Here is a 233853-nt window from a genome sequence, read left to right as displayed (position 1 = left end):
ATTTAAATAAATCATAGTAAAGTTTTAATTTAAACAAAAGTGTAGGAGGACCCAGCTAAACATCAGGGTGGACTCTCTTTCCTTGGATGATTTTAAGCAGAGGTTGGATAAACATCTGTCATTAATGATCTAGCTGAGATTGCTACATTGCAGGGGGTTGGTCTAGATGACCCTTGGGGCCCTGCAAACTCTACAATTCTGATTCTATGACTCAGCATCAGGTATATGAAAGGAAGATCATAGTTTTAATTTAGTTTTCATTCTTGCTTGCCTTGCCCTCACTCTAGCAAACTCATCTCTCTCTCTCTCTCTCTCTCTCTCTCTCTCTCTCTCTCTCTCTCTCTCTAACCATTAAACTGTGCTTTGTTGACTGCAAGTTCCTAATTCTCTAGCCTTTTTTAAATCTTCAGCTGTTTGTCAACACACATCAAAGTGTCCTTATATATTTCAGAAAGGATTAGGAGGAAGGACATGGGCTGGATTAGAAGGGGTGAGAAACGGATGTTCATTAGCAAGCAATCATCTTCTGGAAAGAAAAAAATAATGCTTATGATTAAATGAACAGAATTTGAAGAAGTCAATTTTAAATCTAGCTCAGGAGCGCAAACGGATCAAAGGAGGGAATGTAAATACACCCCTTAGGCCATGACTTGTTATGGAAATTCAGAATAACCTATATCATTTGAAATGCATGGACCTCCCTCAGTTGAAATCCTCTGGACCAAACCAGTATAAATATCAGACTGTGGACTCTCAGCTGCACTTACAATAGCACATCACTGGCATTTCTATGGGACAACTGCTAGCGACCGTGGTTGAGAATCTGACTTTGCAGGGCCCTTCAATCTCATCTTGTCAGTTACCGGTATGTGTGTTATGCTCTGCATTGTTCTGTCTGGTTTTATGAAAGTAGAGCAATAAATTAAGCAATTCCTGCCTCTCAAGTTCTTTGCTTTACTTTAAATGACAACATATTATACCTTAGCAGCACATTATTTCCCTCAAAGAATTCTGGGCACTGTAGTTTCTTAAGGGTTGCTGGGAATTGTAACTATGTGAGGGATAAACTACAGTACCCAGAAGTCTTGGGGGGGTGTGCTTTGAATGTACTTTGTAAATACAGGGTGGGGAATGGTTTTCACATTGAGTGTTGTATTTCCTCATGGAACCCTCTGGGGCCAGTAGTGGACAGGGCCACAAGCAAAAATGAGTTGGGCAGTGGATATGACTCTTACCTTTCTACAGTGGGCTACACTCCAGCCAAAGGTTTCCACAACACACACACCCCTCCATCTAGGCAAGCAAGACCCCTTCCCAAATATTCAAGGACACCAGTGTGAACAGGGCTGGGCAAAGAGTCTAAGGTGCTGTATAGTGAGAGGGCTAGAGAGCATCATTTATGCCTTCAACCTGAGATTCCCCATACCTGATATAAATACTGAAGGCATAAAAACCATATGTAGGGAGCCTCCGCAACACTAATCAATTATGTCATTTCTGGTGTAGTAGTGAATTTGTAATAGAGGAAATCATTAGGCACATTTTACAAATCAATTCAATATTGCTCCTCTTATGAATCTATGAGGTAGCCCTGGAGCCCTTATTGTATCCTGTCCATGGCCTTCGCAAACCTGGTACTCATCGGTTGCCATCAACTCCAGCCAAGACGGCTGCATAAAGACTCCACAGTGTTGCTATTGGTTGCAGCCAGTCAGGAAACAGGCCTGCACTGCAACACATCTATAGCGTGCTCCATAAAACTCATGACACAAACCACCATGGAGAATTGCTTTAGCTGGGAAGCCCGCTCAACAAAGTAATCTTTCTGAGGGGCAAAGCAAGAGTGACAGGTTTTAGGAGACATGGCAACTGGGGTCCCCTCGCCCAGCTTTATAAACTAATGTGAAAATCATGTCTGTCGCACGTATTGTGTGAATCTTTACAGAAAGGCATTCTGGAGTCATCTTCTCCATCCCTTGATAGCATTTTATTTCTTACCTTCAACAATGGTGCTCTTGATTTTTTTCTCTTTCCTGCGTTGCATCCATCAGCCTCCAGAGTGTAACATACCATTTTGACATTTTCTGGTATCTTTCCTACGGCTCTGATTACTGATTTGTATCCTGTAAAAACACACACTGCATTTTTTTGTTCCCAATTTGTAATCACAATAATAAAAAGGCTGTTCTTATGTGTGTGGAACTAGTATGAATATACAGTGAACTGACTGGCCATGTGGTCCAAGAGCAAAAAGAATAGCATTGATTTATATTTCACTTGCCATTTTTCTCCTGGTGCAGCACAATCACATATTACATGCATTTAACTTATGTGATGTCAACTATAGGCAGTTGAATTCCCACAAGTTATAAGCGGGGTTGGTGCGTGGAGAGGGCCTTGCTTGAGAAGCAACACAATGAGCTTAAAAAGCTCACCGCACCACATTTTCCTGGAGCAAAATTTAAGCTCTCTACTTTTGTTTCCTGAGCAAGGCTCCCACAAGATCTCACATGAACTTGGGCGGTCCCAAAAGACCTTGTGAGAGCATCCCGGGTTTGCTGGAGCTTGCGCAGGGGTTCAGTTCTAAGGGTTTGGGTATTATGCATTTTTGCATATACACAGAACCCTTGGAATTGAACTCTGCATAAGATAAAATCATACTGTATTATGTGCTGTCCCACCCACCCCAGACCACGTTTTCTTTTGAGTTGTAAACATGTGACCTGACCTGCCCCTCAACATCAAGAAAGATTTAAATTTCTAAAAATACGGACCATTCTTTTAAACAAAACAGAACACTGACTGCTTAGGGGTTCACAAACATGGACCATCACAGAAAACACGCACAAAATGTAAGTAAGGATCGGATGCTATTTCATCAGAAGTTCACAAACTCTTTGCTCCCAGGGTGAAAAGGATCACTCTGTTAAGGGGTCTCTGCATCATTTCTTTACATGACTTATATGCCAACACTCACCATTCATGGTTGGAGAAAACTGACCCAAATCTGACCCACTTTTTTATCTGGGCTGGCTTTTGAGCATGCACAGAAGTGAGAATTTTAATGTTATGATTATTTATGGTGTTAAAATGTTACGCCATTTTAAGTGGCTGGCTTTTTTGAACACCATTTCCTGTCCATTACATGTATGGGGACAATTTGATGGGTGCTGCTCCCACACCTTTCCTTCCATTTTTTTCTATGAACCAAAAGGAAAGGGTGCACTTTTCCCACCAGTTGGTGCTGAAGGCATGTTCACAGAGCAGAAGTACTCTTGCAAAAAGAAAAAAGAAAAAGAAAGTTAAAAATAAAAACAAATTTTGCCCTTGTAAGTACAGGAAGCAGGAAAGGAAAAGGGAAGGAATGCTTGGCTTCCAAAGAAGGAAGGAAGGAAGACTGCTTTTTTGTGCAAATTGGCATATCAGAAAATCTGTATTTCAAAAATACTGTTTCTAAAAAAAAGGTGTGCATGCACAAGTAAACAATCTTTGCCTCCAAACCTACAACAGATGTCAGAGTTGTTGATGTATTATTTTTTGCAGCTCTTTTATGCAAATCTCATAGATAGCTAGTATTTTTTTTAAAAAAAAATACTTGTTTTAAGGTGCATGCACACAGGTAAACATACCAAGGCGCATGCCCACAAAAGATATCTGGCTCCTGGAACCTACGGTGTGTAGGGTGCACTCATTGCGCGAATGGAAGAACAACACACAGTGCTACTGTATCCCTTCAAGCAGCAACCACTAGCATGAATGGGAAACGGACAGGTTTTGGAGGCATACAATTGAAAGCACTCATGTGTGGAGGAAAACACACATGCACATTAGCACCCTAGTGTGGACACAGCTACCTAACTACTTGTATTACATTCCTTGAAATACACATCACTGCTTTCTTTTCATCTCAAGGGAATCATACAATTCATAAATTAACTTCTATTGATTCCACAATCTCTCTCCATCATACAAACCAGGCATGCATACAGCCTAGAACAGAAAAATCATAACCAAACACTTTATGCTTCGCTCCAGTTTATTAAAATGCAAAACAACATTTTAGTCACCAACCCACCCCAAATCCAAGTTAAATATAAACCCACTGGAGAGCCAAGCTCCAACTCCTTCTCACACGTGCACACACACAACTGCACCCTTTCTGGGCCTTGCCCTGGTCCCAGCGCCAGGCTGATTGACACAACCCGCTCTGCTGAACAGTTCTGGGTCAACCACTCATGGCAGCAAGATGGGCGAAATCTACGTACCTTCAGCCCAGAGGGTGGCAAAAGAGAGGGCAGGCAGCCCCAGAAATACTGTTCATCCCCACAGTGCCAGAGCCAGCCTGGCATCAGGGGGTTGGTAGACTCTCCCTGTGAAAGCACCCACCAGGTCTGTGCCACCCTCTTGCCCCTACCACTCCTAATCTGAGGCTAAAGCAGCCCGAGTCGCCGTTTCCAAAAGGAGCAACACCGGACAAAGAGAAAAAAATAACCAACCAGAATCCCTCTGCCCCTCCCACCCACAGAAGATTATCCTGCACCTGCACCTGGAGTGTCCATTAAGTTAACACCCAAACTGCAGCAAGGGGACCAAGCAGTGCTCCTGAACGGGCAGCTTCTTTCCTTCCTGCCTCTACTGCCCCAGAATCCAGAAACCCCAAGCCAGCCTCCTCGGCTTCAGCCCACCCCACACTCACACAGAAGCCTCTTCTAAAAGCCCTGGTGCCGCCAAGGCAGAAGTCCCACAGCAGGCCCTGCCTGCCCTTGCTCGGTTGGCACTTGCAGCTGTTAATCCTGCAGGCTGGGGGGAGGACCTGGGCCTGCATGAGGGGAACAGAGCAAGGCAGAAGTGGGACTGGATCCTGACCACCCGCCAATGCCCGCTTTTGGTCCACAAGGCAACCTGGACAGCCAAGCAGAACCGCTCCCTTGAGACCCAGCCTGAGCCATCCTGGGCCGCCGTCCTCTGCCTCTACAGGGAAGACGCGCAGGGGGAGAGGGGAGGTGGCAGGCTGGCCCCGGCCCCGGGCTCATGTGCTGTTGCCCTGCTCCTGTTCAAAGAGCACCATGGCCAGCTGCGCCCGGGAGCCCAGGCCCTCCAGACTGCTCTGCACACAGCGGTGGTACTGCTCCTCGCTCAGGCGCGGGTTGCAGCCGTGCGGCCGGTAGCGCTGCAGGAGGGCTGGCTCCACCGCCCGGAAGACATGCAGGTTGGAGTACTTGACAAACAGGTCGTAGATGTCCAGCGTCTCCAGGATGTCCTCGTTGTCCTGGGCATCAGCCGCCATGCGCGTGCGTGCCGCCATGTAGTCAGCGTTGTAGAAGCAGGCTTCGCTGAAGGCGTCGCGGTCAAAGTGGCCGGCATCCCGCACCAGGTCCAGGCCGGACAGAGGCGGGGGCTGGTTGTGGAAGGCGATGGTGGGGTTGTATCCCTGGAAGTGGATGGGGAAGAAGACCTGCCAGCTGTTGATGGTGTTCATGCGGCAGCGGTTGAGGAACTCGGCCGTGACCTCGGTGCCCACACCAGCCACAAAGAAGAGCGTGTCCACAGGGTGCTTCTTGGAAATGATGTCCATCACCTTGATCTGGGAGGGAGCATCTGTCTTGACACTGATCCAGGGGATCTTCACCTGCGCATAGCGCCGCTCGTACTCCGCAATGCGTGCCTTCACTGCTCGGAAGACGTCATTCTGGGCCACTTGCTGAGCCTCAAAGGGGTCGTAGATGAAGAGGAAGGTCAGCACGGCGTTCTCTGCATTCTCAAAGGCGGCCGCAGCATAGACCTCCAGGAAGCGCGCGGCATAGTCTCGCTCCGGGGCTGTCAGGGGCAGGATGACGTTGACCCGGCTGGCCTCTGTCACGTAGGGCATCGGGATGATCTCCACCTCGCTGAGAGGGCGCAGCAGGTGCACGCGCTTGGCCAGCGATCGGCTGTGCCCCTTCTGTGTCACCACTTCCAGCTGCAGGTCCAGGGTGTACTCCATGCCCCGAGTCGGGTCAAAGCGGCGGTAGCCGTTCAGCAGCTGCTGCTTCCGGACGTGCAGCAACGGCTGGTACCGGTGGTTCAGCTCTTCCACAGCTGCAGCCACAACGTCGGCCACATCAGCTGCGTCTGCACCATGCAACTCGCACTTGGGAGCTCCATCCACGCAAGAGAAAGCCGCCTCTTCCGTGAAGTAATCCCAGCGAAGCACCTCAAAGCGGGTTTTGGGCTGGAAAGGGGGAGCGATGCCAATGGGCCAGGTGGCACTCAGGTCGCCATCTGCAGACAGGCTGCTGGTGTTCTGGATCTCGAGCTGAAAGGAGAGGGTGCAGGTAGAGTCAATGTAGGCTCAGAATTTAGTTTTTCAGAACTCCCAGCAGTTCCAAATGAATTAAGAGGCACACACAGAAACACACACACACACACACACACACACACTCTTAAGGCAAACTTTCCCCATAGCTAAGAGCAGCTCCCATATTTACTTGGATATTAGCCTTTCTTTCTTTCTTTCTTTCTTTCTTTCTTTCTTTCTTTCTTTCTTTCTTTTACACACACCCCTCTACCTTCCAGGTAAATCTTCATTCAGAGGACCTGTGGTTCTCCAGATGTAACTGACTCCAGTTCCCATCATCCCTGAGCACTGGCCACAGTGGCTGTGGCTCATGGGAACTGGAGTCAAACCACATGCAACCACAGCTTCCCCATCCCTGCACTACAGTCAGGTCAGGCACGTCTCTTTAGGATGCCTGACTGGAATACACAACTAGGCGTCCATGAACACTTCAAAAAGCTAAGTACTTCCACCCCTCCAACGCTCCCCAATAGACAAATCATCCATTACGTGCTTGAGGACCATTAAGTTTGACCACCCCTCCAGCATAGCTACCCCGGAGCGGAAATCAACAGGGGCACTGCCAGCTAGACCATGACAAGTGGCGAGCCGAGCCTGCGACAAACTGCACTGGGGCACCAGACCTTTCCATATGAGCCCAGATGAACTTCTGCCCAACCCAAAGAGTAAGCGCATTAAACAAGAGCAGGATCAGCAAGCAGCAGGGTGTGCCAAGTTATACCATCCAGCCACCTGGTGGCAGTGTGGTCCCACACTATGAGCCCACCTCTGGGGCTAGCTTACCTGCACTGTTTTGCCCCATGAAGTACAAAATAAAACAGTATTGTGGTGAAAGATGGGCCACATGGTTCAAAGCAGCCTGTATTTAAGCCAGTCTCTTCACATGCGCCTGTATATCTCACCACACCCAAATACTGAATCCCATTCTTCAGCATTTATTGCATTTAAATTAGGCCACATTAATTAAATTAACACACTTTTGGTTTATATATTGATCCCTTTAGAAAATTCTCCATAAATTATTTCCAATTTTATTTCTGGCTTTCAGTCAGGAAAGAACGTGTTGGGTCTGCCTTGCCTAATGTGCCTGCAGTATTGTGTTAACAGTAGAACCTCGGTTTTTGAACATAATCCGTTCCGGAAGACCGTTCGATTTCTGAAACATTCGAAAACCAAGGTTCAATGGGCAGTTGGCAAAATCCATTGAAAAAATGGAGAAATGCCATTCAGATGCCATTCAACTTCTGAGGCGCATTCGAAAATGGAAGCAATTACTTCCGGGTTTTCGGCATTCGGGTTCCGAATTGTTTGGCTTCCAAGATACTCAAAAACCAAGTTTCCACTGTACTTTCTTATATTTTTGGGTTGAGCTGTTAGTCTTGGGCCATAAATTAACTCTGGGATTCAACAGTCCTGTTATCACGTTGTTTGAATATACTGTTTCAGTGCTGCCATTTTTAGATACTTTAATTATTGATTGCATTTTTTCCATGTTGTGCACTGCCCTGGGCTCTCTTCTGAAGAGGAGAGGTAGAAAAATGAAGTTTAATTAATTAATTAAAATCAAAATAGACACCATGAAGCCCCTAAACTGGCTGGTAACCACATCACTCCCAAGTAGGTGAGAGCCTTCAACCCAGCTCTCACCACTGCTAGATGACGCTCTGAGTCTAAATTAGGTGGAAAAGGCAGCTCCCCTCAGCTTAGGTCCCAGTCTGTAACAATCAGGAGTTGGTTTGGCAAAGGAAGCAAGTGAATTTTAAATACATGTAATTACAGCTTTTACCAGCTTTTAAAATGTGTTCATTGGTTTATGGAAAAGGTTTCATTGCCCTTTATTTATTTATTTTTGTGTCCAGATTAATATACTGTCATTATTTAAGAAAAGTTCCATTAATTCATAGCAGATTGCAATGGATTAAATATAGTTCGCCTGGTCAAATTATAATTACCCTAATTAATCTCTCTCCATTGTTTATCTCTACTCAGACACCACCTGCTGCTCAAAAAAATGACACCTTATGCTGGTGGGCAATTGAGCAAAACACTTTACATTTGCTTCCTCTCCAGGGAGAGATCTCTGCCCCTTGGGGGCTCCACACTCTCTTCCCCTCCAAGCAGGGCATGCTCTCTCTCTGTTACTCCCCTTTCCCCTTTCAAAAAAAGCCTCCAAATACATTTGCTGCTGTTGTCATCAAGTCCTCCAGGATCCATGGGGGAGGGGGTGGGAGAACTGACCATCATGTCATTTCCCCACCACCAAAATATATGCTTTTTCTTTCTCCCCATTTCTCTCTTTTTTAAAAAAGTTATTTTAAAATGGATTTTCATTTTTTATTACACACATTACTGCATATTACTTTTATGTCATAGTCCCCAAGTGCCAACTGGCAGGGGCACTATATAAATAAATCACTTTAAAACTTATTATAACCTAAGGCAATAGACTCAAATATTAATTTACAGCAGCGCAAAGAAAAGGAAAATCCAATGTGCAATAGCAATCAATGTAATTTAATGTAGCTCCTGAGCACCTGTATGCATTTTCGGTTCCATATTTTACAATTTTTCAAGTATGTTTTCACACATCTCGATATTCTGCCGATTTTATTACATGAACCAAAAGGCTAATAGCGGAACCTATGAAGGCATCAATAACGCCACCCAGTTCCCGGCTTATAGCACGCAGAGTTGCAGCCTATGAGTCAAGGTCCATCGTGGTAGCCAGTGCTGTGCTCAGCAATGAGATTAAGAAGCAGACAGCTGTCTGGACTGGTCTGGCATTTCCCCAAAAGCAAACTTCCACTTTGGAATCTAGGAATTGCCCTTCTTGGCTGATCAAACATGCAAGCTTGCTGCCTAAACCTCCAAACTTATGATTTGGGTTAAGACCTTCATTGAAGGAATTCCACTGCAACAATGCACACTAAGACTCAGCTTGAGGTTATCTGGAATGCATATACAGTGGTACCTCGGTTTAAGAATAGCCCTGTTTACAAATGATTCGGTTTATGAACTCCGTAAAACTGGAAGTAGTGTCCCGGTTTGCGAACTTTACCTTGGTCTAAGAACAGAAGCTGAATGGTGGAAGGGCCCCGGCGGTGGGAGGCCTCATTAGGGAAAACGCACCTCCGTTTAAGAATGGTTTCGGTCTAAGAACGGACTTCTGGAATGGATTATGTTTGTAAACCAAGGTACCACTGTATATATATTTTAAAAGAGCAAAAAGTGGTAGTTAATAGTTCAGCGAATTGAGGGGTTGGAACTGCAGCTGGAGGAAATGGGTTTGGAATGAGAGAAGCAGTGGGTGGGGAAAAGGTTAAGTGTGCATGGAAGCAAGCCAGCACACACACACACACACACCATCACCACTTCAAATTCAGCCCTGCCCCCTCCCCAGCCAATCTCCAGTGGTGAAGCTACAGCCAGGGGTCAGAGCTCAGCATGTGCTGCCAAAGATGGAGATTTCAGAAACTGCCAACATGAGGGTTGCCACAGTTAAGCCCAAATCCCTGGGGGGAAAGGAAAGGTATAGCTTCAGATTCAAACATCCCCCAACGAATGGATTGTCCAATAAAATCAAGAGCGCCCCAGGTTCCCCATCTCCGCCCTAGAAGACATCAGAAGTGAAATGGGCTCAGTTACTTTCTACAGCTGAGCTACACTGGAGAGAGCCAGCGTGGTGCAGTGGTTAGAGTGTTGGGTTAGGGCATGGGAGGCCAAGTTTCAAATCCTCACTCAGCCAGGAAGCTGACTAAGTGATATTTGGCCACTCAAAGTCCCCCTACCTCACAGGGTTGTTGTACATATGGAATTGGGTAGGGAAGAGGAGTATACGACAATCTTGAACTCCTTGAAGGAAAAGGTGTGACATAAATGTAAAAATAAGCAAAACACGGCTGACTTTCCTATAGCTGGTAAGCAAATGTAGTGCCACAATGGAAACTGTGGCGCATGAGGAGAGTGAACAGAGTCCCCCACTCTGCTCAGCCAGTTACAGATCCAGATCCAACGTCCTCCCCGTCTTACCTGTAGCTGCTGGATTTCCTGGTATGTGTGCTCCAGTTCCACACGCGCAAAATGTCTGTGCAGCCGGTACATCTGGACAGGGTCCAGCACAGGGTGAACAGTGAAGGCCGTGTTGAATCGCGGGTCGCTCTCTCTCTCAGGGTCAGTGTTCTTTCCAAGTTCAAAATACTGGTAATGCAGGCCCTGGTGGGGAGAAGGAATAAGAGAAAAACATCTGACGGGGAAATCCAGGCCATCCATGTTAGTACATATAACCATGACATACAACCAGCCGGTATTCCCCTCCAGTTGTAAGGGAACAAGCGCATGTCTGAAGAGGAAGCTCAGCTTTCAACTGGGATCAAGAATTCATCCTGTAATATTGAGTGTTTGGTTCCTCCCCCTAATCTTTGAAACACGTGATCATGTTCATTCCACATTTGCAAGGATATCAGTCCCATGGCTTAGCAGCACCTACACTGCAACTCCCTGCCCCTTCATATTAGGCAGGTGCCTCCGCCACATTGTTTTTTGTACCAATAACATTTGCGTATATTGTATGTAAACCGCTTAGAGGTTTTTTATGATTCAGTAGTATATACAAAATAAGTTAAATAAATGAACACAGGAGAGGGACACTACAGTGCAGCTGGGCCTTCTTACCTCACGCTCTGCCACACAATCTACCCCAGTGTAGTCAATGATGCAACGCCCCAGCCACTCATCCGGATGGGCGCTCAGGATGTCGTTCCGGCAGCTTTCCAGGTGAGGCTGCAACCGCAGGAGAAGGGCCCGGGAAAGCAGGTAGCCGAAGCCACCATAGCAGTAGCGCCCTTGCGTGTCCCCACCAATGAACTCCTCTGGCCGGCCCATGTAGAGCAGAGTGTCAATGCTGAGGTGAGAGGCCAAGCGGTTCACACGGTGGGCCTCGGTGTAGGTGTCGTCCTGCACCAGAAAAACCCAGTCGAAGTCAGCCACGTAATGGTCCAGCACATACTTGACAGTCTGGTACATGTTCCAGATGGGCCTCTCGTCACCGTGCGTCACCACCGTCATGCCGTGAGGAACTTTGCGCCCCCGGGTGCCCGTGAAGTAGACCAATCGCTCCAGCCGGTGTCCCAAGGTGCGGTTCACCGCCACTGCGAGGGAGTGCAATGTGTTCTTCGAGGTCAGCACTCCCACAAAGAGGCGCTGGCGCATGCCCAACTCCGTGCTGATGTATCGGGTCCTTTGGGGAAATGGAAAGGGCAGGTAGAAAGAGAAGGTGAGGCAGTGAAGGAGGTGAAGAGGAGCCTACAAATTTCCACCACCAACATCCCCGACCGACTGAGGAAGCATCATCTCAGCTCTGTGTTTCTGAGCATATTTGCAAACACCTTCTGGAGCATTTGAAGAGTGGGGTCTGCTGAGACAAGGCTTTGCGCTGCAAGCAGCAAACAATCATTTCTCCTCAAGCCCCACTTTCCCCATAAAATGACCACAGCGCTTGCCCCACTCGCACATGCCAGCACTGGTGCAGGAGCTGCTTCCATGTGGTGCAATCCCATGCAGCTGCTGGGTGTGTGCAAATGTGAGAATGCAAGTGTTGCATGACTGGGCCTCATGGCATAAGCCTTCACTTAGCCGGGAATGAAAATTACAAAGGGGTGGGAATGGCCCATGAGGTTCCAGTATTCACACACACACAAAAACCCCACAGCAACGGGGGACTACAACACAAAAAAGTGGCTGGCATGTGTGCGCATGCACAGGGACAAGGGTGTGTGTGCCTTAATCTGTAATCAAAATGGCATCTTAAGTGATACATTTACCTACACTGCTCTTTTGCTACCTTTACCTCTCCAATCCCTCTCCGCTTTCTCTCGCCACTGTCATAGTTAAGCTTGCAAGGTACACCCCCAGAGCGAAGGAATCAGTCCTTTCTTTTTGGCCTGTGCTATCCTGTAAAGCCTGTTGTCTTTGTCCATTGAGTTTTCTTGGCAGGGATACTGGAGTGGCTCGCCAGTTCCTGCTCCAGGTGGATCATGTTTGGTCAAAACTCTCCACTATGACCTGTCCGTCTTGGAACGGATGAAATTAAAAGATGCCTGCTTCTTGGGAGAAAAGCAATGACAAACCTAGACAGCATCTTAAAAAGCAGAGACATCACCTTGCCGACAAAGGTCCGTATTGTTAAAGCTATGGTTTTCCCAGTAATGATGTATGGTAGTGAGAGCTGGACCATAAAGAAGGCTGATGGCCGAAGAATTGATGCTTTTGAATTATGGTGCTGGAGGAGACAGGGCTGTCTTAAGCATATGTGGCGCCGGGGTGCAAAGATCCACCCGGCGCTCACCCCCCCAGGTTGCCCAGAGTTGTTGAGCCATCTCAGCAACAGCAGAGTAGCCTGAGGAGGTGGCGGCAATGGCAGCAGAGCAAGGCCGGGACCGGGCACCTGGGGTGGGGTGGACAAGCAGATCCCCGCGCAACAACAGTTGATCCCGAGGAGGAGGCGCTCTGACGGCCTCTGCTCGGCAGCAGCTGTTGGCTCTTCCCAATCCCCGGGCTCCAAATCTTGGCCCTGGACTCCTGGCCTGCCGTCCCTGAGAGCCCAGCGCCTGGCAGCCCTAGCACCTATGTGTAAGACAGCCCTGACCTCAGCAATAACCAAGAATGTGTTCTGCAACTTATGTAAGAAACCCAGACTCTCACACAAAGCAACAGAGTATCCCAGAGTGCAACCCCATTGCCTCTGAAATCCTTTCCACATTATTCTCCAGCATGAGGCTCAGGTTCAGCATCCTTCTGCATTGTTCTTTCCCCAGCTCAGAAACCAAGTTTCCATGAAGGCTGAGGGGGTACCACCACCATATATCTGAGTGCAACCCCTAAGATCGACAGAGATTCCTTGCATCTCTTAAAATATTTACTCTCACTATAAGAGAGCAAGAAGAATGTATATTTAAAGAAGAGTAGAAAATATTTATTTAATATATGGAAAATAATTGTACACAGCTGAAAACGCTGTCAGCATTAAGATAAATTCAACACAGTAAACAATATTTGATTGATGTAAAAGTGGAAAATTGGATTTGAATGGTTATAATAAAATATGCAGGAACGTATGATATGTAAGATGAACCATGGAAGGAGAAGAAGAGAAGTCATTGGATATTTTAACGTTTGTAAAATATTTATTTTGAAATGTAGAAAAATGAAAACTCAAATACACACACACACACCATTTTAGACACGCTGCAAGCAACTGAAGCCAACCTGCAAGACAGACACCCAGATGGGCAAATTAGCAAAATGCTAGAGAGGGTAGCCATGGCTGAGCAGATCTCACTTGGCCTCAGCTTCCATGCTAGACGGCCCCCTAAGGAGCTAATCATAATCCCCAACTGAGTAGCAAGAGGAAGGAGCAATAGTGTAAGGCTCAAGAGTGTGAAGAGAAGGGGAGGGTGTCAAGACTAGAATCCAAACGCCTAGGGAATTCAGCTTCCCACCATAATTTGACTGCTGCAATTGTGAATCTGGAGGGGGCGGAAAGACTCTGACATCTCCCAGTTAGGTAGGGGCTGCGTTAAGAAAATGGGGAGGGGGGTATCTTGCTCCCTGTGACATTACAGTTGGTGTTAGGATGCAGGTGGCCTGTCTCTTACAATAAGTTTCAGGTTTTAATTATTCAAATGCAGCAAGAAACCTTTCCTTCCTTCCTACCCACCCACCCCCATTCCACTCACACAGTGGGCTCATTCAGCCCCTCCACTTCCTGCCCATCCCACCCACCCTCACTCACTCACTCCTGGGGACAACACAGCTCATTCAGTCCCTCGTCCCTGGGCCCCCAACCCCTAGCATTGATCTCACCCGTTTTTTGAGTTGAGGGCACGCAGGAGAAAGGAAGAGATGGTAATCCTGGTGCCAGGGATCAGAGGGGGAGAAACAAAGCAGAGTTTCTCCCCGCCCCCCACATCATGACTGGGAAGGGGGTGGGGAACAGGGATGAGGGGTGCTCATGGGGCTCACTTAGACAAGCAATACTCCCAAGGCTGGGAAGGTGAACAATAAAGGGGCCAACACACACTGCAGAGAGAGGAAGGCAAGGAAGGAGTGCTGGTGGGAGAGAAAGCAAACACAGAAGATCTGGCACAGAGATGCTGAGGATAAAGGCTTGACATAGTTAAACCTTGTAAGGAACAGGACAATTCCCTGAAAAGGAGGGAGGGAGGGAGAGACAGAGAGAAAAAGAAAATGCAGAGAGATAATAAAGGCAAGGCAGTCTTTTGGACTGCCAGCAGGCAGTATTAACCACCAGTAACCCCAACAAACACAGACAGACACATGCACACACTGAGAGTAGGAAGGAGCAGATGTCACTATAAATTGTCAGAATAAATGACACTCTTAACTAAAAAGAGCAATGAACTGGGCAACTGGCAAACAGAATGTGTGACTATAGGAGCAGCAAGTCTCCTGGTTCCCTTTCCGCATGCACACACACCCCTCATTCCCATCTCCGGGGAAACAGTGGCCAGGTATGCATGATCAAAGCCTACCTTTAGTAAGCCAAGTTGGGTACAATGTTTGTGCAACTGCACACACCCTCTGAGTGCCCACACTGCTTCTCCCTTTCATGCAAGCAGGGAAACAAACTAGGAAGCTACAGTGAGTCCACCATGATTTAAAGTAGGGCTCTAAATCCTGACTTGTTTGGAAGCCCTTAAACACATTTCCCAAATTGGTTAACTGCAGCTTTCTGGCTTGATTCTGCACTTGCACAAAGGGAGAAATGAAGAGAAAAATGGCTGCATTTGAGAGCACAAAGCCTGTGTATATCCTGGCTCATTAAGCTAGGATCTGATAGTCTAAAGCAGGCCAGAAACTTTAGAATGTGGTTCTTTGTCACTGTTAAAGCTCACTATGCCTGTGCCTTTGGGCTCTCTGCACTCCAGACCCAAAGGGAGAAAGTGTTCCCTGCCCACATGGAAATCTCTGCATGGCTCTAATTTCCAGAACTGAGCCTGTATCCTACTGGGATACACAGAGTTAATGGGACCACTACAAGACTACAAGATGCGGGTGGTGCTGTGGGTTAAACCACAGAGCCTAGGACTTGCCGATCAGAAGGTCGGCGGTTCGAATCCCCGTGACGGGGTAAGCTCCTGTTGCTCCTGCTCCTGCCAACCTAGCAGTTCGAAAGCACGTCAAAGTGCAAGTAGATAAATAGGTACTGCTCTGGCGAGAAGGTAAACGGCATTTCCGTGTGCTGCTCTGGTTCGCCAGAAGCGGCTTAGTCATGCTGGCCACATGACCTGGAAGCTGTACGCCGGCTCCCTCAGCCAATAAAGCAAGATGAGTGCTGCAACCCCAGAGTCAGTCACAACTGGACCTAATGGTCAGGGGTCCCTTTACCTTTACCTTTACCTTTACAAGACTATACAGGCTGCAGACACTGCGATTTTTTGTGCCTGGAGCATCACAGGTGGGTGGGTGGAATGGACCTCTTTCCGAGGGATACTTTCTACACTCCATTTTGTGTGCTACAGAACTCAGTTATGCTCATAGAAAGCTGCAAGAAGGATGTTCCCAGAATTGGACACTGCTGATCACAGACCATGCAGAATGACCTCAATCTTCCCAGAAGCAAATTCAGATAAGACAAGGAGTGAGGAAAAGAAGCTCCAGCAGCTGAACCAAGAGATAAGAGGCAAAAAGCCCATCATTAAGGGGGGGGGAACTGCCATGCTCCCTTAAAAACCTATTCTCCTGACCCTGAACCCACATACTTAAACCATTAGCCTCCTCCTTCATTTCAGCTGTTATTAAATAATAATACTGCACAGATAGTGCTGTGCTTGTTTTGTTTTAAATTGTGTGGATTTGTTATAATCTTGCAAGTTGAGAAAGGCATCCAAGAAGTGTAATAAATAATTATTATTCATAGATCACTACCAAGCATTAGGGAGCTGGCCCTCTTGCTTTTCTTTCATCTCTTCTCTGTTCACCAGCACATCCTCCTTGAACCAAATAGGCAAACCTTTTTAGAAACAAAATATCCACCTGATGAAGTTAAACAACAGATCAACAAAGCCAGACTGATACCCAGAGAGAACTTGCTGCAAGACAGACCCAAAAGAGAAAATAACAGAACACCACTAGTAATCACATACCGCTCCCAAGTTAAAACAGTTCAACACATCATCAGAGATTTACCTCTCCTGGACAACGACTGTTCTCTTTCCCAAGCTCTGGGAGGAAGACATTTCATTGCCGACAGACAGCCACCCAATCTTAAACAACTCCTCACCCACAATAATACAGCAAGCAGACTTAACGTGGACACTGGTAACAGAGCCTGTAATAAACCCAGATGCCAACTTTGCTGCCACATACACCCAAACAGGGATGTGGGTGGCGCTGTGGGTTAAACTACAGAGCCTAGGACTTGCGGATCAGAAGGTCGGCTATTCGAATCCCCACCATTCATATGTTCTGCTAGGGACAACCATTACTAACACTTGGTGAGCAGCAAGTTACAAGGACAAAATTAACTAAGTATTAAAGTGCAACCAGGGTGTGTGCCCAGACTTTAGCTGCCAGCACTGCTGGCTGAATATTTTGGAATAAACTGGAAAAGGGGAAAGAAGGATCCACAATAGTACAAAGCTATGCAATGATATCCTATATCATCTCCGTTAAACACAGAAAGCTGGTACTTCCCTGGTCAGCAATTTGGACTAAGGGAACATTCCACACAGGGAGAAGGAAAACCTTATATGGTGTGCAGGACTCAAACAAACATGCCAAACAATGGCAAATCATTTATGGACAGACCTAAAGGTCAACTGACATGATTACATTTTGGGGCTTTTATACCATCCACACTATTTTTGTCATTCTGGATTAAATAGATTTGTACCAATATAAATGTCCAAGTGCCCCACCATCAATGAGGACCCTTATAGGAAATATTTGAATGCATGCTGACCTATCAATATGTGTTGACTATTCACATGCATGGACAAAGGGAGCCACAGGACTTTTCTGAAGCATAGCAGCCAGCCCTTTCCTGGAAATTACTTGTTTTCAAAGTCTGGAAGAATCACCCACTCAAAATGCCATAGACTATGGAGAACACAAAAGCAAAACCACCTTTTCTGCACAACTGCAAATTAAGTTTTTGTGGGCATGGTAAATCAGGATCTGAGCATACAGTAGAGCACCTAGAAGACTCCACCATGCTCTCAGCTTATTTGGGCTGCAAAATAATAATAATAAAGGAGACAGGGTAGAAACCTATGTAAAACTAACAGTCAAAACCATTTTTTGCCTTTGTGGGATATTCCTAGATGGAGCACTGTGCAGTCCATAAATAATGGACATTGCTGCAAGAAAGGAGGTCAGTTTTTTAAAGGAAATAAGCACTTCTGTGCTAGAAAAGTGAGACCTGGAGAAGTATAAAAAGGTTTTTTAAGAAAATCTTCAAATTGCAAGGCACTGCTAAAAGCAGGCAGAGAGGAACAGTCTTTCTATAATTTTGTTGCCCCAAAATATTCATGCCGTGGGAAATTGCAGTCAAACAAAACAAGAAAACATAGGGCTAATTACCGTATTTTTTTCGTGTATAAGACACCCCCATGTATAAGACGCTCCCTATTTTGGGGGAAGCCAAATTAAGAACACACCCCTCAGCACTGCCCGTGTGTAAGAAGGGACCCAATTTTAATCCTATTTTTTTTAAACACCTAGTCTTATACACGGAAAAATACGGTAATGCATGAAGGGGTTAAGACCAAAGTTCTATTGCTAGATTCAGTTAGGTCACACCCCCTCACCTATGGTGAGGAAGTGAAGCTTCTTTCCTTTCCTTTCCTCACATAATCTTTGTCCCATGTAATCGACCAGGAAGGACATGTCTGAACTTGCCAAGACTGGGTGTTTGAAGCTAATTATCTGTATTTTGTACCCATGAGCATTCTGCCTGTGTTCTCCTTGCTGCAGCATGGAATAATGCATGAATCTGACATTTGGGTTTTGTTAGTAAAGCTGTTAAACGAGTGTGGTTTGCTCATTGACAGAGCGGTAGAGAGAGGGGCAAGTGCTGTAAGCAGATTAAACAGGATATGAAAAGGGGTCTAACAACCTATATTCCCATGCTATGCTGCAGTTTAACTCTATGACTGTTTTAAATTTTGCTGGAGGTTCTCCTCCGATGGAGTATGTGCAAAGTCCCGTGTTTTGAATCCAGGCATCCAACTGGTTCTTTTATTAATTAACCCACACAAGGGCCACAGATCTTATTTTCCTCCCACACATGCAAGTACTCCTTTCTTTTACTATTTCAGGAGGAGTGCAGAGTCTCCAATACATTTTACACATTGTTTTTTAAAAACACAGAGATAAAATTCATTAGTCAGTGCAACATGTGGGTAGATGGTGATGGGAAATGCACTTTCCCAGTGACAAAAGTCTTTTGGAGAACTAGAAAAGTCCAGATCCCACCTTTATTCCATGGAATTCAAGGTGGTGGACATATAAATGCAGCATCCCAAGAACAGGACTTTCATAAAGGAAAGTGCCAAAACCACCCAATAAGCTGTACAGAGATCTGTAGTGTTACAGCTAAGAGAATGAACTATGAATCAGAAGTCCTTGGTTTGAATCTCACCTCTACAATGAACTTAGGTCATTGCTTTTTGAAAATAGGCCTTGGGCCACTTTCAGGTGGGCCTCAGAACCACAGACTGCTTAGTGCCTCCTCATTTGCCTGTCCAGCCCCCTAACCATGCCACAGCCTTTCAGTTGGACCAGTATCAGCACAAGCAACTCCTTTTGCAAGATGAGTAATGGTGACAAAGCAAGAGAGAAGTTCAGGAAGAGTTGGAGGAAAGGAAGTTCTTCCTCTGAAGGAAAAGGGACAGGGGAGGTGTTATTAAAGGGAAATGAGATAAAAGGGGGTGAGCTCCCGTTGCTCGGTCCCTGCTCCTGCCAACCTAGCAGTTCGAAAGCACGTCAAAGTGCAAGTAGATAAATAGGTACCGCTCTGGCAGGAAGGTAAACGGTGTTTCCATCCGCTGCTCTGGTTCGCCAGAAGCGGTTTAGTCATGCTGTACGCCAGCTCCCTCAGCCAATAAAGCGAGATGAGCACAGCAACCCCAGAGTCAGTCACAACTGGACCTAATGGTCAGGGGTCCCTTTACCTTTAATAGAAAATAATAAACGAACAAACTGAACATAGAAAGAAAGTGGATAGAAAGGAAGTTTAAAGGAGGAAGAAGCGAATGTAAAAAGACAATAGGGGAGAGAGGAAAGAAACTGGTTGGGGGCAGGGGTGTAAGTTGAGTAAGGAAGGAGAATGGATGATGAAATTACTGGAGATGGGGGTAAAAACCTCTGAAAGGCAGGCAGCGTGAGAAGGCGGGAAATATAAAAGAAAAAGGTTTCTCCACTTTGTCTCTGGATCAACCAATACTGCCTTAAATGGGGAGGCTGCCAAAATACCTCCAGAGCAAATGTCTGTACTTTGCTTGAGGAAAGCTGAAATATCAAACTCCATATCACAAAGAAAATGCTGCAAGGAATGCAGCATTTTCCAAAGATAAGTTAGATATGATGTCAGTAATTGCCAACTAATGCCAAATTCTGCCTATTTGCCGCCATTTTCTGCCTGCCCCTGCCCCTACACTTGGAAAACCAGTGTGGCGTAATGGTTAGGGTGCTGGTCTGGAACCTAGGAGACCAGACTTCGAATCCCCACTTAGCCATGAAGCAGTGTGTGATATTGGGCCAATCACTGTCTCTCAGCCTAACCTACCTCACAGAGTTGTTGTGAGAGGAAAATGGGGAAGAAAATAATAATGCACCCCACATTGAGCTCCTTGGAGGAAAAGGTGGTACATAAATGTAATAAAAATAATAATACACCACTATTTTTTGACTGGTGGGCCTCAGCAATTTTCAGCCACTGCAAGTAGGTCCTGGGGGTAGAATATGTGAAACCCCCTGCACTAGGTAGCCTTAGGTACTTCATTTATCTCATTCTCTGCCCGCCTGCTAAATCTGGCGGATAATAATACTGACTTAGCTTAAAAGGTTATAGTAAGGATTACAGACAGATAAAATAAATGAAATATTTTGAACATCTAAAGTGCTATAAAAATTAAAAATATTATTACATTTATTAAGGGAGGAGAAACAACTGTGTTGAAAGGTTCTGCAGAAGCCCAAGATATACACTGTTGTTTGATTAAGCCCTCATTCAGCTACCTCTGGAACAGCAATAGCCCATCATTGCTTTTCTTTACTCAAGCCCAGTGCTTTTTTTCTAGAAAAATACTGTACGGTAGGTGCTGGTACACACCATAAAGTTGTTACAGTAAGTGCCACACTTTTTAACAACAACAAAAAGAGGTACAGTTACTGTGTACCCTTGCATGCCCCCTGAGAAAAGCACTGCTCAAGCCCATTTCCTTTCAAAGGAAACTATTTGTACCGAAAGACTTCCTGAATAGGAAGAACACAGCCCCAAGCTTTCCTGTGGGATGTCATAAAAAAGGAGGGCAGCCGTCTGAATGCAGGAGGCAGAAAGAAGGGGGCTCAGAGAACCATAGCACTCCATGCCCACGATCAGGGATTGGCTCTATTGTACCATGGCCCTCCATAGCTTTTTCATCCAAGGCCGAGTTTTCTCAAAAAGCAAGTTTTAAGCCTTGCAGAATATCTTCGGGAGAAGAAAAGGCAAAGGAGTAAACCCTTAGGTTGCTTGGCATCTTGTATGCCTCCTTCCAGCAACTCCTGCAGCCAAGCTGGTGTCAAACATATTGCTCTGCTTCCTTTGGACCACATCAGTGAGGCCGAGAGGGGGGTCTTCTTGTCTGGGCAGCCCAGGACCTCCCATACATACTGCCCAGGCTTGCGCCCCTGGGAGGTCACTTCAGTGATGCCAACACAGTGGTTCGACTTCACCCGTGGAGGCACACCTCTATGTCACTTGAGATAGGTGGATGCCAACAACAAAGCTCTCCCCCAGCCCACAGAGCCCTGAAGACCCTTAACCAATCTCTGACTGGAACCACCACAGGAAACAGCCCATGAATCTGCACGTTTGTTCTGAACATAGGCCCACTATGGATGTGCTTACCACATCTGAATAGGCAGTTAGGTGTTGCACGTGGGAGGCATGGATTAAAGTCCCACCTATATCAGGGTTTAACTGTGTGGCCTCGGGCCAGTCACAAGTCCCTGTCACCTACCTCCATAGGGCTGCTATGAGGGTGAACACTATATTGATCGAATGTTATACTGTTTCATTCAGCATTATGAAAAGATTGCTTACATACAAGTATTTATGTCCACAGGCCAGCAGCTAGATGGAACCACTAATAGGTCACATAATGTGGCATATTCCCATCACACAACCACCGCAGTATAACAAAGAGGCCGCAAATTACACCTACCTGTGAGCCTCTAAATTCCACGGGAACCCAAACAGTGGCCAGATTACCTTGAGATTACATTTGGGCCAAAGCCCATTTTCCTGTTCCCTTTTCGATACACACCCTTTGCTCCCCCAAGCCACCCCATTTCCTCCCCCCCCCCATACCTGATAGTTTTCTTGGCAGCCTTGCCCGGGTTGGGAGGCTTGTAGGGCAGGACGCGGGGCTCCCAGCTCTGCTCAGGCTCCGTGCCCATCCCCGCAGGGACGGAGTTGGGCTTGCGGGCGGCGTTGCCCTGCCCGCCTTGGTGCTGCTGCTGCTCCATGCCCCCATCTCGCAGGCTGCCCTGGCTGGGGCCGCAGGGCTCCTCCACCCAGGTGACGCTGAGCAGGCTGAGGGTGAAGCCCAGGGACACCCCGACCACCACAGGCCCCACAGGGCGCAGGAGGGACAGCACCAGGGAGAAGCGCATGGCGCCAGTGTGCTGGGAAGAGGCTGGGGCACCTGGGCACAAGCAGGGCAGCGTGGCAAGGGGGGGGCTGTCTCGAGTTGAAGGGGACACCGGGAGGGGCGCCTCGGTGGCCAAACAGGGGAAGGGGCTCAAGGGCGTGCCTTTAAACCTCCTGAGGGGAAGGGGGGAAGCTGTGGGGAGTCCTGAGGCCAAGGAGCCCGGGGGCTCTTGCCCACGAAGGTCACCAGGGGGCCTCTCCGGCAGGCCCAGGGGTCATGGGGGTCGGTGGCTCCTGCCAGGAAGGGCCGCTCCGACGAGGCGCCGGAGCAAAGGGGGGGGGCAGCGAACCGGGTCCCGGCTTCGGGTCCTGGGAAGGGGGAGGGGCCGTCGCTGCCAAGCAACGGAGGGGGGCGGGGCGGCCCAATTCTGGAACACTTGCGGGATCCGGAGCCTTATTGGTCTAGAGCCGCCCCATCCCGACCCGCGAGGCAGCAGAAGGGCGGAAGGCGCGAGGGGCGGTGGGGAGGGGAGGCGCCGCTCCTGGGTTGTCTCGCAGGAGATCCGCCGCCGGCGCCGTCCGACGTGTCACCCCCGCGCAATCCCCGCCCCCTCCGCTCGACGTCACTGGGCCGGCCGCACCCCCAGCCAATGCCCGCCCGAAGATGCGCGCTCGTCAAAGCCCGCCTTAGGTTTTCTGGACCGTTGATTGAAAGAAGGTGCGGCGAGAGCGGGCGGGGGGTCCGCGGGCCCAGCTGTCCCGCGTGAGCCAGGCAAACTTCCGCTGCTGCTGCTGCTTGTGATGATGCTGCAGGGAGGGAACTGGAGCGCAACCCGTTCTCATGCTGCTAGAGGTGGAGGCCTCGCGGGGCTCCCAGACCTCGGAGGGGTGCAATTTTATGTAGTTTACTTTTTGTTATATCTTGGGAATTTCTTACAATATTTTGCTTTTATTTTGTACTTTGAACGCCATTTCTCAGAACTCAAACTTACAAAAATTGCACACGCTCAACAGTGTTTGCAAAAGAGACCTGTTGGCTTGGCAACCATATCAACTGAGCATGCCCAAGCATCACTTGACCTGAAGGATTTGGTGGCAAAATTGGCAAAGGAGTGAGATTTTGATGTGCCTGAGACTGAAACTTTTAAGAGACTTAAAATTTAACATCGCTCTTCACAAGATTGTTCAAAATGATTTGTGTGCCAAAACATTTTCTTCTGGTATTTGAGAAAAAATGATGAAACGTTGTTGTATTATTATTGCAATTTAAAATAAATTTAACAGTTTCAAGTTTTGTGTTTTTCATTTTTTCCACATTATCCATTTTTGAAGGTGCAAAATAGCACAGCATAGCACACAAAATCAGGCCCCATGCAAGCAGAAAACTACTGGAGTAGGGAGGCACCTTTTGTGCTAGTTACAGGGGTTGCAGCCTACTGTTGTTGTTTAGTCGTGTCCAACTCTTCGTGACCCCATGGACCAGAGCACGCCAGGCACTCCTGTCTTCCACTGCCTCCCGCAGTTTGGTCAAACTCATGTTGGTAGCTTCGAGAACACTGTCCAACCATCTCGTCCTCTGTCGTCCCCTTCTCCTTGTGCCCTCCATCTTTCCCAACATCAGGGTCTTTTCTATGGAGTCTTCTCTTCTCATGAGGTGGCCAAAGTATTGGAGCCTCAGCTTCAGGATCTGTCCTTCCAGTAAGCACTCAGGGCTGATTTCCTTAAGAATGGATAGGTTTGATCTTCTTGCAGTCCATGGGACTCTCAAGAGTCTCCTCCAGCACCACAATTCAAAAGCATCAATACTTTGGCGATGAGCCTTACTTGTGGTCCAGCTCTCACTTCCATACATCACTACTGGGAAAACCATAGCTTTAACTATACGGACCTTTGTTGGCAAGATGATGGCTCTGTTTTTTAAGACACTGTCTAGGTTTGTCATTGCTTTTCTCCCAAGAAGCAGGCGTCTTTTAATTTCGTGACTGCTGTCACCATCTGCAGTGATCATGGAACCCAAGAAAGTAAAATCTCTCACTGCCTCCATTTCTTCCCCTTCTATTTGCCAGGAGGTGATGGAGCTTCAGACCATATTTTGCACTCTCATCTTTCACCCTCATTAAAAGGTTCTTTAATTCCTCCTCACTTTCTGCCATCAAGGTTGTGTCATCTGCATATCTGAGGTTGTTGATATTTCTTCCGGCAATCATAATTCCGGCTAGGGATTCATCCAGCCCAGCCTTTCGCATGATGAATTCTGCATATAAGTTAAATAAGCAGGGAGACAATATACAGCCTTGCCGTACTCCTTTCCCAATTTTGAACCAATCAGTTGTTCCATATCCAGTTCTAACTGTAGCCTCTTGTCCCACATAGAGATTTCTCAGGAGACAGATGAATTGATCAGGCCTACTAGTTACATTCTACAGATGGGAGTTTATTTGTATATGGGGCAGGATTCAAATGCAACTTAATATATTTTCATTTCAGGGTCAGTGAAAGGCAAAATGGTGCCTGCTGCCCACACGGAAGCATGCAAGCCTGGCAGCAGAGTCTTACTTCAACAACTAGGGATGAGGTCCTCTGCTGTACCTAAGCCAGTTTAGAGAGGACAGGAGGGGTAGTACTGAAGCATCTGTCATCCAACAAAGGGAAATAGATGGGAGACCTGAGAGGAACAGCCAGGGAGCTGCCATTGTTGCCCCCTGCCCAGCCCCAGCTGTTCACCTTAGTTTGCCTAATCTTAGGCCCGGCTTTGTTTACATCATATCACAACAGGTCTTTACTACCATATTCTGCTGTATGTATAGATCAGACCTTCTACGTGTTGAGGAAGCCATTTCACATACTGTGGGCCCCTCCAGACAACCTGTTTATTTAGCATTTATCCTGATTTGCTTGTAGAGTTTTTATATCCCTTCTTGGTAGCCATTACCCTCTTTTCAGTGCATTTCCATGTCACCTTCCAAACTGCAAAAAGTCTAATTCTTTTTTTTAAATGGATTTGTTCCACTAGGGCAATGGAGCCCATGGGAGGGTGGCAGCTGCCCCCTTAAATCAAGTAAATAAATAAAAATACTTAACTGACCAATTGCATGGCAGATAACTCTGTTCTGCCCCCCACCAACATAAAGCCTGTCCCCCTAAAATAAATCCTGGCTAAGCCTATGATGGAGCCCTTCAATGGACCAGCAAATCTAAAGTTCAAGCATACACTTGTGTCCCACCCACAAAATAGTGACAGGAGGCATCATTTGTGGCACACTTTGGGGCATGAAAAGTTACAGGATTTTAGCAGGAAACTACATGATGCCCAAAACATTTTGCAGGCACAAATTGTTATGAAAGCATGATTGTGTATAATCACCACCGAAGATCACGAGCATAAATAATGATGAATGCTTAATAAAAATGATGCCTGAAGGGGCCCGTCATTTAAGAAACAACTTCCAAGGAAGGCGATCCCACAGCTTGTACTCGTCAGGAAACTAATTTCATTAGCCTAAATCTGATGCACTTAATTTGACTCACTTGCAGCTTGTTTTGAAAATGAACTCAGCTGCAGAAGAAAATAATATGGCCTGTGGGTAAAATGATTTTGTTGAGCCAAGGTAGATAGGATCAAGCTATCTAGCATTCTCATTTTAGTGTTTTTCTTACCAATGCACAGTGCCTCATTTTTAGCTTTGTAAAATTGTTATCATGGTCATTACAAAGCTCAAAATTATTCATGCATTAATCCATTAATTACTTTTGATTAAAAACTAATTCTTCACCTCATTTACAGCTGTTCCTGTTGTATCACCTGAAAGTTTAGCTGCAAAGTATCTTTATTTATTTTATCTAGCCATTAATGAATATATTCAGTGTTGTGACATCTAGGGCACTCTTCTCAGCTCCAATTTTGAACTTGATTTATTGTTGCATTTATGTCTAAACCCTACTTAAAAGTAACTTGGCTTTTAATTACAGAGCCTCATAGATCAGCTAAAACCATGTAACATGCACACACACAATATATATCTACAGTATTACTTTTACATTTTTCGTATAAAACCCTAGTATCAGAACCTGTGACCCAAGTACCTTCCACATCATTTTTCAGAAGTGTTGCAAAATTGCACAACTTTAGGCAGATCCACACCATCCACTTAGAGCAGAGCTTTCCAAGCATTTCATGTTGGTGACACTTTTTAGACATGCATCATTTCACGACACAGTAATTCAGTTTTACTAGCAAACCAGAGGTTAAACTAACCCCTTGCCTGTCCTGGGATGAGTGCGGGAAGCATTCGCACCACCACTGCAGCCAACACACTAACGTGTCATGACACACACTTTGGAAAGCTCTACTTTAGAGCATATCCAACTGACATTTAAATCGCATGGCACCCCCAAAGAAACAGGGAGCTGTAGTTTCCCTCACAAAGTTACAATTCCCAGCATCCTTTACAAACTACAGTTCCCAGGATTCTTTGGAGGGAAATCATGCCCTTTAAATATGTGTTGGATATGCTTTAAATGTACAAGAAAGAAACACAAAACTAGAACTGCCAGATGGAAAAGGGCACAGGGCTACTGCAGCTTTAACAGCCACACAGAAGAAAATATGCTATCAAGTGTACATTGCATGACAAGCAACACCTGCTGAAATTCCCTTTTCCACATAAGGTGCAGGAGCCCTGTTATTTCCAGCTGGCCAGACTACATAAAAAACCTTATTTTTATTCCCCTCCTACATCATCTTTACAGTGCCACCCCTAGAATTGGCATTAGCCTCAAGCCACTAGCATTTCATGTACCAGATCTTTAATGAATCAGACTGCAATCTTAAACACACTTACTAGGGAGTAAGTTCCGTTAGATGTAGTGGGACTTACTTCTGAGTAAACATGCATAGGATTGCACTATCACACACTGACACACAAAGGCTATCTATACCCAAGGATAGCCTTGGGGATAACCCCCCCCCCCAAAAAAAAACCCCTCTCTTTTACACATACACACCTTCAAGCACATTATACTGTATTAAAGTTTCATTAGAATCCAAAAACAATTATGAGTCTGATATTCATTCAGTCTTATTATTTTTCTCAGACTCACAAAACTGATTTAATGTGAAAAGCCTGGTGTTTTGCTTTAGAACTCACACTCAGCCTTGCATTTGAGCTGTTGTGTGGGAGGCATAGGCAACAAGTAACTGCAAGCAGGCAAAGGTTTGGGCTGGTGGAGAAGGGGTACCCCATCCCTTCTCTGATGCCAGGAGAGAAATCAAGTGGGCTGCTGCATGGGGATAGAAGCAACACCCCCCCCCCCCCCGCATCTTTGTGAGCAGCATACAAATGCAGCAGGTTGCTGGAGAAGGGACCAAGCTCATTGTCCTTCATCTGCCAACCTTCACTAGCAAGTAAACAGACCACCCTTTGCAGACTGGTAACTTTTATGGGCTTATTTTCAGGGTGGTTGTAACGATGTATACTTTGCAGCTATGGTGGGCAAAGATGGCATTCTGCGTTTATTCCTTTGCTATTAATTGGCTCTCTCTCAGCCCATTTACCCTTGATCCTCCCCCCCAAAAAACAAATTCCTTGGTGCTTACTGCACTTGGATTTGTGCCATATACTTCAAAGAGGTAGGCTGGTCTGAGCTGAAACTCAGTAGGCCTTGTGCTTTAAGGCAGCAGGAATATGGCTAAGAAAGGTTTGGTGCATCAGCTGCTTATCCCCATCCAGATAAGTGTTAAGCTGGTGACAGGCTAAGAAGACTGCTTTACCGGCCAGAGCGACTGGGATTAGGGTTCTGATGCCCAGACAATAAAAAATAAATTTAAAAAACGTTCTGATGTGCTGACAATACATGGGTGACATCACCAAGTCTTATACAACCACATAACCTTTAGAGGTGGATATGCATACATATGCATTCCTGCTTGACTATATTACTAAGACCTTTAAATAAAGGTTTCTCTAGGCTACAGGCCAGAGCTAATCACCTGGCACAGCAGAGGAGGATCTAAACTGTCTTAGCTGCTAAAGGCTGAGAGTGGGAAGGGAGGAGATGGCAGTAGGAGCAGCAGTGCCTCATCATCATTCCCACACATCCTCCTCCTTCTTCTCATGACACAGGGAGCTCAGCAGATGGTAAGTGGGATTCAGCCTTGAGCAGTTTCGATGACGTGCCTAAGCCAGTGGAATGACTGACCTCTGGGGTTCAGGGATATCTGGCTTCCCTGCCAAGCTCATAGCTCATATCCCTCCTGTAATCCAAACGCAACTGATTTGGCTACTGTCCTACATGTGAGGGGCAGCAAATAAAAATCCAGCCCAATGGTTGTGGACACGGAGAAGCTGCAGTTCCTGGACCACATGGCAATGAGAGCTACAGATTTCTGTGCATATGGTCAGGCCACATTAACAGTTTAAGCCACAGGTCCCCATATGTTGTTGGACTACAACCCCCATCATTCCTAGTTACAAGACTAGTGGTCAGGATGGTGGGAGTTGTAGTCCAATAGCATATATATATTGTAATAGATATTTGCAGCAGCAACCTGTACTTTGGAACTCCCTGCCTATCAACATTAAGGAAGTGCCATCACTGCTCCTTTGGACACCTGCTGAAAACTTTTCTGTTTTAGCAGAGCTATCCAGACACATCATTTGGTTATAGCTGTTCTTAAATTCGCTTCAAATGTTTTATTGTGTTTTATTGTTTTCTATGTGTTTTTAACCATTTTAAAATGTATTCAATTGTATTGTTATTACTGAAGTGTTTGCTGCCCTGGGCTCCTTTGGGACAAATTCCAGGATACAAATTTAACAAATAACAGAAAGAACAGCCAAGTCAAGGAATCACACATGGTGGTAGGAATGTAGGCCCACAGACAAAAGTGGATGGCGCAATGGGAGTGATTCTTACCTTTCTTCAGCAGGGTACATTCCAGAAAAAGCAAATGTGAGATGTTTCTACACAACCTGACCCCCATCTTTTCCTCTTCCAAACAACCAAGCGAGTGTAGAACCACACACAAAGGGGCATTATCAGACAGAGTTCAACTACCCATTCAAACCAATAATGCTGGAGGGGGGCACAGAGCAGGGCTGATGAGGGTGTGTGGCCTTAGGAGAGCCTCAGTCCTGAGGCACGTCAAGGCAGAGACTCCAAGGTTGTGGGGCTGCATTCACCCCAGAGACTGGGGTGTCTCAGCACATGAAACATTGTTTACATGGTGTGTCTCTGCTAGTAGAAAGCTTTTCCTAGACAAAAAAACTAAAACAAAACAATTTTTTCCCTCTAAATGGAGTGTTTTTGTTTTTACATTATACCAGGGGTGGGAAATGCACTGCACTGGAGGGGGGAGCGATGCAAACAATACAGTTGCAATCCAGCCAGAGGTAGACCGTCGAAGCCGCTGGAGCAATGCAGTTGGGGGCGGGGCAGAAGTGGACAGTCTCACAAGGTGCCATATGGCGAAGGAGCCAGCGTAGGCTGTCCGGCAAGCGGGATCGCACAGTTGTGGTGCACAACATAGTAAGGATCGCAGGTAGTGCGGAGCGCGGGGGGCGGGGAGGAAACCAAAATCGGAGCGCGAGGCGGGGAGCGGGGGAGGGGTAGAGAGATCCACCAAGGCGGCGATTGATGCAGTGCCATGACAATAGGGAAGCGCCAAGGGCCCGCCGACGCAACGCACTGGAAGGGGGGGGGGATGAATGCCTAACAAGTGCTCCTTGAGCGGAGAGGATCCCGTGGAGGAGGCTCTGCGGGTGTGCGTGCCTGTGTGACACACGCTCGCCTGTGCGGAGCCCCCGCTACCACCGCCGCGCGCTCCAGGCCCCAAGCGGCGCGGGGGATGAGGAGGGTTGGGGGCGGACGGCGAGGGAGGAGCTGGAAGGGGAACGGAAGGAAGAAGCAGCGGCGGCGGCAGCAGCAGCAGCCTATTTGTTGTGTCCGTGGCGCTCGCCTGGCTGCATCCGCTCCAGGCAGCCTTTCTCGGCCGCCGTGCGCGCGAGGAGCGGCGGAGGAGGGGGGGCGGCCGAGGGAGAGGACCTGGGCGCTGACGTCACGCGGAGCTGTCCCTCAGCACCGGGCCGAGCCGGGCGGGCTCTGGCGGGCCGGGTTCGAGGCCGGGCCGCGCAGGTAGGGGGGGAACCGCCGCGGGGAAGAGGAGAGGGAGAGGGTTGCTGGCTGGGTCTGCTGCTCCTCCTTTGCAGCGCCCCTTGCCGGAGGAGAAAGGGAGACGGAGGGAAGAGGGAGAGAGAGAGACGGTCGCCGCCACCGCCGCTGGGCTGGGAAATGGGAAGGAGGGCTCGATCGCGGAGCATTAAATGAACGGGATTGTTGGAGAAGGAAAGAAAAAAAGGCGGCGCTGAATGACTGGGAAGCGCACAAAGAGCGAGCTGGGCGCCTCGGCAGCGCTGGGTAAATGCCAGCGAGAGGAAAGCCGTGGATGGCCGTGCCTCGCTGTCTCTCCTGCCCGGAGGCAGCAGGCAGTGGGAAGAAGTTGGAGAGGCAGCGGGGTTGAGTTCACGTGGACGCCCGTCACCCGCGCAGCCATGCTAAAGCAGCCCTGAAGGCCGCCGAGCGAGGGGAGAGATGCGCATGAAGCGGGGTATCGGACGGGTGCTATTCCAGACTGTCCCCCACACATACCCAACAGGCTTCGCTCGTCCAGGGCTGCGGTGAGCCACACGTCACACTTTAGCCAGGCTCAGGGATTATCAGCCTTCCCTCACCCCGATGGAAGGGTAGTTCCAAAAAGTGTGTCTGCCTGAAGCCCCTACTTCTTCTGGCTTGTGTTGCTTAGATGTGATTCCCCGCAGGGAGAACAATAAAAGCCCAGCCTTCTATTTCTAGTTATTAATTAGCATAAACCTATGTCAACAAAGGCTGAGTTTAAAAGAAACAAAAGCAAAATCCTCGATTGGCTGGATGGAAACAATGCCTCCCGCTTCAAAAAGAGAACCATTGTATCCTAAGTCAAGATAGCTATCTATAGGCATCTTTGGGTCCACCAGCCCAGGATCCCCTGGGGACCCCCTCTTTCCAAACAAAGGGAGTCTGGCGGGCTCCCCAGAAGACTTTGCAGCTCTGTATCCTAGCAACTCTGCAGCTTCCCTTATGGGATCTGCCAGTCCCAAACAAGAATGAAACCTGGTCCAGCTTGTACTAGTGGCAGGAACAAGCTGATAAGTAGATGGAGCAGGCCGAGGTGTAAATGGGTGAACAAAGCCAGGTATGTGTCAGGCAGACAGAGGGGAGAGATGGAATGCAGGCTGGTGGAGCTAATCTACACCAGCCACCATAATGCCAACACAGGAACTACTTCAGAAAAGTTGTGCTTCCTAGAGAGGGGTATGAGTGTGGCTAATTTAGAGCTATCACCGCAGCATCACATTTTCCAGTCCTGCTTTCCATTTGAATTGATAGCAGTCAACATAGGGATTGGGTGTTTTCATCATACTCAGTACTTGCAAAACAAAATAAGGAACCCTTTCCAGAAACACCTGCAAGTCCAAGGTTGGATGGGCAAGCTTTGTGCTTGGGAATAGAAAAGGTCAGCATGTCTTGCTATGGAATGGGATAGAGTCTGTCAACCAGATTGCAGTAGAGGGCTGGCACTGCATGGAGCCAGGCAATGTGAAGGGAGGCTATGGTATGGTCATGTGAGCTTTGCATGGAACAGGAAAGCATCAGGTTCTTGCAACCTGGCTATGCCCCGGTAAAGTGAATTTCTCCTTTGAACCTGCCCCATGCTTGATATCCTTCAGACACACTAGCTACAGGCACAAAACAGCTATCCTATGTTCGGATTACAACATCCTATGCTAGGGCCCTCCAGTCGGCCACTGAGAGGAGCATAGACAGGAAGATCCTGAGCTAGTCCTTCTCTGGAGTAAAAAATTCTTAGGTGCAGGCCACAAGCTCTGGGTAGTGTGTGTTTATATGTGTGTGATGCTTGCAGCTGACTTTTGTACCAAGTGTGGTTGATTTGGGTGCTTTCCGATACAAGTGTTACTAAATCATTTTTTTAAAAATAAATCCGTCCTAGAACATAATATAAATACCTTATTGCCACCTCTGTGAAAACTCTGCACAGTGTTTCCTTATAGTGCAATTAGTGCAACTAGGAGTACCTGCAGGACAGGGCCCTGTCTTGCAGATACGCCTCAAAGTACTGCCACTCCCCTGGGTTACTCCCAGGTTAATAGGATTCTCTCATTAGGAGCTTTTCAGCAAGCTGTCACAGTAATCCCAGTGGCAGGAAGAGGATAAGGTGCCAAGGATTCCCTTCCATATTGCACACAGATCCTATCAGAGTAGGTGAGCCTAACCCTAGCCCAGAAGAAAAGTTCCTGGCATAACATTGTGCCTTGGCATTTCCCCCTAAAATAGGAACAGCTTGGTTATTCATGTTTCTGCATCCTGCAGCAAAAGGTGAGGCAGTGTCTTCCTAGTCCTTCCACAACTATCCTTACCCCACTCCTACTAAGTAAGAATCCACAACATGCCCTCCTCATAGTGTCTTCTGTTGGTATAGACCAGTCTTTCTTTCCTAAAACTTCACATGCAGAATCTACATTATCACAACCTTTTCTTATCACCTCCCTTGCTGAGAGAACCTAGGATTGCAGTATTGGGCACAGCTCCTTTGTGGAGTGGCCTGGTTTCCAGGACTATCCCAGACATACTCCAATCAGGTTTCCAGGAAGTGGTACAAATAAAGTTCCTCTGCCTCCCTATTCCTCTTCCCTATGAAATAATTAAGATTACATTTGTATGAAAAGGTCAGTCTCCTTGCTCTAGTTGAGGGCGAAAAGGTTGTGTAGGCACACGTGAAGAGAGCCTGTGGGAAAGTGGGCACTCTTGTCCTTAATCGCTGTGGAAGAGGATTCATCCAATTCCTGGACTGCAGTTGAGCCAGTTGGCCTGGAACCCATAGCAGGGTCATGATTCTCCTCTAGCTGCCTTGAGGGTGGGGAGCAACACTCAAATATATTAAACACTAAAATGTATCAAGGTTTGAGTTTCCCTGCTCCCACAGAGGAAAGGTCACAGGCTGTGGTACCTGGTGCCAGCCTGGGCAGAACCTTGTTTGTTCAGATACACACTTCTTAAGAGGGTTTACAGATTGAGAGCCCCTCCTTACAGAACAGGTATCTGTGTCTGTATCAGAGCTACTTCTGGGCCCATAGCAAGCATTAGCTAGCTGTGAACTGCATTGGCCTTTCTTCCTCCCTAGGCAACAGGACCACGTGGAAAGAGGGAGATTAGAATAACTGGCAGGGATTTGGTGCGGAGTGGGGCGGAGAGAGCTGGAAAGACTGTGCCACAGAGAAAAACAAATTGGAGCTTGTCTAGAGATAAACTGTAAAGGGCTGGATTTTCCAAATTTAGGTTTGGAATGATTTTGGCAGATAGTTGCTGGCATGATGCCAAATGTTGCTGTTTGGGAACAAGAGCATGACAGTTTGTTTGTGTCAGCTCCATGGATCTGTGTGATTTTCAGAGATATAAACTAGGTGAGTGATTTCTTTTGATTGAATCTTGTTATGGTAGAAATGTGGAGGCTTTTGAGGTTCACCAAACTTCAACTATGCAAGCTTACATGTTATACAGATATGACTAGTTCAACATCTTGCATATTGCAAAAAGTTGGTTAGAATTGGACTAGATTCTCAGGAATCCCTTTCTAGCTCTACAGTTCTATGATTCTACTTTGCATTTAGTAGCAATTTTTTTGCTCTGAAACCCACATGGTGGCAATGCTTTATTGATTTTAAAGTTGCCATCCCATGTGCACTTACTTGAATTAAATGGGATTTCTAAGTAAACACTCATTAGAGTGGACCAGAATTCCAATCCAGGAGCAAAGTGTTCAACAAGAGATCCTGGCATAAACTACATACACGGACCAAGCATTTTGCTCCCACTTTCCCCAAACCACCTTACATGTTCAGTACTCAGGTATTGCTTGCAGGCTTCCCTGGGGCATCTAGATGCTGGACTTGATGGACCTATGGTCTGATCCAGCAGGACCGCTCTTGCATTCTTAAATGCTAGGAATAAACAACAGGAAAGGGCTATTGCCCTCCAGTTCTGCTTTGGGGCTTCTAAGAGTCATTGGCTGGCCACAGGATGCTGGGATACTGTAGATGGAGCTTTGGTTTAATCCACCATATGTCTTATGGTCTTACATTTTCAATTATATTTAGAAGCTGTTTTTAATGACATAGACTACAGAAGCTTGTAGGAGGAACTACATTGGCCGCAGTTGTGGGTATTACTCCACCCAGGATGCCTGGATTACCTGGCTCAGTTACAATGTTTATCATGGACCATTCCTGATTGTATGGCGGGTGGGTGTATATCAACCCCCCTCCAGATCAGTCAGTTTCGCACTGATGTTACTTGATGGAAAATCCTACATGGCACCTGGTATTCTGAAGATGTTGGAAATGAGCCCAGCACACCTCTAATTGAAATCCCAATGTGTGGCTATTAACTCTGCATTTGTTAAGAGCCTGTCTTAATTTTGCCCATTTTACTGCTGTCAGGCAGCCCTCTGTTTTCTGCAGAGACAAGTGGGAAAGCAACTTTCTGTTAGTTTTGATTATCACTTCCCTGTGAATGATATACAGTACTTACTTTGCATCTCTTGATCCAGCTTGTCTAAATACTGTGTGACATGATTCACTGATGTGCAGATCATGAGGCGATGATCAACCAGATAGTGATGATACAGGGGGAATACAGATGGCCGTGTAACATATACCTTGACAGTCATCTGTGATCTTCTACCAGGTGGTGAGGAGGGTCCATTATTCCCATTGCTTCCCTAGATTTCTGACAGGGAATGGATGTGGGGGGAATTGTCTTCATTGATAGCATAAGAACATAAGAAGAGTCCTGCTGGATCAGGTCAGTGGCCCATCTGGTCTAGCATCCTGTTCTCACAGTGGCTGATCAGATGCCCATGGAAAGTCCACAAACAGGAGCTGGGTGCAATAGTACCTTCCCCACTTGCGATTCCCAGTGACTGGGATTCAAAGGCATATTGTCTCCGACACTGGAGACACAACATGAAGTCAGAAGCTACTGATATCCTCCATGGACCTGTCTAATAACCTTTTGAAGCCTATGGCAGGATGTTATGGATGACCAGCTTGTCAAATGGTTACATGCCTACCGCAGTAAAGCTTCCATTGGCAAATGACTGACTACGTTCTCCATACAGTGGGCAGCTTTGACTTGAGGTGACAACAGAAATTGAAGTTGCTTTTTCTTTGTGTGTTGAGCTGTGGAGGGGGAAAGTCCAAAGTTCTTAGTGTCAGCCGTTCTCGGTGTAACCCACATACCTAGAAGATTTACTTGCTGACATCAAATATTCTATATGTTGTTGTTGTTTGAATGAAAGTAAACCTTAGATCCTTCTAAGAATAAGAACTGGGTTAGCACAGTCCTCCTCAGGCAGTGCTTTTTCTGGATCTGTAGCTCCCAAACTTGATGGCAGGCCTTTCCATGTCACAAGGGTCACCAGCTCCTGCCAAGCCAGGAGCCACTTGGGAGTGGGAAGCAAGTGGCACTAGGATGAGCTGTTCTGTCCTTCTGTGACACAAGTTGTGTCTGTGGTTGCACTAATAGTGTGTGCATGATAGCCCCTTTTTATCTCTGCCAATTGTAATGTGGGAGTTTCAGGGGATGTTTGAGGGCTATCAAGTGTCTGGGGAGCCAGCAGGGAGGACACATATTTGGAATAAGGGCCATTGGCACACGGCTTTTTGGGGGGGAGGGGGGTTGCAGGTGGGATAAAAACTGAAGAGAATCAGGGGGGCCGTGAGAGAGAAGTAAAGCCACACTCCAAGAGCGGGCGGGGCTTCGTGAGGAAAAAGCCGAGTTGCTGAAACAAAGCGAAAAAGATATAGCCGAGGAGAAGGCCGGCGTTTGGTAATTTCTCAGCATCCAATGGGAAAATGACTTGTTTTCCTTAGCAACAGAGAGTGCACCAATCCGTAGGCAGCATGCTTTCAGTACTAGCGGCCATTGGTGCTGGCGTCAGCGGGGAGGGGGGGAATGGCAGACAGACAGACATGCAGACAGACAGAGGCGGCGGGGAGGGGGACGCGCGCACGTTGGGATGAGATTTCCCAGGCTCCTGACCTGCTTGTGGGCAACATGTCTCCAGCCACGCTTTCTTAAAGTCTCCTCACCCATCCCCATGCCACTGAGCTTCTACCCTGAAAACACGGTGCTTCTGTGAAAGGGAACAATAATAATAATAATGATAATGATAATAATAATAATAATAATAATAATAATAATAATAATAATAATAATAATAATAATAATAATTTATACCCCGCCCATCTGGCTGAGTTTCCCCAGCCACTCTGGGCGGCTCCCAATCGAGTGTTAAAAACAATACAGCATGAAAAATTAAAAACTTCCCTAAACATTAGCTATAATGCTTCCAAAAACCTCACCTGTCTGGAAGTGGGTTCAGAAACACTCCCCCCAAACCCCAGTTGCATCATTAGAGTGTCCTGTCCTTTCTTACTTGGGGGCTGCTGGAGTGGGGAGGGCTCGGCTCGTGCTGGACGGATCTGAGCATGTGTGAGCAAGGGAGAACTAACACAAAAGGCTTTTCTCTGTTGTGCCTTCCAGCCTGCAATCCACCAGAAATGAGGAAATGGGGAGGGGTTGGGGTGCGGACAGTGCTCTAGCCTACAACAGCACTCAGGGACTCTCTAATCCGCATTTGCAGCTGCTTTCCAAGGCTGAACATCAGAGGTAAAGAAGAAGGAAGATGCTTCAGCCGACTAACCAGTCCTCCTTTGTCTTCAGAGCTGCTCTCAGCCAGCCAGCCATCCCGCACACAGGGTTAATGAAACTCAAATCTCTGGCAGATGCTTTTCCCGAACTGCTACATCTCCCTCTTTGGTGACTCATTCTCCTACCCTACAGGTTCTTTGAGGAAGAAGGTGGGGTGGGGTGGGGGTGAGCGTTGGAAGTGGGGGAGCATGTGCGTTGCTAAAAGTATCATCTGTTCTTTGCTCGGTTGCCGTGGAGACCATACGGTGGCGATTCTCTTTATAGCCACATTCCCCCCGCTCCCCGCCGCCCCACTTTTCCATTTTGGAAAGTTGTTGTTGTCCCATCGCTTGCTCAGCGCCCTCCTCTTCCTCCCAGCATTGCTCTGATTCCATTCCGACATGGAATATGCTGCTAAGCTCCCTGGCAGGCTGAGGCTGGGGTGACTCAGTGAGATTGGTACTCCTGGGACAGAGGTGGAGAAAGATCAACGGGAATCCTAGAGGCCCAGCTAGGATGCTTGGCCTGCTTTGCCCCTTGCATAATATATTGCCAACACTCAAACCATCTTTTTCCTTGCCAGGAATGACTAGTTGGACTTGGCTTGGGGCCCAGGGAGTTAGTGGGTGTTCCCATCTCTAATCTCGTCACTTTTTTTAAAACCCTCATTGCAGCCTCCAGAAAAGTGGGAGTTGTTTCTTAATGAGTGGAACAGCCCTGCAGAGTGCGGAATACATTATGCCTTCAGGTCTCACCTTTTTTGTCCCATCCGCCCTCAATCTCTCTCTCTCTCTCTCACTCCACAGATGGAAGCAATGCCATGAGACAGCATCCCCCGCAGGTGACGGGGAGGGAGTGGGGAGCCTGACATTGCCCCAGGAGACCCTGAAGAGCCATGACGTCAACGGTACAGACCCTGCGTTTCCCGCTGCTGCCGCACGTGCCAAACCAAGACCGGACATACAGCTGTGAGGAGGAGATTGAGCGGCGCTACCAAGTGGTACCCTCGGTGGTCTGCGCCATGTGCTGCCTCTTTGGGATCATCTACTGCTTCTTTGGTGAGAAAGGGTTTGGGTGGGTCTGTGTGCTGTCCTAGGTGCCCGGAGGACAGTTTGAGCTGAGGCATGGGGGCAAAGGAGATCAATGAACTCAATGCCCTTATGAGGCCCAGGGAGTCCATTCCACTCAAAGCCAGCCCTGTGTCACAGTATGTCTGCAACAGCGTGAAGTGGGACTCACGCTCCGCAATAATCCGTTGAGCTTGCACTCAAAACTATGGGGGGCATTTTTGAATATGCATGTTTAGGATGAGGCTGCTAGGGAGATGGAAAAGGCAGGTTCCCAGTTTTTGTAGCCTCCTGCTAGCTTGCTCTATTAGCCCTCCCTGTTCAACACCTAATGCACTAAACAAGGGAGGGGGTTGATTTGTATTTTAATCATAATTTTGATATGCAATATGCTAACAGTTTGATACGAAAATAAATAAATAAACCTAATGTAATTCCAAGCTGTTCCAACAGCAGAGAGCTGTGTTAATGCTTTTGATTCTACAGAAGACACCCAAGTGGGTGCTTTAGCCTGTATGGGTCCTTGCCAGTCCATGTGACTTAAAGGAACTAGTATTGGTTTTCCAGGCTGCATAACGGGGCTCCTTTGCTAACCGCATCAGCATCCCAGGAGAAAAAGCTAGCACTGGCTTTCCCTGAGACACTGCTGTGCATCCACTTATGCATTACACAGATCAGTTGGGAGTGTGGTGAATGCTCATGTAAGGCAGCAGGCTCTTTGAAGCCCTGGATATTAGGACTCCCCAGCCTTTGTGATATACCGGTAAGCACAGAATATCTTTCTGTGTGTGTAAGTGTGGGACATTGCGTAGGTATTCTGCATGAGCCTCCTAAGTCAGAGGCCAGGATTTTCAGTGCAGGTGGCTCAAAGGAATGTGGATAGCCTGTCCTGCTCAACCAAACAGATGGGCAACCCGACCTGTGTTCCTGACTGCAGCAACAGCCGCTAGCATCCATTTCTTCCTTTCCTCAGGGTACCGATGCTTCAAGGCGGTGATGTTCCTGACAGGACTGATGTTTGGCTCCGTGATCATCTTCATGCTGTGCTACAAAGAGCGGGTGCTGGACACCCAGCTGAGCGTCGAGGCCTCCGTGGGCATTGGGTTGGGCATCGGGGTGCTCTGCGGGCTGGTGACCATGCTTGTGCGCAGCGTTGGGCTCTTCATGGTCGGGCTGCTGCTGGGGCTGCTGCTGGCGGTGGCTGCGCTGGTGGTGATGGAGCAGTTCTACCACCCGCCTACCGTCTGGATCCCCATCGGTTTGCTGCTCGGCATGGGCATGCTGTGTGCGGTGCTCACCTTGCAGTGGCAGCGCCTCTTCACCACGCTCTCCACCGCTGTCTTCGGCAGTGCCGTCATGACCGCCACCGCCGACTACTTTGTTGAGCTCTTCCTGCTGCTGCAGTACGTCTACGAGCGCGTCAAGGTAGCTCCCGCCCGGCCCATCTGCTGGTACAGCTGGGTCATCTTGGGCACTTGGCCAGTCCTGGCACTGTTGGGCGTCCTGGTGCAGTGGAAAGTCACGGCAGAGGGATATTCCCACACGGAAGGTGAGTCCGGTGCAGCAGGGTGGGTAGGAAGGGGGGTGGACATTGGCGTAAAAATTGAACTGTCATCTTCACTTGCCTGTGGTTCTTATTGCCAGAAGGAAAACCTTAGTGAATTCAGCCAGGAAGACAGGCTGTGTCCCAGCTGTGGTTATAAACTGGGAGCCATCTTGAAGTTCCCTTTTCCACAAATTTGGCTGAGGGAGAGGGGAGAAGACACACAAGTCTGCCCCCTAACAATTAAATTGAGGATTATTTTTTATCTGTTGTTAAGAATTTAGCAGAAATTAACCAATTAATGCTTTGAACCCTTATTCTGAGTTACAGAGGGTACATCCAGAGGGTACCCCTTTTCTCTGAGGGCTAAACTACATATTGCATCCAAACAGATATGCAGTAGTTGCAACAAGCCTGTTAGCAGGTGATGCCTTGTATGAAAAGCATGAATCATGCTCAGCCACCTTGAGATTCCTGCTGTAGTGAAAGGAGGCTAGTTCCCTTAGGTAGCAAATGCTGCTATATGTGCTGGCACCTCATTTATCTCAGTGGCAGCTTCCTGGAATAAAAATGGTTTGGAACTTTGCACCTTGAGGCTACAGGTGCATTCCCCAGTCACCACACCTAATACTTCATGTTGGCTCTGCCAATTATGAATTTACCTGGTTATGGGAGGTGGTATCCCAACTCTGCTTTTGGCTTTCACTTCATCCCACAGCAAAGCATTCCAGTAGTGGCATCTGCTTGGTACCTTGGGCCACCCCTTCTGACCACACCCCCTTTTCTTCTCTCTCCTGCCCCTCCCTCCCTCCCCCCCCCCAGTGATTATCAGTCGGCAGCAGCGCCGTGTTCAGCTGATGCGGATCAAGCAACGAGAAGAACGCAAGGAGAAGAAGAAGAAGAGGCGGCCACACCCCCATCCCCATGTGCAACACAAGGCCCACCCACCGGAGCCTGCCTACCGTCGCAAGCCTAATCCTGTGCGCCGATTTGATGGGGATGTGCTCTCCCCAGTGAGTCAATGCCAGTGCCCTCCTGCACAGGGCTAGGGTGGTGGGATTGTATGTATTACACTGCAAAGAATCCAGCTCCCTAGGGGTAGAGACTCATGGGAGTCAACTTGCTCCCAGTTCTATTCCTCCAGGCTTTCCTGCTGTTTCCTTTGCTTTTGGATCATCAGTGACACACTTCCGCCTTAAGAGCCAGCCCTGTCAGTCATGCTTCCCACATTCAGAAACCCATCTGTATAGGACAGAAGTGTCTCTGGCTTCTGCACCCTTTGCTTCCCACACTCCATTCATACGGACTATCTGTATGGAATTCCCATAGAGAGAGGAGCAGGGAACCAGTTCGGTGGGACTCCCAGCACTGTTGGCCACTCCCACCCCCATTGATGCCTCTATATGCAGGAAGCCCAGTGCGAGACAAGAACACCATGGCATAACATAAATGGAGGGAAGATGGGTAGAGAAACTTTGTCCAAGTTCTGCTTTTTGCTCTACATTTGGCAGTTTCAGTTGGGATCTAAAAGCAGAGCTCTGTGTCTCTTAACATTTTATTCGTGTGTCTCTGGAAGTTCTCCTCAACCCATGGAGGTTTCTCTGCCTAGTACAAATAGTGTTGTCAGGTGGTCCTTGGGGAGCTTTGCTAATTGATGCGGGGGAAAGGCAGTGACTTCCTCATGACATAGCAGAAGAACAGGGTGATCTTTAAATGAAAGTGAACATGCTTAAGTATGCCAGCCAATGCATACATCCAGTAAGTCTCTCATCAATTTATTCCCAAAGTCTTCCCAAGTACAAATAGCCTGGGACAAGCTGTGCTCTGTTGTGGCACCCTCCCTGTACTAGGGTGTTGAGCTTTGTAGAAAACTAAGGTATTGTGATCTGTTCAAAATTGCAAGGTAACAGGGCTCTGGCAGTGCCCCAGTATGACCAATATGGAACGAGTGAATGGCAGACACGCATTCTTAAACTTTTATGGACAGGCAGCATAGAATATTGAATGGCTGCCTGTGGCTTCTGGACATATGCAGATTATCTGTCTAATAATGCACATCTGCTGTTCACACTTTTACTGTTCACACCTCACTGCAGCCCTTAGTTTTCCTGATCACAGCACAGAGAGGCAAACCTCAGCCTCCCTACCAGTCATTTCCAGCAGGACCAGAAGCTCCTCCTACCCCTACCCCAGGAAGCACTATGAGCCCTTTCCAGTAGATGTGGGAGAAAATAAATCCTATTACATCTCAAGGCATTGTGTGGAAGAACAGCTGGTTCTTGGTTACTTGCAAGGAGAGGGTGGTGTGGCAGCCATTAGGAAGGGCCTTGTCCCAGGAATTGAGGTGGACCTGCCCAAAGCACTCAGGAGCAAGTCACAGGCAAGTCCTTCCACACAGGGAAGTTTCAATCACAGATGGGGGATGGAGGCAGCACCCTCATCTTCTGCTTTCCTCCTCCTTGTAGAGCTACATACAGAGCTTCCGGGAGCGGCAGACGGGATCCTCTCTCAACAGCCTCCTGGCCAACGCTCATGCCGCCATTGACATTGACTATGACTGTGGCTCCACCGTGCCCCTGACAACGGGCTCTGGCCCTGCAATGCGGGTATAGTGCAGCACCTCCCGCCAGGTCACAAGGACGCTGCCCTCGCACGGTCACGCAGGTCAGGCCGTGTGGGCTTAGCCTAGCGCCTGTGTTCCCGTGAGGACTTGCAGATACTCTTTGCTGGCATTCGTAGACCTGGCCTGGACATGCAGTTGTAGCCCAGTTTCTCTCACACTGCAAGGATATGCGGAATTCTCCCCAGTGCAACTCTGGCTCCAGCTAAGCTGCCCTGCAACAAGGGGCAAGGAAAGCGTACATGAGCAGGTGCTTGGGGCAAAGGGCTGAAGAGAGACCTGGTTGCTAACCCACCCGAGCCAGGACTGCGGAATGCAGTGAAGGGTGGAAAGGAAAGAGCCAATCGCCTGCATGAAAATGACAAGGAACTGTCAACATTCCCCACCCACCACTGTTGGAGTGACTCATAGATGGAGGGGCCAACGGGATGTTCCTGTGCTGTTGTCTTGCCACACGATGGACCCACTCCTTGTCCTGGAGCTTTGTCTTTGCCTGAACTGACCCCCGCAAGGACTATTTCAGGGCACAAGTGGTAGGATTTGACTCAGTTCACTCTAGTCTGGCTGGGGCAGCCAGCTCAGGGAAATGGGGTCCTCTGGGCCCCGGGCCCCTTGCCCATACCAGTGCCTGGCATACTGTTTGAATGGGCAACTCAAGGAGGGAAGGGAGGAGGGAGGGGTGGGCATCTGGGCCACCTGGGCTGGGCTGTCTAACTGTTGAAGTGTGCAAGTGTGAGTGTGTGAGCGTGTGTGAGGTGGAGCTGGAGCAAGTATGGAGTATTCGGCTGGTATCCAGGCAATGAGCCTTTTCGATACCCCCCTCCTACTTCCCCTTCCCCCTGTTCCTCATTTTGGAGTGAGGGTCAGGGTAGTCAGGGGACTGGGACTGGGGGGAACATCCATGTACATATTCTTGTCGCAGTTATTTGTATTAATTTATTATTGACAAAGAGTTGGGCCTGAAGAGCTCTGCTGGACCCGGGGTTGGGGGGCAGGGTCCTGCAGTCTTCGTATCTTTCCCTTCAGGCCCATGCCTGGGGATGGGTGTCACCCTTTTTTACCCTACCTAGCCTCAAAGAACTGGGGTGGGAGTGTCCCCCTGCACAGGACCCTGTCAAAGTGTGGTGGCCCCCACATTTGGAGCTTGTCTCCTTGTTATCTATCGTGTGGGAGGTGGGTCTGTGAGTCTCTCAGTGTCTCCATCTTTAAGGGGACAGGAGCAGGGAGGATTCACCATCTGTTTCAGGATGGGGGCAAGGGAGGGTCCAGCACAGCTCAGAAAAGCCTCTCCTTCATGGAGAAACTGCATGTTTCTGTCACCAATCTCCACTGTTGTCACCACAGAAACCTTGCACTCTCGTTTTTCTTTGTTTTGTCCTCTCTTTCTCTTTGTATATGTGCCAAACGCTGCCGGGCTGCGGCTGCGCAAGTAAAAAAAAAAAAGCCTTTCAGAGCAGCCTCTCCATGAATGAAATGGGCCACAAGCATTGGACTGCGGCACAAACACTACCGCACATGAATGAGCTTGGATCTTGGACGTGGGCATGAGGCAAGCCTGGACTGGGCACAGAAGGAGAATGAGGGTGAGGAATGGGGTCCACAACTTGAGGCAGCATGTGCAGCAGACCTTTAACCAGAAGAGATCCTGAGCCACCACTTCTTTCTGCATGGCAGTAGAATGGCAGACAATGGGTCTGTGCACATGGTGGTGTACGGGGGGGGGGGGGGGCATGAGCAGAACCATGTTTGGAGGAAAGAGACCAGAGAAACATAGAGATCCCACTTGCAGAAAATTGGTCCATCTAGCTCAGTACTGTCTGCACCAATTAGCAGCAGCTCTCCAGTGTTTCAGGCAGGAAGTTCTCCCAATCCTACTTGTGGATGCTAAAGCTTGAACCTGAGCCCATCTGCACATAGACCCTAGGCCCTTTCCCTATGTTGTGCTGGCTGGGACTGATGAGAGTTGTCATCCAAAACATGGACAGCATTCTATTGGGGAAGGTTGCTCCAGAGCAGGGAGGCAAACGTTAAACCATAGTTTTAGTTACACCCCAGACAATCCCTTCTATCCACCCCCATCTGTGGGCTCTCTTCACAGCCCATGGCCCTTCCTTCCTCTTCTCGGACTTCAGGTTTTCCCAGAGGGGTGGGGCTTAGAAATACATATGCACACACCTATCTATGCGCCCTAGCATGGGGCTCTTCCCACCTCTTTCGCAAAGCCGGGTGTTGCCTCAGCCTCTCTTCTGCAATGGGGCATTGAGAGAAGGAGGAAACAGCAGTCGCCTGTCACAGCAACACACCCACCTACTCGCCTGTGTTTTCTAGATACTGCAGGGGAGCTGTCCCTGCAGTTTAAAAAGCCTTACACTGGAGCGTGCTGAAGGGTGTGCTGAGGCACAGGTGGCACAGCTCCAGCGCCTCACCATCCTTCTGCTTGTCTAGGCAACTGATGAGACATCCCGCCCAGAAGAGCCATCTCACCTACCAAAGAGCACCAGCATAACAACAATAATAAACAAACCAGGAATCAAGAGCATTTAATAAAAGCAGATCTTGCTTCCCTTGTCATGCAGAAGAGGGAGATAGGAAGAGGAATTCTCTCTCTCTGTGTGTGTGTACAATTCTTCAGGCTGTCCATGCAAGTGTCAAACATGCTGTCTCCACCTTCCCCTGGTAGCCCCAGGGCTTTCCATGCTCACACGTGGCTCTTTTGCTCACAGGGTCTCCCTGATGCTAGCGCTCTGTGAAGAGAATAAGGCATTAGAGAGAAATGCTCTCAAGGCAGAGGCACCATTCAACCACCTCTCCTTCCTTCAGTGATACTGCTTAGACCAGGGATAGGGGACCTGTGGCCCTCCAGGTGCTCAGTCCCAGCCAACGGGGCCAGTGATCCGGGCTGATGGGAGTCCCAACAGCAACTGTGGGGCACCACACTGGCTACCCATGGCGTACAGTGTCTCTTGTTGAACCCAAGCACACAGCCCAGCTTTCCCTTCTTCATTTTGTCACCCAGCACCAATGTGTCATCTCACTGTCTTCTTGTGACCAAGCTAGGTCTACAGCAGCGCCCAAGACCATGCAGAAGGACTGATCTTTTTCTCCCATGGTTCTTTCTACAGGACAAGGGTTCACCATTCCGCCATTTTAGGATAGAAAACAGCTTGCATTTTTATGTCCTGGAACACACAAACACACATACCCTCTTCAATTCCTTCCCTGCTACCAACCCACTCTGCTGCCAGGCACACGTACCTCGGACTGTGAGGTGGGCTTTAGAACGGGCATTGCCAATAGTAACTTTCACCATCCCACTCATGCCAGGGGTTGTCTGGCAGAGCCTCAGCCTGTGGATATGCCCCATGCTCTCCATGCGCACTTGTGAGCCGGGCTGCAAGTCTTCTCCATTGAGACTCCACTGCGGGCTGCATGCCGGGGGAGCAGAGATTTCACACTCAAACCGAGCCTCTGCAGGAGCCACCACATCTACGTTCCGCAATGCTCGCACCACCTGGATCCCTTCAGCTGCAGGGGCAGAGAACAGCACCAGTTTCCCATGTGTATACAGCAGCCTGCCTGTCCCCCTACAGTGGCACTGCCTGCTTTTCATCATTATCCCCTCTACCTTGGCTAGCAGACAACTTCATACCAAATCCACAGCATTGTTTGCCAGCTCCCCTCTGGGCCCACCCATCTCCACCCCTTTGTAGTTCTTCATGGTACTTGCATGTTCCACCTAACCTTCCACCAGCAGACGGGCCGTGGAGCGGTCGTCCAGTGCATCACATGTATACAGGCCCTCATCTGCAGGCTCAACGCTGTGGATAACGAGGGTTCGGTAGCAGTCCAAGTTGCAGATTTCATACTTGTTGCCAGCAAAGATCTCTGTGTCCCCACGGAACCAGCGCACTCGGCCACGAGACTGAGACACTGTGCATTCCAGCGTGGCTTTGTGCCGTGCGAGCACAGTCTTGTCCCTCAGCGGCTTCACGATGCGGATGGGCAGTGCTATGGAAGCAGCAGACACATGCACACGTTCCAGTCCCTCCAGAGATGGTTGGATCAAAGCAACTCCAAAGAGGCTCAAGCTGGCTAGGGATGGAGCCTCAAACCCCACACAAGCACCAACCTTTGTCCTTTGCTAGATACGATACATACCCAGCAACCTGCCTAACATGCAATCCTATCATTCATCAACACAAGTTGTGTGTTCCCTTAAGTTGATACCAACTCATACATGCATCCATTCATAGATCTTCCCAGATACAGGCCTACTTGCCCAGACTCCCCACATCACACACACACTTTCCTACCACACCTCCTAATCCCAGCCCATTCTTCCCACCTGCCTATATTTAGAGTTCTTTATTCCATTTATGTTGCAGAGTATATAGGCTGAAAAATGTAGAAGATGTGGCAGAAAGTATCTTATGGTTGGTCAGGTTGAGATTATGCTCATAACCTTGTGTAATGGAAACAGAGACCTCCATTTATCAAAACACTGTGAATCCATAACATACATTGGGTGGCATCACACTTCTCCTGCAATGGTCAATCACATCAATCCATGTTTGCCTATCATTGCAATCCATTCTCACATGATAGCTGAGGGCCAATGGTGAAGCAGCTCCCTTACCCTCCACTTCCAGGCGGGCTTCAGAAGCAGCTGCCTTTGCCACAAAGCGGACCTGGCCCGAATCCTCAGGACGGACACAGCACAGGAGCAGAAAGTGCCGGGTTCCTGTCAAAGACATGAGGAATGCCATCATTCTTAAGGGGGCAGGAGGGTTTCTGCTGCCAGCCCCAAGGAGGACAGGTGTGTGTTGCAATGGTGGTAACTGGAACTACAGATGCTGCACATATCAGCTGTGCTGCTTATTGAGGTAACTATGTGTGTGATCCTATACTCAAGATCTGCAGGCTGATGGGCTTTAGAAAGTGGTGGAAGCCCATCGGCATGACACACTGGCATGACACATATTCTGGCAAAACTCTTCCTCCCATATGCTGATGGAGTCAAGGGCTGAGAGGAGCATACTTGAGTCAAATCCTATACAGTCAAACCTTTGGTTTTTGAATGTCTCGGCTGCCGAATGTTTTGGAAGCTGAATGCTGAAAACCTGAAAGTGAATGCTTACGTTTTTGAACTTCCAAGGTGCATTTTTCAATTCCCCCCCCCTTTGATCCTTGGTTTTTGAACATTTTGGAAGTTGAACAGACTTCCGGAACAGATTATGTTCGAAAACCGAGGTTGCACTGTACTCCTACCACAGCCAGGCCAACACCCTTGGCTGCACAACTTCATGTTAGTACCACCTTCCATGGACTTCAGTGTGACAAGGGAGGGGAATAGCTGCCCAGCCCCACACACCTCCTGCCTCATCCATGTTGGTGCGGCAGTACATAGGATACATAGGCCTGCAGCCTGTCCCACCACCACCAGCTCAAATGATAGGATATATAGCCTAGGTCTGTCTTTTTCTAGCCTCATGTCATGCACAATTAGAGCTTCCCAGAAGGAACTCTGGGGATAGGAAACACTCTGATAGGGTCTTCAATTCTGCCCCACCCATGTCCTTTGTCACATGTCATGTCTGAACTGTCCGCTTCCCTGAAAGCAGAGCGCCCGGCGCTTCGGGAAGACATCCGCAGCCTAGGCAGCTCTGCGAGAGGTCCCGCAGGGCTGTCTAGGCTGCGGATAGCAGCCTGCCCCCTGGCGGGCGGGGCGCCCTGAAGTAGAGCGCCCCGCCCGCCGGACAGACATCCGCAGCGTGGGGAGCCCTGCAGGAGTTCCCCGCAGGGCTCCCCACGCTGCGGATAGCAGCCTGCCGCCCAGCGAGCGGGTCACCCTGAAGCAGAGCGCCCCTCGCGCCGGGCATACATCCGCAGAGTGGGGAGCCCTGCAGGAGTTCCCCGCAGGGCTCCCCACACTGCGGATAGCAGCCTGCCGCCCGGCGGGCGAGGCGCCCTGAAGCAGGGCGCCCCTCGCACCGGGCAGACATCGGCCAGCCCCACAAGCTCGGGGGACAGCAGGGAGGCGCAGCGCCGCCATCCCGCTGTTCCTCGACCTGGTTCGGTTTCCCCGACCTGCTTTTGGGGGGGAAATAAAGGGAAATTTTTTTTCCTTTATTTCCCCCCCAAAAAAACTAGGTGCATCCTATGGGACGGAGCATCCTATGGGACAAAAAATACGGTAGCTCATTCTGAAGGGAATCTGCATGCATGAGGAAGGTGATTGCCCGCAGAGAGCTATGGAGTGGAATGGAAGCAAACTTCAGTCAAGAAACTGGCTCATAGTATTAAGCAGACGGGAAGGTCTGTACGGATGGCAAAGATGCCTCTCGCTGCCTGGACTCTGCAATGTGGGGAGAAAAAATGCTGACAAGGCCTTAGCCAAGACAGTACGCCAGTACAGAAACGATACGAAGATTTGTTACTTCATTTGGCTAGCAGCACTAGACGACCTTCACAATTCTCCCTGCACCCCGGTAAGGCTTGAGAATACATCAGTCCCATAAAACAATGGTAAACTGTTTCTGCAGATGTCTGCCCCATGACTTGCCAGTTACAAATACAGAAGAGATTTTTTTTTTTTTTGGTGAGGAAGAAGTGAGGTGACAACAAACAATAAATCAAAAGGCAGAACATTTGGGGTGTCAATGGTGGATCAAAAAGAGATTGTGCTTAGTGCTACAGCTCACTTCTTTGCTTTATTCTATTTTGTTATACTTCATTTCATTTCAATTTATGTTTAGCTTAGCACCAGTTTGCTAATATGCCTTTGCTTATTCTGGGGCCTTGGGAACCCAGTTTACCTTTTCGCCTTCTCTTTGAGAGAAGAAAGGATTTCTTACTTTGAAACTGTCCCTTCTTTGGTTTTGAAGAAATATTATAATAACATCCCCCTAAACTAGCCCTTTGGGTCTGGATCTCTGGCTCACAAGCAATCTTGAGCAGATTTAATTTTTAGTAGTTTATATATATACAGTTTTGTTATTTAATTTTTGCTTGTTTCCTGGTGAGGGTTAAATGTCACAATTTTGTTTCTCAGTCTTTCCGCTCCACTTGGATTCTTCTGAATCCTACCAATCGGATCCATCTTCCAAATCTCCCCTAAGCCCACAGTAACTTGTTCCTTTGAGGCCCTGCTTGGATAGGTAGATATACTTTCCTTTCTCTTTTCTTAATATTTAGACCATAAGTACTAGGTAACATAGCATTAGCTTGAACTGGTCTGGTGGGAGTTTTAGGTGACAAATCAGAGTAGAGTTGGTTTGAGTTCTACATGCCACAATTTTAGTTTGCCATAGTTGTTCAATTAGATTTTTTTGATATTTTTCTTCTGTCTAAGTAGAGCTAAATTTAAAAGGTAAATTTTTATTAATCCCAACACAACATAGAACAGTTATTTCACTTTGGGGCTTCAGATTGCATATTCATATCCTATTTTGTTTTTTTCATGTAATCATTGTATTTTATTGTATTGTATACACTGTTCTTTATATTATCCTTTCCTTCTCAAGCTTCATTAATATATTATGTGCTTTTAATTTATCTTTAATATTCTTTATGCTTACATCTTTTATAAAGTGAAACGCATTCTGCACTTCAAATACATTTCCTGGACTCATTTCAGGCTCTGGTATCTGGCCACAACCTTCTTGCCAACTGGGGCAAATAAAGGACTCTGCTTTCAGAAAGCAGCACAGATGCATAAAGCGGAACAAGCTGTCACTGTACACTGAGTTCCACTGTTACCCCCAAAGGGGAAGGGAGTGAGTCTGCTTATAGTCAGGACGCTCTCTTTCTGTCCTCCAGTGATGGGGAGGCTGAGGCATGATCACTGCCTGGGCACTCAAGTGGCACCACTCTCTTAACTCCTCACAAGCAAACACATGGAGACCCTGAGACGATGTCCTCCAGTCATTGCTGTCTTCTTGGGCCACCCTTTACTCTCAGCGGGCTCTTTTCCTATTGCTAAAGGATCTTTCCCACACCCCATTCTGTGCAGCCTAGAAGGAGAACAGTGGCTTTGGGCTTTTAATTTCAGCAGCACCCTGTGTGACCCCAACATTCAGCACCCCTCCACATCTCACTTTCCAAGTGCTACATGATGTGTCCAATTGCTGCATCATGCATAGGAAGCTGTTCTCTGATGTCTGGGTTTGAGCGCCAGGAACTCCCTCTCTGATATATTTTGTTTTAAACCGATAAAAATATGCATTCTATGGGTGGAACTCAATGTTGCGTTAATCCAATTGTTCCGTCAGTGCAAGCATTGCTGCTTGCCAGACAGAATAAGCTTCCCTCCCTGCTTCCTGCTCTGCCAATTTGGGGTGGGGGTCAGCAGGGGGTGGAGAAGAAACCTCATGGCACTAGTGGGACTCATTGGCTTGGCTCCTGCTGGCACAGCTGTTTAGTTGAATCTGGCCATAAGTGTCTCCCAGGAATAATCTATGCAACAAACAAGAGACCCAAGTAGTGTAATCCAAATGGTATCAGTATATTTCCTAATACAAATATACATCCATATGTACTTGTGGAGTGAATACTGACAGCTCATATGTCTTATAGAAGCAGACTTTTTAGCCATGTTCTGTAGTGAGGAGTCAGAGTATTAATTTAGTTAGACTCTTTTACGTGGTCGTATGCCTGCATTAGGTAAAATACAGATGCAATCTGGATATACTACTTGGTTGTTATATACAGTAGATTTGCTTTTAAAACAAGGCATGCTAAAGCTGAGTGGGGATATGTTGCTCCCTTCCCCTTGCTGGGGCTCAAAATCCCTTCTGGTTCCCAAACTTTTGCCCTTTAGAGTGAGCCCGCTGAAGGATGCTCTGGGGTATGCCTGGATCACCATGAGTCCTTTGGGCTCCCTTGTGTCCAGATGTACAGTGGATGTCATTGCTGGCACAGTCCCTGACTGGTATATTGTGCTAGTGTTTCCAGCAATGCTGGCAACATGCCTGTTGTTCTCCCACTGGTTTCTATTTCCTTTTTTAGTATTTCCCCCTACACTTCTCAGGAAGAGTGCATGTAGGATTCAGTGACTGGTCCAACAGCACAGCAACAGGCTTGGCATGAGGTAAGTTTATGTCAGGGACTGGCAGGGCTCTGGTGAGTGTGTGGTGGAGGCAGGAGGCCCAGGGATTAATCCAGGAGAGGAGACCAGAGATTTATGAGATTTGGGCTGGCCATGAGGCAGGACCCAGGACGGGGGGGGGGGGGGGGGGGAGAGGAATAGAGATGGGCACGCAGGACATGTTGGAGGAAGAGTCTGTTCAAGCAAGGTAGGGGCCAGCTGAATCCCCACTATCCTCTGCTCTGCTGCCTCCTAGAACCAGGAGAGGCTTGAAGAGGGAACAGCAGTGGCAGCTTCTGTGTAGGAGAAGCCTCAGGCTGCTCACACACACCCCATCAGATGAGGGTACATAAGCTGGGCTGGGGGGCGGGTGTCCCACTGTTGCTGTAACTGCTTCACACGGCACAGACCTGGGGACAGATGCCTAGAGGCGAGAAGCATGTGTGCATGTGCATCCAAGGCACAGTGGGAGTTGCTGTAAGTGCATGTGCCTTCCTTGGCTAGGGGTGCCTAGGACAGTACAGGATTGCTTAGCCCAGGCCTTTCGACATTTGTGTGTCTGTTTGCATAAGAAAAAAACGGCTGTTGCCTGGGAGCTGAACATCTTTTGGGAAGCGGAGTGTCTGTTTCAATTTCCCAACTGTTAAACCACAAGCTTCAGAAGCTGCAGGGGAAATTCTTTCCCCCATCCCCATCTATTGCAGGGGTGCAGAATTGGATCTGCCCAATGGGCCGGATTCTGAACTCCCCCACCCACCATGAACCACTGTGACGGTGGGGACCAATCAATCAATCAATCAATCAATCAATCACTACATTGGGTGATAAAGCTTCAAATGAAATAAGTGGGAGTATTCCTGGTTCTTCCTCTCCTCCTTTGCTGATGTGGTTTGATTTCAAGCCACACATTCAAAGGAAGTTTTTTGAAATCTGGCTGTGGGTGCAAAGGAAGAACGTTCAGAGTAACAGAGAAAAAGGCACCAAATTCGAAAAGTGCTGACTTTTGGCTCCAAAGGACAAATGAAGAACATGCTTTGAGTGCTCTCCCAGTTCTTCCTTTTAGCCACAGCTTGAAGTTTCCCACTCCTCTCTTCATGACATCAGGTCAGGGAAAGGTAGGTGTGGTTTCCCAAAATGGCCTTGTGGGCCAACCTCTAAACGTGGTAGGCATAATCAGGCCCATGGGCTGGAGGTTCCCCACCAGTCATCTGTTGCACCTGTTGCCCACGACAAGTGACTCGGGCTCCCCCACCCCAGGCATCCTGCGTTCTTTTGAAAGCGGGGCACCAGTTGCTCCAACAGCCTTTCTGTACAAACAGTGCAAATCCAGCTACATGCCCCATTTATTTCAAAGACAGAGTTATCCATGTGCTTAAATCTGCCATTAAAATCAATGGAACAGAAATGCACTTTACATTAGTGGCAAATGCACATCTACAAATTTGTCAGAAGGAACACAGAAAGTTGCATTATTGCTGCATCTGATTCAGTGTGGCTACACTGACTGGCAACAGCTCTCCAAGGCTTCAGGCAGGGTTCTCTCCTGGCCCCACCTGGAGGTACCTGAAATTGAACCTGAGACTTTTTGCATGCAAATTGTCTGTTCTGCCACAGAGCTGCAGCTTTTCCACAGATTCCTCTCACATCTCCTTTCTCCTGTGCTGGAGCACACCTCTCTTCTGAAGAGGATATTCTTCTGTAGCAAAGCTATTTTATTATTAGCAAGGCTGCCACATCTTCAGGCATTACAATAGGATGGGATACTATGTCCCTGGTGCTGGATTTGGGCTAGCATGACTTCCACACAAAGATCAAGGACCACATTTCGGTGTTCTGGACAGGCACTGCAGGAGAGGCCTATACTTAGGATGAATACAGATGTCACTTTTCACAGCAGCAACCATGAGTGCTTTAACCATGGTGTGAATCTACTTTTGCAACTTGCATTACAGCTGTACTTCTCCTAGAAAGCTGAACATGGGATCAGCCATCAGGCTTGCTTCTATCCTCACCTTCCAGGGCAACTCAGATGCCATAATAAACCACAGGTATATTGTGATGGGAATGAGCCCACCCCACAGCTCTCCTCCTCCAGTGTGACAAATTATGGTTAATTTTAACTATGGTTTGTTTTTGAAACAAGCCCATTTCAAACTATGGGTTCTGAAGCTAGTCTGTTTCAAGCAATCCATAGTTAAAATTAGCCAGTTTAGGGTTGGGATGCAATGCTAAACTAGTTAATTGAAACGGGAAGGAAAAACTTTCAATCTCTTCCTTGAGGCTGCGCTTGAGGAGGAGGGAATGGAGAGAGTGGCTTGTCCCCATCACAATAAACTATGGTTTATTATGAAGTCCTAATGCAGCCATTGTCTCACAATTTGACTTGTCATCAGTTGTCCCTGAGCAGCTGCAATTCTTGCTTGCCTCAACCCAAAGTTAGAGGGGATCACATCCCAGCACCACTACAAGATGGAAGGGGTTCACTTACCTTCCTGCCGTATTTTCACAATGCTGCTGACTTTGATTCTCTCCCCATCCCGGAACCATTCACCTTTCACCTCCTCGAGTGACACCTCACACATGAAGACAGCATTCTCGTTCTCTCGCACACGCACATCCTCCAGCTCCCGCACAATCTGAACCTGGCGTTCTACAGAGGGAGAGAAAGCCATGAAGTTGGAGCTGAGAAGCGCCTCCTACTGGGTGTCATATGGGCTTACGGGGTCCACAGAGAACACAGCATCTGACCTGTTTCCACCCCTGACCGTGGGACTCCTCCTGGTTATTACTGGCCCAGAAAGACTGATCTCATCCAAGCAAACTTCCTTTCCCATGAATTGGTTAATTTGACGAGAATCAGTAAATACATTCTCTCAGACTATAAAAAAGAGCTGGATTAGACAAAGTGCCTCCCTAGTCCAGCATCTTGCTTCCCACAATGGCCGGTCAAATGCCTTCAACAGCAGCCTCTGATCAGGGATTTTGCCCTCCTCAATTTTGCCCTCCTGAACATCTCCCCTTGGATATACTTGCCCAGACCCTTAGGTCATCACTGGAGGCCCTCCTCTTAGTGCCCCCTCCAGTCAAAGCACAGAGAAAGGCTGCAGGAGAAAGGGGCTTTCCAGTGGTGGCTCCCTGACTATGGAATGCACTCCCCAGCGAGACCTGCCTGGCAACAACTGAGCCAATCCGATTTGGAAACTCCCAAGTGGCACAAATCCCGTAAGGGTTTGCATGTGGGACCAAATTTTAAAAAGTTCCATATGCAATCCCCACTTGTAGAGGAACAATTAGAAATGTGCTTCAAGGCTCCTGGTTGTTCTTTTGCAGCTGCATCTTTACCTGCCGTCATCTAATATCTAGTGTGAGGCAGCTAGCCATGGCTGGGGGAAAACAGCCTCACAAGCCCAATTAGGACCCCGACAGGCCTAATTTGGCATGTGGGCCAGATGTTCCTCATGTTCTGACTTAAAGAATTCACCATTAGTATTCATTTCCTCTGTCTTCCTCTACTTGGATCAAAGAGCTTACAAGTGCCTAAGGAGCTTAAGATACTACTAGAGTTTCCTAGTCTCCTGAGGGATATTTACACTCCAGACAAACTGGTTTTACATCAGTTTAATGTTCATAATGTTCATTATTTCCTCCAAAGAATCCTGGGATCTGTAGTTTTGTGAGGTGGATTGAAATTCACCTTTCCCATCATAGAACTACAGTACCTGGGGTTTCGGGTTAAGTACGGACCTCCGGAACGAATTAAGTACTTAACCTGAGGTACCACTGTACTGTCTGAATTGGGGGGGGGGGTGTCTGGCTTCCTCATTCCAGTTGTGCATGAGAAAGCTGGCTGTCCTTTCTCAGGGACGAAGGACAGCACTCTGTGCTTGCCCAGAGACATCTCTAGCATTATTATGGCGTCTTGAATGTCAAGAGATATCCTGGCATTAAATCAGCTTTCAAAGCTGAGCCCTGCTCAGATTAAAACTTGAGAAGCTAGAGTCCCATCCTCCCCACTAATCCCCTCCAGACTTTCCTGCACAGCTTGCTTTCTACCGCAGAGCTGGGAGACATCATCACTCAACGAGTCATTCCTCTTCCAGCCCAGTCCCCAGTCCTAAAAAGGGATATCTATGCTTTTAAAGCAACCTTGACACGAGGCTGTCAAATGTTTTCTTGAAGGCTTTTAAGGAAGTAAGGTTCCTGGGCATGCTCTTCCATTGCTGAAATGCTATTATAAGTTAGAAAGATTTCCTTTCAAACCCAGCACTGAATGTTTATCCTTAAGCACGGCTTCCTGTACAAGCTGTACAAGCTTCAAGAACAAGACTCTGAGTCACCACGGTGTAGCCGATCCCAAGTCTACCTCCAAGGCACAAGAGAGGCAGTGCCAGGAAGATGCTGCAGGGGGGTGAGTCTACAGCATATGGCAAAAGGGAACAGCAGACAACCCCCCCACCCAGAGAATGTGGAGTTAAAGGGCGCTTTGTATAGCCCAACCCTCTTTCTCAACCTCTGATCCCATATGCAGCCCAGGCCATTCATACCAAAGACCCTCAGTTTGGCAGAGGCACGGCAGTCACCAGCATCGCATGTGTACTCGCCCGCGTCTTCAAGGCCGCAGTGGCTGAGCTGTAGGAGGCGCCGGCGTCCCACTGAATACATGCGGCAGTTTTGCCCTGTCTGGATCTCTTCCCCATCCTAGGGCAGCCAGGGACACAGAAAAGAGAGGCTGGTTAAGGGCTGAGCAAGGCAGCAAGAAGGAGAATGCCAGAGAGCAGGGGATTGGGTGCTGCTCTCAGGCTTGCTAAGGGCACAGTGGGGAGATGTGGAAGCGGGCATCGCAGAAGCACTGGCTCACCCTGCCACAAGCCACGCTCTTTGGAAGGAAAACCACTGCTCTTGGGAGCTCCGGGGAGATCCAGGAGAGTTAAAGGAGGGGGCAGTGCTAGAGATAGCACCCTCACCTTGTACCATTTCACCTCAGCCAGGGGCCGGGACAGCTCACACTCAAAGGTGGCTGAGCCTGTCTCAGGGATGCCCATATCCTGGGGAAAGCGCAGCATAGTAACTGGCGGCTCTGCAGGGACAGAGACAAAGGCGGGTGCAGGTGGCACAAAGATGTATCGACTTGGAGACGGAAAAGATCAATGAGACAGCAGGCACTAGTCAAGACAGGGCACTCCCTGCAGCCCTTACCGAAGTTCAGTGTGGAAGGCACACACTCGCCCAGCTTCCTTACCTCTTGCCTTCACCACTCCCAACCTGACCCCATGTTTAGGTGCTTTGCACTTGACACAGCCCTGCAGAAATAAAGAGCTTTGGACATTGCTCCATAGGAACATGTAAGAAGAGACCTGCTGGATCAGATGGCAAAGGCTTATCTTGCCAGCACCCCACCTCCCACACTGACCAACCAGATGCCTCTGGGAAGCCCACAAGCAGGACATGAGGGCAACCATCCTCTCCTGCTGCCATTCCCAGCAACTGATATTCAGAGGCAAGGTGGCTCCGATACTGGAGGCAGTACACAGCCATCAAGACTAGAAGCCACTGATAGCCTCACCCCAGGTGAGCTTGCCATTTTAAGCTAGTAGTGATCTAAGCTAGTAGTGATCACCACATATTGTGCCAGCAAATTCCGTAAGTATCAACTGAGAAGTTTAGTGTAACTGCAAGTGCTGTATTGAGTGTAAAGCAGCTCAAAGCAGTGACAGGCTGAGTGTCTTGTAGGACTAGTGCAGGGATGGGGAATCTCAGGCCCTTGAGACTCTCTTCCAGCCACCCACCCACCCCCGCCACATCTCTTACAGGCCCTGCTTGGCTGGCACCTTCCTTGAATGTTCTTGCTTGGCTGGAATGTACCCTTGAGAACTCTGATAATACCTTTTGCTTGCCTGGATGGAGGATAGAAAGGGGTGCGTGAGTATGTACAGAAACTGGCCCATTATGCAGAGGCACAATTAGCATTAACTGCTCTGCCCATCTTTTTCCCTGGCTCCACCCACCACTGGCATGTGACCACCACCCCAAGAAGGCTACACAGCACAGAATGCACATGGCTGAATGGAAATGATGCCCCATCCCTGAACTAGTGCTTGTTGTGGTCAATGCATGTGAAGGGGAGAGATGTGCATCTCCTAAAACACAGTGGATGTGCCCCGGGGGTGGGGGGAGCTGCAGCCCAAAGAATGCATTTGCTGCTTGCAGAAGAGAGCATTCTATGTGAGCTGGCACTTCTGTGTTGGTGCTGAGGATAGTGGCATTGGATGCATTTTGTTTCTGCTTTGCTCAGCTACTGAAGAGCCCAGACCCAGGGGCCCAACTGGGCAGCAGGAAGCATCATTACTGCAGTTCCAAACCCAGACAGCTGCACATGGGAAGGAAGGAAGGAAGGAAGGAAGGAAGGAAGGAAGGAAGGAAGGAAGGAAGGAAGGAAGGAAGGGGCATGCACAGGGCTTTCCTCACCTCAGGGCCATTCCAGGCACTATCCCCATTCACATCTCCTTCCCACTGCTTCCCCTTGACTGCCCATCCCTGCTGAATCTATTAGGTGGGGCTCATCTAGCACAAGACAATTCTGCCCTTTGCGCATGGACTGCCTTGCCCCAGTACCTTGGACAGTAAGGCGGGCACTACTTCGCACGGTGTCAGCGGTGAAGGCCACGGTCCCTGAGTCGTCCAGCGTGAGCCCCAGCAGTGTCAGGCTGTGCACAAAGCCCGTGGCGCTCACTCGGCAGGTGGAGCCTGGCTTCACACGGATGCCATCGCGTGTCCAGACCCCAGCCACGTTGGCGTGGGACAGCTCCAGCTCAAACGTCACGGTCTCCTTTTCAAAAGTCTCCACATCCAACAGAGGCTTCCTCACCGTCACCCTCCGGGCTGAAGTAGTGGGGAAATAAGGTTAAAAGATTAGTGCAAGTTCCATTTTGGTTTTGTCAAGAAAGCGGCCTGCTCCCCAAGAATAATGGCAGCTGGCTAGGAATGTTATTGATTTATTGCATTAATTCAAATGCATTTCTAAACTGCTTAATTAAAAAAAATATGGTCACACTACATACAATATAACAAAAATCCATTAAAACAACTACCGCCTAAAATCAACAAAACGGTATTTTATTAAAAAACATATAAAACAGATTCAGGAGATTCATACACAAGGTGGGCTCCAATCTTAAGAGTTTGCCTGGGCCAAAAGGCAAGTCCTTACCAGTCATCCTAAGCAACTGATGGTTGCTGCTTCACATATGGCAAAGGTAAGGACATTTCACAGAACAGGGGCAAGAGCTGAAAATGCCTGTTTTCAGGTATGTAGAGTTTTGTGTCTGTGACACAAAACAAACCTCCTCCAACAGAGGTACATGCAGAGGAGCCTCCTCTGAAGATCTTAAGGTATGGCAGGTTGGTAGGGGAGGGATGCTCCTTCAGATATTTGGGTCCGAAGCCATTTAGGACATTAAAGGGAAGCTCCTTGTATTGGGCTCAGAAACGAATAGGCAACCAATGTAACTCCTTCAGCAGCAGTGAATTATGATTCTATCTGGCTACACCAGTTAAAATTGTGGCAGCCACAGATAACCTACAGCCAAGATCAGAGAGACAAAAAAGGATGGGGAAGAAGTCAGAGGTTGGCACCTACGTTCCACACTCAGCCTGGCTTGGGTGCGGTCATGCAGGCTCTCACAGCGGTAGGTGCCTCGATCTGCAAGCTCAATGTTGTGTATGGTAAGGGTCCGCTGAGACCCACATGCCTCCATGGAGTATTTGGTGTTCTGCTGCAGAAGGATGCCTTGCTTCATCCATTGCACTTCTGCGCTCTCCAAGCTCAGCTCCACTTCCAAGCAGACGTCTTGCCCTTCCTCAGCCATCAAGTCACGCAGGGTCTGCACAAATATCACCTGAGCCTCTGTAGGAAGAAGTCAAAGATTGGTCAACTACAGTTTCATATCCTATCCCGGCATGTTACCAGGCCATGCCCCCTGCCTCTCTATCAGGAGAGAACCATGAATCTGTAAGCGCCAAATTATAACAATCAAGGTTCAGGTGTGTTTGGCATGCTGGTTGGAACAGAATTTGGTACTGGCTACAGAATCCAGCACCCTGAGAATCTCAGCTTTCGCTTCTTGAAAGTGCAAGGACCTGTAGAGCTACAGGGGATTAAAAAATAAATAAATCAATTGAGCAGCAGCAGGCAAAATCTCATAAGACAAGGGGTGAGGGTGAGGTTTAGCAGAACTTCCAATAAAGCTTCTATTGCCAGCCCTGCAGGGCTAAAGAAGCAAACTATATCATGCCAAATAAGCAAAGACGGGCAATCGTTCTGAATTTGTTTACTTTATTCAGACAGCAGAATTTGCATTTCCTTAATGCACAATTCAGAAGCAGGGTGGGGCACATGATAGATAGGGTAAATACAGGTGTCCCTACTCCTGCTTACTACCAATATGTGCCACCGCCCGGCTACTTAGATGCTCCTTTGATCCATCCCAAAACCACACGCTAGCATCGCCTTTCTTCTTACCTTGCACACTGAGCCTGGCTGAACTCACCAGACCTTCTGCGTGGACAGTGACTATGCCAGTATCACTCAGCCGGCACTGCTGTATGGTGAGGGTGTGGCACAGCCCAACCCTGGTGGTGGCGAACCGCTCACTGGGCACTATATCTTGGCCATGGTGCTGCCACTTGAGAGCCACGTCATCTGGAGACACCACAGCCTTGAAGGTGGCATCATCCCCCTCCAGCACAGTTAAGTTGTGGAGCTCGGAAATGATTTCCACTGATCTAGGGACTGGGGAAGAAAGTGCTTAGAGTCAGGGGTGGCTAGGCCTGTATTGGGGAGCCCCTGGCTACCCCTGAAGCCTATTGATACACAGTATCTTGTCAGTCCAGTGGGGGTATCCCAGCACCCAGCCCTCATAGCATCTCAGTGGCCCACAATAAAAATGTATGTAGGATTATGGACACAGGTTATTGGAACCAGATCAAGTTGTTCCATGGGAAATAATATAGGTAGCTGCCTTATATGGAGTCAGACCATTGGTACATCCCATTCAGAACTGTCTACACCGACTGGCAGCAGCTCTCCAGAAATCTGAAAGGCGTCTTTCCCCATCGCAGTCCTATCTGGAGGTGCTGGGGATGGAATGTGGGACATTTGGCATGCAAAACATTGAATGCAAAACCACTGAGCTCAGGCCCTTTCCCCAAAGGACTCACTCTGCACTGTGAGGATGGCGAGGGTGCGGTCATCCTTGCTTTCACACGAGTATTCACCAGCATCCTCAGGCCCTACGTGTCTCAGGGTCAAGGAACGTTCCCGTCCCTCTGCTCGGATCTCTTGGTGTTCATTGGCTTCCAGCTCCTGCCCATCCTTCAGCCAGAGGACATCCCCTTTGGTTTTGCACAGCTCACACCAGAACAACACCGTCTCCCCCTGCAGTGCCAGCACATCTGAGAGACCCCGAACAAACTTCACTGGCAGCTCTGAGGAGGGCAAGGAATAGTACCACTGAGGTGAGGAGGCAAAAGGCAGGACACTTGCTGTCTTACATACTGTGAGTGGTGGTGGTGGTTGTCTGGAAACCTGCAGAAAATCCTGATCATGCAGCAACTCAAATCTTTTGCAGAAGCCCAAGACCCACAATTCTTTCTAAATTTCCAACCTTCATGGAAACAAATAAATATTTGAGGACATAATTTTCTGAAAAAACCCAAAAGATTGAGGAACAGCTTTCATTAAGTTCAGAAGGAAAGGCTTCTGAAGTAGCACTCTTCACTCACTCTTAACTCTTCCAAATTGCTGAATAAATAAGGAACTTATGTGAACACATGCAAACATGCATTATTTATGCCAGTCACAGAATTTGAGCACAGGGAACTGGACTCCCTGCTTTCCAATCTTGGCTACAAAAGGGCTGGACTGTTCCAAGCTCTACACCAAGCCAAAAATGCCAGTTGCTGAACCAAGGAACAGAAAATCTTGTGTAAATATAATATGGCAGATAAGTGATTTTAGTATTTTATGTGGAAAGTACAAGCTGCTTTCATAAAAATGGTGGCAGGGGTTGGAGAAAAAATAAAAATCCTGTATAAATGAAGTTGCCTTATAGTATACAGTACCCACCAGCCACTGAACCCAAAGTGTTTTGACTATACACGATTTTAGCTTTAAGCGCCATCTCCAGAAAGTAACCCCTGTATAAGTTGTGGGTTTACTGTACTGAGTCAGGCCAGCATTGTTTCCTCTGCTTAACAAACCAAAGTCTCCTGCACTAGCTTTCCTAGCCCTCCACCCTAGAATCCCTTTAACTGGAGATGCCAAGGACTGAGTCAAAGAATGCTGGACATGCAAATCCCACGCTCCACCACTGGGCTCGGGCCCCTTCAAAGCAAAGTCAACTCCACAATCGCTAAAGTGCAAACCCAGATTAGGGGGATCAAAGTGGGGATCCAAAGAAGAGACATAAGCATGCAGAAGAGGCCTGTGTGCTAGAGCTTTGGTTGCTACTTATTGTCATAAACCATGAACTGCAGAGCCCTTCTTACCACATATTATGTTCTCTACAGCGGCCAGGCAGATGCCTCTGGAATTATACAAGAGCATCGCAATGGGGATCATCTCACTGTTTGCCCCAAGCACCTGGGAATTAAGTCAATATTGCCTCTATGAATAGAGATAATCTATTTAACTATCACTTCTAATAGCCACTGATTGTTCCCAGTGTGTGGAGGAAAAAATACAGGCTATTTCTGAAACTGGCCGGAGGTCTGTCTCTTCTATATCAAGAGGTACCAAACAGATAACACTAAGCAAAGCTTCAACTCCAGTTGCAGTTCTCTCCTGCTGACTGCCTCTGTCCTTCACTACCTGAACAACACAGCATAGCTATATAAAAGTGAGCTTTTAGGCTATCATGCTGCAGGGAGAAGCTCACGGTTTTGTGCTTGCCACATCCCCTTGTAAAGAAAGCCGTCAGGTTTGGAATAAGACTAAATTAGCAATTGCTCCAGGCCAGCCTTCTCCAACTTGATATCATCCAGATGTTTCAGACTACATTTCCCATCAACCCCGGACAGCATGGGAATTGTAGTCCAAAACATCTGGAGAACATCAGGCTGGTGAAGGCTGGACTAGCCAGTAAAGGTGCAAGGCTCACTGGGAATAGATACAGGTTCACTGGGAAATACAGAGACTTTGGTGAACTAGGCTCCTTTGACCATTGTGTAGAAGGGAGAATTTCAACCCATGTGGCTTATCCCAGTATGGTAGAAGCTGGCACACCTGCCATAATTCTCCCTTTAACAAAATCATTTGATGCAGGCTTCCCTGTGTAGTGGCGTCCAGCTGAGGCTGATGGGAGTTGTAGTCCAAAGCATCTGGAGGCCACTATGTGGGATAAGCTTTAAATTAACAAAACATCCTCACTCCATTTTGAGTCTCACAAGCCATCCTAATGGGACTTGCTTCCTTTTGTTCAGCCCATCCCACAGAGCCCCGAAGTATTGCCAGTCTCATATGGGATTGCCTCCCATGTTCCCCAACACAGACCTCTCACCTTTGACACTCAGCTCAAAGCGCAGCTGGTCATGATGGGAGTGGCATATGTACTCTCCAGCATCTGCTTTGCCCACGTTGCTCAGCAGAAGGCTGTGGACTCGGCCCTCTCTGCGCAGCTGGCACTGGTCGCCCGCCACCAAGGCCCCTCGAGGTCCTTCCCACCTCACCATAGCTGGCTCCTTGGAGACGATGGCAGAGAGCACTGCACTGCCACCCTCCAGTACCAGCACCTTCTCTGGATGCTCTGGCTTGGGAACAAACAGCACGGGGGCCTCTAGCGGAAGAAGAAGATTAGAGAGGGTAAAAGGTGGTCAAAATGGTCTCCAATATCTGCCCAGCTGAGCCAAGTGGTTCCTTCAAATCCCCACCCTGCACCTTGTCCATTGGTGCAGCCAGTGGCGTAGCGTGGGTTGTCAGCACCCGGGGCAAGGCAAGTAATTTGCGCCCCCTAACCCGTGGATTTGCGCCCCATAACCCGTGGATTTGCGCCCCCTAACCTGTGGATTTGCCCTAACCCCAGATGTTGCGCCCGGTGCGGCCGGCCCCCCCTGCACCCCCCACGCTACGCCACTGGGTGCAGCTAACTCGACTTCTGGCTTTTCTCTTTAGTTGTTGTACAAGTTTCACTCCAACTCTCCCTTGTTACTGGGGAACACAGGAGACTTCCACCAGACCTTGATGTTTGGTCCATGAGTTTCCCCCTTGCCCCACACCCCCACCAGGGAGGAAATACCTTTGCAAGGAGGATATTGTAGGTTGATAGTTCACATGCTGCATGTGGGACCACCCTACAGCTCCTAGCACCAAACACATGCTCCTCCTGCCACAGCACCTTGGGATACCACATACTTTTCCAATCCTCCTCCCACTGCCAATGTTACAGAATGGAACTGCCACAATGGCTGCCACAGGCTTCCAGAAACATAAGGAAGATGGAGGAGGAGGGGGGACTTGGTTCTGGAAGCTTCTCCTTGCTACTGTCGCCCCATCAGGCCTGGAAAGGGAACTGGTGGATCCATCTTACCTTGCACATATGTTGTGAAATGCACTTCATCGTCCCCAGTGTCACAGGTATAGGTGCCGCTGTCACCTGGCTCAGTTTGCCTGATGGTGAGGCTGCGCACTGCCCCCTCGCTGCTCACCACCAGGCGTGGCCCGGGATAAAGGGGCCGCATGTTTTTCAGCCACCGGACAGAAGCTTTCTCTTGGGAGAGACGGGCAACCAGGGTCATGTTCTCTCCTTCCTGGACTTCCAAAGGCACATGGGCATCGTTCTTGTTCACAATGTGCACAGGGGGTGCTGGTAACAAGAGATAGAAGACCTCCCTCTTAAGCAAGGCAGGGGACATTTTGCTGTCCTGTGAAAACACAGCCAACCCCACTGCAAAGCAGGCAGGCTGGTGAAAGGAGGTGGTCTTGGACTTATGCCAATAAAGGGCAAGAAATTGTCAAGGGTTGCTGTTTTTCTTTTTTTAAGCTGTAGCTCTACAGCTACAGGGGTTGTATTTTACATAAACCCCAACTAACATATTTTCTCCTGGATCATTTATTCTGTGATAGCACTTTAGTACATAATTAAGATTGCCTGGCACTAATTCAGCATTTCTAGACAACAACATATGTGGCTTCCTTCTATTAAGTATTAACATTTTGTTTGCAGAAAAGATCCTAGACAAAAGAGGTCCAGCCTCTCAAATTATAATAATCAAATACAACAGCATCGCTGGGAAGTGCCATTTGGATTTTCTGCCCCAGGAGTCAAAATTCTTGACATCCACTGTGTATAATTTTCTGTTTGGTGAAAAACAGAATATCATCAGCTTTCATTTTATAATTTTCCCCCCAAAAGCTCAATAATTTGGGTTTGTTCCCCAAAAAAGCTCAACATTTTTGAGGTCTCAACAACTTTGTGGGTGTCAGGAATTTTGCTTTTTGAAATATGGCAACCCTAACATAGGCAATGTCAGGGAACACTTAATCCAGAGGGAAACTAAGTAGGACTCAATAGTCAGTAGCAAGACTCCATGATTGCTCTTGTTGCTCCCACCCCTTCTTACTCATACCCATTTCAGGAAATAAAATAAATCAGGTAGGGCAAGTGCATGTCAGCAAACTTGCTTCGTTTATATGTGGTAGCAAAATTTCACTGCTTTTGCTGAGCATTTGTATGTTCAAAGTCCTGAACTGCCCTGGCAGCGGGTGCCACAATGAATGGAGCTGAGTGTTTGCCTCAAGACAAAATCCACAGCCACTCTAGAAATGTGTCCTGCTGCCCCCAGCACTTGTTTTTGCTCTTTGGCTTCCTCTTCTCCCAAAAAGGCACGGTGCCCAGTCCCAGATGCTGGAAAGGCCACTGCTCCTGCCTGCTGGCACCCTACCTTCTTGGCAGAGGCCACTGGGATTATTTCCCTGCCTCTCCTCAAAGCACCTGTCCTGGTGGGGGCAGCCCTTGCCAACTCCCTCTCCTCACACTTAAGAAAAGAAAAACAACTTCCAGTCAATAAGGCCTCCCTTGCTTTCAAGGAGGGCAGCATTTGTTGGCAGAAGGTGCAGAAGTAGCGGCGCCTGAGAATCGGCCGAAGTTAAATTTAACCCCCTCACTGGCAGAGTGCAGATAGAGAAGCAGCCTGAACCCTTCACTTGTCACCTGCCGCGTTCCATTACGAAGTTCCTCTGAGCCTGAAGGTGGGAGCACAACTCCAGCTCTCTGTACTAACCCCCCAAATGCTATCCATGAAGCAGGGTTCACCATTGTGGCACCCAAGGGCACGCATGCACCCCCAGAGGCCTTCCCTGGTGCTCACAGGGTCCCCTCCTGTTGAATTTAGGCTTGAAAGAAGCATTCTTTGTAGCCAGTAGAATAGGTTATGGTGTGTGCTTGGCTGTGGGTGGGTGTGTATGGTGCCTACAACATGCCCATGGATCCAAAGAGGTTGGCAACCCCTGCCACAAAGCAATGAAACCAGCCAAGGCTGGCCCAACCACTGGGCAGAGTGAGGCAACTTAAGCAGCAGATTTTGGGTGTCATGAAAGGACAGCAATTTGTTAGCTTGCTTTTTGACTACCTCTGGTCCAAGCAATTGCACAACACCAGCTCCTGAGTTCTCCATCCAGTGAAGAAGGAATGGGATAAGCAACATTTCTGAGCTGCCCACCTCTCTGTACCCCCGACTTTCAACCCCAGTCATGGCTTGCCAGTTTTCTCGCTTTTTCTGACGAGACCTCACCTGCCACTTTAACTGTGGACTCCATTCGGTCAGTGCCTGCATCACACACATAGGAGCCTGAGTCTCCCGGCTTGGCTCCAAGGATGGTGAGTTGGCGTTGTCTCCCATGGGCTTCAATGCGCACACGCTTGCTGGGTACCAGCTCCTCCCCATTCCGCAGCCAGCGCACAGCAGCACTAGGCGAAGACACCTTGCAAGCCAACACCAGAGCCTCTCCGGACACCAGCGAGTGGTGCTCTGGAACCCCTGTGTTTCCCACAATGGAGATGGGAGGTTCTTAGGAAACAGACAGAGAAAGAGACATGGTGTCACAGCGCAGGGCACAGACAGGGCCTGCAGGTCTAGAGAAAGAAAGGCACACACAAGCATCTGCCATCCGGTAGTCATAAAGAGCCCCCAGAAGGTGAACACAAGCGCCAACACAGATAAGATGGAGCAGAGGGGGCACAAAGGAATACCACACAAAAAGGTGGGGAACATTGTGCTTTTCCGACCCAACAAAGGACGAGGCAGCAAATTTCAACCCTATCTCACTTCCTTTCCACCATGAAGCAGGCCCAGGTTTGGGGGAGGGGAAAACTAGAGATTCCTTTAAATGGACAGAGCCTTAAAAGCTCAGTGTATTCACATGAGACTGATTTCAGAGGACACATGAAGGACTGATAGGCAGTTTGCTATGAAACATCAAACACCAGCGCATTACAGCTCATACACTGTGGTGTTCTCACTGCCCACAACTTGTAGCCCTCTCAGTGTCCAGTGAGGCCTGTCATGCTGTCCACAGATGGAGTGATTTCCTTGGGTCTCTTTCCTGGGTGGGCAGCTGTAACAACACAAGAGGAGTCCTGCTGGGTCACACCAAAGACTTCTCTTGTGCAGCATTCTGCTCTCACAATGGTCAGCCAGATGCCCAAGCAAAACATGGGTGCAATCGCCCTCTTCCCACTTGTGATCCCCAGAAACTGGCATTCAAAAGCAGACTGTATGAAATATACTGGAGGTAATATACAGTGATCAGAATTAGCAGCCACCAGTAGCTTTATGACCTGATCCAGGTCACTTCCAGACAACCTGCTTATAGAGCATGTTTGCACCAAGTCTGCGGGGAGGTTGTTTATTAAGTATTCATTCTCATTCCTGGGGAGATTATACAATTCTGCATCAAGCAGTTGTTATCTGACCTTTTCCAGTGAATTTTCCCATCACTTTCCTTATCACAAAAGGTCCAGTTTTTGGGGAAAGCGGGTTTGTTGCAGGACAGCACCAAATCAACTTACTTTGCGTAAAAAAACTGACAGTTTGGCAGTGCCCCCTGATTCCAGAACAGAACTCAATCTGCCAGGGACTTGTCCTTTGTACTTTTCTGCCACAGCTACTATCTGTTCACAGGCACCTTCTGAGTTTCCACATTAAGTGGTTAAAACCCATCTCTTTAAAAAAAAAATGATTTTACTATATGATTTTATATTGTAAAACTCTGTGATCTATTTCTATGATACAGCGGTATCTAAATATTTTTATATATAACAATATATAAATATGTTCTCAACAGCAGTTGGAGATGAGGTGCTAGTATTCTCCAAAACCACCAGCATTCTTGAAAATAAGCAAATAGATATGCATTTGCTTGGTTTTCGTAAGTAATTCATGTAGAATACAGCTTTTTTGGTACTGAATGTTGATTGTTGTTGGGCTGCTGGTTTTTTTTAAAGTATACCAAGTATCCACAACCCTCATTATTACTGCAAACATCAATAAGAACAAGTTTTAACTCATAAAATCACCATGGATGATGGGAGATTATTTGTTGCAGAGATCCCACTTAACAGGTGCTTTGAATGATAAATGTTACAAGATGTTATATCAGTGGCATTTCAGATAGAAGCTGGAAATGCAACTATGAAGGCAAGCTAATTACATGCATGTTGGTGTCAAGGAGAAGAAACTGAATGCTATTGGCATAAAGAAGCTGAGGCAATAAATTACAGGGTATGAATTTCCCACTCTTTCTTTTCCTAACATTATGAGGATCCCTCCGAGATTCTATTCAAGAGACACTGAGAATTTGTGGGCAACATTACAATAGCAGCCAGAACTGTAGTTGATGGAAACACGAAACAAAAGGTAATGACTGTGAATAAGTTGACCTTTTGCAAATGTACGTGGGAGGACAAATTCCCATCGAAACCTTTTTCTCCCTTACTGAATTTAGATTACTGAAATAATATTGAAGCAATCTGTACGCTGGAACATGATGCTCTTTCTGCTGTGAGACTGCATTCTTGCCTTGAAAAAAATGATAATTTTTTTTAAGGTTCTCAAAAGCGGCCCCTCTCCTTCCAGGCCCAGACCTTACCCTCGACCGTGACATAGAAGATGAGGCTGTCATCACCACTGTCACACAGATACTCTCCTGCATCACAGCGCTCGGCTCCCAGAATCACCAGCGAATGGCACGCACCATCCTGCTCCAGACGCACACGGTCTGTGTCCTGCAGCTTCTCTCCATCCTTGTACCACTTCACCTCTCCTTTAGGGCAAGACAGCGTCACAGACAGGGTCAGGTCCTCCGAGGTCAGGCAGCGGTGCTGAGTCTGCAGTTCATCACGCCCCACAATCCGCACTGGGGGGTCTGCCAGCATAAACAAAGGTTCTGTTAACTTTCCACTGCTTCTCAATCCAGTAAACATTTTCATAGCGCTCTTACTGTGCAAAGCATTCTGCAATCCATATTGTGTTCATCCTAACAACAGCCTCCCTACCCAAGAGACTATTTTTTTCCTTGTTGTACATAAAATGCATCCTAAGCACTGTGTCGTTTAAGAGAACTGGAATGAAATGAAGTGTATCACTTGGGGCACCTAAATTCCATGGGTTCAACCAATGTTATATCATTCTGAGGCTATGGGTCCATTTGACTTGGGGATGACTTGCTGCTTAGGGTCAGTCCCGGCGACTTCAGTTAAGCACCAAGAAGGCTTGCTCACAACAGTGTCAGGGAGCAAAGAGTCCTGGGCACAGCAAAGAATATAACAACGATTACTTCCATTTTCTATACAAAAAATGTGTCAGTATACTGTTTTGGGCATTTTGAGCCAATGGGCAGGTTTACAATGTTAAAGGAGATTAAGATCAATTGAAATAAACTGGGCATAGGAGTTTAAGTGCAAGTGATATGGAGGGCACTGCCATTTTCACATGTCAAGTTTAAATTGACTTTGAGCCGCCTGTCTCAAACTAGCTATGCTATATCCAATCACTGCTCATGCAGAAGAAAAGTGGAGGAGAGGCACTGGTCAATGCAAATGACGTGAGCATCTGGGACACTGTAGGCTTTATATGTCCAACTGAAGCAACACGTGAAAACATATCCTATGCTCCTCTTACAGAAGCCTCCCAGGGGTCTCTCATCCAAGAGGCTGACCATGTCTACACATACACCTTCAGCAACATCACGTGTGTGTGTGTGTGTGTGTGTGTGTGTGTGTGTGTGTGTGTTGGGGGGCACTTAAGATGTCCAGTTGCCTTGGAATTTTGCTCCTTTTGTTTCCTTGCCTTCATAACAAATTCTTTTTGGCTTGTGAGACAAATTCCCATATCAAATGTGCATCAGGGCGTAAGTTTTCCTTAGCTGTGTGTAACCAGCACGCTTCTCATGGGCCATGCAATCTTTCTCCATCTCAAGTTCATTAATTGATGGAGTTTTCCTTTGGGGCTGCTTGCTTGCTTCTTTACTTACTCTCTCCCCCCACCAAAAAAAGTCGAAGAACATCCTGTCTCCTGGCCTCCGTCCCGTCATTTGGATATGAGTTCTGAGAAATTGTCTGATAATCACCTACGTGCTGATTCTACTGAAAACAAATCCACTGCCAAGACTACATGCCACTGCCACAAATGCAGTGCCACCTAGAGGCCAAAACTACAAAGCACAGCAGACATTTCCCCCCCACTCAAGACTCCTTTTGTTCTCATCAGCACACCGGGTTGTGTACACACTCCCATTGACTCTGCATCCAGGGCACACCCACCACTGGTTTGGGAAGCTGTGTACACATGACATTAGCCACAATCCACATCTATCCTGCAGTTTCTTGAGAAATACTGAGTTTTGATGTGTTTTACCCCAAACGAGCTTCAATATGATTTGAAAATATAAGTCATCTTAAGACTTCCGTGCCCCCTCTCTGCCCACTGGCATGGACAGACAGCAGACAACCTAGAAACACATCCAGCTGTAATGATGCGTATGACAACATGCAAATATGATTTGACATGCAGCAGGGAGGAGACCTTGCTGCATTTTAACCAGTAATGTGTACGCAGCCCAGCTCACTTTTAAGTTCTTTGCCTGAAGGGTGGTCCAATCCAAGTAATGTTTAAAAAAACCGAACCCTGAGAAGGGAAAGCAGCAGGAGGGGTGGGCGGGGGTCTTGACGTTGCCCATCAACAGTGAACACCTGAACAACAGACTGCGCAGGCTCATAGTCACCCTGTGGAACTCCCTCCCATCAGATGTCAAGGAGATAAATAACTATACAACTTTTAGAAGACATCTGAAGGCAGCCCTGTATAGGGAAGGTTTTTTATGTTTGGTGTTTTATTATGCTTTTATTTATTGGAAGCTGCCTAGAGTGGCTGGGGCAACTCAGTCAGGTGGGCAGGATACAAATAATAAAATTATCATCATCATCATCACCAGGTACAAATCTGTGCCCTCTTTTAGGGGGGCCCTCTGCTAACACCACTGTTAACTACTCCAGCCTCTATGGTGGCTGATAGCATTCCTGTGGCTAAGCATTTCCCTGGGTTTCTGCTCAAAACATACAGGATGTCAAAAAAATGTGTTGCAGCTATCCTCAATTCTTCATTTTCCTATGTGGAATTGGCATTCCCCTGCCATCCCCAATACTGTAACTATAAAGTCCAGTTTGGAGAACTGACTGTGACAAACCAATAATAAGGGAAAGGCACTTTCTTTATGATTGGCAGGAGAGAACAGAGAAACCCTTGTGCCAAAAAAGACAACTGTCCCTCTATACTCCTGTGACCAGAAGTACCATTTAATTAGGTACTTCCTGTTGAGCTTCCTGTTTGCAAGCTACTGTTGCTTATTGGTGTGATGTGGGGTGGAAAAACATTTTTGGCACCAAGAAGCTAGGGGGTTGTATCTGAGGAGAAAATGACCCCTGAATCCACGCTATTCATTATTGTCTTGCATTAACCCACCTTAATCATGCCAGATGCACTCATAAAAAGTTTTCATTTTACAAAGCTGGCAACAGTCCTATTAAGAATACCCTTCTCTAAGCAAAGCAGCAAGGTGATGGGATCCAGTTTTCAATCTCAAGGAAGTGCAGAATGAATACTGTTCATCTCCTTCACATTATGAACCTCTACTTCACTGGTAAATCATAAAGACACCCCCCATCCCACAAGAACATCATATACTCCTACTAAGCAACTGCTGCCTATCTAATAAAATTTCAGAGTAATCGAGTCTTAGGGGTTGGACAAGACCAAAAGCCTTCTTCAGCTTCTCCTCTGTGGCTGAAACGAATCTACAGCACATAGCAACATCTTCCCCTGCAGTTTTAACCTTTCACGTAACTAAGACTAAGAGAGTGCATCACAATCAGAGAACAAGTCTCACACCAAAAGATAACTGCATGTAAAGAGTAGACAGGATTGCTACCTTTGCAATGGCCTTCAACGGCCACAGCATTTCTTATCACTGCAGCTACATAACAAGAAAAACTTCACCTGTTGGTTTCAGCCTGCCATTCCACTGCTATAGGCATACAACCTCTATTGGTAAAATACTGTGGGAACCCTTAAAACCAGCCAGTTAAAGCAAAAGAAATGGTCCACTCAGGAACAGCAATAGATCTGAACTGGTATCAGGAAGAAGAAGGGTTTCAAATCCCCTCCCAACCCAACACAGCAGTTCTTTGGACTGGGTAGGAGAAACCTTGGTATGTGGGCCATATTAGAACCCTCCTATCTACAATGTTCCAGGGAACCAGATAGCATTTTTATTCAGTTCAGCTACATTTTTATGGATTGTCCATTTAAAAAAAATAGTTCTAGGGCATTTATTTTGGCAAGCGAGCCTATCAAGGAAAAATAAGTTTCTTCTATTCATCGAAGTGATCTCACCACTGCTCTGAACATGCTTTAAATACCGTAAGCTGATGGTGATGGTGGAGAAAGAGGGGATCTTGTGTGCATGAGGAAGAATATTTTCAAATCAATATGTATGAGATGGAACACATTGTTTCTGTGCACAGAACTCCATGAACCTGACATTTGTGGTTTTGGGTCTTCGGCCTTGAGTGTGAAGCCAACTTCAAACCCCAAGTCTCCCAAGCTTAAATCCTCACCTCGCCACACACAACACGCATGTCTCCAGTTGTGGCCATCTCTGGAGCCTCAGAGAAAGAAAGTCACTTTTGTGCCAGGTGTAGGAAATGCAGATGGTGCTCCCCATAGTAACGGAAGGGGGGGACCCATATCCCTGAAGAAGAGGAGCCTTTTTGCTGATGGTGCTCCAGCTTTGAAACTCCTACATTGTATTTTATATTTTGGCTCCAGGTTCAGATGTACTTCTTATTTGCCCTGGCTTTTTAAATGTACTGTGTTATTATTTACTGTATAGCTGGCTGCATGGGTTTTGGTTTGTTTGTTTTGATCTTGCACGTAACAAATAACTGGTGATTAGCAATAACCCAAAATCTGCCACTAATGATAGGGCTGCATTTGTAGTACGTGGAGTGCTTATGAACTCATGCTCAGAACAACATGCACAAGCTCTCTCTGGACAATGAATGATGTGCAAACATACTAGCGGGAACGACGGCATCAAACGGTACAAGAATGCAGAAAACACAAAGAAAAGCCAGCGCACTTCTAGGCAAGCCAAGGAACCAGAAATCCAGGGCAGAAGATCACAAAAAGCCAATGTTTAGAGCAAACGCTTCCCGTGGACTTTAATGGTCAGGGGTGTAGAATGCTACCAAAGTCATACAAGACCAGATTGCAGGCTCAGTTCTTTAGGAAATAATACTGTTATGCCTCTGCTTTCATTACCAAATTAGAACCTGTCTGGATTTAAGAGATAAAGTCATGCTGATGCCCAGAGCACCGGCTCTGGGGAATGTACAGCCAGTCCTTATTAATATGCTCCAGGACAACTTTGCTCTGTACAGAAGGCAGTGCAAGGAACGTGGCCCACAATGAGAGTGTCTGGGGTCTGGAATGGATCAGTACATGAAATCCATCCCAGCAACATTGGCTTGGAATTCCAACACCCCCCTGCCCAAACTACCACCCACCCACACTCTTATCTCAGCTCCCTTCCCTGGTGCTACCAGGGTCCCTGAGCACTGCACTCACCAGACACCTGGACGGCGAAGGCCATGGTATCATCAACAGCGTTGCAGGTGTACTTCCCAGAATGCTCTGGGCCAGCTGCAGGGATGACCAGACACCGCCGGGCACCCTCTTCCTCCAGGATGAGGCCGCTGTTAGCCTCAAGCGTGACACCGTCCTTAACCCAGCGGACTGGCGCATTCCCATGAGAGAGCACACAGGTCAGGGTCACTGTCTCCCCCGTTGAGGCCTTCAGGACAGAGGGAGTCCTGCGGGGCTGCACGATCTTCACAGGGGGTTCTGGAAGGAGAGGGCAGGCAGCCCAGATATGAAGTGGCCACAGGCAACACTGCTGTTGCTGGGCCACACCCACAATTTTCTCACTGGAGGGGCATGTGGGAGAAACCCTGAGGAAACCCTACGTGTAACTGAGTATCACATACAGTGTGGCCTGACTTCCCCAAACATAGGTCATTCCAACAGTTCTCCAACTTCCCTCTCCAGGAATTATTTTAAAGCCATACTTTTAAAAGGGCTGCTAGAACTCAAAGCAATGCTGGAGGGTGTCTGTACGGTTAAGAGTAGCTCCCCCAAATACACCTGGGGGTGGTATTAGGCCTTTTTGCTGCAGCACTATGCTAGCAGCTTACACCCAAACATTTGTAGCTGGAGTCCTCTGTGCAGAATTCAACTCCTTCTACAGGTTTTGCCAAATTTATATACTGGTCAGAATAAATGTTTGAGAGCTGTTTGAAGTGCAGCCATAGAAGGATGCACTCATGCAAATAGCATTGTTGGATCCCCAAGCGACAAGGGAGATTCCCTATTTAGGTAGATGGCCTATTTATTTACTGCTTCCTTAGAAACACATTTAGCAAAGCTCTGGCATATCCACAGTACGCAAAGCCAAAGCTTTGGCCAGCAAAAGCTCATACAATGCATTGTAAACAAATATTGGTCTAAATAAGAGTTATTATTTTACTGACCCTGTGAATTTTGGCCAGTGGGGATTCCCAAACCACCACTAGCACTATGGAGGCCAATCCCTAAGAGATGGGATCTCACAGCGAACACATAACATGCATGCACGTATTGATTATTTGAGCTCTCTCAGGGTTTGCCTGCAAGAGCACAATAAGTTTATCTATAAAGTAAAAGGTACAGTGTCTAGGGCTTTGGAGTTCGGAAAAAAGGTGAGAAAGGGGGACATGACAGAAGTACCATACATACAATTATGCATGGTGTGGAAAAAGTGGACAGAGAGGTTTTTCTCCTTCTCATACTAAAACCTAGGGTGATCCAGGGAAGCTGAACATTGGAAGATTCAGGAGGACAGTCAAAACTAAATACTTCTTCACGTAATTAAACTATGCAATTCACTACCAGAAAATGTAGTACTGTAATGGCCACCAACTTGGGCAGCTTTAAGAGGGGTTTAGGATAAGGCTATTCATCACGATGGCTGTGTACTACCTCCAGTGCCAGAGGCAGGATGTCTCTGAATCCCAGTCTCTGGGAATCCCAAGCAGGGAGAGTTCTGTTGCACACATGCCTGATTTGTGGGGCTCCCCACAGGCATCTGGTTGGCCACTGCGAGGACAGGATGCCAGACTAAAAGGGCCTTTGGTCTAATCCAGCAGGCCTCTTATGTTCTCATTAGAGAATACTGTAATAATCTGCTGGTGTAGATTAAGTTGGCATCAGGCTTGCTGAACATTTCTGGGCATCAATGTAAAGGTAAAGGTAAAGGTAAAGGGACCCCTGACCGTTAGGTCCAGTCACGGACGACTCTGGGGTTGCGGCACTCATCTCGCTTTATTGGCCAAGGGAGCCGGCGTACAGCTTCCAGGTCATGTGGCCAGCATGACTAACCCACTTCTGGCGAACCAGAGCAGCGCACGGAAACGCCGTTTACCTTCCCGCCAGAGCGGTACCTATTTATCTACTTGCACTTTGATGTGCTTTCAAACTGCTAGGTTGGCAGGAGCAGGGACCGAGCAACAGGAGCTTACCCATTCGAATGGCTGACCTTCCCATCGGCAAGCCCTAGGCTCTGTGGTTTAACCCACAGCGCCACCTGCATCAGTGTAGGTACTTCCAATAATATGTTCCAATTGCACTGTACTGAAGAGGGACGATTCCCTGCTAAAATTTAAAAGGGCATATATGTTTGTGAAGGCCAGACATTGTCTCATGGGGGTGGAAGACCCACAGAACAATGAAACTTTCTTTGGATCACCTTACAAGAAAAGGGTATAAAGAGACACAGTGTAATGGCACCTCTGTGTCTCTTGTACTATTCCATTTGTCCCTGGCATTAATTCCGTTCCCAGAGATTTTACGGGTATAATATACATTGTGAGTGCTTTAATAATAATTATGTGCCCAAATCTATACACTAATATATAAACCCAGATTTATAGCTAGAACTAGACCAGGGTGAATAACAAATGACCTTTCATCTGCTGTTGGGACTCCACTAGCATGGCTAATGTCAGAGGCCACAGGTTCCCCATCCCTGGACTAGAACAGGAGAGGCTTCATTTACAGATTAGCCTGTTGTAACTCAGTCTGGGCTGTGTTGGGACTGGTGTGCTTAGAATTTAAGTTTCTGCGCTGGTTTAAAGTTGGAACTGGGTTAGGGCTTTGGATGCTTTTTCTCCTACTTCTTCTCAGAACTGCAGGTTCAAGATCAGAGTGCTCACCTGAAACTCTGACATCAAAGGAGACAGACTCATCCTTGGTCTCGCAGATGTATTCACCAGCATCTTCAGCACCTGCCTGCAGGACAACTAGGCGACGCTCAGCACCTTCCATTTGAAGCAACAAGTTGTTTGTCTCATCCACTTCCAGGCCGTCCTTGAACCAGCGCACAGGGGCATTGGGAATGGACACCTCGCAGCTCAGCTCCAAGCACTCAAATGCCTGTATATGCTTCTCTAGTGAACGCTCCACTGGGTGCAAAATCTGCACGGGTGGCTCTACAAGACAAATGTAGGAATATATGAGGCTTCATCCCCTGTGTGAGATGACTTACAGCCACTTCTAGGAAGCTCTGAGATAGAACAGAAAGGATAGGAACCAGAAATCTCAAATATGGCTTCCTCTAATTAGCGAAGAATGAACATCATGGTTAGTAGCAAGAGACAGAAATCCATACCTAAGTGAAAGAGGAAGGGTGAATTTGGGCACAAGATCACTGGGACTGAACCCTGGAGACTTGCTTACCTGTGACAGTGACATTGAAGAAGACAGTGTCGCCCCCAGTGCCACATGCAAACTCCCCTGTGTCCTGAACCTGGGCCGCAATAATAACCAGACGGCGATGAAGCCCTTCGCTCTCCAACAGGAGGCCATCCTTTTCCTCCACCTCCTCTCCGTCCTTGTACCAGCACACAACGACATCAGAGCAGGACAACTCACAATCCAGCACTACACGCTCTGAGACCCGATAGGCATGGGCTGCGTCTGCATTGGAGTGCAGAACTCGGACAGGCAGCTCTGCAGGGGAGAAATTTATTTATTTATTATTGCATTCATATCCCATCTTTTCTCCCAGGTGGTCCCTCCCCTCCATCTTATCCTCATATCAACCTTGTGAGGTTGGTTAGGCTGAGAGACGGTGATTGGCCCAAGATCACCCAGGGAGAATCATGGTTGATTGGAAATTTGAACCTTGTTGTACCAGGTCTTAGCCACTACACTACACTGGATCTCCATGATAATACCACCATAGCATAGAAATGTCATAAAAGCATAGAATAGAGAGTGAGGGCATCATTTCTTATGTGAGTTGTTGGGGGAGCAATGGAACAGGAGGCTCAGTGCTGTGCATTTCAGTGGAGCAGGAGATAGTGAAAGGGACCTCTTGGATGAGGTACAGGTGGGAAGCAGGGATCTTGGTGCTTGCAGCATGCCTGCCGTTTTAGAGGAGACTGGTGCTGCTGAGGTTATTAACAATCAGTTAGGTATGGCACCTATAAATTACACAAAAATGACAATGAAATAATGAGAGCATGAAGAAAAGCAGAGATATGGCCTCAAGTAGATAAACTTGGTTCAGGTCCTAAAAGGGCAATGAAGAGAGAGACTGGGCAGCTGTTCTGAGAAGTTGTCACCAGCTCCTGAATTTTTTCAGCCAGGAACAGCACTTTAGGTCTAATAGCATTTTTGATCTTCAACTGGTGGGTTGGGACCCTAAAAGAGGTCATGACCTCACATAAGGTATGTTACACCACCATACAACTAGATGGTAAAATGGGGGGGGGGGGAGATAAATAGGTCCATATGAGTTAAAAATGCACCTCAGGTTTGGAAAAGCTGAAGACTACTGGTTTAGGGCTTGCCTCATGCACTCCTTTGACATTTCTTTGACTCAACTCACCATCCACCATCACAGTGAAGTCCACAGTGTCATCAGCTGTGTTACACGTATACGTCCCAGAATCCAGGGGGAAGGCTGAATGAACCAACAGCCTCCGAATGCAGCCCTCGGATTGCACCGTGAAGATGTCATGGTCCACAGGATTTCCATCCTTGAACCACTGGACAGTAGCATCAGAGGCAGAGACTTCACACTCCAGGAGGAGGGGCATCCCAGTCAGGATTGTCTGGAGACACTGGGCCTCTGACACTGGAGCGATGTGCACCTTGGGAGCTGAAGAGAGACATTGTGAATGGGTGGAGCACCTTTGTGCTCCTGTGGCCACAGGAAGGAGGACACATGATCTCAAACTGATCTACAGGGAATCTGTGCTATGGAACAAAATATCCTATCTCAGTTGCCCCTTTAATTTATAGAAAGGCTCAGTTTCTGAAAGGAGAGGTGGGCTCAAGAATAACTAAATGTCATATCCTCTGACCTGCAATGCCAAATGAAAGGGCCTGGTAATTGCTCGGAGATGTAGGTGCGGGGAGACACTTTGCACATGCTCAGAGGCACGTTGTTTTCCTGCTTCCTAGAGTTCAAAACAGAGCCCTGGTTATGAGCACAGGTGAAATAGAAAGCCTTCCTAGGGGTCCAAGCCCCCTGGCACTTTAATTGGCACTTCCTGTTTTCAACTGAATATAACCATTTGTATGGCAACCAATGGCAGACAAACAGGATATTACTCTGGACTCATGTGTGGGCAAGCAACTTCCTCCATCATAGTTCTGCTTCTCAAATAGTGGCTTTCAAACAGGGAGCAGGAAGTGAACTCTGTATGTTACTCTTGTCTTTTTCTCTTCCCCTGTTTCAACAGGCTCAACTTATACCAGAGGTGCAGCTGAGTGGGATGTGTCTCAAGTTACAGCAATTTGTAACGTTGAACCAAGACTTTTCTCTGAATTGTGCCTTGGAAAAGATCCAGAGCTGAACTCCAGTTCCCTGATGAGGAGCTTATTGGAGTGCCCGTGAATCTGACAGACAACCGAAGAAGTTTAAATTAACTTTACTGAGAAGTTAAAATGAAAGCACAATATGTAATTGAATCGGTATTGAATGCAGAATTGATATTCAGAGGGGTATGCAGAAGGTAATTCAATTTACAACCAGCGATAGTAACTTTTAGGTGAGCCGTAATTCTCTTCTCTGACTTGATCGCCCATTGGGAAAGAATTTGCTTTGATCATTATTTTAGATTTTGCTTTTATTGTTTATTATAGCTATTGGTTGTTTACTGCATATATTCATTATATAAAATATATGTGGGTGTAAGTGCGTATATAATAATGTTGGAAACTGTGAAAAATTGCAGAGAGCATTAGGTGGGCGGGAGAGAGAAGGACATCATCAATCAGTGGGCCACTGTAGCCCTGTTAATGTTTCCAGTGCATGGCTAGCCTCATCCAACAGATTTGGAGGAGGATGGATTCCCACAGGGGTCCATAAAGTTGCTGGGTAAACACTACTGTCAGTGGAAGCATTTCCGCCTGCCGGGTGGAACTATCTCCCCTCTCTTCCCCTCTCATGCTGTTCTAGGGGATCTCCTGACCCTGCTGAGCGGATCTGGGGAGGGAGGGAACACATGAGGAAGGAGTGGGGGAGCACGGGGGGGGGGGGGGCATTGATGGAGGAAAATCCTATTGCAGTAATAGGAGCTCATCCATTGGCTTCTGCTAACACAACAATTTAGTTGAATCTGGACCAGTATCTTGAATAAATACAGACGGGCAAAATTTTCAAGTGTGAAAACCACTGCTCTAGTAGTCAGCTAGTGGGCAGGTTTGCTGGGCAGCAAAACAGCAGAGGAAGAGGATAGGAGTGCGAGGGTCTGTGATGAGTCAGGAGGGATGGAGCAAAATCTTGGTTTGTTGAGGTGGGGATGGGGGGAAACCCTGCCTCTACCCAAACCTGCAGAAATCGCAAGGGGGTGAAGGCCATGTTGCTTTCATGATGCCAGCAAACGCTGATAAGGGAGAGCAGTGTAGATCTACAAGCCCTCAGCCTCTGGAGCCAGGATGTAGGGTGAAAAGGGAAGATAAAGGCTGGCCTGCCATATCCTCTTTTCCCACCTCACCTCCTGCTTTGTGCCAGACGACAGCACTTTTAGTTGCATGGATCCCCACTGGATCCCCAAAGCTGCAATGAGAACTTCTTTCTCTCACACAAGACTGCAGGAGCATGGCAGGGGGGAGGGGGAATGGCCTTTGTAAGATAGTGAGAAAACTCCACCCATTGGGTCATGATGCAGTCGAAGCTGGAGAGTGGCTTGCTGCGGCCATCCTCTAAGCCAGGGGTGAGGTTCCCCACCTCAAGCCCAAGAGCCAAATGTCGCTCTCTGGTCTCTCTAGCTGCCTCTCAGGGTTCTCCCCAGCTACACAGCCTCTTCCCAGGCTACCACACCCTTCACTGGTGCTGCTCTGCATCCTTCTCAAGTGTTTTTGCCTAGCTGGGACTGCAACCTTGAGAATTCTGATAATGCCTCTTGCTTCTCTGGATGGAGGACAAATGTGTGCAGAAATCAGCCTACTGCACAAAGGTGAATTTTGTATTTGCTGCTCTGCCCACTTTTCCTTCTGCCCACCACTGGCATGTGTCCCCCTGTAGGTTGCCTAGAAAGGAGTGTGGCCCTTAGGCTGGAAAAAGCTTGCCCTGCCCTGCCCTAAGGCCAAGACACACCTCCACAAAGATCCAGGGCTTAAGCATGAGAAGCAAGCCCACAGACACATACCTTTGGCCCACAGAGCCATGACAGGATCTCCACAGCTACTGCAGCCCCTGGCTCTAGAGTTGGGAAGGGCTTAGCTTGAGCACAGAAGCTGCAGTAGGGCTCATAGGGCTCAGCACCATGGTTTGGCTTTGGGAAAAGCTAACTAAAGCCAGACACTCACATATGATGCAAATGTGTAGCATGGCACAAGATCCGTGTTGTGCAGCAAAACCAAGTGTTGGATTGGAATCTAGGAGAGACATTTCTGTTCAGTTCTCTGGGTATCTTGTAACCCTCTCTGAGCCCACTCAGATATGGTAGGAAAGACAATATATACAAACTGTATTGCTTTTCGCTATTTTCAGCGTTTCTTAATTTCATTTTCTCATGAACATCTATTCCTCTTTCAATATATATATAATTACATATTGTACTTTCATTTAAACTTCTTAGTAAATATCATTTAAATATCTCTGCTTGCCTCTAAGGCTCAGGGGTGGCCCATGGGGGGACAAGAGTTGACTTCTCCCCACCCTTTCCAATACATAAATCAATTAATATAAATCTGAATCCAGGCCTATCAACTTCCACTTTCAAAAGCACCCACTGGGTGCAGCTCTAGCTGGCTTCATTCACCAGCTTCTGCTCTAACCACTGAACCCATATAGCTCTGTTGTGGAGCATCCGTTTCACATTCTAGGTTCAATCGCCAGTGTGTCCAGGTAGGGCATGAGAAAAAACGTGTCAAACTCTGGACACCTGCTGCCAGTCAGTGTAGGCAACACTGAGCTAGATAAACAGGTTGTCTGGCTCAATATAAGGCAACTTCCTTAGAGTTTTTTTCAGGACGTAGCACAGGAAAAGCTCAAACTGGCATTATCTCTGCCATATGGCTCCACAGTGAAGTGCAATACAGATTATAGAAGCTAAATGCAAATCTGATCCCTGGAATTTGAGCTCAGGTGCCCATGCCCTTGGAACATAGGAAGCTATCTTATACCAGGTCATGCAACTTGTAGGTCTAGCTCAGCTTGGGGAACCTTCAGCCTGCCAGCCAAATTAGGCCTGGCAGGAGTCCTTATTTTCCCCCAGCCACACCCTCCCTCCCACAGCTGACATCCGCGGGTAAAACTGAGGCTACTAAGGAACAATTGGGAGCCTTAAAGCCAGCTCCCAGTTGTTCCACTGCAAGTGGGGCTTCCCTTCAGTGCCTTCTAAATTCTCAAGCAGAGTCAGTCCCTGCTGCAACTGGAGCTTACATTTGCTGGTGATGAATTTAAATTCAGTGCCGAATGCCAGCCTGCAGGGATTAGCTCCAACAGTGAATTCAAGCTGGTGTGCAAAGTGAAATATTTCACCTGATGGCATGCTGACATCAGGTGACTGGCAGGCGGGTGGGGCTGACCACCTGCCAAAGTGGCCCATGGAGGGTGTGGGGACATCAGAATCTGGCCTATTGTCTAAATCCAGTTTCCCACCCCTAATCTAGCTCAGTATTGTCTACTCTGACAGAAGCTTAGCAATGGGCTTCAAAGTGGGACTCTGAGGAAATATATGCCATGTATCAGAGTGGTCAGGGGAAGAGTCCTAAGGAAGGCGCCACTGTACATTTACTAACCTGCAACTCTAACCACAAAGAAGGCAGAGTCAGTCCCAGTGTCGCACACAAACTCGCCTGAATCTTGCACCTGGGCTGAGGCAAGGACAAGGCGTCGGAGGGGCCCTTCGTTCTCCAGCAGCAAGCGCTCTCCCTCTTCCACTTCCTCCCCATCCTTGTACCAGCGGACAGGGGCACTGGAGCAGGACAGCACGCAGGACAGCACCACACGTTCGGAGGCCTGGTAAGAATGGGACGCATCTGCGTTGGAGTGCAGAATCTGCACAGGTGGCTCTACAGGGTGTGTGTGTGTGTGTGTGTGTGTGAGAGAGAGAGAGAGAGAGAGAGAGAGAGAGAGAGAGAGAGAGAGAGAGGTTTCAGGAATTAGAAGTAGATTTGGAGACTGTTGGGGGGCAGTAGTGTAGTAGCAAAATCAGAAGTGCAAGGTCCCTTCACAGTTATGTGTCACAGCCACATACCCTCACAGCTATGCGCCTGCTAAGGGTATGCAACTTTCTAAGACTAGACAATAATCTTAAAATTATACAATAATAATAATTAAAGATACATTGCAATGATCAATGCAGGTCTTCATTTTAGTTAGATTTACTATTTTCTGCATATATACATGGAAAATAACTTGGAGTGCTTCAATATCTTCTTTCAGGGTAACAGCACACCATTCTCCTGAAACTGAAGCACCTTGTGTTTTCAGTATTCCTAAATGTTTCACGTTGGATCACAAAGTGGCTAAAAAGCCCCCCACCCCTTCATGCTGATTGGGTGGCTCTAGGAGACTGGAGACCTTGCAGGAACCCTGCTGCAGAAATAGTAAATGCAAAGGTAAAGGGACCCCTGGGTTGCGACACTCATCTCGCTTTATTGGCCTAGGAAGCCAGCAGACAGCTTCCGGGTCATGTGGCTACCATGACTAAGCCGCTTCTGGTGAACCAGAGCAGCACACAGAAACGACGTTTACCTTCCCGCCGGAGCGGTACCTATTTATCTACTTGCACTTTGACATGCTTTCGAACTGCTAGGTTGGCAGGAGCTGGGACCGAGCAACGGGAGCTCACACCGTTGCGGGGATTTGAACCGCCGACCTTCCGATTGGCAAGCCCTAGGCTCTGTGGTTTAGACCACAGCACCACACGCGTCCCTTGCAGAAATATAGTGGGGTCAACAACCTGGGAAGGTAGCCCATCTAGGAGAAGGAAAACTCTGATCCTAAACTTCCACTGCCTCACAGCTATACTCATTCAGAAAGGTTTCAGGAGTAAATCCTGAGGAACAATCTGTACCTGCTGCCTTGCAGGACATCTTTGGGAGAAGAAAAGGCTAAGGAGTAAACCCTATACAAATCCGGACAGGAGTCCCTAAGGTGCTTGGATGGCGTCTTGTATGGCTCCTTCCGGCAACTCCTGCAGCCAAGCTGGTGCCAAATGTATTGCTTTGCTTTGGCTCATACCAGTGAGTCTGAGAGTGGTGGTCTTGTCATCTGGGCAGCCCAGGACCTCCATACAGACTGCGTAGGCTTGCGCCCTGAGGAGGTCACTTTGGTGCTGCAAACGCAGCAAAAACAACATGGGAGGCAGCAATTACAAGTTATAAGCTCAACCTGATTGGCATTAGGTATAAACACTATGGGTTGTCTTCACCAATGGGAGAAATCATTGTGTCTCACTGGTCAGCTACTGCCTGCTTCAAAGCCGTATAGCCCCTGAACAGTAAAGTGCTGACCTGTGACCGTCTGCCTGCTTCAATGGGTGCTTGGAACTCAAAGTATCACATGACAAGCAGAGTGAACTTCTTCCAATCCATCCACCACCAGCACTCCACCCCCCCTCCAACCTCAGACCACTACACCACTGGTTGGGGGAGGATGCTTGGCAGGTTGTCTTTTTTTCTAACCAAAGTGAAAAGCAGTGGATCAGGAACCAGATAGCAAAGTGAAGGGGGCAGGAGAAACCAATGTGTCATGGGAAGCATAAGTGTGGGGGCAGAGTGCATGCGAAAGAGAGAGGGAAAGCCTACTGAAAATGTCATCTCAGCATGCTGCCACATTTTTGTTTTTTGGAAGGCAGATGCCGTGCTAGGAATTTTTGATAAAGTGCCTGAAAATAAAGTAGCAAATAACACAACTTCCTTATATAAACCTGTGATGAACCCACATTTATAACAACAGTTATGCATGCCTGGATTGAGAGGGTTCAGGGGTGCAGTGAATGAGGACTGGCTGAAGCTCTGTTTCCTTTCTAAGGAGGTCACTGGAAGCTTACTGCAATTTATAAATATTTGCAAATTTAAAGGTTGAACATAAGTGGAAATTCACAACAGACACTGCTCCTCACTTAGATTATTGGAAGGCAGCTCCTAGGATCTTCAGAGCTCCCCATAAAGCCTATAGGTCTGACCTTTTTCTCAAATTGACTCAGTCTGAATTCAAAGCTCCAAGCTTAGCTCCATTTGCCCTTGACATTTGGCATTGATCTTAATATTGCCATACTTGAAGGAATGAATTACAAAGAGAGGCTCCAGCCTGAAACTGCTGAATTACAATTCATCAAGGCCATCAATTCTATTCAATTGTTTCCCTTCCCACTTCAGATGTTAATTAACTCAGCACTGTCAACCTGATTATCACCTATCACTGCTTTGTAAAGGGTCACTGTGCTTATTTTGCATATATTTCAGCTCTAATTGTCATTATCTGTACTTTTTGCATTTCATCTGTCTCTGACCTCACTGCTTATAAATCCCCCTCTTACAATCTCTGTGTGTGCGTCTCTACGTATCTACATACATACATCTACACCTGAGGATTACACGTCATGAATCTGATGAAGTGGACTGTAGCTCACAAACACTTGTGCCATAACTTTTTAGTTTTTAAGGTGTCACAAGATTCTTTGTTGTTTTTGCTGCAGCAGACTAACACAGCTACTCCTCTGGAAGTAGCAGAGCAAATGATGGCAGAAAAAGGCAACTAAAAGAATTCAGGAGATCAAGTATCTTTCTTGTAAATGAAGTACTGTATTTTTTGCACCATAACACTCACTTTTTTCCTCCTAGAATGTAAGGGGAAATGTCTGTGCGTGTTATGGAGCGAATGCCTACGGGTGGCGGGGGGATCTGCTGCAGTCGTGAGCAGAGGATCCATGGTTCCCCTTCCTTCCCTCCTCCGTGGCTCGCTTTGAAACAGCAAAGCAGGAGAAGAGCCGCTGAGTGGGGAGGAGAGAGGGACAGAGAGCCTGCTTGCTTTAAAGGAGCAAAGCGGGAGAGGAGAGGAGGTGCTTACACGGGTCACCCCAAATTCACCAGCAGATCACATAGCATGTCCATGGCTACAGCTTGCACCAAAAAAATCATGCACCCACTGTTGCCTGGGGCCGCAGTGGTGCAAAAACGTGGTTACAAAGCATGGATCCACATGGATCCTCAGGATTTTTGCTTTGGGCTACCCCAAACTCACCGTCAGATCACATGTCTGTGGCCACAGAATGAAACACAAAAATCATACATCCACTGTTTCGTTTAGAATATTTTTTTTCTTGTTTTCCTCCTCTAAAAACTATGTGCGTGTTATGGTCGGGTGCGTGTTATAGAGCGAAAAATACGGTAATTTGATTTTATTTATTTTTTTAGCTTAAAAAGAAGAAAGACCAATGTCTTCTGAACAGAATTCACTAACGGCATGAAAAAGAGTGAATAGGAAAATATTATTCACTCCCACTCAAGATGTATACTGTAAACTAATCCACTGAAATGGATAAGAAGCGGGAGGTTTCAGACAAACAAAGGAAACCTCTTTGCACAAGGTATAATCAGTTTATGATACTGACTGACACAGGATGTTGTGATGACAACCAACATAAAGTTTTGTCAAATGATTAGATAACAAATGAGGATAGAGTGGCTTACTACTCAGAACAGCCCAAAGTGCAACTCCTGTGTTTATTCGGAGTCAGTAGACCTCTAACCACCAGATACATCAACAGTGAACATGAACTTCCTTCAGGCATCTGTCTGATGATTGTTCATAAACACAGCACAAAACAAGATGGGCCAAGTACAAATTATGCAGCATGGCAGTTATGCTCCTCTCCCTGTTGGTTCTGACCAAAGTACACCAATAAGGCCTTTGAAGCACCATGGACTGCAGCACAGAGAAGAGCAAAGGACATGGGTTTGGGAGGGGACGTCTCTCTACGAAGATAAATTGATTAGTTCTCTTACCAGTAACAGTGATGTTGAAGAAAACAGAATCACTGCCTGCATCACACACAAACTCCCCGGCGTCCTTCATCTGCACTGAAGGAATGACCAGCCGTCGGTGGGGTCCTTCGCTCTCCAGCAGGAGGCAATCACTTTCTTCCACCTCTTCCCCATCCTTGTACCAGCACACGGGAGCATCAGGGCGGGACAGCTCACAGGCCAGCACCACATGCTCTGCAACCTTGTAGGTATGGGCCTCCTCAGCATTGGAGTGAAGAACCCTCACAGGAGGTTCTGTGGCAAGAAGAGACATTCTATAGATGGGGATCAGTAGAAAGAAACATGAACCCTCCACCAACACACCAAAATATTGGGAAGTAGAACAGAACCATATAACATAGGGCTGGGGGACTCTGGGCCCTTCAGATATTGGACACCAAGGCTGTGTACACACCATCCATTTAACACACACGGCTTCCTCAAAAGAATAATGGGAACTGTAGTTTACCTCTCAGAGCTACAGTTCCCAGGATTCTTTGGGAGAACTCATGTTCTCATCAAACCCTTTGCCAACTCTGTAATTTATACTGGACATATAATCTAGATTGCCTTTAAAACTGAGAAATTGTCAACAAAGTGTTTTGAAGGAGAAGCCATGCTTGTCTGCTGTATCAAAAGCCACCAAGTTTTTGGGCACTGAAGAGAACTGATAATTAACAAAGCGAAGTCTCCCTAGATGACAATATATATTCACTTAAGAGTTCTGAATCTGAAGTGGCTGAATTGCTTGCATTAAAGCTATTCAGCAAAGACCTTCAACAAAATTCAGTACAGGGCAGGAAAGTGTCATGGAACAGACACAGAGAAGAGAGGTTCAGAAGAAATAAGCAATGCTTACAAAGGAGAGAGATAAATAAGAAGTTCTCAACTACATGCTCAGACACAATCACTAATGACAAATAAAGGGGGCAGACTGAATCCTCTTTTGGTATCATTTAACTCAACTTAGCCAACTCAAACATGGCTATGAAAAGTTACAAAAAGACTACATTGTCTTGAGTTTTAGAAGTGAAAGGCTCTCTAGCCTAAAGATTGAGGACCATTATTGGCCTTAAAATGCATGTCTGGGGGGAAACAACAAATCTCACACTGACCTGTAACAGTAATATTGAAGAAAACAGAGTCGCCACCTGCATCACACACAAACTCTCCTGTGTCCTGTACGCAAGCTGAGGCAATGACCAGCCGGTGGTGGGATCCTTCACTCTCTAGCCGAAGTCCCTCACTCTCTTCCACCTCTTCCCCATCTTTGTACCAGAGCACAGGGGCATCAGGACGGGACAACTCACAGGACAACGTCACACATTCCAAGATCTGATAGGTATGATCTTCTTCCGCGTTGGAGCACACAACGTGCACAGGTGGCTCTGTGACAAAAAAGAAGTGTCACCTTCCTTGGAGGTTTATATGCAGTGGCTGGATGCTTTAGTTGAGATTCCAGCATTGCTGGGGGATGGACTAGATGACCCTAGGGGTCCCTTCCAACTCTACAATTCTGTAATTCTATTATTCTAGGGAAGGGCCTTAGCTCTGTGGTAAAGTACATGCTTTGCATGCAGAAAGTGCCAAGTAGAGCTGGAGAAGAACCCAGCACTAAACTCTAAACAGCAGCCACCAGCCAGATAGGCAAGCTCATGTGAGAATCTCTAATAATAATAGTAATAGTAATACCGGTAATACCCCGTCCATCTGGCTGGGTTTCCCCAGCCATTTTGGGTGGCTTCCAGCAAAATATAAAAATGTAATAAAACATCAAATATTAAAACTTCCCAATACAGGGTTTCAGTACAGTGTCTTCTAAATACAGTGTCTTCCCAATACAGTGTCTTCTAAAAGTCAGATAGTTTTTTATTTCCTTGACATCTGATGGGAGGGCGTTCCACAGGACGGGTGCCACTACCGAGAAGGCCCTCTGCCTGGTTCCCTGTAACCTCACTTCTGGCAGTGAGGGAACTGCCAGAAGATCTTCGGAGATGAACCTCAGTGTCTGGACTGAATGATGGGGGTAGAGATGCTCCTTCAGGTATACTGATGTCAGAGGTACAAAGGGGAAGCATGGGGAGGCTTGCAAGGCCCTCTGCAATCCTCCTGCAACCCTCCTTTCCACCCACAATGTCAGTGGTACAAAGCATGGGGAGGATTGCACAGGATGTTGCAAGTCTTTCTGAGGGGCTCCTTTTGCCCTCCTATGTCAGAGGTGGAAAGGAGCTGCACAGGGCACCTTTAAGGAGCAGTGCTGGGGGAGACAAGGTATCCCTCAAATGGTAACCACTTCTCCCTCCCTGAGCAAGTACCCCTTGGCTGTCAAGAAGGCAAGATATAAATAATGTACATATATAAAAAGTGGGGAAGGACAGGGGACAGCTCTCACCTGTGATGGTGATGTTGAAAAAGGCAGAGTCACCGCCTGCATCACATACAAACTCCCCTGTATCATGGATTTGTGCAGAGGCAATGACAAGGCGGCGGTGTGAGCCCTCACTCTCCAGCAGGAGGCGCTCACTTTCTTCCACCTCTTCCCCATCCTTGTACCAGCGCACGGGAGCATCAGGGCGGGACAGCTGGCAGGCCAGCACCACACGTTCAGAGATTCGGTAGGCATGGGTCTCCTCAGCGCTGGAGTGCAGGATCCTTACAGGAGGGTCTGGAGGGGTGGAGGAGGGAGAGCCGCATCATAAAAAGCCTATTACTGACCCAGAGCCTGTTGCATCCCCACTCTAAAATTGGAAACGAACTCAAAAAACTGTGAGCTTTATGGAAACAAGAACCAGTGTTAGGGAGAAAAGATGGCACAGTGGTCAAAGTGTTACACTGGGACGTTGGAGACCTGTCACTGCCTCTCCGTCTCACCTACCTCGCAAGGTTGCTGTGAGGATAAGGTGGAGAGAACTATGCATATCACCTTGGAGGAAAGGAAGGGTGCACAAGGAGGCCTGTTTTCAGTGACAGAACCTCGTGCCATCATATCTCCCGTTACTAAGAGGTCAGCTAGTTTAGAAGACAGAAAGATGAATTTGTATTTGGAAGACTTGGATTTCAAACGTCACCTTTGCCACAGACTCTTTGTTTGGCCTTGAGCAAGCCACTGTTTGTCAACTTCAGTTCTCCCATCTACACACAACAGAGATAACAGTGACCAATCTTGCAGGGTTGTTATGGAATGGGAATTTGCTCACTTAGCTGTTAAAGTAATTTAGAAATAATAATAATAATAATAATAATAATAATAATAATAATAATAATAATAATAATAAATTTTATTTATATCCCGCCCTCCCCAGCCGAAGCTGGGCTCAGGGCGGCTAACAACAATCAAATAACCAAATAGTTGATATAATCACACATTCTAAATGCCATTAACATGTAGAGCTTGGACACAGAATGGCCCACATACAGATTCTGACTTTGCCATGAAACTCAGACTGCCCAGCCATTGGGCAAGTCTCCCTCTCTCAACAAGGGAGGGTGTTTGAAAAAGTGTGAGAAGCTGCCAGGTCTGCTGGCAAACAGGGTGACATAACTGGGATCCTGAGCCCCACAGGGGTGTCGCAGAAAGAATGTAGTTGGTAAAGGGAGTCATGGACTCAAAAAGGTTGAAATCCTCTGCTGTAGGTCATTCACAGCAGCTACTTCACTCAAGCTTCATTCCTAAGCTTTTGGGCCAACAATGCTGTTGAACAGGTTTCTTTTCTTTTTCTGGAATGGTGACGCCAGCAACTTAGCTGAGAAACAGTGAAAGGGGAGGGGTGTGTTTGAAATACCCTCTGAAAATCTATTTGTGTGTTTGGAACAATGAAGCACCAGTAGACAATTTCAGAAAAGCTCAGCATTTCAGGTTTATAAAACAGTGATGGAGTGGTTAATTCAAGAGTGTGAGTGCTCTTCACGATAACCCCACAGCTATGCCCCTTCTCAGACTATACATTTTTAAAATGTATTTCCCCCCTCATATAATACACGCCATCTACTTTGCTTAACATTCAGCCTGATTAAGACTTATTATGGACTCAAAAGCTTGCTCACTATTTTGTAACATTTTGGTTAAAGGAACTTCAAGGTTTTTTTCAAAATAAAAGATCCACTTTCAGCCTTAGTCATGCACACTAATGTGGCCTACATCTTACCTTGGCTTAACTTATTTAGTGAGTTTCTCTTGGTGAGAGGCCTCATTTATTTGACATGAGAAGGACTGACAAATAGTGTCCCAAGAGATCACATTATTATTAATATTAATATTTCTTACCCTCCTTTCATTTAAGGTTGTAGGGTGAATTAGAAAGCAATTTTAAAACACAGTATTAAAAATGGCTTAAAAAAAACAATAGTCACAATACTAGGGTGTGTCTCCTGAAAATATCTCTCAGGCCAGGACAATGAGGTGCATCTTCATGAAAACTACATGATGAAAGTACCAGACACACCTCTGTGCGCTATTGTTCCTGGTCTGATACATCACTGTTGTAAAATCTTCTGCAACTTAGCTGCCAGAGTCCAGATGGCTGAGAAGAATGTTCCTACTCCTCAGAAAAAGGAGCTATGTAGTCTGCTGTAGAAAAAAAATTAAAACCCTACCCCAAACTGAAACATGTGGCACCTTAAAGACAACCTACTTAATTTTGTCATGAGATTTGATAGACAAGAGCCTATTTCATCAGAATCAGAATTAAAAACAGATATCCACCATCTTCATTGTCCATGCACTGGATGAAGCAGGCCTTTCCCTATGAATGCAGATATATATTCCTCTATTGTTTTTAAGTGCCACAAGTCTACTTGTCATTTGTCCCCTTATCTGAGCCAGAAAAAAAGGTTGTTATCTATCCGATTCTTTGTACCAAGCTATCAAGGACTGAGCAGGGAAGGCATGTTCAGATTGTGGTGGCCCTTCATTTCGGGGAAATTACTGACCTGTAACAGTGACGTTGAAGAGCACAGAATCTCCACCTATGTCACACACAAATTCCCCTGCATCCTTCACCTGTGCTGCAGGAATGACCAGGTGGTGGTGTGGGCCCTCACTCTCCAGTAAGAAGCTGTTGCTTTCTTTCACTGCCTCCCCATCCTTGTACCAGCGCACAGGAGCATTGGGGTGGGACAGCTCACAGGTTAGCACCACGCGCTCTGTGACCTGGTAGGTATGGGCCTCCTCAGCATTGGAGTGAACAACCCTCACAGGAGGTTCTGCAACAGCAAAGAGTTACTATAATGGCAGAAAAGGTGGAGAATATTCAGAGGATGGAGCACATTTTCTCAATTGGGGGTGGAAAAGATTGGGCTGCAGGCCAAACTCCTGCTGGGACCGGATGGCAGAAATCTCACAGGTGCCCCTTATTTTAAGGGACCCCTTTATTTTAATAGGTTAGACCTTATTCTAAGACCTTATGCTAGCAAGGGTTGCATAACTTTTTTTTGGCCCATGGGCACATTTGGGTTGTTTAGCAAATGTTGTGGGTGCCACCCATTCTGGTCTCTTCTCCCTCCTCTCCCCTGGACTATTCCTCCTCCTTGCCCTGAGACAGAAAGAGAGAAGGTGCGCGCACACACAGTTATGTTTTCAAAGGGATCTTGGTAAAAGTCTAACCCCGTACAATTAATCTGAGCCTTGATAAGCACATAGAGTTGAAAGAGGAAGTGGGAAAGAGTATCAGTCTTCCAATTTCCTCCTCCAGCTCTATGTAATTCGCTTTTCAAGGAATAGTTAACTATCCTAATCCGCCATGGCCAAGGTGACAGTGAGTGGGTGGCCTCAGAGGGTTCACAGGTGTCAGGGGAAAACCTCAATGACACCCTTTTGCCCACAGCAATGGCTCCATTGGTGACCCAAGTAGAACTTACACTAGCTGATCCTCAAAACTAGGCCAACTTTTTCCTCCACTCACCATCCACGGTCACAGTGAAGCTGATAGCATCATCGCCTGCATCGCATGTATATGTCCCAGAGTCCAAAGAGCAGACAGAGGAAATCAACAACCTGTGGATACGGCCTTCGGTTTGGACACCAACGCGACTATCATCCAAGGCCACAGGATTCCCTTCTTTAAACCAGTTGATGGGGGTGTCAGGTATAGAGACTTCACACTCCAGGAGTAGAGGCATGCCAGCTGTGAGTGTTCGGAGTCGCCTGGCCTCAGGCACTGGGGTGATATGTACCTGTGGGGCTGGGGAGACACAGCGTGTGAAACCAATGCAAAATGAAACATTAACTTCACAGACAAAACAGGTGATGCCACTTGAAAACACCAGGTACACCTGTGAAAGAAAACCTCTGTCCAGTGTCACATGTGAAAAGCACAGTAGTGACTACCTTGTGGTAATAAGCTGTGGTGATAACCACAAGAAATTGCTGGGATGGAAGAATCATCAGGATATCTGCATTTAAACACAACTCTGAGTGCCAGATACGAGGCTTGTGTTGATTTGTTCCATCTTTCAACACAGTTGGTGCCAAGGCAATGGATCCATAGGCTTAATCCAACTGTTCATAATCTCCTTTACTCAGAAGAATATTGTGACAGTTCCTGCTTTAGTAACAGTGATTCAGATTAAAAGCCTTCCTTGGGTAATCCTTGTAAATAACTGAAATGCAATGGAAAGATGCTTTAATCATGTCACGCCTCATACACATATTATACAACAGCAGGTATGTTTATATCTATTTATGCACAATGAATTGTAGCCTTTATAGTATAGAAAAAACATTTTTAAAGAGAAATAAAAATTAAAATGTACAGACAAGGCAAACAAGAAGACAAGCTTCCCATTTATTTTAATTGCTTAAATTGTCATTACCTCTGTTTATTGATTTTTTGTTTTGTTTTTTGGATTGCTGTTTTACTTGTTATGCAATTGCAACAGATGTATTTTATGTTCAGTTGTATTTATGCATGCATTTATGTATTTTAGCTGTGCTATATGTTTTTAATCATATAGGGGAGATGCCTTGGAGGGCACAGAGATCTTGGAAATTAAATAAATACATAAGACAACATAAGTTATGACTGAGATTTCAGATTGGCTGAAATGTATCATGTGCAGGAGGACATCTTATCTACTAGTTTCGGCAGAACTGGATTGTGCCAATTTGGCTTTCGTTTGTGCAAAGACTAGTGCAAATCACAGAAACTCAAAATAAACAAATGCAATTCAAAGTAAACTGTCAGAGGGGAGTTTCAAAGGGATCTGATGCAAATGCCTTGAAGCCAGTTGTTGTCATTTACAGCTATAAAGATTCCAGCTGCAAGAAATCCAAGCTGAGTAACAGCTGGCAGCTTGGAGGGCTAGACCACATATGGCACAGGAAATTCCTGCTATATTTTTTTGTTTTACTTGAAAATAATTGCAAATGGGGCTCTGGTTTTGACTGGAACAGCAACACCTACGGAAGAGGTTTTTAAACCTTAACCTCCATGCCGTTATTTCCATCTAAATTCCATCTAAACTATTATTCTCACAGCAGAACAATCCATAGGCCCAACCTCTGTTCTTCTGCCGTGGGTCCGTAGATGTTGTTGGACTATAATCCAAAGCAGGCCTCCCCAAGGGTCAGGGATAAAGTCCAACAACATCTGGGGACCCAAGGTTGAACACCGTTGTATGTTATGGGCAAAGGACTGCTCTTTTCATGAGATGGTTGCTTGCATGTAATCATTTTAGGTACAGTCGACTGATTTCTGGCCCACTACCTAGATCCAACCAAAGCCTCACCTTGTACACATAATGTAGCACATTCCTTCACACCATTAGCCTCAAATTGCACCTCAGACCCATTGGCTGCTAGCTGCACTCCTTTAATCCGCAAAGCATGGTCCAACCCGCTGTGTGTGATTTGGTATTGCTGGCCTTCTTCCCCTTCCTCCTCTTCCAGCCTCTTCCCATTGAAGAACCAGCAACCGCTCTGAGAGGCTGAAAGCTGCACTGAAAAAGTAGCATCCTCTCCGGCATGAACCTTCACATCCTGCAGTCCTTTTTGTATACGAGCCCTGGGCACTACAAAGGCGGACAGAGATGAAGGAAGTCAGCTCAAGATGGGTGAGGCATGCATGTATACATACACTCAACTGACACACACAAATGGGAAGGAAGGAGTTCAGATTGTGGAAGAAAATGAATGGGAGGCATTCAACTGTCTGAGGGTACTTCCAGATGGACAGTTATTGTGGAATTGGTGCTGCTCACATCTGAAGGTGGGTTTTTTGCAGGGGCAGCATCCATATGACGTCACCATTATCAAAATGATAGCTTGTATTTTTTTATATATTTAATTTAGATTTCTGCACACTGTGAAAAATCCAATAAGTGAAAACAATCCATTATATATCACTGTTGTGAAAGCTTGTTAGCACATTTCTCATGGTGGGTGGTTTGTCACATCTGTGGTGATGCTTCAGTGGGTGGCTTGTATTGCCAGATTCCGCTACTGCAGTTTGCTCCTCGCCTGAGCACAACCTAGCCATTTTGTTTACAGAGGTCCCAGTACCAGACAAAAGGCATCTACTTCCATGGATATGCCACATGCTGGAAGCAGGCCTGGTTTGAAGGAGATACTGTCACAAGATCGCCACACAGTATATTGTGAATTACCTGAGGAATAGGGAGGTCTCAGATAAGACAAAAAAAAGTGGAAATGAGCATTCCTACCCACCCCACCCCCCAAAAAGAAAGAAAAAGAAAACCACAAGCTTCCAAAGCTGACTGCAGGAAGCTCATACCAATAACAAACTTAGTTGGTCTCTAAGGTGCTCCTGGAATGAATTTTTAATATTTTTTTTCAACTAAAGATACTGGTTAGTTAGTAAGAAATAGCCTAGCTAATTTAGGTGCCCTGCTGAGCAAATATAAGCAGAAGGTAGCTGGACAGAGTAGTGTTCCTTCCCTTTAAATGGTAAGGGTAGTCTAGTAGGCAGGTGGATCATCATGGCCCAGGAAAGCAAGGAAGTGGCAACACTTATAGTGTTTCCACACCTGCAGAGGCCAATGGCAAAGGACAGTGGAAGATGAGAGTGCCCAGTGGTTCAATAATAAAAGGTCATAGATCCTTGCAATGTCCATGCTTGAGTAAGGGACAGTGTCCAGTCACTATTAGGGGGCATAGAGGCTTACCAAGGTGCACAGTGCCTGGGAATTCCACATGGCCACTACATCCATACTGATTGGCAGAACACACACGGAAACGGTAGTCAGCCTCCTGAGGCACACCATCGCCTGGAACTTCAACCATGCTGGCAACATCAGTGGTGAGGCAAGGCACCCACTCAGCTTCTCCTACTGCCTGCCTTTCAAGAATGTAACTACTTGGTGGGCTGCGGTGAACATCAGGTGGTGGGCACCAAGTTAGGAGGGCAGCATTGTTGCGTGACATGCACATCCTTGCTGCCACGGGTGCACTTGGTGGGATCCTCTTGGCACCTAGAGAAAATAATTCAATTCTATCAATTTTCCATCTTATTAACCTGAGGCATAATCCAGAGCATGGGTAACTGGCCAGCATCTATCTATCTATCTATCTATCTATCTATCTATCTATCTATCTATCTATCAATCATCTATCTATCTATCTATCTATCTATCTATCTATCTATCTATCTGCCTATCTAAGGCCACAGTTAGTGCACAAGCTTAAAATGATGCAAGGCACTCTTGTCAGATGACATTATACAACCAGCGCATCCTGTTAGTGCACTCTCCCTGAATCCGTTCCAGGTTATTGGGGAACCCCTAGAACAGAGTTAGGGAGGGCCTGGAGGAAGAAGAGGGGAAGGGAGAGGAGAAGGGTACATGGTTCTGCAGTAACAAAGCTTGTGAATTTACCAAAACTACAAACTTGATCCTTAAGTTTAGAGGGGTCACAAGCCCATTCAGAACAAACTGAATACCATGAAGCCTCTTAGACAAATTATTTAACCTCCATCTTGTTAGAATTGGGTTTCAGTTCTAGCCCCTATCTAGGCCATTACTGGTTCATGGCAATGTGTGTGCATCAAATAGCAATAGTCATCTACAGCTCTTCATGACATGTGTACATGGCAGAATAGACACTTCAATGTGATGTTGCCAACAGCATGTACATTTACACAAATTCAGTTTACACTCTTAAAACCCAAAAAGTGATGTCTTGGGAGGGAAGAAAATCCTCAATCTGCATATCTGCTTGATAGACCTAGGGCCAAAATACACATTAAACAAAGTTGTGTGTCCTTTCCACAAAGTATGATTTTGTGTTTGTTAGTTTTTTCTCATTTAAACAGAAAAGCAATTCTGAGTGGAAGAGTGATAGGGTGGCTTATTTAACCCTTGTCCTCCCTCCCCCATTCCAGAGCACGGGAATGAAGCTTGAGGGAATGGGAAGGGAACAAACCAAACACCTAGATAAAATATTAAGCAGCCCATTCCTTGCCCATTCCAACTACTTTTGCATGATCAATTGCAGACTCTGAAACTGTTAGCAAAACAAACCATCAAGGCAAAAAACCACACAATTGGGGCATACGTCAGGGAGCAGGGAGCAGCTTAGATTGTTGAACAGCAGGAAAAACAGAAAACAAAAACAGCTGCTGTCAGCAAAGCCTTCTATGTATGATTAATTTTGTTCCTGAGACATTTCAAGTACAATAACTCTTTATCAAGGGTTATTCATAGATTTCAGCTGTAAAGTCTCACAAGTAGCTAGTTTGTAGCTTAGCTGCAATTTCTTTCTCTTGTGATTCTACAGCAATTTGATCCTCATTCTGGCATAGAGATGGTCAGGGCTCCTCTAGACAACTTATTTATTGAGCATTCATCCTGATTTGCTTGCACAAAGCTTACATGGAGGTTAGATCATATCTGGTCTTTATTTAACATTCATTCTAAAATGTTGGCAGGGTGGTTATACAACAATGATCATTGATCCTCCTATTCATTCTGATTTGCTTGCAGGGTGTTTACTACACAACTTTCCATTAATCATTCATTCATTCCACCTGCTTCAATGCAATTTCCTGCCACTTTCCTAACACAAAAAGTACATTTTTTTAAAAAAGCGGGTTCGCTGCACTCTGGTGACATAGCACTTTAACCTACTTTAATTGCAGAAACCTAAATTTCACAATATGTGCTTGCATCCCTCCTGCAAAATATTGGCAGTCTGGTGACACCCTCTGAAAGGCAGAGTGTGACCTGTGAAGGGCTCTCATAGGAGAATGGCTAAAAGACAGCACAAAACCGGAACCTGAGGTCAAAAGAGGGGTTGAAATGTGTTAGTCATTATTAGAATATTGGTTTAAATTTCTGTGACAATTCAGTCATGACCCGACTCCATGTCATTCAGGGCAGTCTCAATCAAGCTGGATCCAGGCCTGGCCTACCAGCTAGAACACTACAGCATATTCCTGCATTGCAGGGGGTTGGACTAGATGATCCTCAGGGTCCCTTTCAGCTCTATAATTCTATGATTTTATTATTCGTTATGGGTGAATCTAGTTTGACTCTAGAGTGGATATGTCAAACCTCTTTTCTGTGGGATATCAATTCCAATCCAGTCCAGGATGAAAGACAGGAAATAATAAACTTTTCCTTTAGTGAGGAAACTAACAATTGGAGTATGTGTCAACGGCCAAATGTAATGGGTTTTGTGGCTAGCTGAATGCTCCTTCTCCTGCTGCAACTAGCCCCATCTCTCCTCTCCACTCACATTTGACACGGAGCTGTGCGGAGGTCTGCGACTCGCCCGCCGTGAAAGTGATGACCCCAGCATCGTGCCGTGTTACGTGCACCAGGACCAGAAGATGGGTTTTGCCAAAGCTTCTGATGAGGGTATGTGGTGCCTCCACCAGTTCCTGACCATTACGGCCCCAACTCGGTGCCTCCACAGGTTCCCGCGTTTCCACATAGAAGGCGGCATTCTCCCCTTCCATCACATCCAGCTTCCGCGGCAACCGCTTCACAATCAGACCTGAAGAAAGAGTTTGGACAGTTAGCACAGGAAGAAGAGCCTCTATCATAGCCACACATGGCTCCAAAACTCTCCTCACCTTGCACTGAGAGCTCCCCAACGCTGCGGCCCTTGCCCTCCATCTCACACAGATAAATGCCATCATCGTCGGCCCGGGCATCCCGCACTGTCAGCCGCCGCAACAGGCCCTGTTCCTCCATCAGGTACTTGGGGCTGGGCTGCAGGCGCTTGTCTTCAAGATACCACGCTGTAGGGATGGTCTCCAGAGGCACTTGGCACTCTAAGACTGCATCCTGGCGCTCCAGCACTTCCACATCCACCAACGGTGCCTGGAACCGCAGTCGGGGTTCTGTGAGAAAGAGATAAAGACGGACCTGAATGTATGTGGAAACCTGAACGTAAGAAAAGGCCCATCTCCACAGAGACAACTGAAATCTTCAGGGTCCCAGAGCTGAGGAAAAGAGTCAGGGTGCTGGGATCCAGACAATATCGCTCTTCTCCCTCACAAAGGTCCATTCCTTTGTTGTTGCCACAGCCCTCCTGCCTCAGCCCTCTGGCTTCCTTGTGTTTTGTTTCACAACCAACACAACTGATATTTTCACCTCTCCATTTGGCTGGGCTCCTACTTCAACCATCAAGCACATCTGCAGCCCAGAAACCCCTATCTGGTTCTTCTTTCTAGAGCTTGGGAAGACCAAAGAGCTGAGCACCACGTCACATTTTCTTGGTGTGACACCCACTGACCCCCCCCCCCCCCAATCCATCATGAGAAAGTGTCAGTAACTAGTTAAACTCTTTGGGGCTTTACCACATGGAATAATCAGTAAGATGAACAGAGGCGTTAATGAATACTGAATCTCAACATTTACAAATGCACAAGGCAGTTTTAACAAACATGATAGCAATCTCCCCGGCCTATGTTCTTTCTAGAATATTTTGTCATCAAACCTTGAAAGGGAATATGAATGTAAGGGTTTAAACATAATTGTTTTAACAAGCACTAGTGGTTATCTCCTGCCCACATTCTTTCTGGAATGTTTTGCCATCAAACTGAAAAAGGGACTAGATACAGTAAACATGAAAGGTTTAACTCAATTGTTTGTAAAGCTGCTGTGGGGCCCTGAGGAAAGGTATTGAGGAATATTCAGCTAGTACCTGCCATTCCTTTGCCTGCAGAATTGGGAAGCAGACCTGGAATGTAGAATTGGGAGGCAGAATTGGGGGGAGGGCAGCCAGGTTCTCCTACCAAGGGTTATTCTGAGAAGTGGCAGAGTGCTAAGTGGGTGGCATGTGGTATCTATCACACTGAACCTCTTTGCTGTCAGCTATCTGGGTCCCAGTGCAAAGGGACACCTGCCACCCACACAGCAGCCCAAGGGAATGCAACACAGAGATGGAAATGTGGGAAACAGCAAGGGCAAATTGCTCTGGGAAGAACAGGCAGGGGCTTTGATGGCACAGCTGAGCTCAGTGATTAATTTCAGGACAAAAAGACGCCAGGCTCAAGTCAGTCTGGAAATAATATCCTTTTGTCTGGAAGGCCTTCCCCTTAATCTCCAATGCATGGGGTTTCTATAAGGTTACTCAGTGATAAGATTAATATACTTTGCACCCAACTGGTAAGAAGTTTCATCTTTTCTCATAGTAGCACTGGATTTAGGGCGGTGTGGGTGGTTCCCTTGCACAGGGCGCCAAGCTGAGGAGGCGCAAAATAATAATAATAATAATATTGAGAATATCTACCGTATTTAAAAAGTAACTGTTGCAAAAGGGATTATTGTGAAAAGATGAATTATTTGGGAGGGGGTGCCAAAATTTGTCATTGCTCAGGGCACCATATTACCAAAGTCCACCCCTGCTCATAGCTCAGTGGAAAAGTATGTGCCTTGCATCCAGAAGGCCTCCGACTCAATCACCTGGAATCTCCATGGAGATACCCCTGTCCAGTGCTCTTTTTTTAATAAAAAAGGTGCCAGAACTCACCATGAACGCCTCTCTTGTTCTCTTATAATGGCAAAGGCCCCACCTGGGAGGTGTTGGAACTGAGTTCCGGCAAGTTCCAGCTGAAATAAAGCCCTGCCCCTGTTTGAAATCCTGGGAAACTGGTTCTAGTTAGGGCAGACTGTTCTGAACTAATGGCCTGTCTCTGTATAAGGCAGCATCCTATATTCTTATTCTTATTATTTATTAAATTTGTATATCGCCCTTCATCCAAAGATCTCAGAACTGAGAACAGATGTCAGGACTGAGGCCTAGCAAAGATTAAGCCCTGGATGAGAAGACATTAAGACAGATAACAACAAATAATCATTTAAAATGTGTGTCATGTTTTAAAGGGAATTCCCCCTAGAAATAATGTTCTGGTTGGTCCAGGTCAACACAAGCAGTGAGGTGGTAAAACTAATCCTGATTGAGCCACTTCAGTCGGGCAAACCCCCACCCCTCCCACACCCAAAGAAAGCTAGGATTTCAGGGGAAAGGCCAGGCTGTAACACTTTTCTATCATGTCCTATTTTCTATGAGCAAAGAGTGCTTTATATAGTTTTTTATAGTTTTACTGTATGGTTTTATTTCTGTAAACTGCTTTGATTTTTTTTTAATGATATAGCAGTATGCAATGTTAAATAATAATGATAAAATAAACATTTAATTAAATCTGAAGGGGTACAGTCAGGAAACAGTTGTACTGCCTCATCTACTATTTGCTTAATCTAGGCTTTAAACAATCTGTATTCTGTTTCCCTTCTGTTTACCAGCATGCTACAATAACTTATTCAACTTATTATTAATGGGCCACAGTTGGCCCACTCAGTTCCTCTGTACAACTAGCCATCTCTCTTTCTCTGCTTCTTCTGAGGGGATTTTTTCTTTCCATCCTTTATCCACTCAGGCTCCCGTCCTGACAGATGTTTCAACTATTTAAAAACAAAAAACAACAACACGAATGCAGGCACTTCAAACTCTCTGGGTAACATGTTCCATTGCGTGGCTATTCTTATGGACAGAAAAACCTTCCTGGTATTCAATCTCTCACCCCGACTCCCACCCTCCACCTTGTAAAGCCCATTTCTCATCTTGCCTGACCCTCAGTAGGTTCAGAGAACAGTTGGTTCATTTCTTATTAAGGACAGCCTTTGACGTATAACTGAAGCCTGTTATCATGCATCCACCTCCCAGATTCTGCTCTCCAGGCTAAACAAAAGTGCACAACTCAGCAAAGCCTTTATCATCATCTCCCTTGATCTCCTTGGAACCCTCTTCAAAATTAAGGACTTAAAGCCATCAAAGAATGGGCCCATCCATAAGTGCTGTCACACTTCGAAAAACTTTTTTTTAAAGCACCTCCCCTTTCTCCCCCTTGTCACACTTTGCCCTCATTTTAGCCAATATGACATGCATTAGTATGAATTGTCCCATACCAGTCCACAAAGGTCCAGGGGTGGCCAGCAGCTTCTACAAGGAATTCTTACTTCTGCTGCGGCAGCACCATGAACTGTGGGCAGCCCAAGGCCAAACACAGCCCAATTTCCAGGTCTGACAAAGAGCAGGCTGTTGTTGGCCCTGGCACTGGCAGACCTTTCCCCTCAACATCCTTTCAGAGGCAGAGGTCTAGTTCAACAGCAGGGCAAAACAGTAAAAACCACTTCAAACCGCAGGTGGAAGATCACATGACTAAATGCTCACAGCGAGGGATTAAACCCTGTGGAGGCCTCTAAGGCCTAGGCAGTCGAACAGGGGTGGGGGGGGGGCACAATTTGTGTCCTAATATGTTTTTGTAATTTCCTTTTAAAATCAAATCAATATTATTTTGATCCGTTGTCACGGGGCCCCTAAAAGGCATAGGCCCATAGGCCAGTGCCTACTTGGTAATCCGGCACCAAATGCTCATCCATTTTTATTTTTTAAATGGATTTAGGAGCAAGCTGGACATTAATTTTTCAGCTTGACATCTAGGGTTGCATGTGCAATAGAGGAGGACTCAGTCCTGCAATCCCCACCCATAATCCAGGAGTATTTCCACCTCATCTTCTGTTGTGTAACTAGGCCTCACTATCCTGCTAGCCAGCAAACAAAATCTCCTTCAGTTCTCTGAGCCACCAAGAGCCTCCTTCACTCAAAACACTGAGTAGAATCCATGGGTAAAAGAGGGGATTGTGCCCATTGCCTTCACACACACTCAACTTCTATGTGTTGATCAGTAATTCTGGAGAGAAATCCCATGGGCTTATAGCTTGTAGGCACATAACTCCGAAGATTTGTCAATGTGCAGATGTTCAAGTGAGCAGGCACAAAAGCTGCAGATATTATCCTACCCCCCTGCCCACCTACACACACCTCTTGATTACTTGAGTAATTTCTGCACACATTCATTGTATGTGTAAAAAGGGTTATAGTTCTTTTTGCAAGATGGAAGAATATCCTGCCAAGTTATGTTCTAGGACCGCTATCTCACATGCCATGTCTCCTCCTTCCGGATGGGAAATATTTCATGTTCATCCCTGCACTTGGCATCTGACCTGGTCTCTCTGGCTACTACCCAAACTACTCAGCACTTCATAGGCACTGTCAGTGGCGAGTGGCATACACTCCCCATTCCTGGCAAGGCTTCCAGGAATGTGCCAGAAGGGTCACCCAGACACCTCAGCATAAAAGCAGACAACAAGCAGGGAGCAGTACCCACCACCCTTTGAGTCTGCTACTGTCTCTCAGGCCCAAAAAGAGAAGGCCATAGGAGTTCCATATGAGACCGCTTTGGCTCCAGGCCCGTCCCCCCTCTGGCAAGTGAACTGCCAACTCTAGGCTTATACTTCTTTATTGCATCACTGTTCTTATTTTACATAATAAGCTGTCTGTACTCTCCCAGCCTGGAGCAATTGGCTGCTTGGTTCATCATTCCCATTAGGGCAAGGGTGGATCAGAGGTCATGCAGGCATAATGGGTTCCATAATCTAAGACCAGGCCCTCCAAGTGTCCCTGTTTTCCAGAGGCATTCCCAGATTTAAAGAAGCCGTCCCAATTTCTAATTTGATCCCAGAATGTCCCACTTTTCTTTAGCACGCCCCTATTTTCATCAAAGAAATGTAGGAGGGTATGGAGATATGCGTTCCCCATAGGCAGCCCTGTATAGGGAAGGTTTTTTTAAATGTTTTATGTTTTATTATGCTTTTATATATGTTGGAAGCTCCTCAGAGTGACAGGGGCAAACCAGTCAGATAGGCGGGGAATAATAATAATAATAATAATAATAATAATAATAATAATAATAGAATAGGACATCTCTATTTTCATCAGAGAAATGTTGAAGGGTGTGTAAGAGGAAGGGTTTACAGTGGTGCCTCGCAAGACGAAATTAATTCGTTCCGCAAGTTTTTTCTTCTTGCGAGTTTTTCGTCTTGCGAAGCACGGTTTCCCATAGGAATGCATTGAAAATCAATTAATGCGTTCCTAGGGAAACCGCCTTCAGACCAGGTCCGGGGACAGTCTGTCCCCCGACCTCTTCTGAAGGCTGGGGGGGGGGGGAACAAGGGCTTCTGAAGGCTGGGGGGGCTGGGGGGAACAAGGGCTTCGCTGCCGACCCCCAGCATTTTAAAATCTCACCGGGACACGGGGAGATTTTAAAATGCTGGGGGTCAGCAGCGAACGCTTCGCTGATCCCGGGACGGCAGGCAGATCTGCACCGCCATCCAGAGCGGGACGGGACTTAGCCCTGCTCGGGATGGCAGTCCCGGGACGGCAGACAGCTCTGCGCCGGCATCCAGAGCGGGGCGGGACTTAGCGCCCCGCTCGGGATGGCGGCACAGATCTGCCTGCAGTCCCGGGACGGCAGACAGCTCTGCGCTGGCATCCAGAGCGGGGCGGGACTTAGCGCCCCGCTCGGGATGGCGGCACAGATCTGCCTGCAGTCCCGGGACTGCAGGCAGCTTTGCGCGGCCATCTGTAGCGGGGCGGGCTTCGCCCCCGGCTCCCGATGGCCGTGCAGAGCTGCGCTGATCCCGAGATGGCAGACAGCTCTGCGCCGCCATCCCGAGCGGGGCGGGACTTAGCGCCCCGCTCGGGATGGTGGCGCAGATCTGCCTGCAGTCCTGGGACGGCAGACAGCTCTGCGCTGGCATCCAAAGCGGGGCGGGACTTAGCGCCCCGCTCGGGATGGTGGCGCAGATCTGCCTGCAGTCCCGGGACTGCAGGCAGCTTTGCGCGGCCATCTGTAGTGGGGCGGGCTTCGCCCCCGGCTCCCGATGGCCGCGCAGAGCTGCGCTGATCCCGGGATGGCAGACAGCTCTGCGCCGCCATCCCGAGCGGGGCGGGACTTAGCGCCCCGCTCGGGATGGTGGCGCAGATCTGCCTGCAGTCCTGGGACGGCAGACAGCTCTGCGCTGGCATCCAAAGCGGGGCGGGACTTAGCGCCCCGCTCGGGATGGTGGCGCAGATCTGCCTGCAGTCCCGGGACTGCAGGCAGCTTTGCGCGGCCATCTGTAGTGGGGCGGGCTTCGCCCCCGGCTCCCGATGGCCGCGCAGAGCTGCGCTGATCCCGGGATGGCAGACAGCTCTGCGCCGCCATCCCGAGCGGGGCGGGACTTAGCGCCCCGCTTGGGATGGTGGCGCAGATCTGCCTGCCGTCCCGGGACTGCAGGCAGCTTTGCGCGGCCATCTGGAGCGGGGTGGGCTTCGCCCCGGCTCCCGATGGCCGCGCAGAGCTGCGCTGATCCCGGGATGGCAGACAGCTCTGCGCTGCCATCCCGAGCGGGGAGGGACTTAGCGCCCCGCTCGGGATGGTGGCGCAGATCTGCCTGCAGTCCCGGGACGGCAGACAGCTCTGCGCTGGCATCCAGAGTGGGGCGGGACTTAGCGCCCCGCTCGGGATGGTGGCGCAGATCTGCCTGCAGTCCCGGGACTGCAGGCAGCTTTGCGCGGCCATCTGTAGCGGGGCGGGCTTCGCCCCCGGCTCTCGATGGCCGCGCAGAGCTGCGCTGATCCCGGCACGGCAGACAGCTCTGCGCCGCCATCCCGAGCGGGGCGGGACTTCTCTGCTGTCCCGGGGAGATTTTAAAATGCTGGGGGTCGGCAGCGAACGCTTCGCTCCCGCCCGCCAGCATTTTAAGATCGCCCGGGGCAGCGGAGAAGTCTCCGCTGTCCCGGGAAGGCAGGCGGGGGGGAGCAAAGACTTTTGCCCCCCGCCGGCCTTCAGAAGAGGTCCAGGACGTCTTCTGAAGGCCGGCTGTGGGCGAAAGTCTTTGCTCCCGACCGCCAGCAATTTAAAACAGGTCCCCGGAGATTTCCCTATGGGCTTTCGTCTTGCGAAGCAAGCCCATAGGGAAATTCGTCTTGCGAAGCGCCTCCGAAACAGAAAACCCTTTCGTCTTGCGGGTTTTCCGTCTTGCGAGGCATTCGTCTTGCGGGGTACCACTGTACTTTTAACTCAAAACTCAGAATTTATGCTGTAATATCCACCACTCCACCCTGTCTCTGCTTTTCTACACCTTCAAGGGGTTGTCCTACCTCTAATACTTTAATCCTGTTGAAAACAGGCTCCCCTGTTTTCAACTAGATCAACTCCTTCTTCTGTCCCTTAGAGGCGCCCATAATTGTTCAGGCTTTGCCCTCCCACATGCCAAGCGCCCTTCTCGTTCTGACTCCTGGATTCAGACACCCACCCCTCTGTCCCCCCTCCCCACAGTGTACGCACCTTTGACATGGAGGCTCACAGCGCTGAGTGTCTGGCCAGCAGTGTTGCAGGCTGTACATACATAGAGGCCACAATCCCGAGCTGTGCAGTATAGCACCTTGAGGATAAAGTAGCCTTCCCTGTCCTCATAGAGCAAGTGTCTCCTTCCAGGGGACAGGACCACCCCATCCTTCTGCCAGACGATCTCTGGCTTGGGCTTCCCGGTTACATAGCAGCGAAACTTGGCATGCTTCCCTTCATTGACGGTAAAGGCCTTTGGCGTGGGCGGGCTAGGAAGCACTTCTCCATTTTGCCTGGATTCTGACGACACCTTTTGCCCAGGATGATGCCACCTCCACTTTTCATCTTGTGCCTCCAGCTGCTTCTTGAAATGGCTGTTTTGTGGTGTGAACGTGTCACTGTGGGGAACACATGCTACAGAATCCACCAGGAGCACAGCTGCAGCCATGGTTTCTCCAAAACTGTTCTGTGCCCGGCATACATAAACACCGGCATCTGGGAGACGGGTGTTATAGATGTGCAGAGAGTGCCAGTCACCAGTCTCTCTGCCCACTTTGTAATGGCTGCTCTCAAAGATGTCTGACAGTTTCCACCCATCCTTTTCCCACTCAAGCTCCCCCGAGACCCTGCAGGCAAAGGTCACATCCTCTCCCCTGGTCACGCGTGCAGAGACCGGCCTATTCAGGAAGACCGGAGGTTGAATGTCGAGTTCTCCTTTGGGTTTCAGCTCTGCTGCCTCCACTTTGAGAGTAGCAGCCGCATAGGTTTCACCCACACTGTTCTTAGCTTTGCACACATAGCGCCCGCTGTCCGCTGGACCAGCCTGATACACCAGCAGGCTGTACGCATCCCCATCAGCCTCCACCAACATCCGCCCTGATGGCAGGTCCAGCACAGAGCCATCCTTCTCCCAGGCGACGCTGGGACGTGGCTCACCAGCTACCTGCCATTTCAGGACCGCATTGGTGCCACTCGGCACTGTAAAAGTACGGGGGTAGGTGAGAAATCGGGGGGCTCCCCCAAAGGCATCCATGGTTGGCACACTCGGGATACAGCTGAGGCCAGGGACCTACAGAGATCAAGAAAGAACCATTGCTGGAGAAGCTGGGGTGAAGGACGGGGAGGGAGACCTTCCCTGCGATTCAGTTCACTCAACCCAATGGTGATGTTTAAGTGGATCAGAACTCAGTTTGGCAAGCAGGCGATCACTTATCCTACCCATATTTTTATCACACTGCTATCCAACCTTTCTTCAGCAGCCAGTGAAGCTATCACATGGCAGATGGAGGCCAGAGCCATTCAACCCACCCATGCTGCTCTCACCACCACTGGCTTCCTTTGGTTGTGCCTCCAGGCCAATCCCACCAGATAATCCCATTTTGTACCAACCTGCTTCAGTGATGCTGGCCCTTTTGTGCCCTGTGCTAGGCCTGTATGGTTTAGGTTAGCCTGTAGGGAATTAATGAGCAGAAGGTTTCTGCTGTAAGTAGGACAGGGTACTGGACTACCTTCTGGCCCCTATGATCCTGTGGGCAGGTCCTCTGGACAAAATAAGATATCAACAAATGCTCTTTGGGCAGGCGGAGTCCATCAAATTCTCCCCTTGCCCTAATCTCAGCAGCTGCTCCATGCTGGCAGCAGGCCAAGGTCAGGGGCAGACACATGGTCTCGGTGTGCAATTCTACGCCTCCTGAAGAGGTGACCCTTTTTCCTTTCTGTAGTTGCACCCACCATGAAGTGCTGTCCCATCAGACTTTTATTTTGCTCTGTCTTTGGACATCTCAAGATAGTTCACACATACCATATAATGTATATGTGTCAATCAGAGGGGAATGAATGGAGAGAGAGGGCTACATTGCGCCTTCATTTTGTGGGTATTCATAGAAATCTGGGAAGAAGCATCATGTATACATGCAACTATATTCTGCCCCCCCCCTTCATGACCCCAAGACACACAAGTCATGGGAGGGAAGACCCAGGATTCCCCACTCTGGGCCAGGATGGCTATGAGACAGTTCCAAGGCCACCAGTCCATGAAGATGGGGATGATAATGTTAAATGAGACTGATTATTCCTTCATCCAACTTATCTCTAGTGTTTTTGCAATCCACCAACTTTAAAGTAGATCAGTATTATCATCCACACAGTGTGGGAGGGTAGGGGGTGGAACTGAGGCTAAGAGGATAGTGGATTCTCAAGGACCACTCAGAAAGAGCATAGAGATTTGAACTGGGCACCTCACAGCTTGCTTTCTGTGCCCAAACACCACGCCAGCCCCCAGAGGGCCCGCAATATGCATTCCTGCCCTATCCTGTTCTGTGTAATGCTTCACTGATAACAGGCTGACACCCCATGGAGCGGGAGGGAGGGAGAACATTCCAGAGAGCCTTCTCTTTTCCTCCAGCTCTCACTCAAAAGGCTCCGGTTTTCTGTGTGAACATCCTCCTCGCACAGAAGGAGCTGGGGGATGAGAAGAGAATGTCTGTGTGCTGTATACTTGAGTCAGGGGCAGGGACAGGATGGAGAGAAAGGGTTTGCTTCAAAGCAAGGCTCTGGGTTATTATCATCACCTTGTGCAGCATACACACACACCACCACCTCCTGGCTTCAGGTTAGCCAGGCTCTTGGTGCTGTGGTTTCTGCTGGTATCCCAAAGCCAGCCCCAATACTTTCTCATCTGATTCATCCCTCAGTGACTAGGATCTTGGAGGAGCCATCACCACTCACAGCTGCTCCAGAGTACCACTGCCGCCGCCATAACTTTGCCTCCCTCCAGCTCCTTCCCCTTTACCCCCACCATGACACTTACCTCGTAAGGGGCTGTGAGGGGACCGGCCTGCCTTCCTCCCGGCATTCACTAACCTCAAGCCACCTTGTGCATCCACTTTACGACTGCCCCACTCTGTCAATCGATCAGCTCCTCCTCCTCCAGTCAGACGATTTCCACTTGCCCATCCATCCATCTATCCTCATGCCAGCTGCTCTCCTTCGTTCTTCTCTCTCTTTCTGTACCGCGGCGCCCCAGACTGGGCATCCCTGCTGCCGGTCTGCCAATCCTGCACCACTTCCCCACACACCTACCCTCTGCCCCTCACATACTGTGGGTCCCTGGCCTCCTCCTCTGCTGCCCTGCTCACCAGGCGTCTGAGAGCAGGGACTCGACGTTACAAATGCCTGCAGCTGCTGTCCCCAAAAATACCCTCTGATGACATGGCTGGGCTGATAAGCGGGGGCTGGGGCTTGGCTAAGTATAGAGCCCAGCAGGGAGGAGCACAAAGGCATCCCTCAGCCCTGGAGCTGCCTCAGGCAGAACCCACCTCAGGGGACGGGGAGAAAAGGGTCACCATGGCCTCAAAGCAGGGTAAACCACCCCTCAGGATAACCCCTTCCCCCACAGGCTGCCTGAAATTCTGGTTCTTGTCACACTGCAAGAGTGACTGGCTTAAAACACTGGGAAGGAGGTCTGGCATCAGCACCTGGTACTCCAGGGCAGCTGCTGAGACCCCAGAGCCCTTATAGGGCCTGCCATCAACACCTGTCCTCCACATGAGGCAACTGGGTCTGCCAGCCTCCATCTTAATTTCCCAATGCACCAAGGTGACACTATGTTGGGCATTCCAGGGCATTGTGGGAAATGGAAATTTAGAGGGCTGTAAGCCTGAAGGAGCCTATCGGCAAAAAGCGGGTGGGGGCACAAGAGGGCACTTTGACTGGGGACCCCTTTAACCTCAAGCCGTCTCTGCTGCTGGATACTACTTTGGAAGTAAAATCAGAAACCAGGCTACAGCGCTGGAAAGTATTTTATCACTGAAGACTGGAATGGGGAGGTGACAAAGGATATGGCAACATTAGCCAAAAGAGAAGCAGAAGGTCACAGGAAAACTCAATATTCTCTCACTGCCACCATTTCAGCAAGTACTGAGCTGTTAAGTTGTTTTTCTCCCCATAAACTGCATTCTTCATTTGCTTTCCATGTTACAAATATTATCAACAAACAATACTGGTGCCATTTAAACGCACGCATCATTTTCAGGATAATTTGCAACTTTCCCCATTTCCCAAGAGATTGGCTTCCTTCTTTCCCAGGAGGGAACAACTGGCAGCCTGCTCTCAGCTGAGAGGTTAAAAAAGAAAAGAATGGAATCCAGGGTGGGGACCTGAGAAGGAAGGAGCCATAGATCCTGCAATGAGGAACACATAGCGGTGGTGGAGAGGTCAGTTTACAACAGCCTCTGCCAACCTGGTGCCCTTCAGATGTGCTGGCTAGGGCTGATGGGAGTTGTAGTCCAGAACATCTGGAAGACGTCAGGTTCGTAAAAGCTGGCTTATGCATTTGACAGAATTAAAGGGGGAACTCCCCCCCCCCCCCCCGAACTGTGCTATGAAAGGCTCAAGTTCGGGGCTTACATGTCGTAATGCAATTCAAAAAATAAACAAATCCCCATACTTACAAAACAAAACAACACCTGTCAGCATACTGCTAAGCTGTAACAGAGATGGGGGTGAATTCATTAGCTTGCTCAGAATGCCTTGGGATGTGGCAGACCCTCCTTCCTTAGAGGTTTTAAAGCAGAGACTGGGAAAACAACTCTCAGGGATGAGGCAGTGGCTTTCCTGGATTGGCTGAGGGTTGGACTAGATTATCGCTGAGGTCCCAGCTACATGATTCTAATACCTACCTGTACTTAGAAGTGAGACACTATTTATTCTGCTTCATGTAAACTGTTCCAGCTGATGCTGTTTTGTTGAGCACCGGGAAGTTAGGCCTGTACAGGGCAGCAAGGGTCTTCCCTGGATTTCTGAAGAAGGTGGGAGGGTTTTATGATACAAATCCAGGATGACCCCTGGGCTGTTTGAACATGAATACGGCCAAGGGATTGAGCTACTTATTCTATAACACAGCAGGACACCCACACACCCATTTCAGTTGCCACCCTCTTTCATAAAGCCAGGCAGGCATACATCACTGGAAACAAAGTCAGATGAGATGACATTGGCAGCAGTTTCACCCCACCCCAGAAAATGTCCAGGCCAGGTTTGCTTCCTTATCCTTTGGGTCCAGGAATCATCCCCACCAAATCCCTACTGCCAGTGGGAACCGGATCGCACCACAGTTTGAGAGTGTGTTGAAATTTAACCTCAGCCAACAGATGCCGGCGCAGCAAGATGTTCTGAATTCTTTGATACGTGCTTGAAAAATTACATTCTTTGTAGTCTCTCCCTCAATCCATGAGCTATTTGTCTGCGTTTGGATTCCGGTCACCACTTCACACATCCTGTGCCCCCAACCCTGGGATGTAGGGAAGGGGTTGTGTTTAGCACTATGAGCAGAAATCTGTGGTGTTGGTTCCCGATTCACTCGGCTGACCAGCTCTAGCTGGGACAGGGCCATAGCTCAGCAGTAGAGCACATGCTTGGCATGCTGAAGGTCCCATGTTCAATCTCTGGCATCTCCAGTGAAAGGGATGCCTCTTCACCAAGCTGAAAGGGAGTTTGAGAGCTCCTGCCAGGCAGAGCAGATGGCACCAAGCGAGATAGACCAAGAGTCTGATTCATTGCAAAGGCAGCTTTGTATGGTTCACTGGGCTAAGAATTTTTCCCGGTCAGAAGGGGCAGGGGCAGCCATGGATTTAGTTTCTTTAGGATTAAAAGCCTTGTAACCAGGCAGGCTGGGATCTGGCAAGCCCATCTCCGAAATGCAATCCAGGACCAAGGAGCAGGGAGCAGTGGATGGAGCATCCTTCCAGGTGGGGACATTGTTCAATCACCCCACAGTACTCACAGCTAAGCAAAACGCAATTAGTTACCCCTTCTCACCACCCACACGGTCTGTAATAAAAGGGTGCGACTTTTTAAAAACATTTTTAATGCACGTTTAAAGGTTGTTTTAATCCACTCCAATAATTCTAACACATCCTTTTGGAGACCTCGATCCACTTCAGCACCTGTGAATACCGAACCAATGGGTTGCAAGGTGCAATGCGGTTGTGCTCTTTTGTGTGTGATATCCATGCAAGCTGCCTAGTGAGGCCTTTAGGAATGCAGGATCCTGGGTTGCACGCAGTGGCGTAGCGTGGGGGGTGCAGGGGGGGCCGGCCGCACCGGGCGCAACATCTGGGGTTAGGGCAAATCCACAGATTAGGGGGCGCAAATCCACGGGTTAGGGGGCGCAAATCCACGGGTTAGGGGGTGCAAATTACTTGCCTTGCCCCGGGTGCTGACAACCCACGCTACGCCACTGGTTGCACGGCAATATTACAGTGCAATCCAATACCTGGCCACCCAGAAGTAAGTCCCACTGAGCTCAAGGGAGCTAAATCCCAGGCTAGTGGGTATCGGATTGTAGCCTGAATCTCCCTAATGATTCCTGGGATTGGTCAGATTGACTAGCTCTGATTTTAGTAACTCAAGAACCAACACGGATCTCCAGGCCGTTATTGAAGGGAGGGGGAGACAAACTAGGACGCATTTGCCCTCTTGGTCTCTGCGGTGCCCCATTGCTGCCACCCCAGCCCTCGATTGGCTCCCTCTCTCCCTCAGAGTACCCTACCCTAAAGCCCTGTCCCCGGGGCAGCACTGTCCTTGCATTCCAGACGTCTCCTGTGTTTTGCTGCCCAGGAGATAATATTCATGGCTAGCAGACACTTGCGTCAGTGTCAGATACAGTCTCAATGCCATCCTACTCCAGCAAGGGAGTCAGGAGGCAGAAGGAGCCCGGCAAGTTAGATGCACAGGAGGAAACGGAGGAGCAAGACCACATCAGAGAACGCATAGGACCTCTGTGCACGCACAAACACACACGCATCCCTTGGAGCACGAACCAGCTCCTGGCCACAGAGACTCAGCTCGCACCCTTACATCCACCCAGCACCAATTTTGCACACCCTGCACATCCTTCTATTTGCACATGCTGGATCAGAGCTCTCTGCGCACACGGACCCTCATCAGCTCCATGCTGGTCCTGCTGCTGGCTCCGGGTGCCGTGGCTGGCTGCAGCAGCGGGGAGCTTGACAGGCAGCTCATCCTGGAGAAAGTCAGGGCACATTTCCTGGAGTCCCTGGGTCCTGCTTTTCAAGGTGAAAGGGTCCAGGTGGGGCGAAGAGGGATCCGCCGGCGCCATGCCTCAGACACACCAGCTGCTCAGAGGTGGGAGGAAGAGGACACATCCCAGGTGATCGCCTTCCCCTCCAGAGGTAAGCAAACCCATTACTTGAGGGCTTACTATGGGAGTTAAGCCACATTGTGTGGCGTCTTAAAAATTGACTGATTTCTCATGGAAGGAATTTCAATCACCTAGCACCCACTGCCTCAGATGCAGCTTTCCCCAATCCAGTGCCCCCCCCCCCCCAGATGCTTTAGAGTACCAACTTTCATCTGCCCCAGTTAGCAGACCTTACACCTGACATATTTGCTTCCCCCAGCTAAAGCGTTCCTCTCCAGCTCTAGAAATCCAAAACCTTCCCCAAAAAACCAGAGTCCTTTTTGTTGGGGATAACCCAGACTGAAATTCCCAGGTGCCAGAAAAGGTTATTTATGTATGCAACAACAACTGCGGTCCGTGTTTTGTTAGCCCCAAAATGGAAAGTGAGCGAGGTCCCAACTAAAGAGGATTGGCAACTTAAGTTGACATAATATGCACAACTTACAGATTTAACATATAGAATAAGAGAACAAGAAGAACAAATGTTTAAAGAAGATTGAAAAATGTTTATTGAATATATGGAAAATAACTGTATACGGCTGAAAACGCTGGCAGCATTAAGATAAATTCAACAGAGTAAATAATTTTTGATGGATGTAAAAGTGGAAAACTGATTTGAATGGTTATAATAAAATACGCAGGGATGTATTATATGTAAAATGAACCATGGGAAGAGAAGGGAAGTCACTGGATATTTTAAAGTTTGTAAAATGTTGATTTGAAATTGTAAAATTAATAGAAAAATTATATATATATAGAAATCCACAACCTGCAAATGCTCCTGAGTCTTAATTGCTTACCTCTGTTCCTCCAGTCCAAACTGGGACTCCCACTGAAGTTCAGTATCATCTGAACATCCCTTCCCTCTTGTAGCTGTGCAGCCCAGTTCTGAGTTTGGATAGCCAACTGAGTTTAAAGAGACTTTGCAATGCAAAGTATGCAATATTTCCTGGAAGTAAGTGAATTCAACAGGACATACATCTGTGCAGGCACACCTAAGGCTGCAACCTTGCAGCCCAACCTAGCACATAGATCCTAACTTAGAAGCCTAACCCTAACTTAGAAGCAAGCCCCATTGTTTCCAGGGTGTTTCACTGGCATTGTGCATAGGACTGCAGTGCTTATTGAGCATTCTTTGAGACAGATACGGACTTTCCCCATTCAGGATTAGCAGACTGGGGAGTTTCCAGTTGTGCATGAAATGGGATGTACATAAGAAAAATGGGAAATTGGTAATTTAAATTCTACGAAAAATGGTAATTATTTACAGGAGGTGGGGAAGGAACTTAATTTTTTTTTATGGCTTGACTAGCTCTTCTGCAGCAACTTAGTCTTCGTATACAGATGCTGGCATGTTAAGAGAAACAAAAATAAGTCTGCAGTCTTTTATTGGACCCAACTTCCGCTGGCGCAAGGACATGCAGGCTCTCATGTGACACTGCCCATGAGTGTTTGCTTACCCTTATCCCAACCAAAGTTAATTGGTCTAATAAAAGAGAACACCTGACTGAATTTTGTACCACTTTCCTAAGCATGTCTGTATAAATATATGCACCTATGACATTTGCCAGGATGTAGCGAGGCATGCGGGAGACAGGATTGCATGCATACCTAGGGCAGGGTGGAAGCAGCCAACTGGATTTCAAAAGGAAGGGCCAGGAGGTAGCACACTGGGGTGGCATTCAGTGTGTCCCATAAAGGAAAATCCAACCCAGCCACTAGGGGGTGCTGCTCAAGAGTCACACATTTGATATGCAAATATCAGCACATTTTGCTATGGCGTGTGAGTGTAATCTTAACCCAGGTATACTCCAAGTCTCTAACAACAGATGTGATAACGGTGATGAGATCTATCTCCAAGCTACATCACAGGCACATTTATTTTAGAACAGGAAAGTGGGCAAATTGTAGGCAGATTCAGTACAACAGGTACAAACATTAAGGCTGGAACTAGGAAAGGCAAGCCCAACATAAGCATGCTAATTCCAGCTCTTTCAAGCTCTTCAAAGCCAGTGTTCCATTTTAAAATCCTAGCCCACGGTTGCAGGGTAAAGAGTAAAATGAGGACCCCACGCTTCTGGTGCTGGGAGGAGGGAAAGCAAACAGGGTCTGGGGACCAAGATCTCATGCTTTTAAAAATCTGTTTAGAGCATGAAACAAGCAGAAAGTGTGTGTGTGTGTGTGTGTGTGTGAAACAAGCCAGATGCTGGGAGCTATTATGAAGGTTCGATAAATAACAACCAGAAGGGAGATCTGGAAACCAGCATTTAACTTTTCTGCCTATAGGTTTGCCTATATTAGGGGTCAGGAACATCTACTCCTCCCCCCAATGTTATCAGACTCCCAACTCCCATCATGGCCAATGATCAGTTACGATGGGAATTGTAGCCCAGCACCACTGGGGAGGCCACAAGTTCTCCATGGCTGGTCTATACTGTTTTCTGTTGCCTTTCCAAGTTTGGGCCTGCACGGCAAGCAAAGCCCCTGCTGACCTCTCTTGTCCTTTGCAGATGTGCCATGTGGGCCACCTCAGTCAGATGAGCTTCCGGAGGACGCGGGAGTTTTCACCTACATCTTCCAGTCCTCCAGCCACACTCTGAGTCGTGTGGTGACTTTGGCCCAGCTGTGGTTCTACACAGGCCCCGTGACTGTTCAGAGCAGCAACCTCTCAGAAGCAGCATTGAATGGCTCTGAGACACAGGTAGAGATACTCAAGCTCTCTGACCAAGGCCGGGTCCCTGTGGCTACCATGGCAGTGCCAGCCCCCGAGGGCTGGACCGTCTTCCACTTTGGGGACTCCTTCCTGCCCTACATTTCCCAGAAGATATTTGTGCTGTTTGTCCGTTGCCCTGGCTGCCCTTGCGTGGCAGATGCCGAGAAGATACCCTTCCTTGTCACAGCAACCAAGCCCAGAGGCCGTGACCGGGCCCGGCGTTCATCCGTGGTGCCCGGGACACCAGCCGCTTTCAAGTTACTTAATGAACCTTCGGGTGGCAACTGCCATCGGGCCTCCGTCAACATTTCCTTTGAAGAGCTGGGCTGGGACAAGTGGATCGTGCACCCCAGCAGCTTCGTATTCCACTACTGCCATGGGACCTGCTCCGATGCCCAAATGTTCACCCATAAGCCCAACTTGCAAATGTGCTGTGCGGCTTTGCCAGGCACCATGCGCTCCCTGCGGGTCCGCACTACTTCAGACGGTGGCTACTCTTTCAAGTATGAGACATTACCCAACATCCTCACCCAGGACTGTGCCTGCCTGTAGCAAGGACCTGTCTTCAGAAGAAGAGTTTGGATTTGATATCCCGCTTTATCACTACCCTAAGCGGCTAACATTCTCCTTTCCCTTCCTCCCCCACAACAAACACTCTGTGAGGTGAGTGGGGCTGAGAGACTTCAGAGGAGTGTGACTAGCCCAAGGTCACCCAGCAGCTGCACGTGGAGGAGCGGAAACGTGAACCCGGTTCCCCAGATTACGAGACTACCGCTCTTAACCACTACACCACACTGGCTCTCAGAAGAACTCCTCCACCCCCTCCCCATGCACCTTAAGCTGTTGAGCAAGTTTCCTTTCTGGTTGGACCGGTGACTGAGTCCATCTGTCCAAACCCAAGCCGATCCCCTTTTAAGTGTCGTGTTTTAATGTGTTTTGTTTTAATGTGTTGTGTTTAATGCTGTTTATAATGTGTTGCAATGCTGGGACTGTAGAGTGATGGGAGGGGAAAATAGTAATGATCATTACCTACCCACTGTAAAGGTTTTCCAGCCAGCCATTGGGCTGGCAGGGGGTGGGGCGGGTTCAACAGATCTCATGCAGCTGAAGTTTTAGTCCCATGTTAATTTATTTTACTGAAGAACATCTTTTGATGTTACAACCGAGAATGGGAAAAGCAGATGTTGGGCAGAGATGCTGCTTAATAGTTTCCTTTCCTGCTTCCCTCCTGTCAAAAAGGCATCCCATCTAATTTCCCTCGCAGGAGGAAAAGCAAAGTTTTAGCGAGGAATTTAGAGCAGATAGGCAACAAGATGGGGAAATGATTAAACAAACCCTCGCCCTGCCCCTCACGTTCTTTTGATTGTAGCCACCAAGGCTGCTTTTCAGCAACCATGTAAATTAGATTCCTGTGGGGAAACAGATAGTTCTGGATCCATTTCTCTTGCTAGAAACCGAGCCTTGTTTCCCAATGCCAGAGCACTATTTAGGGCAGGGATGGAGAACCTGATGCTGCTGACCATTCGGCCCAGCTGGGTTAGCATTGCAAGTACAGACCACTTCTGTCACAAGAGGCATCAGGTTGGGACAGCTCTTTGGATCTGCAATAGCGTTCCCGCCTGAAAATATAAGCAGAGGCTTGTTTAGCCTGCCAAGCCTGCTCTTCCCTCACACAGGTGATCAATCTGGCCCGTGTAGCCAACTTGCCCAGCACGTTTTCTGGCCTCGCCCCAACAAAAACAATGTCAGGAGATCTTTTTAGTCTAGTCTGAGCAATCCAAAGTCTACCCATTTTTGTTAAAAGTCCTCAATCCCAATACAGTGGTACCTTGGCTTAAGTACTTAATTCGTTCTGGAGGTCCGTTCTTAACCTGAAACTGTTCTTAATCTGAAGCACCACTTTAGCTAATGGGGCCTCTTGCTGCCACCATGCCGCCATAGCCCGATTTCTGTTCTTATCCTGAAGCAAAGTTCTTAACCTGAAGCACTATTTCTGGCTTAGTGGAGTGTGTAACCTGAAGCATATGTAACCTGAAGTGTATGTAACCCGAGGTACCACTGTATGTTGCCCTCCTGCTACCCCAGCTCTTTCTAATCCAGGATCCTTCAAAATCTAGCCACATTGCAGAATCATAACAACATAGAATTGTAGAGATAGGAGGGTCCCCCAAGGATCATCTAGTCCAACCCCTGTAATGCTGGCCCAGGGTGATTGAACCTGCAACCTTGGCCTTATCAGCACCACATTCTAACAGAGTTGCCTTCTCTGCAGGGATCAGGAGGCATGGGCAGCCCAGTCCTTAACCTAAGCAATCCAAGTTCAGGGCCTTCCCTTTTAAGTGCCGAGATGTACCTGGAAGCAGCACAGGGCAGAGGGGAAGGTGAGGGGAAGTGAGAGGGGCATACTGCACTGTGGGATCAGCAGGGTTTTCTACCCAGCCTCTACATTCCTCATAGCTCCTACCAAGAGGAATGCTCAAGGGAGCAGGAAAGTAGGACCTAGAAAACAAAAAACCTTATCCAGAACACAGCCCCCAATAGCAATAAGCATAGTCCTGCCTGCTTGAGGATTGGGGATGCCCCTTGGCCTGACATCGACAACCAGTGTTTAAGCTCCACTATTAGAACTGCTGCAATAAGGGGAAAGCGACTTAGCTCCTCCTCTTGCTGGCCAGAGCATCTGGGGGTGGGAGCAGAAGGCAACCCAGAAGTTTCCAAGTCCTGCTGCCTGCAGCTGTTGGATGCTTGTAATCAGAACACTGCGTGGCAGCCAAAGTGTGGGAGTCTCCTTGCTTTGTTGAACTTTGTATTTTAACATCAGCAGTTGAGCTGTAAAAAAGGCTTCGTAGGTGTTTCTGAAACTGCGCAAGATAAATAAACTTATTAAACCTCAGTGAAACCTCAGTGCTATCTTACACCTTTAAGAGATGTTTATCTTGGGATATTCTGGACTCGCCCACTTTACTGAGCAGACTGAATAAACAGTATAGTGGGGAAGGGGAATGATTCACTCTTGGCTTCACTTGTGTGCTTGTAAATAACTTTTTGCACGTGATGTAAAGTACACAGCAGCTAGGTAGAGGACCAGGTTGGTCTCCAAGATAGCACAGGCAGGGTGAGAGCTAGCAGCTGTGTGAAAACAATCTCTCTCCACACCACACAAACCACATACTGTAGTAATTTCTGACTGCAACACAAGGTTTTGATCAGCAGAGGGCAGCAAAATACTCAAGGTAGCCAGCCGGCAGCACAAAGAACATGGGTCAGGGCTTGCTTACTTTCAGGCTGAGATTGACTTTCCTCTTTAAACCAACTCACCTCTCCTTGAAGAGGCAAAGCTGACTGCTTGCATTGAATTGTTCAGAAATGTTGAGGGAGGAGAAAGGAAAATTCTCTCCCACTTCCTCTTGTGTTTTCACATACTAGTCATTACACAGATTTGAAGAGGCCTCTCTGTGCATTCCTTAAAAGGGTAGCTGGGAGGCAAGGCGTGTTTCTATTCCATTTATCAAGGTGCAGGTGTCAGTATGAAGGGGTTGGTTGGAGAAGCCCAGTGACACAGTAGGCAAAGGCATCCCACCTCCCCAAAAACCAACCAAGCTCTTAGCCATCCTCACCACTGTCCACTCCAACCACCAGAGACTTTCTGCTGCATATGGTCAGAATGAGTTGCTCCCTTACCATGAGCACTAAGCAGCATCCAGAAGCCATTTCCTTTCAGTACCCTGCTTCAGCTCTATCCATGCCCAATGTGGGTCACTGCAACACAAATTTTATTAATTCAGGAAGTCTACCCCACACTTCATGGGGATGTGGGTGGCGCTGTGGGTAAAAGCCTCAGCGCCTAGGGCTTGCCGATCGAAAGGTTGGCGGTTCGAATCCCCGTGGCGGGGTGCGCTCCCGTTGCTCGGTCCCAGCGCCTGCCAACCTAGCAGTTCGAAAGCACCCCCGGGTGCAAGTAGATAAATAGGGACCGCTTTCTAGCGGGAAGGTAAACGGCGTTTCCGTGTGCGGCTCTGGCTAGCCAGAGCAGCGATGTCACGCTGGCCACGTGACCCGGAAGTGTCTCTGGACAACGCTGGCCCCTGGCCTCTTAAGTGAGATGGGCGCACAACCCTAGAGTCTGTCAAGACTGGCCCGTACGGGCAGGGGTACCTTTACCTTTACCTTTTACCCCACACTTCATAGCTTTTCTCAGGGATGCTTTACAAGATGGGGATAGCTCAGGGGTTCAGCATTGCTTTACATAAGGATTCGATCCTGGGCACACCTTCAAGAAGGGCTGGGAGACTCCTCTGAAAACCTTGGAGAGCTGCTGCCAGTCAGTGTATAACAATAAAACAATGAACAGAGTGGTGATACAATGACTACTGCAATCAACCCAAGATAATATCCTCCTGATGGAAACATGCAGGTAGGGATAGGTAAGCTTCTATAGAGATTTTTTGAATTAGTGGGACTGGGTGTATTAACTATGTATGTGCGAATAAACTACTTTTATTCTTGGAGAGGTATCCCTGCTTTAAGTCATTTACATGCTGTCTTCTCTTGTATATTATTTACTACAAAGATGTCTTAATTATGCATTCTCAACGTATTTTTAATTTTCCTTATTCTACTTGTTAATTCAGTGCAATTCTGTTACAATTGATTTTGACAGCTCAATGACTAAGCTCTTTAGTGGAACGATGTCTGAGCACTGAACCACTGGTGTATCACAAGTGAACTCTTTATTTACTGCGTTTGCAATTAAGATAAAACCTATTTTGGAAGGAAACTACTTGCCATTTTGGGGGGAATTTATTGTTTGTTTACAGATGGTGGCCTTGGTGATATTATCTTGTGTCGATTGCGCAGCCAGTCATTGTAGGCAATAGAGCTATAGTGCTGTTCCTAGAGTGAGTGGACCAAGCCTGCATCCTCTCACTCTTGCCTTGCCTGCACAACCCAAGTTCACCAACCCAACCCATTTCTGAGGATGTGAGGATAGATTGTTCAAACAACCCTTCATAGGAGAAGTCAGTGCTATAGAACACGGCATGAATCAGAACAGTGTTAATCTCTTAGGGCTTGTCTGAGCTTACAAACCACGCAAGTACAACAGGATGTGTTACTGGAGAGGCAGGGGAGAGACAAGAGACCACAGTAATGTTGCAGAGCAGTCAAGATGGGAGTATATGCTCTGCCATGTATACAGATCCCCAGTTCAGCTGAGGAACCCTTGGCCTTCCAGATGTTGCTGGACCAAATCATCCATCATCTCTGCCCATTGGCCATGCTGGCTGGGGCTGATGGGAGCTGGGACTGGAGAGTCACGGCTTCACCAGCCCTGGTATAATCCCTTCCCCACATACAAATGTGTAGGACAGTCTTCCACAACTGGGTGCCGTCCAAGTGTTTGGATTACAGCTCCCACCAGCCCCAGCTAGCCAGCATGGCCAATGGGCAGGAATGATGGGAGACGCCATTCAAAAACATCTAGAGGGAATCTGCTTGGGGAAAGCTGGTGTACTGAATGTGTATCCAACACCTGAACCCTCCACCTTAAGCCTGAGGTAGTACAAACCAGCAGTAAATACACCATCTGCCTCACAGTGGGGGGCAAGGCTGGAAAGAAACCCATGTGATAGACCGGAGGTGTTGCTGCCTGTGGGGATGTGGCGAAAGGACTTCCTAGGGACTGCAGATTTCAGCCTGGGCTTCCTGCTCAGAGGTCAGTTTGAGGGATTAAACAGTATCATTTTTCCCTTCCCCTCCTACCCAGCCTCAGCTTTCAGGGAAATTCTCCCTGTCTGGCCACCTCTAGCCTTTAATGCTTGCCCTTCAACCAACACCCACTTCCTGCTTCCTTCTCAGTTCCCTTGTTTTCACTGCTGTTAACTTGCAGGACTATGGAACACTTCTCCAGTGCCTGGCAACTGGACCTGATGCCCCTGTGAGAAATTTCCTGTGATTGCCAGAAACACAAGCGAACACACCCATAGTTGTCATGCCAACAGGGTGACTGGCTCCTGCCTTTCCTTAATGGCCTGGTGTTTCCTTGCCTTGGCTCCAAGGCCAGTCATCCAGAGAGCCACCCAGAGTGCTAAATTGATCCCTTCCCATACAACTTGCCCAGTCTTGGTTTCATGTGGTCAGTGAGGTTTTTAAGACTGCAGTGAAGGATTCATACGGGCACATCACTGTCCAAACCTCCCTCCCCTCCATGGACGCAAAAAAAGAGAGTCAGGAACTCAGGATTCCTATAAAACAAATCTCCTGATTTATACCAAATATATATATATATAATTCATATAAAAGAGCAAAAAAACACAATTTCATTAACTATTTCCGCAAATTATAAAAAGACAAAAAATACAAACACAATTCATGTTGATCGCTGAGATGATCAAAACGTGACTGGGGTCCCAATGCAATTCAGTGGGGAACCCAGCACGGCACCCCATAGAGGGCAGGAAGGCAGATGCCGTTTAGAAACTGGCATCTTGGAATGTAGTACAATTATCTTTGGCCCAACCACCAACTGCTTGCAAAATCTGGTGTCAGGGGAGAGGGAAAGAGAAAGAGATGACCAGGTTGTGTGCGGCTGTGTAGAGAAGAAAGTTGTGGACATCTCATTCCTCTTTCTGCTCTCCCCCCTGTACAGTAAACCCCAACAAAAACAGTGAATGCTGCTATATAGCTGCCTATCTCTGTCCCACTAGTGCAGCCTTTGTCATCTGGAGTCTTCCAGATGTTTTGGACTATCAATTTCCATGGCCGTGCTGGCTGGGGGCTGATGAGAGCTGGTAGTCCAAAATACATGGAAGACTCCAGGCTGATGAAGGCTAGACTAGAGAAAACATGAAAATCCCTCCTAAGAGGAAACAATCAGCAGAGGAAGAGAACAAAATAGTACCTTTACCACATGTATAAAAGTAAAAAAAATAGTGTCCCTTTTAGAACCTTTTTAAAAAAAGACACTTGTACACTCACATACATACATACATACATACACGGAGCTAGACTTCCAAACGTGCCCCTCAGGAGGCATGGATGAGGAAGCTTCCATCATTTCCCTTCCTTGCCCTCAACCCAACAAAAATCAGAGAACATCCTTGTCCCTCCACCCACTCTGTCCGGGCGTTTCCAAACTTCAAGCTAGGAGCAGACATTCACACACTGCCAATTCTCCACAGACACTTCCTGTTGTCATCTGTGCAGCTGCCCAGTGAGGCCCAGTACTTCAGAGGCCTAGAAAAAGGAAGGAAAAACATGTTAGTTTCTCGGTCCAAACCCGCACTTCACAAATGTGTTTGTATCCCAAGAAGGGTGGCTGAGGTCCATCAGTGAAGAAAGCTGTGGGCTGGAGAATGGACAGTGAGCTTAGTTCAGTTCTAGCACTCAGAACCATTTCCCAGGCTTAGAATTCTTTAATACTGTGTGTATGTGTTTTGTACCTGCCTCCAGGTAGTGGATCTTGGAAGTTCTAGCAAAAAAAAAAAAAGGTGTGGGTACAGTTTGCCTGTTTTAGGGAATTCCCCAATTGTTCCCCGAGCGTCAAATTTCCTCACTGTTGATGCTTGCTACATCTGGATGCTAATCATCAACTTTCACTTTAATCCAGCCTATTTTCTGGTTGTCTCTCTCAAACACATTGCCACAGGGCAGCATCCTTAACCATATTGCACTTTGATGTAATCCTTCACAAGGCTCACCTCAGAACCTACAGGTAGCAGAGGGAAACCCCAGAACTAGCAGCTCTTTCAAGCTTAACCAGTCAGCACCAGCTAGACGGCATCATGATTCTGGCTCTTCCAGGCTGCAACAGATAGCCTTCGCTGGCATCCTAGGAAAGCCTAACCCAGGCTTCACTTACCAGTCGGTCGCTCACAGGCTGCGCCTTCCTTCTCATGTGCTGAGTTGAGGCGGTTCTGTTCTGCAGCCAGCCCGTTGGACTCAGGGCTGCTACTACGAGAGGGGCTGGCCGTGTCCTCCGGCTGCAGGTGGAAGGCCATTTCTAGGTGCTCCTGTGCCATCCGGAGGTGTTTGCGCAGTCGCTCCAACTCATGGCTCGGGACGGTCGGTGCGACAGCATAGCGGTCGGCAGCCAGCCCAGGCAAGCTCTCTCCACCGTAGCCCAACTTGTCCTTGGCTAGCTGTCTCTTGGAGGTCTCCTTCTTGAGAGAATGGTAGGTCGGGGGTGCACTGGGATGCTTCTGGACATACTGGGACCTGGGGGGGTCACCACCGTCCTTACTATCAAAGCCGCGTAGGGCATCCCGAATCCCGCCGAAGCCCAGGTGAAACAGCTCACAGACGTTGAGCAGGAGACAAAGGCAGCTCACGGCGTACATGATGAGGAGGAAGATGGTTTTCTCCGTGGGGCGGGAGACAAAGCAATCCACTGTGTGAGGGCAGGGGCTGCGGGTGCAGACGTACGAGGGCATCACCTCAAAGCGGTACAGCACATACTGCCCCAGGAGGAAGCCCACCTCAAACACCGAGCGGCACAGCAGCTGTAGCACATATGCCGTCATCAGCCCGTCCTGCTTGATGCGCCGGCGGCCGTCGTGCTTCTGGCTGTTGGGCTCCTTCACCTCCCTCTCGGGCTCCACCTCCTCAAAGATCATGGGGTCCTCCTCGCCATTGTCCTCAGCCTCCTCGTAGTCGCGGCCTGCACCGCGGTGCACCACGGGGGCGCGGCTTTTCCGAGGCGGCTGGCGCGAGAGGCGGTGCAACGCAAAGCCCAGGTACATCACCGAGGGCGTGGCTATCATGATGATCTGGAAGATCCAGAAGCGGACATGCGAAAGCGGGGCAAAGGCATCGTAGCAGACGTTTTCACAGCCCGGCTGCTGCGTGTTACACACAAACTTGCTCTGCTCATCGTAGTAGATGGACTCGCCGCCCACCGCTGTCAGGACAATGCGGAAGACAATCAGAACAGTCAGCCACACCTTCCCCACAAAGGTCGAGTGCTGGTTGATCTCCTCAAGGAGGCGGGTGAGGAAACTCCAGCTCATCTTGGCTCAGCACACGCCTGCAATCAACAAGCACAGTAGGCAGAAGGTTAAACTGAAGTAATTTCATCCAATTTCCCCACAAGCTTCCAAGTGAACTCCCCAAGACCCCACAAGGAGGAACGCACAGTCCCCAGTCCCACAAGATGTCTAAGTTTTTTGTGTGTGTTTTTTTAAAGTGAAGTCATGGGAGGGAATCACTATTTCTGGTGGTGATGAGAATTGGAAATTTTTGGGGAAACTAACAGACATTATTATAACTTGGTGCATTAAAGTGTCCTGTTATATTTGGGAAACGTATCCACATGAAAACCACATCATGTCAATTAAACAATAAATAATACATCCTTGAAAACATTGCTATCTCAAAACAGATTTTCTAGTAAGGATCAGTTTCAGACAAATCTAAAGCTTCCTATTTTCAACTTTCATTTTTATCCCCATGGTCTTCAGAAAGTTTGCATGGATTGGGGGGGGGGGACCCTCCACTGTTTCACTTGTTAGCTTGTTTCTTGACCGGGCACATATTTTCTCAAAGACAAATCAAGTTTTGTTTTGGTTTTTTAAAAAATAACAGCCATAGCCCTTTGCAAACACTCTTCATTCTAAAAGAGAAAAAATATATTAAGGGTTTTTTATATATTAAAATATATTAAGGGTTTTTTGCGGGGTTATTGTCAATTTTTCCACTTAAAAATTGACAAAATCCTCAGGCAGGGGCGAAATAGGGGTTCCCTCCCATTTTCCCATGTAATTATGTAAGAATGAGCTCCACAAAAACCCTGGAGCAGGAGTGAATCATAGCTTAATTCCACTCACTTTCCACTCACTACAAAATGACTTGGCTTTTGCCATCATACCCATGGTGACCTCCAACCTCCAACTGCATAGCACCTACAAAAAGCAACAACTGAGGACCACTTAATAAACTGCTCTTTTAAAGATGTAGATGCCAACTATTTTATGTATATACATACCCAGCATGTGTGCAACAAATACATACTTGTAAACACATGGATTATACAGGTAAACAGGCAAGAGAACTCAAGTTTGGCGATGGGTTCTTGCCACGTTTAAATACATACACTTCCTGCTTACTGTTAGAAAGCCAACCAGTGACTCACAGCCCAATCTTTCCATACCCAAAAAGCACAACGCAAGTTTCTAAGACACTTGATACTCCCCCTCCCATGTCCGGAATCAACTCAGGGCCAAACTAGACTCATGTCCGAGAAGCGTGAATGCATCTCCCAAACAATTTTTGTGTGTGTGTGCTTGGCCAAAAGCAGCCACAGGGGAGACCATTTGGATTTGAAATCCAACATAGGCAGAGGGAGGGAATAACCCTTTCCCTACACTGTGGTCTTGATCCAAACCACTCACCGCCAGAACAATTAGCTGAAAAAGTAAAATGCAGTGTCTGTATGTTCCACCACGGGGTGGGTGGGTGTGCACTCACAAAATTGCCCCCCCCACTACTTTTTTAGCCCTACCTCATATAAAGTGATGAATTTTACAGCTTGCTGACATCACATTTCCTTTGACCCTCCTCCTGAGAGGAAACCCAATTCTGCTTGACTCATCTCATACACATATTATAACAATGACGCGCACACACAGTGACAAAGCTGAATGGAGATGAGGGCTGGCATGGGATACGAAGCCAAGTATCTGCCTATACTACTCATGGGGAGGGTTTATTCTCCCCTGCCTCCTAGGAACACTCCCTGCTGTCAACTTAGCCCTGAGATCAGTGCAGGAGATTTGGCAGAGCAGCTGCTTCTGGGAGTCAACTCAAGAGGCTTGCCTCAACCTTTGGATGGATGCCACGTCCTGGTGCGCCTGGGGCGGGTGTGACGCCCCAATGCCCACATACAATAAGCATCCTGGAGTAAAGGAGGCACCCCAGCCAGCCCCGGGGTAGAAGTTTGTGCTATGCTCAGCTTCTCCAGGGCAAAAGTTTAAGGGTGCTCAATCACCTCTGCTTCCTGTTCCCATCACCATGCCAGGGCTTAGCTAGCAAGGTCCTCCTCCCTCTCTTAGCTGTTTGAACAGTACATGCACAACACGCCCAAAGGTGCTGAGGCTAAAGTCATGCAAAGAGAAGCAAAGTGTTTTATTTCTCCAGCATTCACACGCATGCTGTAAGCAGGGGAATAGACTATTGTTTTCCCTCCCAAGCAGAAGATTGCATCAGTGATGCCGACAAGGGAATGAAAATTCCCACCCACCCACTTTGCTCTGCTTTCTACACCTGCTGTCTCCATTCAGAGATGGGTATCACTGGAAGGAAAAAAGCAGAAGCTACTCCAATAGCATTCTTCCAACGTATGTGGCAGGCGTTTGTTGTGATCTAGGAAATAGTCTGCAATCCCCAACTTTGAGCTGTAAGGGTAACGCTTCTTAACTAAACCACCAGTACTTTAAAAGTTGTTAGAACTGCAACCTGCAGAACAGCCTTATGGGGGCAGACATCCTTCTCAGTTATCCCCAAAGGTGTTCTCCGGACATAGTCATGAGTTCAAAAACCATGACTGCCATAAGTAGCAATATGGGGAAGAAAAGTTTCCTTGGTTTTCTTTTCTTTCTTTTTTTTAGAGAAAAAAAAAAGTTTCCTTGGTTTTCTTTTTCTGCAGGAAATTTCCCATTCCCCAAGTTCATTAGTAGCAATAACTCAATGTGAACTGGAAATAAATATTAGGAAACCGTGTATACAAGGGAAACAAAGCATTCTACATAGATCACTTCCTAGCATATCAGAAAATTTCCCAAGTCAAATTGAAAATTTCCTGATGCAAATTCCCCTAATTTTCATAGGTTTTCCCAGAACTTTTTCCAGCTCACAATTTTCACTGACCACAAGCATTGGTTTGTTTTCTACTCACATAAAGGAGAAAATGGTTATTGGCACACAAGCATCTTGTACTCAGTTGACTAAACTGACATAAAAAAGACATGAGAAGCAGCCACTAGTGTGCACTGTAAAGCAGTTTTAGAGCACCAGTCAGGACAGTTTTACTTCAGTTTAACAACCTTACTCAATTGACTCCAACCTGCCTGACACACACACTTCAGAGCCTGATAAACTTTAAAAAAGACCTGTGCTCAAGGGAACGCTGCCATCAAGTCAATTCTTTGCAGCTGAGAGGACTGAATACTTTGCATGATCTGAAGGTCCACACCCTAGGGAAGGTGGTATGCAGTTATCACACAGGTGAAAGCAGCCTAGACCAGTCTTTTTCAACCTGGAGCCCTCCAGATCTTGGAGACTACAAATCCCATCAGCCCCAACCAGCTAGACAGTTTATGCAAGATTTTCACCCTTTTCTCTAAAACTACCCCTTTATAGGCATTGCCTGCTAAGGGCAGAATGCCACAAGGGAGGGCACAGTACATTCACAACTTACACACATTTAACTTGTGCAAAAAACCATTTTTTAAAAAGGGAGTGGAAAGGGGGTGGATGTCTTGGAAAAAGAACTCGGCCAATTCCACCCATCACTGCATCTAATGTGTTTTGACTATGCGCTATTTTGGCTGTAGGCACTATCCTAGGAAAATCCCAACTCCTTGAGGGCTTACTGTAGTAATCTTAAAACTGAATGGAGGCAGCCTAAGCTGGTGTGTGTGTGTGTGTGTGTGTGTGTGTGTGTGTGTGTGTGTGTGTGTTGGAGGAGTGATGTAACAATTGTGCGAGCAGACAACCTCACCTTACCCATTCAAAGGTTTGCAAATGAATTCACAAAAATTACTAATTCATATGCTCTTCTAGCCTTTCCCTCCCGTGTAAGGATATTTCTAGCACAACATACTGAAATGGGGGTGGGGGTGGGGTGGAGGACAATTTTCTTCCAACTTACAAAGACTCCCTTATCTGCTTTCAGAATGCCATAGGTGACAGAAATTTACAAGTCTGTATTCAAAGGGAGTGATAAGAGAAGTTAGAAGGCATGCTAGGAGAATGGGGGATTTACTTCATTCGTCTGGGTTGGTTCATTTCAATTCTATTCTGTAATGCAATGCAATGCAATGTGAGTAGCAATGCAACTGAGCACCCAGGAAAAAAGTTTTGCTACCTAATACCATAGAAGTTATTTATTTCTAATATGCCATTTTTGACTTGTGTTATAAGAATTCTAAGGACTCAAATATAGAATGGTCATAAATGTACAAGGCAAACACATACATAAGTATATAAACCACGTGTCTGAAATAGTACAGGAGAGCAATCCTGAAGCCATGTTGACTCTCCCAAATTGACCTCAAATATTTCTCTGCGAGGAGGGAGGAAATGGGAAAAGTTTTCCAACTGTCTTTGGACTGTAGGAGCTTACACATTCCTGCAAATACAGTCTGGCAAGACTCTGTTAAACTGAGCAAACTATCAATATGTGTAAGAGATTTAGGAAATAAAGTATTTACTATCTCAAAGAAATGGCCAAGCTACCCAGAAAGTGCAATGAAGTAAGGCATTATCAGGTATCCTGGCAGACAGGAGAGAAGCAACACTCTCAAATTTCTGCTGGAGAACACCTCCTTCTGTGATGTATGAATGATGTTTTTTTTTGGGGGGGGGTCTTGCAGTACAGGGTGGGCAATTTCAAAAGTCTTTAGGCACCATTTTCTGGGTCTCGCCAATGTCCTTGCAAAGGCGGGGAGCCAACTCTGTTGCAACAGAAAAATACCGTAATGACCTGCCTTGCTTTCTATGGATCTTGCCTCCATCCATTCATCTCTGACCAGTCATGGACTTAGGGGACTCAGTCCCTTGGGGAGTTAGGCAACAAAAGCCAAACTCCCTATTTTTTCTATAACACTTGTCAGAGAGATAACCACAAAGCTCAATTACACACTAGTTTTGGCACCTCTACAAACAGTGCAAAAATTGTGGAACTCCTTTGAATTGGAAACAAGACTGCCCCCCTCATTACCTGCATTTTGCTGCCAAATAAACAAGTTTTTCTTCTAACAAGCACTGAGAGGGCGGATTAGCTAAGAACTGCTTATTCATTGTGGTTGCATACATTGAAGTTAGAATTTTTATGGCTATATATTTATTTGTTGTATATCTCTCTCTCTCCTAAAATTTACACACCACTTCTTTTTTTAAAACCCTCAAAGTGGTTTACAAAAAGATAAGACAATAAAACAAAGGAAAAAATAAAACTCTACTTTAAAACATACGAAATTTAAAATACTACACACACACACTACTATATTTTACAGGTGATTGTACCCCACTCTGGGATCCTTTTGGGATGAAAGAAGCTTTATTATATAATACATAAATAATGATGGACTAATGCTATCAGAACTCCAGGCAAACCAAGCACCAGGATTGCCTTTTGCTTACAGTTACAATTTTCAACACTGGCCATGTGCTTGGAGACCACATGCAGCACAAATCAGGGAGCCAAGCTGACTTTGATGCCACTCAAAGGAGAATGGACAATGGAGGAATTCACAGGAATTCCCTACCAAAGAAGAGTCAAGCTAGACAAATCCCTTGTTGGGAGTTGGTTGGTTGGGTCTATGTCCACCCCTCCATGTTACACTCCAACCAATACCAAGCCTGTTCTTTTCAAAGGACTACTGACCACAAGGCTACTTGGCACAAATGCGTGTTTACCAGCAAATGAGCATTTCCTGGGTAAATATCAGCTGCCCAACGAGCACACCTGAATAAAGCATATGCTTGAGCACATAGGGCACTTTAAAATATCATGGCCAGCCCTAGACCCCAGGGTGTGTTATCCCTCCTTCAGTTCTACTGTATTTCTGTCCCTGTATTATGCCTCAAAACCAACTTTTGCCTCAAAGGGGGCAACTGGAACAAAAAATGCGAGTCACAAGCCCGCACGGCCATATGTAGATGCCCCCTTGACTCAAAACTCTTATACTTCGCTAATCTGGGGCATATGCCCCAAATCACTCAACACGGTCCTCGCTATACACACAACCAGGGCGACCTGAAAATGGACCCCCTCTCCATTTTTTGTCTTGTTGGGGTGGAGGGGTGGGCTTCTAACCATTATTATGGGTATACCATATAAATCACGGCGCGGTTAATTAATCCGCAATCAAGACAGAGTGCTCTTGCGGGCAGCGCAGCGATAAGCTATCGGTGCCCGGAACAATGGGCAGCTCCTGGAGTAAAAAAGATATCACAAAGAAACCAAATTCCTCGAAATGCATAACGTGAGAATCTACTCTTAGCTCTTCCTCCCTCGCCGGGGCTTGCCTGGAAAACGCTCACATCCAGAAGCTTAGGAATGGGAGGGAAGGCCATGAAGCGAGGATGCTTGCCCTCCTGGCCCTGCGAAACCCTTCGTGTGGCCCCCTCAAATTCCAGCTGCTCCCCACCCCAAGTCAGTCACCCGAGCCATTTCTCCATTAGCTTCAGAGGGTTTCCGAAGGCTCCACACGACCTGGCAGAGCTCGCCGGGGAAGACGCGCGCCCAAGGGGACAAGGCAAAAGAGCCCCCAGCCCCAAGCAGCCTCCCCGCCACCCCAGTCCCTCCTCACTTACTGTACTCTCGTCCGGCGGAGCTCACAAAAGACTCCCGCCCCGCTGCACTCGCTCTTCTCCCGCCCGTCCGAACAAAGGGGCCCCAGACCGTCGCCGCCCCCCGCCCCCTTCGGCCACGCCTTGGGAGGGACCCCCGCCCCTTTCCCCTCCTCCTCCTCCTCCCCCCGCCTCCCTGCCGGGGGGGGAACCCAACGCTGACTACTGTAATGAGAGACTGGGGATGGCGGGCAAAGAGCCCGCGTGTCCGAACGTGTGCATTACACGTCGACACCCATTCTCCTCCCCGGCTGGGGGCGAGGCGGCACACGGTCCGCCTGCCTGCGTTTCTCCTGCCGGTGGCGCGGAGGAAAACAAACTTTCAGCGCTAGGAGTAGGTCTTCCGAGTTTGGCGGAGCCGAGAGAGAGAAAGACGCGGATCCGCGGCCCGATCCCAGGCACGTGTTTTCTCGGGAGAAAACTCCGCTTACTTCGTAGAATCCCTGCAGTGGAACTTAAGTTCCAAGGAGCACGGAAATATTCAGAGATGGGATATCCCTGGATGTGATTCATACCAGCCGCTCGCCGGTACGGACTAAATGATTAAACTTGGGCGGGCGTCACAAGACGAGGAGTCATTGCAACAATCAGTGAAAGTCCTCCCGAGACATTAATCAGAGGAAATTCGTCTATCATCATCGTCAAAATGCTTGTATGGTTTGGGCGTCTGTCGGGGGTTTCCCCCACGCCCCGCAAAGCCTTAGGAATCCCTTTCCACTTTTTTAAAAAAGAAAAAAAGCACAGTAAAGTAGTGCGGCTCGGGGCCTTTTGCTCCCCGCCCTCCCCGATTCATTGGTTTGCTTGCCGCCCATTACATTTCCTTACTTCTTAGGCAGAGGCGATCCCTTTTGAATTGCGCGCTGCCCTATCGATAGACGCCTCGCATCTTAATGGGTGGAACCTTGGAATTTAGTGATGTGGTCGGGCCTTGAACCTCTTCGCCTGCCTGCTTCCCTGGCGCAGCGGGAAGGGAAAATGAGAGCACCCAAAACCCGGTCTGGGTTACTTGCAAGGGTTAATTTGAGGCGGGGTTCAGTCCCCACCCTATTCCAAATGCAAAGTTTGGTTCTGAAATGTATAACAATAAAAATGCCTCTTTCTGGCCTCGTACAGAGTGCATCCTACCGGCACTGCATACCTGCAGCTGCTCAGATCCATGCATCTAGGATCAGAGGGCAAGCATTTCAAGCAGATTTGAACTCCCAGACTTAGCCCCCCCCCCCCTCCACTTTGTAAATTGACTGCTGGTTACTTAAGTGTTACTCACCCCTCAGACAGCCTGGAAATTAAAAGTAATTTATCAACATTCCCTCAAATAAATCCATCTAACACCTTCCTCAAAGGGACACAGATTTATTAAGAAACATGAGGGAGCCTGAGGCTGTGACTCTTACACCTTAGTAACCCGCAAAACCTGATGCCCAGGGCCACAAGCAACTTCTGGGGACTCATGGTGACACAATTATGTGGGCCCATAGAAACAAGCCTGTGTGATCAGGGCCTCATGTTGTCTCCATAAACTCCAAAGGATACCAAGGCACTCAACTCACATAGAGGCCCCTGGGTGCAGTCCCCTACCTTTCATTTGGTATAAGGCCTTGCACTTCTGTAAGCAAGGCCATCACATAAGGACGGTGAAATTGTGAATTTAGGTCTAGAGCAAGTTCAGTTCTGCAAGATACTGCCTTTGAACAGCACACAAGCAAAAACCATCTGTCAGCTGAAAAGGCATGCCTGCATTGCATCAATGGTTAAACCATGTGCATGTTGACTCAGATGCACGTTACCCGAGTCCACTATAGCTGACTCCAAAATAAGTTTGCATGAGCATGCAATAACTTTGACTTATTTTTCTCCCCTGCCCCTGCAAGAGCCTGAGAAAGTGTACTTTGCAATCTAGAACACTAAGTTGTTCACTGAGATTCTAGTTTTCATTACCGTGCCCCTTGCATGCATGTTCAAAGACTGCCTTCTCCCCTCCCCCAGTGCAAGCTGACATATTTCAAATTCAAAGCTCTACGGACCAGTTTGTAAACATTAGCAATTTCCACATAAGTGTGTAAAACTGTTAAAACTATTGCCTCACCATGGCCTGGAAAAGTACAGAGCTAAAAAAGAGACAAGATAAAACTGTAAAATTATGCTCAGCTGAACTGCTTGACAGTGGGATGGACTCCCTCAGGATATTGTTGGCTCTCTTTCATTGGAGCTTTTTAAGTAGAGGTTGGATGGCCATCTGTCATGGATGCTTTAGCTGAGATTCTTGCATTACAGGCTGTTGGACTAGATGACCCTCAGAGGCGCCCTTCTGACTACGATTCTATGAATATGTGAAGGTCCCATTCATTCACACTTGAACACAACACTGACCTAGAACATGGTTATGACAGTAACCTCTGCAGTAAAAGCACTTGATTATTTAATGGGCTTATAAAACCAAGATTGACCCCACTTTTTGATGAAATTAGTTTGTCCCAGCTGAGAAGCAGGGGCAGAAACGGCTCTTTACATGCAGCAATCCTAAACACAGTGCAATGAGATTTACCGTATTTTTCGCCCTATAGGACGCACTTTTTCCCCTCCAAAAATGAAGGGGAAATGTGTGTGCGTCCTATGGGGCGAATACAGGCTTTCGCTGAAGTGTGCACCGACCCCTCTCGCTCTCCAGGCTTCAGGAAGCTCTGCGCAACCCTCAGGAGCCCGGCGTGACTTCGCGCCGGGCTCCTGAGGGTTTCGCAGAGCTGCCTGCGCTCCAGGGCTTCCCGTAGAGCTGCCTGCATTCCGAAGACGGGCACGCTGAAGAGCGCGCCTGGGCTTCGCGCAGCTCTCCGCAAGCCTGGGGAGACCGGCGCGGCACCCTAGGCTTGCGGATAGCAGGCTGTTCTGGGGGCTGGGGTCGGGGGAAGCTCGGGCTTCCCCCGTGCCAGCCCCATGCCTGGGGGGGGGGATAATTTTTTTTCTTTATCCCCCCCCCCCAAAAAAAAAACCTAGGTGCGTCCTATGGGGAGAAAAATACGGTACTCTACAATAAGAGTAGAGCTGCATAAAATTATGTATGGGATGAAAAAAACGGACAGAAGTTGTTGTTTTTCTTCTTTTTCATGCTAGAACCCAAAGCCACCAGTGAAGCTGAATGTTGTGAGATTCAGGGCAACCAAAAGAGAATGCTTCTAATCAGACTTTCGAATTTGCTACCATGAGGGGATTAGACAAGTTATTGGAGGATAAGTATCAATGGCTATTAGGAATGGCAGGTATGTAGTTACCCTCAGTATCAGAAGTGGTAAACCCCTCCACACCAAGCTGCTGGGGTTCAAGAGTGGAAGAGAGCTATTGTACTCATGCCTTGCTTGCAAGATGCCCCTAAGCATTTGGTTGGCCACTGTGAGAATAAGATACTGGACTAGATAGCCTTTGATGTGATCACTTGGTGGTGTGTTTTGTTTTGTTTTGTTTAATCTTACAGAATTAAGCTGCCAGTATGTTGTTGTTTAGTCGTTTAGTCAAATTAAGTACGTAACCCGAGGTACCACTGTAAATCATGTTCAGAGTAGGCCCATTTAAATCAATTGCGTTTATTTTATTTATTTAAGTCTATGACAAATGTTGGCTATCCCTATTAACAGTTTATTTTTATTTTTTAAGTTACATATAAAGCTTTTCTATATTAAAAAAGACCTTTGAAGATAGCCTTTTAAGAGCTTACAATTGTATCCTGAATTCTTCAGAATGGTTGCAAGGAACAATAACACAACTAATGCAGTTACAGATAGGTAGCCGTGTTGGTCTGCCATAGTAAAAACAAAAAAAATTCCTTCCAGTAGCACCTTAAAGACCAACTAAGTTAGTTCTTGGTATGAGCTTTGTATGCTTGGTATGCACACTTCTTCAGATACATACAGTGTATCTGAAGAAGTGTGCATGCACACGAAAGCTCATACCAAGAAACAACTAATGCAGGGGAGGGATGAGGGTAGGAGAGATTTGCCAAGGTGTGGGTCGGGTAGGGTTGCCTGCATTTATTTTTATTGTCATCATTGAGACTGCACAGGACCAAATAGGGTGCAAATGCACCCTGCAAAACAGGATAAGCACATACAAGAATTCCCCAAATAAGACATTATAATCTTACTACTGATAACTTAGCACACCCTGTGCTTATATTAAGCCTCTTAAGTTAAAGTAAGTGTGTGTGTTTGACACGAACTGGTAAGGCTTGTGCTGTTTGCCAACAGTGCAGGCATTAATACTATGACATTCCAAATGACTTAAAAGTGCTATTTATGAGTCGGCCACAGTCAAACGTGTTTCCACATGTAGAGAGTGAGGAAGCCACCTTCCGGCACCTAAATGTATGAACTGAAGGGAATACATTTGGCTCTCCACAACTTAACAGTAATAAATCATTTCTGAAGAGGCCCAAATAGCATTTGAAATTCTGAAAGCAACCTAGTTCCTATCCACACACCCATCACGCCAGCATTTTAGTCATGGGTCTGTTGCCCAGTCATTCTGGCGAGTGTCAATAAATAAATAAATAAATAAATAAATAAATAAATAAATAGGGGCTGTAACCTTAGGAGAAAGTGTGTCCATTCCTCATTTCCGATGGCTGCATTGTGGCAAACCCATCACTGTTGTTCACAACAAAACGTCTGCTTCTTTAAGCTGCTTGACAGCTGCTTCCAGCTGTTTGACACTGAAAGCTGAGCCCCAGAAGTGTAGACGCCATTTTGTCTGTAACCAACTTTGCCTCTGCCCTTTTAAGATCAAGGCTTGGATCAAAGAGCTTCACCTCTAGCCCAAATCAGTTCAGAATTGAAGCCCTCGGCAACCTGGCAATAAAGATTAGCTCTTGAAGATTTAAAAAGGACTGTGAATCTGGTCAGGCAAAGGGCTCTTCTCCTTCTTAGCATTAGAAAGCACCAGAGAAGCCCACAAGGACTTCAACAGCAGAGTCAAGGAAAGGCCAAATGGAAGCCTGTTCTCAGCCTGGTGTTGTTCTGAGGAAGCATTTAAGGGCAGGGGTGTTGTTCTCCAGTTGCTGTACACAGGGAAGAGAGGACATTCCTACAAAAACTCAAGACTGACAAGGCCACAGATAGTTTGCTTCTTGGTAAAAACTTGGCAGCTGTTGTGGTCAGATACAATGGCAACGCAAGTCTGTGATGCTGCGTAGGCAAGGCCTGAGGAAGGAAATGCTTTTCCACAAAACCTCTCCTGTGGGGCTGGATGAAAGGGAAGCAGCTTTTTTTGGGGGGGAATGGAAATTTTAAAAACAGGCATAGAAAGAATGATAGCTCTGTTCTGACAGAAGAGAGATGTACAATAAAGGAAAGGGAGAAGGGCAGGAGGGGAAAAACACCCTGTGCTGAAAGGGGAAGTGGCTTCCTCATTGCTTATCTCCCAGAATCCTGCTCCCACAGGCACATTATATACAGTACAGTACTCAAATTCTGCCTGAATGGGGTGGTAGCAGAGCTGTGTGTTATCACAGGAGTGGAGTGTTTTTTGTTTTTGTTATAAGCCTAAGAGCAATAGGGAGGAAGGAGGTGCCAGACCCTCTTTGCCTGCCATATTTGACCTCTGCTCACAGCTCCTCACCCTCAGCTTTGTTCTTCTTGACTGGGGTTAAGTGGGAAATATGCCCCATACAGAGAAATAGGATGGGGTTGAGGCTGTTTCGGGACAAAAGCAGTGGGGCAAGGAAAAGACTCTCCTACTTAGGCCTCTTCTGTTTTAAAATCACCCTACCCCCATCTCCTACTTTACAGCTGTGTGTGGCGTAAGCCATGTTCTAAGACACAGGTCATGCCTCAATTCTTGACTAGGGAGGACTTCACTCAGGGCAGAACTATTGTGTAGTAGTTCTGCAAAGGATTCTTCCCTCATTGCCCCAGGGTTTCCATTATGTAAAGCAGCTGCAGATGGCTTTAGATTAAGGAGGGAAAGGCAGATACTGTGTAACCCCTTCATTCCCAACAGCTGCTTTTGTCTTCAGAGGTAACAAGAATAGAAATACAGATCCCAATACCTGATGATTTGCCTGAGCAGACCTGATACCATCTGAGCAAAACATCACACGTGGGACAAAATATTGTGTTAGTGGTTCATATAGTTGACTACCAGCCCTAAAGGTATTAGGTAGCAAAGTGCTTACTCAAATGCTCTATCCTGTTGAAATCCCTGGGGCTCTGATTTGAACTGGATTAAACTTTGGGAAACTAGAATAATTTTCTTCAGATTATACTCTCTACCATCAGGAATATCAGCAGCTCTTGGCACAGAATCAAGGTGGCCAACAATTAAGGGAAGAGCAGACTGCTCTGTTAAAAAAAATAATTAATGCTATTTGGCATTGTCATGTACCAGGGGTCGGCAAAGTTTTTGTGGCTTGGGCCAGTTCACAGTCCTGCAGACACCATGGTGGGCCGGAGTGCATGCGCACACACACGTGCACAAACGCTATTTCCGGTGCTCCTTCTGGCACGGAAGAGGCATACACAGCTTCCCATTGGCTGCAGGAGCTTCCTGCAGCCAATGGGAAGCCAGCCAGTGTCGCGAAAGGTGGTCCTCGCTCTGCTCTGTGCCACTTTAGCATGGCGCACGGGAGCCAACTGAGCGGGCAGCGGGGGTCCATAGGCTGGTTAAACGACCCCTATGGGCCACTTGTGGCCCATGAGCCTTAGGTTGCCGACCCCTGTATAATGTACTGTGCTATATATGATTGGGTGATAAGCAACTCTGGAAAGCAACTTTTCAATATGTTTTTAGACTGTTATTATTTTCCAGAACTAAGCTCTGCTTTGACCTTGAATAAGTGTCAACTAAGGGATTGGCTCTTTTGGATAGAATCCAGAAGGCACCTACAACTAATTAGAAACACAAAAATTTCCCCTTGGTATCCAGTCTTGAGAAGAGAGCATTTTAGAGCTAGTTATTTATTGAGCTGCATTTCCAAGTGATGCCCATTGCATTCTTGGATGGCCACTACAACAAGGTCCCATATATAGACGGATTTTGCATTTGTGTTCAGCCTCAGGTGGAAGACATCTTCTTTATCTATTAGCCTGCCCCTTATATAGAGATTGCTTTCTGAAACCTCCTGCACTCATCTCTCTCTTGCGCAATTAGGGTCTTTCCTCTGAAGTAGAGGTGGGTTTACCCACGGTGTTGCTAGGCACTCACAAAACAAGAAAAATTTGATGTAGGCCCATGACAAATTGCCTTTGGGAAAATTAAGGAAGTGGGTGGCAAATGTCTCACCACCACTGCTTTGCAGTGCATCCAGCTGTTTTCTAAAAAAACAACATGGTTAAAGTGGGAGAGGGGAGGGGACTGATGATGCAGGGTCCACTGCAAAAAAATAATAATAATTTGGGGCTCTGGCCCCAGCAAGCCACCAGATCATCCCTGGAGTTTACCAAATGAGTGGAGAGGTGGCTCCACCAGCATTAAAAATGGGAACAAATGTAGATTTCATTCCATTGTGTTGCGTAAGATAACAGTACAGAGACACCACCCTCAGACAGGAGCCACCCTTGTTGCCTCATGAGATGGAAGCTGTGTGTCATCAACATCCAAGACCCCACTGTGTTCTCTTGAGTTTGAGTAATTTCCGGTCACAATTCTGATTATGTTTCCAAGCACAATTCAAAGAGCTTGTGCTGATTTTTAAAGCCCTAAACAATTTCAGCCCTGTATACCTGAAGGAGTTTCTCCACCCTCCTTGTCCAGCCCAGACACAGGTCCTGCTCCAAGGGGCCTTCTGGCAGTTCCCTCACTGCAAGTACTGCAGTTACAGGGAACCAGAACCAGGCAGAGGGACTTATCGGCAGTCCCTGTGGAACGCCCTCCCATTACATGTCAAGGCGATAAAGAACTATACAACTTTTAGAAGACATCAGGAAGTTTTTAGTGTTTGATATTTTACTATGTTTGATGTTTTCATTTGTTGGAAGTTGCCTAGAGGGGCTGGGGCAACCCAGTCGGGTGGGCTGCATATAAATAAATCATCATCATCATCACCACAGACATAAACCTTGATGAGGGAGAATGAATTCAGCTGAAAGAGTTCCTATTTTGCTGGTTTTGAGAAGGTATTAGGCAGGAAGGACTAAACTGAGATTTCCCTTCATTATGTGCAGTCCCTTGAATTGGTAATATTAATATTCATTAGCCCACCCTACCTGTCCCCACATATACCAATATAATGCATGTCACACTTGTGGTAGATGAAACTTTACACCTTTACATTTACCTTGGTTAGGATTAATTTTTCTGTTATAAACGTTGTATGCTATTCTCTCATAGGCTGGGTAGTAATAATAACTGAACCCCAAATAACAACAAAAAACCACACACACAAAACATACTCTCATCTTGAGGCAGTTCCAGCCGTTCCTTCATGTGACAAGGAAGTAATAGTTGGCTGCCGTTTACCAGAAAATCCTGTGGTTAACTTTAACAGAACAAGACTACATGAACACAAGCTTATGAAAGCAGAACTACTGGACCACACTAATTCCGCTTTAGCTATCTTTCCAACTAAGCAATTATCTGGAAAAAACGCTGTCAATAGTAATTTATGCATGTATACTAGACCAGTGGTTCTCAAACTTTTCCTCCCCACACACCATTTGAAAATTGCTGGGGTGGGGGGTTCTTGGAAGACAACTAATAAACATTCCCTTGTTTTAAACACCCATCCACTCCATTTATGTGTGCTGCGTGGAAAACTCAAAAGTGGGGGGGGGAGAGACCTGAAGTGCCTCAACAAAGCCCTGCTGAACTTCTGACTCATGAGGAGACCCTCCCCAAAACCCTAAGGAGACATCGTCTTCAGGCTCCGGGGAGGGTCTCCTCACGAGCCAGAAGCTCAGCAGGGCTTTGCTGAGGCTCTTCAGCCACTGGGCTCAGGAAAGTGGTTGTTACTGCTGCACTTTCCCTTGTGTCAGCTGTTAGCCAGAAAGCCCTGGTGCACCTCCGGCTCACGAGCAGACGCTCCCTGGAGCCTGAAGAGGATGTCCTTCTTGGGTTCTGGAGAGGGTCTCCTCATGAGTTGGAGGCTTGTTGAGGTTTACTCAGCTGATGCATGGGAAAGCTTTTCTGTGTCAGCTGCATGGCTGAATGAAGCCCTGCTGAAGTGTGGTGAAACTTTCCCACACATTAGCTGAGCAGCCTCAAAAAGCCTCTGGCTCGTGAGGAGACCCTCCCCAGAGTATGTCCCCTTTGGTCTCCGGGGAAGTTCTCTTCACAAGCTGGAGGCACAGTTGGGTGCTCCCCATTTACGCATATTTCACTTATGTGCTCAGGTGGGCAGAACGTAACCCCCATGTACGGTAAATGGGGAATTAGCAGTATAAGTTTCAGTAGGTTGAGAATGTGAGATAGCCAGGCTCATATATAAGCAACATGCTTGAATCTAATTAATGCATGAAGGGATTAAGACTATAGAGTAAGCTGTCCTGCCAGGCTTAACTCACCCTGGGAGGGACTAGGTAATCAAGCATTTGTTCCCTTTCAGTTTGCCTGAGTTCGAAGTGTGAGGAGGTCTAAACTGGTTGCCCCAAGCTCAGATCACATGACTTTCAAAAGCCACTCTTGAGTTCTTTTACCAGTAATTTAGAAACTTTTACCACTTTGCAGCTAAGCCGAAGTTTTTTTGCCTGTGCAACTTCTGAATGCTGTATGGAAAAGTACATGAATCTGATATTTGGAGAGGTTGTAAGTAAACCATTTTTAACTTACCAAATGTGTGGTCTTTTTCTATGCTAGGGGAAGTGGGGAACTTTGGGAGGAGCTCACAGGGGCTTATTTTAAAGGTCTAACAGCCCATATTTCCACACTTCACTTTGCCACATATTTTGTGATTTTTAAATATTTGCTGGGGTTCTTTCACCAAAGAGTACTTGCCCCAAACCTGGACTTTGGCATCCAGTGAATTATCCTTTACGTTGTGATGGGAATTTTGAGGTCTTAGATATATTGTGATGTTCATAAGTGTACCAACCAAGCACATACATAGATCAGCACAGGAAGACCGACCTGAAACCATTTTGATTCCCAAACTGACCAAATGTCCCCGTCCCCCGTCCCCCGCAAGGAGGGAGGGTCAGGTCAGGGAGCCTTCCCATTGTCTCAGGAATTGAGTAATCAGCATTTTAATGGGTGACAGACTATCAGGAAAGGCAATCAGATAATGGGTGACAGACTATCAGGAAAGACAATCAGGAAAGGCAATCAGATAACCTGGCAAACAGGAAAAACAACATTCAAATTTCTGTTTTAGACCACCTTTTCTGTGATGTAGGTATGATGTATCTGGGGGGTGGTCTTAGGTTACACCCCTTCTGCGATGTATGTATGATGTTTCTGGGGGTGGCCTTGATCTACAGGGGGGCAATTTCAAAAGTCTATATAAGGCCTTGCGCACCATTGTTCTGGGTTCCTCCTCCGTCCTGCGTTGTGGTGAGTGAGGACCCTGTTGCAACAGATCAATAAAGATCAGGCTTACTAGCTGCTTTGCTTCTCAATATTCTCTGGTTGGTCTCTGTTATTTTCCCTTACCAATAGGGAACCTATGTAAGGACTCTATATGGGTTCTTGGATACCCCATAAGGGAAAAGGGTGATTTTTGTTTACAACACTGCATATTATAATTTTTTTCTCCTGCACCAACAGAGAGGACCTCCACCCACAGTAGTACCATAAAGCAAATGTACAAATATGCATACCTTTTGTTTTGTTAAGAAAACAGGGCAATAGACCTGTTTTGTAACACATGCTTTCCAAAAGGAGAGTTTGCTTCCTGCCCAGGAAAGCCTGTGCCACAAGAAAAGGCTTCTTTAATTCCCAGACAAATCTCAATTGTTTGCCTTGGGTTTTTAAAAAAATCATATCCTGTATCTATAAATTAGAGGGAAACAATTGGGACTTCTTATAAACTTCTGGAAAAGAGGTAAGAGGGTATGTTGCCCAGAGCCTGACCTCTGCAACTTAATAGTTTTGGACGGCAAACCAATATGTCAAGACATCATAACAGGGAACAAGAAGAGTTAGATTTATTAAGGAAGCATTCTTACATAAGCAACCAAGGGGAGTCAGCCCAAAGTGGAGTTCAAGATAGCAGATCAGGTTCTCTGGACAGAGAGATAGATGGACTCCAGATGTTGCAAGTAAATTCCATTTCTACTGAATTCCTTATTTTATTCTCTTCTTGGAGTCACAGATAGTTTGGGAAGACATGAGCCTTCCTGACTTCTGAGCATTTTCCTAAGCAATAAACACTAGGAGAAACTATCTTTAAATCCAAGCACAGTTCCAAAGTTAAAATAGAAGCTTCTCCTGCAGACACTCTATCAATCTTCAGACACCTAAAAAAGGGGGCTTTTTTGGAAGGCAGTAAAATCTTGTCTGTGTGATGCAGCTTCCAAGCAATATATTTTGATTTAATAATGAATTGACAAAAAAACTGCATTTTCCTATAAATGGGAAAGCCCAACTGCTTCTGGCTTAGGACAGCCAGGTTAAAAGGGAGGAATCACAAACATTTTATATCAAATACAATCCAGAGCCATACCCCTGCTTTCTCTGTTGTTTACTCACTTTCTATTGCATATGCAACAGAACTGCGATAGAAATGTTATGAGTTTGTGAGTGCCAGACCTCTCTAATTAATCCCTGGATCCAGCAAGTGTTAAAATCTAATCAAGCCAAACTAGCTTCCCATGAGGTGATAGCCTTGGTTATGAACTATTAAGGGGCTCATTTGCAAAACAGCAAATGGGTGGGAGGGGGACCCTCCCTCAACAGATAAAGCCAGAGTTTAGTGGTGTGACCTAGAAGCAAATTAGCAAGCAGAGGATCAGAGAGCAATGTTTGATTTCTGGTTCAGTACAAGGCTGCAGCTATGGGAAACACAGAACTCGTTTGGTATGTTGATGCTGTGGCCCTCTCCACCACAGGCTCAAGTTGTATATATGTGTAAATAAACCATGTATCATAAAGACATCACAGTCTCTGCTGTACCTCATGTCCAAGAACCTTGGGTAAGCGCCTGGAACCCTTGGAATCTCTCACCCCACAGAGATTGCAACAATAAAGTATCTACTAAGAGTGGGGTCCGCAAGCTTTCTAGGCCCAGGGGGACATTTGGAAAACTAAGAAATTCAGAAGTACCACAAAATACCCATTTCACAGAAGAAAACAGGCAATGCGCTCTCTCTCTCTCTCTCTCTCTCTCTCTCTCACACACACACACACACCATAAGTAGGCAAAACATCTACATATACCCCAAAACAGACAAAAAGAAGTAGGCAACATCCTCTAAAAAACAGGCACCCAACCAGCCCACCCACCCCCCGCAAACAAACGAAAAACAACTGCAAGGGCACCAAGGGTGTGTCAGAGAGCACTATAGTGCACACATGTACCACATTGTGGACGCCAGCACTGAAGAGATCAGGAATATACTAAAACAGGGGTTCTCAAACTTTTCTATCCTGTGAACCCATGTGAGAGGACTGAAAATTACTGAGACCCACAAAACGGTAATGAATGGACAAGGCTAGTCACAAAATGGTGGCACATGGAGGCAGATTTTGGCATAGTCAGTTGATAATTACAGTTATTTTCCAGTCATACTCCTCACTGTAAAATACTAAATTCTTTGCCACAGCACTTCACTTACGACAAGGGGTTCCATTGTTCAGCTTTTCTCAAGCTAAGTACCAGGCATTGGCTCTGCAAGTGTTATGATAGAATCCCAGTTTTAGGCATAAGTTGGCATTTGAAAGATTTGAATAGGTCTATTTTCCCTCCCACCATATTTCATATTGCTACCCAGTTGCTGTCATTTCTCCTCCCCTACCCCTTTCTTCCCCTATTCCCACCCCAATCTGTCAGCTTATTTCATCCATGCTACTTTTTTACATTCAGTTCTTCCTCCTATAACAGCTTTCCTCTCCATGACGTTTTAAATTTATTACATAATTATTATCCTATTGATATTTTTTCTCATTTTTTCCTTCAACGCTTCCTTTCACCCTCTGACACCTCCAAGGCCGGAGACCTCTCTTCCTGAAATCCTGCCTCTTGGCCACCTTTAGCATGTGAGGAATTGCTGGTGCTGACTGGCATTCATTCAACCAAAAGGCTAGGCATAGCCAAGGAGTGGAGTGGGCGAATGGAAGCAGTGCTGGGTGCGCTATGGCACTGTAGTGCACTGAGGCCATCCTTTGAGAAGCACTGCCCAGGAGAGAGTTTGGGCTAAGTGTGCCCCATGTCTTAGTGGGGTGTTCATCATAAGTGCACACAAAAGCCACGCCTATGTATGTCATTCATGCCGATTATAAAGCAGAGGTCAATGGTGTTGAAGTCTGTTCCTTTGTTAGCATGCTGATTCAGGAGGTACAGTATATGATCTTTGATACCGAAACATGGCATGTTAAAGTCCACTGCAGCTACTTGGCTGATTATTTCCAGAGAAAGCCTAGTATGGTACAAGCAGAATTCCTCCTCCTGCAAAGAACTTAAGTCAGCAGGAGGAGGATCAGAACATCACCCCCAATCCGTGAAGTACAATACCAGGAAGCAACTCTGCTTATCAGAGCAGACCGTAACACTCTCCCAAGACATTCCGTTACCTTTGTATACAAATGTACCGCATGTATTTTTCCACTTTCCTTAGAAACACCAGTACTTCCTCTCACAAACAACTTGCGCATTATATTTTCACTTAATATGGTAAACACATTATGAAAACAGTTCAGAAAACTTCTAGAGGCCAGTTATAGCCTTTGAAATAAATGCCTGGTTTCAACTTCTCTGGCCCCACCTACCGAAAACAAGATACAGTATAAGATACTCGTCAGACCTGAACACAAAACCAGTTTTAAAGTTCAACCTATTTTTTAAAAATGCCATCCTAGAGCCCTCCAGATGTTTTGAACTACAACTCCCATCAGGTGTGCTGGCTAGGACTGTGTGATGTCCTGGTTGGGCCTTTGACTAGGCCTGGAGAGTGTCAGCTTGGAATCCCCACTTAGTCCGGCATTTCATTGGGTTGTCTTAGGCCAGTGACTACCTCACAGGAATGCTTTGATAAAAGTGGGGGAGGTGGAAAGACCTCCATATACCATCCTGAGCTTATTAAAAGAAAGATTTTCCGCCCTGGGCTCATTTGAGAGGAAGGGCAAGATATAAATTTAACTAATAATAATATATTTATTTACTAGTTGGAACATAACTGTTATACCATGGAATAATGTGGTCCAGGACTTGAGCTACTCCATTTCATTGTCCCTGTCCCTGTCCATTTTTTGCTCCAACGACAGGTCAGCATTCTGTGTCCAGGTTCCAACTTTAGGCTCATTGTTTGTACTTTTGCAAGCTTTGGGGTAGCCCTCAGCTTGCCAGTACCTCACCTTTTGCACTGTGGGTAGTGTCATTTTGGATATATAAGCAATGGTACCCAAAGCCTGAACAACAGAAATGCATAGCATCATCTGTACGAGCCATAATGATGGCACAAGGGGGGCGTAGTAGGAGAGCAGCAAAGGGATGGCCAGTTTATCAGGTTCTGATGTCAGGTCCCACCTTCCATGCCACCACAAATCTACTATAGCAAAACAGCTTCTATAACTAAATACACACCATGGAGCAGACACAGTCAGCATGACACCTTTCTGATGTTGTTGGATTTCATCTCCCATCAGCCCCAACCAGTATGGCCAATTTTCAGGGATGATGAGACCTGAAGTCTATCAACATCTGGAGGGCACCATATTGGAAACAAAGAGCCCATGACTATGAGTTATCTATAAGCTGCCTTGAGTTCTGTCAGGGTAAAAGGTGGGGTATAAAACAACAACAGTAGTTCCTAGGAGTTTAGTCTTGGCCACACTGAAAGACAGGAGATAGTAGATGTGGGGAACCTGTGACCCTCTAAATGTTGCTGAACTTCAACTCCCATCTGCCCCAGTAAGCATGACCAATGCTCAGGGATAATTGGAGTCATAGTCCAGCAACATCTGGACAGCCAAAGATTCCCTGCAGCGGGGATACAGACTTATTCAATAGACACCCCTTACCCAGATTCAGGAGTATAATCCACAGCAAGGAAGCAGCTTACATGTGAAGACCATTGACATGAGCTATTATCACTCTACCCCCATGTCTTTGGAGCAAGGAGCATGTGTGAGAGTTTGTACTAATAATCAGAAGCCGCATCACCAAACGCCTCATTTGACTAAAGAGCCAACAGCTGGTGGAGGGGGTGGGGAAGAAGGCCAGATGAAGAATTGTCTTCTTAGGCCCTCTTACAGATTAATATTTTTTCACTGGAGGAAGTTTGTTTACAGACCAATGTACAGGCAATGAAACAGCATTTCCGTGGAACTTGCAATGTCACACATAGCGGTTCCCAGAGTACAAGGTTACATACAATAATAAAATAAAATATGACATTTTAGATAAGTGGGGAAGGGTGAGGGTAAGAAGCAAGTTGTTTTCTAGGCTTTGTGTTACTAGGTCCAAAGTTGATCATTTGGATTTGTGACTGGAAAGCAGGGGTATGTCCCAGAATATTTCTGTGGGTGGTGGCTGCATATTCTCTGGAGGTATCTGAGCTGTCTGGATTCTCAGCACTCTCAGGTCTCCAATAGATCTTGGCATCCACCTGTAGGGAAACTCACTGGGCTTGTTGGCAGCATGGTATTGCCTCTGGCCCTAACACCATTGGAGGAAGGCCAAGAAGCTGGGGCTTCCCACTCATGGAGGAGGAGGAGGAGGAGGGACCTGTTTGTGGCTCACCTGCTTTGGGTATAGTGGGGTGAGCCTGTGGTGGCTCCCCTCTTCTGGGATAGGGGGGCAGGCTGTTTATTCAGAGTCTTCATGGTTTTTCCCCACAGTGATTGTGGGGGATAAACCATTTGTGGTTCCTCTCATTCTAGGGTTAGAGGGGCGAGCCAGCAGCTCAGACTGATGGTGGCCTGTAATGTGTTTAATGTATATGTCTCAAAACAACCAGTTGGCGACCGACACCATTAACAGCTTGGTATAGTATTTGCGCACATCGCAAGCTGACAATACAGGCTCCTTGTCAGGGTCCCAGCCTCCAGGGTGTGGGAATGTTGAGGGTGGCAGGAGAGGATATATTGATTATAAATATCCTTCCTAACCTTATGGTTTCTATATTTGGACATTTAATCTTAAAACCAGCAATCTCATTTGGACACCTATTTGGATATATGGACTGTTTATATTTATTAGAATTCGATGGGATATTTTTATTAATGTGAACAGATGTTGTTTCTTTTTCTTTCCAATATATTTGCTATATATTAAACCCAAAACCGAGGTACACAGCAAAGAAAGAGAGAGGAGAGGGGAAAGCTCAAGGGAGAGTTCTACTGCAGCTTCCTGTATTGGATGGGTGAGTTTTGTCTTAATTACTACTGCATTCCCTTCTTTAATAGATGTGTCACCCAATGCAGCCTTCATGGGGAGCTGTCTGAAGCATGCACAATGGAAAACAGGCCTCTCTCAAGTACTCATCCACCAGCCCCCTAACCTTAATGAGCGTCATGTCACCAGACTTATCAAGGTGCACCTGCTACCCCTCACTCATTATAAATCTCATCTCCCAAGATGTGCAGAGGCAAAGGTTTGCCACAATACCATACAGACTACAAGTAGGCCCTCCAGCAGCAATGACCAACGGCAGTTAGTGCTAGGGGGAGAGGTTGCCACCTTTATTTTTTGTTTCAGCCGGCAATAAATTAAAATAAAAGTTCACTATGCACTGTTGCTCATAAATACACTCTTTAAATCCTGTCCTGTTCCCATAAAACCATACCAGGAGAGGGCAAAGTAGGTGGTTGCTCCAGGCTACAGTCAGATGCTTCCCTATAAAATGGTTTCGAAGTTGAGTGTATGCCAATAGCACATTAGAGGCAAGAATATAAGAGCACACCTTTAAAGGCACCTGCACTTCACTTCTACGAGGCGCAGGCTTTCCAAAACACATGCTTAGATTTCTGCTGTATATCAAGTTCTCTCTCTATAGACTATATTTTTGTACGAAAAATTGTCGTCATGCTGCAGTTCACATGGCTGCCAACAGACGGCCATGCCAGCTGCAACGTGACAACAGAGCAGCGAGCAGCGTGGATGGCAGGCAGCCCAGGCGAGCTGCTGAGGAAGGAGCAATGTTCAAAGGAGGGTAGAAGGGGCTCCAGGGAGCAGTTTGCTCTCTGAGCCCCCCACTTGCATTAAACATTACTGGAGCAACATTTAAGGGAGTGTGGGGGCACTTCAGAAAGTGGCTTGGCAAACTGCCCTCTGAAGTGCCCAACGGTCTATTAAACAGTTTAATGAGGGAGGGGAGGGGGGTTGGCCAAGCTGTGATGGGCAGGGTGGGGCAGGTGTAATGGGAAGAGGTTGCCAGGAGTGAGAGCAAGGAGTGAGAGTGTTGGCATGGGCGCAATCAGGGTTTTTGTTAACGGGGGCTAGGCCTTTTGTTGGGGGAGGCAGAACCTCAGTTTGCTATTGATTTTTATTGATTTGTGGGGGCAGCTGCTCCTCCCTGTCTCACCTGGGCTACGCCCATGGGTGGGGGATGGCAAGGGGAGCAAGAAGAGACAGCAGCCCCAAGCTTGATAAAAATTATGTACTGGTTGATTGTAAGACAATCTCTAAGCGGTTTGCGAAAACATAAAACATTGAACATGGTTTTTTTAAAAAAAACAAACAGGTATAGAATAACCAATCTTTGCTAGAGTATAAATATGGACAGTTTGGAAATCTATCGTATTTTTTGCTCTATAAGACGCACCTGACCATAAGACGCACCCAGTTTTAGAGGAGGAGAACGAGAAAAAAAATTCTCTCCCTCTCTGCACAGAGCCCCTTTAGCGAAGCGGGAGGAGAAACGGAGCCCCTTCCGTTTCTCCTCCTGCTTTGCTGAAAGGGCGCTGCGCAGAGAGGGAAAGCTGCGCAGCGCCTCTCCAGTGAAGCGAAGCCAGGAGAGCAAGAGGGATCGGTGCGAAAGCAACGTGAAGCCATGGAGCCTGCATAAGATGCACACACATTTCCCCTTACTTTTTAGGAGGGGAAAAGTGTGTCTTATAGAGTGAAAAATACGGTACATTGATATCTCACTTAGATAATGTAACCATACTTTCTTCTTCCAACTCTCTATTCTCACTTCTGCCACATTCATTTATAAAATTCTCTGGTTCTTATGAATCATTCACCTAACACAGGCAAGCTCCTTGTCTCCGCTTGTTTTATTGTCAGCTTGAACTCTGGAGAGTTTCTGCATTTACAACAGGGGTGGGGAACCTGTGACCTTTTGGTGTTGCAACACTACAACTCCCATCAGCCCTAGCCAGCCAGTGTGACCAATGGTTGGCAGCGATGGGAGCTTTAGTCCCCCAAGAACAGACTCCCCACCCATTCCCGCATTGCATATTTGCACGTACCATTTCAACAACGCACGTACCATTGTCACTCCAAGAAAGCTACTCCAAAAAGATGAGATGAGCAACCACTAGCTTCTTTCCCAGATCACAGTAAGTGGTACCTCAGATTACAGACGCTTCAGGTTACAGACTCCGCTAACCCAGAAACAGTACCTCAGGTTAAGAACTCTGCTTCAGGATGAGAACAGAAATTGTGCAGCCACAGCACGGCAGCAGCAGGAGGCCCCATTAGCTAAAGTGGTGTCTCAGGTTAAGAACAGTTTCAGGTTAAGAACAGACCTCTGGAACGAATTAAGTTCCTAACCCGAGGTACCACTGTATACTAATTTACTGTGCCTTCTGACAACAAAGCGAATGCCTTGCTCTCCAATCCCTAAAGGCCGTCACATTCCTGTTTCTGAACAGGTACTTGCATGCCCTTCGCGCAAATATTTGGCTGGAGCGTCCCTTTTCCGATTGTCTTAAAGAAGCCCTCTCTCAGTTGATTCAGTCCCAGAAGTGCCACTTAAGGGAACCTAATTTCTCCCTAATCCAAACTCTCCAGACTGAAGTGGCAGATGGGCCCACAAAGGTCACACATACGCATGTGCCTAAAAGCTGGGGAGGGGGGAGGTCTTAAGCTAGTGGCTTCTTCTCTGCCAACAATGAATCAGCCCATTATAGGCCAGGGAGGCAGCTTAGTCCTCTTTATTTTTTCCTTAAAGTAAATACATTTCATTGTTTCCCCCCACCCCAACATAGCACCAACTATTCCACATGGTATGCAAGAGTCAGCTTGGCCACTGCCAAGACCTTCAAAGCTAGGAATGTGCTTACACAGAAGCACAGCACACATCCCAAGAATAGGGGAGGATTAAAAGAAAGGGAGCAGAGAGGTGTTCTCTGCGCCCCTGTTGCCCTGCTCAGCACAAGGCTCCAACATACCATTTAATATGCCATTTTTAGAATGAAGTGCCCTTGGCTGATCATTGTTCTTTGAGGTTGAAAACTTCACTTGCTTTAATTGTTGCGGACTGGCCAGGTTTCAATTATTCCCTCCCCCCCCCCCCACGTATTTACATAAGACAGCATGCTGCTGCAGCACAGAACCACAACCCACAGAAAAATCTAAAGACAAAGTTTTTGCTGTGCAGTGTGTGTGGAGTGGGGAGAGACCTCAGTTTTTAAACTGTAGGGAATACAGATCCCCCTGAAATAAGTGCTGCCTTCCTCCCGAACCTTCCAAGGCAGGGGTAGCCCAAGCACCATCTGGCAATCAATCCATGACTCTTTACACTCAGTGGCAGATTGTATGTACCCGAGGTTCTCTCTGCGTTCATCTGTAAAATAGATCGTGAGGTTAGTGCTGGATTGGGAGCCCCAAGAGTTAGCATAAACTTAGGGCAGTGGGACAGAGTTGAAAATGCTTTTTGAAACAAATGGGGTATGGGGAGGAGAGAACGGAGCGAGGGAACTGGTGGCCCTCCAGATATTGCTGCTGAACCACAAACACCCAGCATCCCTGAACATTGGCCATGCTGGCTGTGGCTGGAGTTGAGCTTCACGCTGTCAAGTTAATTACTGGTAATTAATTCGTATTGTTATTGTATGGATTTGTTTCCTGTATCTATTGACATTATTATTCTTTTCAATTGTTCTTAATTTGTTTTTTGAATTTATTATTTTTTTGTTATCGTTCATGTTGTGAGCTACTCTGAGCACCATTGTGGATAAGTGACAGGCAACCAGTGATGATGAACACCTGGAGGGGCATAGGTTCCTCATCGTCAGTTCAGATAATCAGCTTCCAGTGCATATTGCCACAATTACTATGGAAATTATAGAAAGAACCTGGGCTAAGGAAGGCAGCGTTGCTTTTCTGTGGTCAACAGAGCACCCAGTGTGGCAGGAAGGTCATAAACATTCAAGCTGGGTATTTGGTAAGCCCCAGATTTCTTGTAAGCTCTGAAGTTTACTGGATAGCTTTGAGAAAGCCACTCTAAATCTAACTTGCTTTAGTTTCCACAGCCGGCATGAGTTTTTGGTGGGAGGGCAGGATGCCAATAGAGCAAACAAAGCAGACTCATTCATCACTCAAGTGAAGGAGCTTGTTTTTGCAGTGCTCCGTTTGCTTTCCTCAAGCAGCCTCCTAGCAGAAGGCTTAGAATGAAGTTAACCAGAGCCATTGTAGAACAATGGTAAGTGGGTATTGAGTGAGGAGGAACTAGCTTTGCACCCAGGGCAACATTTAAGCCACTTTACTCAAGAGTCAGGTAGAGAACTTGAGGAATAGTAAAGATTGAGTAAAAGGTCCGATCTCTTGCCCTCTATGGCAACTGAATGAGCCAGGTCTGTACTCCAATCAAAGTCTTGAATCAAAAAGGACAGGCTAGATTTGGGACAGGAAATTTGAGAAATCCCACTGGGAATTTACACCAGCAGTAGCCATCTTCACCTGCCCCCAGGGGTCATCTGCCATCTCCCCAGCTCTCAGAAAGGTGTCATACTGGTAACCTGGCAAGCATGATGTGTGCTCTGATTGGCTGGGGGGTGGGGAAAGCCTCTTGTAACTTAACCCAATGTAGGCGGAAAACCCCTTAAAAATGGGCTGTGGGTATGCAATTTTCATCCCACACCGACCATCAGAAAACCACTTATGCTGGGTTGCTCGTGAGATTAGAAGCCCATTTGTAAATAGCAAGGTTAGGTTAGATAAATTGAACCTGTTGGTTCAAATCTATTTTCCATTTCCTGCTTTATCCATTTGCCTTCCTTTTCATTCTTCATAAAAATTCACATAATATGGCTGTGGGGTCTAATGGGTGTTTATGTGAGGTTTTTTTGTAATCTCCCACATGCCTAGTTGCTGAGTGTATACTACTGGGGTTGAAAATGGGGATTTCACAGGGGAAAGAAGGGATTGCACTGAACACCAATGTGGGGAAGACAACTAGATGTCAACCCTGCTGTTCCTGATGAATTGAGAGAGATCTGAGAAATGCAGGGTGTGTCGACTCAGGCTACCTTTGGCAGCAATTGCTTTGACCTCCTAGACTTCACTCCACAGAGTTGTCAAGGTTTAACAGGAAGTGCAGTGGTAGCAATTACTGGATAGTTTTGCCATTGGCACTGGCTTACTTTGCAAGGCCATTGTGAAAGGATGTAAAAAGCAGGGTCCTAGCCCCCCGCTTCTGTTAAACCTAGTAAGGTGGTGGTGGTGTTGTTTTTGGTAAAGAGATAGAAAGAGGTTCTGGCTCTCAAGGCACTGGGTGTGTCCCCCAAACAGATGCACACCACAGAGGCCTCCTCCCTAGCTGCTGGCCTTTTTGCAATGCCGTCACAGAATCCACAAAAACCTCAATTATTGTGATATAACTGCCTCTGCTTCAGTCCCTTGTTAGTGTAGGACTGCTGATCAAGGCACGCTTTGTTCTCCGGAACGCAGGTCAGCTAACTGGTCATGCAACATACCCCAGTCATTTCTGTGCTCCAGGGCACCCTGGAAGAAGAACAGATCACACTCTTGCCAGGAATGTCCCTGGACTGATTCTGGAAGAAACTAGGCTCTCCGCTAGCTTGGCATGCATGGAAAGGAACAGAACCACCCTGAAAAAAGAGGAACAAGGGGTGATGAAACTGGGGGTGGAGATTGCATAATTTCCCTGGTCTGCTCAGCACAGTGTCCCCTACACGTTTCCTCAGATTTCAGCCACCTAGTAGAAGGGAAGCCCCCAAAGAAGGGGGCAGCAAGCCTTGACAGCTTAACAGGCCTCTGTAGAAGGAGGTTTCATCAATGACTATGAAAATAGTTACTTGAGGTCTCCTGGGGACACAAAGATCACCACCAGGCTTGCTGCAACACTCCCTATGTTGTCACTGGAGTACCAGGCAAAAGTGTAGACCCTGCACTTTAATCTCCCTGCACTCCCCAGAAGTCTGCAACTGAAGCACTTTTATTAGACCAGTGTTTTTCAAACTCAGGTCTCCACTTGTTGTTGGACTACAACTCCCATCATCCCTAGCTAGCAGGACCAGTGGTTAGGGACAGTGTTAGAAACTGAGTTATGAAAGCTAGGAGCTAAATGGCACCTTAAGCCTAGGTTATGGGTACAACAACAGAATGTCTAGATGTGCTTTTTTATAACAAGAATACAAAGCTGAAAATAAATGAACTGCAGCTAAAATATTATCTTTGTTTTCAACATGGTCTAGTCCTTCCCTGGCCCACCCCCCTAATATTCTTAAGAGGGAGGGTCTCTTCTCCAGTCTTCAGAGAGTAGCTGGAAGTGGAGAAGCAGAAAAAGGTCCTCCTTTCTTTACATTCTGCAGTTTTAATCTGAAATGTTAGGCACAGTACTGTACCCAGAGCTCAAACTGCTCACACTAATGAAATTCCCTGTTGCAAAATGCGCCTAAAAGGCTGGGAGTTTTGAACACTGGTCAGGGATGATGGGATTTTTATTCCAGCAAAAGTGAAGCGCCAAGTTTGAGAACCCCTGTTAGACTGTGAAGCCACAGCCCATCTTAAAACTCAGTATTTTCCTATGCAGGGCAACTCTCAAAAGAACAGCAGCATCAGTTACTTGCAAAATCGAAGCCAGTTAGGAATTTGCATCATCTCAGCAAGGGAGAATCAAAAGAAGTTAAAAATCATTTTATTATTAAACACCAAAAAATAAAAGTTTCACAGTTAAAATTGTCCCAGGGAAGACAGTAGCTTCCAGTGTGTCATACCCTGAGTGCCCAAATATCTCCACATCCACAAAGTGTAGGAGAGAGTTCTCATATCCTTGTGCCCATAGCTAAGGCAACCCTTAGGAATGTTCAACCAGCACAGGGACAGATTTGCAGCATATGCACCTGGCCAGTCTGGAAAGTGAGGCCTACACAGCTAAGCAAAGAAAGTCAGACAATTTCCCAAGATCCGCAGTGAGAGTGCCAGGCCGCTACCTGGATCAGAACAGTCCAGTTTTGTGTAGAATCCAGGAGAGTTAGGATCTCCAGTAGCTGCTACCCAAGAGAAAGTGACGAGTGCACATGGAACTGCTGTGGAAAGCTTAGTCCTGGCTTTGGGGCCACCCTGAAGCTTCTTCCAGTCTAACAGGAAGTAATATGTGGTCAGACTGCGGCTGGCTCACCTCTTGGCCCTGCAGGAAGTGACCTACACAGCCACCAAGAGGTCTTGCAAATGGCCAGGATTCTGTACTGTCAAAACAGAAGACAGATGCAAGCTTTCCGGTTACAGTTCCCAGATGCCGCTGCGATTTGCAACAGCCGCGAAGTTCAAAATGGTGTCATGCACCACATTCTAGGAAGTGGCTCAAAAAAGAACTTGTCCTTCCAATCCAACAGGGACAGAAACATATTAGTCAGAGCTTCTTTGGTTCAGTCCAACACCTCAAGAACAGTCTTCTGGAGAGCAATGGAGAACATCTCTTCCCAGGGCACACGCAGCCATTCTACCAGATCAGCCAGCAAGTCTGGACATTCTGTTCGCAAATGCCATGTGCTCTCCACCTTCAGGACCTGCAGAGGAAGAAGGCGCAGTTCAGATGATCAGGGAATGGGCATACCCAGCAGTAAGCCCCTGGACTGAATTCTGCTTGCTAGGTCTGAGTTACACCTCCTGACCAAGCAGAATTGCCCTTCCTTACTCAGACCAGAGATGGTCACCTGCTTTTGCAAGGAACCAGTAGATTTAGCTACGAGCAAGAGAGCAGTCCTGCAATAATGCTCACCTTTCCAAAGGAAGCATTTACCCCCTTCCATACAAGCATTTTAGTATCCCGGAAAGAAGTGCTGATGCTGTGACCTGTACCTCATCGTAAAGTTGCAGCTTCATGTCACAAGGGGAGAAACGGTAAAGTATAACACCACAGATGCTGCTGATTGGTTCACTCCCTTTCAGCCGGGAGCACTTCTTTGCCTGCTTCTCAGCGCCAGTGTCTGAGGCAGCAGAGGGTGGGATGTTTTGCCACTGGTGATCTTCTTCCACCAGGAAGATATGTTTATGGGTGCTGAGCACAGTCACAGGAAAGGCAGAAGCCCCTGGGGAAAAAGAGGTTGGACAGTCGGCTTATGCAACAGAATTATATCAAGCCACGCAAGGGTCTTGTTGAGGCTGAAAATGACTCCAGGAACAGCACATCCATACCTTGAATGAGGTATGCCAACAGGTAGAAGAAGGGTCTGGCCAAGCCACGGGCAGCTTCTTTTGCTAGGTCCTTTTCAATCAATGGCCTACAACACAGACACAACATGACTGAGGCAAGTCCTCCACCAAATTCACTTTCCGTTGTTGCTCCTATCCTAGCCAACCACTATTCCTCGCCTGCATAACTTACAACTTCCCACTTTGTGTCCTTGTCACGACAGCACCACCTGTAGGCTAAAACCTCATTTACACTGTACTATGGCAATAGGCATCTTACCACAACGGATGCTGAGGATTCATTTCCTCCACAGTAACGTCTGGGATTTTCCTCCTGATTTTGGCCGGCAATTCCTCTTTGAGATCTGGAGAGGATATTGAGGGAAGTTATGATGCAATTGTGATACTTGGGCGGTTTCAAGGTAAATTTCCAGGTAAAAGGTCTCAGCCAGCAAGGGCCAATTCTCAAGACTAAATTTTGCTGCGTCAGAGAAGAGAGCCCTCCTTCACATAGGGCTTGGATGGGTGGGTGGGAAACCAAAGCTCACACAGCAGCAAGCAGGGAGGAGTCAAGTAGCTAGAGTTGGCTCTCTAAGACCATCTGAGCAAAGGCTACAAGGCAGTTAAGCCAAACCAAAAATAAGAGGAATTCTATTGTACCACACTGTATTGGCCTCTAGTCAACAGGCTTAGCAGAACTGCACTGACCACAGCACTTGTTTGGGGTTGTCACACAAGCCACCATTATTCTGGTTACTTTTTTCCCCTGTCAGCACAGAGACAAGATCAGGGAAGCTTGTACAAATGCACACACAGCCCCATACACCCTCTTACATGTCAGGCACTGGAGAAATCTTCTGCAGTGACTCTGGTTGCGAAGCAGCAGGTTATAGGAGGTGCAGGGATTCGCAAACTCCATATGCAAGCTTTGATGGCACAGCCCCACCTCCAGGCAAGACAGGTCAGACAGGCAGTGACTGTCCCCCTTCTTCAGCCAAGCAGACGGCTGTCCCCTGGTGCAGAAGAACCAAATGTGTCAAGTCAGTGCAAGGTAGGGCCCACCTTACCCAGCAAGCTCAAGGAGGGTTGTTTTTTTTGGCAGAGACGAACACCAAGAAGGGATAAGAGTTTTCTCAGTCAGGAGCACAGAGCTCAGGAGAGGAGCACATGTTTTGTGTGAACGAATATCCCAGGTTAAATCCCAGGAATCTCTAGCTAAAGGTTTTCAGGAAGCAGGTGATGGGGGAAGCCCTCTGCCAGGGACCTCAAACACCTATTTACTAGTTAGGGTAGTAGACAAAGCCGGGTAACATAGGTTGAAGGTGTTATATGATTTTAATAGAGGTCTTTCTTTATTCGGGAAGGTTCTCTTTGCTCTAGCCATATCAAGTGGATGTCAAGACAGGAAACAGAACACAAATGAGAACTGCTCCAAGAATAGCCCTCTCACCTAATCCGTCTTGTAATCTCCAGCACGTGGAAGTGGGTGTCTGAAGCCACCAGGAGGGCCAAGAATTCCCCAGGTCGGCCATTCTTCACAACAGCCACCTAGAACAAACATGGCAGAAGGCAGGGTCTTATGAGCCTCAGGAAAAAACACCAACCTACATGACTGTCAATGCCTAAGTTAAATCCAGATGTGTTCCCACCCACCTTAAATGGTCAGTATTGTGGAGAGCTGCCTTTCTTACCTTCAGAAAGCACTTGAACTCCTCTGCCCTGTCAAAGACCTCCATGTCCAAATAAAGCTTGAGCCGATGATCCACAGAGGAGAAGTCCTGCATGTCCATAGTACTGTGGGTGGCTGAGGGGGCAACAGAGTTTTTAAAAAGAAAAAAAAAGTGGGGTTGAGCAGTCAACGGCAGCATTTTAACTTTGCAACCAGGTAGTCATGGGTGCCTGTATCAAACTAGAGCTATTACTGCATCCAGACTGGGTTTATTTCAGTTACAAGGTCATACCTGAATTGGCCACAGAGTTTAGAATCCATCAAAATAGAGATTGTTAGGCCCACCTCTTTTGAAGGCAAGCCTCCCTCTGCTAGAGTATGCCAAGCTAGATAGATCAATGGAAATGTGGACCACATTCCGAAGGTTGCTAATGGGCTTCAAAGTACCAGATCTATGCAGAATTCCCCTTCTGTGCCATGTAGCTTTCCCAGAATACATGTCCACTCACCCAGATAATATTATGGTCTATGAAACCCAGCTCTAATAGAAGTTGAAGTAGGGAAAAGGCACAGATTAGAACTAGGGTGGGAAACCTGTGCTGTTGGAAGCACAACCTCTGACCATTGGCCATACTGAGATATGATATCCAAATATCGAACGGGCTGTCACAAGGAAGATGGAGCAAGCTTGTTTTCTCCAGCACTGGAGGGGATGGATTCAAGTTACAATAAAGGAGATTCAAACTAAAGAAGAACAGTGGAACTAAAGAAGAACTAACTAAAGAAGAACAGTGGAACAGACTGCTATGAGAGGTGGTGGACTCTCCTTCCTTGGAGGTTTATAAGCAGAGGTTGGATGGCCCTCTGTCAAGGATGCTTTAGTTGAGATTCCTGCATTGCAGGGGGTTGGACTAGATGACCCTAGGGACCCCTTCCAACTCTATGACAGGCAACTTCAGGGTCACAGATGCTCCTACACAGAGATGGGAGTATGCTGGCAACAATGGAGGTTGTTGGTAACACCCCCCTAAAGAGCTCCATCCCCAGCCACTCCACTTAGGCAGGCCTGAATTAAAGCAATCTGCCTGCTGTCGCCTTACTTTGGCACTACCAATCCAAATGCAGCCACCACCAAACCTTTAGCAGACATTTACACAGACATTAGCAAGTCACTGCCTCTTGGCTGCATTCAAAATTGCAGCTGAAAACTAAACAATTCAAATAAATAGCCACATAGTGCTCTTAACAATCAGCAGATGGAGCTCCTGCTTCACTTCTGCAGGAAAAAAACCACAATTCTATTTATAGGAATACCAGCCTGGGCAGTGGCAGGAGTTAAGGCAGTTTCAAAGATATTAACTAAGGTTAATACTGAGTCTTAGGGCAGAGGATGACATTTCTTTTAGTATACCCCCTCTAACTGTGCAGAATTCAGCGCTCCCCTTGACTTTGCAGACCCACCCCTACCAGGTTGCCAGCACTCACGGGGACTCAGATTCCAGTGTTCCTCCTGCTCCATGCTCAGGGAGAGCTGGGGAGGGGTGGGCCCACGGGAAGGGCCATACTGATAGCTCCCCAACAGGCCCCCGCCATTGGTATCCGTTTGGCTGAGGAAGGAGTAGCGGCCCCTGGAGCTCAAGCCACTCTTGCTGCCACTGCCGTCTGCCCCTTCCGAACTGCGGGAGCTAGAATGGGCAGCGCTGCCTTGGTCACTGCTTAGCTCTTGGATCCGGGGACTGGAGCCGGTTCCCGTTTCAGAGGTAGTCTCTTCGCCAGTGTAGAACTTTCCCGACTCGGCCTCCTGCTGGCTTTCCCCAGGAAGCAATGGAGTGCTGGAACGCCCCTCGCAGGGCAAGATGACCACATGGTCGCTGGAGCAGCTGGGGCAGATGGTGGGCTCACTGAGAGTAGTGGCACCTGAAGAGGAAGAAGAGGAACATAGCAGAACCTGGTCTGGCAGCCACAGTCCTAGTTGCAAACTAATCAAGCACCAGGCTCTACTCTTGGGGACCCAAAGTCTAACATGTTAGTCCCTTGCCGTCCTGCCTTCTCCTTAAGGGAGTTCCCATGTACATCCCTTGATGCTCTGGTCTCGCTGGCTAATTCTGCAGCAAAGCACTGTATTCATCTCTCATAATCAACCTCGAAAAAATTAAGAAAAGCAAAAGTTGAATACTATGTCAATGCATTCCCCCACCCCAAAGGAATTCATCCAAATAGCCAAGCCAATGACTTATGGTTAAATAACACAGTACTCTCACAAAGATATAAAGCTAACATAAAAAAAATATATCAATATAATTCATAGCATTATAGAGAAATTTAACAGCTGGGCAGCAAAAGTCCTACCATAGAAACATGCAGATGTAGCAGAGGACTAAACACATCTAGGAAGACGGCAAAGTAGCTGCAGTAGCCAATTTACTCATTCAAAGGCTCCACATCCCCTAGACACAGGTTCAGAAAGTGATGTGATGACGCAAAGTGATGTCCCAAAGAGAGCCCAGCCTACTAACCATTTTAGAACTCTCCTCTTCAAGGGAGAACAAATCAGATTATAAGTGGTCAACCACAGTGTTTTCACATTCCAATGAGTGCTTTGAGCTTATAGGGCTTTAGCACAACCCAGTAGGTATGACCCCCATTTTGCAAAAATATACCCTGTTCATCCCATACCTTGTTCAGAGAAAGCTGAAGCGTCTATAGTGAAGCCTGGATTCTGTTGTCCAAGTGACAAGAATCCAACAAATTCCTGTTTGCATTTTAGACACTGGAGCTTTGAACTTCCCTCAGCCTTCTTCTGGTTTTCCTCCAGGGTGGGTCCCAGCAGCCGGAGCAAGTCCTTTAAAAAAAGAAAAAAGCAAGAAGTGGGCAGAACAGCTGCAGAAGAATGCGAGGGCAGCTGAGATACCACTGCCTCCCTTTACACCAGAGTGAATATCACAACTAGTACCTTTCTTAGCCTTGGGCAGAGAGGGCGGGAGGCCAGGAACACCGGAGGAAGCACTGCACTTCTCTCCAAGCTGACTAGCAGCTGATTTAGGACAGATAAGGTGAAATGCAAAATTTATAGAATTTGTTGCCACAAGATGCGGTGGCTCAGATGACTTTAAAAGGGGATTAGACCTTTTGTCCCTGAATTTGTCCAACTCAAGTGCCTATTAATCTTGGCATTTTGAAACTCAAGGTTTGGAAGCCGTATGTCACGGAATGCCAGTACCTGGGGAGCAGGAAATGATCATCAACTTCCATACCCTGCATCTGGGTTTCCCACACTCATCTGGTGGCGACTGAGGGAAACAGAATGGTAGACTAGATGGGACCATTGACCTGTTCAGACAGGGCTGCTCTTGTGTCCTTAGGAGTCAAGCTGGCCCCATCTCAGAGACAACATCCCCCCTCTAAATTTGGGAAGCTAAGGTTCTGCAGGGGCACCCTCCCCTTCCACTCCAATCTGAGCTGTGTACCAAGCACCTCCTCACCTACCTGAACACACCGCTCAGGGTGGTCATCCAACACTACGTATTGGCGCTTCCGGCGGTCCTTGCGGATGTAGCTGAAGTGCAGTGTGAGAACAGGAAACACCCGCTCCAGGTCCTGCCAGGAAGAGGGAGGTTTCTGGTCAGAACAAGCTTCCCCAATGAAAAGAAACCTGCCCTGCTCACACTCTCTTCACAGGCACACTGCAATGGAGACCGCTTTGCCCAGTCCCTTTAACTTGGACCAACCGGCAACTGCAGCCACTTGCTGATCCTAGCACAAGTTGTGTGTCTCTGCATTAGGAGTTCCTCGAAAACCTCTCTGGCAAGGTAACCCAATAATTTGCACCCCCCTGTTCTGTTAGCCATTGGGGTGGGGGGAGAGAGACAAGGAAGAGCTACAGAGGACACTGAACTGCTCACCTGCTGCTACTATTTTATTTTATTTTATTTGTATTTTAATCAACTTGTTTTATTATTGGTTGTTAGCCGCCCTGAGCCCAGTCTTGGCTGGGGAGGGCGGGGTATAAATAAAAAATTAGTAGTAGTAGTAGTAGTAGTAGTAGTAGTAGTAGTCATGACTATGATCTACCTCCACAACTGGGAGGCAGAAATGCTTCCGAATACCAGTTGATGGAAACCACAGGAGAGGAGAGAGATCTTATGCTCCTCTTCTGCTCACTAGTTTCCCACAGGCCTCTGGTTGGTCACTGTGAGAACAGGACGCTGAACTACATGGGCCATGGGCCTGAACCAGCAGGCTGTTCTTATGTTCTGAGATTTCAGCAAACATCGCCCACATATTTCCAAGCTCATCTTCACACCTAGAATGACTAGCAACTTGTTTGCTCCAGATGGGGAGGAGGAAGGTTTATCAAGACCCTGACTTCTGCAACCAATGTCAGACTATGCTTGCATGGCTGAAACCAATTATGGAATGTAAAACAGCTGTAGTGAAGTGAATATAAGGAACCCACTATACCCCAGAATGCCTCCTTTGAAGAAACTGACAGAGCAGACCCCAAATACACAGTGGGGTGGGAGACATGGCTAGAGCCCACCACAAGGCTCTCTCGGATATTTATATCCCAGTGCAATGCTGCTGTGAATAGGGTGGTTTTCTCCTCTCAGTGAGATTAGCTACATATTGGGCAAAAGAGAACTTTCTCCTCCACGTACTGTTGAGGTGCCCTCTCTACATACACTACCAGGTACTGGTGCTCCAATTTCTGTATCATCAGAAGGCAACCAAGCAGCCTCAAGCTACCACAAAACCTTAGATGCTTAAAAACAAGGCTGACACTGTCGTTCATTAAGTTGTTGGGAAATAAGAAGAAAACTGAACAGAAACTGTGCAAAATGGTGCCAGCACCAGCTACCACCCATCCAGCTGTAATGTGATCATGTGCTTTATAGTAGCAGTAGTAGTGGATTTGAAACAGAAAGTATGGACTAGAGTAAGCAACTCTGTTTCAGGGGGGAAAAATAATCTACTGTACTACGTTTCCTTTTGACAAGAATTCTCACTTACTTGGTAGATCTGCCCAGCCTAATCTACACCGTATGTCCCACCCGAAATAATCTAATATACCTGTGCACTGCCTGAAGGAAAGCTCATTGGAAAGAGCCAGCCAATACTTGCACACAATCATTAGACAATGCTATACTGGAGTTCATGGTGGTCAGTTTACTGGAAACCCTGTCCCCCACAAAAGCAACTGGAACTCACCATCCTTCTCCACTGCATCTCTGAGGTTTCTATTTTCCGAAGGCTTTTCAGCTCCAGCTTGCGCAAAACCTTGCCTTTTCTTAGCTCCACCTCCATTATGTGTCGGGAAGTGATCCGCAAAAAGATCCAGTCTGGTTCTGGGTCACAACCATCTTCTATCTGGCTTACCAGCACAGGCTGATAGAGCTCCACTGCCAAGATAAATGAGAACATTAGTCTCTACCTATTTCAGCATCCAGAGTCCCAGCAACAATGAAAGTCTGCAAATCCCCACATATTCAAAGACTGCCTATGGAAACTGCAGAGTTGCAAAGCCCACTGAAAGCAAAAGACAAGTTATGGCAATGCTTTAACTAAAGCAGGTATGAAATTAAGGGCACCACATGATGCAAGCAAAGTAATTTTCTTGGAAGAATCTTGTCACATAATGCAGTCTGCCCTAGGGCTGGAACTGGGACGTCATGTACCTAGATTGAAATCCTGGCTCCGTGGGCTTTCACATGCCCATCATTCTCAGCCAATGATACCTCTCAGTCCAGGAGGACTTAATGTCACTCTGAACTCCTTTTGAAAAAGGAATGCTATGTGTCTTACTGTCAGGCACAGAGGGAGCCAGGATTCCCAATTTCTGTATGGTATGACGAGATTTGTCAACACTGAACAGGAAATATTCCCCTTATGAAAGATCACAGATATGGCATCTGGTTGGTATTCAGTGGTAGAAAGTAAACACAGAGTTGTGAATTGTTAACTATTAACAAGCAAATAGCTTTCAGCACCCCAATTCAAGGTGTTATTTCTCGGCAGTGGCGGGTGGATGGGTGGGGAGATTCAGCCTCACAGAGAAAGAAAGGGTTTGCACCATAAAAGTTACCCAGAAGATAAATAAAGGTCAAGCCCAAGCAATTTGGGATCTCCTTTTTCCATCAGTAACATGCCAAGGGCTTGCTAGCTTAGAATGGCATTACCTTTTTGCACTTTCTAGGAAGAAGAATCCTTTACTTAAATTGGGGTGGGGAAACTTGTGGCCCTCCAGATATTGTTGACCTCCAGCACCATCAGCCCCAGCCAGGATGGCCAACAGTCAGTTGGAGGCCAACAGCATCTGCAAGGTCACATGTTCCCCACTGTTGATATGAACAAAGTGTACTTGTCAACGTGTATCCACACCACAAATATGGTATCACAATACCCAGATTTTAAGGCAAGACGAATTTGCATGTTTTCTGGTCATTCAATTGGTTTTTAATTTTAGGTTTTTTGGCAACATTACGAATTCTGCCACCACAGATTAGGGTTGTAACAGAAGCTAGGACTGAGCACATTTAGTATTGATTAAGGGGGCCCAGGCAGGGCCTCTGCACATTGAGACAGAATTTATTTATTTATTTATGGATGGATGGATGGATGGATGGACGGACTCTGCATGAAACATTATCATGCACTGTGCTCTACTCACACCTATGCAGAGTCCAAGGCCATTCAGTAAGCTGCATATGAACAGGTTCTAGAATGGGGAAGGCCAACTTCCGTCCCATAGGCCTAATTAGGCCCAGCAGGTCTCCCCATAAGACAGTTTTATCGAAGCCACTGTCCTATATTATGTCAGATATGGGGCAGGTAAAGACACAAAAGGGGCTTGTAGGCAATGGACAGGTGAATGGCTCCTCCTACCTATCCAATTTGGCCCACAGGCAGTGGGGGAGATCAAGATCTGGCCCACATTGGCCAGCTCCGATTCTCCTTCCCTGTACTGGAGGGTTCACTGAGTCCCCTGTTCCAACAGGAAAAGGAATACATGTGGGCATATTCGCAGCTTAAGGCCTTGCAGAACGAAATGCTTTAGCCAGGGATAGAATGCAGGCAAAGACACAGGCAAAGGGTATAAGACATGACAGAAGTCAGACAGGAGGGGGAAAAGAAAATATAAATACTATAGATGTCTTTCACCGTGGTGGCATCTTTTGAGATTTCAGCACTAACCATATGCCAGCCCAAATGCCCACTGCCTCTCACCTTCCTATGGAAGTGGACAGTGAGTTAAGAGCAGAAGCATTTACCTTCTGGCTTTTCTTCCTGGCGTTTATCTTCTTTAACTGGCATCTTCTCAGTTTCCACTACTGCCTCGGGGCCTTCTGCTAGGATTTCAGGCATAGGCGGCTCCAGTTCCTTTTCCTCTGTGGCCTCAGGAACCTTTTGCTCCTCCACGGTGTTCTTGCTTTGTTGGGAAGCCTCGCCTGAGCTGCCCAGATATTCTACTGTGGGGCTGCCAGAAGGGGTGATGGTTGCTGCCTGTCCATCTGCTTCCAGGTGTCGCCTGTACTGGAGCCAGCGGGTACCAAAGCGATCCCGGAAACTGTCCATGCGCTCCATCTCTGCCTGGTGCTGCCGAACTATACCTGTGGGATGACAGACAGCCTCCCAAGTTTGCAACGGTATCTTGCACACACCCAACCCCTGGTCACAGCCCCGTTGCCATGTGCCTCACCTGCCGAGACGGGCAGGCTTCTGTACTCATGTTCAGTATCGCTGGGCTCTGAAATGCTGGCCCTGCGCACTTTCACTTGCCCCTGAAGGAGAGATAAGCTGTTAAGTTTAGGCTGGAAATGGCTCTCTCACATTCCTTAATGGTAGCATTACAATACCTTAATATTATCATTAACTGCTTCACACCTTTGGAAAGAAGGCTTTTTTAGAAGTGTCTAATTACATGTGTTTTTGCTGAAAACCTTAAAGTGTTTTCTTGGCAACTATCCCCCCATTTCCACCACCTTTCAAACAACGCCAAAAAAGAGAGCTTGGAATGCTGCACAAAGTTACTAGATCAGCGTTTCTCAAACTTGAGTCTTCAGCTATTGTTGGACTACAACTCCCATCATCTCTGCTAGCTTGGGATGATGTGAGTTGTAGGAGTTGTAGTCTAACAACAGATGGAAACTGAAGTTTGAGGAGCACTGTAGATGGATATTAGAGATCTTCTTCCATGCTGGACTGGTTCAGACAAGGCTGAAGGATGGGGAGCCTGCAGTTCTCCAAATGTTGGAATAGAGCTCCATCAGCCCCTGTCTGCATGGCCAATGGTCCGTGAGGATAGCTGTAGGAGTCCAACAGCATGTATAGGGCTACAGGTTTCCTCATCCCTGTGCTAAAATATAGTTTATTGTTACAAGGATGAACCTAGCCTCCCTCTGCAAGCTGCTGCACTACCTCCTCCTCTGGCATGGTCATGAGTTCCATTTTGGATCAATAATGCTGCATCATCTAAACCTGGACAATCCATGTTTAATCTAAACTATAGCCAGTGGAAACAAGCCAACCACAAACCATGGTTAATGAAGCTGGCTTGTTTTCAATAGTCATAGTTAAGGTTATCCATAGTTTAGGGAATGAATGACACACTGAACTGCAGTTAATCTAAGAATGGAAGCAGAAGCTACCTTTGTGTGGCTGCACTGGAAGAGGAGTGGGAGGGCATTCAAACCCTAGGCCAGCCTCATTCTCATAATGGTAAACCACATCCAAAGCATTGCTATTGTTTATGTTCCTGCAACTCCTCCTGAACAAGTTAATGTGAGTGATCACATGGTACACAAACCACCAGTAGATGAACAGTCTCCTCTCTCCTCTCCTCCCACAATTCCTGAACACTCCAAGCAGCAAGAACACCTTATTTCTCTTCCGAGGGGGTAATAGAGGTGGTCTGCTCTCTGCAGGGGACTGGCTGTCACTTTGGTCTGCAGCACATGAACTTTCCAGGGCACTGCGGTCTGTCGGGGCCCTCTCTGAGACTGAGGTGCAGAGTGATTGGACAGCAGCCTGATCCAGCTTTGAGAGGTGCTGAAAGAGACAGAATGAACCCAAGAGAAGTAAGAATGGCAGGTTTGAAGACCTCTCTCTTCTTTCACCCTCTACCCTCCTCTTTGAGAAGTGGCTAGCCTGTGCTGTTTCAGTAGCCTTAAATGACGATACATCCTTCAGGAGAGAGGCTTCTGGATAAGCAATAGCATCTGAGACAACAATACCATTATTGGCTTCCCATTATTCTGAAGGATCAAGATATTCTAGATCACACAGAGGATGAGACAGTTTCCAGCAGCAAGAAGTTCTGCACCCCACCCCCTCTTCTTTCCACCACAACACCTAGAAAAGTAATACTTGTATACCCTACTCACCCTCAGGTCAAAAGCAGACAGTGGCTCTTCATCAAGAAGGAACTGGTATTAGAACAAAACATGGCAGTTAAGACACCAATAACCCCATTTCCTAGTCACTCACATAACCAAGAAATCAGAAAAGCCCTTTCCTACAAATGCACATGCCATAGCAAAGGAGCCACATAAAATACAGATATAGCTAGATGGTTGGCTATACAAAATACCTTCAAAGAATTACAATTAAACAATGGAAAGAGTTAAAAACTGTCCTTGAACACAAATAAAACATATGAACGAATGAGCTTTCTTTACCAGGCATTAAACAGGTTAGTCAGATGGTAGATCTTATTCTAATTGCCCCAGCTAAAAAAATTGCCATGTTTGCTGCAGATGGACATGGAATTCTCAGGCTCAGTCCAGGTATCTTTACCAATAGAGCGTGTGAAGTCAGGAACAGGAAACTGAGCTTCTGGGCTCAGCAAATTGCTAAATCAACATTACCCCTAGTTGGAGAGCAGGAGATGTCTTCTCTTTGTACAACAGGCCCAAGTGATTGACACCTCTTGTGCTGCCTCCCTGTGGTGGAAATGCAAGTCCTGCATCCTTTTATATGGGACTGAGTAGCCAGAGTAGCCAACAAGGATTTCTGGAGCTACAGACCCCAACTTCAGTTCACAGATGGAGAAGAACATTTTGGCAAAAAGTGGGGAGCAACCTTTTTTGGTACACAGTTTACTTACTAGTGTGTAAACACACACAGGGTTTGCTTCCCATACAAAAGTATTTAAATAGAGTAGACCACAGGAAAGTGCCTTCCATGCTATGCCATCTTTACATCTGAGTTGGGATGACCACATATACTCACATTGCTGGAGATAGCTCTAGGAGACAAGTGACTTATGGTAGCAGGCCGGTGGTTCTGATGGAACCCTAAAGGATTCCCCTCCAGGTGTAGCTGTGAGGAGTGGGGTGGGGAGAAAAAGAACAGGTATGTTTCATTTAACAAAACAACACTACTAATTGCCAGAACTTTGTCTACCTCACTATGGATGTAGCCAGGATTTAAGGGGGCAGAACCTCAGTTAGTTAAGTATTTATTATTGATTTACTTGATGGGGGGGGGAGCTGCCCCCAGGCTATGCCCATGTACCTCACTGCCTTTCCCCTGAACTCTTGCTAGGAAAATTTGAATTCTACTTTCCAGCTTCCTTCAAGGAGTTCCTTGGCCTCTTTTATCTTATAAAACAACCCTATGGAGGTAGGTGAAGCCAAGAGACGGGAAATGGCCTGAGATTGCTTAGCCCTGAAGAGTTCACTAGAATTTGTACTCAAGTTTTCTTAGTCCTGTAACCCTAACCATTATACCACATGGGTATTCAGAACAATTCCCTCCCTACAAGACAGGGAATCCATTGTAAGTTGGAGAGATATGTTAGGAGTGTCAAAGGCATCTACTGTCTACTACCCTTAAATAACAAGGCCTCCTTCCTCAAACAAAATACAGTCTTATAATGTTGTGTTACTCAAATGCCCAAACCACTAAACAGACACTAATAAACTGACCACCAATCAGAACCAGTGAAGTGCAGTAGTTATAGCGTTGGGGGAGGCCTGAGACACCAGGATCCAAATCCCCCCTAAGCCAATAATTTTTTTGCAAAATAATAATAATAATAAGCCATGAAGCTTATTGAATGACCTTGGGCCAGTCACCCACAGTCAGCCTAGCCTACCTCACAATGCTCTGAGGATGAAATGGGGAAGGGGAGAAACACGTGCATTGCCTTGAGTTCCTTGGTGGAAAGTTAGGGTATAAATGCAATAAATAACCAATCAGGTTGAGTGCTCACTCTTCTCAGGTTGTGCAGCAATGACAGTGGTGCCAACGCAGTGTGTTCCAGCAGCAGGTTATAGGCAATGTCCAAATGCTGAAGGCTGGGAAGCTTTTCCACACCTATGGAAAAGGAAGTAGAGTAATGTCAGAAGAGAATCCTTCTCCCCAATACTGTGCCACCCTGTGGGCCTCCTTTCTTCAGTCTGGTACAATGCGGCATGACCTAGTTTCTAGGCTACCCCACATATCAGCAGCTCTACAACAGTCTTACCATTAATGCTATCGAGCTGGTTGTACCGCAGGATCAAAGTCACCAGTTTAGCCTGGCTGTGTAGCCCAAGTTCAGGCATCTTGGGCAAGAGGTTATAAGCCACATTTAAATATTCCAGCTCTGTCAGCACCTGTAAAGAAAACAAGGCAGTTCTCCACATTGCTCATCCATGTTCACATCCTCCCCGCTACACTGAACCTTCAAAGTGAACCCCCAGCCCCGAGAACATATTGTTAACGTAAGGTACACATGGCAGATCAAAAGAGCAGAACCCAACACACTCAGGCTCATGACAGCACAAAGATTAGAGTTCTTGGCAGAGGGCTTCTTTCACTTAAAACTGTTCAGGAAATCTGCCATGGCTGCACATGATCTCAACTCTGCTCTTGCTCAGACAGCCACATGTGGCACTTGGGGGGGTAGGAGAGGCAGCAGCATCACAGTAGGAGGAGGAAGCCAGCACCCAAGGAGGACTGGCAGTTCTCCCAACACAGACACAGCTACCCATTTGAGAAGCACTTGCTGTTAATTGCTAATTTAGTTTGTATACCATTTGCATTTTTATGCTGAAGCCGCCTTCAGTTTCTAGTAGGAAGGCAGGATCCAGACTTCAACAAAATCAATCATGGAAAGAACACTTGGGAACTAGAAGGAATCTATTCCAGCCCTGGCAGAGGGGAAGGCTCTGCCACATAAACAGCCCCTGAAAGACTAATAGTATGAAAGAAGAAAAAAGCCAGGGGGTGGTGGAATGAGTGCACAGGGTCCAAGATTCCTACTGTAAGAAGAATTATATAGTATAAATAAAGCCCCCTCACATTTAACTATACAACACACTGGAAGGTGAAGTCTCCTCTCAGGCTCACAAGAATGTTTGACTTCAAGGGGGGGGGGGTGCTACTCAAGTATGTGGTTTTGTTAAACACAAAGTAGGAAATCCCCCTTCCCCTTTCTCCCACATCCACAGTTCTCCAATATATGTTACCAAGGCTTGAAAAGAGTCAACCCAGCAATGAAGGAAGAAGAAAGAAGAAAGGATGTAGTTGCTAACTGCTCATAATGGATTTCAAAAGGGTGGTATTGAGCCCTCTGCCAGATACTTACTGTCAGGTAGCGCTCACAGTCCTGGATGAGATTATGACTGAGATCCAGAGCTTTCAGGGCATTCAACAATTGCTTATCAGAAACAAGAAAGAAGGGATAAGAGGTTAGTGATGGCAACTGAGTCAACCCCATAGAGCAAGCAGCCTCAAGACTAGGTGGCCAGTTATGGCACAGCCATCCAAAAGCCCAAGTCCTACCTGACCTACTCAGAAGGACTAACACTAACAAGAGGACTGTCAGAATGAGAAACCCAAGCTGCCAGAAAACAATTGTACAATTACCCTCTGTCTCAGTATTCCATTAAGTAAAATGCCATTCTCATCACCTACTACATCTCCCCCAATTCTCAGTTCTCCAGCATACCAGTGAATCATCCAAGGCTACAATGGAGTTATAGCTGAAGTTGACAGTCTGTAGTTCTAGCCATGGAAGGGCAGAACTGAGGTCCCCTCCACATGCAGAGATGATCTCCTGCAGGATAAAACACAAGTTGACAAGGAAGAAGGAGCTGTCTTTGCATCTTGCCTACCATCTTGTGAACAAGGTCTGGAGCAAGGTCTAGAATAGCAGTTTGAGCTACAGCAACTAACAGATGTGTAAGCCCCCCTCAATGCTGTGAACAGCTTCACAAGCTAATTCCTGCACGTAAAACAAAGGCTCAAGAGCAAGCCAGCTGGCAGCTCTACCTGGCTAGCATACTCCACAGGAAATTTTGAGGTACTAGTTTTAGTTAAATCACTCCTGACCTGAGATTTAACACAGCATATAGTTTTCAGTGGTAGAGGGGACATAAAAATCTTTGGGAGCACATTCATGCAACTGAGCAGCATGCACAGTGTGAATCTGTGACAGCCTCTCTTGAAAACAGCTCTAGCACCTTCCCTCCTGAGGTAGAAAGCAATCAAGTTAGGCATCTTCACTCACCTTCAGAGAGTTCACACATTTGGAACAGGTTAAAGCCTCCAACTGAGAATAGACACACCGCAGGCCCCGCAGATAGTGCAAAGGAACACACTTCAGCTAAGGCAAGGGAGAAAGCCGGGAGTCAGGAGATGAGAAAGAAGAAGAGGGCAAAGCACATAAAAAGTCACATAGGCCTAAGGGCTCTTCTACAGAAAAGGGCACACATACTTTTAGGCCCTCATTATTTTCCCCTTGAGACAGTATCCCGTGCATTCCTTTCCTTAACCAAAGACTTCCCTCGCCTCCATGTAACAGCATGGCTAAATTCAGTCTTGATTCCTATAAAGGCCATTTCTCCAAATCAAATATTTTGATTCTAGATTTAGAAAGTCTTACTTTAGTCCAAAGTGCAGGAAAATAAAATTGCTTGGCTACCGTGAAAAACTATGGCACTCCCACTCTAGTCCCACCCACCATTCTGTGCATGCTATGGACAGCACAGCTTCTCACCCCACAGTAGCCACCAGAAATAGGCCAAGCTACCATCTAGCCCCTATTCCAGAGGCTCCTCACCTAAGCATCTGGGACTCACCTCTAAACGTCGCAAAGACTTGAAGGGGAAAATCTTCACATCAATTGGCAGGGCATAATCAGGAACATGAACAAGCTAAAGCAGAAGGAGTGGGGGAGAGTGATAATGAAGAAAGGAGTCACCCACTAGCAACAGGAGTCACCTCTACAAGTCCATTGCCCCACCCCACAGTATGGTAAAAGGTAAAGGACCCCTGGACGGTAAGTCCAGTCAAAGGCAACTATTGGGTGCGGCACTCATCTCGCTTTTCAGGCCAAGGGAGCCAGCATTTGTTCACAGACAGCTTTCCGAGTCATGTAGCCAGCATGACTAAACCGCTTCTGGTGCAACGTAACACCGTGACGGAAACCAGAGCGCACAGAAACACTTTACCTTCCTGTTGCAGTGGTACCTGTTTATCTACTTGCACTGGTATGCTTTCAAACTGCTAGGTTGGCAGAAGCTGGGACAGAGCAACGGGAGCTCACCCCGTCCTGCGGATTGGAACCGCCGACCTTCCAATCAACAAGCCCAAGAGGCTCAGTGGTTTAGACCACAGCGCCACCCGTGTCCCTGCAGTATGGAGCACCCATCCCACACCCCAAGATTCATGATGCCCAATCCACAACTTCAGAATATAACATCTCTGAAGTTAATCCCCATGCTCTACAAAAGTGGCAAATGAAGCTGTGAACAGGCACCAGGGTAACATGTTCTATTATATACATAACTTTGCACCCAACACAAAAAACTACCAAAGTTCAGATACTGAGTAGTCACAGCCTGACAGCATGCCACATGCAATTTAAGGGCATGAGAAAGCAAGTCTTGTAAGGAGATTGCTTTTCTCTTAGAGATTAGGCTATCTCACAGAGAACAGTGCTTAGGAAAGCAATAGAACATAAACCAGACTAGTTCTATACTTTCGTGACACTCTAGATCGGTGATAGCTAAATGTGGTGCCCATCAGATGTTGTAGCATAACCAATCGTGATACCCTCCAGATATGATAGAGTACAACTCCTGTCACCCTTGACAACCACAGACCATGCTGTCTGGAGCTAATGGGGGCTGTTATCCACAGCATCTGCAGGACACGATATTGGCTGCTGGTGCTCTAGATTCACACTTATTCAAACCATAGACACCAACTCTCAAACGACAAGCCTTGGATATCTGAAGCTCAGGAACAATGGTTTTAAGGAGCATTGTGTTTTATGTTTAGATTTATACCCCGCCTTTTATTATTTCTTTCTTTCCTTTATATACTAAAGAAGTATATCCAGGGAGACAAGAAAGAAATGGAAAGTTAGCATTCATCTACATTTCCTCCTGGATTCTCCGAACAGAAAAGTGCACCTAGCAGAAGATGTGTGCTAACAACTATTCCCCAACACACACCAGCACAAAGCCCTCCCCATGCCCTCCCTACTCCTTGTTGCAGGGCTTTGCTTGCTAGCAATTGCTGCTTCAGAAGGAGTTCCAGGAGTGGTGTCCCAGAAGCTTGATGGATGCACCTGTCTCTTCCTACCCCCACCCACAATTCAGTTAACCAAATTTAACAGGAGGATCAGAATCATCCTGGCAACAGTGCAATATAATAGATGAAGTGTCTGACTTGGAACAGGGAGGCCTAGTTTTGAGTCCCTGCTGAGCTATGTGGCTCACTAAGGGCCAAACTGGACTATATGCCAGAGAGCTGCAATCAGATGGCACATCTCTTAAAACTTTTTGTTCAAAACAACTGTAGAAGATTGGGACCTCAGTGCTGAGGGAATAGGGTAACCTTTCCCAATTAAAATTGCCTCCAAAAGTCATTATTTGCCTATTAGAATCAAACAGAAGCAAGGTGGGTGGGTATCTCCCAGCAGCTGCTTTGTACAAAAAGAAAAGAAATCAAGACAACAGATCTGATCATGGATCTCTAATGTCTCTGCATAACTATCACCCAGAGTGGATGTAACAATAAAATGGGGGTAAGGAACCATATGTTGCACTCTGAGCTCCCTGAAGGAAAAGGATTGGAAAAACAAAACACACAATCTTATCAGCATGGTCAGAGTAAATGACAACTGATTCTCCCACATGGTCTCGCCAACAGCAATCTCCCTGTTCCTCATCCTGCCCCAAAGTAACCCGCTACTATTCCCTTCACTGTAGAAGCACTATTATTAAACCAAATGCAACTGCAATCTAATCCAATATAACAGTGAAATTCAAGAATTGGTATCAGCTAAGGATGTGGGCCTTTTGCCCAGATTGCTAACCAAAGCCCACATTAAAAATAGAACAAAGCAGGCTATTGCACTAGTAGATCACATCATAGTAGCATGTGCGAAGATAGTGAGAATCTAACCAGTAACAACAGCCACAAGGCAGAAGCTAGAGAGGTTCAAAGTCACTCTGAAGTCAAACGAATGACAGTGCATGCTGTGCAAGGAACAAAGTGAAGCGGAAAACCACCTTTAAATACTAAGTTGATTTAAAGTTTCTCAACACAAAGGGCCCTATGGGTCACACATAAGAATGGACCTATACAGTATAATAATCAAAATATGTTATCTGGCAGTGTTGGGTAATTACAAACGTCAGAGTTTACACTAGATTAGGGAGGAGGAAAAGGCATGCAGATCAGATACTGTGGTGATGATAGGCTGTCACGAGGGCTTCAGATACAAATAACAGATCTGTGGTTGTATCCAGTGCATAGGGCTATGTAAGTCTCCCATCACTGCAAGGATTTTCACTTGCACAACAGGACCCCTCCTTTCCCAATATGCAGCCCATACCTCTGTTCTGAGGCTTTCCCCTGTTCTCTGGAGCGGATGTGGCGAGGGGGGAAGAGTCCTGTTGTGCAAGTGGAAATCCTGGCACTGACAAGGTGTGTTCGTTGGATACTGCCCATGGCTCCCAATGGGAATTCTGTATCTGACAGACATCACTGACCCTTCTTGTTGGCTTGAGTAACATCCTACCAACAAGCACAAATCTAAGACCCTGCTCAATATATACAGGCTTCATGTGTCCTCACAGAGCATCTGTTGGGAATGAGACTGCACCAGCAGCTTCCATGTAGATGCTTTAAAGAACTCTCATATCCCTTTTCATTTAAAAGGTTAATCTGGAACTCGGATTTTCCAAACTTCAACACAAAATATCCATTTGGGTGAAGAGATTTAATTTATTGCACTAACTCATGCAAACACCAGAGGCCCACAGCACAGATAACGAAAGTGGCAAGCACATTTCAGTCCGTATCTGTGTGTCATTGCTGCTCTGGCTAAAAACCTCATGACCAGCAGAGCAAACATACCCAATGGAAACAACCTGAACAATGACCCTAGAGATAAAACCCAATATACACAACTCACCTTGAAGGGTAAAAGTCACAAACTAATGAAGTTGGTTATTAAGTGATACAAATCTTATTTCACAGAAGGAAGATTCTACACAGCACCAAACAGATTCTTATTAGCATCTATCATTGACACAAATCTGACTGTTCCAGTTACAGATGGGTAGCCGTGTTGGTCTGCCATAGTCAAAACAAAAAAAATTCCTTGCAGTAGCACCTTAAAGACCAACTAAGTTAGTTCTTGGTATGAGCTTTCGTGTGCATGCACACTTCTTCAGTATCTGAAGAAGTGTGCATGCACACGAAAGCTCATACCAAGAACTAACTTAGTTGGTCTTTAAGGTGCTACTGCAAGGAATTTTTTTTGTTTTGACAAATCTGACTCTACCACATCCTTTGCCCTTCTTTCCTGCCGCAGATATCACTTGTTAACTATTACATTATGCGTTTTTTAAATAATATTTATGACATTTCAATGATGTAATTATGTTTCATTTTGATGTATATTTATATATTTTGATGTTTTGTACACAATTGATTTTTGTGATTCTTAGGTGGTATACCTTATATATATTGTTTAGAGAGAGATTTAATTTTATGTTACTTACGATGTGAAATTGATAATTAGGAGGAAGAATATATGCAATTTGTATTGTATTTCTTACATAGATTCCTTTCTGTAGGGATTTATAAACTGCTTAGAAAATTCTGTGGGCATTTGAAGCAGTATGTAAATTAACTAAATAATATATATATATATAAACTGGTGTGCATACTGAGTGATTATATAGAAAAGTTAGTACTATCTCTCTCTCTCTCTCTCTCTCTCTCTCTCACACACACACACACACACACACACACACAAAGAGAGAGCACTACATTGAAGGGATGTAGGTGGTACCAAGTTTGGTTGAACTGTTTTCAGACTTCCTGCCTCCTTCCAAGTCTTTGCCCTTCAGAATGCCACATATTCTATCAGTGAACAAGGAGTATACAAAGATTTTGTCCCTTCTCTCTGCTCTGCCACTAACCCCTGTGAGTAATGAGAAAGGAGGGGAACAGGAATATCCTAGACTGCACCATCAGAATAAATCTGCAAGTTCAGGAAATGGATACAAATATTCCTACTTAAATAATTGATGCAAACAGACCTGAAATTTGTAATGCAGATCAGCTGAAGACTTCCTGTCTCCACGCTTTAACTTCAGTTTATCAGCTAGATTACTTTTCATATTGCCTTACCTCTACCACTACGTATCTCCTCAGTTATTTTAAGACTAAATTACTGAGCATTCTTGAACAGCAACCACAGTTCATCCCAACTCCCTCAATCTGTTTTTTGTCTGCTTGAACAGACGGCACGAATATACGTTTACAGCCAAGAGGAAGCTAGTTCCTTTTCCAATCTTCCACCACCCCCTCAGCCTTATGCCAGTCAGTCCTGGCTCATTCTGCTGTTGCCTACACCCTAATCTCCAGACAAAGAGTAGAGAACACTTGAAGACATTATGTGATTTAAAAAAAATGGGAATATCAGCATCTTCCATACATTTTGTTCTGGTTGGTTAAACAAACTCATCTGGAGGCAATATATAATATTTCTCTTATCAGAGCTGTCCTGAATCATGCAAAACTTATTAAGCACACCATCAGACACAAAATGCTGGAGGATACTGAAAGTATGTGCTGCTTCTGTACCAAATCACATGGCTGCCTGTATTCGTAAAGAGGTAAGAATGCCAATTTAGTAAGGAACTAAGCCATAACTCAACTGGGTTTGGCATCGATTGAGAAAAAGCAAGTTTCCCAATTAAGACAGACTCTGACCAAGGAATCATGTAAAACATTAACAGCATTGGGGGTTCAGCAGAGTAGCAGGGAGGGGCCATAGGTCAGCAGTCAGACTAATGTGTTGCATGTACAGTGGTACCTCGGGTTAAGAACTTAATTCGTTCTGGAGGTCCGTTCTTAACCTGAAACTGTTCTTAACCTGAGCTACCACTTTGGCTAATGGGGCCTCCCGCTGCTGCCGTGCCGCCATCGCACAATTTCTGTCCTCATCCTGAAGCAAAGTTCTTAACCCAATGTACTATTTCTGGGTTAGCAGAGTCTGTAACCTGAAGTGTCTGTAACCTGAAGCGTCTGTAACCCGAGGTACCACTGTACTAAGGTGCAGGTGTGATCCTGGGCATCTCCACTTAAAAGCATCTGAGACACCATGCTTTCTGGAGCTCTTGGGGAGCTGGTGCCAGTCAATACTGGGCTACATGGACCAATGGTCCAACTCAGGCCAAGGACAGTGCATTTTTAAAAATAATGCCTTGTAATCATATTTAATTAATTAATTTTTATTTCTAATACTTTTCTGCTACCTTTCAGAGTAAGTCCTCCCAATGTGACTGATGAAATAAAATACAACTAAAATAATTTTCAAAACTATCACCTGTATAAAAAAGTGAGAAATATAGCTACATCAACACCAGTATCCTCACTGCAAGATAAGGCAAGAAGCATAGATCCGCTGCTCACAGACTCCTACTTTGGCACGTACCTTCAGAGAGAGTGTCTTTTGCAAGACATCAAAGAGAAACTGGGCTTGAAGGATGGCAGATGTTTCAGCAGGGTGTGATGAGAGTGCAATGAAGCCATGGTTCTGGTTTCGTGGTAATAGGTGCTGCTCAAAGATCTGAGTGAGAATCTGCAGTGTGGAGGTGAATAAGGTCAAGGTGCTAGTACCATCCAGAATCAAGTCTCCTGAAGAAAAAGAATAATTAGCATTAATAAATCCATAATAAATCCATATGTACTCCCTACCATCACAAACCACACAAAGAAAGGTTCATAAGAACATAAGAGCCCTGCTGAATCAGACCAAAGGCTGATGTAATCCAGAGTCCTATTTTCTATAGTGGTCAATGAGACACCTACAGGAAGACTACAATAACTGGAATTTAGAGGTCTGCCTGTATCTGGCAGCAAATTCTGTAGTTTAACCATGTGAAGCAATACCTTGTTGATGCAGCCCTGAGTCTTCCACTGTTCAGTTTACCTGGATGACCCCGAGTTCCAGTATTACAAGAGAGGCAAAGCATAATTTTGTACATTTCTATTGTGTCCTCCCCAACTTGCCTTTTTTCCCTAATTTAAAAAGCCCCAAATGTTATAACCTTTCCTCATAGGCAATTTGCTCCAGCCCCCTTATTGTACGTCTGCCACCATAACTCCACAGCCTTGTCACACCTACTGAATGTGAATGAAGTACTACACGTTGCAGTATAGTTATTTCTGATGCAGCAGTCTTAGTTCTGTGCTCATCGCATAATCTTTAAGTACTGGACATTCTTGACTTTCCTGAACCATCACTACCTCTCTCACAGAAAGAAAATTCCAGTTCAGTGGAACAATATGAAGGGCTTCCTACTCTCCCAGGCTACTCCACCCACACCCCAATGACTTGCAAATCTCCAAATACAGTTTACAATAAAAAGGAAGGACATCAATAAAGAGTTGGTTCCTAGATTGGAATTACAACCATCTTCCTTTACTTGGACAAGAGTCTTAGGACAGGCTGGAACCCTGCCCTACTAGAGTAATAACCTTATAACCAACCACAAGAATGGAAGCATGATTTCTCTGAAGAACTTCCCTCAGTGAATACAGGTTGAAGAACATCCAGCATTTATCCAAATAAAAGTGGCAACATCAATTACTATTTTGCATGTTACATTTTCACTGCATGCTGTGTTTTATGCACACATGTTTAAGATATTAACATGGTGCTTTACTGTGTATGTTAAAGATATTAGCACATGCCAACGAATGCCCCCCATTTAACCTGATATATGCAACAGGAAGTTGGATTAGCTGCATTACCCACCATAAGCATGCGCTGTGAGTAAATTGATGCAGACAAACAAGATGTGAAATGGCTCTAAGGCATTACTGAATAATGTCTGTTAATAAAACTGTGGCATATTGTTTTTTACTCCTTAAAAAAGATAACAATGTCTACTGCAGTTCATCCCATGTAGTTCCTATATTCAGTCATTACTACCAACTCTGGCCCCAAAGCCAAAGTCACACCCACACCATACATTTAAACCATATGGCTTTCTCCAAAGAATCCTGGGAACCATAGCTGGAAATTCTAGCTCTGTGAGGTGTAAACTACAGTTCCAAGGATTCTTTGCAGGAAAGTCATGTGCTTTATGGTGTAGCTGTGACCCCAATGTATGACCATTATATTACCACCTAAAACAAAGCAAAGAGCACACTTTAATGTGGAGGTGCTTCAAACCACCAGAACCTCACCAGACTCTTGCAGTAAATGGGCTAAGCTCTGGAGCATTATTTCCTTTGGTGTGCCAGGAGCCATCTGCAAACAAAAAGATGAGAATCATCACTTGGGAACCCAAGAGCCCATATCACAGTTACAAGTATCTCAAAACAAGGTGCTGTGAATAACTCACTAGTTCACCAGCCAACCAGAATTCCTGCTCAAGAAAGTGTCTGAGCCCACTGGGCATAGAGATTTCTACACTAACCTCCCAGGGCTGTGATTTTTTTAGAGCCACAAGTTCTCGGGCCAACCTAGTGCGGACACCAAAGTCAGCAGCTACGGTGCTCGCACACAGGCACGTGACAGTGACAGGAATTACCCTTATTTCAGAAAGAGGCTGCCCTTATTCCACACGACGCCGCCGACGCCGCCCCGCCTCAGACGGTCTCAGGGGCCTTCTCGGAAGCCCACTGGGGAGAGGAGAGGCGGGGGAGAGGGGAGAGATGACCTACCCCAAGCTGGTCTCCAAACCCCAGAGACTACCCTATGGGGCAGGAAAAAGCAAGCAGCGGGCACATGATACAGGGGAGCGGCTGCCTGGAAGGAAGGCAGTAACCATAGCAACGCCACGCAGCCTCTCGTACCAGACAACCCCCACCCCACCCCCGCGCACACACACCCTCCCTTACCTGGAATGCCGACGGCCGGTTTCTTACACAGCGTCCCGACCATAGACGCAAGACAAGCTCCCGAATCTTTTACTCACTTCCGCGTCACCATAGAGTATTTAAAGACATACGAGCTAGAGCGTCCTCGGCTGGCTTAATAAGCGAGCCGGTGCCGCGCCTTCAAAGCTCCGCCCTCTCTTTCTACGGCGTCGCGCTTCGCCATCTCCTTCACTGGGTTGCAGAAAGCCCTTCCTTTTAGGGAGTGCAGTGATCTCATGAACTGTTAGCAAGCAGGGCTCCCGAAAGCGGGGAGTTTTTGTCTACTATCCTACGCTTCGGAGTTGAGGAAACCTGTAGCTGCAGGTATCCTTGGACTCCAGCTCCCATCAGCCTCAGCCAGCATAGGCAATGGCCAGGAGTGGTGGGAATTATAACCAACAACATTTGGAGAGCCGCAAGTTCTCCTCCCCCTGCACTACGCTTTCTGGTCACGCCTGTCTTTCCATACAATTTCATATTGAATCAGACCTCCAGCTGCAGTGTCCACAGATTGAACTGGGGACCTGCTGTTGCACTTTTTCTACAGAGCCAACATAATGGTGGGAAATGATTATTTGCAGGAGTCGATGAGAAGCTGGAGAATATCGTACTTTACAATGTTTTGATGGTCAAGCTTGAGTCTTGAGGCTCTAGTGACTCGGGGTGGGGAAATTGGCTCTCCAGAAGTCGTTGGACAACAACTCCCATCATTTCTGACCATTGACTATGCTGGTTGATGGGAACATCCAGAGGGCCAGGATTCCCCATTCTTCTGTGGATCACTGTGCTTCAGGTCTTAATAATGAGTACCGTGTAATAATTTATTTGAGGCAGGGCTTGTTGGTACTCAGTACCTCCTTCTGTTTTCAGAAGGGCCTGAACCCTGGGGGTTTTGGATTAGGACAGAAATAAATGCACAGCCATGTTTCTTGGATCTTTTGCCAGAGAAGTTTTACTGAAAACTTGTTCTGTATTTTGTTTTTGACGATCTGTGCTGAGTAGCCAGAATAGCTCCATATAGTGTGCCTTTGTAGAAGTCTGGTTCTCTTTTGAGCCCTGGCATTTCTCCCTCAGCATGCTGCACATGCACACATACACCTTAAAACAAATAAAACAAATAAATGGGTGTTTACAGATTCCTTATTCACAGAGCCATTAGTGAATGCAGGTCAAAGGGAGGACAAGAGCTGGGCTGCATCAATAGGAGTATAGCATCTAGATCAAGGGAAGTAATAGTGCCACTGTATTCTGCTCTGGTCAGACCTCACCTGGAGTACTGTGTCCAGTTTTGGGCACCACAGTTCAAGAAGGACACTGACAAACTGGAACGTGTCCAGAGGAGGGCAACCAAAATGGTCAAAGGCCTGGAAACGATGCCTTATGAAGAACGGCTAAGGGAGCTGGGCATGTTTAGCCTGGAGAAGAGGAGGTTAAGGGGTGATATGATAGCCATGTTCAAATATATAAAAGGATGTCATATAGAGGAGGGAGAAAGGTTGTTTTCTGCTGCTCCAGAGAAGCGGACACGGAGCAATGGATCCAAACTACAAGAAAGAAGATTCCACCTAAACATTAGGAAGAACTTCCTGACAGTAAGAGCTGTTCGACAGTGGAATTTGCTGCCAAGGAGTGTGGTGGAGTCTCCTTCTTTGGAGGTCTTTAAGCAGAGGCTTGACAACCATATGTCAGGAGTGCTCTGATGGTGTTTCCTGCTTGGCAGGGGGTTGGACTCAATGGCCCTTGTGGTCTCTTCCAACTCTATGATTCTATGATTCTAAGAGTTCTCAGGTTTGATATTGCTTTGCAAAGAACCCAGTTTCATATCACATCAGGACAGCGCCTTCCTATTTTTGTACAAGAAAGTCCCCTCATCAGATGTTCATGCCTAAAGCTTTAGTTAGAATTTATAGGAAGTCCAAGCCATGTTCCTTCTGCTTTTCTGCTTCTATTTTTATTTTGTTTATATTCATAACGATTACAGCCAGTCATAATTCTAAAAAAACCCTATGCTTACATTAATCATTTATTCTTGTGAGCCCAATGCTTTAATCCATTGCTATTACCTTTTGTCTACACATTATTTAAAGTAGGGGTGGGGAACCTGTGTGCCCCCAGCCAGAAGTTGTTGGACTGACCACTGGCCATACTGGTTGGGGCTGATGGGAGTTGGAATCCAACAACATGGGGAAGGCCACAGGTTCTTCACACCTGCAAGGTATGGAATTCAAATCTGCATGTGCGCCAGCACAATAGATATGGGAGATAATACAAAAACATCCCATCCAGAAACTTAGCTGTGACTAAGGGCTCGTCCACACTAACTGCTCAGACCCATGTTTTTTAGGCACAGCACAAGCAGAAGTGTGGATGATCCCTTAGCTATGTTTCTTGATAAAATCCTTCCATTGCTCATTTGGGAATAACTCACTGCAAAGTACAAATGCTCGGTGGAACTAAGAGTTTTAGGTACTGTAGTCATCTGCAAGTCACTTAAAATCAGTTAACCCACAGGTCAGTTAGGTGACTTAACTGCTCCTACTCCATTCTAAGTACAGTAGTTTGTGAATTGTTCCAATAAGTGTGAATGTATGTATGTATGTATGTATAAATAAATAAATGACCAGCTTTGGGTGTGGGAACTCCTCCTTGGTCCATAGAGCATTCAGAATATTTAACACACAAGCAAAAATTATTAATTGAACAGATCTGCTCTCTCCTCTCTGGGAGATAAATTCTCAGTTTTCATGTCAAAGCTCTCACTTATGAAAGAATTATAATAGGGCACCAACAGTTGCTCCTGTCATTCATGTTAACACACTTTTGAGAAAATAGTTGAAGGTCAAATAATCAGGCCTAATTTGGGTGGGAGCAGAACTACTTATTGTGTCCTAAATTATAGCGCAGGGAGAAGGAATACTTTTGATGTATGATTTATTGAGTTGACAAGATTAGCAAGCAGCTGATTGTGCATAGATTTTAAACAAACAAACAATCCTAGCATGCACCTGTGAATATATGATCTGTGTATTATCTCTTGATAAAAAATACACTTTTAACCTGGCTTCAGTTTCAGATGTAAGGCTGCTTTAAATTTACACACCCACACACCCACACACAGAGAATTTCCTGCTAATATTATATTTTTGTTTTGTTCACACAACATGTGTGATAATTTATTTGTTTGCTTGGTTATTCATAGGGCACCTTTCAGCTAAAGCACCCGAGGTGACTTAAAACTGGCACAAAAATTTGCACAGGAATTATAATAGTTGAAATTTGTATAGCATTTGCAAGTATTCAAAGCACTTTGCTTGCATTGTCAGAGTTGGCCCCATCCTTAAGGAGAATGAGGCAGTCTGGGTATAATGGCAGGAAATATATTTTAATTTGTTGTTAATGTGTTATTTATTTTTCAGAGAGTGGTGCTTGTGGGATTTTTTGTGTTATACCCTATGCACCTTGACTTGGGAGGTGAGAGGCACATTTGCTGCTGTGCCTCAGGCACCGCAAAGTCTTGAGTCTGCCCTGCAGCACATTAACTAGCTGTAATCTCACAACAACCCTGTAAGGTATATCTGAGAAAGAGTGGCTTGCCTAAGTGAGTTCATAACAGTATTGAGATTCAAGGTGGGAGCTCTTTGATGATTTATTTATTATTATTGAATGGTATTTCTATGCTGCTCCATAACTGAAATTCTCTGGACAGTGTTAATTTTTTTAAAAAAGGTTAAAATTCATGATAAACAATTTTTAAAAATACAGCTGCAATATAAAACATGGATTAAGAATCCATGGATTAAGAATTCAGTCTTTAAAGTTTAAAAAGCCAAAACCTCAAAACTCATTAAGAAGCCCCAGGAGGGCTGAGTCTCTTAGCCACTGGTATCATTCTCAATTTGGTATGTGCAACACTTTGGAATAACAATGCATCATGCAAGTTGGTATGTAGAGATGGCATAGGAGCCAACTCCTTGGGGCAGATGTCCCTTCGGTTCCCCCAATAAAATATTTGAGGGAGCTGGGGCCCCCAAAGTTGAAGGGCATTCCCGTTCAAATGGTGTGTGCGCTCTGCGTCTTGTGATCGATTATGTTGGGCAGGGCTTACCTCTCTCCACCCCAATATTTTATTTGTTGGCACCTCTGAGAGATGGAAGATGGTGTGCAGGCATCAAGTGGTGCCTGCACCACTGCGTTGCCCGGCCATGCGGCTTGGCCCCAGTGCCATGCTCCTTGGGTGTGGAGGTGCCAGTGAGGCTGTCTTAGCAAGGGAGGTGACTTGGCGTCCCTCCTTCCCTCCCACCATCCTGTGACTCTCCAGAATAGCCGCTCGGCTCAGCTGCTGCCTGCTTCTGCTTCGGCGAAAAGCAGCGAGTGACTCATAGCCTGAGCGGCTCGCCACACAGAATTTTAAATAAGGGAGCCAGAGCAGCCAATGTGCAGCTCGTCTCCAAGCAGAGCCAGTAACAGCGGATGGCTGCCTGCAGGAGGAGCAGGAAGCTGCTGCTGCTGCTGCTGCTGCACTGAAGAGGAGGAGGCAGAGGTGGTGGAGGAGAAGAGGAGGAGGTGTCTCAAACAGCCACCCTACCTGAGCCACTAGCAGGGAAATGGACACATGTTGAGTGATCTCCAGCAGCAGCAGGAGGAGGGAGGGCAAGAAGAGGCCAGTCACAGCAGCGTGAATTCGGTGGACCCCTGGCTGGAGGCAGGCAGCTCTCCTTCTCATCAGCAGCGAGGTACAGTATAGCCTCTTTCCCCACCCCCACTCCTGCCTTCATCCCATCCTGGTCCAGCATCCTCATGTCCCTGACATTGCCAGGTGCAGGGCAGAGAGAGAGAGAGTCTTCCGCAGGGAGCAAAGCTGTGGATCTCATAGCAGGACCCTTTTACATGGGTTTGCCTTTGCCTCTCTTGTGCTTGGCACACAGGTTTGGGGCTTTCTTTCTCCGGGGTGTCAAATCCTTGCTGCAAAAAAAATTAAATAAAAGGAAATAAAAGGGTGTGAGGGGCCCCTAAGCATCTGGCAGGGCAGCAGAGGAGACTGCAAGGTATGTGCATGCTTTGTGAGTTGTTCAGAGAGCAGAAGAATGAAAAAGGGGAGGGGGGACATTTCAGAACAGGCCGTGTATGTGTCTGCATTCTCACCGCCCAGCATGCCCACATTTGGGCATGCCCACAAAAGATGCCAGTGATGTGTCCTGCTTGGGAAATCTGGAGACTCCTGAACGTGACAAGTGACAATGCAAACCCCCTCCCCCAGTGCAAAATCTAGTGCAATTAATCAGCAATCCTTTGATGAGAGAGAGAGAGACTCAGCTCTAGGGAACAGGTCTCAGTTTGGGAAAATTTGAAGCAATGCAGATGAGAATGCCTCTGAGCATGCGTAGAGTACTTTTCCTCACCAAACTCTGCTTGTGGGATCAGTGGCCAGGGCTTCCAGGTCAGAGGGTGTGGCTGTCAGGTGCAAGCTCCAGCACTGCTCTCACACAGAAATTAACCACCACTGTGATCCCCCCAAACTATGCATATGCCACAGTACTCCTGGCATAGACACCCTCATTTGTGTGTGTGTGCTTTTGTACATGTCATGCCTTCAGTTCAGTCCCATCTACTGCACATTATTATCTCAGTGTGTGCTCCATGTCTCCAGTTTCTCATCATATTCAAGGGTCCCTTCCTCCTCAGAACTTTGGGCATGTGCTAAGTGAGATTTTGAGCCCTTATCTCCTGCTCTGTTGCACAGGACACTGCATCTTGTCCCTCTCTTGGTCTTCCTTTGGCGCCAACAGCCTATCATTTGGGAGTGACGTGCGTCTCTCTAATCAAATCTGTCCTTTTCTTCCTCCTCTTGCTTCTCTTGTTTATTGCCATGGATCTAACAAGCTTCAGGTATGAGCCGTGCCCTGACCACGCTCAGCAGTGTATAAATACATGGCCTCAAAGCCCCCATAGTTTGAATGTAAAAGTGGGGACAGCTAGGCAGATAGACAAGGGAGTCCAAGTAAAATGATACTGGCTTGTATGAGAGAAAGATACATTATTGGCAAGGCTATAAAAGGTCGTAAGAATTAAGAGCTGCTTTAATCGTCAGCACCAGTGGCCCATCTGGCCTTATTAACAGCAGCCTTTAAAGGAAGTGTCCACAGCACATGGCTTTAATAGATTAATGTCCTTGTCAATCACTCCCAGTAAGACTTGCTGACTCTTTAACAGCTGTTTGAGCAGCAGAAATGCAGTAGGAGCAGGACTAGCGTGCAGGTACAGTGGTGGGAGGAGCTCCACTTTCTTCCAGCTTCTGGTAAAGAGCAGACAAAAGTTTCCTTGCCAACAGAGAACATCATGCAAAAATCTGTGACATCGACATCGTAGCCTCTGTCACTGCTTTCCTTCCTCCCCCACTTCTCTCCTTCTTCCAGCTGTTCCTAGCCATGCAGCTGCCCCTTCCCTGCCTCCTCCACTCTGGGCCGCAGTCCCACGGAATGTCTGTTTTGGGCTTTCCACAGAGCCATGTGCTGCTACTGTTACTGACATCTACTTTTCTCAAGTTCCCTCCTCCGCCTTACCCTCTCGAGCACTCCCAGTCCTAGTATGTAACCAACAGAATGGAGTGGGCGAGGGCAAATGTCAAATGCAAATGATCCCATTCTTGCATTGCTGCAGTCTTGAACTGCCACCCTTTTGTCTGAGTATGGTCTCGGCGGGGGGGAAACCCTTGTGAAGAGGATGTATAACACACTGACCATGATGGAAAGGGAGTGCACGCTCAGGATCAATCCCTGGCATTTCCAGGTAGAAGAATCAGGTAGCAGATAATGAGAAAGTCCTCTGCTGCAAACCCGTGGAGAACTACTTGCCAGTCAGCATAAAAAATACTGGGCTGAATGGGACCGATGATCTGTCAAGTATAAGGCAACTTCATATGTCCATCTGTGATAACAGAAATGTATACCGTACCTAATTACATGGTGCGTGTCCCCTTTTATCCTCACAACAACCATTTGAAGCAGGTTGGGCTAAGAGAGAGGGAAAGTGATTCAGTCACCCAATGAGCTTCATGGCTGGATGGAAAGTCAAAACTCAGATGTCACAGGTCATTGTTGAAAACTCAACCCCACAAACTATGTTTCTACAGTGGTACCTCAGGTGAAGTACTTAATTCGTTCCGGAGGTCTGTTCTTAACCTGAAACTGTTCTTAACCTGAAGCACCACTTTAGCTAATGGGGCCTCCTGCTGCTGTGGCGCCGCCAGAGCCCAATTTCTGTTCTCATCCTGAAGCAAAGTTCTTAACCCGAGGTACTATTTCTGGGTTAGTGGAGTCTGTAACCTGAAGCATATGTAACCTGAAGCATATGTAACCTGAGGTACCACTGTATTTTGGAGTCGGTCCACTTTCTCAGTCCCTTCTCATGGTGTTCTATACATTTTGAAAGGGGGAATTCTTTCATTTTTACATTATAAATAAATGAGTATTGAGACTGCATAGAAAGTAATACTCTCCAACCCAGAGGTCCCCCAAGCATCCCTTATTCATGGCATCATAGACACATACATTAATGAATGGACCAACCCAAGCTCAGTGTTAGATAAGAGAAGGAAGATGTTTCATATGCAGAAAGTCCCCAGTTCAATTTCTGGCAACTCTGGTTAAAAGCAAAGCAAAACAAAAATAAGATGGTATGCGGGTGTTATAGACAGATATACTTGGCGCTGCATGTGTATGTAACTGTAGCTAGAATCATCTACAATACATGCATAGGAGACCCTAATTCATTTTTAGACAATACCAGCAGCAGTCTTAACAAGCTGCTTGCTCTGGAGGCACTACATTTAAGTTTACAAAACTTCTTTTGGGAATATTCAGGAGGAAATGGTTTGTCAAGATCAGCCCAAGCCAACACAAAAACAATGAGCTGAAAGTTACAGAGGCAAATTAAAACAAGAAATAAAGTGCATGTTTATAATTGCAATTAGCAAAAGCGGTAGATGCACTATTACAGGGCAGGGTGTTGGTCATCTAAGCTATACAATAGCTATTATCGCTCAAGGATCAGTATTTTGACATTCAGGGATAATTAGATGTTGAAGCAACAGCAGGCTCCAGCTTAGTGATTGCAGGGGCATTCCTTGTCTCAGAAATCTATTGCTGTCTTAATTATGGTTGGGTTTAGTCAAATTCTTAGCCCAACATTTACTAGAATTTCTGCAAGCCTGCACCAGTATGTTTCTGACACCCTTCTGTGCTGAAATGTTGTTTTCAAGAAAGCTGTTTGCAATGTTTTTCCAGGAGCTCTAACAATGTATGAGTGAGGTTTATTTATTTCATGTCATTAATTTCCTCAATTTGTACACTAAGAGCAATCCTAAGCACGTCTGCTCAGAAGTAAGTCCTATTAAGCTCAATGGGACTTACTCCCAGGTAAATGTGTATAGGATTGCAGCCTAGATCCACAAAAGCAGTTTAATGTTACCTACAATCCTTTTGCTTAGAGACTTTTGCAATTCCTGTCTCAGAGGAGGGTTTACTTCCTCTCCCAGACAAAACAACCATTTGTATTCTTTAATGTATGGAGACATACACATATTGAAAGCTGACCAGCACCTAAAACTGAAATGGAGCTCTTTTTAAAAAACCTAGCCAGGTGGGAGGGGGGACCCTCTCATGAGTCCTATTTAAATCCAGCAAGGAAGCAATGCTATCCACAGTCTACTTTGTCCAACTATTTTGAAGAGAAGACAGAAAATCCCCAGAGGGCTATTAAGAGACCAAGTCTCTGCTCAGTGAAACCCAGTAGCTACGTAGGGCTTACGCAAACAGAGGGATTACTCAGCTATGCTTCCTTGATTAGCTATAAATTACTGCCTTTTAACCCTTGCAATCGTTTTCCTTTGCTTTGCTGTTTATTATTTACAAACATCTGTTGTGTCATCTCAAGCTGTTTGCCTGTGCTCTCAAAGTCCTCTTCCTATCCTCATAAAGAGGCTTTTCCTCTACATAACCCTGTACACAGCACCCCCCACCCACCCCATTTCTTTATTAGATTGGTGACTGGAATGGCACATGACTCTCCAAAGGAGGACATCATTAGACTATCATTATTATTATGCCACACGCCATTCCTTTTACATCCTGACACTTAGCGGCATGCAATCTGAGCCAAGCAAGTTGTTGAGCTGTCCATAGCAATATCCAGGTCACTTTTCTGAGTGCTTATAATTAATTTAGAACTCAGTGTCTTGCGTAAGGTTGTCGCATGATTCTGAGCTGTGGCTCTTAACTTTCCATTAGTTCTTATTCATCACAAATATAGCTACACACCCTTGCCATTTCTCTGGTCCAGATGTCCATGTGTTCTATCCTTTCTCCACAGGTTATGCCACGCCTCAGACTTACTGGTTGCCTGCTAATGAAAGAGAAGGGTTGATATTTGCCCAAACGTTGCATGACGGTCCATAGATCTTAAACCAAGATGGCAGATGGAAAAAATGCTCCTTTGGGAGGCATCTTCACTACAGTGCAGCAGGTGATTTAAATATATATATATATAATAGAATTGCTTATCAAGCACTGGTAAAACGTTTTTGCTGTGGAAAATGAGATTTGTGTACAAATTACTTCAGTTCTTTTGACTGAAGTTCTTTGACTATGAGCCCTGCTTAGAGTCTTCTCAGTTCACACGTTATGTGGGAAAATCTATACCCTAACTAGTTCACTGGTCTCAAGAGGAAAAAAGCATAACAGATTTGCACAACCAGTGAAAACAAGTCTTACAGCGCTTAAGACTAACCAAATTTATTTATTTGATTCCATTTATGAATTGCTGCCCATATATATCTCCAAGCAACTTTACCACAAAAACAAAGACAATAAAAACAACTTTAAACAATTCCGTCTCTAAAAACAAAAACAATTCCACATAAAAAAACATTTCAGATCCTATACAGATTGGGATAAATTGTGAAATAAGCTAGAGCTCTTTAAATCTTTAAGGTGTCACAAGACTTTTTCTGCAGCAGGCTAACATGACTACTCTTCTGAAGACACTGCAGCAGTGCTTATTCTTTGAAGTTTGGTATTCAAGAAGTGATAGCTCAAAGCATTTCCCCTCTTTAATACCCAGAAATGAGTTTTAAAAGACATTGGCTTTGATCCTAGGATAAGTTAACTCAAGGAAGGTCATGGAATAAAAGTGTCCAGTTCCCTTACTTCTTTCCGAAGTCAACTTCACGTCACAAAAGCCTCTTCAGAGGGTGAAGGCCCATATGAATAATGTGCAATGGGGCACACGGGGTTTCTGGGAAAGGGGAGAACTGACCAAAAGTGGGCAGGCCTCCACCTAATTTTGGGCAATTCCCCGATATGTTTTTCAGTGGGTGGGGGTATTTGCAGGGGCAACAACAAGAAACCTTAATTCCATAGCTTTTAAAAACTTAACTTCTCTTGGGATCCAAGCTCTCCTGTTTTTAATATATATTTGTGGACTGGGCTTTGCTAGTGATGGTCAAGAGAACAGAGAGCCTCTGTTTACAGATGGCTGCATAGGACCAACTTTTTCTATATGGATCAGTGATACTAATCAGCCAGTCATTTTACAATATTATATAATATATCAATATAGCACTATTTATGCATAAATTGCAAAAGAATATTTACAAAGAATGAGAGGGCAATGTGACATAGATTTGTTGCTGATATGACATAATAACCTATAGCCTTTATCAGACTAGTGAAAACTGGAGTTATCTGATAGGAATCTAGAAGTACTGAATGTAAGATTTTGGAGGTGGAGTCGCTCATTCTGCAACTATTGTTACAAGGTTGCCCCAGGTGATCAAGTACTCACTATACCAATGGTATTCATTATATCACCTGTGGATCAAAAGATAGTTGCTATAAATTTTTGGCACATGAAGCAAATAATTGCGGATTTGAGCAACTGACTGATGTGATTTTGTGATATTATGAAATATTCATGTCTGTAAGAAATGACCGATCTTTACTTTGTTTTCATTCTCCATGTAAAGTCCTCTGAATAAAGCCATTTTAAAATTATTATTTTTTTACATTTGGAGTGTCTATATCACAATATGTCTGCAACTTTGATTCCCTATATGGAGGGAATCTAGTAATATATTCTCTGCCCTGCACCTTAGACCAGGCTCCTTCAAGACCCACTAGAAATGATGCTTAATGTCTAAAATGATAGGTGCAGGGCTTCAGGCCTTAAAAATCCTTTATCATAGTTTCTGCTGTGTAAGTTCAGCTGTGATCACTCCATGCTGAGTGAAATGTGCTTCCTTCACAACCTTGCAGGTATTCTTTAAATGCATCAGGAATTAGTCCTGTAGCTGAAAGCAAATTCCAGGGCTGAGCCCTGTCTCAAATTAAGCCCTTGTGCAGGGGGGCCCTGCCTTTCCAGGAGCAATGGCCACACTGTACCTACACACCTGCATGTGTATGTACAGATGCACAGTAGCACAGATATTGTAGCTTTTCTTAACTGTTTATCTAGGGGTGGGTGTTGGGAGCTGTTCAGCGGTTTTACTTCCTATTCTGGTTCAGCAAGGACCTGTCACTGCTGGGCCTACTGTGTTGCCATGGTAACCGAGGAGTCCACAACAGCTTGGCACCAGCATTTCAGGCTAAATTGACAGGAATTCTTCTTCTTTTAACCAGTGTCTGCAGCTGAGGATTGGTAAGGGGTAAAACTGACAGAGCTCATAGATGCAGGATTGAACTGTGGCGCTTGGAAAAGGCACAGGGAGGACTGAAATGGATCCAGAAAGAAAGGGCTGTATCCAGAGCTGTACAGTAAAGTGGCCATAACAGATATTCCAAAGTGGAAGATTGTAATGGAGAGCATGGGATGGGGTCAGGGCCTGTGGTAAAGACTCAGGATAGAAGAAGGCAAGATGGAAGAAAAAGACTAGAGGATCAGATGCGGGGGAGGGGGGGAGACTGGGATTACACAGGTGTGCTCTGCAGGCAACCAATAGGAAACATCAGACAACTGTGACATGGACTAGCCAACACTGGATCTCGCGATCCAAGCCTATGTCCTATATTTCCTGTTCTACCTGTCTCCTGAGGTGAATCGCCATTTATCCAATCTCTTTTTGCCTTTGCTCCTCCCGCCCCTCAAATAACCTGGAGACCAAGGGATCTTCTCCTTTCTGGAATGCAGGAGGGGATGAGAAAGAACTTGACAGTTAAAATATCAGAGAGACACTGTGAGAGTGTTTGAGAGATTGTGAGAGACACTGATCATAGAGGAGTGGAGAGAGAACAAGAGGAGAGAGGGTAAAGGAGGGTCTTGAACGGATGGATTTGGACACAGTCTGTTGTTCACCTCCTGGATATCTAAAATTGTACAGTGCACACGACAGTAAACTTCACAGTCCCAATCTGGGGAAGAAGGCAGACAAGATTAGGAAGGCAAGTTCGATTTAAATGAATATCAGGGTGGACAACCCTGCCAAGCATTTTACTCTCTATTGTTTTGAGGGCTCTTGTGACCCCATCATTGTGAAATGTGAATGTGGGTACTATTGGGGAAGGAGACTGGGAACAGGGAAAGGGGGTTAGTGTTTTTCTATGCCTCTCTGTATTAAGGGACTGTTTTCAGGGACTGTGATTTATCAGTTCTGCGGATTGGTGTGCAGGATGGTGAGGATGCTGAGACGGCCTTTCCTGGCACGGAGGATGAGGAGGATTTGGACAAGACCTTGGCTATCGAACGGTTCGGAGACTTGATCAGCAAGTCTGTGCTAAGAGACCAGGAGAAGCTAGGTCGCAGCTACAGCGAGAGCGACTTTGAATGTACGTATGTCTTATAAACAAACTGACCCCAGCTTATAATCAGAGCACAGACCAAGCACAACCTTCAGGTAGGAACCATATTTAATTGGTATGGAAGGCCTGCTTACAATAGCCTATTTTGGGGTTGCCGTATTTCAAAAAGTGAAAATCTGGACACAAGTTGTTGATATTTTTAGTGGGGAAAAATCTGGATTTTCCCAGGAATTTTAACCGATTTCTGAAAATTCCACCTGGATGCTATTTTCGGCAGATGAAACCTGGGTATGTTCAGGAAATTCCGGACGTATGCCAGCCCTGTTTATATATCTCCTGCAGAACAAATTAAACCCTAGCTTAGCCCAGTGTGTGTAAAACATTTATGGTCTTTCCACACCTTCAAGCTGGAAAGTACTAGAGTTTACCCGATCCAACTAGATCTGAAACAAATGAAAATGATATTTTAAGAAGCGAACTTTAGATTCTGCGTTTCAAAAACTTATACGTACTCAACATTTGCAACACTGTTTGGAGAATTTGGTGAAGCGGGTGTGTATATGTCAGTAGCAACATTTCAGTGGCATAACTCAACATTTTCAAACTGATATTTGATATCTAGGGGGAAAAGGATTCACAAATACAAGTTTCAATTATTTGACTTCAAATATTGCCATTAATTCCAAAGATAGACAATATATAATATTGATCAGTTACTGTACAAATTATCCATTTGTCTCTCTGACTGGTGGCAATTGATTTTGAGTAGCTAATATCTGATTTCATTCTCCCCTTAAAGTTTATTGTAAAGCTGTTCCACTATGAAACCTTATTGGAGGTTGCTTGATGGAAGCCAAACTGGCTATAGACAGGCAGTTTTTTCTGTTGCTGCCTAGGATTTATCAAAGAAATTAGTTTCACATATTCGTCCAGCTGGAGTCCCAGATATCAGGCTTCAACCAAATTATTAACTTTGTTTATTTCTGTACTGTTAGGAAAAATAGAGGGGGGGGCAGTGGGAGGTGACAAGAGATTCTTTGTGCTTGCAGGTGAGGCATATTTTCCTTGTTCATCTATCCTGAGAGAGAAAGAAAGCAGCAGCAGCTGTTTCTTCTTGTGTAGAGTGTACGGTGAATGCACATATAATATTTTTAGAGCAAGCAGGCTGACCTGGAAGCACTCTCACTGGTTTCATTCTGAATGTAACTTTCCATTCTATGGCTGACTTCTTAAGATTATTTTTTTTGCAAGTTTGAGGTGGAAGTTTGTCAGTGCTGATTTGCTACTAGATACATGCAATATCATCAAGAACCCCCACCCCCACCCCTAAAGTAGTTTTGTACTTAAAAATATAAGTACCGGTAATAAGGCGATCAATGAATTGATAAATGCTCATGTGGCACTTTTGAAAAATTAACAAATAGGTGGACAGTTTTCATGAACTATAGGGGAGGAACAAGTGACAGGACAGCTAACTTTTTTTCTATCTAGATTTCCCCCCAATCTGGCTGCTGGTTGAGGTTGATGAGAAATGTAGTTCAAAACTACTGGAGGGCACCAAGTTGGGGAAAACTGTCATTTCTGTTGTGAAGCTTAGAGAAAGCCCTGAAAATAGACAGTGAGTTCTGTTTTTTATATTATTTCTGTTTTCACCCTGATTGTAATATTAAAATAATTAAGTATGAAATGAATCACTATTAGTGAACATGCTTGGATTCTAGCAAGCCACTGATTTAAAATACAAGGCCCATTTTCAACTGTTGCATGATAGCCGCCAGTACCAAGCAAAGACAGCATGTGTGGCTGGTGGTGCATGCAGGACTCTGGGGTCTAGGCACACAGCCCAAATGTCTTGCTGGCAGTGACAAGCTAAAATTTGGTGCGTGAAGAATCCACTACTGCGTTATAAGTGTCTCATGGTCAGCACAAGCAACTGCTCCCCTACCAAGAATTGATTGTGAACATGGGCACTTGGATCCACTTCCATCTAGATTTAGACCTGCTTTGGGGACTAAATCAGCTTTGATTGTATCAGGAGAGGGACAGAGGGATTGTGACCTTGTTACTCTTACTTGTTCTCTCAGTGGCCTTTGATACCATTGACCGTAGTCTCCTCCTGGATTGACTGAGTGGGGTGGACATTGGAAGCACTGTACTACAGTTGTGCTGTTCCTACCTGTGTGGTTGAGTCCAAAGAGTAACACTGGGGGGGTGCACTTCAAGCCCCTGACACTTGTGCTGTGGTGTTCCACAGGACACTATTTTGTCTCCAATGTTACTTAACATCTACATGAAGCCACTAGGAAGCTTAGGGCAAAAAAACCCCTGGATAAACTAGTGATCAACTGCAAAGGGGACTTGGATATTTGTACATTTTGTATGAGAACTACCGGTACCTTTTATTTATATAACAAAGAATTTTAGTTGATTTGACTATGGTTTTACTGTATATATCAGGGGTAGGCAACCTAAGGCCCATGGGCCACAAGCGGCCCATGGGGGTCATTTAACTGGCCCACAAGCCACCCCCAAACCAAGCCGCTCACTTGGTGAGTCCCTGCGCGCTGCGCTAAACTGGCGCAGCACAATGCGGGGGCTCGCTTCCGTGGCACCGGAAATCGCGTCTGCACAGACGCAGATGCGGCAAATCGCATCTGCAGAGAGGCAGACATCAAAAATCACGGGCGTGCACGCTCACGCGCATGCACAATCCAGCCCATGGAGGGATCTCCACTGGAGTGAACTGGCCCAGGCGAGGTAAACCTTGCCGACCCCTTGTATACCTATATAGTGACTGTTGATGTTTTGGGATAATGCCATGGCCTTTGGCTAGTGCAATAAAAGTTTATGAAATTTATATGAAGCTGTTGGGAGCAGTCATTAGGAGTTTTGGAGCATGTTTCCATCAGTACCCTGATGACACACAGCTCTTTCTCCATAGTATCCGAAACAGGAGAGGGCGTGCAAGCCCTGGTAGACTGGATGATGGTCAATGAAATGCGTTTGAATCCTGGGAAGTTGGAGGCTATGTGGTGGGTGGTTCCTCCTGTGTGTGGAAGATAAGCCAGTGATTTTTACAGTACATATCATTCCTTCCTCATTTCCCACCAATTAAACATTTCTGACCAACATTTATTCTGCTTGCCCCCAAATGCTGGCTGTTGCAGTTCATGGTTTTCTGTTTCCAAAGACATGCTCTGGTTTGTTTACAAGCAAATGACAGCCCTTTCACATGCTGACATGTTTAACTGCATGTGCAGTTTTGTTGCTGATAGGGACTGATTCCGTGTTACGTTGCTAAGCTGCACAGAGCATCCTTCAGCTTCATTGCTAAATTTCAAATTAAAAGGATGTCAAACTCCATCAGATCTTTGACCTCAGACATGCAGGGATGCCTGGTAACATCCCCCAAACCAGAGTGCTCTAAGCTGTGAACTCAAAGCACTTCATTTCTATTTTAACACCAGTGTCCTTACCCTCCACAAACGACTATAATATGCTATATTAAGACTCAGCCGCTTCATAGAAGTAGAGAGGAATGTGGTTTAGACAAACCTATTTTAGAATAAACCCTGAGCAAAGCTTTGATATGCCTCACCCAAAAGGAATATTTATTTTAGAAGAGCACAATGGTCAAATTCTTCTTCTTGTTGGTTTTTAAATTGCCCTCTGTCATAATAATTGCCACACTTCTAGATCCATTTCCAGGATGACTTACTCTCTTGGCCTAGACAGTAAAACACAAGTCTGAGCCTATGTTTGGTAGGCAGTATCTAGTTATAGTAACAATGGTGCAGGTTAACACTAAAGCTAAAAGAATATAGCTTAGGACACGCCTTTTGTATAAGCCATGGTATAATTTGGTATGATTGTCATAATCAAATCCATGTCATTCTCGGCCAATTGTATTGCAGTTCCCATGGAGACAGTGCTTGAGCTAATTTCCTTCAGCATCAAAGCTATAATAAACTAGCAATAAGTAAAGCATTGAAAGCAAAAACACAAAACACAATGAAAAAACCACAGGAATATTGATGGAATCTGATCCATCAAGTTATGATCCATCAAGTTATTTGGGGGCTTTGCTTGGCAACATGTAGAAACTTGTAAATGTTATGGCACTTCTTTTCCATGTATGATGATGGTAGTTTAAGATGTTTTATACATGCTGGATCCTTCATGTTGTCTTGTCACTTTTTGATGGAGGATATTAGTCAGGAGTATAGATATGACACATAATATAATTTTTATATGATATCTGCATGTAGATTATATTGATGAAAATTACAAGTATGCATTTTCACAGAATAGTCTTTGAGAAGTTGTTGTTTGGCTGTAAGAAGTTCAAGCTTCCTACTTGTGGCACACACCATTGTTTAGATCAGTGTTTCCCAACCTTTTTTGGGCAAAGGCACACGGAGGTAGGCTGGTGTGCCGTGGGAGGGAGGCGGGCGACTCGGGCGGCGAGAGGCGGGGCGGCGAGCACACGCGGGGCGGCGAGCGAGCTCCCTCCCACATCCCATCGCCGCTCGCTCCAGTAGGCCGGCCAAAGCGAGCGGCGATGGGATGTGGGAGGGAGCTCGCTCGCCGCCCCGCGTGTGCTCGCCGCCGCCGCCCCGCCTCTCGCCGCCCGAGTCGCCCGCCTCCCTCCCACGGAACACAAGGCAACGTTCCGCGGCACACTAATGTGCCGCGGAACACCGGTTGGGAAACACTGGTTTAGATCACATAGCCTGAGTAATAACCACTACTGATTCAGATCCAGAGACTATGGCTTACTGACAAAAGGGAGGCAAAGTGAATGCTAAAAAGGACTGGTAAAATTCAGGGTTGTTTCTTACTTACAGGATTAGACTGATGGAAGCAAGATGGCAGCTTTGGATGGTGAACAGAGTTGTATGGTGCACTGCTGTTTTGAGGGAAACATCAGTATTGTTTCTTGGATTGTTTCACTGACATCTGATGATTTCTTTGTATTTGGGGCTACTCAGCAGTGCTCATTCATGTGGATGCTTCCACTATCACAGTCATGAACTCTACTGGAATATCTTACAAGGCAGGTCTGACTTTGGACAACTAACTACATCAGGGAGAGTAGTACTCCAGAGAGTAAGGCACAGGCAAAGCCACAGCTGAGCCCAGGAACAAGAACAATCAAGAGTCTTCTTTCACAAAGCATCTCTTCTTTATAAGCATAGCTTCACTCTGAAGGCAGCCCCCCTCATCCTCATCAGACCACATCTAAGGGGAAAACAACATATTACACATAAATGTGGGCAATGACACAATGGTGTCATTTTTAAACAAAATGAAAAACAAGTTTTAAAAAAATGAAAAAGAGGCTGCAGATTTGATAGAACTGGTGAGGAGGAGAGGGTATTTTTTAAACTTTTCCCCTCCTGCTGTTTTTCCCTGATTCATTTATCATTTTTCCCCATGGGGGGGAGCAGCTTGATTGGAAAATGGCTAGTGGGAAAGATTAAGCACCCCTTTCTCATCACTCCTCCAGTCAAATTTGTGGCTTCCTGGGAATGGTTTTTCATTAATAATAAAATGATTATGACTTTGTGATTAGTATTTGTGTGTAAAGGGTAATTTGCCTGGTAGAAAGTTGAGCATCCTAGTCAAATAATTAAAGCTATCTCCTACTGGTTCCTTAAAAGATATTCTGGAACTCTTCTGAGCCTTGCAGCCATGGAGAGCAGGGGCCTTGAAGTTGCCCATCACCAGTTAACACCTGCTCAGTAGACTGCAAGCATGCAGTTCACCTTGCCCACGTCTTCCCACTATGGTGAAATCTATTGTACTTCTGCTTAAATGATTCTATGCCCACCCACAAATAATTTATCTCTACATGCAGCTGCTGGGTGACCTTGGGCCAGTCACACTTCTTTGAAGTCTCTCAGCCCCACTCACCTCACAGAGTGTTTGTTGTGGGGGAGGAAGGGAAAGGAGAACGTTAGCCGCTTTGAGACTCCTTCGGGTAGTGATAAAACGGAAACGGGATATCAAATCCAAACTCCTCTTCTTCTTCTTCTTTTTCCTCTTCTTCTTCTTCTTCTTCTTCTTCTTCTTCTTCTTCTTCTTCTTCGTATAAATCTCTGCCCTCTTCTCTTTTGGGTGATATGTTTCATCTTTTTTGACAATGTGTAAGTGGCTACTCTAGATGAAGCAGTGAAATCCTCACATCCAGGACTAGTTGGAGTCCCTGCCTCTTCACTGTGCTAGTAAGCTGTAGTCAGTGGCGTAGCATGGGTTGTCAGCACCCAGGGCAAGGCAAGTAATTTGTGCCCCCTAACCCGAGTGAGCCAGGTAGGGGCAAAGAGCTGCGAGTGTGAGCGCCCCCCCCCCCGATGTTGCACCCGGTGCGGCCGGCCCCCCTGCACCCCCACGCTATGCCACTGGCTGTAGTTTCTAGATTCCATTGGGCTGCTGCTGTTACTTACTCAGTGAAGTGAAATTCGTTGTTTTTGCCCCTTTATATAGCATGCCATCTGTTGCTTTAGCAAAAGTCTTACCCTAGGCTGCCACCTACAGCCATGTTGTGGTAAAGCTGATCCTGACTCAATTTTGTTCTTTTTCTTAAAATAGATCCTGGTAATGCTTAATGGTTGAGATAGAGTTACAGAGTTTTGCAAAGTTAGATTGAGGGGAAATACTGAATCCAAGCAGGATGGAGTGGCTTTCTGATAACTGCAGTTTACTGATTTATGTCTGATTTCATTTTCAAATCACTTTCCATGTTAAAGACTGAGAATGGCAAATCTGTGAGGTCCACTGCTTAGGGAGGATATTATATTTGCTGGGAAGACACACACACACACACACACACACAGAGAGAGAGAGAGAGAGAGAGAGAGAGAGAGAGAGAGAGAACTGTGGAAATGCTGTATCATGGAGGCAACAGGAACTGAGTATTGGCCTTAGTATTGCAATTCTGAGATATTTTTGGGGTACCTTTCTCTTAGAAAGGGATGCCGGAGCGCTGTGGTCTAAACCACTGAGCCTCTTGGGCTTGCCAATCAGAAGGTCAGTGGTTTGAATCTGTGTGATGGTGATGAGCTCCCATTGCTCTGTCCCAGCTTCTGCCAACCTTGCAGTTCGAAAGCACACCAGTGTAAGTGGATAAATAGTGTAAGTAGATAAATAGGTACTGCTGTGGTGGTAAACAGCGGTTTCCGTGTGCACTGGCACTCATCACGGTGTCCTGTGCACTAGTAGCGGTTTAGTTATGCTGGCCACATGACTCGGAAAGCTGTCTGTGGACAAATGCCAAGGGGGGGCAGCTGTCTCCCCTAGATCAAGTAAAGCAATCAAAATATTTAACTAACTGACCAATCACATTGGTTCTGCCCCCACTTGCAAAAGTCCTGCACCCCTAACAAAGTCCTGTCCTCCCTAACAAAAATCCTGTCTACCCCCATGAATGCCAGCTCTCTTGGCCTGAAAAGTGAGATGAGTGCCGCACCCCATAGTCACCTTTGACTGGACTTAACCATCCAGGGGTCCTTTACCTTTGCCTTTACCTCTTAGAAAGTTTAAACCATATGAAGCAGATGCTGTAGTTTCTTTCTTACAGTGACTGAGAAAGAAATGGCTGTGTTGCTGGAGGGGGGGGGGGCATTGCTCAGTGGTAAAGCACGTGCTTTGCATACACTAGGTCCCATATTCAATCCTCAGCATCTCCAGCTAGATCTGCAGAGTCACTGCCAGTCAATATAGACAGTACTGAGCTAGATGGACCAGTGGTCTGACTCAGCTTCCTGAGTTCTTTGGGTGTGTTGCAGTGGGAATCCTAGCAGGGACAAGAAAAGCTTGCTAAAATAGAGTGTAGGTGTTTTCTGCCTTTTCTTCCCCAATCCCTGTTTGCCATTCCCTGCAGGATGCTTTCCTGCCCTCTCTCCATGATGCAATCCCTCCCTCTGTTTCTTTCCCACAGTCCATCGCCAGACATCCCACCACATCCATCACCCCCTCTCCACCCACCTGCCTCTCCCCTACAAGAAGAGACTTCCCCACTCTGACAGAAAGAAGAAGAAAAAGAAAAAACCAAGAAAGACCTCTGTACCTCCCTCTGATGTCACCCCCACCATCCAGGAGGTGGAGGAAGAGGAAGAAGAGGAGGAGGAAGAAGAGGAAGCAGAATCTGAAGGGGAGGAGGTTCTAGAGAAGGATGCCTCGGCAGAGTCTGACCTTGAAGCCTCTCCCAAAGGAGAGTCTCATGGCAAACCAAAAGCAGGGCTGGCAGAAGGAAGCATTGAGGTGAGAGATTTCCTGCTCACACAGCAACAAGGGCCATGGGCTTGGAGATGCATATACAAGAATTAGGTACGGTGGAAACAAGGTTGAAAGATTTCCAGTACCCCCTGTGTTACGATGAGGCAGTGCAGATATTTTTTAGTGCTGGCTGACCCGACTATTAGTCAGAGTGTGGGTGTTACCTCAGGCAGGTTTTTAGCATCATGAAAAGATAGCAAAGTGTTAGTTATTTCATGTATTTTTGTGTATTTATTTCTAGAGTGAGGTGCTTTTGACCTTTTCTGTTTCAGACGCCAAAAGAACTTGGCCAGCCTCGACTTGGGTATGTGTGTGTGTCATTTGTTGTTCTGCCATAGGCAGCAAAATTTTGGGGGCCAAACCTGATTGTATGTGATTGTGTGCATGTGCATTATCTGTTAAAGACTGATGGAATAATCACATACAGTGGTACTTTGGTTTAAGAACAGCTTAGTTTATGAACAACCTGGATTAAGAACGCTGCAAACCTGGAAGAAGTAGTTTTGGTTTGTGAACTTTGCCTTGGAATAAGAACATGTTTTGCTTTCCATTGAGTGTGTTCTATTTGTAAATTGAGTCCCCTGCTGCTATGGGAAAGCACACCTTGGTTTAAGAACGCTTTGGTTTAAGAACAGACTTCCGAAACGGATTAAGTTCATATACCAAGGTACCACTGTAGTATGAAACAGCTGGATAGTATGATGCATATGGGGGGGTGAATGGGTGGATGGCAGTTTTCCAAATGATAAAGACTCACAGCCTTCCTTCTTTTTGTCAGTCTTAGTCAGGGCAATAGGAGTGGCATTTCCCAGGCTTCCTGACTGCTGTGCCAGATATGCTCTTTGCTTTGCTTCATTACAGTTTATCATTGGGAGTGATGAGGAGGAAGAGGAGGAGGAGGTGGAGGAGAAAGCCTGTGGCAGCCCATGCCCTTTGCCATTTCATGTGGCAGAGGAATGCAGTCACCTCTCTCCACTCCCTTATCTCTCCGATCTGCTGCCAGAGAAGGGACCTATTTCTTCCAAAAGGTAAGAGGGCTCAGCTCTTTACATGGTTTGAGCTTCAGATGGGATACAGATGTTGTGGGTAGTGAAAGAAAGGTGCTTGTATGTACCCAATTCATGACCAAAATATTATTCTGAAGACCCAAACACAGGTGGGACTGGCCTTAATTTGAGTCACATGTAATCCAAGTTTAGTTCTAGAACCTATTTCCAATTTCCAAGTTCAGTCTTGGAATTTGTAAATAGCTAGGGAGTGTGGATCTTTCTTTTCATAACTGAGAAACATGTGTGATGCCATCAGTGTGCTATATGCTTCTGGGCTTGCATTAGGGAGATATAAGCTCAAATCTCTGCTTTGCCTTGAAGCCCTCTGGGTGACCTTGGCCCAGTCACTATCTCAGATTGTCCTATCACTGAGGGTATGTTGTGAGGATATTATGGAATAACCCCCATGTAGAGTGCCCTGAGCTCTTTGAAGAACATGATACAAATGTGATTGTTAACAATCATCACAACAGGCCCTCATGCACCTGAGATTAGAGGTCAGTTTTCCCAGACAGAAGACCTGCTTTCCAAGCAAGCTTTGAGCAGCTTTGGTTTTTAGAAGTGCAATTCTAAAAAAGGAACATCAGAGCTACCAGCTCTGATGTAACAAGATACTCCATCAATTGGATGGAGAGGGTTCGTTTGCAGGGTTCATCCTTCCCACTAGGAAATAGCTTGTTTCTGCTGAGGCAACATTCTCCCTTGCTTCCAGGATTGTTTAGGAGAGATCAAAAGTACGTAGCCCGTCTCGTTCCCTGGCTTGTCTCCTTTTATAGGAACAACTTTTCCTATTGCAATGCCTGTGCCAACATCACACCCTCTGTTGCTGGTCTCCACAGTTTCCCTGGATATAAAGATAACAGAGTTTGGGACAAGCGCAAACTTTGGAGCCAGGTGCCAAGTGGGCAACGGGCAAGCTACGACCTGAAGGAGAGGGTGTGTATCGGCAGCATGACCGCCATGGAGAGTGCCACCTACCAGCGAATTCCCACAGATGAAGCTGAGGCTCAGATGCTGGCTTCTGCTGACCTTGATGATATGAAAAGTGAGGTTCCGATTGGGTCCCTGGTGATGGGGGTGGGGGTGGTAGTGATGGTGTCTATCTGCCAAGATTCTCTCCAAGTGCAGCACTGAATGAATATGGGAGGCTTATAAATGCATAAATATTGCTATGCTGCGTAGAACAATAGCCCTTTGTACTAAAAGTGGGCAAGTAGATTGCGCAGTAGCTTTCACAAGAAAGACACAATGAAGGTATATGTACCTTTTGTTTATCCCTCATATATTAAGTACTTAGATGGATACCGCCTCTAAAAGAGGTTGTGTTTTTGGCTATCACTGCATGCTCATTTATATTAATGGCTATTATAATATCTTCTAGCAACGGCTTCCATAGGTTAATTATGCATTGTGTGAAGAACTGGTTCTTTGTTTGTCTTTAAGCCTACTGTTTCTCTGTATTGATCAATAACCACAAGCTTTTGTATTTGCGAAGATTTATGATCCAATCCTCCACATATTTACTCAGAAATAAGCCTCTGAGTTCAATGGGACTTAAGTATCTCTTAAGTAAATATGCATAGGATTGTAAGCAGAGAATAATTGTTCCTGTTTTCTCTGTCCACCCCAGTCATGATTCTGCCAAGCACTGTTTGTACCTCCTCTGACCACCTTTTTTATGAAGAGCTAAAAACCTAACTGGTTCCCTAGACCCCAATTGAGCCCTCTACTCTCTCAGATCAGCACAAAGAAGTCCTACTTGCACCTATTCTAGTGCCAAATTGTTTACCCAAGCCACACAAAAATAATTCCTCTTGAGCTACCATCAGAACTGCCTCCATCTTCCAGGCAGAAATAGGCACACTTTAAGCCAGGCATAGGCAATCTTGGCTTTCCAGATGTTTTGGGACTACAATTCTAATCATCCCACTGGTCCTGTTAGCTAGGGATCATGGGAGTTGTAGTCCCAAAACATCTGGAGGGCCAAGGTTGCCTATGCCTGCTTTAAGTCCAGGTCCTAAGAACAAAAAAGCAGCTCTGTTGGATCAGCTCAAAGGCCTATGTTGTCTAGCAACCTGTTTTTCAGAGGGATGAATGAGATGCCTATGGAAAACCCACAAAAGCCCTTTCCCACTGTTCTCCAGTAAGTGATATTCAGAGGCATGCTGCCTTTGCTTCAGAAGGTAGTATGTGTAGCCATCATGACTAGCAGCCTCTAATAGCCTTGCCCTCCATGAATTTTTCTAAATAATTTTTAAAGCTTGTCCAAATTGGTGGCCATTCCCACATTTTGTGGTAGCAAATTCCATATGTGATGTGTGAATAAGTAATTCATTTTGTCTGTCTGGAATCCCCCACTATTCAGTTTCCTTGGACGATCTCTAGTCTAGGCAATAGCAGACAGTGTGGTTGGGCAGTGATGCTCACCTGACCTCCAAACAGCTGAGTTGCTGCTGCTAAATGGGAAAGGAGGGGAGTGGGGGAGCAGTAGGAAATTCAGCACAGTGCAAACATACTGGCAGGAGTGGCAGATTAGCTCCATCAGTAGATTTGTGCTTTGCTGGACTTCTTCACCCTCCCCCTCTCCTTCCTGGTAAGCAGCAGGGACTCAGCTATTGGGAAGTCAGGCGAGTGCTGCCACCCTGCCATGCCTTCCACTACTACCCCCAAGTTCAAGTATTATAAGAAAGGAAGAAAAAGCCTCTCTATTCAGGCCCTCCTGAATATGTCAAAAATATCCTAAATGTTGCTGTGAGTCATTAGATAGTCTCAGTGCATAAACACTGCCTTAAAGATTTATTTAAAATGTGCAATGACTTTACTGAAAGGAATATAAGGTGTGCGAGTCTGGAATAGAGGTAAGAAAAAGAACTGCACTGAAATAAAATAATGGGAACTTAGCTTATATTTTGAAATTAACTTGTAGGATACCCTTACTTGTGAGGCTTAAATAAATTTGTGCTGAAAATGTATGATATGAATGTAAAACCTAGTTTTTCTTCGGTGATGTATCTCATGTTAACAACATTCATATGTAACACAAATGCCACAAGGAATGAGTAAATGGCAGGGAAGCAGGAGAGCAAGATCTGGTAAAGACTCTTGTCAAATTATTCAGGCATGGAGGGGTCAAACTAGAACTTGCAAGGGAAACACAGAATTCTCAAAATAACACTAATGTGGGGAGTGGGGGGCGCATTTCCGGGGGTGAATCAGCAGGCAGGATGGGAGCGTGCAGCCTTCCACCTGCTGATTCTCCCCTGGAAGTGTCCTTCCCTTGGACTGATTAATTCCCTTCCCTGGAGCTAAAAACTGGAAACTGGAAACTAGTCTAATTGGGGGGTGGGGGTAGCTACCTAGGGGCATTTTCAGAGGATAATCAGCAGGCAAGGGATGGTTTGAACACTGCTTTCTTCCACCCACAGATCCTTCTCTGTGAGTGCCAAGCACTGCCATTACCTCTGCAAAGGTGAAGTTGGGTGCTTGCTTTTGACAAGTGTGGCCCAAAGCCAGGAAGGAAGCAGACTGAAATAGGTTGTGTGGGGAGATTGATGGATATGAATCATCTGAATTAAGCCGACTAGGCATCTATCTGTGACTGCTGATGCAAATAGCATTTTTAGAAAAGGGCTTTTTCTCAGGACCACAGCAGGGAAGAAAATGGTTACATTTCCTCTCAGGGCTGGATGGGATAATCATTACATGTTAAATGCAAAGATACATTTAGCATCATGTGTAGTGTGGCCCTTACACAGATAGTGCAGTGTGTCAGGCTCCCAACTTTATCTCCCCAAAATCAAGTGTTTAGAACCCCTTCCACATTTCTTCTCCACTCTGGGAATATTTTCCCCTTCCTTCCCCCTCCTTTCCTGTCCCCATATTAAACATGGTTTTGCATTATTGTGTGCTGACATAAATCATAGTTAAATCAAACAAGGTTCCCTTATAACTCTTGTTTACAAATCCACTTCCTTTTCAGGGTTTGATTCCTGCATAATATCCTGTTCATACCAGGGTGAGGTGGGTCAATGGCAATAGTTCTGTAATATCTGCTGTATCCTCTTGCCAGCCCAAAACTACCAGGGCAAATAATTTCTGAGTTGTTTCTTTCAACAGTACTTTAAGGAAACACCACTGTAATCACTAGGGCCAGAAAAATGCACGCTCAGTGTCTACATGGAACTTTGCCATGCATTCTTCAGCTTAGTTCACACCTACACTCCCAACACTGTATTCAGAATCCACTGGTGAGGATTCTCTAGGCTTTAGTGCACTAGAGAAAAAGCCTTGAAATTTAACTTCCTTTCTAGCTCTGGCCAGTGACCCACAGTCTAGATGTGGTCTTCTGTTGCCAAGGGCTCAGTTTTGATTTATGAGTTTATGTCTTAAGATGCTGTCCATTCATAATTGACTGGATGGAATTCTGAGATGGTCAGGCAGGCCCTGTATCTTCCCAGGACTTTTATTTTCCCTACTGACTTTCTTGGCTCAGAGTTATCAGCAACCTTTTGTCTTCTGAGAGATCTATGCATTTTATCTCCTGAAGGGAGTGGCCACATTAGATCCAGTTTCCTGCTCAGAGGGTCTAGTGTTGTTGCAAACTGCTGAAAAGTTTCAAAGGCATTAGGATTCAGTTTATGTACATGTGCATGTATGGGCTGTGCTCTATGCCATGTCCCTCCCCATACGCTGATTCTTTCTATGTGAGAGCACAGAAAAGACGTCATGGAAATGCCAGCTCTGAGCCCCAGGACACAGAAACGCCAATAGGCTGCTTTCCAGGCTTCAGTGGGAGGAGACACCAAAAGAGTGTGGGGGGACACAACAGGCAGTGCCACAAGCCAAGGAACCTCTTCCAGCAGCACATGTATTGGATCTCCTACAGCAAACTTCCTACTGAGCTGTGGCAGCGAGCAAGGATACATATATGCTCCCTTGGACTCCAAGCAAGCAGGGGAAGTCTTTACACTTTTCACTTGCCTAGATGACGTATGCTGGCATTTCCTCTCAAATCCTGTCAGAAGAAATCCTGAATACTGGACCTATCAGCTTCCTGGATTGTGTGCTGCCTGAAGAGCTTCAGTCAGAGAAAGGGTCCACCTGCTAAGTCCTGCTCCTTGCCAATGTTGTGATTGTCACATGCCCCTCGACTCCCACCTTCTTAAGGACATAGCAATGGCTGTTCCAGACAGAGAGGATGCAGTGAAGGAGACAGGAGTAGGAGACAGCTCAGAAGTAGGGATAGCCATCTGTGTCGGTAACTCTTTTGGCTATGAGGACTTTGAGGAGTTTGCGCTCAACTTTGAAGACTATGACCTATGGGAGGCCATCCAGAACCACTTGGGCTACCCTAACTTGGACCCCACCCGTAAGTACCTGCTGAGACTTATACGCGCACATATGCACATTCCCTCACACAACCTGACCTCAACTTTGCTTAGAGTCTAGTCTTGATTGGGTGACCAGTTTCAAAAGAAGTCAGGACCTTTAATAGTTGTGCAGACAATCTCATCCCTGTTTGACAATTAGCAAAAAAAAAATTCCTTCTACAGAATTATTAAAGGTACAGGACTGTTGTCCTTCTTTGCATCTGGTCATCCTGTCTACCCCTGGGTAGATACAGAGCACAGGGAAGTTTTACCTTGCCCTATCCCATAAACATACTTTCGGGCATTTGTGTTATTTTGGCATGGAGTCTATCTGTACAAATCTACAAAGGATGGGTTAGGCTGAAGACACTCAATGACAGTGTATACTTCCTCATTCATACACTAATAGTTGCGCTCATGATTTTGCAGTTTGGTTCTAGGTTGTAATTTGTATTTTCTAGAAATACGGTTTTTGGTTACAGTTACACAAGCGTCGTGTTGTTCTTTTTTTTGAAACTATTTTCGTTGATTTTTATCCATATAACCCAAGTAACAAAATAAACTGTCACGAGACAAGCACATAAAAACTAAACCAAACCAAATCAGGGTTGGCAAGGGATGTTACATTCACAAGAAGAAATCATAAAGCTGTTTATCCTGATATATGAGCATAATGTTATAACATATATTATAAAGTGCAACGCATGCTGATTCTTCTGAAGACACACTCACAGTGAAACACGCATCTTGTAATCCTACTCATATGCACTAAAATCATATTGTGGCACAGAAAACCCTGGGTCTTAATTTATCACCTAGGAGTTCCTATTATCAGTGCTGGACAGAACCACATAGCGTACTTGCTAGAATTGAGTCAGCCCAGGCTGAGAAGCAGAGTGGGGTCTTGCAGTGTTTATTTATCCAAAGACTTTCCTTTGGGGCCCACAGCCTCCCAGGTCAATTTCCATCATGAATACATAGTGAGAGAAATAGGTGAGCAGCTCTGATCTTGGGACGTACAGGAGGAATGTTTTCTTTGCTACTCATTGGAGTTCTGGCTGATTTAGAGCATGTCTAAATCCTACAATTTAAAGCTGCTATCGGCCCTTTTGAGGGGGCGGAATATAGGCACCATACAGATACATGTACTTTCCCCATGTGGTGCTAAGGGCAGAAGGGTTTTACATCAATAAAACAGCACCGGGGGAAGAGAGTTAAATCTCCTTTCCCCCAAAACTGCTGCAATCAGAATTGCAGCTACCAAATGCCATTTAATATTTTTTTAAGAAGGCAGGAGATCTTATTATGGACCTCCCACATCAGATCTGCTTGTTCTTGAAGCACCAAACTCGACTTCTGTCTCCACTGCTCAATCCCTCTCCAAGGGGATGTCAGGCATGGGAGGGGGACACAGATGTATGTGACTGACATGTGAGTAGGCTAATATTATTCTCTATGTTTATAATAGTCAAACAATCGCACCTGACATGCTTTATACATTTTACACAAGTACACGAATTATACACCTGTATCGCACATATATTTGCCCTCAGATGTTATTTCTGTCTCCAGATGAACTGTACAACTTGCCTATAGAAATTATGAGCGCTACATATAATATGACCCCAGAATAGCAGCTCCAAGCAACTAGAGTGCATTAGTATTGATGAGCACTTATTGGTTTTTGTCACTCTTATGTAGCTGTAAATGGGATGGTGTGGTATCCAGCTGTCAACAGGCCTCAAATCAGGCGCACAGCCAGTGGGAGGAAAATCCCTCCGGCAATGTATAGATTTTGTTTATATTTAATTTACAGTGCAATTTGTATATGTCTACTCAGAAGCAAGCTTCATTGAGTTCAATGGAACTTACACTGAGGTAAGCGTGCATAGAATTGCAGTGTTAGTGACCCAGATTCCCAAGGTGTCAGGCTGTAAAATGGTCCTTCCCATGAGAATGTGGAACAGGGGAGTGAATCCTAGCATTGCAGAGGAGACTGAGAGGAGATATGATGACCGCCTTCAAAAATCTAAAGGACTGTCACGTGGAACAAGCTTGCTTTCTCCTGCTCCAGAGGCTGGGACCTGAACCAATCAATTCAAATTAAAAGAAAGGAGACACAACATCAGGAAGAGCTTTCTGACAGTAAGCTGTCTGACAGTGGAACAGACTCCCGTGAGAGGCGGTGGACTCTTCTTCCTTGGAAGTTTTTATGCAGAGGTTGGATGACCATCTGTCATGGATGCTTTAGTTGAAATTCCTGTATTGCAAGCTGTTGGGGCTACATGACCCTTGGGGTCCCTTCCAACTCTATGATTCTACTGCATTTCATACTCCCAAGATTTATTAAAAGTAGATGAAGAATAGAAAGAGGGCATGGATAGCTGAACTATCTTGAGAACACTTGGGCAATACTGTCCAGAAGTGCTGTATTGCTCATAATTTATGCTACCTTTCAGTAATTCCACTGCTGTTGGGGAAAAATGAGAACCCCTGAACAGTTGCCCTTGGCATGAACCATTAACTTAATCAACCCCTCTCAGCTGTTTTCTGAGAGAGACCACACCACAGCTCCCATTTTAGGTCAGAGAAGCCCTCAACTATAGCATTTGAACCGATGGCATGAGAATGTCTGCTCTGGTGTAAGCTCCCAAGGCCTGTCTAGACATTGGCAGACACTACCTTAAACACTGCCTGCTTTTTGATGTGGGAGAACAGAAAGGCAGAAAAGGTTGCTTTTTAACTTGTTCATAAATGATCTGGAATGAAGAGTGTGATGACATCAAATTGTCCAGGGTGGTAAAAGCAAAAAGGAGTTGTGAGGAGCTCCAAAAGCTCCACACTGGACATGGGTAAAATAGCAAATGAGGCTTAATTTCACCAAGTGTCAAGTGATGCACATTAGGCTATTTCCCCCCACCCTAACTTCTAGGGTCTGAACTGACAGTGACTAACCAGAAAAGAGATCCCGAGGTCACGGTGCAGAGCTCAATTAAAATGGCAACCCAATGTGCAGCAGCTGGAAAAAAGGCAATTCCATGTTTGATATCATTAGGAAAGAGACTGAAAACGAAACTACCAGTTTGATAATGCTATTACAATACTCTGTGGTTCAACTGCACCTGGAGTACTGTATACTCTAGTCACCTCACCTCAAAAAAGGGTGTTATAGAGCTGCAAAAAGAGCAGAAAAAGATAACCAAATGATCAAGGAGGGGGGAGTGGTGATGAAGAACTCCCTTTGGAGGGGAGGTTACATTTGAGGCTTTTTAGTTGGGGAAAAGGTAAGTAATAGGGAATATGATAGAGGTATAGTCATGGTGAAGAGAAGGTGGATGCAGAAAAGTTTTTCTCTCCATCTCAAAGTACTGCAAATGAGGCTAAATATGGGGAGGTTCTTCACATAGCTATCCTGTGGAATTTGCTGCCATCCAACGTGGATGAGGTTTAGGTAAATTAATGATGAGGCTATCAGTGGCTACTAGTTATGATTACTGTGTGCTGTCTTCAGTATTGGCATGCCTTTCGGTACCATTTGCTGGGGAACATGTATGGTGAGAGAGCTCATGTTGTACTTGTGGGTTTCCCATAGGCATCTGGCAGACACCCCCCCCCCCCTGGAGAGCAGGATGCTGGATTAGGTGGGCCTTTGGCCTCATGGTGCAGGGCTTTTGCATTCTTAACTTTTGATAGATTACGCCCTAGGTATTTTATTTATTTATGTGAGGGTACCACAAAGCAAAACAGAATAAAGTTTGCTCTGTAACATCTCATCTTGTGAAACCAAGTTCAGCCTTGTGTATTCTAAACTATGCAGTTATATGAATGATCTTGTCACTATGTGATAATATGCAAATAGCACACATATGTATGTGAATATTTAGTTCTTCTAAAATGTGGACTGTTTTCCAAAAACATGCTGATCAGAGGGGGCAAATTATAATATTCAAAAGCATGACAATCAGATGTCAAGATGTTTGCTGTGGGGAGAGTCAGCCTGATACAGTGTTGGGCTAGGACTTGGACGATCCAGGTTCAAATGCCAACTCAGCTACAAAGCTCACTGGTGACCACGGGGCAGTCACTCTGCCTAATCTGCCTCACAAGGTTGTGGTGAGGATAAAATGGGAGCAGGAGAATACTGTGTACTGCCAGAGCTTGGAGAAGATGATGATAAAAAATGTAATAGATAAAATATTAAAGGGTGTGCCTGTATACCTGCGATACAATAAAATTCCCTTCCCATACTGACACTTACAAAGCCCTGAAAACCCTTCTCCCCACTCCCTGGCAGCCACAGATAAGCACATTATGTGCCCCCACTGCCTTGGCATTGTTCCTGCAGCTCCCAGAAAACAAACAGCAAAACAAATTGTAGCTGAGCAGAGGTTTTGCCATGCTTCATGGAGTATATCACAGTAGTCATCTGTGCCTCTCTTGAGATAGAGATCTATTGCATAAGCACCTGCACCTGCTCAGGAAGAGTGTTCAGGGACAAATGTGTGGGAATAAAGCCTCTGTTTCCTGGCTGTGTTGCAAACTGCTTCACAGTCAGAATGTAGAGTAAGACAAGGACAGAGAGGGGCCATTGCTCAGTGGTAGAGCATTTGTTTTGCATGCAGAAAACCCCAGGTTCAGCATCCAGCGTCTCCTGTTAGAAGCATCTTAGGTAGAAGGGCTGGAGAGCTGCTGCCTTTTGGAGTAAACAGTACTGATCAAGATAGATCAATGGCCTGGCTCCTTGTGGGATATTTTCATAGCTACCTTGAGACCACAGAATCCTGAAAAGCGAGGGGCTGTGTATGCTCTACTTTAAAAAGGAAACATAACACCCCTAGTCCATACCCAGGTTATCCAAGCTGTGTACTGAGAAAAGCTTAATTCTGTGTTTTGTGTTAAGCAAATTAAAATGAATAGGCTCATTTTTCATTCTGTTTCTTATAGACATGCTGGGGAAGGAAGGAGCTATGCAGAACACTGCCTCCATGCCCCAGCCTGAGCTAGCAGAAATTTTGCTCATCCCTCTTCTGACTGCTAAGTTTTCACCTAGTATGGCTTACCCATCTCTTAGGGCTAGAAACATGGGGCTGAAAGCTGAGCTGCTCAGATTTCTGACTGTGCTCCCATGGTTATAGTCATGGCATACAGACAACCCTGGCTACAGAAGGACAAGTTACTTTTCTCTTCATTCTTCTGCTTGCCCTTGCTCCTTCCCTGCCTTTTTTCTAGGCCACCGTTTTGAAGATAATCCAGGAGTAAGAAGACATCTGGTTAAGAAACCCTCCCGGAGCCAGACTACCAGAAGCAGCAAAAAGTCTTTGACTTCACAGTCTGTCAAGAAGAAGAAGAAGAAGAAGAAGCTTGACAGGAAACCCCACGAGGTAATGGCCCTGCCTTGTGGAGACCTTACAATCTACAGGCAAAATTGGTAGCTTCAGTCAGGTGCTGGCCATGTTGCCTGTTGGTGAATTGTTTCCCACAGAGGCAGTAATTATAGTCATTATAAGACTGTGTTACCCAAAAGTGAGGCTGAAGCAGTGTCTACAGAGTTCATGGCAAGTAGGTAAGTATAGGTAAGTAGTCTTATCCTAATCTGTGCTCTTTGGGTCTCTCTTGATACAAGATGCCCTATTTCAAGAGGAGAAATGGCTGGCCTGGAAGGGGAAACTAAGGACTCGTCCACATTTTCTGCTTGTGCCATGCCTAGAAAGCACAGGTCCAAGTAATTTTCCCTGAGGGAAAGCAGAAGTGTGGATGAGCCCTAAATCTTTAGAGACAGTTGAGATAATATGAATCTAGACCTCCTCCAGTTATATTCTTTGTGTACTCTTGGCCCATAGGCTGTATCAGATTCACAGGATGAAGGCAGGCACATATTTCCACTGAAGTTATCTCTATTCTCTCATAGCAGGTCTTAAGCATTCTGTTATCAGCAGGGATTTCTGGTGCTAAGAGGACAGAGCTAAAGAGCACCACCCCACGACAGCAATAGGTGCTAGGTAGGCTATTCTCATGAAAGAACTTGGACAGAGGAAGCAGCTGCAGTTCAGTTCCCTTTCTTTCCTCTGACAGGTATTTGTGGAGTTGAATGAATTAGTGGTGGAGAAGAACCAGGACATGCACTGGAAGGAGACAGCGCGCTGGATCAAATTTGAGGAGGATGTGGAGGAGGACACAGCACGATGGGGGAAGCCTCATGTGGCTTCACTGTCCTTTCGCAGCCTTCTGGAGCTCAGGAAGACTATTGCCCATGGTGAGTAACCAAGGTGGGGCTGGGCTTTTGTCCTGAGATGTATGTTGACAAGACCTTGATAAAAGCTATATCCCAACCTGCAAACAAAAGACACAAATCAACAAGATCTCTCATGATTCAGACTCTCTCAAGGGAAAGAGAGAGAATGGTAGACAATTGTGGGTTGTCTTCTGATTGCCAGGATATCTTTTCCATCATTCATGGCAGCCTGGTCCCGCAGCTGAATGTGCAACACTGAAGTCTTGGGCTAAGAAGGAGGCCACCGAAAAGGTTTGCTTTTTCTCACAAGAGGTTCAGATCCAATTGAAGATTTAGGGCAGGATTCAACTAAGTTGTTGTGTGCAAAGAATGAGGCCCACCTGCACAATGGGACTTCCCTCCTCCTCCTCCTGTGCACTCCCTATGCCCCCTAAATCTGCTCTGGATGGTTGAGGGAGCCCCTAGAACAGGTTTAGGATGTGGGATGGGAAGGTGAGGGGGAAAGTCCTGTTGAGGGAGAAATACTCCATGGGAGATTCTGGGGAGATTAAGTGATGTGTGAAATCCCATGCAGTGGGGTACAGATACATTTTTGTGAGTGAGCAACATAATGCCCTGAGTCATTGAGATACAGTACTGTTATTGCTGTCAGAAGCAAAGTGGTATGAGCTAAAATTTCCTTTGCACAGGAAAAATGATAGGAGACAACAGCCTGAGATACTTTGTGCCTGATAAATCTCTTCAGTGATCTTACATGACCTAAAGCTATTGGTCTTCCTGATCCCAGGAGCTGTTTTGTTGGACCTGGAGCAAACGACATTACCTGGCATTGCTCACCTGGTGGTAGAAACCATGATAATATCAGACCAGATCAAGGCTGAAGACAGAGCCAATGTGCTCAGGGCCCTGCTGCTCAAGCACAGGTAAGTAATGTGCTGGCATTAGAAAGACAGCAGGTTGGGCTTTGAGTGGCAGGGTCACATGTGGAAGAGCTGCTGAATATTAAGGAAGAGTGAACAGTGGTATAAATACATAAAAGACTGCACAAAAATGGAATGGCAAGAGGGAGTTGGGTGAGAACAGGATAATTTTTTTCGTGGGGAGCTGATGAGGTTCCTGAGGTCCTCTTAGGAGCTAGAGATACATAAAGATGTTGGCTGTCTTGGAGCAGTGAAATGGATATCTCTAAGTGAAGTTGTGGTGGTGAAAGGAACTCATAGCTTAAGATATATATGGGCAGGGAGACCAAGACTTTGGGGTATATAAAGGTCAGGAAAATGGGGATACGGAAGCAGGGAAATAGATGAGCAGGGATTTGTTGCTGTGGACACAACAGGAATAAATGATGTGAAAGGCATATTTTCATTTTGGTCAAGCTCTGAGTTGCAATAAACTTTAGCCAAAGAAAGCTGGCCACTGTCCTGTAGTTCCTTTAACATCCGCATTCTTTCTTCAGCCACCCTAATGATGAAAAGGAGGTATTCTTTCCCCGGAACCAATCCAACTCCAGCATGAACTCTATGGTAGGAAACCACCATCACCACCACAACCATGCAGTTGACACATGCATGCCATTGATGGGAGAAGAGCGCATTGAGATGACAGAGCCCAGAATCCATGACCCTGATTATAGAGAGGTGAGTGAGGAACAGGCATGGAGAGCTGAATTGTTCTGAAGAGTACCGTATTTTTCCGTGTATAACACCCCCCCCATGTGTAAGATGCTCCCTATTTTGGGGGACTTAAAATTAAGAAAATGGGGGAGAGATTGCCCCCGTGTATAAGACTACCCCCCTTTTAAACATTTTTTTAGTAAAAAAAACCCTAGTCTTATACACAGAAAAGTAAGATAAGTAGAGTGAAATCTCTGTGTGAGCTAAAGAAAACACTGAGACCTTCATTACTAACTGGGCCTTGCTAAGAAATAATGAATTCAAAGCAAGGTGCAGAGATTTCAATGTTTTCCACAGCTTACATTATTTCTGCTGGTCACAGGGAAGGAACAAGGAAAAGTAAGAGAAGTGGCATTGGTCAAGAGGTGGGGGGAAATACCATATTTTTCGCCCCATAGGACGCACCGGCCCATAGGACGCACCTAGGTTTTTTTTTTGGGGGGGGGATAAAGAAAAAAAAATTCTTAGGAACTCTCTGAATTTTCTTCATTTTTATTACGACGTATATACATCACTTGATTGTAAAAAACAACAACTTCAAAGCAAGCAAGCAAGCAAGCAAGCAAGCAAGCAAGCAAGCAAGCAAGCAAGTGAATGAATGAATGTTATAGCATACGTATGCCAAAACAATCAATTTCTAAATTTGCCTTAAATGAGCATTTAGAATCACAGAGAGCAGCAGGAAAACTATTGGACTTCAGCAACCAGAATGTAGCCTGTCTTTTTATGGCCCTTTCATTTAGAGAGCCAAGTGGTGCTCCAACACTGTGGGGAGTAAATGTTTTCATAGGCAGCCCTGGCTAATGAGAACCTTTGTTGTTGAGACAGAAAAACATGCACCTTCACAGCTCTGAGGGACATCGTCACAAATATCTCAAGCTGATGGAGAAGATTCCCGATGATGCAGAGGCTACTGTAGTGCTTGTTGGTAAGGAGTCCTGAGCCAAAATCTAGTACTGAGGCCTTGAGCAGGTCTCATCAGGAGACCTGTGGTTTTAACAACAGTAACATTCTTCCTTTTGCAGGCATTGTCTCATGGGGAGTTCAGGGGTTCGGTGCTGCTGCTACACTGGTGGAGCAGCCATCTTAACCTATACTCTCTCAGCCCAAGTGGGGAGGGGTTCAAACCCCACCATGGGGTAGGAGAAGTAATATGGCTCCACTCACCTTTCATATGCCTGGCTAAAAACTGTCTTGGCAAAGGCAAAAAAATGTATTGGCCAGCATATTTGAAGTGTTCTGCTGCTGTGCTTGTCACGACAGCAGCATCCTTTTGCATTTTGCCAGGATAATCGAGCTTCTGTCAGGTCCTATAGCCCCTCAGTTACAGCAACTCAAGTATAGGATTGCTTGTAAACCTGCTCAGAATTTCTAGGTACGTCAGAGGTTCTTGATAGTGAAAAGACAATTCTCTAGTAGGTTCTGCTTAGCTGTGGTATGGATGGAGGGAACTCCAGAGAAGCTTGGCTTTGTTGAGGTGGCTTCAGAATTAGAAGCCTCATTAATGGAGCCTCATTAATGGAGATGTCATTTTTCAGTTGCAGTCTTCCCCACTTCTGCAAAAGGGGAATGGGGCAGTAACCTCAAACTCTGCATACTCAGATGTTGCATCCTGTGTTACTCACACTGCCCACTGTTAGCAGGTATTGTAGAGAGGGCACTGCCAGGTGGTACTTGCAGCTAAGGGCCCATCCACATCTCTGTTTGCCCCACCACTTTCTCCTGGGAAAACCTACAGCTTACCTCTGAACTGGACCAAAAGGAAATTGGGTTTTCTGCAGACTGCTGTTTGTTCCAGTTCAGCCATAAAAAGCATATTTTCCAGGGGAAAGCTGTGGGGCAAATGCAAAACCACTTGCAACCATGCCTAGAAAGCACGGGACAAGGGGAAGTGTGGACATGCCCTAAGTGTGTTCATATGTGTCATTTTGCTAAGACTCCCTAACCTGGACCATGCTTCCTGATCTCAGAAGCTTGTTGCTTCCACACTGATCATCATGGTCTTATGCTTCCCTTCCTGATAGGTTGTGTTCAGTTCCTTGAGCAACCAACAATGGCTTTTGTCCGTTTGAATGAGGCTGTGTTCTTGGAGTCAGTCCTGGAAGTCCCAATACCTGTTCGCTTCATCTTCGTCTTGCTGGGGCCAAGCCAGTCCAACATGGACTACCATGAGATCGGACGTTCCATCTCCACTCTCATGTCAGACAAGGTGAGGAGGAGCTGAGTGCTGGTTCAGGCTGGAGAAGACACGAGAAGAGTAGCAGCAAAGGTGCTGAAAGATGCATTAGAAAGGGAACATCATGAAGACGCAGCACAATGCCAAGGGAGCACAAGTCAGGAAGGGTTTGTAGACTTGTTCCATGCCTAGAAAGCACAGGTCTGAGTGGTTTTCTGCTTGTTATGCTCCTTTCCCAGGGAAAACCCACTCTTTAGTGCTAAACTGGAGCAAATGTCAATCAGGAAAACACCCGAATTGCTATTTGCTCTGATTGAGTAGTTTTCTGGAGGACAGGGAGGGCGGGGAAGCAGCAGGACAAAAGGAAGCATGGATAAGCATGGTGGGGGCAGGCTGGGAGGCAGGGGATGTTTGCTCCCCTCTGGCATCACCTTTGTCAGCCAATTGATCCAGTATTTCTGCACCACAGACTGCTCTGTGTATGAACCCTCTTCCCTTTGCCTCCAGCCATTTTCCTCCTTTGGTTGAATACTCTGCTAATGATTTATGCATGCCCACACGACCCCTGACTTGCCAGCATGGGGGATGTGGGGAACTGTAAATATGCATGGGCTGTGCAGTCTGCACAGAGGAAGAAATGCTCCCTTGGAAGGACTTCTGATGCACATTAAAACATAGAACCCAGGGAAGAGGAATGTGTTGGGTGGACATGCCCTTTCAGATGCCCCAAATAGCTCAACTGGTGCATTCCTTCACCATGCTGTCCAAACACACTCCTCTAAGTATCAAACATTTTTCTGAAGGCTCTTCCCCACTTGCTAGAAGTTGTTTTTATTTGCTTTGAAATACTCTGTCCTGAATTGGCTTCTGAAGAAGGTATGCTAGCAAACTGACCATAGCAACTTCCTTAAAAAAAATCACGTTATTGCAATTTTTAATCTTACAGTGCATTCCACTGTTCATAGGATGGAATAGGTGCAAGTCAAACACATTCAACAATATTTCACACTTGGATAAACTGTTATTGAGAGAATAGATGGGAAATTGTGTACTTTTGTGCATAGACAACCAAGAAAAAAATACATGGATATCCACTGAATAAAAATTTCATTAGATTTAGTGAGCTCATGCTCACAGTAACAATGCCATATATATATATAGAGAGAGAGAGAGAGAGCGCACCCCAACAATCTCCCAAAATAGTGATGGTGATATGCCAGGACAGGAATCAAATGAACAGGGATAGGTGGAGCATATGCTGTTGCGATGACACTGAATTAATACAGCTGTCAATCTGAACTGAGAAGAGAGTTACAGAGTCCTTTGATGACACTGAGATAATATTGGCTTTGAAAGTAGATTGATGAGCTCGTCTTGGGTCTGAGATAGCATCACCAGGCAATGTTATACTGGAGGACAGAGGATAAGTGATGGGCTGCTCTCTGCCTGACTGACCATCTTCCCTTGTTGGCTGACAGCATTTCCATGAAGCCGCTTACATGGCAGATGACCGCCAGGACCTGCTCAATGCCATCAATGAGTTCCTTGACTGTAGCATTGTCATCCCTCCATCAGAAGTGGAGGGGAAGGATTTGCTCAAGTCAATTGCCACCTTCCAGAAAGAGCTGCTGAGGAAAAGGAAAGAGCGGGACCAGAAGAAGTCCATCAAAGAAGGGAATGTTCAGGAAGCCAAAGGTCTCTTCTCTCCTTGCCTTTTGTACCTTGCCATTCTGTGGGTGAGGAAGGATTAGCACAGTCCATGTCTTGCCTCTGCATCAGCTCAAAAGAGACACAGCACAATTTTGTTGATGCTGAGGGAGGGGGAACTTTCTGAAAGTTGGAGTAGGCAGGGATGAGGAACCTGTGTCCGCCCTGTCTAGGGATGCTGGAGGCTGGCACTGGGTGTGAAGGTATCTTGCATCTACTTCCCTCTCCCTTCCCCTCACCCCCACCATTCTGTTCCTGTCTTTCCAGAGATCTGTGAGGTAAAAGCTGAGGAGGAGGAAGAAGGCGAGGAGGAGGATGACCCTTTGAAGCGCACTGGCATTGTCTTTGGTGGTTTGGTGCGGGACATAAAGCGCAGGTACCCCAAGTATCTGAGTGACCTCAAAGACGCCCTGCACAGCCAGTGCCTCGCAGCTGTGCTATTCATCTACTTCGCTGCTCTCTCCCCCGCCATCACCTTTGGGGGACTGCTAGGTAATGAGTCCACCCTCCTCTTTCTTCCTTCCTCACCTCCCCTTCCCCACCCTAGTTCCTTGCTCAAGCTGGTTCCTGTTCAGCTAGGCTGCCCAAGAGATTGAGCACATTAGTTTAATTTTTGCCTGTGCTTATACTGGCTAAGTGGCTGGGATTGGTTCATCTGTGCCTGTGTCCTTGCTGGGCAAGTGGGTGGGCTCAGTTGGCTCTTGCTATGTTCAGATGGGTTTGGCTCTGTCCCATTGCACTCTTGCCTGGCTCTGGGGCTTTCCAGTCTATGCATGTTCCTTTCCTGTTCTCTATGGTAACAATAAAAGCATTTTACTACTCTTAATAGTCACTCCCCAATATTGCTAATTTGCACGCAACCCAGAGTCCTAAATTGGATGGGCAGAGGCCAGTGTAGGACAGGAGAGGGTCTCAACAAATCTCTGCAGAGAAACATCAGTAAGGATCAAAATGGCCTCCTGTAACCTACCAAAATGCTGGGGGCCAAGGCTTGCATGTGGACATTGTGCTCATATCCCTGAAAGCAAAAAACAGTGCACAGGCACTAGCCCTTAACCATCTGGGGTTAGGAGAAAGAATTTGTTTAATGGTGAGAAGAATTGTCCCTTTGTTATTGAACAGATTGAGGGTATTTTAAGCCCAATTACCCACAATCCATTCTTCTATATTCTATTCTATTCAAGAGCCAGTGTGGTGTAGTGGTTAAGAGCGGTAGTCTCGTAATCTGGGTAACCGGGTTCGCGTCTCCGCTCCTCCACATGCAGCTGCTGGGTGACCTTGGGCCAGTCACACTTCTTGAAGTCTCTCAGCCCCACTCACCTCACAGAGTGTTGTGGGGGAGGAAGGGAAAGGAGAATGTTAGCCACTTTGAGACTCCTTAAAGGGAGTGAAAGGCGGGATATCAAATCCAAACTCTTCTTCTTCTATACGTGTTCATGGCCACCAATGTATTTATTACATCTTAAGCACTTGATGCAACAATATTGCTAAAGCAAAGTAGGTCTGATTTTGATCAGTTCCTGGATGGGGGACTCTGCTTGCGAATCCTATGTATCTTGCCTTAAGTTCCATTATGGAAGAAAGGTCGGATATAAATGTAAAGAAATAAATGATTTTTTAAAGATGTCATATAATATAAAAAATAATAATAACTGTAACAGAGTCATATATCCACTGGCTTACATTCTGCACTTTTCTCTCATATTAGAGGTAGATCCAGACATCAGTTTACCCTGCTCCAACAGGGTGGGTACCATTCTCCCTAGGACACTTACTCTTCAGAAAACTCTGTTCCTTTCCCCCCATGTTTATGGGTAGGGACCCAGTGCAAACACTTCCAAGAAGGTAACTGAAATAAGCAGAGGATTCAAAATCTCTGCAGCTAGAATATATCTCCCATCACTTGCTGCACTCTCTAACAAGGGTGTATTTCTGTAAAGGAATGCATTCCGTGATGGAAATTATCTGTTAGAATTTAATTTGAGGGAATTCGCTCATGTTGAGGTTCCTTGGCCTAACTGTTCCACAAAATTATCCAACAGTAGCGTATCTGTGCATGGAGGGACTCGTTGGCAGTGGCAATTGAGAGAAAAGGCTATGAGTTTTCTCCTGTGGTGAGCCCCACCCACCAGGGGGAGCTGGGCACATGTTTCTGTCTGCCACTCTGCAGTTTGTCCCAGAGACATTGCTCTTTCTCTACAGGTGAGAAGACAGACGGTCTCATGGGCGTTTCGGAGTTGATCATCTCCACCTCAGTGCTGGGCATGCTCTTTTCTCTGCTGAGTGCCCAGCCTCTCCTTGTCATTGGCTTCTCAGGGCCTCTGCTGGTCTTTGAAGAAGCTTTTTACAAGGTATCTGTAAACTGGTGTCTTCCTTGGTTCTACATTGCCACTTTCACATGCAGATGTCCCACATACTGCAAGCTGCTGTGCACTGCTTATGAAGTGCCCATATAGGACACTAGAAGGCTTAAATCTGGCCTAATTCACACATTACTTGAGTGGTGGAGGGTGTCACCAAAATTCCAAATGACATGGGGGCAGAACTGTGTGAGAAACTGTTTTTGTTAACTTATTTTCACCTATATGGATGGGGTTTTAACTACCTCAGTGGAATCACCTGAAAATGAGAGGTTTGTGTTCCCATCTACATGGGAGTCGCTGTACACAAATGGATTTATTTCCTGCTTACATATTGATCCCACACTGCTTAGGTAATAACATAATTTAGTGACTTCGAGGCTGGAATTGACTCCATGCTGAAAGGTGACTCCTCTCAAATAATCCCCATCATCTTCTGCACCCTCTCAAATCATCACAATAATCTTCTGCAGCCTTTGAATAGGGCTATTTGGTTTATTAAACAATGTGCCTACATTATCCTTGTTGAGGAAATGCTATGCCCATACCAGAGAGCGCCACTGCACAGGGTAGGAGCATGTGCTCTCAGTTTAATGATACAGGATGCATGCATTGCTTTAACCAAGGAGGCCCAACTGCCTCAATCTTTTATGGTGGGCTGAAAGAGTAGTTATTGGCCAACACTGCTGCTATTTCTGTTGCTTTGGGCATTTCTGATCTTTGCTTGCATGGGAATTTGCCCACAGAGTGTCCCTGAGTTACCTCAAGAGGGTTTGGCAATTATGGTGGGGCAAGACTCAAGCACAAATTTCAAAAGTGTTTGGTGATGGGTATGCAGTACAGTAGATAATACTCAAATGTGCCTCAAAATAGCCTGGTAACGTTTTGGTAGCTCAAGACACTGGATGCTGATGACCATGTAACTGAACAGAGGATGAAGCCTGATGATTTCCATTTCTTGCTGGGTTGTTTGGCACCTCCCCTCCATCAAACCAGGAGGGGTTTATAATGCCTCAACTGTAGGCTTGCATACTTCCCAGAGGGGCTGCGCTAAAACTCTATTTGTATCGCCCTCCTGGGACTGCAAACACAGTGAGCTTGTCAAATACATAGGTAAAGGTAAAAGGTCAAGGTACCCCTGCCCGTACGGGCCAGTCTTGACAGACTCTGGGGTTGTGCGCCCATCTCACTCAAGAGGCCATGGGCCAGCGCTGTCCGGAGACACTTCCGGGTCACGTGGCCAGCGTGACAAAGCTGCATCTGGCGAGCCAGCGCAGCACACGGAAACACCGTTTACCTTCCCGCCAGTAAGCGGTCCCTATTTATCTACTTGCACCTGGGGGTGCTTTCGAACTGCTAGGTTGGCAGGCGCTGGGACCGAGCAACGGGAGCGCACCCCACCGCGGGGATTCGAACCGCCGACCTTTCGATCGGCAAGCCCTAGGCACTGAGGCTTTTACCCACAGCGCCACCCGCGTCCCTTGTCAAATACATAACAGTCTGCAAAGTTTAGCAGGCCACATGTTGTGCAGACTTGCTCTTCAAAATGAGCCAAGGTACAAAGAATGGAAGGGAAACATGCTCAAGCCAGTTCTCTTATTTCTGTCACCTCTGATTCTTTTTTTGGCAGTTCTGCCAGAGCCAGGGCATCGAGTATCTGACAGGCCGGGTATGGATTGGCCTCTGGCTTATTGTCTTCATTTTCATCATTGTGGCCGCTGAGGGCAGCTTCCTGGTGCGATACATCTCCCCCTTTACCCAGGAGATCTTTGCCTTCCTTATCTCCCTCATCTTTATTTATGAAACATTCTACAAACTTTACAAGGTGAGCTTTGGAGCTGGATCTGCCTGGCTGGCCTGCTGGTATCAACTCTGTGCCAGCATTATGAGACAAACTGTGGGTTATTGATGACTTCTCACACACCACCCTTGAGTTGGAAGATGAACAACTCTTCCGTCTTTCATGGCTGTCTGTAAGTGTCCTCTTTTCTGACACTATATTCCCAGGTATTTACAGAGCACCCACTACTGAGGTTCTACCCGCCAAATCTTCCAAGAGATCTAAATGGCAGCACATTGCCTCCTGATTACATGGCTCTTGACGCTCAGATGCAGCCAAACACTGCCCTGCTGTCCCTCATCCTCATGTTGGGAACCTTCTTCATTGCCTTCTTCATGCGCAAGTTTAAGAACAGCCGTTTCCTAGGAGGAAAGGTGAGGCTAAGGCCTAAATAGCAAGAAGTGTGGTAGCATTTCCCCATACAGACATCTAGCCTTTCCATTCTACATGTTCACTGAAGCAGGGTTCCCCCCCCGTACTAAGAGCAATAATAGGTGGAGATATTGTTCTGATGCCCTTCCATGCATAGCTTTTTATGAAGAGAGCCTGGCTCTAGTCAATACCACGGAGGCCAAAGGTACATTACTTCCCCCAGGATGCTGAAGTTCAACCACAGAAATGCAGAGGCTCAGCTGGGCACTCCACAGGGTACCTTTCCTCAACAAAGTGCTCTTCAGATGTTTTGGACTCCAACTCTTACCAGCCTTGGGCTCCATGGCTAATAGTAAATTATGTTGGTAGTTCTAGCCCAAAGCATATGGAGGGCACCAAGTTGGGGAAGGCTGCTCTGGGGCATGCCCAAATGTTATCAAGATACCATTTTGAATCTGGCTGGCATCCCCATATGATTGACATATAAGGTGGCCAGGGACTGGCAGTGTAGTGGTGGAGAGAAGGGTCAGACATCTTAGCATCACCTTTAGGAACTATTCTACTATACCAAACCTCATCACAAAGCATTTTCAGGCAGAGTCATATGGTGAGAAATTCTTCAGTGGATGAAAGACCAGATAGGGTCTTTTGGGCTCAGCGCCCAGCAACATCTCCAGCATGCCCTGTGCTTACTTTCATCTCCTGTGCTTGGTCTGTAGGCCCGACGAATCATTGGAGATTTTGGAATCCCTATCTCTATCCTTGTCATGGTTCTGGTGGACTATACCATCACTGATACATATACCCAGGTAGGTACTGCCTGTTCCAACTCTTCACCACCCAGTGGGTATGAGGGACATGTGTTTTTCAAGGAGTTTGGACTTTAATCTGAGACTTCCATTGTCTATGTGGGTGCCAGCATCTGTGTCTTCTCAATCGGTGTAAATTTCACATGAAAGCAATACTTCTAAACAGGAAACAAATCCAGTTCAGGCCATTCTGTGAGTTACATTGTTGAATGTGTCCCTGTTACCTCTAGCTGGATTGTCTGTGGAATGTATAGTCACTTAAGGACAGAATGCATGTCTGGCTGGGCTTCTGAATAGTGTCAGATGCTATATTGGCCTAGGGTGTTCAGGTTGGCTGTGGTGGCTGTGCTGAGAGAGGCATACATGCCTTTAGTGTGCATACAAGCTGTAGTTTAGAATTGCTATCTACAACTGGTAGTTTTATCATGTTAGGCTGGGATTCCTTCTAATCTGCAGTAACTTCAAAATGGGGCTGTGTTTAGGACCGTCAGTCTTTGTTGAGGACCACCAAGAAAAGATGCAAAATCTGTCGTGTGAAAACTTCTGTGATCCCTGATCAGTGTTCTAAACTAGAAATGGAGCAAGGGAAGTGGGATACAGTGGTACCTCGGGTTACAGATGCTTCAGGTTACAGACGCTTCAGGTTACAGACTCCGCTAACCCAGAAATAGTGCTTCAGGTTAAGAACTTTGCTTCAGGATGAGAACAGAAATCATGCGGTGGCAGCACGGCAGCAGTGGGAGGCCCCATTAGCTAAAGTGGTGCCTCAGGTTAAGAACAGATTCAGGTTAAGAACGGACCTCCAGAACGAATTAAGTTCTTAACCCGAGGTACCACTGTATTACAAAGCAATGCGGATGTTCTGCATCCCAACCACATTTCCCCTGTGTGACTGCACAACCCATCATTATATACATATAGAGAAGCAGAGCCCACTACAGACAGTGCACAGGTGTACCACAGCAGCTATGGGAATTGAACAAGCTCAGTGAATGCATCTGAGACCCATTAAGACATACACCCATACGCCAGTACAGGCATGTCCAATTAACATGATTTTGACATAGATGCCAAAATAGAACAGGACATTCCAAGCTTTCTGTGGCATTCCTAATGGAACTGGGACCTACTGGTGAAGGGTGGGTAATAAAGTTCTTGTTGATTATGATATCTATTCCATGCAGAAAACAAGACTGATGTCTTTTCCTCCATGTTGTCACCACAGAAGCTGAATGTTCCCTCAGTACTGTCAGTCACAACCCCCAACAAGCGTGGCTGGTTCATCCATCCCTTGGGAAGCAACCAGGTGTTTCCCATGTGGATGATGTTTGCTTCTGCCATCCCTGCACTTCTGGTCTTCATCCTTATCTTTATGGAAACCCAGATCACCACGTAAGTGCCAGGCCTCTACACTGGGGGCCAGCTCATTCTGTACCTATCACCCTGTAGAAATGCTAAGTAAAATTAAATAATTGGCATTGGTGTTGTGTGGGAAGAGAAGTCAGAATCAAGGGGACAGACAGAGTGACCCCTTCTGAGGGGATGTGACAGCAGGCTCCTAACTTCATTTGCCCTTGCTGTCTACTGTTTCCATAGCTCCCAGGAGGTCTTTTCTATAGTGTGATGCATGTTATTTGTTTTGTATGCTCCCTTTGCTGACCACATGCCTTGATTCTTCCAAGTCTCCCAATTAGAAAGAGCTGCTGCAGAAACTAATAACAATAAATTCAAAATACCGTGTGCCACTGCTCCCCTTGCTACAGCCAAAATCTGTTACATTGGTCACTGAAACTCAGGTTTGTTCTGCTCCCCTCCCTTCCTATCTCCTTTGCAGCCTGATTGTCAGCAAGAAGGAGCGGAAGTTGATAAAGGGATCGGGCTTCCACCTTGATTTGCTGCTCATTGGTACAATGGGAGGGCTCTGTGCCCTTTTTGGGCTGCCTTGGCTCACGGCTGCCACGGTCCGCTCAGTCACCCACGTCAACGCCCTCACAGTCATGAGCAAGGCCATTGCACCTGGTGAGAAGCCAAAGATTGAGGAAGTGAAGGAGCAGCGTGTGACAGGAGTGCTCATCGCTGGCCTTGTTGGTGAGGTCCACACAGAGGAGCTTGTTGTCAGAGGTGGTTGTGTGCATCTTAGCTCATTTGAGCAACCTGAATTTGTTATGCAGGCATTCATTTCCCTGTGGTGTAGTGACACTCTCTACTTGTGGCATATTGTGGTGGTGGTGGGGTGGAGCATGTGGGAACATGGCTCCATGAAACTAGTGGACACATACAGTAAAACAGTGAGCCTGTAAATCTCCTTGTTCTTTCTAACCATAGTTCTGTGTCTCTATATTAAAGCATCAGGCCCATTCAGTATATATCCAGGGGTGTACCTGTGTGTCAATGTCAGGCATTGCCCCATGTTCTGATCGTGAAGTATGGGTGTACCTGTGTGTAGAAAGAGAATGCAACACTGTATCCTGCTCTTCAGGCCTGTCCATCGTGATGGGGAATGTACTACGCCAGATCCCATTGGCTGTGCTGTTTGGGATTTTCCTATATATGGGTGTGACGTCACTGACTGGCATTCAGCTCTATGAGCGGCTCCTCCTTATCTTCATGCCATCCAAGCACCATCCTGATCATGTCTATGTTGTCAAGGTAGGTGCGCTGGGGGAGTGGGGAGTGGTGAAAGGGGTGGCAAGTTCAGTGGGTGGCAGTTGAGATGGGCCTGAAAATAAAGATGGGGAAGGACAGGGGAAAGGCATGCAGTGGCTGGCTTGACTGGCATGGGGAGCAAACCACTCACTGAGTGGTAACAAGCACAGCTTTATGAGAGATAACCCTTCCATAGAAGGGAATGGAGTATTACACTGAAGGTCTGGTACTTTGTCAAGTGCTAAAAAATAGAGCTGCCCAAAGAAGGGTGCATCATCTGGCTGGCTTACCTTTAGGTGAAGACCTGGAGAATGAACCTGTTCACATGCATCCAGCTAGCCTGCATTGTGCTGCTGTGGGTGGTGAAATCCACTGTGGCATCGCTGGCTTTCCCATTTGTCCTGATCATGACAGTCCCCCTGCGACGATTCCTGCTGCCACGTTTCTTCCATGAGAGAGAACTCAAAGCGGTAAGCAAACGCCATTGCCTGATGTCTTAAACTGTTATGGGAGTCCCAGTCCTTATTCAGCCATTGGTCTAAAGTGTATGCATCAGATTTGGTTAAATGGTCAATATCATAACTAAAAAACTTTTCATGGCATCGTGATATAATGTTTGAAGCTGGAGAGCAGAAGACTCTGTTGTCACCTTCTTTACTGTCCTGCAGTACTGTATTGGAGAACCAGCTTGGGGGGCGCACATTGTGAATTTTCTCAGAGACCACCCAAACCTGCCTGTAGACTCATTGTGCTCTGAGGTCTCTGCTCTGAAAAAGAGATGGCCTTGTACCACCTTGTATTTGAATGGCTGCTTAACTCTTTTCTTCTGTCCTTTCCTCCCACTTGCAGCTGGATTCCGAGGATGCAGAACCAAACTTTGATGAAGATGGGCAGGATGAGTACAATGAGCTTCACATGCCTGTGTGAGAAGTTGGCATGTGTCTACTGGCCCTGACACTCCCTTGGCTTCATGGGATAAGCCTTCTTTCCTTGTGCTTTCCTTGAACAACCACCAACCTGAAGTGGCTTTGAAATGATTGTGGGCCTGGACCAACTGGCAGCTGTGTCATAGCCCTTCAAGGAAGCTCCAGGCCACAAAGGAAGCTTGGGCCAAGCAGTGCAAGAGATGCTGCCTTCTGGACACACAGAGAGTATGGGGCCAGCACCACCACCTCCCATTTCCCCCAAGCAGAGCTTGCTGGTGTTGGTGCTGTGCCATGCGTAGGCCAGAGTAGGTACCTTAGCCAGCTCTCATTAGCCTCCTCCCCTAAGAAGAGAAGTAGACTGCACTGTTTTGCTAAGGGGAGAAAAGCAGCAGGCCAGCAAAGGAAAAGAGCAGCTAGGTCCTGCCAGAAATGCCAAGCCTGATAGCATTCAGGCAGAGCCAACAGATTCCTGGGGTGGGAGATTTCACATGCACCAACTGGTCTCTCCATGCTGAACCATTGCCATTCAGTCCCATGACTGTGCCCATGAACATTCAACAGCCTGTGGTCCACCTGCCATTCTGAATGATGTCCTTAGCTAAGATTTCCTGCCCACAGAAGACTCTGAACCTCTTCCATTTGAGGAATGGCAGTGATGATTGCTGAAGCCAGTAAACTGCTGGGTAAGTTAGCAAGGGCCTTATGCACCCTGATTTGCTCTCAAGTATAATGCAGGTACTTGTGCAATATCCATGTGCACGTGTCTCCTTGTGCACAGTGCTGTGCCTGTTCTCGCCATCTCTCAGGACAGCCGTAAAGGTTGCCCAAAGAGTAGACAGTGATTTGTGAAGTAGATCTCCACCCCTCAGACAGGAAAAGGAAGTGCAGGTAAAACTTGCCAACATAACCTGGAGGCCAGGAAACAGCTAACCTAATGATTGAATGAAGACTATGATCATCTCTCGGTCAGGAAATCATCACACAGATTTGACACCACTCTTGTGGCTCACTGCCCTCTTCAGGCCCAGTGGAAAACAGGAACTCCCAACATCAGTGTAATAGGCAAGCAGCAAAAAGCCACACCAGGTACAAACACTGGCACCTTGGCCTTTGGTATTTGCCTCATCACATAACAGAACCTCTTACCTATTATACTAGACTTTCTGCTTCAGACTACAACTCCTCCTTCAGTATTTCCAGCTTCATCTTGTTTCTTGCTGTAGCCTCTTCCTCACAGCTCCTGCTCTATTCTCCATCCTCCGCACAGCTATTGCATTTCTCACCTTGTTCTTGCCTTGTAGTGGCCCCAGCTTGAGCAAGATTCACTACCAGATCCAAGTCTCCAGGAGGCCACCCCCTAGCCTGGCCTTGGCAGCTGGAATGGGGATGGCTTCGAGGAGGGCTGAGGTACTCTGCCACTGTGGCATTGAGCCATTGCACTGTATGAGCCCTCTGTAGCACTTGTGGCTTCTCTTCATCCCTTGACATTTCCAAGTTGGTGGCCTCCCATTCCTGGCTCCTCCTCAGTCCCTCACAACCACTCTCCCAACACCATCATCAGCTGCCTTCTTGTACTCTTAAACCCTGCTATTTTCATATTTCCCTTCAACTGCCATATAAAGAAAATTCAGATTTTTGTGATAGGACTAAATTTCACAGAAATATACATTTGTTTCAGTCACCGAATCTGATTTTTAGAAACAGAATACTGTGCTCCCTTGTACTTCATTGGTGAATGTCATGTATCTAGTCCTGGGCACTGCACAGGTGGTGTGTTCCATGCGGTTGAGCACATGCACAAACACCATCAGTGCAAGGTTTCAAAGAGCTGCTCTCCCACTGGGCCATCACATGGGGACTCTACACTGTGATGTCCTGTAGCTAAATCTGTTCTGTTAGATTACGTATATGGAATAATGGGGTGTGTAAATGTGCCAGCTGTGGCTTAAGAGTTTGGCTCATGGAACTACTCCGGGCCATTGCTTGTTCCTGTCTATAAAATGGAGGCTGTCCCTCCCCACCTACCTCAGGGGCTGCCTGCTGATGGCTGGGTAGTTATGAGGCCAAATGTTTTCCTCTACTCATTCCCAGCTGGCTGCCAGCCTGCCCCACCCATAGACAGTGACCTCCATTGTGCCCTGCAAGGCCAGGATTAGGAAACTTGAACTGTTGGGGGCAAAGTCCCTGGTACTCTGCCTGTGCATTACGACTCCTCTGAATGTAATAGAAATGGATATGCACCAATAAACCCTTCACTGGAGCATTGCGCCTGGGTTCTTGTTCTGCGCACCAGAAACAGACAACTCAGGAAGGAATAGCCACTTAAGTAGGATCATAGGAACAAACTGGAGTATGGTAGGCCCTTCCTAGCATGGCATGGGTACATGTATTCTTAACGTAAGGCAACATCATTTGTCAATATGCTGGTCTGAGGCTTCAGAAACATGAGAGATTCCAGCAATAAGGCCGTGTGGAGGCATAGCTTGCTAACTAGGTCTGTTTCTAGAAAATGCACATCCCTGTGCACACATCCCTGTTGCTGGAACCTCTCATGTTTCTGAAGCCTCAGTCCAGCATATTAACAAACTGATGTCTGGCTGACAGTGTCTCTTCAAGGTCTCACTATCAAGCTCATGATATTGAGGTAAAAACTAACATCAAATCATCCCTCCACTTAAATTGCACATTTAAAGCTGGATTTCCCCCCTTTACATTGTATAGGCTGCTTGTCAGGAAAGAGAGGGGAAGCACACATCTGGAACCCTGCAAGTGCGTTTGTGGAGCAGCGTGAAGGCAGGAGGTCCAGCAGAAAAGAAGTGGGCAAGGGCAGGGTAAAGAGCCCTCCTCTCCACTCCAAATCATCCTTTCTCAAAGCTGCTTTTCCCCAACAGAAGTAGCCACCCTAGCTTTGTTAAATATGGCTGTAAAGTGCAGTTCCACTCTAAACAAGTAGTTTTTCACAGCCTTCATGAATGCCTGCAGGAATAACATTCTGTAGGCAATTTCCCTCCAAACACCTGGGCTGTGCTAGGAATGGCCCTTCTCTTATCCCTTCTCAGAAGGAATGAATTCTGGTGAAAATCAGGGCTTTCTCAGATGCCCTTGGTGGCAGAGGCTGGTCAAACAGCTCTCAGGCTATCATCAAGGGCAAATTTAATAACATACAGTTTTACCTCGGCTCCCGAACACCTCGGGAGTCAAACGTTCCGGCTCCCGAATAATCGAAAACTGGAAGTGAGTGTCCCAGTTTTCCAAAGCCATGCTTTGGAAGTCAAACGTTTCAGAAGTCAAATGGACTTCTAGAACGGATTCTATTCAACTTCTGAGGTACGACTGTATTTGTTTTGAAGTTACAACAGCATTTTGCATGTATATAGTGCTTTTCAAGTGATCAAAGCCTTTCCCATACATTACATTGTTATGCCTTTTAACAGCCTTGTAAGATGTCAATAGGGTGGCGTTGTGGTCTAAACCACAGAGCCTAGGGCTTGCTGATTCCCTGCGATGGGGTGAGCTCCCATTGTTCGGTCCCTGCTCCTGCCCACCTAGCAGTTCGAAAGCACATCGACTGCAAGTAGATAAACAGGTACCGCTCCAGCGAGAAGGTAAACGGTGTTTCTGTGCGTTGCTCTGATTCGCCAGAAGCGGCTTAGTCATGCTGGCCACATGATGCGGAAGCTGTCTGCGGACAAACGCCGGCTCCCCCGGCCTATAGAGCGAGATGAGCGCACAACCCCAGAGTTGTCCGCGACTGGACCTAATGGTCAGGGGTACTTTTACTTTTACCTTAAGAGGTCAATAATACCACCTCCGTAGTATAGACTGGAAGCTGTAGGGAAGCTGTGGCTCTCCAGAGCACTAATGAGGAACCTGTGGCCTTCTACAACTACAACTTCCACCATCCTTAACCACTGGCCACGCTGGCTGGGGTTAATGAGAGTTGGAGTCCAACAACATCTGGAGAGCCAGCCACTTGTTCCCCATCCCTGGACTTGCCTGAAGCTACATACTGTTATTTGGGTGGGATTTGAACCAGGGTTTTCTCTGGTCACATTCTCAGCTACTGAACATCAGAACTTTCATTTATTGAACAGTAATGGCAAGGTCTAATTGCAACAGAAAGGGCGGTAGCCTTCTCAGGGTAGTAAAAAGCACTTCTGCCCTCCACCACACTCTTAGAGTTCAAGATGCAGCAGTAGCTGCAGGAGCACCCCAGGTCACAAACTTGAGTAGCCTGCGGTGGCTGAACTCCATCAGCAACATGTGTCCCTGTTTCCCCCCATCATGCAGTCCACTGACTATCATGACTTCAAGTCATGATTGATTTCATCACCACCACAGACTGGTTCTCATTTGGAATTTGGTCAGCTTCCCCACCCAGATTCTGGTTCCTGTTTTGCTTCCCTTTACTTTATCGGAAAACTTCTTGGTGGCTGATACTCTGTCCCTGGGGAAATACTGACTTGTCACCAAGTTCCAGTTCTGCTTTAAAAACAGCTGCATGCGCCGAGTGTATGGAAACCCAAACAAGTGAACAAGGAATACTCCATGCCTAGCTACTAACAGTGTGTGTACGTGTGTGTGTGTGTGTGTGTGTGTGTGTGTGTGTGTGTGTGTGTTAAAAACAGCATCTCAGTAAAAAAAGGTTGGTGACAGCAGCTGAATGAACCACAGTTCCCCTACTACACTATAGTGCAACAAGGTCCTGTGCTGTGCAAGCAAGAGCTATCCAAACCCCTACAGAAGCTAGCAATTCTCACTTGCATCCTACCTTGCACAACTGTAGCTATTACTAGAACTGAAATTAAAGCCACTGCTACTAGATGCTAGACTAGAGGATGGGTTTGGGAAGGGTGTTCTTTGCAGGGTATGGACATTCCAGGGACAACAACGGATCTACCTGAACAGTTTTCACCAACAAGAGAGACACCATGCCAAATTGTTTTATTTAGCAATCAATATATATAATCTACCCCATCCCAAACTAGAACACCAACTGAAGTGTAAAAAAAAAAGAAAGTTAAAAATCCAAACTCTCTACCACACGTTGTTGGATTCCCAACTCTGACTCCCATACCCAGTGGTTAGTAATGATGGGTGTTGGAGTCTTCTGGAGGGCTGCAGATTTCCCACCCTTGCTCTACCAGCTTAAATCATGCCTCCCCAAGCTACCTCATTCAAAAAGGCTTCACAATGCTTCCAAATAACTGTTCAAGCTTTGGTTTCACTGACTTTACAATAAGACAGAGTTCCATAATTGTTGTGCAACCTTTAGGTATGTTAGCCCCAAGTCATTTAGAACTTTACGGGTTAAAACTAACACCCCAAATTGCGCCCAGAGGATCATAGAAAGCCGTTACCAATACTGGAACA

General features: G+C 46.6%; 7 protein-coding genes across 24 annotated transcripts; 3 read left to right on the top strand and 4 right to left on the bottom strand.

Moving 5' to 3' along the window:
• Positions 1-4018: 4018 nt before the first annotated feature.
• CHPF (chondroitin polymerizing factor) lies at positions 4019-30991 on the bottom strand. Of its 2 annotated transcripts, none has more exons than XM_028740976.2 (4): positions 30861-30991; positions 11009-11573; positions 10367-10549; positions 4019-6295 (listed from the first exon to the last, which is right to left on the bottom strand). In XM_028740976.2, the coding sequence occupies exons 2-4, from the start codon at positions 11543-11545 to the stop codon at positions 5030-5032; spliced, it is 1986 nt and encodes a 661-aa protein (XP_028596809.2). In that variant the 5' UTR covers positions 11546-11573; positions 30861-30991; the 3' UTR covers positions 4019-5029. The 2 variants fall into 2 exon arrangements, with proteins under 2 accessions (XP_028596809.2, XP_028596799.2); XM_028740966.2 differs by lacking the exon at positions 30861-30991 and adding an exon at positions 21933-22833.
• On the top strand, positions 29633-43700 carry TMEM198 (transmembrane protein 198). 6 transcript variants are annotated; one of them, XM_028741036.2, is made up of 5 exons: positions 29633-29741; positions 37826-38077; positions 39060-39635; positions 40452-40642; positions 42095-43700. In XM_028741036.2, exons 2-5 carry the CDS (start codon positions 37915-37917, stop codon positions 42239-42241), a joined length of 1077 nt encoding a protein of 358 aa, XP_028596869.2. In that variant the 5' UTR covers positions 29633-29741; positions 37826-37914; the 3' UTR covers positions 42242-43700. The 6 variants fall into 6 exon arrangements, with proteins under 6 accessions (XP_028596869.2, XP_028596858.2, XP_028596849.2 ...); XM_028741025.2 differs by having other exon boundaries at positions 29635-29754; XM_028741016.2 differs by lacking the exon at positions 29633-29741 and adding an exon at positions 29867-30347.
• A 1064-nt stretch (positions 43701-44764) lies between these two features.
• Positions 44765-109270, bottom strand: OBSL1 (obscurin like cytoskeletal adaptor 1). 5 transcript variants are annotated; one of them, XM_028740896.2, is made up of 31 exons: positions 108914-109267; positions 106105-107173; positions 98500-98769; positions 98160-98420; positions 95591-95896; positions 94196-94477; positions 92371-92649; positions 91400-91672; positions 88863-89135; positions 87586-87858; positions 86453-86725; positions 82238-82510; positions 77871-78143; positions 76715-76987; positions 76192-76467; positions 73511-73786; positions 68475-68750; positions 66119-66394; positions 63916-64191; positions 62890-63165; positions 60551-60817; positions 59853-60122; positions 58971-59237; positions 57947-58213; positions 56299-56411; positions 55879-56032; positions 53823-53984; positions 46886-46990; positions 45991-46257; positions 45505-45774; positions 44765-44993 (listed from the first exon to the last, which is right to left on the bottom strand). In XM_028740896.2, the coding sequence occupies exons 1-31, from the start codon at positions 108956-108958 to the stop codon at positions 44986-44988; spliced, it is 8229 nt and encodes a 2742-aa protein (XP_028596729.2). In that variant the 5' UTR covers positions 108959-109267; the 3' UTR covers positions 44765-44985. The 5 variants fall into 5 exon arrangements, 4 of the variants coding, with proteins under 4 accessions (XP_028596729.2, XP_028596749.2, XP_028596766.2 ...); XM_028740916.2 differs by lacking the exon at positions 91400-91672 and having other exon boundaries at positions 108914-109268; XM_028740933.2 differs by lacking the exon at positions 73511-73786.
• Positions 109271-112738: 3468 nt separating this feature from the next.
• Positions 112739-116737, top strand: INHA (inhibin subunit alpha). Its single transcript, XM_028740881.2, has 2 exons — positions 112739-113297; positions 115816-116737. The coding sequence occupies exons 1-2, from the start codon at positions 113012-113014 to the stop codon at positions 116568-116570; spliced, it is 1041 nt and encodes a 346-aa protein (XP_028596714.2). The 5' UTR covers positions 112739-113011; the 3' UTR covers positions 116571-116737.
• A 5520-nt stretch (positions 116738-122257) lies between these two features.
• LOC114602515 (gap junction gamma-1 protein-like) lies at positions 122258-132539 on the bottom strand. Of its 3 annotated transcripts, none has more exons than XM_028740863.2 (3): positions 132411-132539; positions 123877-125040; positions 122258-123251 (listed from the first exon to the last, which is right to left on the bottom strand). In XM_028740863.2, exons 2-3 carry the CDS (start codon positions 125021-125023, stop codon positions 123244-123246), a joined length of 1155 nt encoding a protein of 384 aa, XP_028596696.2. In that variant the 5' UTR covers positions 125024-125040; positions 132411-132539; the 3' UTR covers positions 122258-123243. The 3 variants fall into 3 exon arrangements, with proteins under 3 accessions (XP_028596696.2, XP_028596678.2, XP_028596701.2); XM_028740845.2 differs by lacking the exon at positions 132411-132539 and adding an exon at positions 131550-131679; XM_028740868.2 differs by lacking the exon at positions 132411-132539 and adding an exon at positions 131398-131519.
• A 22150-nt stretch (positions 132540-154689) lies between these two features.
• STK11IP (serine/threonine kinase 11 interacting protein) lies at positions 154690-180388 on the bottom strand. Of its 5 annotated transcripts, none has more exons than XM_028740831.2 (25): positions 180239-180388; positions 179582-179645; positions 177822-178024; positions 171937-172011; positions 171366-171461; positions 170805-170912; positions 170442-170513; positions 169338-169467; positions 169083-169186; positions 168098-168187; positions 167251-167292; positions 166745-166915; positions 165567-165648; positions 165139-165477; positions 163079-163269; positions 161357-161467; positions 160547-160712; positions 159356-159787; positions 157893-158005; positions 157652-157749; positions 157036-157214; positions 156482-156566; positions 156205-156290; positions 155869-156098; positions 154690-155576 (listed from the first exon to the last, which is right to left on the bottom strand). In XM_028740831.2, exons 2-25 carry the CDS (start codon positions 179643-179645, stop codon positions 155436-155438), a joined length of 3408 nt encoding a protein of 1135 aa, XP_028596664.2. In that variant the 5' UTR covers positions 180239-180388; the 3' UTR covers positions 154690-155435. The 5 variants fall into 5 exon arrangements, with proteins under 5 accessions (XP_028596664.2, XP_077789860.1, XP_077789859.1 ...); XM_077933734.1 differs by lacking the exon at positions 180239-180388 and adding an exon at positions 180062-180101; XM_077933733.1 differs by lacking the exon at positions 180239-180388 and adding an exon at positions 179929-179968.
• Positions 180389-184624: 4236 nt separating this feature from the next.
• On the top strand, positions 184625-230740 carry SLC4A3 (solute carrier family 4 member 3). Of its 2 annotated transcripts, none has more exons than XM_077933719.1 (23): positions 184625-184989; positions 189623-189775; positions 192915-193071; positions 200984-201306; positions 202183-202349; positions 203210-203415; positions 212969-213120; positions 213812-213992; positions 214759-214894; positions 215428-215608; positions 216473-216572; positions 217669-217853; positions 219299-219515; positions 219795-220019; positions 221730-221878; positions 223518-223712; positions 223895-224101; positions 224819-224908; positions 226134-226300; positions 226743-226927; positions 227388-227557; positions 227851-228024; positions 228404-230740. In XM_077933719.1, the coding sequence occupies exons 2-23, from the start codon at positions 189722-189724 to the stop codon at positions 228479-228481; spliced, it is 3699 nt and encodes a 1232-aa protein (XP_077789845.1). In that variant the 5' UTR covers positions 184625-184989; positions 189623-189721; the 3' UTR covers positions 228482-230740. The 2 variants fall into 2 exon arrangements, with proteins under 2 accessions (XP_077789845.1, XP_028596609.2); XM_028740776.2 differs by having other exon boundaries at positions 184626-184989; positions 226743-226996.
• The last annotated feature ends 3113 nt before the right edge of the window (positions 230741-233853 follow it).

The sequence above is a fragment of the Podarcis muralis genome, chromosome 1, assembly GCF_964188315.1.
Source record: "Podarcis muralis chromosome 1, rPodMur119.hap1.1, whole genome shotgun sequence".
NCBI classification, from domain to species: Eukaryota; Metazoa; Chordata; class Lepidosauria; order Squamata; family Lacertidae; genus Podarcis; species Podarcis muralis.
Note: the sequence above shows the minus strand (reverse complement) of the source record. Positions and strands in the feature narration are given on the sequence as shown.

Coding starts and splice junctions, on each gene's coding strand:
- INHA (XM_028740881.2), top strand. CDS start 113,012: ATGCTGGATCAGAGCTCTCTGCGCACACGGACCCTCATCAGCTCCATG. Junction 113,298..115,815: donor GATCGCCTTCCCCTCCAGAG/GTAAGCAAACCC, acceptor TGTCCTTTGCAG/ATGTGCCATGTGGGCCACCT.
- STK11IP (XM_077933728.1), bottom strand. CDS start 179,796: ATGCCCAGTGGGCTCAGACACTTTCTTGAGCAGGAATTCTGGTTGGCT. Junction 170,514..170,804: donor TAGCCTTGGATGATTCACTG/GTATGCTGGAGA, acceptor GTTTCTGATAAG/CAATTGTTGAATGCCCTGAA. Junction 169,468..170,441: donor ACTGTGAGCGCTACCTGACA/GTAAGTATCTGG, acceptor TTTTCTTTACAG/GTGCTGACAGAGCTGGAATA.
- OBSL1 (XM_028740896.2), bottom strand. CDS start 108,958: ATGCCGGGAGGAAGGCAGGCCGGTCCCCTCACAGCCCCTTACGAG. Junction 87,859..88,862: donor TTTCAACATCACCATCACAG/GTGAGAGCTGTC, acceptor TTTTTGTCACAG/AGCCACCTGTGCACGTTGTG. Junction 68,751..73,510: donor CTTCGCCGTCCAGGTGTCTG/GTGAGTGCAGTG, acceptor TTATGCTGGCAG/ACCCCCCAGTGCGGATTGTG.
- TMEM198 (XM_028741036.2), top strand. CDS start 37,915: ATGACGTCAACGGTACAGACCCTGCGTTTCCCGCTGCTGCCGCACGTG. Junction 38,078..39,059: donor GATCATCTACTGCTTCTTTG/GTGAGAAAGGGT, acceptor TCCTTTCCTCAG/GGTACCGATGCTTCAAGGCG. Junction 39,636..40,451: donor GGGATATTCCCACACGGAAG/GTGAGTCCGGTG, acceptor CCCCCCCCCCAG/TGATTATCAGTCGGCAGCAG.
- LOC114602515 (XM_028740863.2), bottom strand. CDS start 125,023: ATGAGCTGGAGTTTCCTCACCCGCCTCCTTGAGGAGATCAACCAGCAC.
- CHPF (XM_028740966.2), bottom strand. CDS start 22,237: ATGCGCTTCTCCCTGGTGCTGTCCCTCCTGCGCCCTGTGGGGCCTGTG. Junction 10,550..11,008: donor ATTGTGTGGCAGAGCGTGAG/GTAAGAAGGCCC, acceptor TCTCCCCACCAG/GGCCTGCATTACCAGTATTT. Junction 6,296..10,366: donor AGGAAATCCAGCAGCTACAG/GTAAGACGGGGA, acceptor CTCTCCTTTCAG/CTCGAGATCCAGAACACCAG.
- SLC4A3 (XM_028740776.2), top strand. CDS start 189,722: ATGGCAGATGGAAAAAATGCTCCTTTGGGAGGCATCTTCACTACAGTG. Junction 202,350..203,209: donor GGACCTATTTCTTCCAAAAG/GTAAGAGGGCTC, acceptor TGGTCTCCACAG/TTTCCCTGGATATAAAGATA. Junction 227,558..227,850: donor ATCATGTCTATGTTGTCAAG/GTAGGTGCGCTG, acceptor GCTTACCTTTAG/GTGAAGACCTGGAGAATGAA.